The 234,280-nt window shown below is 45.6% G+C and overlaps 4 protein-coding genes across 5 annotated transcripts; 3 read left to right on the forward strand and 1 right to left on the reverse strand.

The window, feature by feature from the left end:
• The first annotated feature begins 254 nt into the window (after window positions 1-254).
• LRRC58 (leucine rich repeat containing 58) lies at window positions 255-12,906 on the forward strand. Its single transcript, XM_032192349.1, has 4 exons — window positions 255-751; window positions 5,889-6,017; window positions 7,188-7,465; window positions 8,576-12,906. Exons 1-4 carry the CDS (start codon window positions 255-257, stop codon window positions 8,782-8,784), a joined length of 1,113 nt encoding a protein of 370 aa, XP_032048240.1. The 3' UTR covers window positions 8,785-12,906.
• Window positions 12,907-27,568: 14,662 nt separating this feature from the next.
• Window positions 27,569-36,458, forward strand: GPR156 (G protein-coupled receptor 156). The gene is made up of 9 exons (XM_032207649.1): window positions 27,569-27,673; window positions 28,447-28,583; window positions 28,978-29,113; window positions 29,235-29,345; window positions 29,657-29,782; window positions 30,329-30,424; window positions 32,970-33,206; window positions 34,667-34,825; window positions 35,286-36,458. The coding sequence occupies exons 1-9, from the start codon at window positions 27,569-27,571 to the stop codon at window positions 36,456-36,458; spliced, it is 2,280 nt and encodes a 759-aa protein (XP_032063540.1).
• Window positions 36,459-54,625: 18,167 nt separating this feature from the next.
• GSK3B (glycogen synthase kinase 3 beta) lies at window positions 54,626-182,160 on the forward strand. Of its 2 annotated transcripts, XM_032196400.1 has the most exons (12): window positions 54,626-55,398; window positions 101,687-101,880; window positions 124,404-124,487; window positions 135,573-135,683; window positions 138,499-138,629; window positions 140,485-140,591; window positions 148,941-149,038; window positions 158,994-159,089; window positions 169,002-169,040; window positions 171,432-171,618; window positions 177,151-177,249; window positions 182,012-182,160. In XM_032196400.1, exons 1-12 carry the CDS (start codon window positions 55,311-55,313, stop codon window positions 182,077-182,079), a joined length of 1,302 nt encoding a protein of 433 aa, XP_032052291.1. In that variant the 5' UTR covers window positions 54,626-55,310; the 3' UTR covers window positions 182,080-182,160. The 2 variants fall into 2 exon arrangements, with proteins under 2 accessions (XP_032052291.1, XP_032052299.1); XM_032196408.1 differs by lacking the exon at window positions 169,002-169,040 and having other exon boundaries at window positions 54,627-55,398.
• Window positions 182,161-192,213: 10,053 nt separating this feature from the next.
• On the reverse strand, window positions 192,214-222,296 carry MAATS1 (MYCBP associated and testis expressed 1). Its single transcript, XM_032204433.1, has 18 exons — window positions 222,259-222,296; window positions 221,704-221,774; window positions 219,533-219,690; window positions 216,697-216,780; window positions 215,122-215,178; window positions 214,071-214,252; window positions 213,229-213,406; window positions 212,749-212,906; window positions 212,311-212,493; window positions 212,056-212,198; window positions 205,950-206,066; window positions 202,199-202,270; window positions 200,569-200,715; window positions 197,511-197,732; window positions 196,268-196,416; window positions 194,944-195,035; window positions 192,335-192,540; window positions 192,214-192,251 (listed from the first exon to the last, which is right to left on the reverse strand). The coding sequence occupies exons 1-17, from the start codon at window positions 222,290-222,292 to the stop codon at window positions 192,350-192,352; spliced, it is 2,238 nt and encodes a 745-aa protein (XP_032060324.1). The 5' UTR covers window positions 222,293-222,296; the 3' UTR covers window positions 192,214-192,251; window positions 192,335-192,349.
• Between the last annotated feature and the right edge of the window lie 11,984 nt (window positions 222,297-234,280).

Genomic DNA, 234,280 nt, shown 5'->3' on the forward strand with positions numbered 1-234,280 from the left:
ACAGGGGCTAGCGGCGTGCACCGACCCCCACCCCCCGCCAGCCCCAAACCCCTTGCTGGCCGCCATCTCAGCCCCGCTTCCCCCAGCCCGCCATGCTCGTTCCGGGGCGGCGGGGACCGCGCAGCCTGCGCGGCGGCGGCTGCGAGGAACCCCGCGCCCTGCATTTCGCCTCCCTCCGGGGCTGGCCATGGCCGGAGGGGGCCGGCGGAGCCCCGCGGGTTCCGGGGCGGAGCGGAGCGGAGGGGCCGAGCGGGATGGCGGCGGCCGAGCCGGAGGAGCCGGCGGTGCCCGAGGAGGATCCGGAGCCAGACCCGGAGCCGGAGGCAGAGCCGGAGCCGGAGCTGGAGCTGTCGGCTGAGCTCCGCTCTCGGCGCAGCGCCGAGGCTCGGCGGCTGGTGCTGTCCCCCCGGCGGCTGTCGGGGCCGCTGCCCGCGGGGCTGTCGCAGTGGTTCCCGGCGCTGGAGCTGCTGGATGTGAGCGGCACGGGGCTGGCGGAGCTGGGCGGGGGGCTGCTGGCCCTGCCTCGCCTCCACACGCTGCTGGCCAAAAACAACCGGCTGGGGGGGCCCGGCTCGCTGCCCAAGGGGCTGGGGCAGGCGCCGCTGGGGCGCTCCCTCCGCGTCCTCAACCTCAGCGGCAACCGCTTCGCCGAGCTGCCCCCCGCCCTGCTGGGGCTGAGGGGGCTGCAGAGCCTCAGCCTGGGCGGCAACCGCCTGCACGGCATCCCGCCCGACATCCAGGAGCTCCGCAGGTGAGGTTACGGGGTCCCTGAGGTGGTTACGGGGGTCCCGGCGCTCGGGCAGGGGTCTGGCGGTGCCGTCCCCTCACGGCAGGGCTGCCGCATAAAGGGGGAGTCTCGGCTTTTTCTCTCTTCAGGAGGAGACGCTTCGAGGACAACAAGGAAAACGAGGCACCAGCTTCATAAAAGAGGAGGACAGTGTCTGTTGTGCACGGGAGATGAGCCCTGTTGCCTCCACAGCACCCGTGGTAGCTGCCCAAATCATATTTGGGATCCCGTTGTTGCCGCTACCTCGTAGGCAGAGGATCCCTGCTGCTGCTGGTTTGAGTTCTCTCAGCCTCTCTTTTTCCCTTCTAACTTTACTTTTCTTCCAAGAAAACAAGCCCCAAGCCCAGTCTTTTCACACTGCTGACCCCAGGGAGGCACCAGGCTGTGCCAGTTGGCATGCGGTGCCCCAACGGGCTGGGCTCGGTGCTCCGTGCCACACTGCTGTCAAGCTACCAGCCTGTGGTTACTCTGCTCTGAAGCACAGATCTTGTCTGTGGCTTTCTTTGGACTGCTCATGCTTGAGCCCCAGGATGATTTTGAGAGGGCAGCTGCAGGCAAAGCGATCGAACTTTGGGTTTATCGCTGCAAAATGATGCGTCAGGTAGAAAAACTAAACCAGACCCGGCTTGTGTCTGCCTCCTGTGTAATCACCGCTAACTCAGTGAACTTCTGCTAGCGTGTCACCACGATAAAATTGAACTTTAGCTCAAGGTAGTGGATTCACGCTCCACCAGGATTGTCAGTTTGTTCACCACCGTGCCATCAGTGACCCTTCTGTGTCAGGGACTGCTTAAATAGCAAAGGGGAGGAGCGCGCTGTGTTGCCAGAGCTGGGAGAAAGCCGCATTCATAATTTAATATTCTTCCACAGGAAACCTGGAATCTGCTCGTTGGAGCCAGATAGCCAGCAACCTCACACCCTTGCCAAAAGGTTAGGAAATAGAGAAGTGTGGAGGGGAGCTGCTGCCAGACCGCATTCCCACCTGCCAACGAGAGAGGTGTCGGCACAGTGAGCGTGCCTAGTGTTGAAGTGGGTAAAATGAGCCTGAGCAGGAGCAGAGCAGGGCCAGCTGCTGTGGCACGGCAGCACAGAGGCTTCTGTTGGACTCTGAGCTCAAGCAGGAGCGAGCTGGGACCTGGTGCAGTTGTTGTCTTTTGTTAGCCTCACAGCTCGAGCTGCAAGGTGTCCATCTCGCAAGCCAAGACTTTGAGCTTTTTTCCATATACCACTTCCCATAAAAGACATTTTTCTCATTTCTCTTGGTCTCCGAGACCACAGAGGAATGCAGGCAGCACTTTGACCGGGCACGTTCCTCCTGCTTGGTGCTGCAGTTCCTGAGGCTAACAGTTCTCTTCTTGTGACCCTGGCAGCTTTGTGTTTGCTCCAGCTGCTGGCTGTGGAGCTGAGCAGAGTTGCAGAGATCTAGAAACATTTCCTGTTTCAAGAGAACGCCTGAGCTCTGATGAGGATTTTCTTAAAAGTTCTTAATAGCTAAACCTCATGTCTTTCCTCTGCTCCCCGTACAGTTTTCTGTTGTAGTTTTTGAAAAGATAACGCTGTTCTTTCCTCCTGGTTCCACCATAAACTAGTTCATGGTGATTTGGAACAGCCTCTTAAGTTTCTGAGAAGTAAGGTAAACGTGGGCTCTGCTGAGGGCTTTTTTATTTGTCTTATGGCTGTGCCAGCTCCCGTGTGCCTGCCACCCACCGCAGTTGCTGTCAGCGAGCAGTGTCACTGCAGTGCGAGGCCTGGGTTGCAGCATTGGCTGTGGCTGTGAATTTAGGGTAGAAAATGCACCGGGTGGGTGAGAGCAGCTCCCTTAAATTGCGTCTGTTGCCAAATAAAAGGTGAGTTTACTGTGGGTGGTCATGAGTGTCATCTCTTCTGCACTTCTCCCTCCAGCGCAGACCTTGCTGTGTTTTCAGCAAGGTGAGGTGTTGTGCCGCTGCTCTGGGCTTGTGTCGCCTTCCTCTGCTGGCCCAGCTGGGGATGTGTGAAGGAGCCTCATGTAGTACAGGGCCAGAAGTGCAGTCAGCTGCTTCTGATGGGCTTGGACAACGTGGCTTTGGGTTTGTGGGTGCACAGATCGCCCTCATCGCTGCGTGCTTTGGAAGACATCTTGCCACGTAAAGGGAAGAAACCTTCACAGCTCAGTGAAATGCCTCAGATCTCGAATACCTTGAACCCTCTGGTGTGAATTTGGAGTTCAGTCTTACTCTTCCAGTTACCACTCACGTACAGCGGAGCACCAGAAGCAAGCAGAAAGAGCAAAGAAAAGGAGCAGGCTCCTTCCAGGCATCTGCCACGTGTTCCTTTCCTTCTTGCTTGGATGCCTTCAGTAAGGCCCTGTTATTCAAGGGCTGGGATCAAAGGCCTCAAGCTCATAACTGGATTCATCCAAGTTTTGTGTGAAGGCTTAGGTGCAATGAAAACCAGAATATTTGCTTTTATTCGGCGTGTTAGACAAGCACGCACTTCAGGGTGGCTGTTACAGTGTGGGAAAAACAGCAAACGGGGCTTTGATAAAGGCGCAGCATTAGGAAATCTGCTCGCTGCCTCCCTTTTTCTTCCCCTCTTCAAACGTTTTGCAAATAGTTTTCAGACAGCTGTTTGATCTGAAATTTGCATGTCAGCAAAGGCTGCGCCGTGCTCTCAGGAATTAGCAAATCGTGGAACAGGGCTGGCAGGAGCGCAGCGTGGGCTGCTTTTAAAGTCCTCCCTTGCATGAGCCGTGGAAACTTCTCGCTGAAAAAAGTTTACCCTAAAAAGACCCGGAGCTATTTCAGGGTCATTGTTTCTTCTTTTTTTTTTTTTAAGATTACCTATTAAGATGCATCTGTTTGATGCCAGCTGTTAAATTTTATCCGAGGGAGCATCTGTCGGGAAACCGGATGGGTTGAGATTTTGAGTATCTTCTACGCCAGAAGATATTCTCTTCCTGGAGCATGACTATGGAAGAGTCACGGTAATTGGTAGGCGTTAAAAATAGCTCCTGTGCTTATTTACCGAGGGTTTGGGGGCTTTTTGCTTTCTTTGTGGTACAGGATGACCTGGAAACACCATGGATATATTCCAGCAAGAACGTACGGTCTCTTGGCGTGTCGTAAGTACGCCTTGCTGCCACCACCTGCATCGTTTCCTAGCTGTGGGAGCATTTCCCTGAGGGAAGAGTCTGCGGTCCTTGTAACGAGAGGAGGCAGGAACGGCGGTGGGACAAGCCTGGCTTCTGGAAGTACAGAAAAATTCCAGCTCTCCTCCCTCTGTGTACACAGCGCTGCACGAGACCTTAGCCGGCTGGTTCAGTGACCACGCGGATTAATGATTGTCAGGAAAACGGGGCCCGAGCTGGACGTGAAGGGTTACTTAAAGCAGCCACTGAGCTCGGTGCTCTCTCCCTGCTGCTCCCCGACCTGCTCTCGTTCAGAAGGGGACGGCTCCCGTCCTGTGACCCTCACCGTGCGGTCAGCGCCGATTACAACGTGGCTGTGTCTCCTTGGAGTCCTCGTCCCGATTAGCTGTGCTCAAACAAGTCTTGGTGCTTCAGTTTGGTTGAGAAATGGCTGCTAGGAATTCCTCTGCTTTGCTCAGCCCAGGCGAGGCTGGGTCCTTCTTCCTAGCAAATTATATTTCAGGGCACGGGGACAGAGGGGTCACAGGTTTCTTCTTCCTACTCAGCTGTGTTTCAGTGGAAGCTGTGAGGATATCTTTACTGCATTTAAAATGAGTTTATTGTCTCAAAATTCCCTCCCTGTGCCTTTCATTTACTTATTTTTATACATCGACCACCTAATTCATCTCTTAAATTGATGTTGGAAATCCTAAGTCCTACATACCAGGCTGGGCCCAGGGAGTTACTGATCTGCAGACCTCTGAGCAGTGATACAGAAGGCAGGTAAAAAGAAAACAAGTTTTAGGAACCCTTAATAAAGGAATTCCATTATCTAGTGGATTTGCAGTTCGGGACAGTTTGTAGCCTGATGCCGGGGCTTTACATCTCAGCTAGTAATGAGTGCTCTCATTACACAGGCTAAAAAGAGTGGATTTGAAAGCTGTGAGCAGTTGGCAGCGGTTTTGCACGCTGAGTTTGTGCTGTAAGCTGATCTGGAAAGTTATGTATTTTGTGGCTTGAAGGGGATTTTGAAAACATTCGCCGCATATTTTGCTGCCCTTGTTCCCTTCCCTGCTAACGTGTGTTTTTAGATGTCTTGTCTTCAAACGCAGAGGACAAGGAGTTAATTATTCACTTTTCCCAGGAAATGGAGACTTGTACACATCTAAAGCTTATTTAAACATTGAAATCCACATTACTGAAATTCCCTTGCCCAACACTTTTCAGCGCGAGCGCCAGCAATGGCACGGAGTTAAAATATGCTAAGGAATTGTATTGTCAGCAGTAAATTCCTGATGGGAGCCAAGCAGCCGAAATCCAACTTTGGGAAACAATGGAGGTCGAAGGAGGAATTTTGGTTAAAATTCTGGGCTTTGTTCTGGGATCAAAATTTAATTAAAAAATAATCTCCTCTTGACGTGCTCCCAGCACAGCAGCCTTACTCCAACCCCCACTCCTCACCTACGGGTTTTTTATGTAGAAAAAAAGGCTACTTTTGCGTGGTGGTTTTATTATTTTATTTATTTTTTCCCCGTGTACTTTCTTGCATGGTTAGAATAACCTCCAAATGTGCTGTCCCATATCAGTCGAAGCAAGCTTCTTAGGGTCAAATTAAGCCACTTCAGAGCCTTAGGTTTCAAACTTAATTTTGTACCCTCTTTGTCATACCCAAGTACGTACAAGAGAGCTTGAGGCAGCCTGAGCTGATTAAAGATTTGAGTCATAACACTCAGGTGTCCAGTGCCTTTCTACAGATGTAACGGTGCCTGCAGGAGACCGGAGGTAAATCTCAACTTTATATGTTACAAAACAGCAGCTTTATTGTATTTACGATGTGTAACAGCTTTTTCTTTTCCCACAGCAAATTATCTCATCCATAGTCAGCTGTGAGTTCGCTTTAAGAAACGCAGGAGACGAGGAGATCTACCATTAAATGAAACTAAGGCAGTGACCTTAATGAGGTGACGCGGTGTCTTCTCTTCTCTTTTTCAGTTTGGAATTTCTGTACCTTGGAGGGAATTTCATTACTTCAATTCCACCTGAATTAGCAAACCTGCCTTCTCTAAGCTATCTCGTCCTGTGTGACAACAAGATCCAGAGCATTCCACCTCAGCTGGCACAGTGAGTATCTACTGCCATCAGCCACCAGCTGTAATTAACTCTTTGAGCTCCTCCTTCTGCTTTGTGTGGATAAAAGCAAGTGGGAGGACCTGGGCTTCAACAGGAAGACCCTTAGTGGTGATCCTCAGCACCACCCTTGCGTGGCCACAAATGTGCAATATGGAGATCTCAAAGTATTATGGAAAAAAACGTCACCAAGCGCACACTGTGAAGTGAATCCATAGATTTGTACAGGCAGCCCTGAAAAGCACCTGGGCAACTCAGGAAAAAATAGCTGCTGTGTTCACAGTGATGGACACTTGGTTTGTTTCATTTTACCCAAAGCCTTCTTGTGTGTGTGTGTTTGTGCTTTTATGCTGTGCCATAATCTGTATTCCCTTGGCATTTCTTATTCTAGGATCTCAGAAAGTTTTAGCATTCCCTGCGTCGTGTGGCACAGCTCTAGAGGATGAGCTACTGCTTTCTCTCTTCACTGCTTTATTCTTGAGGTGCAGTGTTTAATGACTCCAGGTGTCTCGTACTGGCTTCAGAGCATCCTTGGGCACTGTGCTGGCACATTGCTGCGTGCTCTCAGAGAGAACACCGCCTCCGAGAGCCAAGTTACTGCGTGTCACCCATGCAGATGCTAGCCTGGCCTGACCTTGCTGAGCTTTTGGGATCTGGTAGTATCACTGCACAGGGGATGCAGCCGCGAGCGATGAAAGCACGGGGCTTTGCAGAGCTGGCTGCCTACCAGCATTTGTCTTTAATGCATGAGTGAGAGCAGGTGACTTATTCAAAGTGTTGCTTTAAACCATTTTTGATGCTCACACGGGGTAGAGGGAAGCATTATCTGCCACTGAAAGTGCTCTGTTTGTACACTTTTGTTCTTTTATACTGTTTTGAGGGTGTGTGTGGGGACTGTGGGGTGTGTACCGAGAGGCACAGCAGCACGTTTAGGGCTGTTTTTTTAACAGGCATACAAGAGCCAAGCCAAGTTTTGTATGGCATTGTGTGTGCTGGAGCAACAGAGCCTCTTTTAGTGTGGATTTATGCTTTAGAAAGACGAAAAAACAAAAAACAAAGGATAGAGTTTGGCAGGAGCGGGGAGAGTTTTCAGGTCTGTGTGTGATGCAACTGCGGAATGATTTTGCTTGCACATCCTGACGGGGTTTCCATCTCCATCCTCAGGCTGCATTCCCTGCGTTCCCTTAGCCTGCACAACAACCTCCTGACTTACCTCCCTCGAGAGATCCTTAACCTGGTCCACCTGGAAGAGCTGAGCTTGCGTGGCAACCCGCTGGTGGTTCGCTTCGTGCGTGACCTGACCTACAATCCCCCGAGCCTTCAGGAGCTGGCCGGGCGCACGATTAAAACCCGCAACGTGCCCTACGCTCCCAGCGATCTCCCGGAGAATCTCGTCCGCTATCTGAGCTTGGCCAGCAACTGTCCCAACCCGAAATGTGGCGGTAAGTTCGCCTTCGCTGCTCTGCTGCCTGCTTTCTGCCTGGTGGGTCTGCTTTTCCCTCTGGCTTGCTGTGTTTTTTAGCATGTGTAGTACCTGTGTGGAGAGGACTTTGTAGATAAGCCTGGAATCCTCCAGCTTAATTTGGCTTAATGCTTAATCTTTATCCAGAGTAAATGATCTGTGCATTTGGCCTTGAGGAGATTAAGGAAAATCATTAATTAATATCCACCTTGCAGCCATAAAGCAGTCCGTTATCTTATCTCCTTATAGGACAGTATCAAAGCAGGCTTCGTAAGCAAAGGTGGAAGGGCTGGAACTTGTGTTGGAAAAGCAATAAAGGCTCCCTTTTTTTAGAGCTTTGCACAGCTTGGAATAATAGTGGATTGTTTTTTTTATTTTTGCTCTTTTCTCACTCATCCTTATAAACCAGCGCAGTACTGCAGCGTGGCTCTGGCACTGCAGGAGAAAAGATTGCTCCAAAGCAGCCAGGACTTAAAACACTGCTGGGAACTTCTGAAAATGTCAGTGTCTAAAATCACTCCCTGTGACAGGAGGAGAAGGTAATTGTGCGTTACAGCAACACCGTTGCCATGGAAAACCGCATCCAAACTCAGCATGGTGACTTCACTCAAGCAGAAGAGAAGTGGAGCCATGAAAGGGAGAGGGGCTATTTGTGGGCACGACGTTGCTAGCTGGTAGAGGAGGCTTTACAAATTTTGAAAACAGGGCGAGCGAATTAAACCAACATTTGAGGAGAAGCTTGCGAATTCCCAGCCTGGGATTGCTCCTTAATGGTTAGAAGGAACTGGCTCATTCTTTGAAAGCAGATGCCCTGCGTCTTTTCACATAGAATTTGCCTTTCTTAAGCGCCTAGTAAATGCATTTTTACAGGATTGCTGTTATTTATTTTACCAAGAAAAGAAATTTCACGTTTTGCATTTCCATAGATGCTCTGTTCCCTTCTTTCTCCCGTATCCTTTCTGCTTCCCCATCCGGTGCTGTGCCAAGTCCTCACTGGAGGCGTTTGCAGCAGACACAGCTGCCTTGCAGAGCTTCGACATTTCTCCTCCCGCCTTCTGATGTGTCGTTGCTGTGCCCTCTGCCCTTCCAGGTGTCTACTTTGACAGCTGCGTCAGGCAGATCAAGTTTGTTGACTTCTGTGGCAAGTACCGCATCCCGCTGATGCACTACCTGTGCTCCCCGGAGTGCTCCTCGCCCTGCAGCTCGGCCTCCCAGAGCTCCACTTCCCAGAGCGAGTCTGACTCTGAGGACGAAGCCAGCGTGGCGGCGCGCAGGATGCAGAAAGTCCTCCTGGGATAGTGGAACGGGAAGCCTGGAAGGAAAACGGCTTTGAAAAGCAATAATGGGATGGCGAAGCGTGAGCCCCTGGCCTCAAGGGGCTCATGAGGAACTGCCCTCGAGTCCTCGTAGGGGACAGAGCACCTTAGCAAGCCTCCGCTTGCTGGGTGCAGTGCTACTTAGAACTAACCGGGTGGCGTGCTGCCTGTGGGGTGCCTGGGGTTGTGAGAAACGTCTGCTGTTTGAGGGGGAGCCCCCCTCGCGCAGGCTGGGGAGGGGGATTTGTTCCGACTGGCAGGTCGAGAAGAGCTCGGTACCCGACACTTCGCTGGGCTTCAGTCATCCTGCAGGGCAGAGGAGGCTGTCCAGATCTCTTGACACTGTGGTAAATCAGAAGCAGGCGAATCACGCCGCGTGAGTGTGCGCGGACCCCAATGTTTTGTCTAACTCTTTGATTCCTCATTGTCTCCTCCGATTTCAGTTACAGGTCTTTGCGCCCATCCACCGCAAACGGGACTTGCTTTTCTGTTGTTGTTGTTGTTGAGGAGAAGATTTCCTCAGCTCTGGTCACTGTTCCTTTGCCTAGAGGCATAGGGCCTCTGTGCTTTTGTAGACGTTACAGACATAGAACTGAGCCACCCTTTTTTCTCCCTTGTTACACCAAGCTGCCCGTAGTGTTTCCTTCTCACTGCATTCCTCGTTCCCCTCCCTCTGCCTCTTCCCACTACACCTGGAGCATTGCTGTCTTTTTGGTGCCTTCAGAAGACAGATGAGTTCTTCTAGTGACACCTGGCATTAGTTTGGACCTGAGGCCCTATGTGCCTGTGCGTGGGACCACGTGTGATGCTCTGCAGCGTGTTCTTGAGCCTCAGCTTACTGGAGCAAGTCTGCTTTTATATCTGAATTGCAGGAAAGGTCTTGATTGGTGTTTCCTGTGCCTAAAGAGCCACATTCCCCCTGCTGAAGGTAGGTCTGCTTGGTACTGGGCTACTTTCTGTCCTTAAATTCAGCTGTTTAAAGCAGACAGAAGTTTACTAACTGGAAGTACCAACAGATGTGCTGTGGAGAATGCTTTTTGTTTTTTGTTTTTTTTTTTTCTTACTTAAAACATTAGAGGAAAAGCCAGTAGGAAGGATATAAGGCACGTTGTCTGAGCATCTTGCTGGAGGTGGTTTTGAAGCCTCTTCCTTATTTATTTGTTTGCATTTGCTCTTGTTGTAATAGATCTGGCAGTCTGTTGGATTGTTCAAGTAGCACATTCAGTTATCTTACACTATGTTTATAGGAAAGCTGCAGAAAATTGTTCAGAAATCTTAAGTACAAAAGAAATACCTGTTAAAAATGTAACTATGAAATAGACAGGTATTTATAGATCTACTTATGGGGCTGTTGTGGTTTTTTCTCACTGAGAGCTGCCCCTTTTATGAACATTTTACAGCAGACAGTCCTTTTGTTGCAGTTTCAGTACAGCAAATCCAACTATGCCTTTGAGTGAAGAGCAGAGTAAATACTTTGTGTTAAGAAACTACATGAACAAGCACAACTTTACTTAGCCCACTTTGGTCCCAAGGGGGAAACTGAAAAACCTGTGCTTCTCTCTTGCATTTGGAAAACACGTGCCTGTTTGGATATCTTATGGCAGCTCTGTGTTAATGGTCCTGTTTAATTATGCTTGACACTTTATTAAAGCACTTTGATAATTCTAATCCTCATAACTAGCTTTAGTGATTTTTTTTTTTTTAATTAATTATTATTAAGCCAGAATTTTTCTTTTAGTGTGACCTGAAGAACAAGGTCTGTGAAACTCTGTACTTTCCAGTCTGACTCGGTGTGCAGGTTTAACTTCTTGCCCTGCATTTCCTTAGCAGTACTGTTCATTTCCCGGGTTTCCTTTGCAGAGAACTAGAATTTGAAGGAAATTATCTGGTTGTAAAATAGCACCTCTTCAGTTATTAATTACTGCAACTTGCTCTAATGATTCCCGCAACACACAAATGCAGAAGAAATTAAATGACGCATGCTCGATGCCTTTCCAAATCACTTTTTAAAGTATATTTTAAGACCTAAAAAGGTGTCAGTACAAAGCAACTGGATATCACTTTAGCAAATTCTGTGAGGTTCGCTTGGAAAGAAGAACCTACAGTTTTTGAGAGAAACTGACTGTGTGCTGTTAGCTAAATTGGGATCGGTGAGCGAGTGGCCTATGCTTTTTTCTTCATCTCTTCTTTCAGGTGCTTCTCCCTGTCCCGAATGAATCTTGTCGTATAAATACTAAAGGACAGGAAACTGATTGCAGAGCCACAACTTCACATTTACTGCTCGTGTAACAGTAGTGAGCAACTACTGTGTGATCTGGAGCTTGTCCCTTGCCAGTGAAAGTGAACCACACCGGTTGAGATCTCAAGATCTCTTGAGCTCAGGGCCATGCCGTGCTGCCTGCCTCTCTCGAGCAGGAGCTGTCTCGAAGTGATGTATTTTTCATTTCACAAAGACAGATTTCACAACCGCTTTGCTGCCACAGCTCCTGTTCATGCAGTAATACCTGTGTGTGTGGCTCTGATTCAGCTCCTTCCTTAGCTGCATTTTCTTGCCTAAAAAAAAAAAAATACTCATCTCTGCCCCAATTCTAACAACACTAATAGGCTAATCGTTTTTTGTAGCTGCTTTACTGTAGCCAGGTCGAAACTTGACAGCTGATGCAGTGGATATCTATGCAATCTGGACTTGATATAAGATGTCTCTTAAAAATTTATATATATTCGTAAATATAGCTAATGATTTTTCTTTGTGCTGCTGGGCTTTAAAGTGCAATTCAAGTAAGTCAGAATTCACAACAATCAGGGACCCGTAAGAAATACAAATGGTTGGTTGGTTTCTTTTCCCCGTAGAAGTGGGTATGAGAGGACTAGAGGTACAGGTTGGTACTGGGGTGGCTAACAAACCAAGCTTCCCCCAGGAGTCAAGATTTTCAGCAATTTTAGCCCCCAAGGCCTGGAAGATGTACTGGACAAGAGAAAACTTGAAAATATGCTGATGGGTGGTAGGTTCCTATCGTCCCCTCCTTGGACACCCTGAGAAGTTAGGCAGTGGTTTTGCCAGCAGCCTGGCTCGTAGCTCCTTTTGTCAGTTTTAAACTTCACCTCCTTCAGATGCGCCTCCAGCTGAAATCTTCGGTCGGTGTTTTGGTATCGCTCCCCGTGTTGCTACAGCAGCCCAGCATGTCTGGCTTTTGAAAATGTCCTTAAACTGAGACACGAGTGTGTGAAGAGAAGTTGCTCATTCCCTCTTCCCCGCAGGGTCCCGGGCCCTGCTGGCATTGTGCCCCTGTCCCGCCGTCTCCTTGCCAAGAGGAGCTGGTGGTGTGTGGCTGAATGCAGGTCCTTCACGCGAACAGTGGGATCAGGCTAAAAAAGAAGCAAAATATCAATTTGACGTGGAGCAGTTTATACAGTTGCCAATTCTTTTATGTTTGTTATTCTTTAATAAGAGGTGAGACTTGAGGAAGTCAGTAATGAATATTTAAACAGACTCTGAAGTGGCCAGATGCAGTTTTTCATGGGCTGCTGTCCTGGTCATTTTGAGTCTTTGAAATCTTGTGTTGAATTATAATGGGAGTAGGGGGGAGGGAGGGGAGAACCAGCTCCTTTTTGTTCCTTACTCTTGTTGGCGATAATGAATGGAAGGAATTTAATCCAATGAAAGTAATGAAACTTAATCCCTGCGCTGTGTCTTTGTTAACCAGTTCAAAGAACTATTTTTAATGCATCTTATTCACACCAGGCAGATGAATTTCTGCCGCCACCACCACCACCCCCAGCTGAAGATACTCCAAATAGACTACTTCAGAATGCACACTAATACAGCAGTAACTCTATCTTGGAAGCCTCTCTATTGATTATTTCATTTGCCTGCCTTACTAGAGGATTGATCTTTTACTGACCTGAATATTAAGGCTAGAAAGGTTCTCATCTAGCCCTCTCATTGAATTTTTATCACGAGCAGTTGTTTTAGGAAGTCTTAAAGTGCCTTATGTTTTTAGAAGTGTACTTTGCTAGGAATGTCTGAATGTAGAATATCTCTAACAGTGTTTCATTATGAGCTGTAAAACAAACGGTAAACACTAAACCAAAAATGTTATTTCTACAGTTGTGTGTGTCCTTTATTTGCCGACATCTCGATGCCTGGTATTGCTGCGAGCAGAACACTTCCAGAATCATAAACATTAAAAATGGGGCTATACGCGGTCTGAGAACAGGTTAGATTTGTCCCCTGCTGTGTAAAACCAAGAGTTGGTGAGACTTCCAGAGGCACTGCCAAAACTCTTGGCTTTTGGGGCCCGTTTTTTACAGAACAGGGAATGTTATGGGCAGGACCCTGTTTTACTTCTGGTATAGCATTGCCAAAGCTTGCTCCAGAGCTTAAAGGTAGCAGTAATTCATGGGCAAGATAACTGTAAGAACAAGAGAAGGCAGTGCGTGGTAGAGTTGTCCAACAATTTGAACCATCAGTTCTGAAGTTCCCAAACCGTTTCACTCTTCTTAATATGCAAACTCAGAAACCTGAAAATTATTTTTTTGAATGTTAATTTTCTGATTGTGTTAACTGTCTTCCCATTTCTTGTGTAATCCCGTGTTTCCCTCTACATCCTTAATAGATTTTTATTTTTTTTTGTGATCTATTGCCAAAAAGTCTCAGATCCTGCAGTGCAGTTACCAGAGGTCAGTGCAGAAACATGGCGTATTGGAAAATCAGACCGTAAAAACAAGAGTAATTTAATAGTAACTTCATCAGAGACTACCTCAGATGTGGGTCAACTTCATATTTAATAAGACCTCTCAAATGGTGCAGCAGCTCCATATAAAATAGCTTAAACCCTTGGGGAATCCAGTGATCTTGCCTGTCACAACCAAGATGGGAATATTTTTGCATCTTTTTGTAACTAATATGAAGATACCCTTCTCGGTACCTTAATAGTTTTTCTGTAATAGCAGAGTCACAGAAATACTGCTTCAGACGAGCCTCTGGTGGTCCCTGTTGCCAGTACTAGCTCAGGTCATGGCGGGTTTGTCTATAGATGTATTAGAAACCTCCAGTGATGAGGCCTATAATCTCTGGGTTTTGATGCTGTTATCTCCTAGAGCAGGAGTTTCTCCAAATGTCCAGCATCTTCTCGAGATTGGTTGCCCCTCTTCTAATCTCAAGAAGTAGTGAATCATGGCTCTCAAACTTCATTTGCTTTTAGCAGGAATGCAATGAGAAGTAAGAGATGAGGTAAGTAGATGCCTGAAGCACCTGCTCAGAAGGTCAGATTGGTATTTCAGGATCACATCGATCTAAAGGGGAATGTCATGTTGATGCTGTGGACATGCACTTGAAGAAGCAGAGCTCTACATTTCCTGGTGGTCACCTAGAGCTGGATTTATGCAACTTTTACTCATCAGTGAGCTAGTGGGTTGCAGTTGCCAAATACTTAAAGAATTTATTGGAAGTTAGTTAGTCTTAGCACTCCCCACAGGTTGCAGTGGAGAAGACCAATGCCGTCCTCAGTCTTTAGTCGCAGTCCGGAGATGCTGTGCTGTCTGAGTGTCCCTTCCTTTCTGATAGCCACTGCTCTCTGGTGACTTTCAGAGAAGATTTAAGTGTACACACTTGTGTACAGCACCTTGCTGCTGCGGTCTCCTCTCCCCCGGTCAGAGAAGCGGAGAGTTTTGATGAGGAGGTCAAACAGCAAACAACATCCCTTTAGGAAGGAGGGAAGGGCAGAGCCCCCGAGGCCTTCCAAGCCGTATTTTGTGTCAGGAGTGCGAGGACACCTCTGGTTTCAGTTCAGTGACTGGGGGAACACTGTGTGCAGGTTCCTTTGCCCTTCTCTTTGTCCTGGCCTGGGGGTACACTGGTGGCAGCTCAGGGCTTGCTGTCAGACTGCCAAAGGATTAATGGATGGTCAGCGTTGCCCAAATGCCCTGTTTGTAGCCCCTTCTTTGGCTGTGTGGATAAAGCTGGACCTGAAGTCAGTACTGACAAACAAGTCGTGTATTTATCCTAAATATTACGCTTGGATCAAAGAGCATCAAAGCCCGGCAAGGCTGGCTGCCATTTGCTTTGGTTCTCCTCACGTTCCCCAGCTCTTTGAGAAGGGCCTGGGGGGGCTCTGCCAGCTCAGCCCTCCGCTCCTAAAACCTACCCAAAGGCTTCGGCGAGCTGATGAAAGCACTTTGTTTTCTGCTAGGTGCAACGCCGCCGAAAGGGGCTGGCTGGAGGATTTTGAAGCGTGCATCGCATGCGTGCGCTCAGACAGGCCCCGTAACCACAGCTGGGAGAGGCAGCGAGGGGCGGCCTGCAAGAGCCGGGCGGCTCGCCGCAGCGTTTTTATCTTCAAACAAACAGGGCAGCGTGCTTTCCAAAGCGACGTTCCCTGGTTGTTCCCTTCAGATATCTGGGGTTAAACCGTGTTCTTTTCTGTTTGTTTGTTTCTTTTTTTTTTCTTCCTTTAAAGCAGCAGCGAGTCTCCTACCCCCAGATACAATCATGAAAGGCCTTGCAAGAACGCCATGTGACCGGGCCGGTTGAAACACGTTTTGAAACAGTCCAGGAAAGGTTGAAACTATTTCGGGTTTTCACAGCTTGCAACCCCATCTGGCTGCTGTGCAGCTTCAGAAACCTGTCCGAAGATAACCCTCCGTGGTGGTTTGGAGGGAAAGGGCAGCCCAAAAAGCCTGGCTGGGGCTGGTGCCGCTGCCTGGTCCCGAGGGCAGCTCGTCGAGCATCCCGCCGCAGACGTTTCATCGTGCTTCTAGGAAAGCAAGCCTTGTTTGGAGGGGAGAGGTATGGCCTTAGGAGGTGAAAACCTTCCACAATCGGCTGCTGCTGGGCTTGTAACAGCAGTGGGTATTTTCATCCCTGAGCCCTGAGGTTTTTATGGCCGGCCACAAGGGGAAAATCTGCTGTGGAACAGATCCAGGAGTGCCTTCGTCTCCTGATAAAGGGCCAGGGGCATTTCACCCTGTTTGTGTGGAGCACTGAAGTCTGCTTCTGCTCTGATTTATTGCTCTAAACTCGGGCTGCGTTAATAGCTGTCTGGCAAAGCCCGGGTGAGGTGCATTCCCCCTCCTGGGCTCCCCGTTTCATGCAGCCAGCTGCAGCTGGTGAGCTCCCCCAGGGAAGAGGGCAGAGGGAAGGACAAGCCGGGCTCCTCCTTGTTTACCTGCACCAGCTGCATGCAAATGCCCCCTGTGCAATGCCATTCGCACAGCAGAGGATTAGCTGGGCTTGCCCTCCCTCAGCATGGAAAAACGAATGTGCAATGTCTGAGGGCAGGGGCAGTTGCTGTAATTCTTGCCGGCGGTGTGGCTGTCCCAAAAACAACCTCTCCTGGGAGCTGGCCACACTGCTAGCAAGGACATGGAAGCAGAGCCCTGGCTGTGAGCAGTGTGCCCGCAGACAAGAGGCATGTAGGCTATACTAGGTGCCTCCTAGGCTCACTAAGTGCCAGGTGGCTTTGCTATTATGCCTTTATTGCATCCGAAAGCTCATTTCTTGAAGAAAGAGGTTGCCCAGCTGCTGGGGACAAAGGTGAAGCCTGATGACACCTTGCCGTGACAAAAAATGAGGCATAGCTGCTCTGGTCTGGCATTATTTAAATGCCATGGTAATGCCTATGGATAGAGGTGAGGAGATGGTGATAGGTGATAGGAGATCCATAGGTGTCCTGACCCAGCAAATCTCGAAGCTAATGGCTGGTTCGTCACCCATGGAAAACCTTCCCCTTCTTCCAGAGGCTCTTCAGACGACTGTAATAGCTGTAGTCCTGGTCAAGGCAACCACAGGAGGTGGACATGGGTCTGTGGTGGCTTTGTTCAAGCAGCACATTAATTCCTGAAGTCCAGAATAATAGCCTGGCAACAAGGAGGCTCACATGACATTGAAAATAAGGCTGTTCTGGTCATCTTTTGCTACCACTACAGGTGCCAGGACAGTATATTTTCCCAAGCCTACTTGCCAGAAACCTGGGGCACCCTTGGGACTAACCAACCACTGCAGAGCTGAGCTGGTGAATTTTATGAGAAACTGTTGACACTGGCACTATTGTCTAGGGTGATAAAGAAAAAAAATAAATATATCCTCTATTGCCCAGGTATTCTCCTTGCAGTAATGTGCCTGAGGATCACAGAGGTTTCCACCTGACTTGCATTTTACATGGCAGCCCAACCATGTCAGCAAGAACTTTCTCTTCTCCCCTTTCCCTTTACAGAAACAGCATTTTCAAGCCTGAAAGTCACGTTGCTTTTGCCATTAACATTTATTTATTTATTTATTTGTAATTCTCCAGGGTGAAAAAAAGCTGACAAATGTCTTTGTGATCTTTTATCCAGTCATAATTTTCTCCTCTATGCAAATTTCATTGGTAAACATCTATTCATGAACTTTTTCAAAGGCTCCTTTTCTTAAGGGAGAAAAAAAAAAATAAATAAAAAAGGGTGTGTTTCTTTTAGTTTTAAAGCCACGATGAATGGCTTTCAAAAGCTTCAGAGAGACTGAGGAGTTTACAACATCAGGGCCGGTGCGTGCAGCTCTATGAAGTCAGTGATTATAATGCTCTTAAATAACAGCAACCTCTCGCAGCCAGAGCTGCTGTTGGTTGTAAAACATTTTCCCATCTCCGTTTCTAAAGTTTGGGTAAAGCAATCTGCTGTAGCTGCTTCAAGTTTCTTGGTAGTAACAAAGTGGCCAGTGCATTTATCTCATACCAATCCTGCACTGGCAATCCTTGAATTTCGAGGCTCGCAGCCCTGGCTTGAAATAACTTTAAGGGACGTGGAAAATCTGCCCTGTGACTTATATTTTAAGTGTAAAATGCGGATGTATTTAGATCAATGCCCATCGCTGTCAAGGTATACTGAAGCAGTTGTTAAATTGGGTGTTGTGCACCCACAGAAAGCTGCAGCAAAGCCACATTTCAAACAATAGTTTTACTTCATGTATTTTTTTGTTGTTGTTGTCCTGGCTCTTGCAAAGAACAAGAGATAATTGGCAACTTGCATGCCAGGGTTGCATTTGCCTTTTTGTGTCACGGTCATCCCTCCTTCTCTGGTTTCTGCTCCACTTTCTCTTCTACCTTCAGCTACAACCTCTGGGCTCGCAGCAGAGCTGTGGCCTGGCTTAAAGCACGCTCCTTACAACCCGCAGCCTTTAATGTCGTTCAGTGGCTGGTGCTCAGGTCCTGAAGTTCAACCTCTTCTTCCTCCGGGATATGTTTGTCTTCCCCACCCCCCCCAGATAATGTCATCACCCCAGATCTCGTGTTGATGCCATAAAGGAATAAACTGCAAAGCGTGGGCCTGAGGCTGGGCGTGGAGGACCTGCACCGCAACCCTCCCTTCAGCTGCCTTTCCCTCTCCGTGCTGCTCACCCTCTCTGCACTTGCTGCTCTTCAGACATAGCAATCTGCTCCTGACTTGACAGATTTCTTACAAATACTGGCTCCCAGGCGCGTGGCCCCAGGTGTCAGTCCCTTCAGAGATACCAGTCCACTTTTTTCACCTTCCCACCTGCACCGGTTCCTTCCCTGAAGACAAGTTTCTTAAATTTTGACATTTGTATCCACTCAAAATGTGGGCAGTGGTAATTTCCCGGCCCTGTTTCTCATATCCATTCTGCCTTTGTCCCTGAGGCCAACAGCACTGTCCTTGTGGAAGCTGAGGCATGGATTCAGCAGACTGAGGCAGCCCTACTAGCCTAGCATTGCTCCCACCTGCCTGCACGCAGCGCTCCCTTTCTTCTCTCCTTGTTCTCCCTTACACAAAGGGATAATTTCTGTGACCCCATGGTGCTCCTTTTCCCATTCAGTGCTCGTGTTGCCATCCCTTTTTAGCAGCCAGGGAGTGTCCCAGGCCCCTTGCTGTGGCAAAGGACCACCTGAAAAGCCCCCTAATAAGCAAAACCTAATAAGCAAAAATGCTTCAGATGTGGCAGCTAGAGCCAGAAACACGGGATGCCTCTGTTGTGCACTGGCTGCTTGTTTAGATCTGCGTTAATAGAAAGGGGTTTGTTTTTGTTTTTGTTGTTATTCTCTATTGTTAGAAAGAAAAACACCTTCACAGCGCCAGGTAGAAGAAAGAGCACGGTGAATAACCGAGGTGAGATCATTGTGTGACTCCACGAGCAGTCATGAGCTGCCACAATTGAAGGAAACTATCATTTACCACCTGTTATTTAGCAGGCGGGCACAGCTGAGACGCAGCGCCACTGCGAGAGACTTTCTTGTTTCCCCGTCACATCCTAGGAGGCTGAGATACCTCCCAGGAGACCACTAATCGCCGCTGGGCTTGGGTGTTGCTGGCAGCAGGGAGCGAGCCTTGAAAGCTTTGGTGGTTCAGATTAGCATCAAAGCAGCTGAATGCTTCCCCTGGGTGCCAGGCCGTGCTAAACCTTTAATAAAAATAATACGCCGAGACTGCATGAAAGGAAGGAGCGGGCAGGTTTATTGGATACATCTGGCATGACCGGTCGCCTACCTAAAATTAGCCAAACTCCCGGTGTCCTGTGTCAGCACGCACCAGGCTTGTGCAAACCCCGGCCGGATTCCTCAGCAGCTCTGTCCTCTGAAGTGTCCATGTGGGACACAAATCCTGCCTGGTCCTTTGCTGAAGCACCACCAAACTTTGGAGGACGATAGCCCAAAAATTAACATGCAAAAAATTGACGTTCGTGTCAAAATGAGGCAATTGTTTGCCTCACGTTCCTGGGGCTGTATCCACGTGGAGATCCTCATTGGTGCCTCCTCCACCACACCACTACACATCTGCGTGGCGTTGGCCTGCTGTTTTCTTAGAAACCCTGCCCTGCCTCTCTTTCACCTGACCCGGCACCTAATTCTTAATCTCGTGTGTTCCTCCTGGTGCCTTCCCCAAAAAAATAACAATTAGGAAAGGGTGTGGGAAACCAACAGGCCTCCGTCCCACATCCCATAGAGCTCCAGCCAGCTGCCCTACGTTTGCGGCAGGCCTAGCCCCTCTGCCCCATCTGCAGATGGGTGATCCCCGGCCACCAGCAGGGTACAGAAAGTCTTCAGAGAGTTTTTAACACCCTCATCGTCCTGCTTTTTGCAGGAGCAGAAGGGATGGGGGCAGCTAAAGCACTCCAGCTGTTCCACTGCAAGCACCAGCTCATTGCTTATGGGGAAATAGCCAAACCGTGGCTGCAAGGCGGTGACATCTTGGGCCCAAGCCTCCTGTAACTTTCTGACCTCCTGTCGGGTGAATCCTGGATTATTTTGCATAGGAAACAGGCAGGGTGAGCAGGGTGTTGCTAGCAAACCAGTTCCCAGCGGTGGGAGTGAGCTTGAGTTCTGGGCATGGTGGAAACCACGCTGCAGCTGATAGTCCGGCCTTGGGCTTCTGCAAGCGCCACGGCTTCTGCTTGCAAGAGGACGTAGGTCTCGTGTCACTAGTGGGTGCCTTTCTTCTGCCGTGTCCTTAAAGGTTTTCCCCTGGATTCCTCTGTTTCTCCCCCCTTTTGCTATGGCAGGAGTGAGTTAAAAAAATCATCCTCAAGCAATTCACAGAAGCACAGAAGACAGGTATGGATGGGAATGCCAAGAGGTGGCCTAGCTCATGCTGCTGTCCTCAGCCTCAGCTAACCTTTCCCAGCAGGGGCTGACCAGCTGAACGGACAATCTTCCAGGATGTGCTGGGAGGAGTGGAGCAAGCAGCAGGGAACTGCCCCGAGTGCAGCTCTGGGGTTGGGTTTGCAGGAGTGGTCTGCACATGTCCTCAGATGCCTTAACGAGGCATTCAATTACAGCAGGCAGCTCCTGTCAGGAGATGATTTCTGAAAGGTCACACACCCAACAGGACGGTGTGGCAATAACAAGGGAGTATTCGAGGTCTCAGGAACCTCGGAGAAGGAGGACATCCAAGCAGCCACCTCCGAGGTGCTGTTCCTGTGGGCTGGAAGGAGAGGACAGGAGCTCCTGGAGGTGAAACCCATGGCTGGTGTTTGCTGAGAGTCTTCAACTAAGCCCACCAAGAGGGTCTTCCAATGGGGAAAAACCTCAACAATTTGAACTCCAGGGGCCATGGACTAAGTGGGCTGAGTATATGAAAAGAAAATAAAATGATTATTTAAATTCCAGAATAAGAAACTTAGGCAGTAAGAGGAAAAAGGTGAAGGAAAAAAAAAAATCTCACTTATGAGAATAAACAGCACAAAACCGGCGTTGCCTAAGCGTGGCCAAGAGCTTTCTTCAGCTGAGACCTTACAATTGCTGGCTGCCGCTTGCTGAGAAAGGAGATAGGGAGTGAAAGAGATAAAGGTGGTGCTTTATGTTAATGGCAACGTTACCTGTTCTCGAGCTACGGGTAATTCAGAGCAGACTGCATGTAGATCAGCGCGCTAATTAGCAAAGCCCAAGAGGGAGTGCTGCATGCATGCCTGCGAGGACAACTGACTGCCTCGCCAAATGAGGCCTGGGATGGATGTCTCTCTACAGGCTTATTTGCCATGTGTGAAAAGAAAACGGTGTTTGCATAGAGAATTTGATTCTGGGACACTGCCTGCAGGCCACAGCGAAGTCTCCTGAGAGCTTCTGAGGGTGCTGGATTATAACTTCCCTGCGGAGGAGGCACCCACCCGGCACACACCTTTCACATCTCACCATGGTGGGTAAAGAGTTGGTCACTGCACCAGAAGTGGTTAGTTGCCTGATTGCAATCAACGTCAGCAGAATCAGGACAATCATCGGTAGTCAGAGAGGAATTTGGCTTTTTAAAGTGACTGACTTTCCCCGAACTGCAGAAAATACAAAGCGCAGCTCATCCTGAAGGAAACTTGGTGAAATTTACTGAAAATTGGGGAGCTTATGAAGAGTTCATCAGACGACCAAAAGCCATAGTTAAAACAGGATGATTTTAATGCCGTTCTGTGCAGCACTCTGAGTGTGAGCTCTTGGGGATGGAAATCCCAAATGTGATAAATGGGCCGAAACTCTGCCGCTTGCTGGGGAGGTGCTGCTGGATGACGGCTGGTAGGTAGGGGTCTCACTGCACAAAAATCAGCTCAAGGCCCACTTTTTTTAAGCTGTCATCTTAAGATAAACATCAAATGATTGCTGGACACACCTCGGAGCAGACAGGATGGGTCACGTTGCCAGAAGGAGGTGCTGTGCCTTGGTGACACTGAGGAAGGCTCCAGGGAGCAAGGTAGGTAAAAAGAGGATGGAGATTGAGCCAGGCCGAGGCGTGGAAAACAGCTGGAGAAAACCACAAGAAAAAATGGATGGCCTTGGGTGCCGCCACCACCACGGGCTCTGTGACAGCACCCAGACCGTGGATGGCTGCAGAGGTGAATGCAGATGGAGGAGGTGAAGCCACGGTCCTGCTCCTGCCGGGCAAGGAGTGAGAGACGAGGTGAGTGGCAGCAGAAACGTCCCTGCTCCCGGGCTTTGATTTTGGGAGCTCAACCCAGGAGCGAAGCCGAAGCATGCACAAAGCGCTGATTTCCTATTATCACCACTTACGAGGAGCTGGTTATTATCAAAGTGAGTCACTGCGGCCGGCTGAGCGCTCTGTGGGGAAGGAGAGGGACCAGGAATAACGCCCTGGCCTCCTGTTCCTGTGCGAGCAGTCAGGTTCGCCCTCTCCTCCCTCCGTGAGAGGTTTCAGTTCATCATCCCGGTTTGACGGAGGCGGAGACCGGGTTGGCAAATCCAGTCTGCGTGCCTGAGAAGTGACCGGATTTCCAGAGGCACGGGGAGGCTGCGGGCTCTCGTTTGAGTCGCCGGGAGTGCTCTGCAAATCGGGGTGCCGCTTTTGGGGCCGTAACACAGCATTTAACCAACATTGGGGTCCCCAGCTCTCAGACCACTGGGGTCTAAGCTGAAAGCTTGGGTCTACTGAAGATTTCCAAGGGGCTTTTTTTTGGGGGTGGGAGGTGCTGCTGGGGCTGGCAGCCAAGATTGGGGTTTTAGGGACCCGACACAGCTCCTTGCAGGCTGGGGAACTGATGGGTCCCTGCGCTTAGGACAGCACCGAAGCGGCACAGCCAGGCCCTACAAAACCTCCCTGCTCCTGTACAGACCTCTGCGGTTTTGGGAAGCAGCAGGGGTGAAGAAATTAGCACGGCTGGTGCCAAGGCCTGGCGGAGGCAGCTAATGAGGTGAAGAGAGAAGAGAAAACCTGCGTGGCCCGGTGCCTCTCCGCAAGCAGCAATTCCCAGCGGCGCCTGGCACCCTGCTCCGGGCTGGGACGGCAACCTGGGTGCTGGCAAGGGGAGCCGAGATTTTGGCGAGAGAAGCCGGGGAAGAAAAGTGGTAAAAGGGAGCGGGCAGAGGCCAAAGAGTTAATGAGGCTGGGGGACACGCCAGGAGGGCGAGGGGCGGCGGGGGGATGCCGAGAGCGGGCAGCGGGGCTGTCGGGGGGTGCACAGGGGTGTTCCTGGGCTACTGCTGGCCCCTGGCTCGCCATCCCCGGCTGTTTTTTGGCTTTTTGGCTTGGAGGAGCCGAGCCCAGCCGGGCGGGAGGAGCGCGGCAGCCCCGGCCCCTCCCCGCAGCCCGCCCCCGAGCCGTGCCGAGCCGGGCTGAGCCGTGCCGGGACAGCGGGTCGGGGGCTCTCAGGTGGGTCCGGGAGCTTTCCTCGGGGTGGTCGGGGGGAAAAAGCCGAGCCCCCGATGCTCTGCCCCTGCCCCGGCTCTGCCGGCCCCCGGGGGGGCTGCGGGGCGCTTTGGGTGCCTGCGGGGTGCGGGTCCCCGAGCAGGCTGCGGTGCTTTAATAGGGCTGGAAGGGGCAGGGGGAGGACAGGCTGCGCCCAGAGGGGCTGTGGGGATGCCGTGTTCCTGCCCCGTTTGCTCAAGGTGGGATGCCCACCAGGGCTGGTGTGTTTCACCCCGTCCGGGCTCTTTTTTTGGGGGCTGCTGGAGCCAAGAGCTGGGTTTTCCAGTGCCCCACAGCTGCTCGGAGGAGAGCTGGGAAACTGGATCCCTGGTAACCAGCGGCTGTCGCCCAGGCACAGCCAGTGTTGGGTTGCAGCCGGCATCTCTTTTACGCGTCCTTCGCCTGCCGGCCTCACGGCATTGCCTCACCCAGCGGTGCCGGGGTGCTGTGGACGAGGTGAGCCTCGTGGCAACCCTCGTATGGAGCTGTATAGGGTGGCTGCTTCACCCAGCAGAGCGAGGGACCGGGGTGTTCATCTCCTGCAGCGGGGCGAGCCGGGGGCAGCTCCTCCAGCTCCCACAGCCTTGGCTCCGGCCTCGCTCCCGGGGGAGAAACACCCAGAACCAGGTCACCGGAGACCGTTCTGCCTCCCCTCTCAGGGACACGGCCTGTCGGCTGGTTTCCGAAGGTTTGAAAGGAAAAAGAAATACAAATAGAAGTGATGTTGGGCTTTTTAGGGTGAGCAGCTGTCCCTGGGTTTGTGGTGAGCCTTTGCAGTGCTGCTGTCCCAGCCCAGGTGTATCGGGGCTGCGAGGGGCCGGTGTCTGGTTGCACGAAGGAGCAGCCGTGCCTCTCTGCCAGCTCCTGAAACGGAGAGCTCTCGAGGGCCCTGGCTCCACCTGAAACCCAACTTTACGAAAATATCCCCTCCGCGGCCTCTTCGCCCCCTGCTCAGCCGCGAGCAGCTTCGGCGAGGAGCGAACCTCTATTTTAATGAAGCCTTTGCGCACCTCAACCACAGGCTGGATCGCTGGTGTAAATCAGCACCCGAAATGATCGGCCTTTGTTCCCCGGTACAGTTAAGAGGGGGAAAATTGCAGGCTGTGCCTCCCCAAGCACGTCGCAGCCGGGCCGGTGCGAGCGCCTGGGAGGCAGGGAGCTGATGGAGCCGGTGCCCGCAGCCGCTGCTGGAGCTGCTCGGGGCTGGGCTGTGCCTCGGAGCACAGTGCTGGGGGCAGAGCGGTGTTGAAATGGTGGAAACGGCCTGGGAAAAGGCGTTTTTCCTTCCTCTGAGCATCTCCGGTCTGAAAGTCCGTCCGTTCTCCATCCGCCTCTGCCTCGTGCGTGCCCATCGCTGTACAGACGTTAAGGCAGGAGCGATAAGAGGTGGGAGGCTGATGAGCCAACTCCTTGCAGGACCATGTGGAGCTTTAAAAAAAAACAAAAAAAAATAATGTAATGTTATTTATTTATTTATTTTGCATAAAGTGTTTTTTTTTTTTGTTTTTTTTTGTTTTTTTTTTTTAATTTGGGGTGGAAACCACAGAGCCGAAAAGAGCGGGGCAGGTGTTTAACCTCCGTTGAAAAAAGCTTTATGCCTCAGCCACTGCGAGCGGTGCTGCCGTATCGGGAAGGTGGATGTGAGCGCACTCGGGACCGTTTTATGGTCGTGGGTGGATGATGGGCGCGTGGGAAAGCCAGGGGGAGAGAGAAAGAGCGGCGGCAGAGCTCCGTGTCCGGCAGACACACAGCCCTGGGGTGATCAGCAAGATCAGCACTCGGGAACAATTGCCTCCGCCAGCTTGGGAGATGCTATCAGAAAGGGGAAGGATGCCTCAAAATTGCAGCTGGCTTTGGTGAAGACTAAATGCCAGGTTTCGGAGCCACCCAGCCAGCTGCCTGTGTGCTGGGTGGCTCCTGTGCTCTGGGTGGGAAGAAGAAATGATGTAGGAGCCACCAGGGACCGAGGGCTTGTAACCCAGGCTGCGCGATGGCCCCAGCTTCTTGGCTTGCCTTTCTTTGTAAGCGTTCGCAGGGGAAAGCGTGAAAACTGAGATGCTGAAGTTTTAAATATAAATTAAAAATAAGCTTCAGATACCCTGTGCGCTTTAACTGGCGATTTTTACATAGCTGTGTTGGGGGGGCGTTGCGGTAAGTCGAGCTTGTGATTTTTTTTTTTTTTTGATCGCCTTGGGGTTGGCAATGCTGCAGGTTTCTCAGGTCAAACGAGAAGGGATCTTGTTGGGCAAGAAGAGCAGAAGGGAACAGCGCGGAGCTTCTCGGAAGAGCCGGCGTTTTCTGAATTGCAAAACCCCATCCCGTGCGCTCGTCCTGCTGGAATAGTTCTTGGACGACCCCATGGTGTAAGTGTGGGGCTGGCATTGTGTCTAGATGGGGCTGTCCCCTGGCACACAGCAGATGCTCAGGAGGTGGCCACCATCATCAGGAGACGCAGACATCTCCCCAAGCAGCTCTTCCCCACAAAGGTCCTTCTCCAACATCCCTCCTGCTGCAGAGCGGTGCCCACACCATTTCTGTCCAGGCTGATACGGTCAAAGAGGATTGCAGGGCTTCCGAAAAATGGCACGCTTCTGAACGTAACTGTGCTTTTGTCTGCAAATTGACTTCTTCAGTTTTCCACCTTTTGATTCACTGAGCTGTGACATCGCCTCATTTTTGGGGGGAAGAAGTCTCTCCTTCAAAGCTAGATCAAAAAGAATCAGCTGGGGTGAAACCTTCATTCTGCCTGCTTTGGGCACATGCGTTTTGCATCAATTTTTCAGCTTCTTTAAGTTTTTTTTTTTTTTTTTTTTTTTTCCTCTGCTTTTTCAAAAAGGATTCGAAGGCGAGAAGAAACCTTGAGAGACTCAAGATCCGCATTTAGCCATCACCGCGCTTTTTGCAGGACGTTTGTGCCTTAGTACACAGCTGCTCAGTGCTGGCAGACAAATAATCTCGGGTCCTGGAGGATCTACAGAAACAGCCTTCCAGACCTGAAGACACTGAGGCGAATGCAAATTGCCCGCATCCAAATGTTTTTAACAACCACTGCTTCCTTTCTAGGCTGGAAGGCGGCGGCGCTCGTTTTTTTTTTTGCGTGCCATCCAGCCGCTCGTTTCCTACCGACTGCAGGCTTGTCGGGTCACGTCCACCTGCACGCCGATGCCCGGCCGTGGCCAAAAGTCGGTGACTGTGATCCATCAGCCTGGTGGATGCGGGGCGAGGGGCGGGAGGAGCAGGGTGAGCAGAGCACGTGTCAGAAACGGCAGCCCCGTGGTGCCTGGGAGGAGAGGTGGCCACCGGGCCGTGCTCGGGGTCACCAAGGCATCCTGTGGTGGGACCTTTCAGCCAGCCCTAATTAGAGGCAGGAGCTGGAGGGGAGGCGCCTGGTGCGTTTTGGCAATATCCGTGCTAGGGCTCGCTTTATCGCATGCTAATGAGCGCTAATTGTCCTTGTTGGCCAGATTTATTTATTTTTAATCAAAATTGCGCGGGAGCTGTTGGCGTCATCGCGTGCCAGCGCTCCCAGGGGGCAGCTTCCCGGGGAGACGTCTGATTTTGGATGAGTGCTGACCCCCATGTGCTGGGGCTGGGACTTGGGAGCGGCTTCTCCAAAGGGTTTGGCATTTTGGGGGTGCACAGGGCTGCTGGGGTCAGCCCCAGGGGGATGCTCGGATAAATATTTTGCCCCCACCCGTCATTACCAGCAGCCACGGAGGGAGCTCTCGCACGTCCCCTCCAGCTCCTAGCGGCGGGAGCCTTGCTGATAGCCGTGTATTGGAAGCTAATTAAACCTAGTGACAATGCTAATTGGGTTGGGATGCTTGAGGACGAGTATGACCTCATGTCTAAAATGGTAATGAAGACGACGAAAACCCTCACCAAAACGAGGGACGACAAGGGGAGCGGAGGCAACGGGGGCATGCGGGGGGAGCGCAGGGGCGCCGGGGTGCCAGGAGGGGCACGTGCCCGGCTTTATCTCCGCGGTGGGGGGCCGGTGGCTGCCGTGACCCCGATGTGTGTTGGTCCACAGGGTGCCCCGAATTGTCTCGGGATGCCGCCGTGCTGCGTGGGGACCCACACCCCACACTGAATCGGGGGCGGAGGGGAGGTGAGCGCTCCCCGGCCGGGCTCTGGATGAAGGCTGAGGATGTGCTATGGAGCCGGGATTCAACTGCTCCGACCTCTGCGGTGCCAACCCCGGTTTCGGCAGCCAGGAGCAGCAGCAGAGGACGCTGCGGGAGCTCTGCACCATCACAGTCGTACGTACGGAGGTGGGGGAGCTCGTGAGGGTTCCTCTGTGGAAGGGGATTTGGGCAGAGGGATGGAGAAGGGCACGGGGGCATGGCGGTGAAGCCTCCAGGCAGAGGCCACGTGCTGTCCCCTCCTGGGTGGCCTCCAAAAAAATGCCTGGCACCCAGCAGGCAGCCAGGAGGCGAGGGTGCAGCCACGGCAGCGCTCCGTGGCCTCAGAGCTGCTTAGGAGCGGGCCTGGGATGCCCTTCTCTGCCCCTGGCCTTTCCCAACCCCTGGCGCTTCAAAGGGCTTTTCAAATATGAACAGAGCAGCGTTTAATTAAAAGCCATCAGCTGTAATAAACGGCACCTGCCCCCAGCGCCAGGCCGGCAGGAGCGACACGGGGATGGATGCGCGTGCTCGCGCCTGGCTCCACGTGAGGCTGCTGGAGGGAGCAGCGGGGCTCGGCCGCCTCGGTCTCCGTCGGGATCTGCACAAACACGGGGGTTTAATTAGAAAACCATAAGCTGCTCGGCTCCCCAGGCCCTGGCAGCTTTGCTACAATTAATATTCCACCTGCTAGGCCCGGGATTTACTCCGCTCAGCGGCAGATGAAGTGCTCCAGCAGCCTCACGTAGTGACGTAGCTGGGATTGAAGTGGGATTTTTCAAGCGTGGTGTGGGGTGGCCCTCATTTGTGCAGCAGGATGGTTGTTTTTGGTTTTTTTTTTGTCTCCCGGAGGATCGTGAAGATGTCCCCAGAAATGTCCTCTTCCTCCTCACCCCTTTTGCCTTCCTCAGACGTCTTCTGACCGCAGCGGGAAGAGCTCCCCGTCTTTCTCTGCTGCCCTCCTGGGCGTCGTGTGGACCTTCCTGACCGGAGGGGTCCTGCTGGCCCTCTTCTTTCTGGTCTTCACGATTCGCTTCAGGAAAAACAGGTAAGGATGTGCTCGAAGGGGCTGCCAGCGCAGAGGCCAGGCTGGTGGGTGATGTCTCCAGGCTCTGTGTGGGTTTGGAGGTAGCAAGAACCAGGGAGGAGCTCAAGGGCCCCGAAAGGAAATGATTCCCCTCTTCCTGAGCACAGTTGTTATGGGTAAAGTTATGGGTGGGGGAAGCTGTGACCTGAATGTTAATGTAACCTCTGCTTGAGTCAGCGCTCGGGGTGGAGGTCCTGCTGGCTGCCAGGAGTGTCGGGGTATGGCAAAAGGGCCACTATTTAAAGTAGGGGGCCTGGGACCGTCCCCTGTGGCCACCTATAGCCCTGCAAAGGGACCTTGCCCCGGCCACCGCGCTCAGTAACCACCGCTGCCTTCCCTGCTTTGTCTCCCGGAGGATCGTGAAGATGTCCAGCCCCAACCTCAACGTTGTGACCCTGCTGGGCAGTGGCTTGACTTACACCAGTGCCTACCTCTTTGGGATTCAGGAGCAGAGCCTGCCGTCCAGAGACTCGGTGGAGACGCTTATCCAGGTGAGCTGGGCACGGCCGGGACGGGGGCCTCCACACGCCAATAAATACATCTGTGGACAATGGATCCATCGCCTCCTGGCCTCCTTACCCCTGCTGCCTCCATCTCCACCTCGTCCCACAGGTTCGGCTCTGCCTGCTGTGTGTGGGGACCTCCCTGGTGCTGGGCCCTGTCCTGGGGAAGAGCTGGCGGCTCTACAAGGTGTTCACCCAGCGGGTGCCGGACAAGCGGGTGGTGAGTAGCCAGCCTCCCTCTTGGTGATATGGGAGTAATGGGTGATACTCTTTTTCTTCTGGAAGTGCTGTTTCCTGCCATGGCATTTACCAGCTGGCCATGCAGTCAGGGAGGGCTTATACCTGGTCCCAAGCCTGGCTGGGTCTCCAGGAGTTTGGGAGCTGGAGGCAGAGATGCAGCTGTTGGACTCCACACCAGGGAAAAGAATTAGATTGAATATCCCTTGGAAAAGACAACTAGAAGGAGACCAAGGGGGATGGAGGTTGCTGGTGCCCATTTACCCCTGACTAATACCTCCTGCATGCTTGCAGATCATCAAAGACCTCCAGCTGCTGGCGATGGTGGCAGCGTTGGTGTTGGCAGACGCTGTGTTGCTCCTGACGTGGGTCTTCTCCGATCCAGTCCAGTGCTTCCGAAGCCTCAGCGTCTCAGTGCGGGTAAAGGGATGAGGAGAGGTGGTGCAGCACTGCGCTGTGCCCTGTCTGATCTCTGGGGGCGATGCTGGCAGATGGTCGGGCTTTTGGAGGTGCTGTTAAAAAAAAAAAAAAAAAGACCGAAAAGCCACGAAGCCCTTGGGGTTCTCCAGGCTGGCTTTATGTCTATGGCCTACTACAGAGGTGAGGGTCAGCTGCAAGATTTCCAGGTCTATGCAGCCAAACCTGGAAAGGGATGGCTGGTTGCAGAGCTGTGGCTAGCCAAGCAGTGGGGTCTAGTGGGTGGTCTTGACCAGTGCATGCAGGTCACCTGGGTGGCACAGGAGAGGACCACAGCATCTGCAGCTGATTTAGGAAAAGGCTGAGCCAGCCCCATTGCAAGCAGAATACCAAAATCTTTCCCGATTTAACTGCCTGCCCCAGCAGCACCAGATGTGGCATTTCCCTTTAGGAGTTTACAGAGGAGACCTGCTCGGATTTGCAGACCTGTCACCCATCGGTCTGTCCCTGCTCCCAGGCCTTCACTTCTGCATTCCCATTGCCTCCTAGGCGACAGAGAAAGGCATGACCTGTTCAGTGAGCCGGATGCAGTCCTGTGCATCTCTTTATTCCGATCTTTGGCTCGTTCTCATTTTAGGGTTTAAGGTACGTAACCTCTCTATTGATTCTTGTGTTGTATCTCACCTCCTCCCAGTATTTAGCAGCATTTGTAGTTTCTCTGCTCTCCCGAGCCACACGTGCATTGCAGTTCCCAGCTGCTCCTGCTCATCTTGAAACCCTCCCAACTCTATTTCTTCCCATCATGATGTTTTCTTGCCTTCCCTTGTAAGAGCCCTGTTAGCCAGTTTCTCCCTGTCTCTTCTGCACACACCATGCACGTGCTCTCTCTCCAGTTCTTGCCCTGTAACCACCCGTGCCTCATCTATCTCCCTCCTTAAAACCTGTGCCTTAATCTTTTCCAAAGCTCACTTTTTCCATGAAGCTTCGGTTCAGCGTCTGCCCCGGTGATGCACTGTGCAGCTCAGACCCTGAGTCGTCCGACTCCAAACCAAGGAGGTGCTGACGACAAGTGCGTGGTGTCTACCTTCACAGGATGTTTATCAGCTTAATTACACCACTGAAATGCACTTTCACTGGCGTAACGTTGTATGTGGCCATTCATATTCCAGAAGAGTTAGTTATACTGATGTAACTATATGGGTATAATTATAGCTGTAATTATCCGTGGTCTCATGTGTCTCTGGGTTGGCAGAGGTTGGAAGCACTTCAGCGAGCTGATTTTGATGAACCTCGTGAGATCACAGCCTTCCTTTGCAAATGGCTCTGTCCCCGCATGCAACACAAGCAGTTCCTTTCTGACTCACCGTAATGTAATAGTCATTGACCATCTACCAAGAACCATAGGAACAAGAGCAGAAAGAGACCTCAGGACACTGCCAAGTCCTTCTCCCCCCCCCCTCCATTTCATTTTAAAGGCATTAGTCTAGTCTGTCCTCAAAAGGCCTTTGGTGCTGGGCATTTCAGGCCTTCCCAGGGCAGCCACTTTGGGTGCTACATCTCCATCCCTGACTTTGTCCGCAGTTTGTGTTAGGTCTCTTCAGGGCTTAGGCGAGTAATGCTTTTGCCTGCAGCTCCTCCAACCTCTTTTTGTTCCTCTCACTCACAACAAAACAATCGCAGTCACAGGTACTCCTCATTAGCATTGCCTTGAACCTGACCCTGATCCTATCTACCGGGTGTCACCGAGGTATTGCTTTAGTGGTTTCTCTGGAGTTAATCAGGATTTGCACTAATGGGAGGCTAGGCTCTGTCTCTGCGTGTACATGGCACTTCTTATTTTCCAAGGCATTACTGTGCTCAGCCCTTTGTGAAGCCACTCAGTGCATTATCCTGGTTTTGCTGGCACAGAGCAGCGGACAGAAATGGCTTGCCAAGGTCATCCATTGAATTAGGAATACAGGCCTCTGCTCAAGATTCAAAACAACAACAAAACTCAGCCCTGTGCTTATTTAAAGTCCTAATTTACCAGCTGGCAGTGCTTTTTGTCTGTGTCCCCGGCAGACTATATGAATATTAAACGGGACTTTGGTGCTGTTATTTTCTCGCTTAGGACTCGGCTTGCCTCTGGGCCCTGTGTTGGGAGGTGAATGTGGTCATCCAGCGCAGATCCTGTGGAGCAGATTTGGGTGTCAGCCTCGTTCCTAGGTCTCACTCTTGCAGTTCTCCCCTGGGAGCTCATGGTGCTCTTGGCAGTGTCCATGGACGGGATCCTCCCCTGCCTGTCAGAGGGTCCCCCCAGCCCATAACCCCAGCAGTGGTCAGCAAGCAGCCACTGCTCAGAGGGGTCCAGGAGGGTCTACAGAACATGTGCCACTGGTCATAAAGGACTGCCTGATGCCCAAATAACCATTTTATACTTATTAGTGGTAAAAGGTTGACAGCTGAACTTGCTAGGTACCGCAGGGATAATGTAGGAGTCGTGTGCCCGGTATCTGGCTCCTTGCACGAGCAGGGAATTTGCTAGATGGCATTTCCAAGGGATCCTGAAAGCAGACCGTGCCCTGTGGTAATGGAGAAGGCCAAAAAATACTCGGTGTTGCCTGCCAGTGCGACCTGGGGAGAGGATAGCTGTGCGCAGAGCCCTTCTTCAGCCCCTTCCACCGCCGCTGGCGTCAGGCAGGAAACAGGGAAGGGAGAAGAATAGAAGCAGGGAGTTTCCTGGATTTCTATTTGAAGAGGCACCAAGGACATCCTCTTCCCTCCAGCCTAACCTCCTGCTTCTTCCCTCTTGCTTTTTCCTTCTGAATGCCCTTCTGAGCCTCCTCTCTGCCCCACCAGAGGGGTGTTGTTGCAGTGTCCCCCCACCACAGCATCCCCACGGGGATTTTCCCTTCCCCTACATCTTTGCCCTTCCTGCTCCAGCACAGAGGAAGCTTTCTCTCCTCTCCCTGCCTCTCCTGGCCATGCCCTGCCCCGTGGCATGTCCTGCCAGTGCCACCAGCCCTGCCCTCCTGCCCCACCGCTGCTGACGAAGCACCCCCCGGCCCGCAGGGCTCTCGCCACGCAGCGCCCGCCACACCACCAGAGATCAAAGGGCGTTCATTAGGACGGCACCGAGTGGCAGGCTGTAATTACAATCCCCGCTCCGCCGATCTCCCTGCTGAAGGCAGGCCTCGTCTTCTGCTTGCAGAGCGTCCTGCTGCTCTACGGGACCTACCTGGCCGGCCTGACCGACAACGTCAGCTCCCCGCCGGTCAACCAGTCCCTGACGCTCGTCGTGGGGGTCAACCTCATCTTCCTGGTGGCCGGCGCCGTCTTCTTGCTGCACCGTTTCTTCCGTGCTTGGCACAACTTGCTCTTTGGCTTCACCTCCGGCGGCATCTTCGTGTGCACGACTACGATCAACTGCTTCATCTTCGTCCCGCAGGTACGCTGCCAGCTCTGCCCACAGACCGCCCTGGAAACGGGCATTTTTTGGGGGGTTTGACACTTGTGTTTCCTGCTGCTTTCCCCAAATGTTCGGGCTCATCCTCCAAAACCCAGTGGCTCCGCTTCCCCAGGCAAATCCCTTGAGTCTCCGAGGGCTGAGTTTCGCTGCCCACAGCCCTCGGCAGGTCCCCCGTGTCCTCACCTCGTGCCCCACGTGCACTCGCAGAGGAGGAAGCTCGGCGGTGCTTTCAGGAAGCCTTTTGTGTCCCAGCTCGGCTCTTCTGCTTCCCACGTCCTCCAGGAGGAGCCCGGTGCATCTGACCGTGACGCTGGCGAGACAAATGCTCCCATTGTCACAGCGAGAGGAAGCAGTTGTTTACCCAGATTTATGTTTGGAGGAACGTTAGGGCTCGAGGAAATGAGGTGAGGAAAGGAGGAAGAGGTGAAACAGAGGAAAGAGCAGATCTGGGCAAGAGAGGGCTCGGGGGAATCTCACCCCCGTGCACAAATACCTGGTGGGGAGGAGGAGGGACGGGGGAGCCAGGCTCTTCTCAGCGTTGTCCAGTGATGGGACAGGACACAATGGACACAGCCTGAAACACAGGAAATTCAGTTTAAACACCAGAAAAAAAAAAAAAAAAAAGGTTGTTTTTGTTTGGTTTTGCTTTGTTTTCTTGCTGTGAAGGTGGCCAGACAATGGCCCGGGTTTCCCAGAGAGGCTACGGTGTCTCCTTGTGGAGAGATGCTCACAGCCCAGCTGCATGCATCCTGTCTGAGCAGGGGGGACAAGGTGATCTCCAGAGGTCCCTGCCCACCTTGGCAACCCTTTGGTGCAACCACAAATCCCCAACCCCGTGGGTTAGCAGCCCCTGGGAGCCCTCCTGGGGCGAGCACCAAGCCCGCTGGTGATCTCTGAGCCGAGCTGCGCTGCACCAGCCCCATCGTGCCTCCTTCCTCCGTGGAGCCTGGGGGCTCTGAGCATTTTATTTAACTCGGATCTTTTAATTCACCGGCTTGTTTTTCCTAATGGGCTTGCTCTCCTATTGCTCTTCTGAGATCGATGAGCAGCGGGAGCCGGGCTGTGCAAGACGAGAGACGAGGAAACAGATATTAAGTGCTGCTGGCTTACGCCTTGTCACCGAGGATTCGGGGACACGGCAGCGTGTGTGATGCTCCCTTTGTTACAGAGTCAGGGGAAGAAGGGGAGGGGGCTCGTGCAGCATGCTTGGAGCTTGCAGTACAGCTCTCTCCGTGTTAAAAGCCAAGACAGGGACCAAGCAGGGTCCAGACATGTGGGATGCTCCAAGCACTGCTTCGCCACCTCCCCGGCTGCCTGTCCCTGTGCTCCTCCATCACACCCCGCCTTTGTCTCCCCCATCCCTTTGTCTCCTTCTCCCCGAGCGGCGGCTGCCTCCCTCCGCAGGCACCGCGCCGGTAACAGCTCCTTGTGCCCCGCAGCTCAGGCAGTGGAAGGCCTTTGAAGAAGAAAGCCAAACCCTCAGCCACATGGCAAAATATTTCACCAGCCCAAGCAGGAGCTGCCACTCGGTGTACAGCGAGGAGCAGCTCTACCAGCTGATAGGGGAGAAAAACTCCATGAAGCGGCTGCTGACGGAGGTAGGGGGCTCTGCCGGCCCCGATGCCGTGGCCATGGGGTCTCGGTGGCTTCTTCACCCCCTGCCCTTTGTGTGCCGAGGCTGGGTGGGGTGGGCAGCCCTTTGCTACACCCCTGTCCCCCATCCGGAGGGGAGGAGCTGGTTGGTTTTGTCCCGCTGTCGTTCTGCATCCTCATCCTGAAGTGCCAAAATTTGGGCATAAACCAGAGGGCCTGATTTTAAAATAATAATAATAATATTTGTATATATATATAAAGTGGAAGGAGGAGAGCAGAAAAGCCTGGTTTCCACAGCCTGCTCAAATGTAAGGTGAATTTAGAGGGGGTGCCCCCAGCTGGCTCTTGCAGGCTGTCTCAGAGCTCCTCCCTGCACGGAGAAGGGCGACTGGTTTTTGCCCCATCCCCTTCTGAATCCTCAGCTTTTACCTCCCCGCTCTTGACATGTTTGTGTGTTCGGTGCAGAAAAACGCCGTGATCGAGAGCCTGCAGGAGCAAGTGAACAACGCCAAGGAGAAGCTGATGAGGCTGATGTCTGCGGAGGGCGGCTGCGACCCCGCGGTGCTGGCTCCTTGCACCCGGAGCACGGGGTGGCACGGCGAGCGGCGTGGCTGTGCTGCGGCCCCTGGGGATGTGCCTGGGGACCGCTGTCCCCCGGACCCGGAGCAGGATGGGCAGCAGCCTCCTCAGCTGCTGCATGCATCGCCACGCAGTCCGGTGCCTTGTAGTGGTGATGCTCAGGATCTCTGGAAACACATGAGCCATGAGCACGTGCTGCCGGAGGAGCCCGATTGCTCTCCGGCGCTGCTTTTTGACACGGGGGACAGCCCCGAACGCAGCCCTAAAGATGCCCAGGAACATGGGGTGCTTGCAGGGAAGGGGCATCCTCTGGAGCCAGGCCAGGACATCTCGGCTGCTGCATCCAGAGAGCATCCCCCCAAGGTCAGCTACGTGAGCAGCGAGAAGCTGCAGGAAATCTTGCAAGATCTGAGCCTGGACGGCAGGACCTGCAGCCCGGCCTTCCCTAAACGTGGGGCGGGGATGTGGAGGGCGCAGGAGGGGTACCCAGCCACCCAAAATCCCCTCAGCCCCTACCTGACGAGGCGGCAGCGGCACGTCCCGCTGCCCCCTGCCTCTGCCGGCTTCCCCGTGTCCCCGTCCTCGGTGGCCAGGCTGGGAACGTGGGGCTGTGGGGAGCAAGCAGGGAGGGAAGGTGAGGGAGCTGGCAGAGGGCTCCATCACCCAGCATTGTCCTCTCCATCCATCCCCACTGAGGGATGGCCGGAGCCCCAGGGCTGGGAGGCGAGGGGCACAGGCCCGGAGATCCACCACCACGCTTCCCTGCGGGACTGGCATCAGCGGGGTGCCCCCGGGGTGCCGGCTCGTCCCGCCCTGCACTCGCTGTACCATTACCCGGACTCGGACTCCAGCAGCAGCTCCGAGGAGATGTTTCCCTGCTGCCACCGGCCCTGCTGCCAGGCCTGCCTGCACAGCCCCCGCGGCTCTCTGAGCAGCAGCAGCACGGACACGGACACGGACACGGAGCCTGGCGGGGCTGCGGGACGCTGGCTGGAGCCCCAGGGCAGGGCTCAGCCCGTTGTGAACTTCAAAGAAGATCTGAAACCCACCTTTGTGTGACCACGAGCACCCCCGCCCCAAAGGCGAGTGCCCCCTTCCTCCCGAAGCACTGCTCTGTGAAAGAAAACACGGTGATGCTAAAGAAATGCATCCCCCTGGGATGGAGACAGCAGCACTCGCAGCCATGGCAAAGCCACAGCCTCACAGCTGAGGGCAAATTGGAGACTCTGGAGAGGCTTGGCAGTGCCTGAGCATGAGCACGGGGTCCAAAGGTGACATCTCTGCAGGTGGCCTTGCCTTTTGTGCAGCTCAGCTGCACGGTCGTAGGTTAGACTCAGGTTGGCGCTGAAGGAAAGGACAAGCAAGCAATCTTAAAGAGGATCTGAAAAGGTTTCTCTCTCTCTTTCTTTCTTTTTTTTTTTCTTTTTTTTTTTTTTTCTCCTGCAGCTTGTGTGCCCTTCCGTATGCCTTTGTGGTGGATGAAGTAGCCTGGAATGTTTTAGGTTTGTTTAAATTAATACGGTCTGTTTAATTTTATTATTTTTTTGTCTGAGAAATATCAAAAGCAGCAAACGTGGTGTGCCCGCTGTTGTTGGGATGTTTGTGGAGGCATTTCAGCACCTGGCTGCCTTCACAGGAGAAGCGAGGGGCTCTGAAACCTGAAGCCCAGCCCGCGGAGACCCCTTTGGAGGCAGGATGCCTTTGCTGAAAGGGATGGTAACGGAGGCACCCCCAACGCAGATATGGACGATGCAGATCCCTCTCATTATCCTTTATGAAGGTCAAATATCTTGCTGCTGTGTCCCCTCACCAGCACCGCCTTTTCTTCCCCAGTACTTCTTCCCCGGATTTGCTGAATCCCGCATTCCTAGGGCAAACCACCAAACCCCATCACCTTAAGGAGGACAACATCCCCACAGCCCCTCATCGTTCCCGATACGGAAACTCTCCAAAGGGTGATCCCAATTCCCAAATCCCATGTCCCGGGGGGCACAGGTGTCCCTTTCACCAGCTGCGGGGCCAGATGGATGCTGACCACAGCGGGCAGGTGGTGGGCAAAGGGCTGGGGCTGCCACCCGTTCCTGCCCACCCCTGCAGAGGAGGAGGGCGAAGCAGTGGGGTTTGGTGTCCTGGGTTTGGTGCCTGCCAGGTGGGATGCGGCAAGAAGGGGGCTCTGCCTGCTGCAGGACCCCCTGAAGGTGGGATGTGAGGGGGTCTCCTGTCCTCCTCAGGCCTGGTTAGAGTTTGCTCTGTGGCTAGGAGAGATGGCAGCATGGTCACGGGGAACGATCAAACGCTGAGCCATCCGGAAGCAGCTGATATAAAAATTAACTTGAAATCTACTGGCGAATGCAGAAAAATCCTCTGGGGGACTTTGAACCAGTGGTGTGTTTGGAAACTCTTCACTGGAATTTGGGGGCAATTTCTTTCCTCTGTCTGGTCACGAGCAGCCACAAAGGCCAGCCGCATGCCGTGGGGACACACACACTTTCCATAGACACACAGAGGGCTGATGCTGTGCATACTTGCACACGTGTGTGCACACACAAGCACCCACTGGTGCTTTAGGTGGCTCCCAGCTCCAGCCTCGTCCTGTGACACTAAATCAGGTGTTTGGTTCCCCAACAGCTCCGTGTACACCCTTTGGAGGAGCCCTTCTCTCTCCACCATGCGATTCAATGCACCTGAAATTGGGTTTTGTGACCAGCTGTAGGGACAGGGGCACGAATTCTGCCACGGTGGAAAGGCAGGCCCTGGGAGCTGTGGCAGCAGGACCGTGAGTGCCCCAATCTGTATTTTCTTGCTGTTGGCTGTAGAGATAGCTCAAAGAGAGCTGTCTCTCACCATGCACCTGTAGTATCAACATCCCATACGAGCTATGAGGTCCTCTGAGTGTTTCCAGCTTGGTGAGCTGCATCTCCATCTCATTCTTTCCCTACACCTCCCTGGACTCCAGCTACTGTCTGCAAACAGACCCACAGGAGGAGATGACAAAGCCACCTCAGCCAGCATGCTTGAGCCCTGCTATGTATGGTGTGACAGGATGACCTGCGTAGGGCCTCTCCCCAGTTCACAGAGATAAGAAAGAGCATTGCTAGCTGTGGGACGTGGCAGCGTGGGGAGCAGCAGTCGGTGGCTCTGGGTCTCTAGATGACGAGGGTTTTGGGGAGGTGAGAGAGCGCCCACATCAATATGGGTCCAACAGCCACGAGGGCTGCAGTGAACCACTCTCCTCCTGAGCAACATTGCTCTCCTGAGCCCAGATACCTGGCCAGTCTCTTGCCTTATCCAGTTCTTCATCTGTGCCTCCTCCTTGGCCTCTACCTCTAGGTCCTCCTCCAGGTGCTGCTGTTACCCCACAGTCTGCACCTAAAGCTGGGACAGCAAAGCTGTAGGTGCCCAGTTGTGAGGCATCAAACTCATCAATGCAAGCTGCACCCTTGTCACAGCCTCGTGCTGCAGGAAGTGGTCTCATCCTTGGGGGACAGGAAAAGAAACACCATAAAAGAACCCTACAGGTCCTGAGAAGGTAGGAGAAATGTGGCTGTTTTAGCAGTAGATGTGAAATAACTTCCTGCTGTATTTTATGACCATGCAACCCACACACATGGCAGAGTGAGTGCATGGGGCATGCAAACACAGCTCTAAGTTGTGTCGTTCCTGAATTAAAGTTGCAGATCAAAGCCTCTGGAGCACGCTCACCTCCAAGCACGCACCTCTAGGTGAGGGCTCTTGCTTTCATGCCCACACTACCACCTCTCCCCTCTCTGTAGCTGAGCTGGTTTTCTTCTGTCTCAGGTATCTGCAGCTTCATGCTTTGTGCTGCCAGGGTGCTATCCTTTGTATAAAAAATCCTATAGAAAAAGGATTTTATTCTATTCTATTTTATTTTTTATTTTATTTTATTTTATTTTATTTTATTTTATTTTATTTTATTTTATTTTATTTTATTTTATTTTATTTTATTTTATTTTATTTTTTATTATTTTATTTTGTTTTATTTTATTTATTTATTTTTTAATATTTTTTTTTTTTCCCTGGAGGTTCTTGCAGCCAGAACGGTTGCAAGGTACTTTGCACCCAGCTATAAAAAGTGCCCAGTGATTCAGCATTTACCGCCCCGTACACGGCCTCCTGTTATCATATCAGCAGGAATGCGGGGCTAGGAGGGATCTCCTAGTCATCGCCGTATTCCCTGGCTGTGACAGGCAGTGAGTCATGAAGTTCCCCTTGTTAATTTATCACAGTCCATCCTGGGAGTCACTAGGAGTTTTCTTGGCAGGTTATTCCAGAACCTCATTCTGACGGGGAGGAAGCTTATTTGTGATTTCCAGCCCACATCTTTCCATAGCCTATTTTTATCTACTTGTTCTCATGCCAGTGCTGTCTTCTTGTCAGGAGCTGTTCTTCCTTCTTGAACCTGCTCTCCTTCGTGCTGACGGAGAGCGTGGCCCTTTCCTCCCAAGAGGATGAAAGACCTCCGAGGCCTACTTGAAAGAGCTTGTGAAGTGCTACAACAGGACCATGGCCTCGAAAAGCAGACGAGTAGAAATATTCATGGGTGGTTAGGACATCGGAAAGGCAACCATCCTGGGGGTCAGCAGGAGCTGGATGCTTTCTCTGAAAGCCTGCCATGGGCCAAGGGTTTCCAGTACCCATCGGGTGCTGGGTTTAGCAGCAGTCCTTCAGTGCACTCACGGGGCAAGGCCTGTTCGTGCCTGGCCGGTGCAGAAACCCTGACGAGCCTTTGCTTGTCAGAGCATCCCGTCACTTAGGACGTCCACAGGAACCCCATTTCCCTAGGAAACCCCCAATATCCCTCAAGGTGCCCACCGGAGGGGAAAATGAAGGCACACCACGCAGAGTGCCCCGATGATGTGATTCAATGCCACACACGTTTTGTTGAAGGAGGTGAATGCAACCAGCAGGGCACCCTCCTGGAGGTGTGTGCTGGTTTCCAGGCAATTACACCTCGTATCTAGCCCAAATGAGCAGGGCAATATTTCACACCAAAGAGGACGGCAGGAGCAGCATTAGCTGATGCAATCGCACCTTGAATTTACAGCGCTGCCGGGCAGGGCCGTGAGCAGTGGGATACCCTGTGCACGGTTATAGCAAATTCAGGTCCTTGTTTGAAAGCAGCTGTGTTGCTACAAACAGTTCCCAAATACAGGTGCTGGATAAAGGCTTTTCCTCCGACAGGTGAATCTTTCACTTGATGGTGGGTTATTCTTTTGCGGGTATCAGCTCATTTTCTCGCTATTACAGCATTTTTCATACTGGTAAGAAAAACACACGCAGTGCTCCCATGCTCCTGTAACCCATTTTTTGCCACTTCATGATGGAGTGGTCTTTTCCCTCGTTCTCCTAACATCTCCTAATACCCCCGTGCAAAACCTTTTGGGCTGAAATCCACCTTGTGATGCAGAACCTCTCAGCCCCCGCTGCCTCCAGGAACAGCTGCTTGAGAGCATCCAAATTTTCGCCTTTAAAGCTGACAAACCCAGAAATGACAAGGAGTACCTGAGGACGGCGTGGGGTCTAATTTCCCTTGGGATTCAAGAGCCTCACCTGTTCAACTGGCTGCTGTGTTAACCTCAGAGAGAAAAATCCCAGCCTCTCTTCTCTCCCACTGTCTCATTCACCTGTCATTCAAGTGAATGCAAGGCCACCTCCCTGAGATATATTCATTTTTTAATTTTTTTTTAATATATATTTGCAAAAAATAAAAGTCTTTGAGTGGTTCACGAGGAGGGAGATGGCTCAATCCATCAAGGAACAGGAAAATGAGAGCCGATGCTCCCAGCCCTGGTGCCTTTCTTAGCCAGCAAGGCTTGGACCTCAGTACAAATCCCAGACATCCTCTGGAAAACATGAGTAAGAGGCCAGGGACGGTGGGGAAGCAGTTCAGGCACCAGACCAGGCTATTCGCAGTGGAGACTGATGTTGAGTAACCAGTATTTGCTGTATTTGGATGATTTTTTTCAAACAGCTGGTTTTAGTGAATCACGTCATGTTTCCGTGCCTGCTCTTGCATATATTGGTGTCCTTACACAAAGAGGAAACATACCAATTTCTCGGAATCACCCCCAACACCAGGAATTAATTGGAATTTGACAATCACAGATTAGGAAGAGCCAGGAATTCATCTCCCCATCAGAAATTCAAGCATCTGCTGAAGCAAGCCTAAGATTTCTACCACTACGTGGAAATTCTAGATAATGACAACATTAGAAACAACACCAAAAGCAAGTGAGATAAATCTGTTAAAGTGCTTAAAAAAAAAAAAATCCTTTTGCAGCTTTCCCCTGGGAAAAATGAGTGCTATGCAATCAGAACCTGGGCTGCCTGGGGGCACCGTCCTACAAGGAGGGACGATGCCTCGATGCTGGACACAGCAGGGGCCAATTTACTTAGCAGAATTGGACTGTCCTCCTCCTGGCCCAGGCAGCCATCAACCTTGAAGAAGCAGCAGGAGATAAGGTAGGTTTTGCACTGACCACCTACCTTCTGGTGCAGCTGGAAATCTAAGGAACGATATTGTTTCAAAAATTGTTCACTGGGTTTCCAGATTGGTGCCAAGCTCCGTGCGACTGAAAGCTGAGCAACTGAGTTTTATGTCTCTTAGCAGGATGTTAGAAAATAATTTCCCTCTGTGACCAGTCCAGGCTGCTGTAATGCACAGTCAGAAATGAGGCATTGACTTTTAAAGATCTTCCTGCCCTTAGGGTGGCAGATGAAAGAACAGGTCACAGCTTTGTTCTGCTGCAACGTGTCTGGAAGTATTGAGAGACATGCTTTCATTACAGCGAAATTTCCACTGTCTCATTGGTTTTTTGCAAGTTTGCAATCTACCTGTAGAGTTTAAAGGAAATGCTGGGCTGACCAAAACAGATATAACACATGGATTTGCTCATGTCGTGTAGGCAGCAATAGCTGTCTTCCTGAAGGCCATTTCTGTTGGATAGAGCACAGGAACTTCCACCTGTAAGATAAATCTGGTGGCATTTCTCAGCAATTTGGCAAGCGTGCCCAAGCCCGGGATAACATCAATTTATTTAATAAGCCTGAATATCATCTTTGCAAAACAAAGCGATCTGTTTAATAGAAGTCCGTGACACTGGGCTGGGAAGGACGGCGCTCAGGCTGCTTTAGCTGCTCAAGCGTAGTGCTACTTTACCTCTGCCTGTGACTTTTGTCCCCAGTTTAATACCACTGTTTTTATGACTCTGCAGTAACCAGTGGAATCAATTAATTTAGGAAATGTTCCAGATAATGAGGACTTTGTCCTGCAGCAAAAAGGTCTCCACTGAAGAGTGAAATGTTAGAGGCTCGGAGTATGAAGCAATTAGCAGATTTTTGATAATTGGTGAGAAGGGAAAGGAGAAAAACAAAAGTGAAAGGAGGTGAAATACTTTATTATTGCATCATCTTAGTATCCCCATGAATACTAAGGCTGCATTCTCTGTAAAAATACCTTGGATTCACTAGCTTATCATTTGCTTAAAATCTAAACGTTATACCAAATTTTTTTCATGCAGAATGATCTGGAAGAGCTAAAGTGAACGTGATTAAGGATATTTCCAAGACCAAGTCTAACAAGGATGCATTTTTCTTCATTTTTCATTTCATTTTACTTTTTTAATTATTATTATTATTATTATTTTTTGGCCAGGACACTTCATCTCCCTCACACCACAAAAACTGGAAATCCAGCTTTTATGGCTCTTGACAATTTTATGGGCCTCAGTGTTTTCCAGACAAAAAAGCCATCTCCAGACCATCCCTTGAAAGCCCACTCTGACCAAATGTCAGCTCCATCTCTGTGCAGCTGCTGGGCTTTCTCCAGGTGGAGGCCGAGCACGCTCCACCTGCAAGTCGTTGCAGTCACTGCTATGGGATGAGGACGCTGGGCTGGGAGCAAAGTGGTGTTTCTCTCAGCTGTGTGGTGAGCACCATGCTGGTGCTGAAGCAACAAAGCAGAAGAAGTGGATGTGAAAGCCAGTCACGGCAGGAAACGGGTAAATCCATTTGAAGAACTTGTTGTGACTGGAGCTGGAATATCTGGGGGAGAAGGGAGAGATGGTGTGACTGGGGTGGAGGAGGAAGGATGGGGAGCTTCGTTTTCTGAGTGAGAATGGAGCGTGGGATTAAACCACCAAGGTTTCAGGGGCTAGGAGCAGCTGTTGGGCAAAAAAATAAGGTGTGGGAAAAATAGGACATGAGATAACATGGACAGAAAAAGATAAAAAAACTCCTGCTGGCATATGTTGCTCAGCAGAGTTTGGTAGGAAACTCGGTCATCTTGAGTCTCTCATCTCATCAGCTGCCAGCATGTGGCTTTGACGAGTGAGCCCCCAAGACCGGCCAGCAGCACAGTGACCTCTTCCTACAGCCACCCTTACCTCGATCAGCTGGAGAGGGCACAGTGACCACGGCTGCCTCTGCCAGTCCCTGCAAGAGTTCCCAGTGGTGGGTCTAACTTACGAGCTTTTGAGCCTGTGGATGTCCGGATCGTGGCATCCTTGCTAGGTTGAGCTTGTTTTCAAACCAACCAACCGTGATCCTAAAAAAGAGCATGCTGCAATCTGTGCCAGAAAGTCTCTAAAATCAAGAATTCAGGACTTAGGGAAGGCTGGAATTAAAACAATTTATGAAAACTTAATTTAGTTTTCTATGGCACATATGATTTTTTTGGAAAACAGCCCTAGAAAGGACCTTAAGGAGCCATCTGGGTATTCCAGCCCATCTCTTTGCCCCAAGGCAGGACCAATTATTCCTAGACCATTTTTGACAAATGTTTCTCTAATCTTCTCTTGCGAGACAGATGTTAATGGCATGATCACATACGTTTTCTTAATGGGATCCTGGCTCAGTGCATTAAATAAGCCAGGACTGTGCTGTGGAGGAGACTGGGAGCACAGCTGGAGAAAGGACAGGCTTCTGGCTCAGCTTGCTGACTGCTGCCCTGGAGAACTGCCTCTGCTTCAGAGTTCCTGGGTGGTCATTTAAGTCAGAGCTCTCCCAGGCAGTCATTAATTGTGCTTTCTCTCTTTCCTGGGTGCTCAGCTTGAAAATATTGCCTCCGATTTAATTGCCGCTGCTTGGTGCCCTGTCTTGGTTCAGTGCTGGTGCTTTAATGTTACCAGCTCCATCATACAGACAGCCCAGCTCACATTGCACTGCTTGCCAGGGACTGGGAAATCCAACTGAAATTCTTATGTGCGGTGCTCAGCACTGGCTGTCATAAGTCACTCATCTCCCACTTCTCGTCTGACCTTGCCCTGTGTGCTCTGTCAGCCTCCATCTGCCCACACTTTTGCTTATTCTGCTGAAAGCACACGTACCAAGCCTCGGTCATGAGTGATGATCCCCAATTCTTGCGTTTTGTTCAAGTACAGTTCCTCTGACTATTTCATTAAGTTCACGTTTCTCCATAGCCACCTCGTCCTCAGAGGCACATGCACCCTGTACAACTAATTACATTAACAATGCCTGGAATTACCTCAAGGCAAAATCAGGTTTAACAAAATTTGTAGGAACTGACAGCATGTAGTGCTCCAGGAACCACTGTAGGGGATCACAGGAGCACTGAGGCTGGAAGGGGCCTCTGGAGATCACCTGGCCCACCTTTGTTCAAGCAGTGTCAGCTAGAGTAGGGTGTCCAGGACCACGACCAGATGGGTTTTGAATATTTCCAGGGATGGAGACCCCACAGCCTCTCTGGCCAACTTGCTCCTGTCTTTGACCGCCCTCACAGTAAAAAGACGATTTTCTTGTGTTCAGGTGGAGTTTCATGTGTTTTAATTTGTACCCACTGCTTCTTGTCCTGTCAGTGGGCACCACTAAGAGCCTGGCTTCACTTCCTCTTCTTCATTCCCTCCCACCAGATACTTATGCACATAGATAAGATCCTTTCAGAGCCTTTTTTTCTCCAGGCTGAGCAGTCCCAGCTCTCTCGGTCTTTCCTCACTAGAGAGGTGCTCCAGTCCCTTCATGATCTTTGTGGCCATTCATTGGCCTTGCTCTGGTAAGTCTTGCACTGGGGCGGCATTTGTTGAACTTCACGAGATTCCCCTCTGCCCAGCTCCCCAGCCTGTTGAGTTCCCTCTGAATAGCAGCACATACCTCTGGTGTCTTCGCCACTCCTCACAGCTTTGTATAATGTACAAACCTGCCAAAGGTGTACTCTGCCCCATCATTCAGATCATTACTGAAGATGTTAAACAGTAAAAGAACTAATACTGACCCCCATGATACGCCACTAATGACTGGCCTCCAGCTGGACTTTGTGCCACTTATCACGATGCTCTGGAGCTGGACATTCAGCCAGTTTTTGATCCACCTCACTGTCCACTAATCGATATTACTGATATATAGATTATACTTCATCGGCTTGTCTATGGAGGTGTTACAGGAGACAGTGTAAAAAGGCTTATTAGACCTGAGGTAGATGACATGTACCATTCTCCAACGATCCACCAAGCCAGTCATCTCCTTGTAGAAGGCTCTCAGGCGGATTAAGCCTGATTTTGCCTTTGTAGCTCCATGATGACTACTTCCAATCACCTTCTGCTCTTCACGTGACTGGAAAAGGCTTCCATGATTTGGTGCTCCATCACCTTTTCATGAACGGCCTGTAGTTCCCCAGATCCTGCTTCTTCCCCTTCCTGAAGATACGAGTGACATTTTCTTGCCTCCAGGCCTCAGGAATGTCTCCTGATCACAATGATCTTTCAAAGAGTGGCCTTGCATTTAGTGCAGCTCACTCTGCACTTTTGGGGCCCAATCTCAGAGGCCTGGGATTGCTAAAGAACAGTGTTACCGGTAAAGACTCCTTCCTGGGTCACCTTCACTTGCTTCCACCTTTTGGACAACTCCTTTTTATGTCAGAATTTAGCCAGGGGCTCCTTCTTTGTCCACACAGGCCTCCTGCCACCCTTGCTTGATTTCCTTCTTGTCAACATGAATCAGTCATGATCTTGGAGAAGGGATTTCTCGAACATCAAATAGCTCAGGCCCTGGTTTGTAGTCCAATATCTTGTTCCTGATCATGGTCAGGGCAAGGTGTTTCAGAGTCTTTTGCAAACCTTTCCATACTGGAAGGTGGGCATTTATCCATCTCTATAGAGTTAGAAAGTTGTGTTCAAGCAGCAGATTTCACATCGCCTATCAAAACAAAAACAACAGCAGCAGCAACAACAAGGTTTTAGCATTACCTCCTTCAGAGGTCAGTATTACCCAGGCAGTTGCCCAGAGTCTACCAGCTTTTCTGCGTTGGTGGTATCTTGCACCAGTGATTTCAAAGCCTTGTTAGAAAAATAGCTATCTTCCTGTCATCTCATGGGAGGCTTCTTACCCCAGAGCCCCCTTACAAGACGGGTGTTTTTAGGGTCTCTCCATACACATGGAGAAAAGAGAAGATCCTTCAGGTGAAGTTCCAGGGCAACCCCACTTGAGAACTCACATCATCTCCTGGAGGCATCTCTCAACTTCCAGTGACTAGAAAAAAAATCCCAACATGCACAACAACATCTTAATTTAAAAAGATTTCCTTCTTTTGCTTTTAAAAGTGCCATATCTCCCGTTAAGTGCATTGTCCCCTTGCACCTGTACTATGAGGCAATGAGAAAGTCCCTGTGAACTCGGCATGGCATCATCAGCTTGATATGGCTTGAATCCAGCCCAATTAAAAATAAATAAATGTAGCACTTCCCTTATGTCAGTTGTCCTGAAATGACTCCTTTATAAGAAGGCGTTGTTAATCTTACCAGCTTTTTTTTTTTTCTGCTTGTAGGCTCCTTTCTCAGGGCTCATTTGGAGTGACTGCCGCTCCAATCGCGCTAACCTTGTTTGAGCTCAGCCATTTCCTTTCCGTGTCCTCACATGCCTGCTCAGTGCTGCCTGTTGAGCCCAGCTTTGCTGCTGCTGCTGGTGGTGATTTGCAGCCTCTCTCAGAGTCCAAGATGAGTGCTAATCCAAGGACTGCAGAGCAGCCTGCCAGCGATAGCGTTGGGCGAGATCGGGAGATAAGCATTGCTGACCACTAGCAAAACAATGGCCTATACGCTCGGCGCTGTTAAATACACTAAACAAACACAGAGGAGAAAAAAAATAGGTTGCTTGTAACAATCACAGTCACAAAATGTTCAGGAGGAAATGAGATTCTGATTTATTATTATTATATTTTTTTAAGGCTTGCAATTGTTTCCATGGATTTCTAGGGCTTTTTGGTGCTTTCGTGCTACCCGTTTCTTGTCTGCAGCCAGCTAGATCTTGCTGCCTAATCCCAAACCCTTTTCTCGTAAAAAGGTTTTTTAATTACGTCCGACACGCTGAAGCAAAAGTAATATGAGTTGTTAGTTTGATCAAATTAGGAGGTGTGCTCTGCTGTGCAGAGTGTAAAAGATTTTGCCATGCCAAGCGGTCAACAGGGAATTAGGGGAAATAGGCATTTTTTATGGCAAACATCCAGGACCCGTGTTTTAAAGACACAGCAGTGAGTCTCTTCCACTCCAGTTGCAGTGAAACACTTTTAAGCTTTGTGTCTGCAGACCCCTTCCCTTTAGCCCGTGCACATATCTGATAAGTTTTCATATTCAGCAACTCATTTTCAATGCCACACTTTTCCAGATGTTTTAGAGATCTGGGAGGGAAGTCTCCTTTTGAAAACAGCTGTCTCTCCATCTCAGGGCCACGGCAGCTGTCATCACCAGATGTACAATGCAAGACGCAGCAACAATTAGTAACCGTTTGCAAGCCAGATATGAAGGAAGTAGTGTGTGATGGTGATTAGCGAGCAGCCAGGGACAGGGATCATTAAATTAATTAGATTGCTTGGCAAAAACTCAATGAGCAGAATGAAAATACTGTTACGCTTCTGGCCACCTCGTAATTATCTACGCGTCGTCTCACGGGTTCCGCTTACTTTCCATTCCGTCACCTCTTAAAATAGGACAAAACTGAGGAGAATCACCGCTGTAAATTCTGGGCTGTGAACTAAAGACCCCAGGTAACAACACAGCAAGTTCACTGCTGTGGCTGATGTATGTTCTTATAGCCCTTCTCAAACATTTTGCTAGATGTTGCATGTTGCTATGCACAAAGCATGCTTCCCACAGTCTGCCCTGTGGATATCGAGCGTGGCTGTAACCCACCAAGAGCCATCTTCTCCTTCCTCCCCCAGGGAGAGCCATGCCCATGCGGTTATTTTCAGCTAGAGTAAGAGCAGATGCTCCGGCAAGGGCTGGATGAGCATTTCATTGCAGCCATGGGTGGTGATCTCAGCCTGCAGGGAGCCCTTGCAGCGAGGCCAGCAGCCCAGGCAGGCTGTGCCAGGCGCGGGATGGCTTTCTTTGCTTCTTTTTACCACGCAGACGTCTACTCCCGAAGGCCCTTTCTCCTTCTGTTGGCACCTTGCACTGTAAGCGGTGCTCAGTTTCTGAAAACTCTTTCAGTAGGGACGAGTGAATCCCCTTCCTGTGTTTGTGTGGAGGCACAGCAAGTCTCATTACGCTGCTGCAACATCCCTGTGCTGTTTGAGGGGGGAAGTGGAGAAAAATCTCCTTTGTTGGCTGTTGGGCCTGGCTCCCAGTCTCTCAAGCCAAGGCTTTCCAGACCTACAAGATTTGCTTGAAGGGACTCATGGCCTCTGGGATCAGGCTGGCTTTAACTCCTTTTATTTGGACAGACAGGTTGGCAGTCGACTGGGGAGGTGTGGAAATAGTGAGCACGGGACACACATGGGCCCTTCCTCTAATATTGTGTTGTAGAGAGCCCCGGTAAGCTCTGGGGACCATTGTTAACACAACGCCACTGGGTTTAATTTTAATTTCTTGCTGAGAGAGTGACCCATCTGCTCCTTGGTATCCCCTTTGCAGAAACAGACAGGCCTGCTGGGAGCACTGGGAAGCACAACAGAAAGCAGATAGATATCGGTCACGGGCTGCTCGAGTGAATCTGATGTGAGGGAGGTAGATGATGCACACAGAAGAGCCCAACACTTTTCTGGATTTAAACCTTTTCAGAGTCCTGCAGGAACGAGCATCATTTTTGCTTTCGGGAGCACAAATATCTGGAAGGCTTGTCAAAGGACCACCAGACTGACACAGCTTCTCTGGCTCTGGGCACTGTTTTTCCAGGGTTATTTATGAACGAGGTGTGGTCTGACAAATGCTGGAGCAAGGGAAGACATCAAACTTAGCAACATGTTCTCCTGGCACGGTGTGAAACCCGATGTCTCTCTCAGGGTGCACTGAGTGAGTCACTGATGTTTTCTGTGTGTCGCAATGTCCCCGTGAACCTGCACGGGGTGTCTTGGCTTCTTATGATACACTGCAAAATTGGGAAGCAGAAGTTTTTTGTAGCTCCCATTGCATTAAAGTGCTCGGGCCACCTGGCTCTGTCGGTCCTGGCGAACCTACCTGGCGTCCTTCAAGGCCTAGGTGCGCCCACGCACACCCAGATGGGCAAAACATCAGCTGTTCTCTGAAGCAATTGCTGGTGGTGACATGTTATGTGACAGGAAATCGTTGCAAAATGCTGGGTTCTCAGGATTAAAAACTTCTGTCCCGCTCAGAAAAAACAAACGCAAGTGGTGCGTTCTAAACATAGATTCGTGTGGATTTTGTTCTGGGACAAAAATCAAAACCACTTTTCAGGATTTATTGTCTAATCATTAACGCCTGAGCAGTCAGTAAATTTGTTACTGTTACAATCTCTGATTTTCCACTGGAAAAAAAAAAAAAAAAGGAAAAGTTAAAGTTCAACCACAGCCATTGAACCTGCCCATGCCAACTACCCACGAGACAAGCCATTACAGTACCTCACTGCGTTGCTTCTTGGCTAATTCCCTTGGCAATATTAAGGAGTTAGATGCCAAACTGGTAGATCCATTAATCTTAGTGTGATGCACTGGCGTACCAAAGTTCACAGCAGCCTTGCACGATCATCCTTATCAGCCTTCCCGAGGCACAATACACCACCCTCCTGCCCTCTTCTCCGTGGCTGATGTTGGAATGACCCAGTAATAGCTGCAAGGTAAGCAAACAAAAAGGCAACAGAAAATCTTCCTGCTGATTGCCCAGAGAGGAAGCAAAGGAGAAAGAAAACCAGGAGCTCCCTGTGCAGGGAGCGCACGTCTACTTACTGCTCATGCACGTTGGAGCAGACCTGCTCAGTGTATTAAGACGACTGGATGTGACGTTCAGGGTGATACCTGAAATGTAAGCAGACAAATGTGAGCCCCCAGACAAACAAACAAAAAAAATAAAGCCTCCCCACCACCGCTACCGAGCTTTTAAAAGCTTTGTTCTACCCAGAAATAGCACCGGTTTTCTAATTCACTGCCACCTTATGGCATTTCAGAGAGATAACACTTCAGTAATTCCCATCAGATGCTTCTTATTTTCAGGCACCCTCCCTAAGATCTTAGATGTGACGGGGACGCTTTAATTTCGAGTCACAGAAGCTGTAAAACCGTCCTCTGCATCCAGATTTGGAACAATATTAATGCCTGGGATACAGGATTATTCTTGCCTGTGAAAACTGATCATTAAAGTGTCAATTCTATTTATATTTGCGGAGTCTAAAGGGAGGTCATTTCTTCAGCCAAGAGGCCAAAAATAAACGCGAACTTTGCAATGTTGTCAAAAGAGAATTTTTCAGTCTAAAAAAGCAACCAGCTCACTCTTGATTTCCTCAAATGGGTTTAATTTGGTGCATTTTTGACATTGAGGATGAAAGCTTAACAGATGCCCTTCTTATATGCTAATGGGTTTTCTGACGGTAGCCCTAGCTGGGGAAATAATCTGCAAAAAGACTAACAGAAATTGGAGGTGGTTAATAGCTTTCTGTCCCTTCAAACGAATAATGGCCCTCCTTTAAGCATACTTGTGTGGTTTTCTAGCAGCGGAGAAGACGCTGTGATTGAAACGGACAGGTTTTGGAGAGTTCATTGGTTAATGATTACTTGGAAACACAGGCAGGATTGCCCGATGGGAAGCAGAGCAGCTGGGAGGTCTGTAGCGTGCATTCCCCAAGTGGATGGAGCGGACTGGCATTTAGAACAGCAGGGGTGCCGGTATCTGGGAGTTTTGGGGTTGATATGGGTTGTTTGGGTACTGGTGAGGGAGCTGGGGGTCAACAGCAAAAGACTAAGCCTCACAAAGGAGCGTAAGCGTGAGGCTGTTCTCCCGAATTAGCCTTCTTCTCTGTACACAAATGCAGTTGGTTCTCCATTGGCATTATCAACTTGCAGACTCATCATAAAGGACATTTCTCAAATGGATACCGTTAGGATAAATTTCGCATTGGTGTGATTCGTATTTACTGCTGTCACAGAGTTCCCCCTACCCATGCTGTTTTGCAGGCCATCCACCCACTTTGTCATGTAATAACGCTCAAGTATCTCTCTTAAGTCGGTACCAGCGTTTACGTAGCTTTTAGAAAGAACTTCATCAGAAAATAGGAAAATTTGATTTGTGTTGGCATCAAGTGCCCGAGGCCAAAAAATAAAATAAATCCAATTTCAAGTGCAACTCTACAAGACGACTGGAATGCCTGGTGGTGCATTTCAGGTGGAGGAAAGTTGTTTCACCCAAAGAGGCAAAAACGTCCTTCTGGTGGTTGGTGGTTTATTGAGTTTGTATCTCAGGGACGTTTGATAAAGCGGTGAATCAGAGCAGATCCAACATGACGAGTGCGGCGTGGTTACTGTCACTTCAGGCTGTTCAGCCCCTGCGAGGGCGCAGCACTCGGCTTCCAGTTTCCCAGCTGCACAATGAGTCAGACCTTAAACAATGCAAAGTCCTTTGTAGTAGGTGAAATCATTCATCATTTATCAGGCAGGGAAAAGGTTTCCAGAAGATCAAGCGCCCTGGGGTGAGCGCCGTGGTGCCGAACAGGACCGTTTGGAGAGACTGAGCTGGTTTTCTGCTTCGGAACAAAGCTGTTGTACAGGGTAAAGCTTAGCTGCCTTTGGCCAGGTCTTTCATTGCTCACATAGCAGCGTTGCTTGGAATGGGACACATGAAGAAAAAAAAAAAAGGATAAAGAGGCAATATTTTGATGCCTTGAAAAGAAAGCAGCAGCTCTTAGACTCTAGCGCTGGCAAAAAGTGCTTCTGCTGGTCCAAGTTACTTTGTCTGTGGTATAAACTACTCTGGTGAGAACATTTTTTTTTTCCTTTTTCCCTTTAAATGGTATAAGCAAGCAGTACCCAACGTTTGCAGAGGGCTGCTGAGTAACGTTACCGAGGTCAGGGCAGCGAGCAGCTCTGCCAGGCGAGCTGCCCCACGGATATTGCAGAGCCCCGCAGAAGTACAGGCTCTTCCAGAAGTCACAAGGACGGGCTGGACGCCGGCCAGGGCCAAGCAAAATCCACCGGTGGTGGCACCAAGACCTGGATACGAAGGCCGTTTTAGCGACTCCGATATAAGCCGCGTTTCCTAAAATTTGTGAGGGAGAGCTGAAGGGAGAGAACTTTGTGAGCCCGTGCCTGTTGCCCCTTCCCTCGGGCCGGCTCCTGCAGTGGGTTTATCACCCTCTGCTCCTCACGAGGTGATGGCCACAGCGCTCTTTCCTTTCCACAGCCACGCCGCTTCGCCCAACAGCAGCCACCCACCCAAAATCTTGTATTTCACGTTAAGAGGAACAAAACTTTGCGTTTTTAACGGGAATGATCACACCTTTGTGCTTCCACAGGGGGGTAGGACCGCACACCCCCAGGGAAGTGGCCCCTGACGGGTCACTGAGGGGGGGACCCCAGGGAATGGGCTGGGGGCAAACAGGGGCTCAGGGCCCTAACGGCTGCAACGGTTTTAACGGCTGTTAACGGGCCGGGTAACGGTTTTAACGGTTTTGACAGCTTTAACGGGCCGTGTAACAATTTTAACGTTTTTAACAGCCGTAATGGGCCGGGTAACGGTTTTAACGGTTTGTAACCGGCTGGGTAATGGGTTTTAACGGTTGTAACGGCCGTAACGGGCCGGGTAATGGTTGTAATGGCTGTTAACGGCTGTAAGCGGCCGGGTAACGGTTTTAACGGTTGTAACCGGCCGGGTAACGGTTTTAACGGTTATTAACGGCTGTAACGGGCCGGGTAACGGTTGTAACGGCTGTGACCGGCCGGGTAACGGTTGTAACGGTTGCACCGGGGGCTGCCCCGCCCTGAGGCGACAGGTCGTGAGGGAAGTTGCCTCAAACGGGCATTAACGGCCCCGGAGCCGTTTGGACACCGCTCTCAGGGAGCCGTGGCGGCCATGCCAGCTCCCAAGGCTGGGGGGGGGGGGTCCCGGCCCCGGTCCCGGTGCACCCCCCACAGGCACTGCCCCGGCCTCAGGGCGGCGCCGAGCCCGCCCCGCCGCACTGCGCATGCGCGCTGCCCGCCCTGCGCAGCCGGTGAGGTCATAAAGGTGAGCGAGGCGGCGCGCGAGGCCCCACCGCGGCGAAGCGTGGCCCGCCAGGCCCCGCCCCCCTCCCCTCCCCTCGCCCAATGGGAGCGGGCGCTGCCCGCCGGTGCTGCCCGCGGATTGGTCGGCGGCAGACAGCTGGCTGGCGTCTTCGGGCCGCCTCATCGCCCCCAGCCAATGGCAGCGCGCCGCCGCGGCAGCCAATCACAGCCCGCGGCCGCTCTCCGCCTAGGGGCTGCGGCCCGAAGCCGTCGCAGGGCCGTGCAACCGCGGCCGCTGATTGGCCGCGCCGCTTCGGCTCCCTTCGGCTCCTCCCGGCAGAGCCGGCCGCCTCCCATTGGCTGCCGGACCGCGCTGCTAGGGCGGCGGCGCCGCTCCGCCATTGGCCCGCCGCCTGGCTTCGGGAGGGCTCGGCCGCGCCCGATTGGCTCCGAGCCGCCACAGCCATCCCCGGAGCGGCCTCGCCATTGGCTCCGAGCACGCTCGGCTGTTTCCGTGACGGGGAAAGGGGGGGGGGGGGGGGTTTGCAACGAGCGCGTCGGCCCCTTCGGCTGCCTATTCACAGACGGCGCCTACGGCCGTTGCGCAGCGTAGGGCAGCGGCGCGCATAGGCGGCTGCGCTGCGTTCGCGGGCTCGGCGTAAGCGGCAGCAGGGAGCAGCAGCAGCGCGCTGAGGGCAACGAGCCGCCGCCATGGCCCGCCCCGCCGCCGCCGGCCGGCCCCCTCGCCGTGCGGGGGCCGTGAGGAGCCGCCCGGCCGCCACCGGCACCGCCTGAGCGCCGCCGTCAGGGGAGAGGCCCCGCCGCCCGGCCGCATCACCGCGCCGCCCGCCGCGGATCCCTCCGCCGCCGCCGCTGTTGGATTCCCTGGGCGAGCGGCCGCAGCACCGCCTCCCCGCCGGGACGATCCCTCCGCTTGAGAGGGAGGGGGGGGTAGAGGAGAGGGGAGGGAGGAGGAGGAGAAGTAGTCCCCGCTGCTCCCGCAGAGGAGACGGAAGGGGATTAAAAAAAAAAAAAATAAGGAGGAATAAGGATAAAAAGGAGGAGGAAAAGCCAACAAGGAGAGAAAGGAAGGAAGGAAGAGGAGCCCCGAGCCTCCGCCCCATGTGACTGGCGCGGAGGGTGGGGGCAGCGAGGCCTAGCGCAGCCCCGCGGCGGGCGGGCGGGGGCGGCTCCGGCAGCCGGGGCGCTGCGGGGAGAAAAAGGGGGAAAAAAAAAAAAAAAAAGAAAAGGGGGGGGCGAAATGGCGCTGTGAGGGGACGGACAGAGCGACAGAGCGGCGGGCAGCCCGGCGGCACCGCCAGGGGAAGGGCTCGGGTCCCCCCCCCCCCCCCCCCCCGTGAGGGGCCGCGGTTGATGAGGCAGGGCTCGCCCTGAGCGGCGGGAGAGGGCCCTGAGGAGGAGGAGGAGGAGGAGGAGGAGGGAGGAAGAGCAGCAGCAGCAGCAGCAGGAGGAGGAGGAGGAGGAGGAGGAGGAGAGAGGCGCAGCCGCAGCCCGAGACCATGTCCGGGCGGCCCAGGACCACGTCCTTCGCGGAGAGCTGCAAGCCGGTGCAGCAGCCCTCGGCCTTCGGCAGCATGAAAGTCAGCCGTGAGTATCGGGCTGGGGGGGGGGGGGGGGGCTGCGACACCCCCCAGACCCCAAAAAAGCCGCCCTGCCCCTGGCCTCGGCCCCTCTGCCCGCTGGCAGCCCTTCCCTTTGTCAAGCGGGCTCCCAGGGCCGGGGTTTTGTCTGTGTGGCTGTGTCTCCCCCCCGCCTCCTTTCCCCTCTTTTTCCCCCCTTCCCCACCATGAATGACGGGCAGGCAGGTGCCCCCCCTTGCTCCCCATCCCCCTATATATATATATATTTTCCCTTTTTCCATTTTTTTATCCCCTCTTCTCTCCCAACGCCCTGAGATCTCGGGTGTGAGCACCTCCTAGTCCAGCCCATTTAAAAAAAAAAAAAAAAAAAAAAAAAAAAAAAAAAAGGTGGTTTGGGGGAGGGAAATGGGGTACAAAAGGTGCCTCTTTCGCGATTCAGGCAGCGCTAAAATCGCTCGGTAACGCCGAAAATAAGAAACATCCTCCCCGCCGCATGTGAGTACACCGAGGGGTTATTCCCGGCTGGCTGCTCGGGGGGAATATTGTTGGGAGCCAGGCCTAGGCTTTATGCCGCACGGGCACGTTTGGGGTTGGCAGAGCGTGGGGTGGGTGCCCACCCTTTGGATCCCAACCCCCTCCAGCCAGGGGGAGCTGGGGCTGTTGGACACGAATTCATGGCATCTGGGCAAAGGGGGAAAAAGGCCCTGCTCTGAGTCGCCAAAGAGGAGCACCGGGGTTATAATAGGAAACGTCCTGGCTCCTCATTTGAATGCGTGCATGCGAGTGACCCGATCGCTGTGCTGCCGGCCTGGTTTGTGAGGAATATTTTCCCCTTTTTCTGCTGGAAATGGAGGCTGGGGGGGCTTTACGGGAGCCGGAGGGCTCGCCGTGCGGTGCTGTTTGGTCGATCCCTTCGGTGCTTGCCCGTAGCCACACCTGACACAGGGGTTGATATTGTTCGAGGCGCTTCGTGCCGGGGCTCCGCGTGCCCGGGGGCTTTTTGACAGATCAAAAAGGGATCTTGTTGGATCTTGAGGGATTTCTCACGGGTTTCTCTCTGCGCCGAAATGTCTCCCGCTGCGGGCGAAGCCTCGAAGAGGGCGCCGGGCTTGGTTGGGGGCTGTCGCCTGCCTTGGATCCGCATGATCGGGGCGCCTGCAGCACTTAAAAAAAAAAAAACAACAAAAAAAAAAACAAAAAAAAAAAAAAACCAAAAAAAAACAGGGAGTGCAGTTAACCCGTATTATTAGCAGATGCAGCGTTTCACGTGTGTTTGGGGGTCTTGATTTCCATGGGGGAAAAGCCGTGGGCGACTCCATTTTAATGTATCGATCCACTTGATGTGCGTGCGGAACGAGGAGCGGGTTTTGTTGGCCGGGCTTTCTGCAGGTGGCCGCCTAATTCGGGCGAGACCTAGCCCTGTCATGCTCGGCGCCTGAATTTGTCTGATTCAAGCTCTCCGCAGCTTGGTTCTTGAAAGGTCACTGATGCTCCTTTCCCGTTTATTCGAGGTCAGAGCCTAGGCAGATGCTCGCCCGCGAAGAGAGTGCTAACTGAGGCAGACTAACAAGTTTGCAAATATGATTCAATCCCCAGCGTATACCACGGAGGGAGAAACAAAGGCCGGAGCATAAAGCGCACGCACTTGCGATAACCCCCCCAGTCGCTCTAGTCATGTGCTCCTGGTCCTTCTGCTGCCTGGAAAAAAAAAATGTCAGAACAAAGCAGGAGAACCACAGGCGAGGGCTGTGTGGGAAACGCAGTTGGGATTTTTTTTTTTATTTTTTATTTTTTTCAATGAATCCACCCGTGGAAGACGGTCCAGGAAGTTGAAACTTTTTATTCTCTCCTTTGTGAGAGGGCAGCAGCAGGTTGCCAGAAAGGGCGAGTATTTTTCTGGGTCCCCGTGAGTGTTTTAGGAGCCCCTTATGGCGTGATGTGGCAACCCATCTATTACCACCGTTGTTGAGCGCTTGGGGAAAAAATAATAAAAAAAAAAAATCAATTAGTGGTGAACGGGGAGTTTGCTGGGCTCCTTGGTCTTGCTGTAGGTTTTCAGAGTGATACTTAGTGACGTTTTGAGCCCTTTTGACTGAAGGCCGGGACAAAAGGTTCCCTGTGAAGCAGGTGAAAATGGACAGAGCTTTGTTTTCTGGGCCTCGCAGACACCTCCAGTACCCCGGTGGTGGTGCAGGCCTTCTCCAAGCCCCCGGGGAGCCCAGCCCGAGCTGCTGGGTGCCCGCCTTGTTGTTTTAATTTGGAAGCCCGGAGTGGTGGCGAAACGAAACGATGAAGTCACTCTGGCCCCGCTGCCTCTCCAGCCACTGCTGCGGCTGGCTGGGCCCAGCAAGAGTTATCCAGGGAGGAAGGAGGGACTCAGGTGATGGGCTGGAAGGCTTGGGAGAAGTCGTGGCTCTCTGGATCCCGAGGAGGAGGAGGAGGAGGACAATGGCAGGGTGATTGCTGTGGTGCGCAGGGCTTTTCATCTCGCTCCCTGCGTAATTTATTAGACTTTGTGCTCCCAAGTTGATAAGGAAGCCCCAGCCTTGGGTGAAAGGAGGTTGTCCACAGCTGCTGGGCAGGATGGCTTCTCACGGCTCTGCCACGAGGATTTTATTGCCCCTCTGGGAGAGGGAATGCTGTGGGAAGCACACGGGGGAACAAAGATCACGGCTGTGAGGTCCAGGCTGTGACCTCAGCATCTAACAGTTGCAATTCCACCTCAATCCTTCAACTCCAACATCAGGTGATGAGTATCCGAGCCGAGGGCTTCCCGTTCTCCCCGTGCTGACGTTCCCTACCTGCTCACAGAGAGAAGAGGCGCGGGCTCAAGGCTTCCTTTTGTTCCTCACCTCCTTGTGCTTCCCGAAGGGGACAAAAATAATCCCGCGGAATAAAGGGTAGTCATGCAACACGCCACCAAAAATATCGGTGTAAAAATAGAAGCCCAAAGTTTGCAGTTTGAGAATTTTCGCCTAATGACTGTGGAATTGATTTATTATTATTATTATTTTTTTCCCCTCCTCTGGAAAGTGTTTTTAAGCAACACCAAGCCCTGGCAGACAGCGGTGCTTGTTGTAACTGTAGCGAATTGCGTTGTTGGTCTGCAGTAAACAATGTCAGGGCTGATGCTTGCTGCGGGGAGCTTTTTGCTCTGTGTGTGTGTTTGTGCCACGGCTTTGTAAAAGGTTGTGCAGGATTTGTTAAGGGAGAGGGTGAGGAAGGCGCTTCTGTTTGCTTTTTAGCTCACTCTCGTGCTGCACACAATCTCGGTTGCAAAATCTAAAGGCCAATCTTGTCATAACTCACTTTGGGCTCTTCGGAAGAATGTTACGCCGGTGCCAAGCTTGCCTTTTGTTGAGATGTTTCTTTTTCTTGGGAGATTCACTCTGCTTTTGTGCCGTGTTACCCTCCAGAAGCCCAGCGGGGCGGTAGGGGTTCAGGTCTCCTGGCGCCTGAACCTGATGCATCCCTCGTTAGTACAAGGGGGGCCTTAAATAATGGGTCTGGAAGGACCGGGCGTGATGTCCGGGCTGATCTACCTGTAGGAAGAGCCTCCAGCAGGCTGGAAAAGAGGCACCCCGGGCAACCTCGGCGAGAGGGAAGGAGCTGAGGGACCCGGCGTGGTGGCTGGGCCCGTGCTGCCTCCTGTTTCCCAACCCCGTTAGGGTAGGGCCCTCCCTGGTGCTTTGATAGCAGTTTCTGCCTAATGGGTTGCTGCAACTGGAAGCCGCCCATCCTGCTCTCCTTGCTGGAGAGAGGAAGATCCCTCCCTTCCAGCAGCCTGCTGAGAGCTGCTGCCTGCCCTCCGCTCAGCCTGGCCCTGTCCAGCTTTCTGCCTGCTGCCGGGGGGACGGCTTTCCTCGCTCCTGAAATAAATAAGAATGTTAATAATGAAAAAAAATGGACTCACTGGGATCGGTTAATAATGGCTCTGGGTGCTGCAGGGGAGTGTCTCGCACCGCGGTGACCCAAAGTCACACCTTGCAGCCTGAAAAGGAGCAAAACAGCTCGCTGATGCTCTTATTCCCAACGCTGGCGAGCTGTTTTCTCTTTATTCCTGTCATTTGTGGTAGTTGAGCAGGAAAATATCTCGTAAGAAGATGAGGTCTGCCATTGCAACCCGTTAAATGATAATTCTACTAATTCTTCTGTGTCACCCCTGGAGGGTTGACTTTATTTTTTCCTCTAAGATACACTGGGATCTATCCTGCACCTTTTATTGTTCTGTCGCCCATCTGCACGTTTCTTCTTCCTTACTCCACTTCCTGGAGGTGATTCCCTCTTGTATGATCACTTGATTAGCCTGTTCTGGTTTATAGCAATACTTTAACCACCTTGTTCACATATTTATGCAGCTGGAGAAAGCCATACCACTTAAGAAATATGTTCTGGGCTCTGGAAGTTATGTCCTTTCATCCCCTAACTTGGTAGGGTCTTGGAGGTATCACGCAGTAAAGCTTTCTGTACTGGGATCTTCTCATGGCTAAGAAAAGCAGTTCCTTGCCATCCATCCTAAAACACCACCTCAGGCCGAAGGGTTTTCCTCTGCTGCCCCAAGAGTTCTCCCATTTTGATGGGCTGTATCTCTGAGTGCTATTTCAGAGAGACCAGCAATGGGTTTCCAGTGTTGGTGCCCAGTGTGATAACTGGGGGCTTTTTTTTCCCTCCCCCAGTTAAAGCTCAGAGCTGTGCAGGGCTCTAGCCCTTTCTGAATTGACCCCATGCCAAATCCCTTGGTTATCTGAACGCCTGGGCCGACAACGCACAAGGTGGTTGGAGAGCGCGTGCAGCCTCGTTGTCGGAGCTGCTGCAGCCTTTGCTTTCAATGTTTTCTCCAGAATCGGAAGGTTTGCTATCTTGAGGTTTCCAGAAATTTCCACAGACTTGCTCGCTGGGCGTTTTTCTGGACTTCTTTCCTCCGTTTTTGATGAAGTCTTTTCTCTGAGGACTTTCAGTTGGCTGTCGCTGGCCTGGGAAGTGCCAAGGTGGCCATCTCCTGCAGAACCTCTTGTGGCTGGTAGAGGCACTTGGCTGCTTCCTGGCTCCGGCCAGCACAGCTTCGAGAGACGGACACACTTCTGAAGCGAAGCAGCAATGAAAAGGAGCTCACTGAAAGCTTAAAAACCCAAAAGGTGTGTACAGGTCAAAACCCATTCCCATTTCCCTTTTGTAGTGCCTGCAGCATCAGTCTCCCACAGACAAAACATCTCCAGTTGCTCTAGCTCATTCAAGAGGACCTCTACCCAAACCCTTTAGCAGACAAAATTTGGGTAACAACTAGAGGAAGAAGAACTATTTTCACCAAATCTTCAGCACCTCTGCTGGGCGAGTGGGTTGCCAATAACTGGAGCAAAGTCCATCGCCAGGTGCTTTGCACTCCATCGAGCCCTTGATATTTCGCTGGGGTTGCGCATCTGTAACATGGAAGTCACTTAGCTGGGGGAGTTGCACCGTGGGGCTGCAGGGTGCCATAAAAAAATCCCTCTTTCTTGTTTGTAAGCAAGAACTTGAGGCTAAAAAATAGAGTTTTGTAACTTTGTAATAGGCGTGAGGAGGGCCAAGTGTCTTCTGCTTCGTAGGTTATAACCTGCTTCTGCTTCGTAGGTTGAGCGGCGTTGCTTGGAGAGGTGTAAATGGTTTGGTTTTTTGGTGTAGGAAGCTTTTGTTGATTGCGTTTGAGCCTGGAAAGCAGCTCTTGGATGTAATGTATGGCAGGAACGCGAAGCGGTGCGGTTACATTGCTCGGCGTGTCTCTTCAGGCACTTGGGCAGCTTGCAAGGAACCTGCTCGTGGTCCAGTGCCCGACAGGAGAAAGTCTGCATCCTGTTGGACTCCCGATCAGAAGAGGACAGGAAAAGCACTCCAGACTGATACCACCGGATAAATAACGCCAGGGAGGGTTTGTGGGGTTTCAGGACACCCCCCGGTTGTGCCTGTGTGAAGATGAGCGTCTGAGTGCAGCTCCAAAAGTCGCCATAGGCTTTTGGATCAGAGCGCTCCGCCGGGGAGAAGTTGGGTGTTGGCTCCCAAGTTATAACCAGAAGGGAAGCAGCAGCTGAATTTTTCCAACCAAGACAGTCTTCTTACAGCCACAACTATAGAGCATCGTCTGTTTTGACTTTTTTAGTAGGAATATAATTCTTGTCGGCTACAAGCCCTGTAGTTCAAAGCAGTATCTTTTGCCAGGAATGCAGGCAATTGTTGAATTTTCAGGCAGGCCAAGAATATGTTTTGTGGAAAGATAAACTGAAAGTTGACTGCTTCAGAGCAAACCTTGATTTTCTTTGCAGCGCAGAAGGAGCAAAACCACGTAGTCGTGGTTGCTGGGGCCAAGCTCTTGGGTTTTCTTGATTCACACCCTGCTGCAAATGGTTGCACAGAACCTATAGGATTATTGATATCCCATCTCTCACGTGATTCAGGTAGTTTAAGTATTAAAAAAAAATAAATGGTAACACCATGAATTGACCTGTATGAGTGGGTTTCCCTGGGGGAGGAAGGGGACACAAATTCGTCAGCCTAAATAAGCAGAATATTTGATTGTTGGCCAAACAAACGTGAATCATTTGGCACGGATCCGTATCCCCGGGAGTGGAGTCGACGGCCCTAAATGAATTTCCACACGTTGGTGGGAGGTCGAGGATCAGCATCAGAAAGGAATGTTTTGTGCTTTGCCGGGAGAACGCAAACTTTCTGGCAGGTGAGCAGATGTCAGGCTCCTGGAATGGGTTTTCTTTACCCTGTACAATTGCTCAATTGAAACTTGCAGGAGCGGAAAATGATGTTGCCCGTGAGCAGATCGTATCTGTGGGCCCTTCCACCTCCAGTCTCGCAACCTCGTGCGTGCGGGCCTGGGAGCTGCCACCGCAGGCAGCGTAACGCCGGCTGCTGGCTGCGAGTTGAGTTGGTGGTTTTTCTGCGTTTCTCTTGAAAAACAGAGAAATCTTAGTAATCGCATTTCTGCTTTAGTGACTTTGGAGTAGGTTTCCCCAACCTGTTGATTTTTGGAGTACATGTATTAGTAACCACAACGGGCTACAGAGCTGATTTGAGTCTTGGGGAAATTCTTTAAAGCCTAGGTGTTGGGTTTTTTCTGTCTGACAAGGTCGTCTTTGAGCAATGAAGACCACCAAGATTGCAAATCTCTTGTTCGTCCTGATAGACCTGACTTCAGTGGACCAAAACTTCTCTTCTTCTGGACTTTGAATGTGGAAAAGGGTGTTGCTGGGAGCTGGGACAGCAAAAGAATTGTGGCTTTTCTCCCTGGGAGCACACGTGTAGTGCTTCTGGGATTTTGGAGGCAGGTCTAGAAACCTCAAGTCCATATGCATGAAGTAGCCCTCATATTTACAGAAGCCAGGTATTCATGAGGCAAGAAACAACACCTTTTGTGTGGTGGCAGTGCTTTGGCTTTATGCAATAGCCTGTGGATTTCTTTATAATCCGCTGGATTCTTTCAGCCCTGGCAATGTTTGAGCAGTTGGTTGTCGACTGGAAATGTTGGTCGTAGTGGGCCAACAACTCTAAAAGGGAATACTGCAGGTATGTTAATGCCACGTCCAGAACTTTTCATAATTAGGATACTTCAGAGATGCTCATATCAAGACAATGATGCCCACTGCATTTCAAAATGTATGGTAAAAGCCCAGTTTTCATTCCTAGATGGTGGTGTAATTAGTTACTGTAGAACTTGTACTAGCAACATACGCCTGTTAGTTTATTCAGATGTTGTTTTTTTGGCTTTGTGCTACGGCTTTCTGTTTTTTTGCTTTCTTGTTTGAAAAGCAGCTGGAATCAGGAAGAGGTTCCTGGCGGACCAGGTCCAAGTCAGCCACTTCTAGATAAGAACAAATCATAAAATATTCTCTAACAGCCCCTTTTACTTGATGCATTTTCACATGTCTTTGAGCGTAAAGAGAGGGTGAGAGAAGAGGGACGCGTTTGTGTTGTCAGAAACCTTATATGAGGGGGAGATGATGATGATTTAGGCTTCTGGGATCTGGAATTTAAACCCAGACCATGTGTGAAGGTTTTGCTGTAGAGCTTCAGCTTTAAGCCTTTAAAGCCTGCTTTAAAACATCCTGCCAAAGCTGGGTTGACTAAGTACATTTCTTGAGACCAAACTTGGGAGCAATGTTTTAATATTTGAACAATAATTGTTTTGTCAGAGATAGTGAACCTGTTTCTCATTTTACTTCCCATGATATGTTTTGAGACTCGGTAATGTCCTATCCCGCTGGCGTTAACATTTAATTTTGATGCTGCTAAGGGAGCTCTGGAAGAGGCTGCATTGCAACTTAATGCTCTGTCTTCTATGACTCCAAATGTCTTTTTTTTTTGTTTCCCCCTTTGAGTGTTATGACGATGGGAGGCTTTTCACCTGCTTGCAAATCTTGCTCTCAGGTTGTCAGCAAGCCATTTTTTAAAGATCATACTGATAAGGTAGGAAATTGGATTCCCCACTTGGAAAAGTTGTCAAGTTTCTTCTGTGTGTGTATGGCTATAAAATGGAGTCTTTTTAAAACTCGCAAGAAATTAGTTTTCAAGGACACAGTCACTGTGTGACTTTAAAATGGAATTTTATTTTCGTTTGGCAAGTTTGAAAGATTTTTGGTATAGGGAGAGGCTGGAAAAACAATTTTGCACGTATTTGCAGTGCTGTTGAGTGATTCTATAACAGTACGTACCGAGGGCTGGGATTCAACACCTATGGGCTTTTCAGGCTGTGTTTGGGAGGGAAGCAAAAATCCCAAAGCAATTCTAAACTTCCACCTGTAGTAGGTTTAGTTGTCTTTAGGAAATCATAGTTCACGTCACTGCTTTCACTAGGCCCTTCAACCACTGCATTGATGGTAACGCCGCGGTAAGAATGCTTCGCTGATGTGGAAAAAGTACGAAGATTTGACAGTGCTGTTAATATTTGAAGTTAGGTTTCTGCTCGTATAACATGCACTGTCACAGAAACGCTCCAGTGCTGGAGACTTTTTTGTTCTAAATTTTGGGTAGGTTGGTTTTATACTATGGGTAACGTATTGCAGTTTTGCATCGTGGCCGGGTGTAGTTTTTTGACTGTAGCCTGTTTGAAAGACCTTTTATTTCTGAGTATAGTAGAACAAAGGCAAACGTTTCTAAAAATTCAGGTAATGCCCTGGATTTTTGTCAGGAAAATGAGTTGATAAAGGGGCTTGGAATTTGTCTACTCAAGCAGAAAAATTAGTTTTCATCTGACCCTTAAGAAAGCAGATGCAATGAAACTCCTGGATAGTTGTTGGTTGAAATCCTTGAATTCTAGCAAGTGCTCTGGGCATCTATCATGTTGGTTTGCCTTGAATCCCAATTCTATCAGTATATAAAATATGCAGTGAGATAGGTGATGATAATTTGGCTGCTGTTTCTTAACACAAATCCTGCTGTATGGAATTACTCCGTGTATGGAAGTAGCTCTGCCATTAATTGCTAGTTCTGGTGCTTTGGTGGAAAATAAGTCATTAAACGTTAAATATGTAACTGCCACGTAATACCTTTTACACCTGTTTTTAACTAAAAATTCAAAGAGCTAGTGCAATAATAACCAGCGTTCCACCAAATATCTATTCTTTTTGTGAAATGTCCTCCTTTGTCAACTGTACCTCCTTGGCTGTCCTGCAGTGGAGTACGTAATGCCTAACTGCATTCAGAGGAGCTCCAAGGACATCAGAGAATACATTCAAAATGTTCTTGACAGATGGACAAAGCAGTGGTACGTGAATAAGGTGCGGTTCAGCAGGGGCAGACGTGGTCTGTAAGGTTTTGGTGAGGCTCAGCTGTGCAGGTAACAGGGTGGGGGGTGACTGGGCAGGCGGGGAGATCTGTGGAGAAGAGCCTGCAGGTAGATGTTGGTGTTGCCAAACCAGCAAATGTTTTTTACTGAGTGTCTTGACAGAAATGTCATGTGAAATGCATGAAGTTGGCCTTCTCACTTCATTGTGTGCTGATAAGCCTGCAGCACCTAGCTTCGGTGGTGTTTTGGGAGAGGAGCAGGCTGTGGGCGAAGGGGAGTCATCAGGGATCTGGAACACGCGGTCTCAGGGGATGCTGAAAGCATTTAGGATGATTTCTTTTACAAGAAATCAAAGGGAGATTTCTAAATATGTTAGGTAGCTGGAAAGAAAAGACGAAGCTGTTCTCTTTTCCGCTGGAGCTGGAACAAGCTGTGGGCTTAAACTTAAGCAGCAAACATGCTTTCAGTTAGTTGATTCAGCTTCTAAGAACAACGGGAGCACTGGAATAGATTAGGAAGGCTGTCGGTTTCCCAGCAGTGGCTGTTTTAGAAATTTGACAGGTAGTTTAGATCTAGAAGTTGGTAGAAGTTTAAGTGAAGACAGCCTGTGGCCCTTCCCAGCTTCATTTTCTGTTGTTCTGGTCAGTTCTGCGTGGTCTTGGGATGAATTTCCAAGATCCTGCTCTTATTTCTTTCCCCCCCTGGCACGGAGTAGCCCAGTGCTGTTGGCAGCTTGCTGGAGGGTGGTGGGTTTGTGAAAGGTGATGGGGGTCGGTGAAACCTGCCGCAGCTTTCAGACCTACAGCCTGGGTCAGCCCAGGGAGCTCGCTCCAGTTTGGGAATTTACTGGATGCGGTGGCTTGTCCTGCCCTTGGCACGGAGCTCTGATTTCTGAAAGAGCCTCCTTAGCCTCGGCGTTTAGGTAAATGTGCTGTATTTAGAAGGGCTTAGCCTGCCTGGGGAGGTTTTTATTCTAGTTCGAGGTTTAAACGAGCTCTGAATTTTGTTTTTGACATAAGTGCTGTTCAGATGAAAGCTTGCTGTAATTTGGGAGTCCCGTCCTGCAGTTGAGAACCGCACAATTTCTGTGGGGGATCTCCGTGGCTTTCTTTGTATGGGGCCTAAGAAAAACAATTCTTTCCTTCAATTTTTGAGCCTGTGGTTTTTGCTTCAACACAAAAGAATTTAGCGCAAGTGAAGAACTGCTCAGAGCTTCAAGTGCAGCCCCAGAACCATGTTGGAGTAGCTGTGTAAGGTCCAGCCTGATGACGGGGGGTGTCTGCCCAAAAGAGCTTCAAGCAGATGATCTTGGCGTATGTATAATGCCAGTGCCTGAAGAATATTTGTCCCTTAAAGTATAACTTTCTAATCACAGCAGTCACGTGAGCTTCTGTTTAATAAATGGGCAAGCGTCTGAAGAACGTGTGTAGAAACCAGATGTTGCATAGAATATGAGCCAAGGAAGAAAATAACTTGTTGGTCTGTATGTGGAGTGTAGCTAGATACCTTCTTCTGATTTTATTTCTGCTCCTCTTCAGAGCTGGAAGAGTCGATGCGGACCTTGAAAATCAAAGCGGTGTCAAGTTAATCCTAAAATTTTTAGGGGTTTTAAGTGACTTCCCAAACTTCTTGATGTAGAAACAAGAGGGATGTGTGAAGCTGGAGCTCTCACACGAGAACTAAAGATGCTTCAGAGCAAAAATGATCGTCTCCACTGATAAGTGGTTTCCAATTTGGTGCTGAAACTCTGAGGAGTAGTACTAAGCAATGCTTCCTTTTCTGTACCTCACAAAGCTTCAGTAGTTCGGTGTACGTATGAGGCTACTGCAAGGCTGACACCCTGAATTACTGCTAATGTAACATCTACAATCATTTATTTATTTATAATTCTTTTGAAGCCTTGCTTCCTTATTTCAAATGATACTGAGTGTTCAAAAACAGGTGGATGTCAAATTCAGCTCTTTCTTATCTGCTCCAATGGGAGAGAAGAAGTGATAACCCTGAAGCCTTATGCCAGACTTGTCCTAAGGTACAGCAGTAGCCCAGAATGCCTTTTATGTTTTCACCTTTTAAGTCTTTGGCTGCTGAAAGCGTTAGACCTCTAGCTGGAAGAAAGGCTTGCTGGAGACTTGCTGTGCTCCACTTCTCTGCAGCACTTTGAAGGCTGTGCAGAGCGTTTGTTCGGACTTTGACATGCACAAAATTGTCCTTCTCTTAGGTGGCTTAGACTTTCAGGGGCGTACAGATCTTTTTTTTTGTCTGCAGCTGGCATCATCTGAATGATGGAATAGTTTACAACTGAAAACTGACAAGGTTTAAAACACCAGGAAATAAAACCAAACAAAAAACCAACCCATTCCCTTCCCTCAGCTTGTTGTTGAGTTCAGGAGTGCAGTAGGTGAGTATCAGACAGTTGGTACCTAAATGAAATAGTAACACAACTGCATTAGCTTACAGAAGTAACCTCCTCATGGAGAATAAAAACTAGAGAAAAGCACCCATTCCTCATCTTCTGGATTTGCCAAACTATTAGGAACTTCTCTTCATATATAAGACTGTTGGTTCAAATGGTCATGTATCGCTTTTTTCTTCCTTTACCTTTGTTATAGTTTGTATTCTTGCTTGGAGTCACGTGGAACCACAGCTCTTGAAGTGGAATTTCTTTGGAAAATGTTGTATTTGTTGTTTGTAATGCCAGAGTTTAGTTTAGTTGACGGTACTCTTCACATTTTTATGGGTTTTAGTTTTATGCAAGTATGCTTTTCAAGTACAAAACAAAACAAAAAAAACCTACGTGGATTTTGAAGGTAAAGGGTAAGTGGAAGGGCAAGCTTGAAAATGGGTCTGGCTTAAAGAACACAGTGATGTACCTTTGGATTAAAAAAAAAAAAAAAAAAAAGCAGCAATTTGGTAATGGTAATTTAATGTTTCAGATCTTACTGATGTCTTAGATGTTTTTTTAAAATGCTTCAGAACTTTTTTGGGATAATTGGCTTTCAAAGCTCTTTAGAGGTGGTGGTAGACACATATGCAAATTGACTAAGTTTCCAGGTTTGGACTAAAATTGATGTGCAGATGAGCTCATCCATCCAGGAAGTTGTTGAATAGAAAGGTTCAGTTGAATGGGACCTACAAATATCTTTGACTCCAGCTGCCTGACCACTTCAGGGCTAACCAAAAGTTAAAGCATATCACTGAGGGCATTATCCAAATGCCTCTTGAACACTGGCAGCCATGGGGCACAACCACCTTTCCAGGAAGCCTGCTCCAGGGTTTGACCACCCTCAGGGGAAATAAATTTTCACTAATGTCCATTCTGACCGTGTTCTGGCGCAGCGTTGTGCCCTTCCCATGCATCCCATCATTGGGGACAGGAGCAGAGGCTGCACCTCCTCTGTGCTTCCCCTCCTCAGGGAGCTGCAGAGAACCATGGGGTGGCCTCTCAGCCTCTTTTTCTCCACACTGGGCAACCCAGCTGTCCTCAGCCTCTCCTCACAGGACATGTGTCCTGCCCTTTTACCAGCTTTACTCCATTCCTGGTGCAAAACCCTATGCATACCCATGTTGAATTTCATGCTGCTGATGGTTGTCCACCACTCCACTGTGTCTAGATCCTTCTGCAAGGATTTGCATCCATCCAGAGAGCAAACAGCACCTTCCAGCCCAGCATTGTCAGCAAGTGGTAATTAATACATCCAATGTACCCAAAAGCAGTGCTTGCTTTTAGTGATAAAGAAAATTCCCTCGCCTGTTTGTGAAGGTGAATTTTTTCAGTGTTCACCTTTCAAATTCCTGCCAGTGGGAAGAGAATGGGAAGTCTCGTCATTCAAGAAAACCTCAGTGAAATTTATATTCTTATTTCAGTGCATCTTGCCTTTTTTGTTTAAAAATATTCCTCTATTACATTTTATTCTTACTTCCCACTAATATGGGAGTAGGATAACGTACAGAAATACCTTGGTGCCCATGAATGCTTTGGGAATTGCACGTAAAGTGGAAAACTCTCCTGCTACAAGCCTGTCAGTTGGAAACGTGCATGGGCAAGGCATTGCACAGGGTGTTGGTATGACTGGGACATCTGAACAGCAAGAACACTGTGAATAGTGAAAGAATACATTTTTTTTTTAAATCTTAAATCTCAAGTTCCTGTATAAGAGAAGGTAAAGCCGAGAGTCTTTCATGATTTTAAAATGCCGCCAACAAAACTCTCTCTCAAAAAAAAAAGCCATGCTGAAGGGGGATGTTCTGGCATATATGGAGCTGGAGTCTGTCTTTGTTGTGGCTTGAAGAGAAAGCCTTGCTTGCTTTTAATAATGAACAGTCGTGTGCCCTTGCCCAGACCACTAAAATGGCTGGAATAAAGCTAAAATGAATAAATAGAAACATGCTAATTTAGTTGTTCATGGACGTGCAGGGGACGTTCCTGTGGTTAGTAGTAAGTAGGGCAGCCATATAACTTTATCAGATGTGAAGTTGTCTCGACTTGCATTGAGTATAGGAGCTTTCCACACCAGCAGACTTGTTTTCCAGGCTCTCTCTAAGACTTGAGGCTGGTTTCATAAAAACATTTTGTCCAGATGACGATGATGACTCCCCCCTCTGCCTCCCCACGTCGTCTTCTGTGAGGAAAAATAAGAGACCCATCCCATATTGAGTTCCACTTTCCAATTTGTTGAAGTTTTTTACCATCCCGCTTGGTACACTTGAGCAATTCTTCGACTTCTTTTAAGAGGCATTACTAATTTTTGGCTGCCTCTAGCACGTTGGGCATGCTCACAGACTATTTAGGGGATTTCCCTGCTCATTTTAAAGTCCGTAACTACCTATGGGCTGGTTGTAATCCAAGTTCAGGGACTGGCGGAGTATTGCTCAACGCATTACGTCTCGCTGAGGTTTCAGATTGCTCTGAACTGTCACAGCCTGGCTTGGAGTTGGGTTATTTACAATGCAGAGGGGAGCTGGGTGTAGTGTTGGACATGAGGGAGAGCAGTAGCTGGTCCTACGTCATGAGATGTGGTGGAAAACAAGTTGATAGGAAAATATTGGAGGTTAAAATATTAACTTTTGTAACTTAAGGTACAGTTAAAATTCTTTGGAGTTTGAGATGAACAGGGTTACGCTGATATAACAGTTTTGTGACAGCATAGAGACTTAAATTCAGTGCTTTACAGTATTTATGTACAAAGTCAATACATTGGAAAAGAAAGTGGGAGTACTAGTAAGGTCTTGGTTGTTTTTTGTTTTTTTTTTACTGGGGGGAACGTGCCTGTATCAAGTTTTGTGCAGAAGATCCTTAAAAAAAATCATAAACCTTATAATGAAGGTAGATAGATAAACTTTGCTCAAGTTTTATTTGAAGTGCCTTTTTACCCCTCCATGCAGTTTTCTCCTTCTTTTTCCCTAAACCAGTCTTCTAAGTGCTTATTTTGACATTTAGTAAAACCATTGTATTTTAGGTGCGGATAAGGAAGTTATTTCTCTGCTCATCTCAATCGCTTCTCTCAAAGGCTTTTATGTAGAAAACTCAAAAGGAAAATTAAAAAAAAAAAAAAAAGTTTTTGGTCAGAATGCCACAAGTGTTTTGAATTACTGTTCAAGTCCCTGACCTACTAACAGCAAAACCTTTTCTTCACAGCTTTTTATTTCAGTCTTAGGGGAGAATTTTAGACAAATCCTCTTCAGCACTAGCAGCCTTAACTCGACTGTCAAAATTTGTTTTCTAAGGCCTTCTGCAAGTGAGAGGGCTCACCATCCAGTATGCCCACAGCAGAACAAACCCTCCATTTAGCCAGGGAGTTGCATCTAATCAGGTACTAACACATGGTCAGTTTTTGCTATGTTTCCAAGCACAGGTGGCTCTGATCAGCTTTTATTTGGGCCCTGACTTTCTATCCTCTCTAGCCTTTTCTGTCTTTGAGGTCCTGTTTGACTTTGATAAAAGCGTGCACAAGTGTCTGTGTATCATAATTTATTTTTAATGTGCTGTTGAGGTGTGCCACTTGCTTCTTTTTCTTTTTTTCTTCTTCATTTGTTGACTCTCCCACCATGGTTCTTACGCAGTGACCATTTTTGCTAAAGGCTGATGTTTCTTGCCTGGACAATCACAGCTTTAAAGGAATCTTTACTTTTTAATTACTGCTGTGTGTTATATTGTCCCTGGTCAGCTGAGCTTTATGCTTCATCTGGTCTGAGGACCGTGGTGCTCATTGCCAGAAGGGAGGCCTGCACGCTTCTCTCTGATCCTACGTGGTCCTACCAGGACGTCGGTGCCACAGCCATCTCCAGCTGAACACCTGTGGCTGTTCTGTGAAAATAACACTTATTTCTTCCTATTCATAAGTCCAGCCTTTGTCTGCACTTTGTATGCAGCAGATAAAAAGATACTCTGATACTTGAAAAATGAAGTAATAATTTCATGTGCTGTTCGAGGGCGTTTCTGCTGTTCTTCGGTATTTTGAAGCCTTTTTGCAGCCAGCAGTGAAATTAATTATATTTACAAAGGAAGCACTTGCTCGTTTGGAGTAGCGTCCTCAGTATTTGGTAGCTCGATCACTTCAGGGTTCATAAGAAGCACACTCAAGCCTTGGCACAAGCCTGCAACAACTTCTGGAAAGCCCGGCAACTCATGTCTTCTGGCTATGAGGTGTCTCTCAGTCTCTCCCAGCGTTGTCACATACATACTGCTTATAACCGGATGGAAACAGGCTTGAACTTCTAAACTCTGGCTTCAATGCTTCTTTGTTTGTTGTGGCTTTTTATTTTTTTATTATTTTCTGTGGAACCAAAGTACTCGGCCTTTTTGATGCAGAACCGCCTGGTTTGAGCTTTGGGCCGAGCGAGCTCACCAGGCCTGCGAGTGGAGTCTGAGGTGTGCTGAGGCACGCAAGCTGCTGGATAGGTTTGGGGGTGATGCTCCACCTTGTAGAGAGGCCATAAAATAACCACAGTTATGACCAAGGCGTAAAACCTTGCGTGTGAATGTTGCTTGTGGCACACCAAGGCTCTCCTCGGTTTCCTCTAATTGCTGGCACATATCCCGCTGGTAGGTCCAAAAAACTGGAATTCTGCTTGTTTTATCTCTCTCTCGTGAACGTGTGGATTCAAATTAAATATTCATCTACACACTAGGAACTGAAATATTTATTTTGGCCTAATTTTTGTAGGTTTGCTTTACCCTTTCCTTGCTGACAGATTGGACTCTCAATCTAATTTTTATGTAGAAATCATAGTTAAAGAAATAAGAATTCATCGTTTTATTAGCTATTATATTAAAATATAAAAATAAACAGCTTATATGTGTATATATTAAAGATCTGCAATATGAGCTAGCTGCTTTCTCAGCTGGAAACAGCACAAAGGACGTGGAGCTTATGTCCCTCTTCCTCCAGGTCTTGGCTTTCGTGTTTCTCCGTGTGTGCTCAAACTCCTCTGTTTTGCCACCACACTTCCTCCAGCACGCACCCCAGTTACAGTTGTTATTTTTGGCTGTGATCCAGAGCCCAGAATTTGTTTTGCAGAAAAACATTATTTTTTTTCTACGCAGAATTCCTTGAAATATAACGTGACTGCCATCCGTCGCTCTGAACACGGGGCTGATGCTTAAATAAAAATACCTGCTTCCAAGACGTCCCATTGTCTGCCTTTCCCAAATGAAGCACGGTTAGGTTGCCTTTATACAATATACTTGAAAGCATTTGGACTTCATAAACTGTCTTAAACAGCTGAGATGGTTGGGATTTTTGGCTGACACGGGGTATTAGGCTTTTTAGAGGGCTGTCAGAGGGCTCCTTTGCTTTTGTGTGTATAATAGATCCACTTACAACTCAAGAAGACACAATGTGCTTAGGGAAAGCCACTGTTATTTGTTGAGGAAACACCCGTTTATTTACACAGCCAAGTGGTTGAAACCTTGCTTTAGCAGTAAAAAATTGGCTATATACTTAGCTAAAATGTGTGGATTAACAAATGTTGCTTCTCTAAATTTTAAAAATATCTTCGGTATATTTAGCTTGTCCTTAGAAACTCAGCGTGTTTATTGCTGGAGTAGAGCTTCCTGTTATGTTTGGAATATTGAAATAATGAAGCGCTTCATTCTTCCCATGAATTCACATGAATTTTCTCCTTGCTGCTATTTAAGACTTTTTCTTTGCATTGCGGTAGCAGCTCTAAAAGATGTTGTCTTCGGAGTTGTCAGAGGGTTGCACAATTTTTCGTTGAGCCTCTCTACAGCAACCTACACACAGCATCTGATGGTCGATTAAAACCTCAACTTCCATTCTCGTGTTTGGGCAAAGCTTGATTTACTTCTCTATATGTGGGAGAGTAAGATCAAAAGTCAAATGTGGAACTTTGCTCTTCAGAGAGCAGCCCTACAGCCTGATGACCCCTTAGTCTTCATCTACAGGGTTGCTGTGCAGTGGCTGCAAGCCTTTGTATGACGCTGTGGGAGCAAATGTGTTGCTCGCTGCCACAGAGCCAGCAGGAATGGGCTCTCCTTGGCAGAAGTTACGTTGCTTCCCCGTGGTAGTACATATTTGGAGGCTGAAAGTAGGGTTTATAAAAGTTGGAGGCTGTGTAGAGAGCAAACACCTTACTCATAAGTAGTGGAAAGTATTCCCTCTTTGAAGAGGCTCCAGTCTGTACTTTTTTTATATAAACGTGCTGTACTTCAGCAGTGTGGTGTTATTCCATCTTGGTCAAGCCTTGCTACAGCGGGGGAACTTGGAGATGCTTGTTTTATGCTAGTTATTCCCAAATCGTGCTCTCCTGGTGGATGTGTGGTTGGCAGAGCGCTCGTGCTGGAGAGGTTCCAGCTCTCTGTGTGCCTAGTCATTTTTTGCCTTTTGGTGGTGGTGGTGGAGGGAGGAACCACAACCCAGTGCTCTGCTCGTGTTTGTGGTAAAATCACCTTGTGCTGCTTCAGTAGCTTCTCACATTTTCTATCGTGGTTTCATTTCGCAGATAGGTACGCTGGAGTTTTCAGCCTCCCTGCCTGTGCACGTATGCTTCTGCTCGGCTAAAGCCTGCGAGGTTTTCTGAGATGCTGTGTTTCGTACCGTTTTGGCTTTTCATGCCACACGGTGTACATTTTTATATTGCTTTTATATCTATATGGTTTAATACAGATGTGGCAGATACACATCTGATCCCAACCAGGAGGCATACTGAAATTGGCACGATGGTTTTATTTGGAATTCAGAGATTAAATAATTATTTCTTTCTTCTTCCTTTAATTAAACAAAGCTTATTTGACTTAAAACTAGCATGTTGGGTAAAACTGCATCTTTATTTAAAAACAGATGTTGGTTCCTTTTATGGCTTTTTTTTTTCCCCTCCATCTGCTCAGGTGCACTTCTATAAGGCAGAAAATACAATTTTACCGTCTTTGGGATTGCAAAGCTTTGATCCCCTTGTTACAGTTTGTTCTGGGATGGGCAGACCTGTATATGTACTACAGCTGATGGAAAAAACGTGATTGTGGAGAAATCTATGTCCATCCTTTTTCCTCAGGCACTTAATAACATGTAGGGGTTCTTCTGCTAGTTTTAAATATGATACAGCTGAATGGTTGAATCAACTAAATATATATTTTCTTGACTTGAAGCAGGGAGAAATTCTTGAACAGCATGGTTCAGAAATAAGTAGTTCTGATATTTTTATTAGACAGTGTTGGACTCAACTATTAAGAATTTATTTTTTTGCTTTGGAGAAGAAAATTGAGTTCTGTTCTTTACGTGTAAGTATAAACTCAGCCTTTTCCTTGCTGGGGAGGTAAAGCAGGTGCCTTGATTGACCTTGGCTGATCAGGTCAAGGTATATTAAAGGTGAGTTGTGCGTATCTAATTTGATGTAAGAATACCTGCGCGTAACGTGTCTCAATTTAATCTTATCTAATTTCCTCATTTCTCGGCCGTGTGTAGATAAGCCCTTAGGATGGTTTCTATATTGTATCTTACTACCTCGGGCAGCTGCTTATGGCCTTAATGCAGGCCAGGGAGTAAATGGAAGAGGTTGCCATACCTCTTGCATACCTGCATCACAAGCAGGGAATCGAGAATAAAAGCATTTGGGGTAAATTGCACAATGCTCAAGTCATCGAGTTGGACAAAACGAGTATGGTAAAGGCGATGATTAGGACTGATGAGATAAGAGCTTCAGTGGGTGTTTCACTAGAAGTCAAGGACCGGCAAAGAATTGAAGGTATTGCCAGGTGTCCTAATAACCCAGTTTCCCTACAACGTTGACATTTTTTCCCCTTTCCCTCCCCCGTTCTGTCTTGAAATTGCCAGGGGAGCTGTGGAAAGGGCACTTTCTGGTTAGCGAGCTGGCGTTCAGCTGCAGCCACGTAGTGCCGGAGCTGCCTGGAACTGACCCTGAGCGGTGACGTGAGCCTGCGTGAGCTCATAGGCACCACGCACTTCTAAGAATGTGCCACTGCGGAGTCATTCATAGTTCAGAGTCCTCTCTGTTGAATTTCACATCCTCCTACAAAATGTTTACAGACAGGAGCAGCAGGGTAAGCAGCCAGAAATAGAAAAAAAGCAAATTGTCAGTTCTGGAGATCTCGAGCGCTCTTAAACATGTTGGCTTAAATCTTGCTTGCTTAAAGCAGCAGCCTGTTCTGAACTGAATGTAAAGGTTAGCAAATTACTCATTCTGCTTGCTGTCTTCTCGATTAAGAGCAATTGAATGATGTTTTTAGAGATTTTGTTGCTAAAGATTTCCTTCTCTCCTCTAAAGCTACTTCCTGCCTCGCGGTGTTGAGCCAGATTGTGTCTGAATACTGATGTCCCATGCTGTGTGTGGGCTGCTCCCTGCCTGTCTCCCAGAAAAGCACTGGTGGGGTAGTGGCTTCCCTGTTGAAGCCTGTTAGATGGCAGCAGAATGAAGAAAATGGAAGCAGTCAGCCCTCAACAACTGAGGATATTTTTTGAATCCTCTGTAGGATGTAGAATTGTGGTGGTTTTGTCATGGATCTAGTTAATGCAGATGGGGTCTGTTTTGAGCTGTTACCCCAAAAAACTTAAAAAGAAAGCCAAGGTTACTATACCACATTACAGCCTATGGTTTGGAAAGAAATCCTCGTGTTAGAATTCCCTTTACTGTGCACCTTTGGCACCTCCCCATTACTAAGACTCTCGGACCTCACGCCTTTAGAGGGTTTGGGCATGTTTTATCTGTCACTGCTTGTGTTATGGCCTGTCACAAGTAGATTCTGGGTAGGTAATGCTGGCAGAGACACCCACTGATGCAATAAAAGCACACATGGGTTGTGGTTATAATTCAGTTTGCAGCCTGCATATCCATAGCACAAGTAAAGCATCTGCTTGATACCCAAGCACAGAGTGACCTGACTCCACAAGAGGTAGCTCTCGCTATTACAAGTTTCCTAAGGGTGTGTTGTCAAGATTTTAAAGCAAGTTGGGTGCGACAGGGTGGGTAAAGAAACGAGGTCAAATGTAGGTGGAAGCAGAGCTCTGGAATGCTTTAAAGCAGAGGTTGAGGAGTTTGTGGACACACATGGCGCAGACTTCTGAGCTGTGCAGCTAATGCTGCCTGCTTTCTTAGGGATTTGTCCATTTATTTCTATATGTGCTGTAGCTCAGTGACCTTAGTTTCCTCCTCGCAGGCAGAGAAGGCATTTGTTTTGGCTCATCAGGAGCACAGCATGTTTTTGCCGGTGCCTGGTATGTGTATGCTGATCAGTTGGCTTCCAGGCGGTGTGCAGGAGCTGGTCCCGCCTGCCTTGCTCTGTGGAAGTGTTACCTTGGTCCCTGAGCTGACAGGGGCTCCACAATGTCTCTGAGATTTCTGCTCTTCAACGCCACGTCGATAATGGCTGGTGAGTTCCAGGTCTTTTGGTGAGGGTGAGGAAAATCAAACGGGCCGAATAGCGACCACATCAGCCTGATAAACTCAGGGCACTGTTTGAAAACCAGTGGTGGCCAATTCAGAGAATGTACAGTGGAAACAGAGCAGGGTGCAAATCAGACACAGAGATGATTTTTGCTGATAATTTGTCCCTTCAGGCAAAAGTTTCATTTTTCCCCAGCATATCAATTTGCAAGTCATGTTTTAATCCCTGTCATTACGCTGAGTGCTTTGCAGGCATTGCCTAATGAAGCTATCATGGCGTGCTGACTTCTAAAGACACAGTCAGCCAGAAGGACTCGTCCACTACGTGAGGCTCTCAGTTCAGTCCCCGGCTCCGTTGCAGTTTTTAGTTTTGCTCTGCTTTAGTCACAGGGCGCTTTTTCATTGATAGTAGCAACAGTCACCTTGTCATAGTACTGCATTACAATGTCTTGTTTTAGTGAATGGTGAAACAAGCACCTGGTTGTAGAGCTCCTGGAGGCTTCACTGCTGTCCCCGAATAAAGAAAACGGGATGAGGAGCACCAGCGATATCTTACAGATGAAGACGATGAAAAAAAAAGCTGGCAGGTTGGGAGCGAGTTGCCTTCTCTTATTACCGACGTGAGAACGTGTGCGAGCTGAGCGTGCCTGGCTCCCAGCCTGCTAGCTGGGCTGCCTCAGTTGAAAGCTTTGGTGTGGTGTGGTGGGAGCATGCCAGCAGAGGGGAACTTCATATCAGTACGTGCAATCCCATGTGGAAATGGCTTCACCAAATTAAGGTGCCTTCATAGCCTCCCAGTTGCGTCCATGGTAGGGTTCTTACTGTTCAGTCAACGTTGCTCTCTGATGTAGGCAAATATGGCTTTGTGCAGCGTCCCAGCTTAAAAAAATGGGATTAAAGATCAGGTATTTTGAGGGTGATTACAGAACATGAAGCCCTGTGTCCAGCAGGAATAGGAACTGATGGGTACGGGCACGTCCAGTCACTGCAGGATAACCAAGTGAGACTCCAGGTTGTGCTGGCCACCTCCGAGCCTATAGAAGGAAAATAAACTGCAGGGGAATAACCTCAGGTGGAAAGCTGCAGCGTGGTAATTAATTCTGTAGTGAATTCACTCATGTTTTCCATGCAGCGGCTTGTTAATGTGTTCAGAGGGACGGGGTCGGTCTGCCCGCGATTGTCCCTTTGTCATCGCCCAGATTGCAGGCGTTTTACCCAGGAGGGTCTCCTTTGTACCTAGCCAGACCCTGGGCACTGCTGGTACCTCCCAGGCCCTTCCCCTTTTGGCACAGAGCCCCCTTCCTCCCCGTGAGCAGAGGTGTTGGCTGCAATTCGCTGCTCAAGCCCTCGCTGTGCAGCCAGGGGGATGCACGCATCTGCCTTGTGCTAAAGGTTATGGTTTAGCTGGCAAACTGCTTATAAATACTGCAAACCTGGTAGCTAAACGTCTAGTTTGGACCTTTTTAATCAAGAGCTGCCAATCTGTGCCGCAGCCTGCATTGTTCTGCACGAGGCTGAAATGCTGAAGTTAGGAAGAGGTAGGGCAGCTCCACCTCGGCAGCTCTGGGAGGTGCTGACTAAACATCCTCTTCCTCCCGCCTCATCCCTGCTGAGCACAATTCATATCCCATGTCTTTTGAACGCGCTTCTGAGAAGTTTGGGTGACCGGCTTTAGAGCCAGAGGAGCTGCCTGCTCAGATCCTCAAAGAGGAAGCAGCTAACTCAAACCCTGCCTGGTCCTTTGCCTGCTCCTTGGTTTCAGTCTTGCCAGTCGTGGTATTTGCCTGAGGCAGGATAAATCTCTCCAAGAGATGAGATTACAGAACTTTATTTCTTTTTTTTTTCCTCCTAGACCCACTTTGTACAGGTGACTGTCTCACCAGTTGATTGGAAGTAATTTCATTTATGTACTTCAGTATTTACTTTCAGAGTAGAGGATGTGGCATTTTATTTTTCTCCATTTCCTTTTGCAAGTGTACTTTCATTTTCCTTTTCGGCTCACTTACTCTCCATTTTTTTTCTTTACCGTTCTCTGCCCGATTTCAACAAAAATGCTCCTTTTTCCCTTTCAGGCTGGATCACTTTTTTCATTCTCAGTGTCTTTCTTCAGGTGTTGTCTTCTGCTGTTGCTGCTACTTCGCTTTCCCTCGTTGACCTGTCATCTTACGCATCAGGTTATGTTGCTAGCAGTGCAGCTTCCTTCCTTCCTCCCTTCCATCCGTAAGGTGTGTAGGATGCCATTCGTTCAGGGCAGCCAGTTTTCATGCCTTGGCTGCAATTTCTATTTTCGTTGCTGCCTGTTTACCCCTGCAAGGAAAGATGATGAGAAATGGTGTCTAGCCTGGCTGACTTGCAGGATGAGTCATCCTCACACCTAACATGCAGGCAGGTTTTTTGTGCGATTCGAGCTAATGAATTTTGGTCGTAATATCTGGAACAAAACACCTGATGTGAAACTTCTGATGAAGGCAGTTTTGGTGAACCAGATCCCACAGGAAATCAGTGAATTACAATGAAATAATTACTTACTTCTCTCTGTCAGCACCTTGCTCACCAGGCGGGGGAGAACCAGCAGGTTGTTGTGCTCAGCCTGCCTTTTTTTTTTTAATTTTTATTTTTTTTAAAGAGTGTTGATCAAGTAAGTGAATGCCTTCAAGAAAGCATGGGAGTTAAAGTTGATATTTCCTTAATGCTTTTCTACTCAAGATTTCACACCTCCAGTGGATTTGGGGCCTAGAAATTACTTTCCTAACAGAAACACCCAGGTCAGAGGTTGTTTGAGTTTGCCCTTAAAAGTAACTCATCTAAATTAATGACATTCTGCAACAGCTATTGAATCATTCTTTGAGTGATTGTTTTGTATATGTTATATATATTTATTTATTTTGTTTTTATTTGCACCCTTGTGTAATGTGTGTATGTATGCGTATAGATTTGGCAAGGCCTTGATTTTTTTCATGGAAGCCCTTCACACGTTTGATGCTCCTCTTGAACATCATTTTAATACAACTTAGGGGTGCAAGTCGCAGTTAGTTCAGCGTCGGTTTCAGCAGAGCTGTCTCGGTGGTATCAAGATGGGGTTCAGCCATTCGCTGTCTTCCTGTTCTACGTGTGGTCTCACTGGAGCTTGCATGACCACACGGCGAGCCAGCTGAACTTGCTTATGCACCAGAAAGTGAACTCAGCGAGCAAACGAACAGTTTTCCACCAGCTTAGCAACTTAAATCGGCTTATTTTATAGCTATGATGACAAGGGATGGGGCGGACTGTATGGCTAGGGGAGAGGAGGGAGCAAAAAGGAGTGTCTCTCCTGATGAGAGCAGAATATGAGGTCACTTGTCTGATAAAGGCTGAAGGCTCTTGCATGTTTGTCCCTTGCCTTCCCCGAGTAGCAGTTTCCTTCCTTAGCTGGAAACCTGCTGTCATTGTTCTGGTGTAGGTCTGTGTACAGATGATGAGCTGTAGGATGTGGACAGAGCTGCTGGAAGTTCTCTTTGCTTAGGATTAAAGTTTGGCTGGAAACACTGCTGAAACCCTTCATTCACTATTGCATTCCTACTGGTAGTTAATTGGGGGAAGCAAAAATGTTGTGTTCTGTTTTTCAATTGAAATTGTATAGTTTTGACTCAAAAAACAGCAAGGCTTTGGTTTCATCCCATTAAAACTTATTTTTTTGTTGTTTTTTTTTTGGTGTGCCTTTACCTTCCCTTTCTCCTCCACAGACAACCAAGAAGCTGTGAAGAGTGATGTGCTCCTCTTGGGCACCTACGAAGCCTTCTCTTGCGTTGTAGATTGTGTCAAATACAAGGAAAAGAGAGGATGGGAGATGGGCGGACTTGCTGAGGAGATACCAGCAGTTGTTACAGCAAAATGTATTTGCTGTTGGCCCTACCGTAGCATTTTCAGATAATGGAAGAGGTAAACAAGCTTCAGACAAGCCCTGGTATGTGGGGAGCTGTTCTTGGAAGTAGCATTACTTACACTTGGAGTTTACTTGAAAGCAGAGTTATTCTGATATACAAATGCACTTGTTGAGTGTAGAAACATCTGCTCGGTTCTTGTATTTAGGGATTCTTAAATGCAGACGTGATGTCTAGCAAGATACTGCCGTCTGTATATACGACATGAGAAAAATACATGGCTGATATTAATCTCATGTACGCTTCTGACTACTTTAAAGGTGAGGTTAAGCGTTTTTGAAGTTTAATAGACATTTGGCATGGCAGTATTTTTTTTATAACAGTGCAAGTAATTCTTGTGGTTGGCTTTTGTGGAAGAAGGGCTTTTGGTGTTTATGAGCGTGTTGGATTTTTTAGCTTTTGAGTTGTGAGATGGGTGCCCAGCCTGGTGGAGATGGGTACTGAGCTAGCATTCAGAGCAGTTGTATTCACATGAGGGGTTCGCCTCATCACCTGAAATTTATACTTTTAAGGGAGGAATTTGGAAGTTTACCTTTTTATTTAGCTTCTAAGCTAATAGCGGTATTCTGCTATTTCCTGTAAATATACTCAGCTTTTGGAAAAATTGGTCGAAAGCGACTGATTTTGGAAACGAAGCAAGCAGTTCCAAAAATGCTGCACAATCAGTTCTGCTGTTTGCCATCATCAGAGTAAACAACCGATCTGTTCCAAATTGGCATTTGGAGATGTGGGAATCCAATTAAAAGTGCAAAGCTGTCGTAGTCGCGAGGCAAACACCAAAGTTAAGCGTTTCTGTGGAAGCAGCAGCATTTGTTCCACAAGAGTGGCTGGGAAGTGGAGAACTTATCAATGGGGGGGGCAATACAGAGCACACTTATTGTACGTAGCAGATAACAGTGGGTAATATCACAGCAACTTCTTGACTCTACCTACATCAAATCTGCAGCATGGAGTCTCTTGATTTGACTGAGCTCTGCACAGCTTGGGCACTGGTCAGGGCTGCAGCCTTACATAGCCCTGGTTTCTACCCGGTCTTTTTAAAAAGGCTGGTGTTGGAGGCTGCATCTTTCCAAAAATTGATCTGGGTTATGAAGACATCTCAAACGGTCATATAAATTACAGCACCAAGTGAAAAGTATGTACAATTGCAGCAGTACGTTGGGTAAATAGTTGTAGAGCTCCGTATTCCTTCTGGGAGAAGATAAGAGTTTTGCTACGCAAAAATAAGAAATATTTTGAGTTGCTTTCAGTCCACATCTTACGTAGAAAAACAGAGTTTACTCAATGCTTTCTAGTCTCTGTCCTCTCAAAAAGCTTGCATGCTGAAGGCAATGAAAGCAGTATTTGAAAGCTGCTGTAATTGCTTCCATAAACTTGGATTAGGAGTTTTTAAGTATCCTATGGGTTCTGGGAACGTCACGAGCCCTTGCTCAACCTCTGGAGGAAGAACGCATTGCAAAATGCAGTCTCTAGAGCAGTAAACACATTCAAATAGCCAAGTCACCCCGTGGTGATGTACCTGGAGATAACCACCACAGTGAGAGGGCACCAGTCTCACCTGTACGGATGGGCTGCTGGCTGTCAGGCCCTAGCTGCTTGCCTTCAGGGGCTGGAAGCACCTTTCCAGAGGTAGCCGGAGGCTAAAATTGAGTCCAGCTCTCTTAAGTGGTTCGAGGAGAATTTTAAAGCCTAGGAGGAGTAATTAGTGTCCCCACACCTTGATATCCAGGAAAATGTTTTGCCCGTGATGGCTCGATTAATTTTCAGTAAAGCAGGGCAGGTATTAAATAACTTTTCTAGGAAAGGCTTCAGCTGTTTGCACGCACACCTGTGTGTGCTGAAGTACGGGAGTGTGAGTCGCGATCGGTTCCTTCCCAGCTGAATAAACACCACGTAGAGCAGCGTTTTGTTGCGCGTGTACTTGGCCAGCGATGATGTGTACACAAATTCAGCTTCGCTTCTCGTCGCAGGGAGGCTGCAGGGCTGCGAGGAAGGAAGAAAGGCCATGAGGTAACGCCAGGGGCTTTGTCGTTGACCTCGGTACAGGTCAGGGTGATGGTAGGAGGTGATGAAAGAAATAAAATTTCTGCAGTTGGAAGGAACTGGTCTGGAATGCTGTGCAAGTATGTTTGAAAAAAAAAATAATAATTTCAGTAATTCCACCAGATTGTGAAGCAAGTGTGATGCAGTTTTATAGGTATTTGAACTTGTTCTTGCCCTCTGAGTAAACCGAATGTGCTGAGCTCTGATTTGCCGTGTTTTGCATCAAAGCAAACAAAACCTGCCTGTTGCACCTCATTTTGTAATTGTCAGCTGTGCACAAACAGCGCTGCTCAGAGCTACAGCACGCTCCTAGCTTGAGAGGGGAGAAAGAAGTTTTTGTCTTTAGGGTTATGCCTCTTCATATTCCTCAGGGTTTGGATATAACCAGGAGATAAGAAACGTGGGTTGCTTTTAAGGGATCAAGTGACTCCAGAAGCAAATCCATCAAAAGAATACCAGCTATTTAAGATGGCACTAATAAATTTATGGCCTGTAGACTCAGTGCTTACTATACTTGAGAGATATTATCTCTATTTTTTTTTCCCTTTCCTTAGCTGTGTTAGTTAACTGACCAAAGCCCAGTGTTCGTGTTACTTCCTGGGCTTCTCTCCTGTTCTGTTGTGTCTGCCCGATACGAAGACAGAAAGGCAAAGAGTTATTTATTTTTGTGACTTTGATTTCTCTTTGGAAAGGTCAGCAAATTTCCAGTCCCCAAAGTTCCCCAAAAATATGGCAAACTTTACTAAAACAAGGGGTCTATAGATAGACTGCCACACAACTAAAACAAGCACGGAAACCTTTCCTTCCCACTTCCTCAAGCTGAACAGTTGAAGATGAAAATACTGCAGAAATAGGTTCTTGCTGCTGTGTGTGTGCTGTCAAGTGACTGGACAAACACAGTTGGCGTTTCATGAAACAGAACAAATTACTTTGCCATTTGGACTTGTGATATTGTTGATACTTCATCTCAATTTTAAATGCCAAAATGTTAAAGGATATGTGGCCAGATGTAAGGAAAGCAAGACAAAAAAAAAAAAATCAACGTAAGCCAAGCAAGCATGACAAAAGCCTTGGTTTTAATGTTCCCTTAATGCTTATCCACCAGCACGTTGGGGTTTTAGCAGCCTGTGAATTTGAAGAACTACACAACCTGTGGAGCAAATAAAAAATGGCAAATCCTTTTTTCATGGTGCATTTAATGGCTACAAACCTGACTGATGAACAGCGCATCACTTCTGTTTTTTGTCTGCTACAACATGGTGGTCTCAGCATCCTTGGTAAGGAGTTGGGAATGCCTTGTTCTGCCAAACCTTAGTACTGCTAATTCTTTTAGTTTGGGTTTGAAATAGTCTTCAAAAAATGTTCAACCTATTCTCTGCTGTATGTAACGAATGAAAGTGATACCACTTAGTGTATCTTAAAGTGTCACTTAGGATTTTTAAACTCTAGGGTCAGCTTAACTTACCCTTATTTTTATTTTCTCAACTATAGTAGAAGCTGAGCAGGGACATCTAAAAGTATATTTGCCTTATTTATAGTAAGTGAAATACTTGAGAAGCATTGGCTTTTCAGATACTTTAACTACTTGAGCATAAATTGACTAATTTAAAAAAAAATACTCTCAAATTCACTTCTAATTCATTAATAAACCAACTTGTTACTTTTACTTGCTTGTAAGCTGTGGGGATGTGTTCTTAGCTATTTAAAATGACGTTTGAGATGTTTAAGTGGGGCTAAAACTGTTGGTGTCTTTGTAGTGCTTTAGTAGTGTTTAGGAGACTCGTGTACAGAGGGTTGATCTAGTGCTGTTGTTACTAAGCCCGTTTACTCGTTCTTTGTGATTGTAGTGCTTCAGGCTGGGTTCTTGTCTTTGTTGCCATTTAAATGGGTAATTTCCTTTCATCAGGACCTGAAGACGTGGAAAAGCCCCAAATAATTTTTCTGGTGTTCCTCTGTGCTGTGTTCACGGATGCTGGTTCCTCGTGGCAGGAGAAGGGCATGGTTTTTCTGCATGCTTTCCTCTCCCAGGGCCTCAGGACGTGAGCTAAGCAGAGCAGGCGTGTCAGGTACCAGTTCAGGGTCTGTTTGTGCTGCCAGGTCTCATCTGGGTGCAGCTCTTCAGAACCGTTTTGCCTCGTATGCTACGAGTGTGGTTCAGAGTATCTAGCTCCATCTCAAGGTAAGGTAAGAAGAGGAACAAGCGAACAAAGCGCTATTAAAGTGCATTCTCCAGGAGTACTGGCTCTGTGCACACAGCCCCTGCTGCCACCAGGCTTAGCCCAGGTGGAGACAGCTCTGCCTGGCCGTGGAGGACCAGATCCTAGAGGATGTCCCTCATCACCTCAAGATACTTCTCCAGGGATGGTGTCGGTCCCAGTGCTTTCAGCGCCAGCCTGTCTGCCTGCTGCTCTTCTGCCATCCTCCATGGTGGGAGCAGAAAGCATTGAAGCAGTGTAGGTGACTGCTTTCAGGAAGACATGTGAAGGAAGAAAGCTACCCCTGTTTTAGGTGTAGGTCAGCAGAGCAGGTGGTTGAGCTGTCCAACATCAGAAGCTACAAGGAAAGCCTCACCGCCTCCCTGCTTTCACGGGCTTTGCAAGGTAGAGAAGAATACCTGTGGGACTGCTGTAGCTGCTGGTGGTTGCAACTCGCTGTGGACGTGGTTGCTTAATGTGGCCTTATCTCTTGGGAAGAAACTTCTGCGTCTGAAATACCGGGCAGTGACTCAGGTTTCATGCCTGTTTTTCTGTCCCTCCTTCTTTAAGACGCTTGCCTGGAGGGGATGGGCCTTCATGGAGAAAAAGAGGTTGCCTTTTAAAGGTGTGTTTTACTCGGGGTGCAATTCCCTTGAGATGACATCAAGGAGTCATAACTACGGCTGGTCACACAGCCGGGGGGAGGCAGCCCACTTCTAACCTGCCTTGGCTGACATGGGAGCGTGTGGAGATGGAGCCTGTGGACCAGAGGTGTGGGTAGCTGTCTTGGAAGTAAGTTTTTCCTAACTGAGGTCTTCTTGAAAGACTATAATGGAAATTAAATCCTTAAGTTGTATTTTCTGAAGTTTTCCTGGTATTAAGTCAGGAAACTACTTAGGGAGAACACGTGAGTGTGGCCATTTTCTGGCTTACTGTCCTCCTGCTCTTCTAGCATCCAGATTGGCAGTGCTAGGGGCTGCATCCTTGTCTGTTCCCTCAGTATCTGCTCATGACCCTGAGGTAACAGACTGTAGAAGTTCCTTGCATCATCTTTATCATCTACTGCCATCAGGTTTTTGTGAGCTTTGAGTTCAACCCCCTGTCATGCACCCAAATTGAAGAGCCCGAGCCTCTTGAGTCTTCTTGCAAGTTAACTGCCCTGTCTTGAATCCTTCAATCTTCATCTTTTTGAGTTCTGCTGTGTCCCGTTTGCATACTCTTCTTGTCTCCATCCTGCTACTTAAGATCCCAGTCCACCAAGTCTTTACATGGCAGCAAAATAACTTTCTGCCTCATTCTCCGTGGTTTCTGTCTAGGTGACATTTGCTGAAAATCTTGTAGGTTGAGCCAGTAATTTCAGAGAAATATCAACAGTGACTCTGACATCACTTCTTGAATTGTAAATTCCACCTACAGATTCAATATGGAAGCACAATTTATTTATTTTTTTCTTTGTATGTATTGTTTCACACATCTGCCCTTAGATGGACCTTTCCTTGCCTGATTTCTTGCCATACGCCATTAAAGAAGCAGTCTGGGTGTTTTGAAAATCCAAATCCAAATCTGTTTTTGTTGGATCCCTCCTATCTGTCTGCTTGGGGTGCCAGCAGCCTAGCAGGGCAGGGTTTGCGTTCGCCAAGACTGTTTTCACCTTCCTCCAGCAGATTGTTTGCTGTGCCCTTCTCTCTGCAGTCTTGCCCTGGACAGAGGTCACATTTTACCAGTCTGTAGCTTTTAATGTTCCCTCGGGAGCCCACCAGGCTAATTTTCAAAGAACTTGAAAGAAAGCAGGCAAGTTTCCTCTCCGGAGTTGGTATGCCGAAGAGCACGGGTTTGGGTAGTGGGAAGTGAAAACACTGGCTATAACCAGAGCAGTTCTGCAGGCATCACTCCATTGTGTTACACAGCATACGTGACCCCAGCAAGGCACGTGGCTTCACGTAAATCTGTGTGATTTACAGCTCTATTCAAATAATACTGCATGTTTTTTTTGCAGAAGCAAACCCTGCTCTGTTCCCAGCGCCTGGCCTAAAGGTAACTCAGTTCTGAACAGTGGGAGTTCCCTGCGTTACGGCTGACGAACCTCTCACCCCCTTCCGCTTTTTGGTTTTGAGTGACGTTTTAGTGGCAAAGCTGGTTTCATTTTCCTGCCTGACCCTGATCTTGTCGGTCCCCCGCGCTAGTTTCTTCCTCAGCTGTGCTGCGAACCCGATCAGTGAGATGATCCAGACTTGAAAGCGCACGCTTTTTAATAAAAAACATCGCTTGGTTTCCTTCCCAGATTACTTCACTGATGTTTATAGCATAGCCACACAAACAGTTTCAGCAGCATGATTTAGTGAGCGATGAATTGCAGTAGTAAGAACAGGAATAAGCTGCTGCGGTGTGTGGGAGACTCTGTAATCTGACTTTGCTACCAGAGGAAAGCAACGTGCAACTACGCAGTCAGCTGTGCGTAAAACCCATCAGCTGGGAGCCCTCGCCTTGTGTGTTCAGTCAAAAACACATCATAACTGTGGCTATGGTGACAGCAGGAGGTTGTTGCATTATTTTTGTGAAGCACGGTGTTGGCTTTTTGGGTACAGTTTCAGTAAGGGTGAATGTACAATATGTAGTAAACGTTGACTTGTTGCCATAGGGTATTAGAGTATTGCACTCCTGGAGCATGACACTATTGATGACACTAAGTCATTTTTGTATCCTGGTAGGAAATATAGAAGATAGCAAATTGCTATCTGCTTGAACTGACCTTCCTTACATTCAGATCATCCCCGTTGATGCTAAAAGTGAAATAATGGACAGGAAAAGAATATGTGCTTGTAAACCTGAAATACATCGAGCCAGCTTTCAACTCCGTACCTGCAGGGATGCTCCAGTACCGAAGCAGAGCCTTCATGTTGGAGCTGGGGCTGACGGCCATAAAGCCCTGGAGCCCAGCATGGCTGTTGGAAGCTTGTATATTAAAAATTCTTGCTGTAACAACAAAAAAAAATCCTATTAAATGTTTTATTTCTCCATAATCAGCCTGGCTTAGGGAGTGATACAATACTGGAATGGTGGCTCTTTTGAAAGATGGATTATCTGGGTTAGTATTTTGTTATTGAACATGGATACAGGTATTTCTCTCAATCTGAATATATTTTGCAGGCAGTGCTGCATTGATCTCTTCTGACTGTGGCTTCTGTGGGGCAAAGAGGAGGGGGGTGAATTGCAAAACTGAAAGGAGTAATTTAAAACTATTAAAAAACACTATATATGCATAATTTATTTCTTACGTTTAAAACCACCAAAGTGCTATTCCCAGGATGCGTTTTCTTAATTGTGTGAAAATCTGTTGATGTTGAAATCATCCCGGTAACAGATGTTTTATCTGGTGATGTGTCACACATTAGTGCAAAGAGCTAGACTCTTCGCTTCTCTTCTTTACAGCCAGTTTGCAAAGCCTACGTTCAAGGAATGTATTCTTATATATTCTTATCTTGGCCGTAGGTCTTTGCTTTAATATCTGAAGAAAATAATTCACTTCTTGGTTTTCAGAAAAGTCAGGTAATTTGGCAGTGCTCTTTTGGCCCTTGCGCAAGTAACCTCCTGCTTCTGAGTCTTGAAGGCCCTAGGCCACTGCAACGACCAAAAGCATTTTTTCCTCAGGATAATACTTCTAATGTGGTCATAAAATACCCTGGCTTTCTCCTCTTTCGGCATAATTTCACGCTGAGATTCTTTAGCGATGAAGAGGCGCTCCAAATTACGTGGAATTATGGAATAAAGCGATCTGTATTCATAGTATGCAAGTACGATGCCTGCTCGTTCCTTCGTCTAATTCTCGCTTTCTGGGGAGTAATTCTGCTGCCTGGGCAAATGAACGAAGGGTAAAAATAGCTGAAGATCCATCATTAGGACAGATGACGATCAATCATTAAAGCCTTGTCTTTGAGTAATTTCAGCATTGCCATAATCTTTGGAGTTGGAAAAGCGACGCCTTTGAGTTTGAATATTCCCCGACCATCTAATTTTGATGAACCCACACACTACCCCTCCCCCTGCTTTGCTGAGCAATATGTTTAAAAATAAAAGTCTAAGGGTGTTTTTTTTTTTTTTTGTTACTTCATTTGGGATGCGGGCAGCATCTTCAGGCAGCATGTGTTACTTTTCAGTAGTTTTTATCTTCTGTATCAGCTGTCAGACTTTGGATATGACAAAATGACGAGGACAATAATTGGATTAAAAAATGTATCATTTTCAGGTCATCTTACGGAGGAAATGAGGCCTTTGAAAAATTATTACCAAATCTGAGATTGTGTACCAACTCAATTGCATTTCACGGTTTCAAAGAAAATAGTTGTAAAAGAGTACTTACTGCTTCTCCTTAATCGCTTTCTGAATTGCAGGGCTGTTTGACTTACCAAGCATCCAAAGTGAAATATTAGAAGTTTCCTTACACGTGAGCATAAAGGGAAACCGAATCCCAGGTTCAGCTATTAGCAGGTAAAGACAATTGGTCATTTGATTAAAAAAATATATATATATATCTTCATTCAGAAGAATGCTCTTTCTAAAGAAAGGGTCTAGTTTGTAAATAACTTTATATCTAAGGTGAAGCACGAGAAAAATATTCTGCCCTTTTTTTGGGGAACATCTTTTTGTGAAAAGTTTGATTTTGCAGTCATTCTCTTAGCTGTAGTGCCAGGCTGGGATGTCGCAGTGCAATTTCCTTGTGGGTTTGTAGCAGAGTGGCTACTACTGTAGCAGAAAAATCTCTGTTGAAGTCTTCTTTGCTTCCAGTCTCAGCCAAAACACGAGCATCCAAGCATATTCTATATAGTCCTTTTCAATCTCATTTTCATGAGAATTACTTTCTTCTCAACTCATTAAAATCAAACTTTATCTTATGCCATGGGGTTCTTCTCCTGTTCCCAAACTCATGCTAAGTGTTTCTGCTCTTACTTTCCTTAGTCTGTTGGAAGACCTCAGTCAGTTTTATGTGATACTGGTCCTGTCTAACCCCAAGATGAGGGATGACTTTCTGAACACAGTGAAGACTAATCCTGTGTAGTAAAGGGTGTCTGGATGCCTTCTAGCATGTTGATGCTTTAACCAACATGAACTTCTGGAACAGAGCTGTCACTACGACAAAATTGCAGATGTTTAGATAAAATTTCAGCTTTCTACCAGATCATGTTGCCACTGATGTGCTTTAGCATTGTGCCTTGTGCCTGTTCACACATGGTTTGTTGCCTTACTGTATCTCCAGGCCTAGGGATGAGTATGCAAAGCAGGAGAAGAAAATCCAGAGGTATTGCCTGTGGCGTGGGGAGTTCCCAAGCCACACATAGCTGGGGTCTGGGAGAGTATGCTGTCCCTACAAGCTCGTCCTGTTTTATGCTCTTCCTCAAACACTTACTGCTTGCTGCCGTAAGAGATGGGCGCTTTATGTGCGTCCTGTATCTTGATAGATGGCAGATACTCAAACAACATATCTAATGAACCTTCCTAATAAAGCACATTAAGGAATACAATTCCTTTATTTGTTTGCTGCTTACTGTCTTCTGAGGTAGGTAAATGAACCCTTGTCTGCTGAAGAACAGCAGACTGTTCTTATCTTTGCTCTCACATGGGTGTCTACTGTTGTACTGAAAGTAACCTTCTTACTTGGACCAGGATAAAGCATTGTCATTAATTGCCAGTCTTAGCAGCACTAAAGAAATAATAGGTCCTGTTATCTCCTTTGAGAAATGGGAGGCTTTTGCGTGGACCCAGCATTTGTGCCTCATGTTGCCTGTCTTGCCTTGCCTGGGATTCCTAGGAAGAGGAATGTAAGAAGAAAAGGAAGAGCGAGCAGTGTCAGGCCCTCAAAATGTATTTTCTCTTTACTCAAAGATGATCAAACTTCTTAAGAAAACTTGCATTGTTGGCAAGAAAGCCTTAGGATCTTTAGACATGTGTAGGTTTGGAATAGCAACACTTCAAAAAGCTTCACTTCTGGATAAGCATGCAACTCTTGCACAGGCCTACCTATAATTTCTCAACATCTGCTCTCCTGAGTTTTTAGGTTAATTTTCTATTAAGTATCACTTATTTTCTGCTGCTTCTTATATTCAACAGCAATATTTCTTTTTGTCTGATGTGGAAAGTGAGAGAACTGAGGAAAAAATGCGTTCTTGCTCATTTTTCTTCTCGCTCTCATAATTGAGAGGAAGTTTTGCTAACACAGTGCTGCTCTCCTCTCCCTGTTTCCAGAAACCTGCCTCTATTTTAGGATTTCAAGCTCCAGCAGTCTTCCTTCACAAACAATTACAGGAACAGTTCAGAGAGAACTTCAGCTGTGTGTGTGGAGCTTGTCCCCAAAAACCTCCATGTGCTCACATGCCGGCAGAAGGGAATTGAATCTCCAGATGTCTGCAGTCATTCTTAGGAGGAGCAATACTCCTTTTGTTCATGACTTTGCTTTGGGGAGAAAAGGGATTCTCCTTGTGTAGGATTTTGTTTGTAGTGCAGGCAGTAGGGAATGCTTCTGCTTGCCCTTCTCCCCCATCAGATCTGGCAGTCGCCTGTCCTCAGCATGAGCGGTGCTTCAGCTTGCTGATTTGAGGCTTGTTTCAGCTGAAGGTGAGTATGCTAACCTGGCTCATCCTGAGGCTACGAGATGGCCACGCTTGCTGTGGCAGGAGGGTGAAGGTAAAAAGCGCGACTGTCCCTTTTGACAGTAGCCCCCACGTTGGTTAGATTACATATAATGAAGAAATGGGCTGTAATTTCTCTACTGAAATAGTTTTAGAAACATCCGATATTGAGTTCGCTTGCTCGTCTTGCCCTACTATTTTTATTACTTAGGGGGAAAAAAAAAAAAGAAAGGATTGCCAATGATGGAGAGCTTTTGCTGCTAAAGTGCTGCCTCCTCTGTAATAGGAGCTCCTTCCCCCAGCCGGCTATTCCTGCCCGGAGAATATCCGCGTTACACCGACGGCATGCCTACGCTTCCCTAAAGTGAATTGAGATCGTGTCCTCCTTGAACTGAAAGCCGTCTTTAACCAAAACGGACTCATTTCGTGTCGGTGGTGTGCTGGTGACTTGTTCCCTTCGCTTTTTCACTCTTTTTTCCACGGCACTTGCCACCCACGGTGGATGTCGGCTCCGAACAGCTGGCCGTTTCCTTACTCCTCCTCCAGAGTTAAAAGGTATCAGATGAATGCCTTTCCTAACTGCCTTCATCTGTCTTTCTGTTTGCGTTTTGGCTGCTGTATCGCTTCTCAGACAATGTGTTCCTCACTGCGATTTCACCCTGGGTCTGATTCCCGGGAGTGCTTGGTCCTTCGCCTTCCTGCGAAGGGTCTGCAGGCTCCAAGCTGATGTCGCTTTTCATTGCACCTGGGTTTTCAAGGCCACCGTTGTTCTTTGATAAAGAAAGAAAGAAATAGCTCTCTTAAAGATGCAAAAAATAATAATAATATTGAGGTTTGTTGGTGCAGGCTTGCGACGAGGATCAGATGCTGTGGCAGGCAACCACAGCTGTGCAATAAAAGGGGCACTGCTGCGGAGACTCGAGCAGTGCCAGAACTGCCTGCCTTCTGCCCTGCTCCATCCTCTGCCTGCCCTGCTCCTTCCTCCACAGCCAGGCAGGGCTGCAGGGAGCACCCAAGGGCCCTGGTGCCCGGGCTGCCCGTGGCAGCAGCAGCAGCCAGCGCTTTGGGGAGCTTGCTTGCTCCAGGGGCTCTGCCCAGTGTCCTTATGGCACTCCTGCTCCCATTTTTATCTCCTTGGGTCTCTGCTTCTGCTTCCTTGCACTTGTCTCTTGTTAGTGCGGTTCTGATGTTCTTGGCTTTTAGGTTTTTTTTTTTTTTTTTTTTTTGGTTGCTTTTTACCTTCACTTTTTTTCTTCCTTTTTTTAGCTCATTTCATTTTAGGTCTTCTCTTCCTTCCTTCCTTTCTTCTCAAATAACTGTGGCCGGTGACAACCGGCCATTAAATCATTTCCTCTGTGACATCTACCAGCTCAGCCTAGGTCCGTCCGTCCGTCTGTCTGCTCCGTAGGCCAGGCTGCAGGCACGCTGGGGCAGGAGCTGTCTTACTGCTGCCGCTGCGCCCAGCACGGCGGGCTCCGATTCACGGCCGGTACGTAAGCACCTCTGCAACAAACATGATCGAAAGATTTCTCTGAACCCCTAGCAGAGGAACGGGGGCTGCCTTTAAGACATGTTAAGATGTTTTTAATTCGTGTTAAACCTTTCAATGGATGCTGGGGGGTAATGAAAAGGGGAAAAAAAAAGATGCTGATGCCTGTTCTCAGGGATCACAGGTGCATTTGGCTAGGTGACATACCTGTGTTTAATCAGAATCAAATGCTTGCAACAATGCAGTTAAAATATGTCTAAAAGAGCCTATGGCAAGAAGTGAGCCTCCTGCTTCAGCACCTCACCGGGAGCTACTTTGGCCAAAGGCTCGCAGTTCATACCAGGTATGTAGAGGGGAAGATGGTCGGTCTTTGAGGAATTCCCAGAAGATGGGTGCCATTTATCATTCCCGAAGCCTTTCAGGGCAGAGTGGGGAGGTTCGGAGCCTCTGCCAACGCCCTGAAAGCGCCTGGGAGTGGGCGCCCCGCGGCGGATTTACCGGGGCAGCCACTCTGGACGCTGCTGATAGACTTGTTGAGGGTCAACTGTTGAATGGCACGAGCAAGTGGGTAAACCCGATCCCTTTGTAACTTGGGGTTCTCCGGTGCCCTGTCAGGGCTCGGTTACAGGGGTGTTATAAGTTATTACGTGTCAGCTGAACCGCTCCACTCGGCTTCGGCAAGTAGCCTTTGCTAAATCATGTTCCCTGATGATGTAAGAGGGCAGGAAAACTAAAGGCAATGCCAAATTAAAAATCCTAGTCCTGTGTGCCTCTTGAGCTTAGTCTGAATTTCTCAGCTAGCTGTCCAGCAACGGGGTAGAGTGAGGCCATGGTCTGGTACCAGTCCCGTCGTGCTCTTCCCACATACTCCCTGTCCTCATGTCTCCGGTTGTGTGTAATCCCCGAGCTCTTTGGGGAAGGAATGACCCGACCTGAGATCATTAAAACAAATGCTGCTATCATCTCTTCAGCACTCGCTGCGTGATCGGTGGAATCACCTTATCTGCATTTCGAGTTGATTTATGGGGCTGTGGGACTGCTGTGGAGTGGGCTCGTCCGTGTGTGTGTGTGTGTGTGAGCTGGGTGGGGAGAGAAGAGAGCGGAGAGAGTGCCTCCTAAAAATAGCTCTCAGCGACTACGAGACCGCTTATGAAACGCCACCAGCAGCCAGTGTTTGGATTACCTTAATTGTATGGTTTCGGTGTGTTTTTTTTTCCAAAGCAGAAGTTTAAGTACAAGCATTCAGGTGAATGTTTTTGTTTAGTCGTGGGACAGATTTTTTTCTCTTAGTGCTGCTCCCTGAGATACTGGGTTTGGTTTTCCCAACCTTTTCCTCTCGTCATTTTTATTTTCTCAGACGTTGTTCTGGATCAAGCTTATGCTGGGGATGACCACTACATCTGCACGGGCAGCGTTGTGCTCTGCTTGCCTTGGTTAAGACCTAAAAGACGGCAGAAAGTAAACGCCTTTAGAGCTTGACATGACCTTGTCGTAGATGTTTAACAAGTCTATCACGTCGATGTTCCTGGAGCTGCTGAGTATTGTGCTATTTTTTAAAGGCTTGTTTACCATCTTCAGCATTAAGCTTTCAAAGACAGTAAATTGAATGGCCCCTCTCTAACACCGTGCGGCTCCCTCTAAAGGGAGGCTTAAAGCTCCTGTGGCATCTGGGATGATTGAACTGAGAGGCAGTAAATCTGGATGCTGTTCCCTTAGTTAAATTTTAGGCTTTTAGCAGCGGGTAAATAACAGCAGAAAAACCGTCCCCGCATCTCAGCGGAGCTTTATGTGTTTATTACATCAAATGCAGATATATCAGGCACATCATTATCTATCCCCATTTCCTGGAAGTATCTTCAATTTCTTTCTGTTCGTTGTGACCTACTGACCTCAAAAAGGCACGAAACACAAAGATCAGTTGTTATACGCTTGTTCATTTTTTTTTTTATAATATAATAAAATCACTCTGCCTTTCTGAGCTGTTACCACTTACTTTTTAGCAATGGCATCGTTTGTTTTACAGAGGCAGTGACTTCTACTGAGTGGTCATTTTTTCCTGTTCTCCAGCTGTTTCCTGCAGAAATGTTGCACTTGGTGCTTTGAATTTGCATGGCCACTCTAGAAGCTGTTGAGCAAAAATTTTACGGATGGACCAGCAGTTCCTTTGCACTGCATTACAGCTTTTGCCTCCTGGAAGGTTTTAAGATGAATTGACACCTAAAAGGTTTTGCTTAACATTAGATGCAAGTGGAGTGATTTTTTTTTTCCCTTCTCTCCTGTGTTTCCTGATAAAAGCGAAGGCAACTTTGAGTTCAGGATGGAGTGTTTCAAAAACCTTAGTGCCCTTTGCGGATCTTGTCAGCTGATACTGAAATTGATCCCGATTATTTGTCTCTCCGTTGAACAGAAGCGAATTGACACGTAATTAATCGTGGCTGTCACTTGGCCAATGACAATAAAGTAAAAGAACGACTTGTTTCACCTTTCATCGCTTGTCACTTAACTATGGTTTTCTTTAAACTGAAAGCAGATTTTGCCTGTTGTGGAAAGCAGCATATTTGGTATCAAGCAATGCCACTGTTGCCTTTTGGGCTATGTAGGAAAATCTGGTTTATGTAAGTGTTGAACCTTTCTGATGTTTCTCAGATGCAGAGAGTTCATCATCTTCATCCTCTCTGCGGCCTCTCCTACTTCAAGCCTACGAGTTGTGGCTCATCTATTTGGTAAACTTTAGAAAAGATCCCAGTCTAAAATAAAACACCAAAGTCACAGAAATCACCGTAACTTTCAGAATTTTTAGAAAAAAAAAATGATTTCCTTATTACTTGACTTCTTCCCTTCCCAGTTCTATCCCAAGTTCTTGTAATTTCTATTTCTAGGCATTACGTGTGCTGTCTTCCACACCTACAGACCAGAGCCCTCGCCGAAATTTCCGTTCCTGAAGTGGGTAGCTTTTAGGGATAAACCATCATTCATCTTTCTCTCTGAGACTTAAACTGACTGAGCTCCAAGTAACACAGCTTTCTGACCTCTTCTGAAAACGTTTGCAGCAGCTTTCTGAACCTCTGCTGTTTTTCAGTGATCACTTCTGAATTTTAGATACCAGAAGCCAGCACGCTCAAGCCCCAAATAGGGGGCAGATGACTGCACTCTCTGGGCCTAGTTTATCGTAATTTGATTAATAATCGTGCTTCTTTGCTTATACCCATTTATTTCGTTGTTAATGTAGGAGGTGCTAAGTCAGAAACCCTACAGGAGTGCTTTCTCATCAGTGCTCTTCTCGCTCTCTTCCAAACGAGCCTGTAATCTCTTGAAAATACGGAACCCAACAATCTAATCTCCATAAACCACGTTACTGCTTCTGTGGTAATTATCAAAGGAGCTAGTGTGGTACTTTGGAATTGTCGTCAAATTGATAGGATGGTAATTACCTGGGTCAGACCACTTGCCTTTGAAATCCTCCCGGTGTTGCGATCGCTTTCAAAAATCAACACCGCTCCTCAGCTCGTGCTTCTGAAACCCTTGGATACAAATCGGGAGATTCTTCTGATCTTAAGTAACGTCTGATGATGGCTCTTTTATGACGGTGTTCAGTTTCAGTCAAGAAGTCAGATGACATTTCCTGTGCCAAAACCAGTATGCGCATTTACGGCATGCTTCTGCCTTCTCTGGGTGGTGATTGACGTGTGGGTTTTTGTTCGGGGTTTGACCTGAGCTATTTTTGCAATGCGGAGGTTTCCTTTTGTTTGGGGTAAATTTATTTTATTTATTTTTAAGCGTATTTTAGGCTCCTTGCTTCGATTCCCCGAGCCTTTCTAATTCCGTCCTTGTAATTTTGTTTCCATTCTGTTATCTCCCAGTAGGTAATGTTCATTCAGTTCACTGGTGGAAAAGGGGAACTGCCTAGTAAACCAGTTCATAAATTTTTGGATTTTGTCCCCTGCTCCCCCTCCCCTGGCTCTTAATCATTAACTTCTAGTGAAATTAATCTTTCAGAAAATTACATGAGGAATCCATGTTACTCATTCAAATTTACCTATTTATGTAGGAACAGTATAATCGTGGCACACAACTGCCAACTTGATCAGCTGCTCTTCGTTAATGAAGTTCCCCAAAATTTCCCTGACTGCGTGCAGGGGAATAATTAGAAAACTGTCATCTAGAGCTGTGCTTTCTGCTGGTTGTCATAGACTGCCATCCCCTTCTGCTCACTCGTTTCTCCATAGGTAGCTGTGACAGCAGCTGGTTGTTACTTGTTTCAGTTGGCAGGAGCTACGTCCAGCCGTGTAGGGTTTCCATGGAAGTAACTTGTCGACTGCATTCAACACTCAGCAAATAAAGGTGGAAGAGCACAGAGGAGCCTCAGACTCGGGGAGAAGTAATCAATGATGACTTGATATTGATACCTCCTTCATGGGAGGTGGCACTGAGAATTAAAACAGATCAATGAAGATATTTGAATGAAGTGGAGAGAGAGCTACGTGACCTCAGATGCTCTAGAGAACACGTTGTAGGCCTTTCTTTTAGGATGTTAAGACCTAAAATCTAGGTAGCATAGAGTGGGATGACCTGTGTGCGTGCTGGCAAGGAGGAACGTACCGAACGGAGGTGGGAAGGAAGAGGAGGTAGGTGAAGTCAACAGGAAGAGCAAATGGAGGGGTTTGTAGACAGCACAAAGGATTGAGGTTGCATTCAAAGTATGAAGAAAGTACATCCTATTCTTTGTTTCTGCCCTTCCAAACGTAAGAAAGAGGAGGAGCAGGGTTTATATGAAGTTGAAAGAAGTAAAGAGTCATAGCTCTCTGACTATAAGTGTGTTAACGTGTATTTGTACTGCTCAGTCAGAAGCTAAACAGCTGAAGGGATGTAGGGCAGACATAATTTTGGACTTTCTCCAGGCCCATTCATTAGCACGTATGGTGGGGGTTGTGATCAATAGCAAAGGAAGTCTTTCATGGCCTCCAAGGGTCGGAGTGCATTTTATTGACTGACAGCTACATTGAGGCTCTAGCGAAAAGTAGACGTGCTGTGCTCATGCAGACGGGTCAGCTTCGAGCTGGCGATAGGAACCTGCAGCTGGTGGGATATTTACGCGAGGAAATGCTTGTCCAGGAGTAGGATCCATTGTCTCACCTGGGTAAACATTTGCTGACGTGTTGTTTTTTTTGAGAACGTGCCCCTTGTTCCAAAACAACGTGAATGTTTCATTAAAATCACACTGATCCAAACTCATTTTGGTTTAACCGGTGCTTTGTGTGAACAGGACATGGAGCTGTGCTCAGCTTTGTTTGAGATTAATACTCCTCTTGAACAGGGTAAGTGGCATTGGCATTAAGTAAAACGATGGCTTGAGCCATGCTAAAGTTTCACCGAGAGAGGGGAAAACAGAGCTGGCTCTGGTGCTTTAATAAACTGTAGTCTTGTGAGTGGAATATGTTTTTTTCTTCCCAGAATCTGATTAGTATTCCCTGCTCTCAAACCACTAACTTCACCTAATTCTTGTGGTTTGTCCTGTTTAGTAATCACGCGCTGGAAGATGGAAAGTGAGCTGGAAAGATCAGAGCATTTGGGAATTAAAACGTCTGGATTTTGTTTTCAGTTGCATCAGTCCTCGGGATTATCTTCTGTGTCGAGAATGCCGCTGAATGCTGATGTTCACATGTGCAGCATGAGAACAGCACGGGGAAGTGGTTTAAGGGTTTGGATGTATCGAGTGCAGATAGCAGTGCGCTAGCGACAGCTGTTTGTACTTGTGCTTCTATCCTGGGTGTTAAAAAGGTGCTTTTCTTAGCTGGTGGTTGTACGGTCACACCAATCTGCTCTGTTGTTAGTGCCATCAGCACCAGAAGTCAGCTTCTTTTCGACAAACAGTAGTGAGTGCTCTCATGTGAGCTTGAAGAGCTGTGTAGTATTTAGCTGTTTGGTCCTCCCTTCCTTCCTTCCTTTAGTTTTTCAAGTCTGTGTTGCAGTTGTTTTGTAGACCTGCAAGCAAAGGTGGTGAGAGCTGTGTGTTGGACAGTGCCCATCTATCTGCTGGGGCATGAGGTGAAAGCTGTTGGGAGCCCTTAGGGTGTTTCTTGGTGGAAGGGGTGACAAGAAATGTTGGTTGGACGTGGGACATGGAGAGAAACATCTGGGAGGCTTAATGCTCTGTAATGTGCTGGTAAAGAAACCAAGAGATTCTTGGTTTAGCCATTTCATGTCTTCAAGTTTTGTTAGGAGCTGTTTTCCCTTGTGCTTAAAGGAAATGCATTAAACCTGACTGACTTCTCACCAAAGCTCTGGAGATACTGGCCCGGCGGCAGCAGTGCCAGGTGGGGAAGAACCACCCGACATGGCCTCAGATGCAGGGTTTGTCCTTCTGGTCAAGGAGATCCCAAAGTGGCTCCCACCTCCAAAGAGTGCCCTTCGAGCAGCTCTGAGACTGAGCACTCTAGGTCTGGGCCAGAGACGAGTTTGGGTCTACCTCTAAGACCCCAGAAGCCTGATTTTGGAGATTTTTGGATGAGCCTCATTACCAGGAATCCCAAGACTCTGGCCTTGTGAGCAAGGCTGGAAAAAATAGGTGAGGAAGCAGGGAGGTTACCTTTCAGATGACGAGGATTGCTGCAGGAAAGCAGATGTCACCTATTTATGTGTGCTGAGTTAAAATGCTAATGACAGAAAGCCAGGCAAATAAAACGCAGGGCTGCTATCAGAATTGCACTTCCAACTTGTTTACAAAAAAAAAGAATTTTAATGTTCTTTCTCATGCTGGCTTCATTCCATGTATTCCTTACACTTATCAAAGAGGAGGGTGAATTTTCCACACAGCTTTATTCTGGCTCCCTTTATTCGCCTCTCTAAGCAGATGTTCATCTCTTCTTCCCCTCCCCCGTTTTTTTCTTTTTTGTTGTTGTTGTTTCTCTTTTTTCCCTCTTCAAACATGTAAATCTGCCTCTCACCTTCCTGTGGGTGTTTCTGGGGGAAGGGCTATACCTGCTGTGCATCGCTTGGCAAGTCGTCGTCACCCTTTGCAGTAATGTGCTTTACCGACTCTGAAATTTGCGTACTTGCTTCACGGAGCAGTTAAATGCATAAAAACAAACAGTTTGCGAGGATCTGGAAGGTAACTCAGAGACGAGGAACAGTTAAATGGATCTCCTCCGGGTGGTCACCCCGTGTTTGAAGCTGGCAGCGTGCTGTTAGGAAAACCTTGGCTGAGGTTCAGCTGGGGCAAGCGCAGAGCGTTCGCTGCCGATAAGAGCAACCAGGTGTGGAAGTGGAAAGTGGACGGGGATTGGGCAGGCGGCGGCCCCGCGGAGAGGAGCTGAGCACACAAAAGGGGTCAGGAGTCAGCCAGGCTCTTGGCGTTGCAAAAGCTGCAAACATTGTGCCGGGGTGTTCAAACAAGCGTGTTGCAAGTCGGACGCGAGGAGGTAGGAGCTCGCTGGGCAGAGCTCAGGTAAGCTCCCCCCGGAGTGTCTCATTTTGGCTGCCCACGGTGCTGGGACAGCAGTAAAGGTGATGCGGGTAAAAAAAAAATCAACTATCAGAAAATTCTTCCTCGAGGCATGAGCAGTGAAGACAGTCCCTGAGGAAGCCGTGGAAGGAAGCTTTCTCGATAAGCAGATGCGATGGGCACCTCAAGCACGGTTTACGCGGAGTTGGTGGATGCTTGCCGCGGATCAGCAGGTTCCTTCTGGCTTCTCTTTGCAGCCCTCTCTGAGCTGCAACCCGAGCTATCGGAGCCAAGGGACAATAAATACCGGCGTGCGCTTGCAAAATGGCCAAAACCTTGGTCCTATGGCAAACAAAACCAGACTTTGAACAAGAGGGCTTCTTTTCTGCAGGGCTGCAGGAGGCCAGCCCCCATTTCACCTCGGGTGTCCCAGCCCCGTCAAAGGCTTTGCTTCTGCGTGCACGCGAGCAGAAGCATTCCGCGTGGGTTGGTTTGTAGCACACTTTGTCACTGCTGCTGGCTTTTTTTCTCTTGCCGGGCGTGCGCCGGAATATCCCTTTGCTGCTCTGCAGGCTGCACAGGCAGTTTTGTTTCTTCAGTTACGGGAAAATACGGGGGAATGCTTGATTTTGGTAATACGAAGAACGCCGCGTGTGACGCCACTTGTGTTAATCAGATGTAGAAATAAGTCCTTGTTCTGGTCGTGCAGCACGTTTTGTTGCCGAGCTGTTTGCATCTGGAAGGGAGTATTTCTGTTAACAATGATCTAAATGAAAAAATGTTGGCAACTGTGTGTCAAAAAACCCCAAACATGCTCAGTGTTTTTGATGTATTTTCACAGTTTTTTCTTCCTCTGTGATACTGAAATATACAGGCTGATATAAATCTTTACCCTTTTCTGTATCGTTCTTATTGGGGATCTTTCTTATGAATGTATTTTAATTATTTTCATATCTCTTGCTTCCCAGGAGACAAAGATGGCAGCAAAGTGACTACAGTAGTGGCAACTCCTGGACAAGGTCCAGACCGACCACAAGAAGTTAGCTACACAGACACCAAGGTGATTGGAAATGGATCTTTTGGTGTTGTGTATCAAGCCAAACTCTGTGATTCAGGAGAGCTTGTGGCCATTAAGAAAGTCCTGCAGGATAAAAGATTTAAGGTAAGAATATGCATAACTTCAGAATATTTTTCATGAATCTTATCTTGTTTTCCATTTCTTTGATGACAATCTTTTTGATTTTTTTTAATTTGTTTTCATTGGAGCACATAAACACAAAATTTTCCAAGACCAAAGATTAAACAGATGGTTTCTGATAAAGGAATATAGTTTAACTTGAAATTCAGTGAGTCACTGCTGTTATTATTTGCATTAGTGCAAAACAGGAAGCTAAAAATCTTGATTTGATGCTGTGGTGCTGCTCCCTGGTTGCAGCCTATGCTCTTTAGACAATGAACTGGGGAAACAAGGGAAGAGCTTGTCTTATACTTACTTTTTTCTAGCTTGTACTCTCCTGCAGTCATTAGTAATTAAGCTGCTGGAAGGAACCGAAGCCTTTGGGCTTTGTTCTTGGTTGTTGCATCTCTAAAGTAGAAGGTTGTACTTGAGTAAACCAAGAAGTCTGCAGACCAAGAAGGTAACAAATGCTGAGCTGAGGGCACTTTGGACTCAAGGAGAGTTACTTCCCTTTGTTATCTGATTGATAAATGTGATCTGTTGTAACAGCTTCCAGACTAGTGAATCTTTGTTCTAAATAATAAGTAGTTTTCCGAAAAGTCTCTCTCTGGGTGATACTTAAACCAAATAAAAGTTAAAGATCATTAGCAGCCTCATTGCTACTGTTACCTCCCCTGGTAGATGCTTGGTGTGCTTAACTGCTTTCCCTTATATCTAAGTAGCCAGCAGATAAACTTGTGCAAGAGTGAATGATAGCAAAGGTAACTGGTTTTATCCTCTGAAGTCAAAGGCACAGGTTTTAGCATCTGGAGGACACAGCTTTCATGACTACAGAAGCAAAAATTTTATAAATACTTCTGAAGGCTAGTGGATGACGTTTTTACTGTTTCCTTCACATTTCTCTCATATATATTTTTTTAATAACATTTAATGCCCAGCTAGCTTCACTGGTTGTGTTTGTAATTTGTGCCCTGTTTGGGTAGCAAAATCATTCTTTTGATGTGTTTTGAATTAACTAATGTATGCCTCTTCCTGGAGTCTTGAAATTGATGCTGTCACCACCACAGGCATCAGCATATCACAAATATATCAGCTAAAGTGTGGAAGAGGAAAGCTATTTTTAAATTAACCTAATCATGCGGCATTGTTTCACTTCTAATTGAGAGAGGTGTGTAAAGTTCTTGCATTGTTCTTCCATCTGTCAGATTTCTTTCCGGCTTGTTTTTATATGTTAGAGGCAATTAGTACTGGGGAAGTGTGCAGCATAGTGCAAGAGCAGATTATTTTATAGGAATGGAAAAGGTTGAAGAATAACACAAGCTCTAAACCTAGTCATGCTTAAAGGAGTTACTTGAGCTCTTCCCATTGTGTGGTTTTAGGTTAAAGGCCAGTACATTTCCCTTGCCATGGTGGATGACAGCTAGTGCTTTGGACCACAATCTTTGATTTTATAGCTTTTTTAATCTCTGGACTTTGAGGTTGTGTAGGGTGTCAAAAAGATAATTAGGCCAAGCATTTTAGTTTCTGCCCATTAATTATCAATAACTCGTGATTTTTTTTAACGTCTAATACAGATTTATAAATGAATGTCTTTGGTTTTCTTTTAGTAGTTGATTCACATTTTGCTGTCTTACTATTGTGCAGTGTTTCTTGAATTGATTAGGAAGAAGAAAGGGCGTGTTTTAAATATTAGCCTAACCGTACATCATCATGTACCTTTGCTTTCAGCTCCCTAGTTTTTCCCCATCATTCATCAGCATAGTCCTCCCTTTTTTTTTTTTTTTTTTTTTTTGACATTCTGATCTGGAAGTGCATGTTCTGTTGGCTGGAGGTGTGCATTCCTGCAGGTTGGATGAAAGCCTCTGCCTGGACAGATTTGGAAGCTGGAGAAGTGTATCTTATATCAAGAATAGCATACAATTACTTCAGAGTATGCTACTCTTTGGGAACATCTGATCTAGGTTGTAAACGCTGGACTAAATATTTTGCCAGGGAACTGTGAATGCCTGGTGCCCACGGGGTTTGATCATGTCTTAGAAGCAGACCAGCATTTCCATTCAGTTGTGGAGTGCACCTCAGCTGGGCTGTTGGTGCCTCGGCATGGCAGCCCGCGTTGTGGTCTCAGCTCTAATGCCTGGAGTTCCTTACGAAACACCCCTGCTTCAATAGTCACGAGGAAAAACCCTGTTGTAGACAGTGGAAGGTTGGCAGTAGTTTGTTTGCCAGTTTTAAATCCCTTTTATCAGTTTCTGAGGGAAGAAGGGAAGCGCTTTAAGGATGCGTCTGCACTAGTCGCAGTGGTGGGCTGTGTCCTGTCTTTCATAGACTAGTGCTGTAGATGTGTAAGAATAGGTCTTCATACAAAACATTGATAAAGACAGGTGCAGTTAAATTATTTGTAATCTTGGCAAGTGCTTTCATCCACACTTCCCTGCAGGTCCTTAACTGCCATAGTCTAATTGTGATGCTCGGGAGAAAAAAGCAGGTAGCATAAATTTTCTTGCACTGCTTTTGTTGGTATATTCTTTGGAACATTCTTCAGATGAGAGAGCAACGACTGACTCTTATTTCTACAAAAGTCAATAATAAAGCAGCAGGTGTTAGCACAGATAGGAAGTTCTTAGTCTGATTTTTGCTATTTCTGTGAATAGCAGCATGAACTGCTCGAAATATCTGCCTGTTGATGGAGAATAAGTACCTAAACTCTGCATATCTGGATTATCAGGTTTCTGCGTTAGTGCTAGGCTGTCACCCTCAAAATGATGCAGGATTATTAAGAACTCTCTTCACCTTTTCAGACAATCTAGGTTGGGCTTCACATTTCATGGGCATGGACCTCAAGTCTGCAGTAAGAGAAAGCCACGTTCAGTACAAGAACCACTCACGCAGTGCAGCCTTTCAAGTCACTACTTAGGTCTAGCACTCAAACTACATCTGCCTCTGGCTTAGCTGACTGAATTTCTCAAGTAGGCAGCTCTTCCAGAGGTTGAGAGAACATCAAACTAGGTCCCTGTCAGTCCTGAAACATGAAGGCCTGTGTTGATAAAGCCACTGAATAGTAGTCAGTGCTCTTTCTTCTTTTCATCTTTGGGAATAATATATGTTGTGACCATTTACGTGTGTGTTTTTTTTTGTTAATTATGTAAAATTTCAACATTAAGCTGAGTCTTGCAGCCCACTAAAGCAGCAGGATGGAAAAATAAGTATATGTTGAGGTTCTGGTTTCTCTCTTTCTCTGCTGGATGTGTGTACTTCTGCGAGCTGTTGGAAATGCTTCTGAAAGAAAAACAGTTTTAGTTCAGTTCTGGCCTCAAATATATCAAGCTGCTAAGTATAAAAAGATCATTTTTCAAAGCACTCTGTATCCACTGTTTGTGTTAACTTAATTACAGCAACTTTGATCGTAGCATCTCACATGAAGAATGTAAAACCACGAGGAAGAATTCCCGTTTAAAAATGACTAAGTGTTTAGGTTCTTAAGTTGTGTTAACTTCTGAGGAGACTTCTCTGTTTAAAACATTAAAAAAAAACTAACATTGATCCAACTTTTAATAGGTTTTGTGTTTCTGCTTGTGGTTGAGGATGTCATTCTGTAGACATGCATGCACAAAAATGCGGACCTGTTGACTAATGAGATTTGTATCTTTTGCTCTCAGGATCCAAGTGGTTAACAGGCCGCTGTGAGTCCAGCTTCAAATCAAGTTTAATTGGTTCCCCTCCTGGCTACCCTCCCTGGCTCACTTCTTGGCTCTCCGTTATCCTTGGCTGTTTAAGATACAGCAGATAGCAGCGGTGCATTGGAAAATATGCTGCATTTTCTGAGGGCCTCAGTCTACTGAGGTCACTGCTAATGCAGTTGATCTCTCTTGACAAGGGTTGTGCACGGTGATCTGATCGAGTTAAAACAAGCCTTTTCTGTGGTCTGTAAGCCTGGGCTGCAGACAGTCCTGTCTACAGGCTGACGAACGAGGGCTTGACAGCCAGCTCCCTGATACTCGTTGGGAAACCCAGTTGGGAAGTTTTAAAGGAAGAGAGATCATCTCTCAGTGCGGGTTTGGTCACCCTTTGCCAGGTTCAGACAGGAAGCATCTTCCCTTTTTAATATTTTAGCAAGTCCTGCTCCTATGTATTGCAGCTCTGCAATGAGAATACGAAATGTATAGCTGAAGAGAAGCCATCTCTGCTCCTGAAACTTGAGATACCATGTAGGGCTCCAACTTGCTTCATCTGTATGTGCCAGAGCTGCCGACCCTTTCCAGCACACGGTGTTAGGGTGAAGTACTTCATGCCTTTCTAGGAACTGGGACGTGATCACAAGTTGTAGAACGGACGCTGTCTTCATCTTCAGTCAGTTCAACTCACAAATTAGGGTAAAACACAACAAACACAACGTAGAGGTTGGACCTGCTCTGGTGTCCTCGTGATCATTTTTCTCAGTGACCTCTTGTCATGTGCCTAGGTTTCCACGGAATTAAAGGTGGTGCTTTTCTTTTTTTTGTGTTAATTTGTGTGTGAGCCAGTCTAGCACTCCCATTTCTCCATCTAAAGACTGCTGAATATTTAAACATTAATCTGAAGGCCTTCTCTCAACAGAATATTTTTTTTAATTTACACAATCTCATTTCCAAAGACCTTCCCAGTTTAAGTTGGAAGCATCCATGTGATGAAAAGTCACCAAGGGAAGACATGGTGATGAAAAATAATAACATTTAAACACCTTTCTTCTAAGTCTTTGAGGACGTGCACATCTTAGCTACTTTGAAGATCTGAGGGATAATGAATCACTGTTCCTAAGACCATTATGGAGGTGGCACTTCTAAATGGATGCCTTAATTTTGTTGTTAAGTAGCTGGAAAGAGCACTGTGAACAACAGTTCACTCTTCTGACTACTTTAACGTGATGTCTTCTGTTTGTACCACAAGGGGGGAAGGAAGGCTGAAAATATTTTCCTGTGACATTAGCTAATATTACAAACGTCTGTAAAAGTGGCAGAAGGAAGATAATTGAGCTTGACTGGAAGCCTTTGCAAAACTATCCCTCGAGCCCTTCCTATCCCCATCTGAAGGGTTGCAGTCCCTCTTGAAGACTGGGGCCATCAGATAGGATTTGCAGAATCAGAGTTGCCTGGGCATGTGTTCAGGATGTTTTCCCATGTTCTGAAGAGCTGGAGGGCTGTGTTCAGTTCCAGAGGGTTTCTTCAAGTCTGTACTTTAACCCTTGTATGGAGGCCAAATTTGTAGCTGTAGTCCAGCTTGCTTTAGCCAGATGAACAGAGATGTTGACCAAGATAACAGCATTTCTTACAGCAGTGCTGGATCTGGCTCTTGAAAGCTAGCTTAGCTGAGCCGATTCTGCTATTTGGCTGTAATTGTGGTTGCATTACTTTCTGCATTGCTTTCTTGTTCACAGTGCACTGAAGAGGCTGGATAGGATCTAAACTCTTGCTCACGACTTTGTATTTCAGTCCATTTTCCAATTTTCACGCACACCGAGTGTTGCTAGCAAAAGCAAGAACCTGTTTGTACCCTGCCTTTGGCAAGTTTTGAAGTGAGCAGTGTGCTGCTCCTTGTACGGCCAGGGATGTTCCAGCTGATGCTCTTGTGGCCCTAAGAGGCCTCAGAAGCATCTCCTTCAGTAGGTGTTGTATTGAAGTCTGTGCTGTACAAAAATTATTTGTAGTTGTGTTAGGACTGTTGCTACAAATGTTTTCTAATCTGGCAAATGAATTGAATGCGTAGTAGGTTTGAGGCAAGATAGGTGTTGAGTTTGGCACATGGAGATGAATTGGAGTTTGTATGAAGGGCACTGATTTCAGTTTTCTTCCTTAGCCAAGCTATTGGACTGAAAACTGCTGCTCTGGGAAGGCAGCATCAGCCAGCTGCAGTTTCCCTGGCGGCAGAGAAGGAAGTGTTCTTCATCTGTAGATGTGGTTGTGTGTCCGTGTAGAAATGTGTATTCAGGTGGAAACCCACACGAGGAGAAAGATACCCACCATGAGAATGTGTTCTTTGAGGAGGGAGGAGTCAATCCTCAAAGGTTAGGTGGCGATGGTTTTCTTCCCCCCACTTTATGGATGCTAGCATGAAGCATCTCTGTGGATACACCCTGCAGTTCATACCCTGCATTTATTTTGGATTTTGAGCTTTTCTATTTCCACAATTTTTCCTGTGTCGTTCCTGAGACTGGGACCAAAGGCACGATTTTAAAACGAGATAGTCGTTAGAGGTCAGCTTTCTACCCTCTCTTCCACACCTATTCCATATCTTGAGATCAAATGTAAACCTATCTGTCCTTATGCTGACCAAAAAAAGGTTATTAAGTCATATTAGCTTTTTATAAAGTCTTTTACCTCATCGTCCAGATACTTTATGTAGCTGCTGTAGTTATGATTGTGGGTTTTTTATTGTCTCCTGTGTGTAACAAAGGAAGTAGGTTTATAAGTCTGTTGTTCATTAAATATATATATATATTCCATGAAATATATATTCCATAAAATTATATATATTCTATGAAGTGTATGTATAATGTGTATATATGCATGTGTGCATATACGTGTGTGTATTCTATATATATAAAATACATTATATATTATACACACACACGTGTATATATATATTCTTAAATTAAGCTGGAGACTGCCTTGAGACAGAGAGGTTAAAAAAAGATGAAAAATACCACAGTCAGGATGCTGCACTGAAATCATGAGACTGAGAGCGGAGATTAAAGTTTAAAAGAATTCCAAGCGCATTAAGGTATGGAAACGTGTAGTTTCAAGCTCAGAAATAGCTGTAACCCTGCCGCGTGCTGACAGCATGCCGTAGCTATGTGGCTGCAGTTAAAGATGCTTCAAAATGCCCGATCTCGGTCACTTTAAATTCCATTCTGCGAGACACTTTGTCCTTTCCAACCATGCTGCTTAAGTGCCTGAGAAGGAGTGGTACGGGAGCCTTGTTCAGGGCACGTGTTCGTAGGTAGCCAAGGTGAAAGGGGACTTCATAAATCCCTGGGGTTTGGGTGCCGGAATGGTGTTCAAAAGCAGTTGTAAAATACGTACGTCTCTCCCGTGTGCGTATGGAAACGATCTGTGATGGCCTTTCAGGTCTACCACCATGAATACTCTGCACCTCTCCTTCTGAAGTTGAGTGATTCACTGCTGCTCGTGGTTTCATCTAAATTCGGAGCTATTTTTTTTCCTCCTTGCCGTTCCAGCTAAGACAACAAGGCGGGGTGGAGGCATGCGTAATGCTCCCGAGGGCTGGGTAGCGCTGCTGTTGTGCAGAGCTCGGGTATTAGAGCAGACGTGGGGTGGAAACGGTGTCCCAGGGGGAACCTTCTACACCTGTCTCCCAGTTGAGAAGAAAAGTATTTTGTAGGATATAAATAGAGGATTAGCTGATCCTCGTCGAGATCAGAACGGTGCTTTTGAGACCGCTTAGATGTTTGGTGCATGCAGTTACTTGAAGGCTTTGTATTGTGCCATTGTGTATTCTCTCTCAGAAGTCACGCAGCGTGAGATTGCCTGGTCGCAGAAGATTTAGCTTAAACGCTTTCCACCTCCAGCCGTGTTACGTACCTGTGGCTCTCACTTGCTGACTTCCATTCTTATTTGGTTAGATTATCTTTGGTGCAACGTGCCCTTCTTAAGGTGTGATTGGAGTATGTTGTCTCTTTCTCCAATGAATACAGATTTTTACCTTTCAAATACCAGGCTACTAGCTCAGGCTGCAGCAAACCATCCCTTTTGAACCCAGTACTTACTTGTTCCAGTATTCCACTGTGCTAACTGTACGCTTTATGGGGTAAAAGGGAGTAAAAACTGATGAAACGTGGAGACAGGAAGGACAGAAGAGACCCACCTCTTCTGAAGAGACCCAGTGGAGGTTTCCTCAAGGAAGGAAATGGGACAGACCTTTTTATGCATGGAGCTCCCAGGCCTCTGAGCTACAACCCCTAGCACTATCTGCTAGCTCAGCACATTCGGCTTGTACTTAAAACCTGGTAAATGAGCTGTCTTTTATCCCTAGCTCCCTCCTTGAAGAGGGATAACTCAAATTCAGCAAATAAAACGAGGAGGGTTTCAGGAAACGTGGAAATCTGAATAACTTTTGATTGCCACTTTGTTTTCTTGCATAGATCTGACATTTTAGAGCAAACCAACGTGCTCCCCCTAAGAAGCTTTAGAAGCTTTAGGGGTCTTGTAGCAAAGGAAATGCTCACCAGTTACTAAAGGCAATAGGCAGTGCCCACTGCTGCTCTGGAAAGTTAGCACCAAGCCACGAGAAAATAATGAAAGGAAGCTATTTTAAATGTTTTGTCAGGCCTCTGTAGTGCAGAGACAGAGGCGCTTCAGACTCTGTAGGGCATATTCTGGAATTAGCAACACTGCCAGTTTTTCCTGTGACTTGGATGCTTCCTGTTCCTGGGTACGACTGAGAAGATGAGATGTGAGTGACAAACAGGCTTATTTTTAGGCTGCGTGATACAAGGAATCACTTTTCTGCTATTTTACGTAGGGCTTTTTTGAGGAAAGTTTTCTGTCCTTCTGAGGTCATTCCTGCATGTTTTCTGTCGGCATTGTGCAGGGAAGTTTGGCAAGTCCAAGGCTAAATTTAAGGATGAGAGAGACAATGAGGTTTTGTTGGATGGCCTTGACTTCTGTATGATCTACTGCAGGAAGTTAAGCTGGGTCTGAATTTTATTTGAAGGACTTTGTAAGATTAGGGCCATGTAGTAACCCAAAATAAGAAATAACTCATGGAAAGATGATGAGAAACTTACTCCACTAAGGAAAATCCTATTTATTGATGCTTTTGTGTTGCGTTGATACTTGTTTTAAAATACAGGGAGTGATGCCAGTAAAGAGGTGGTCATGAATTCATACTGGTTTTTGGGCAGGTGAAAAGAAGGTTCCCACTCAAAATCCATTTCTGCTTCTTCAGAGTGAGATTCGAGGTGTGGCGTATCATATTTTTAAATGCATGTTACAAACCCTTAACTAAGTAGAACTCAGTCTCCTTTCTTCAGGGTGGGTTTTTGTTTGTGGAGCCTGGAAGAGTGAACTGGGATGAGTAACCAAGGCTCCTATATGTGTCATGATGCAAATACCCGGGCTATACATATCTATATTCCCTAGTTCTTCTAAAATTTGAAGCCCAGCCTAATTGTTACAGACCCAACAAAGGTGTTCATTCCACCTCTTGGTTTGTGATGTTCCTTTGAAAGCCCCGGCCTGGTAGTTAGGGTGCTGAGTACTCAGCTCACCAGTCAAAATACAAACAGCCCGGCTGAGTCACTGCAGCATAACAATGCATATGTAAAAGAACAGCTGGATCTGATTTTGATTTTTTAATTCGAGAGGCACTCTGATGTCAGAGAGCTAGATTGTACTTCCCTTCCCTTTTTTTTCCCCTCTAAATTTCTCCAGTTGAGGAGGACAGACTATCTGACTCGATGTCTTTTTAAGATTCATCTGCTTCTGTGTTTACTCATTTGAAGATACGTCTGAGGATCTGTTCATCAGACCGAGCTCGCTGGCCCTTGTGCATTCATTTGAGTGTAATGTCACCAGAAAACTGACTCATAAAGGTTGTACCAAGTTTTTTGGACTCGAAAACAGGCACCTCATTGATACTAGACAGCTGTAACAGTGCAAGCATGGTGACTGATTGTAAATGAAAGTTAGTAAGAAGCAAGTGTGCAAGCATGGAAATTGGCACAGGAAAGTTTGCTGCTCCAAAACCTACTGCGTGGGCTAAGTATTGGTAGGAGGATTCGGTTCAACGTTGTGCGTGGATGTACTTGTTTCTCCTTTCTGACCTTGAGCAACTGTGTGAGCACATTTCAGATCGAGTCTGACCGGGAGCAACAGGATGTAGAGCAGGGAATCTGAGGTGAGCCCAAATTTCTGAACAATTCCTAAGGACAAATACTTACTGCTTTCCTTTGCGGTGCTCTGCTGGACGTACTTTTTAAAATAGTGAGCAATTCTGAGTTATAAAATTATAAGGTGGTAAGAGCTGATAATTTATAGTTAAGGCAATGACATAATGTATTTTAAACCTACAGATTTTATATACATACATATATATATGTGTGTGTGCTTTATTATTTTTAGGTTAGATTCTTCTGTCAGTGCAACATCACAGTAAACTGTACTAGAATTACATTTCTGAGAGACCTGGGGCTTCCTTGATTACACGAGGGGTATGAACGCTCCTCACTTGTCATTTAGGTACCTGCAGAAAGCAACAGCATGAGAGCACAGGAAATAAAAATGCTCTTTCCCCAGAGCGCTAGAAACCACAGTAGGTGATTGGAGTCAGCATTTGAAGAGCCAGAGCAAATAGTCAAGGACTTGGTACAATGCATGCTTTTTTCTTTTTTTTTTTTTTTTTCTGAAAAGTCAACATAACTTGGGAAAGGGCAGAAAAGGACGTGGTTTGCAGATAATATGATTGATTTCCTCATAGGCAATGACTCTGCATCTGTAACAGTGCATAACAAGCATAAAGGTTAGCTGCTTGCACACGGGGCTAACAGATCTAGTAGGACAAGAAAATAGTATGAGATACTGGAAAACTAGGGCGAGCTGAGGGTTGCCTGGAGTGTCGGAGGCACAACAGGCTCTGTGGACTCGTTGAGCAATTTTTTTTTTGTGGCAGCACGAAGGCCATCAATTAACAGGAAGGATAAGCAGTGCAAGGACTCTTGCTTTGGGTTCACCTGATGAGTATCTCTGGGAAAGGGTCCGCCTTGCTGCTGAGAACATCCCGTCCCCAGCACGTGTGCACTGTGCTGGGTGCAGGCAGTGTAGAAAGGCCCTTCCTGGCGGAGCGCTGGGCTGTGGCATCCTGCCCTACTGGCTCGTCCACATGGATCTTCGTAGAGGTAATGAATCCGTAGGTGACTCGGTGAGTAGATTATGTGCTTTCACGGGGAATTAAGTTCAAGTGAGACCTCTCTGAATTCAGTTGTCCACCTAAACCGGTTGACAGCTTACCTTACCTTCAAGGTTTATTTGAATTAGGTTGTCCCAAACAATCATAACACACAATATGGTGGCTGCGCCCTTATCCGACCTTGTGTGCTGCAAACACTAGCGTGTGTTGGGAGCAGTGCTGTCTTGTCCACGTAAATAGGTAGTGCCACATCTTCAGAGCAAAGCAGCTTTTACTGAAGAGTCTCAGGGCTCTATTTTGCCTGGAGCTTGGTTTTAAAAATCGTGGAAAAGTTCAGTGTGCATGGATGGAGTGAAGAAACAAACCTTAGGCACAGTCCTGCTTCAGTGAGGCAGCTGATAGTGTTTGTTCTCATCTGCAGTGACCACGTTGCTGCCTAATGCTGCTATCAGGAGGGGCTATCCTGAGACAGCTTTTAGCAGCAAAGTTCTCTGCTCTGGCTGTGAAGAACAATATTGCAAACCTTGCTCCCGTGACTGTCCATCTAGAGGCAACCTCTAGGCAGTTGAAGTTGCTGGCACTTGATCTCTGGTCTCTTTGCTTCTGATAACCAAGAGACTCTTCCAGAGCATGCTCATGCTTGAGCACCAACTTCTAGCAGCTGCAGCGCCTATGACATAAGGTATTGTCAAGTAGAAGATATCTTCATTTCCTTAAAAATGGATTAAATTGTTGCTTACTGGGCAAGGGGGCTTCATATCTTCCTTGCTTTTAACACACAATTATAAATAGTTCATGAAATACGATAAAACAAAATCTTAGAGGGACTTTGAGAAAAGTGATATTTACATTGGATTGTAGTTATTTTTTGGAGGCCAATTCTGTAATTCTTCAAAACCCTCAGAACTGTATTTTAAAATGTTCCAGGAGAATACACATAAAACATTATGGAGCAAGTTTAATTTTTCTAGCTCATAAAACTGTCAATAGAAAGCGTTTGGTACAGGAGTGGGTAGGGGAGCACTTGTATCAACTTGTAGAAGCTTTTCTCTTGCCCAGTGGAAGCAATTCAGGAGAAATTTCAGCTTCTCAGGAGCAGCATAGGGCCCATCTTGATACACACTAGGTTCACCTTTCTGTGTGGCAGCTCTCCTTCATTATCGCTGGATAAAAATTACGATCTTCCTGAGCCTAGGAAGAGGAGGATAGTACAAGAGATGGGCTCGTGCAGGTCCCATCACTTTACCCAGGTAGGTGTTTCAGGCTGGCTTTGAAGACAGCTGGTTTTCAGGAAAATGTTGTAACTTGTGCACATCCCCATTGGTCTGTACTGCCTTGGAAACCTGCACAGTGCTTTCTAGATCAAGTAAAGACTTGCCCATGCCAGGTAGCTTGTGGGAGGTACTGATGCAGATGGAAGTCAGTGCATTTTTTGTGATTTCTCATACAGTTATTGAGTAACACCCACACTCTAGTTTTAAGGGGAGCCTCTTCCAGTGCCTCACCACCCTCACAGTAAAGAATTCTTCCTAACATCCAGTCTACATCTCCCCTTTTTTAGTTTAAAACTATTCCACTTTATCTACCATTACCTGCCCAAGTAAAAAGTTGCTCCCCATCTTTTTTATAAGCCCCCTGTAAGTATTGAAAGGCTGCAATGGTCTTTTTAGACCATTTTCTTCAGGCTGAACACCACCAGCTCTCTCAGCCTGTCTTCATAGGAGAGGTGCTCCAGCCCTCTGAGCATCCTCGTGGCCCTCCTCTGGACCCGCTTCAACAGGCCCAGAGTGAGTTTTGCTGTTAGTAATCTAAACGTTAATGCTGTGGGTATGAAGGGTAACATGTCAAGCAGAGAGTTTCTCTTGAAGAATAAAGTTTCAGCATGGAGATATGGAGCTGCACTATTGCATTTGGAACTGAACATCGCTATTTTTTGATTATCTTCAGTGCTTCCTGTAATCGTAGCTGGTAGCTGAAGAACTTTGTGTTTACCCTTTCCAGTCATCCTCTTTCTGAATGAGTTTTGTCATGCTTAGGTGTACCATAGGATTGCTAAGACAGGAAGGACTTCCCTGTAGAGTGAATCACTGTTGGATTCCCTCCCTCGGTGGAGCGTTGTGATCTTGCAGCTGGCATATAACAGTCCTTAAAAGACTTCTGGTTTCACTGGAAGCTATCACAAATGATCAGGAGATGCTTGGTAGTTTTTTCAGGGCTTTGCTTCAGAAACTTAATCTGAGAGAAGCAGTGGGCCTAGCTTGTTTTGCAGCTGGATGTCACCAAGCTCCACGCGCTTTGTACCTCTGAGTATATCTAGCTTTTTGAATACAGTGCAGAAATACTTCATGACTTTTTCCACTTACTCAAAACTGTGTGTTTTCTATCTGACTGCGAATTTTGAGCAAATAAAAAGTTCATGGTTAAGGAAAATGAGCAGGGCAGCTGGTGAGAAATGTGTAGCGTGGCGGGGACGTTTGCCTTGCCTAGACAAGCCAGTCTAATATGGTTACCTGTGGTGTTTGCAAGATATCTCGGGCCAGGACAGGCGCCCTGTCTGTCTTGGTTGTTTCATGTTCAGTTTCCTGATGTGATAGCTAAAATACGATCAATGGGATTTTTTTCCCGTCTGTTTGTGTAATGGATACAGGATGATTTTGGCTTTTTGGAGTAGGTGTAAACGCCTGTGCTCCCATCAATCTCTCTCACGTACATTTGATAGTTCAGTGCTTCAGAATACGGGGCTGGGCAGAGTAAAACATACGCTGTGGCTTCCTGGAAAAACACACTTGTGTGGGTTGTTCTGTATGCTACAGGTAAATCCAAGTGCATTTTTCACAGTGCAGCATTATGAAGTGCCAAGACTGAGAGAAGACCATCCTTGCTGTGCCTGCAGTTCACTGACTTACTCATCACAGAGCTTTTCCCTTCTGTAACCAGTGAGGCAAGGGTCTGGAAGATGAGCCTCCTCTCCTTACCCAGCACCAGTTCGTCCCCGCAGCACCTCGTTTCTACATGGGAGACCTGCAGGCAGTCACCTAGCAGAGGCCAGATCATGTGTATGCGTAAGGGTTGGGATGAGGTGGTGCAATACAATATCAAAAGCAGGGAGCAAATGATTGTCCCCTGAAAATGAAAAACGAGATCTTAGAGTGGGAAGTACACGGCAGCAAGGTCAGTGCAGGGTTTTGCAACTTGCACTGCTGATAACAGCGAATTTTTTTTGTGAAGTTACCTCATGAGAATCTCCTCTTATGTTGTAGGATAAACACGAGAGGATGCATTGTCCATTGAAAAGGTGGCAGGTGGTTTAGGAAACACTTCCCTACGTGATCGATGTGACTGACCATTGCACAAAATCACAATGTTACTGAGGCTCCGTGCTTCGCAAATACATTTTTGAAAATAGGTAACAGGCATCACATGGGAAGTTAAACATCAGTGCCTTCAGGTTTTTGGGTCCCAGGTGACTGGGAACTACTTCTTTGAGTCTTCCTTGGAAGCATCAGATCTGATAGATGGTGTTGATGTGGTGCCCAGGTTGTCTTTGTTTCCTTAGCTTCTTATCAGCAAGGCCAGCCAGCGGAGGCCTGACAGACCAGGAGATGAAGGCCCAGCAGGTGGGATGAGCCTGGGGCTCGTCTCCTGCCCTGCCACAGCTTGCAACCCGCTGCCAGCGCCGAGCTCGCCGTGTGGGAAGCGTGGAGCTGGTGAGTCAGGCGGCGTCTGACGCGCCGCGCGCTCCCCGGCCTGGCCGCAGGGCAGGGACCTGGGCGTGGGGAGCCGGAGCGGCTGCCGGCCGTGAATCAGGGCCTGTAGGCTGCCCGGCCCTTGCAACACGCCGCTCAGACGTGGCTTGTGACACTCGCCCCGGGGCAGGCTTAAATTCGGAGCCTCCTCCTCACGCTCAGGAGGAAGGGAAGCAGCCGAGCCGATCGACTTCCTGCCTTTGTTGCTCCGGCTCCCTGGACTTGGCCCTTGGGGGATTTTGAACTTGGGTTCCCATCAGGTGATGGTGTAGGAAGCGTGCTGCTCCACATTTGGAGAGATGGGGCAAAGCATTTCACAGAATCACAGAATTTCTAGGTTGGAGGAGACCTCAAGATCATCGAGTCCAACCTCTGACCTAACGCTAGCAGTCCCCACTAAACCATATCCCTAAGCTCTACATCTAAACGTCTTTTGAAGACTTCCAGGGATGGTGACTCCACCACTTCCCTGGGCAGCCTGTTCCAATGCCTAACAACCCTTTCAGTAAAGAAGTTCTTCCTAACATCCAACCTAAAACTCCCCTGGCGAATTTCTACCTGCTCCTTGCTTTCTGTGTAGTGCACAGTGGCGAATCTACCTGTGGCACTTCTAACTCTTCTTATAAAAAGCATGCTTTGCTATGCAAGTAGTCACCAAAAGCTATTCCTCTTCTCCATACTGCCTCTTTTGGGGGAATTTAGACTAGAAGTGAATGCGAAGGTTTCCTAATATTTGCATTTCGGTGCCGTGCTGCCCTTTCACCCAAGGAAATGATTTCTTGAAAAACACGACAGCTGGAAGGGCGCTAGTGCTGACTCAGGGGAAAAAAAAAAAAAAATCCAAAGCCAGAAATCTGACAACCCATTTTTACCAAATGTGAACGCTAACTCGTCTAGGAGCTTGTAGTGGATTTGTACTTTGACATAGTTGGCTTTCTCTTTGACGTGATAGATCTCTCGCATCCAGCAAAAGGTCAACCCATGGAATTGTTTCACAGCTACAGGAGGAAAGTGCTCCTGCTGTTTAGGATGAAAAATACATATTTGAGGAAGCTTGAATTGCTTTTGTATATAAAACTCTGAAGTTTTGAAATGGTCCTATATACACATTGCTGCTATCTAAGATTTGGTAGGGTGTGTATTATCTTAGGCACGCTTATCTCACACCTGATACTCACGGGTGGAGGTTTAAAATATAGCAGTAACAAGTGCCGGGGCTTGCTGATGACCAATTCACCAAACGAGGAGCTGGGGAACCCTCCAGGAGTTTGGGAGAAGAGCTGTTTTGTGTATGTGTGTGAGGCACAGGCTCTTAAGTCCCTGTTTTAGGTTCAGTGCTGGAGCGGTGACCTGGTTTCCCCCCGGAGGAGGAGCTGCCCAGTCTCCCTTTGAGTTGAGCGGCGAGTGGTTAACCTTTCCAAAGCTCGGTCATCTGGGAGCTCATTATTAAGACTCGCGCTTCTGAAAGATTTAATTCTGCTTGGCAAATAATCATCTGAAGGCAGCTAATTCCACTCACCAGTTAAACTCCCTCTCTGCTCGCAGCTCGGTCTTCACCCCTTGCTTCCCGTTCTTGCATCCTTGGGTTTGGATGCTTCCTCCAAGTTCTTAGGGAGTCAGAAACTTTCATTTGGGTTGAAGTTTAAAACCCCTAATCACTTCTAATATCAAGCATCTTCTGCTGTGTAGAAATAGTCTGAGACAAAGAACACGTAAACACTGGAGGCAGCACTTACCTGTTCCCAAAAAAATAAAAAAAAACAACGACCATGCGAATTTTTTTGTTTTGCAAGTCCTTTGCAATCTGTTTGCATGCAGCGTCTGCTGCATCATAGGTAAGCGAAGGCCAAGAGTAATAAAACGTTTCATTAATGTTTAATAGCATAGTGATTAGCAACTCAGCAAATGTCTTATGCCCGTGGGAGATTGAAACTTATTTGATTAATAGATTAATTGCAACCTGTTCCGGTTGTGATTGCAGGTGTAACTTGCCGTGGATGTTGCAGACTCCCTGAGGACTGATGGTATAGGCATGCTTTACGTTTTGTTTCTTCTCCTGGTTGAAGAGTTAAAAATCAAAATATGAGAAAAATCCGCGACCTGCTCCTATGAAAGGAAGATGATTTTTACTGTCAGTTTTTCAACAAGAGTTGCTCTGTGCTATCTCAGAAAAAGGATGGCTATTATCCCTGAAAGCATAGGGCTGCCTTTCAGAAAGTGCGCTCTCTTTCAATTATTCTCCTTCCTGCACTTTCTTATTTCAGTGTTATAATGGGCTTGAACCAGCTCTCTGAATTCCAGAGCTAGCTCTATTTTGCCCACTTTTATCGGGGGTACGCTGTAATTCCTGCTGCATCACCCCTGGCAGGGCACAATAGGCGCCGCAGGATTGAAATGCAGAACTCAGCCGTTCATCAGGTCACAAGATTCGAAACAACCACTTGAAAATGATTAATTGAATTTCAGGTTGTGGTCTAAAAGGGACACGGGGCTGTAAATCAGTTTCTGTTCCAAGTTCGGTCTCGAGCTTCCTGAGCTGGCAGGAATGTAGAAATGGTATTAAAGCCTCGGAGAGGCTCTCAAACTCTGCTCCCATTCAGAGGGGGCCGCAAGGAGCTAACGAAGAATTTGGCTTCTGCCCTTCAATTAACCGCTGAGATGCGGGCAGGAAGTGAAGGAAGAGTCAGAATATTTCTTCTGTTCTCCCAAGGGACTGAGGCCTGTTGTGTGCTCTCTGAAGAACAAAAACAAGCAGTTTCTGTTTCTACTCACAGGAAAAAGTGCAACAACCAGCTAAGGCTGAAGCTCTCCATCTAGGGACTGTCCTGTGCTGGCAAGAGCAGGCTGGAGATGACATGAAATGGTACCCTGAGACACAGAAGGGGTGCGTGGGGCAATGGGCAGGCTGGCCCTTTGCAAGGAGGGCTGCAATGCTTGAGTTTTTCAGGGGGCAGTAATGCAGTGAAAATAGCGGGCAGGGTGGCAGCGAGGTGCGTGTTGGTGTCTCAGCTTTTCATCCAGCGTGCTTTCTGGCAGCTCCCTCATAACCACGTGGCGGAGGGGTAATCCTCCTGATTTTCGGCAGGTCGATGAAATCTAGCCTGTATTTAAGGCACCCGGGCTGCTTTTTGCTTCTTCAGTTTCCATCAGGCTGCGGTAAATCCTGTGCTGCACGCCTTTCCCAATCAGCCGTGGACCAGCACTAACGGGGGGTGGTGGTTGTGGCAGAAGGGTTTCTTTTGAACCTAGGTCTGCCCGTGTTGGAAATTGGCTGTGACCAGCAGGAAGAGGAAGGCTGGGGGATTGCCTTAATCCACGCCTGAAATGTAAGGGAGGAGAGCTGTGATCCCTGCTGGCGCTTCTCACGGCTTGAAATTGCTTGACCACAAAATAGGCTTGTGATGGGTGGCTAGCTACTGATGGCTGGCATGGGCAGATCCCATCGTCTGTCTGTAGAAGGAAGATAATTCTGGGAGCCCCGGAATAATTCCTGTCGCTATTTTGGTAACAGCAAGACAGTGTTCAAAGGAGCCTTGTGACTGGCGGCGTTTGAAATGTGTGTTTGGAGGAATGGCCCAGGCAGCTTCAGGAATTTTTAGAGAAGGAAAAGTGCACCTTTTAATTTGCAGTCGGTCCAGCCAAGCTTGTGATGCACCAGACATGTTATGATCAGAGATTTACTAATGATATTAGCGAAAACACGCTGATCTTGATGATCCCACTACCTCGTGGTAACCTCTGTGGTACCACGGGAGGCTGATGTGAAGCACGACAGCTTCCCCTGTGGCGTTTTGTCGTGGGATGTCTTCAGAAGCTGAGCCTAGGAGGTATGGCTTAAACATTGGGCAGTCCTCTCTGCCGGGCATCCAGCGTGGCTGACTAGGATCACGTTGGGAGGTCTATGTGCTTGGAGTCTGGCTTTTTCCCTGTGGTGAGAGATGGACAGGGTAGCAGGGCTTCTTTCAGCTCTGGGAAAATGCTTTGCATCTCTCAGGGTCTCAGCCTGATCCCATTCTCTAGGCAGGTTCAGCAGTGCAGCAGGTGAACGTGAGTGGAGGTGACTAACCAGTCAGGCTGTTCAAGTGGAACAGGAAAAAAGGCAGGGGAAAAAAGAGGAGGGGAAAAAAAAAAAAAAAGCCTCGAGGCATCATCATCGCCTTCATGCCTCCTGCTGGAAACTCTGCTTTGCTCATGACCCCCCTGCTCCAGTGCATCACTACAAAAACCTTGACAGGAGAACAAGAAGCATGGGAGAGTGGAGAAAATCACGGAAGAAGCAGAAGAAATGACGAAGCTAGTAATGTGAGAGACATCAGAGGAGGGTTATGTATGCCGAGAAATCTGGATCTACCTGTGCTGCGTCGCTCTGTGTGTAATGCCAGACTTCACGTGACAGTTGCCCTCCATTTCACGTTTCCAAGCTGAGAGAAGAATGAGGCGTGTTGAGCTTGAATATCCAAAGGCATTGCCCCCAAAAGAACGAAAAACTAGTTCAAAGAATGCAAAAACGAGAAGTTGTTTTAGTTGCTGGTCTTATTTTAAGCAAGAAGGATATTGTTGAAGTTGTTTGTTGAACTAGGTTGGTATTTTATACCTGAAAAATAATGGAAAGCCTTTCCATCTTCCTCTCGAGAGGACAAGGGGTGTGCAGTCCTAAGCGGTCACAAGAACCAGGTCATATCCTTGGTGTGACATGAGGCAAAAAATTCAAGTTTATAGCTTTTCCCATTTCATCTGCTTTGAGCGCCATCCTCAAAGAACCTTGCTGAGACTTCAAACAGTTACTTTGAAAAGAAAAGGGGAAAAAAGGCAAAATACAGCATGCCTTTTAGCTAAGGAGGCTCTGAGGAATTCTTCTCTGAACTGGGTCCAGATGATATTTCTGATATTCTGGGTAGATATAGATCGTGCCACGTTGGCAGAGGCTCTACAAAACTTCTCACCTTCGTTTGCTGTGGGTCAGTTCAGGAAGCTGCAAATCCATTGACACATCAAGTCACCTTTGAAGATTCAGTCATTTTGTGGCATTATTTAAAAAAAAAAAATAATAATAATTCCAGATTAGGGGTGGTAAATAGGAACTGACAGAGCTCTAGAAATCTCTGGATGGGGACAGAATGGCGTGTGTGTGGGGGAGATGGTCATCCTAGTCCTTTATAGCAGATTAAGGTAGTGAGGCAGAAATAATCTCTATTTGGTGGTTTTGTATCAACTGCAGCATTAGCAAATTGTGAGGAATTGGGGTGTAACGTTGGAGAGGAGGCATGAGCCTTCATGCATCAGCTTTACTGGCTGTTGCGTGAAGTTACAAATCTGATGGTATCTTGGCAATCTTTAACCAAATCTTTAACTTTGAGCAACCAGATTATTAATTGGAGAAGTTAATTGGAGAAAAATAGTTCCTAAAAGCATCAGGCTGTGACACAAACATCAGCATCTTCTCTCCCTGCCACATCCACTTGAGCTTTTGTGACCACTGACGTTATTTCCAGCTGTAGCCCCATCAGGAGTGATGATTAAAAGCCAGCTTGGTTTTGACACGGCTGAGGTGGCTGTTTGGCTAAGAGGACAGCAGTTTCATCCCGTCTCGTGCTGGGAGGTAAGATGTAGGTCACTGTGTAACTGGTTTATGAGCTACCCCCAATATCAGCACCGCTTGAAGCGCTGCTCCTTGGGCTGCTGCAGATGGACTGGGTAGGAGCCCAAGGAGAAGGCATCAAAGTGGGCACAGATTGTACTTCTGCTAGGATGAGATACCAGAGGATAAATATAACCTCAGCCTCTCGTTAAAATAACTCCTCCTGATTTTTTCCAGCAGATCCAGTCACCATATACCTTCTATCTTAAGAACACGAAGCCGTAACTTGACTTGGAGCGTATACGTGTATTTTAAGAAGCTAGTAGAGGGATTGCTAAAATATTATTTACACCTACGTGCTTAGTACGTTCGTGTTTCCTCCAGTAATTCCCTGAGATAAAGGGTATTATTACCACCTCACTGTGAGATAGGGAGAAATAAATCATTTGTCTTGCGCCGTGCCATGAGTTGCTGGTGGAACTGAGTGGAGGTGTGGGAACTCCCAGGGTTAGGCTCAGTCCTGCAGGAACAGTTAAGCACTGTAAAAATCCAGTTGGAGAAATCGGTCTCTTGTCACAAGGGGTGTTTCCATGACTGATAGGATCTAGATCCACGCCTGCTTCGTCTTGTTAGTTAAAATCTGCTCCAGGTTTTAAGGTTCCAGCGTGATAGCACTGCCTGAGCTGAGCAGTCACAGGAACGCCAACCACAACTCTCCAAGTTGACTTCTTCTTGGTGATTTCTAATAAAGAATGAGTAAGTGGAGAAGTTTTGAGCTCCTGTTCCTACCAGAAGAGCTCTTATTATAGATGTAAGGTGTGTTGGTGAGGTTATTTGATGAAGCCTGTGTTCCCCTTTTGCAAATCCACCCCATGGGATTTCAGGAGACTCCTGAAAGCCTCAGAGATCTCTACCTGATTTCTTTTTATTTTCTTTTTATTTATCATTCCATCCTTCAGGTCAGAGCAGGTCTGTCTTGGTGCACACCTAGCAGACCTGGCCTTTATTTCCCAAGCCAGACAAGCTCGGGGCCTCGCTCTCCCCTTAACGACTGGCTGGGTAATTGCCAACTGGTAGCCGTGTGAGATGTCGCTCATGGTTGTAAAGAGCTGGATAACACTGAAGTATTTTTTTTCCAGTAAGCTGGTGGCAGGATGAAAGGATTAATGATATTCCAGCCTATCTAACACCTCTTTTTTTTAAGGCGACGTGGCTTAGGGGAATTAAAAGCAGACTTTGTGGCTGTGTTCGCAGGAGAAGCTCCGTGTGGTTCTTGCAGAGCTCCTTAAGCCTCGCTAGTAGGTCTTAGTTTTGTGCATCAAAGCTAGAAGCTCCCTAATTTGTTTAGGGCTCGGTTGCAGTGGGTATTGCAGGAAAGTTGCCGGTTGATTACGTATGTAATGAACTGATTCTGTTTTAACATTTATTTTTTTTTCAGATTGATATAAAATGGGAAAATAGCCTTATTTTCTCCGCCCACATCTAGTTTAACCTTGGTTGAACAAAAGTGGGAATTGAGTTCCCTTCTCAACGACGCGTCTTTTTGTTGATACTGCAAAGAATCTGGCAAGGGAAGTGCTCTTCCATCACAAACCTGTTTTGCAGGGTGGAGGAGGCGAGGTGTGTAGGTGGAAACGTTATGTTTGCTTTTACAGTGTTCAAGGGGAAAGGCTGCTAACTATTCTAGCTGGTAGCTCCTATTACTGTAAGATCAGAAAATAAAAATGCAAAGTTAATGTTTTCTTGCCTTTTGCCACTGCAGCTTTGATGATATGAGTAGGTAACTACTGGGTTTCGCAGAGGATTTGTGGGCCTTTGTTTAGGGAGAAAATGCACTCAGAGATGTTGATACTCTCAGTGGTAAGGTACTTGGAAGACTAATCAGCTGTGATCCTTCCAACAAGAAAGCTGTTGCATCTTTCCACCTTCCTGTTCTTTGGCTCCTTCGTTTGTCAGCTGCTACATCTGAAGGTTAAGGTATTAATTGCAGTTCTCTGCTTCTTGAGAGAAGAGGTGTGGTTTAACCCAGCAGGCAGCTAAGCACAACACAGCCGTTCACTCACTCCCCCAATTTGGGACGGGGGAGAGCATCGGGTAAAGGTAAAACTGGGCTGAGATAAAGACAGTTTGATGGGACAGAAAAGGAAGGGAAAAGTAATAAAGAATCACAAAGCAAGTGATGCACGATGCAGTTGCTCACCAACAGCTGACTGATGCCTGGACAAACCCGAAGCTGGGGTTTTCTAATTGTTTCCTAATTGTTTGCTTTTCTTTTCATTTTTCAGAACCGAGAGCTCCAGATTATGAGAAAGCTGGATCATTGTAACATTGTCCGATTGCGTTATTTCTTCTACTCCAGTGGTGAGAAGGTAAGGATGAAAACCAGGAAAATGCCTCCTAGTAACAATCTGGGCCAGAGTGAGCTGTTTCAATTTATAGTGACAAGAAAGAGTGCAACCTGCCAATGCTGAGAAAACACTGTTGTGGTACTAAGCAGGTTGGTTTGGAGCAGATCTTTTTCTTTACAGAAGTGAGGTGGTGTATGAGGAGTAGTGTTATTAGCGTAGCAGAACAAAATACATTTGGATACACTCTCCCTCTTCTTGAATTCAGTTAAACACAGCAGAGCTTTATCTGCACTTTCTAGCACTACCTTTCTGTAAGAACAGATGTTTTCTAGGATTCAGTGTTAAGCTCTCTAGATTTATAGCAACTATGTGATGTTTCCCAAACCCAGTCTCTGTATGTCTCTGTCCCATTTCTTTGTGTGTCTCTACCATATACAAACTAAGCTTCAAAATCAGAGGGGGAAAAAAAAGTATGATCACATGATTGCAGCATTTCTCAGAATGTTTATACACCAGAGGGAGGAGCAGATAGCAGGATTTAATAAATCTCAAGAAGGAGGTGCTGCCATGTGTTTTCTTTCAAAATGCTCTTTATTTTTCTTTGAAAGGGAGTACAAGATTTTATTTTAATGTGAAGTTACTGGAGAGTTCAGGGTGGAGCGGGCATCAAGCTGGCATTTGGTCCAACCTCATTTGTAAAGCAGGGTTACCCTTGAGGTTGTCCCCTTTTCCCTCTCCTTCCCCCCCAAAAAATCTGTCTGGCTTACGTGGGAGTTAGTTTATTAACACTGGGAGGTAGGGAGTGAGGCTAGATGACCTTCTGAAATACCTCTGGTCTCTTTTGTATATCTATATAGCTATAAATATTTATATAAATTATTAAAATAATTTGGATAACTGTTGTAATTTACCATTTTATAAGCAGATCGTATCCTCAGTTGCCTTCAGATGCTGGTACACCTGTGTCTGTGCTAAAAAGCACTGTGTACCTGAGCTGATAGCAGTAGGAAGGCTTACACCATGTGGGTTGGCAGAATGGGAGAGGCAAACCACTTGGTGGCCATTGCCCCTTGTCTCCAGCAGCTAGGGAAGGAGCTGACGCCTCCAAGATGAGCTTTTTTTTGGGGGTGGGGAGAGTCACGCCTTCATCTTTCTCTCCCCTACAATTCCCTGGCAAGCATTTACAGTTTGATACGTACTTCTGGTGGTAGTGCAGTAGAAGTGTTTTGTTGTTATTATATTGTGACCCTTTGGCACGTAACCAGAAATTATAAGAACAGAAACACTGAGAAGGAGGGCTTGGTTATGGATTCTTTATATATATACATACATATTTTTAAAAGCAGTTTGTAACCTGGCCAGTGGGCAGTAGAATTTCAAGAGGCAAACAGAAGACAACTACCTTATCTATCAGCTTTCAGAAACCTTCTGCAAACAGTGGAAGTGTTAAAACTTGAGAGCAGAGTTCCAGGAGCTCTTCTCTAACAATAATTTAAGTATAAAAACTCTTTTGGAAATCTTTAACTTGTTGTTGAGCTTGTTGACTAGATTTTCCACTTAGCTGCTTCCACTCCACGTGGCTAATTCTTGGCAGAGCTGGCTTTGTTTTTAAAAATGCAGCCTCTGTCCCACAACAAGTGAAGCTTAATGCTTCGGGGAGAGGTTTTCTTCCAAATTCCTCTTCCTCCTCTCTGTTCAGGGCTCTGCTTTGTGCCTTTGAGACTTCCACTACCACCTTCTTGCAAAATGGGACAAATGTGAGCCAGTCCCTAGGGCAAAGGTACGCTCAGCCCAGCGTCAGCAGCGATAATGCTCCTATTCAGGTTGCAAGGTCTCTCTGCAGAACGATACATAATTGGCTTGCGTTTCCACGTTGGCAGCAGCACGTGCAGCTAGCTGCAAATTAGTTCGTCAGCAGCTGGTTGGGAAAAGCTCTAGGTAGTGGCAAGTTGGGGTTCTGAAGCTTGTCTGCTGGGGAGGAGGAATAGCCTCTTTTCTCATGGTTTTGTCAGCTTGGGAAGGAATATTTCATTCAATATTTCATGAATTCCCTTCATCTTATCCTCGTGATCAAGCTGGCTCTTTGGAGAGTGGAAGAAAAGGAGAAAAGTGTAAGTTGGTCTCATTCCAGTCCCATCAGGTAACCAGGAAGGGCACCTAGGAAGCAGTTGCAGATTTAGATGCTAGATACACAAGGCTTTTTGTAAAGTAATTCTTGAAGCCTAGTCCAGTGGGAAGAGTAACGTGAAAGTCCGAGGAAAGTACAGTAGAAAATCGTAGCAGCATAAGTGGGGCTTGAATAGTTCACTGTCTTCATGCAGAATTCAGCATGTAAAGTAAACACAGATTAATAGCAGTGGATTGTTAATTAACCAAAGTCAAGCAATGACGGGAACGTTTCAGAAGTAACTATTACGCTGCTGATCCCTTTAATAAAATGGTTTCAAACTCAACTTAATTTCGGTCCCTACATATTAAAGATTCTCTTGCCTAAACATTTTCATGCTGCCATCTTCACTCCACGTGTTGGTCCCAGCTGAAGTGTTCCTTGGATTTCTCTCCTTTTACCTGGTGCTTGACACCAGTGTCTCTAAGCCCATATGTATATATATAAATATATTTTCTGCTAATATCTGAGAAGCTTAAATTTGTCTTGATTTCCAGTTGCCTCAAAGGGTTTCTCCAAATCCAGTCGTTTAGGTTGGTATTCTTTGAAAGCTGTGTGCCTAATAGTCACTTTAGTTTGTTTTAAGCATTTTTAGGCACTGGGCAACCTTAAAACCTGTTTTATTCTAGCAAAACAGAGTTCAGTTCTCTGATAGGAAGCTGGAAACAACAGCAAAAATCAATTCTAAATAACACTTGATAGTGAGACTCTTCCTCAGCTGCATTAAAGCTGTAGTTAGTTTGCAGAGTGCTCTGTTCACCCTTTCAGGGGCTGTCCATAAGATTGGTGAAAGTGTTTGAATGCCCTATATTCTTTTCTTGAGATAAACTTCTCGTTTTTATTTCTTCCATTTATTTAAGCTTCTTTCCTGCCTTCACCAAAAGCAATCCAGCACTAGCAGCAGGGAATTCCTGTATCAAACATGGCTTTGACTGAATCCCCCGTTTCTGAGCATCTTTGAATTTGTATTACCTTTATATAGGTGTATCTTCCATAGATATGTGCATGTATATATTTGTGTCTCTGTGTATATATATATATATATATATATATATATATATATATGCATTTATATGCACAGATTTATACCTTTCTATATATCACATGTATTACTTTACATGCTGACTACGTATTAATCATGTTTGACTAATAATTTCCAGTTTAAGAGAGCTCACAGAGAGCATCTAATATATGGTAATAAGACAGTTGACAGGCTTGGCATTCAGGTTGCTTCTATAACCTATATCCTCCTCGGTTCTGTCTTTCTCTAAATTTACAGACGTTTGTCAGACCTGCTGGGTAACTCGCTTCTTCCAAAGGATTTCCGTAATGAGTTTGCCAGAGTAGTTTCCCATTTCCTTTTTTTCTGAGGCTTTATGAGATGACCGATTGCAGGACACTGCCTTTTGTAGTTCTAACATGCTTTTTTCAGTAATCCAAACCCTGTAATTATGACTAGTGGAAAGAAACAGAGCCTGGAAAGAAACAACAGCCTACTCTGCTGGTCAGCTTACCTCCAGGAGGTCCTCAGTTCTGCTGAGGACCTTTTGAACCATGTTCCAAGGGAGGCTGGACGTGGACAGGCTGAACAGCACTCTTTGGCTCCTGTGCCTGATGTTTTGCAGCCTGAGCTATCATCTTCAATCAGTGGCTGCTGAATAAAAGTATTCAGTTATGTAAAACCTGAAATAAGGATGCCTAATCCCCGTTTTATTTCTTTGCGTTTCTGGTTTGGGATACATCTCTGTGGTATTTCCTAACCGTCGGGTTTTCTTCTGAGGGTGTTTTTGAGCGTTTAATAGCCTGATTGATCCAATCCCGATCCGTGCCCAAAAGAGGAAGAGAGGTCAGTGGAGAGATTTTCTCCTGCATCAAACTGTACAAAAGTGAAGTAAATACTGTTTTTGTTGAGTAATCGTGACTCTGGTTATGTAACGTTTTTTTCCCTTTAAGGTGGCTTGGTGCTCAGAGCAGTCAAAGACAACATATGAAAGCTCACAAACAGGCAATACGCTGACTCTTTGTGGAGGCTGAGCTGGCTTTTCTGCATGCTTTAATTGATTTTTAGTTTTATTTAGCCTCAGCTGTGAGGGCGTGCAGCCAAGAGGCCGTGCAAACTCAGGGTAGAAATTTACTCCCGTAGACTTAGACAGAGGTTTAAAATACATGCGCAGGAGAGGGTGCACAGCTCAGAGGGGTCTTGGCAGCGGTGTACGAAGCTGCAATGAAGACATTTGGAAGAAGGGACGGACTGGCCATCTGGAAATTCAGGCTTTGCTGAACAGCCAGCGTTTCTCCAGGATCAGATCCCTGTTAGGAAGAGGCACATCCTCCACCTTCAGAGGCATGAGCATTCTCTCTTGCAGGAGTAACACCCACCCCACACACCCCAAAAAGACAGGTTCTGCACAAAATACTCCACTGATGACAGAGCCTTGATCCCAATTCGGAAGGCACACAGCCTGTGTGAATGTTTTGCACAGGCCGAGTAAAGTGCTGAGCGGCCATTGCTACAGATGAATTTAGTCACTACGATCCATTTAATCCTTGGCAGATCTGCTGTGCTGTCAACAAAGGAGCAATTAATGCCAATTATGACGAGTTTGTGATGTTGGTAGCTCTGTAGTCCTTGCCTGAGGTCTGCCAAGCTCGTTTCAAAAAAGGCACCAGTCATCAGATAATGATTATCAGTTTCTGCTGCTAGTGCTAGCAACGTGCTGGGAACTTCCTCAGCTGCAGCTCTGAGCAGTCTCTGATTTTGGGTAGGGTTCGTTAGCACTTACACCTGCCTGCTGCAGGGCTTTGGAGCAGGCAGCAGTGGGTCCTCTGTGGTGGGTGCACACTGTGGAAGTGGAAGGCTCCATGATTTCTCTAGGTCCCTGACCTGTCCTGTTTGTTTGGTGAGTCACTTTTGTCTTCTCAAGCCATTCTTCTGCCAGTCCTAGCCACTTCTGTGATCTTCTTGGATGGCTTTTAGGAGAGCTAATTCTCATCTTCCTACAGTTGTTGCTAGCTGATGGCATAGTTTCTGCTTGAAAGATGCAGTTCAAATATCCATAGGTGACCCGTGTCAAAGATCACAGATCGATTCCAGCTTTCAGATGTTGGGAGGCTGCTTCCAGTTCCATAGAAGAAGCTCTCTTTGGAAATACAGCTAAAAGCTTGAGGACTTGACAGGACATAGAATAAATGAGATAGGCAGGCATTCCCAAATTCTCTTAAGGAGGGACCTTTTTCCTTAATAGAGTCGTGTTTGGAGGGAAAAAACTATTTTTTAATGAAGTGAAGAAGCCCTGCATTAGAACACAAGGCTTAGTGCATCACCGAGTAATGTAGCCTCTTTCAGTGAATGAAGATACCTGATGCAAATACCTATTTTAGAGCCAGACAGAGGAAAGATCTTAAATATAAAACTACGTTGGTTGGCTTTACTTTTGTCCTTACGCTGCTATCGCAGCTGCTCTGATCGGCAGCTCCTACCTCAGGCTATATTATGCTGAAGAGCAATGAGAATTTTGGGCCAGTTTGGGAATCTTTTGACAGCTAGGTATAGGAACAGCAAGCTTGAGACCCATGTCATTTCCTCAAGCTCTGTCATAGGCACTGAGGGAACAGAGAAGGAAATATTTTACCTAATGTTTGTGGTACCGATAGAAAATAGTATCTTTCTGAACCCTTAACAGTTGTGTTAAGCGTTGTATTAAGTTGATCCTTCAACTGCTCTTATTCCTCTGGAGTTACCCTGTGGCTGCACATGTAGTCTTAGGGCTCCTTTACTTTGGTGGCAGCCAGGGTTCAGTTTGGGAATAGATGTGGTTGTAAACTGTAAGTATAAACACGCACATGTGGCCACTGGATGTCATCATTCCTTCATACAAATAAGGTCAGTTCCAGCATTTTTGGCATTTTAAAATTTTCCCATTTGTCATGGCTACTGAGAAAGTTAGAGAAGGAAGGCTGCAGATTCTTGCTTTGTCTTCAAAAGCAGCACCAAAGGCTTTGTATCTTTAAAGCACCACGTCAGCCTTCAAGATAAGAGAAGGAAGGTACGTCTTACTGTGTCTGATAAGAGTTTGAAGTATGTGTTGGTTGTAGCTTTAAGAAGTAAAAGCTTTTTTCTTTTTTTCTATTGAGGGCAAAACCAGCATGACTTTGAACCTTTTATGTTGTCTAAACGTAACCAGGGTGAAGGGCGTATCTTACCTAACGCTGACACTCTGGCGTTTAAGTAATGCACTCTGAAAGAAGGCTTAATCCTCGTGAGATGCTAAAATCAGTTTTCTGGCTTCCAAAATCCAAGTTAAATCCTTCAGTGCTTTCTGGCAGAACCCTTGTGTAGCTGCCATCCTGACACTGACAGCCCACACGCGTAGCACATACCTTCCCAACACCGGTGGAGTTGTTTCATACCATAAAGAAAACAGGATCTATCTGAGTAAAATGAAGGCTTATTAACCTCGTAGAGTCCCAATAGTGATAATTTCAATAAGAAGTGTGTTCTTGAGGCATATTCCTTAACTTTAATTGACCATACGGAGGCCAGCTAACTCAGGGAAATGGGCTGGGATTTAAAAAAACAACAAACAAAAAACACCACCTGCAAACCTTGCAATTTCCTCCACACTGTTACTGACATGACAGATAAAAACTGAAAGTATTCACCACTCTTTCCAGATGCTGACCAGTAAGTTTGGTCACCCTAGAAGAAAGAACAACCAGAATAATTTTGTGGCCTTTTTATCCTATTACTTGGTGCTTAGAGAAATTCTCCGTAGAGTAGGAGTGGCAGTTGACAAGAAGTTTTGACACCATCCTAGATGCTGATGTATTCTTCAGAGCAAGCCCTGTGACCCCCTCTCCTTTTGCCTTCGGCCTGTCCTTTGGCATTTATGGACTTCTGTCACTGTGTCGGTGGTGAGTAGGGGAGGTGGCTGTCCTGTGACGGATTGATGTCAACTGTAGTTTTATATGTTGTAAATATACTGTTTGATACCTGGAAAAAACAATCAAAAGCTGATAGAAACCACTCAGGATTAATCAGAGGTTTGTTGAGAAGGGCTATTTGTCCTTTCCCTGCAAGGGACAATCCAAAAGAGTGAATCCTTTAAACCACTAGCTAATGGTTTACATTTGCCATACTGAGCCTCAACTGGATGGTGCTTAGAACAGGTTTGCTTGTGTGGACTGAAGGCCAGGAGAGCTTTAAAATTGGGGTTTGTGACCTCTGTGCTGCCTTTTCCATGTCAGTGATGTTTTTACTTTCACTGGGTCTTCAACCTTGCAGTGTTTAACGTTCACGTGCTGGAGCCTGTACTTGCAGCCTGTTTAATCTCTGATTTCTGACACAACAAAAAAATAAGCTGCAAGAATGCTTTGGCTCCCGTGCCCTGCTCGTGCCTCTCACTGTGGCACAGTCTGTAATGGTATTTATTTCTGTGAAGTGTTTCCAAAGTGAAATAGCGCTTGAATTATTGGTTCTTGAGGGATGCATGCTGGTTCAGTGACGAGGCCGTAGTTATTTTGCCCTGGCTCCTTTAGGTGTTTAGAAGCGCAGCGTGTGGCAGCTGAGACTTTGCCTGCCAAGTGACAACAAGCAGCTTCTAACATTTGGGGCAATTGACCAGAAATGAGTTGCAGGGCTAAAGTCAAAATCCTAATGAAGTGCGTTGATCCTGTGTTTCAGGATCTGGCTCCCTGCCCACCCCCTTTTTCTTTGTAAAGCGTAGATGGTAATGACCTGAGCAGCAAGCACAGGAAAACATGGATGCACTTAAACATTTGAGCTGTGGAAGAAGGCTAATCATCTATTCAATCCCAACATCTGTAAGGAAGAGTGGGTTATTTAATGACATTTCATATTAGATTTTTGCCACTTATACTACTCCTGATCCATCTAGGCTCCGTAGAGGTGTTTCGGATGTGCTCCTGATGGTTAGGCTACCTTGGCTGGTGCCCAGCCCAGCAATTTCAAAACATCAGCGTGGAAACAAGTCAGCTGTGGAATACTTGGTGAGGTCTGCAGAAGGCTTCCTGTAATGGAAAGATAAGCCTCGATCCTTTCTCCTGATCCCGAAGCAGTTGCCCTCATTTGGCAAGCTCTTTGAGCTCACCCCGTTTCCTGGTGTAATACATCTGGGTCACTGGAAAAATATGTGTTGAGGAGGAATGCATGAGGTAGGCACACCAGGTTACATCATCCTCGGGGCTTGTCAGGCCACGACTGCTTTCTAGCTCATACTGAACCTTGTCTGGGGGAATCCAGGTAATCTGGATGTTATTTTCGTCCAGATCATGCTCATGGAGAAGGGTGATAGTTCTTGAGAACTCTTGAAAACTGTACTCTAAGTGTTTATCGGAGTGGTACCAGGTGACATCAGGAGGAGGTAGGTCAGAACACTTGAATCATCTTTAATTCATGAAAGCAGCTATTTAGGGCTCTTCTGAAGTGTCAGTTCCTTCGTACAGAGCCAGCAGCAGAAGGCTGGCCTTTATAGTTGTATATGAAAGCTCTGGGTCCATCAGATATACACATCTAGACAATTTGTCCATTGGCTGGAGGAAAGGTGTCATGTGCCATCACATGTTGTAGGTGATAACATGATAGATATTTACACAGGAACACCATGCAAAGCCCATGCAGTTTGCTCAAGTGCTGTGCTTGGCATCAAAACTCTCAGGGGCTGGTGGGTGCAAGATCTCCACCTCTGCAATTGAGGTGTCCTCATCTCTTTGTGCTTGTTGTGTCACGTCATTGAATTAGTCTTTATTTCCCAAAGAATGCAAAATGAAAAAATGGAGGAGAGAAGTGAAACATGGTATGAACTAAACAGAGTTCTCTATTTCTTGAAACTCACTGCTATGAAATAGTGTAGAAAGAGTTTAATAATCATATGTATTAGTTTTATGTCTCATTTTCCTTGTATTGTGAGAGGATAATGAAATCACTATAACTCCATTTTTACTCGTTTTTTTTGGCCTAATGTCTCGTAAGTCTTTTGATACGTGGAACATGAATTCTTTGAAAGAAATTAATCAGCCTTAGTAACAGAGTGCTTTGCACATTGACTTGTTACCAGTACAGCTGCAGCGCTCTCTGAGAGGCAATCATTCATCAGGTTTTACCTACACTGAATCAAACGTTCTCATTTTCATGAGGCTGTTTGCTCTCTTGGTATACGGGCTGCCTTACCAGGCATAAGTTCACTTGATTTTTCAGGCTGTATATTTTATTATAACTAACGCCTTGAAAATTCTGACCTGAGCGTCGGGGGTGGTGGTGGGTTTCAGTTGGCTTGAAGGGGAAGAATTGTTTCTGCAGAAGAGAAAGTGTGAAAATGTCAGGAAGAGCAGTCACGAGCTAGCAGTCCATTGGCATTCACGTAGTGCCAGTGCTGTTACCACTGTTATTTAAGCAGTCGTGCTTAAAGAAGAGCATCTTGTAAGGAAGAGTGATGCAGGCAGGTCCTTGCGAGGTGACTTGGCCTGTTAGGAGCTACGGGCAAGAGCTACTGAGATGTCCTGGAAGTACAAGCACGTGTTGTCAAATAACAATGAGCACAGATCTTGAAAACGATGCAGAAGCCAGCAGCTGTTCGCACATCAGGCACTGGAGGTGTTGGTGTGTGTGTTACTACACGCCATTCATATACCCAGCGGAGACGGCTGCTGCTTGCCCAGGCAGGATCGGGACAGCTAAGGCGCACGGAAAGCTGTGAGAGTAACACCACACCGCGCTCCGAGTGACTAATTAAGTCCCGGTAACATCATTAAATTGCAGCTCAATGAGGTTTGTTTTCAAGTCAGGAAGCATTACGACACACAGGCAATGGGCCTGCTGACGGGGGGCTCCAGCTGAAGACCCGGGAGCTCCGTGCTGTCCCCATCCGTGGCGTGTCTCTCCGGATCCCCTTGCCTGTAGAAAGACCCAGTTCTTAATGCAGCAAGTGCAGGAGAGGTTACTTCTGCTCAACTCACCCAGCTTGCAAAAATACTTCTTCAGGTTGATATAATTAATGCTGGGGGGAGGAGGGTATAATTAAATCTATTTGCAGTCCTGATGCTTTGCACAGAAGACTGCATTAAAATATCAGAAGTCTTTTTAAGACCTGTTTTACCACTGAAATGATCTCTTCCACAATTAGGCACTATGTGATTATAGCTCTGTGTCATTTAATTCCTCTTTGTTCCTGCTTTCCTTTGCTAACATATTCTGTAACAAAGTACTTTATTATAAAGCTGCCTCTGTTGTTTCTTGGGATTGAATTCACACAGACCTCTAACCTGATTCCAGATAATAAAAATGATGCTCGAATCTTTCTATCTAATGTTTCTATCTTGTTCTGTTTTACCTGCAATGTGTTTGTAAGCTTAAGCTGGACAAAACTGGGACTTTGAAACGCTTGTAAGCAGAATGGTTAGGTAATATTAATGGCTACTAATTATTAACCTCTTAGCAGTTCAGTAAAAGTAAAGTTACATTTCTAAAAGAGGGTTTTTAAACTTTTTTTTTTTATGTGTAGTTGTGGGGTGTGAGTTGGGGAATTCCAAGTTTGCACTCGTTGGGTTTTGACAGGGAAGGGACTAATGGGTTGGTTAGCCTGCTTTTTATAATGAGGAAAGTATTTCAAGGTGATATCTCCTAATGAAAATATTGAGTGGGCAGAACATTTATCTCTTTGTCCTCGTTTATAATCAGAAAATGCCTTATGGTAGAGACCACACTCATTAATGTGACCTTAAACATAAATTTGACTTAGGTATTAGAGTGCAGGTCCTAAGCCTAGAGGAAGAACAGTTTGGTGGCAGCTCACACGCCCACTAAAGATGTACTTAGAAGGTCCACAGGTTTCTCAACCTGTCAGTTTTTCTGAATGCTTTTATTGTACTTCATGCTTCAAAACTATTATTGATTTTTCTTTTTCTCTTCTATTCTTTTTCAGAAAGATGAGGTGTACCTCAACTTGGTGCTGGACTATGTTCCTGAAACAGTATACAGAGTTGCCAGACATTATAGTCGGGCCAAACAGACACTCCCTATGATTTATGTCAAGGTAGGTAACGAATAGCTGTGGTTAGATGAAGAAGTATATTATAGGAACAGACTCCCTGGATACCTCTCTTCTCACATAATTAGTTTTCTGAGATTTTTAGAAGCACATACATCTTCAGGCAAGGAAAAAAAAAAGATCAGAACAATTCATGCTATGGAAAAGGAAGAACAGGAACAAAAGGCTTAAGTTTCAGCAGTTGATTTCTCACTTTCCAGACATCTCAGAATGGGCTAGGGGGAGGCCAAGGAGTGAGGGGTGTTTTGTTTTCAAGCAGTTTAGAGACTGACACCAGCCAGGTAACCAGCTTTCGGCATCTTGAGATGATGAAGACAAAATAGTATGAAGGTCAAGAATTCAAAGAGGATATCGGGAAGAATAGTGTTCTCTTAACTGTTACCTTCCCCTTTTCCTGGCGTATGAGTAAGATGACACGTGCTTCTGAGGGATTGAAAGGTGCATTTTTGTCTCTTTCCCTGCACTTGGAGCTCATTGTCTTCACCACTCAGCTTGAAGAGCTACGTGGGGCAAGATGTTTGTATGCAAATTGTAGCCTCAAAACCGCACTTGAGCTGTCTGCATCTTTCATTGTCTTTTTACAAAGTGGTTTGCAATGAATAAAATTATTTTATTTGTCAAGCATGGGACACATCTGGGTCTCGTAATTCTATTTCATATATTGTGGTGACCACAGTCCACATGCTGGTGAATAATCGTGATACAAAATTCACGTGGTGAATGAAGCTGATACAAAAGTTTGTATCAGCTTGTTAACATGGCATCCAGATAACACTAAATGGAAGTTAGCAACAAATGTTCCTGGCTTGCATTGATTTCTCCAGGCTCATCTTTAAATATGCAATGCTTAACATTAGGGTGGGTCAAATAATAAGTTTTAATTCGATTGCAAGAGGATTCAAGTTGCAAAAAGTCATTATTCTCATAACAAAGTGTGCCATAACTACATGTGAAGAAATTGTAAGTTGCATGCTTTGGCAGTAGCCTGTGCTGTTGCCTGTTTTTAAGAAGCACAGCATCTTCTCATTCAGCAACAAGAATTTCTGCTGCAGGGTCACTCCTGTGTTGGGCCTGTTGGTGGAACATGCCCTCAGGTTATATGCTTCCCAAAGCTTGTTAGCTTAGCTTTTGATTATTTATATATTTTTGCGCTAATTCCTGTTCATTATGAGGACTTTTTGGGGAAAAAAAAGTCGTATCTTTTGAGAGAAAACTCTGCTTCAGCTGTTTCATCTTGCTGGATATTTGGGACTTCCCATTCCAGGTAGAACAGCCAGCAAGACTGTTCTTACCTTGTTTTTCTGACAAAGCAAGCCTTTGTCATAATCTCATGTTTTAAAAGAGATCTCATGACTTTGATGCCATTAAAGCTTTGGCAATTGGAAGATACATGGATAGCACAAAGGTCAGGTCATGCCTATTTGATGAACTTCTCTTGCCTGGGTAACAAAGAAGCTGCTAAGGAACTGCAGGGAATTTTTTTTAGTAATCTTTTTATTAAATTTTATTTGTAACCTCCAACAGTCGGTAGGAAATTCGTGGAAATTTTGGGTTTGCCATGTTGAGATGGAAGGCATGCTTTATGAATTCCACATGCGTTGACTTGACTCCTCAATTTAGAGCAATCTGCTGGATGATTTTGCAATACACTTGCACAATAAAAACTTAACGCGGCTAGAACAGTCAATTCAGAAAACGTTTGTTTGCTTTTCTTTGTGCAGAGTTGTGGTTTTGACAAACAAATATGAAAACTAAAAACAGAGCCAGGAGTCAGGCTATTCTTCTGCTCGTACCTTCCCACCAAACAAAAAAAAAAAAGGGGGGGGGGGGGGGGGGGGAGAGAGGGAGTGTAAAGACAAAGATAATGGTGGGAGTGAGGCAAACATGGCTTGATACCAATATCAAGTAGTTGCACCTGGTTTTACGGGCTCTGAAAGCTGGCGTGTGGAGAACGTGTGTTTAGAAAAGGAAAATGTGAAGGTGTAACTCCAGTAGTGTCCAGCCTATAGGCTAATTTCAAATTGTTGGCTGCCTGTTGTCAGACTTGTGTCTGGGTTTTCCCATGTCTTTATGACTCCATATGGAGTACAGTCCTAAATATGTCCAGCAGTTTCTTATTATTTGTAGCCTGATGTGTGTGGCTGCAGCAGCCGGACGTTCCTGCATCGTCCATTTTTGCTACGTGATGCTCTTGGCTTTGTAACATCTCCCCTTGCTGTATTCCTCACTGCTAAGGAGTTGGCTAGCGTTGAAAGGGGGACAGAGCAAACCCTGCCTTAGCATACTACTTTGTGCCTTCTGTAATTTTTTTCAGAACAATTGTCTTCATGGGCCCTCTCTTTTTGCCCAAATTCAAACAAGCCTGTCCCTTCACCAAGAAAAAAACTGGGAGATTCATTCCGGTGACAGGTTAAGACACTATCATATGAATACTCCATTTTTATGAAGAGACTGATCTACAAAGCAAACAAACTTTTTTGTGTGTATGTTTTCTGTGACTACCATCAGTATTATTTCTGTGGTTATTTTTAAATGTTGGAAAGCCAGTATAGTTTCTTCTTTAGAGTTGTGCTCATTTTCTAAAGAACAAATAAATGAATTTGAACCTTCTTTGTTGTTATATGGCAGGAGGTGAAAAGATATGCCAGTTTCTGGACATCTTCTCAGCACTAACATAACTTCAGTAGGGTTGTTCTTTGAGTGATTCTGTTTTTTATTCTAATAAGACTTTGTGCTGGATGAATTGTTTAGCATGTTTTGGCTGGGAAACCATGCCTTATGCAGTGTTTCTCTGTTCCAGTTGTACATGTATCAGCTGTTCCGGAGTTTAGCCTATATCCATTCCTTTGGGATCTGCCACCGGGATATAAAACCACAGAACCTCTTGCTGGACCCTGATACAGCTGTCCTAAAACTCTGCGACTTCGGAAGGTGAGTTTGTCCATGGCCTGAAGCCTGGATGGTAAAACCCATCTCTTTCAAAGAGAAACTAGTGACATTTTGCAAAGAAGCTCTCAGTGTTCCTCGGAAATTTATTGCTTGTAGCTTTGGAAAGGAAATTACTAATACTTTGTTTTATAGTTAAAATGATTTCATATTAAAAAATGGAGCTGGAAAATGGTATCAAATGGGAGGGAACTAAAATTAAAGCCTGTTGTTTGTGCAGGTATTCAAAAAATAAAGGTAAAGATGCCGTTGCACAGGGAAAATACTGTGCCATGGAAAAATAACACCAAATAATAGGGTGAAATGTGTTTGTGGAAGAAAAAACAGGCAGAACAGCATAGTAACATGAAAGGCTGACGTTACACTTTATAAGCCTTATGTGTATTAGTCTACCAATCCATTTAGTATTTTAAATACTGTAGAGGAGGGCCAAGATCCACAGTAACGCTTCAGACTGTAGCTCTTAGTATCCATCTGTATTCTAGTTTTCCACGACACCTTTTTTTTCTAGTATCTGTTCAAGTGAATCACCTTTACAGTCCAGCCCTCCTCTAGAAAATAAAACTGATACAGAAGTTGTGGAAATCCACGCTGAGACAGGAGATTGATTTCTTCCTGGTAAAGTCTAGTCCTTAGGTTGTGCTGTAGCTTTGCGGACTAAAATAGGTAGGTCATATGTGTGAGAGGTCACCAAAGCTGCTGTTGCTAAATTTGCTTGCCCGTAGAGAGTGGGAATGTCAGATGGTGATTACCCAAGCAGTGCATCGTCATGCCTGGTGGCTTGGGAATCTCCTTCTCAGCTCTACCTCACGAGCATAGGAGCAAAAGAGGAGCCATGCTGGAACTTGTAGTAACGATGCATAAAAAAGGTGGTACTTCACTTTGTTAAAAATGTGGAATTGGCAATTATAGTTTGTGTAGAAAAGCTGTGGGGAAAACTGAGGCTTTTTAAAACAGGCTAAATAAGTGGTGGGAACACTCCTTCCCTGAAGGCTGAGTGGTGCATCTCAAAAGCTGGATGTTGGATTTAGCTAGCTTGCCACTCAGCTGGGTTTGTTGATACTCAGTTGAATATATCATACGTCTGAAAGGGCTATTTGGTCTTCCAGATCCTATCCATCTAACGTGGTACTAATTAAGAAGTATAACATGTTCATAGACTCATGAACAAAAAAGTAACATGCTCTTGCGTCGCTTCATATTTAGATGTTTCCAAAGGTACATGCGGTTGTGGTTGGGGCAATACTGTAGGCTCGATCCTTTGTGGCAGTGTAAATGAAGACTTTACATGTTAATCTCAGACTATTAACATGTGCCCATACTGGCAAAGTTTTGTAGTTGTTTGTATTTTACCTTTTCATATTCCTTTAGCCTCATGCCATACTCCCTTAAACAGCAAAGAGCTAGAATATTCTGTTCAAGTTTAAAAAAAAGAGAAGAAAAAAAAAAAGTACTCAGTTTTGGTGAGTACCCAGGCCTTTTGAACCTTAAAAGGTAACTACATTTGACTGAGCTCTATTCTGTCTTCTTCCACTTGGTAAACAAACCTCTGCACCCTGCAAAACACACTGACAACTGCCAGCCAAAAATCTGACCCTATTTATCCTCCAGATTGCAGTCAGAATTTCCTTTGCTTTGTCCACTATAAGGTAGCTGCTTGATGGATTGAGCTGATTTCACAGTAAATTGAGTCTGTGGCTTGTGTCAGCTTAGAAGAATGCAGTACTTTAGCATTTAGGAATTGGGGGTGGTGAAGAGTGCTGAAGCTTAACACTGCTCTGTGTTGAAATATTGTAAAACTTCTCATTACTAAGAGATTATTGTTTTGTTTCCCCTTCAGTGCAAAACAGCTGGTTCGTGGAGAACCTAATGTCTCATACATCTGCTCTCGGTACTACAGGGCACCAGAGTTGATCTTTGGAGCCACCGATTATACCTCCAGTATAGGTAAGTATGTGTATTTGCTGAAATCTATACCAGTTGCACCTGTTTTTATTCTGTAGGTAAGTGTAAAGGCTTGCAAGAGGCAGAATTTTGTTGTAATTGGTCAGATACCACTTATTTACAAAGGACGCACATAGGTGGCTGCTGTGATGTCTATACCTTTCGAGATTTCAGTGTCAATTATACTAAAAAAGGGTGGTGGTTCTGTTTGTTTTTTTAGTATACGGGGTGTAATCTGATTGAATAATCTGATTCAAATAAAATATTTTCCAATTCTCCAGGTAATTTTTCTATTTAGTATAAAAGCAGGTATGAAATCTCAAACAAAAACCTCGTTTTAATGATGAGTTAAAATAACTATAAAGAAAGACTGTAGAAATATCAACTGTAACACTGCTTCTGGTATGCTGTGTTTTAGACACAGAATAATTCTGTTGCTTGTTTGCTTGGCTTTTAGTGAAGTGTTTTTAATGGCAGAGAAAATGTGGTGTGATGTTCAGCTTTAAACTCTCTTGAAAGGTTTAATGTACTGTGTACAGCAGCATTTCGAATTCCGTTTATTCTGTTAACTTTTCCTCCCCCATAGTTATTAATTTTGAACATGAAGACAACTTCTTTTTAATACCTGGCCTGTAGCTGCGTCATGGCAACATTGGGGAAACCAAAAAGGTTTTGGCAAAGGGAAATAGCTGGAATAGTCAGGTTTTCATGCAGCAGTCATAGAAGGTTTCTCAAAGTGAACAGCATTGGGTTGGCTTGTTGTGGGTAGCATCTTCAGTTTTTCAGTCAAGGTACTTCCTGGGGCCTTTTTGAAGGCTGTGCTGAAAAGACTGGGATTTGGCTCAAGTTCCCTGTAAAAGTTCAAACTGGTTAAACTCATTGGCTGGCTAGCTCATTTCACGTCTTCACTTCTTTGAAAATAGAAGTATTTCCAAAGACTGACTTGCTCTTGTTATTATTTTTTCCCATTAGTTCTTCTCCAGTATTGTATTGCAGCAACTCTCACGTATCTCTCTCTCCTGGTATAAAAAAGGGGCAGGACCAGAAGTAGACCGGGTAAAATAATGGCACAGTAAAGATAAAGCAGCAGAACTTCTCTGGTGGTTGGGCAAGCCAAAAATGTCAGCCCCAGCCCTGCCCTTCCTGCCCTTGGACACAGCTGGCTCCCGCAGTTTGCTCTTCAATGTGCTGACTCAGCTTCTGTTGACGGGAGGCTTCGTTTTGGCTAGGTGAACTTTCTGCTGGGGTAGGGAGTTGAATCAACATCACTGCGTAGTCCGATAAGCACCAGAGCCCAGGTAAAAGCAAAGTGGCAGGAGCTCCTGAGTGAGAGGAAGGCAGCTGATCCCAGCTGACATCTTGTTGCCAGCTGAGAGCTCATAGATTGACTCAGCTGTGTTATCAGACTGCATGGGCACAACTTGTTTCAGAGGATAACTGCATAAAACAAATACTTTAGGTGTCACCAGAAGAGACTGCTTTGTAGATATGTCTGTGAAATGTCTCCTGCGCCAACTCTATAGTGACTTTAATCTTGCAATTTTTTTTGCAGAAGCTTTAAAAGTTGTAGTTTCAATTTTTGTGTTCTTACCTGCCAGTCTCTACAACAATTTTAATAAAAATATCATGATAAAGTGAGGAGTCCATCTCCCACATGCCAAAAACATCGTGATTTTAAACCGTTGTGGTTCAGACTTCTCTCATGCCCCCAGAAAACTGTCACCCCAAGCCTCTTCTAAGTAAAAGAGATTAAACTTTCACAGAACAGCTTGAAAATGAAGCTCAGCAAATACTTTTCCTTCCTTCCCTTTCCTCCTTCAGCTTCCTTTTCAGCATAATCTTTGCACCTGGGCGCTGAGAAGTAACAAGATGCTTTTACAATCTTACTTTGCAGTTTCCCAGCACTCTGCAATGTGTTGGGAGTCCTAGGGTTTGAGGTATGTTACTCAGCTTTTTCCAGTGGCAGTAAATGCCATTTTCATCCTTGGCTCTTGCTCGATAGGCAGCAGCAGTGCTTAGTGAGCACTCTCCTTGCTTCGCCGACATAGGATTAGTCACGCAAGCGGAACCGGCATTCTTTGTGCACCACGCAACAAGCACAGAGAGGTCTCTTTTTGAGAGAGAGAGGAAGGAGCATTTCATTATCAGTAATTCATCCATAACTCAAAGCATAGGAAACCCTGAAATGCTTCCTTATTGTGATACTGGATTTTTTAGGTTGTCCACAAGGCATCCAGCTGTTGTCATGAGGTTTTTGTTACTTGATACCCTTACTGCAGGGCTCTTGGTTGTAACCTGCTGCAATGTAGGGATCAGTAGTAGTATTTCTGAGCAAGAAGTACTTAAATTTACGTTGTTTCACATGTCAAACTACACAAACAAGCAGTGATGCTGGTGGCCCAAGACTGGCAGCAGAGCCAGAATGCATCGTGACTATTTCATGCCGTTCAGAAGCGTGACCAAGAGTTGAATTATCCTGCCTGGTTCATCCAGGTTGTACATTAACACATGAATTTGTCGTTGTGACATGGCTAGATCTGAGATGTAGCAGAACCTGAATGTGGCTCTAGGATCGTGTCTTTTCATCCTAGGAGTTGAAACAGAGCTGTAAACTGGCTCTGATTTCTGAGATCTTAATTATTTCGTGAAAGCCCGTGATTTAAAGGGGCCTTCTGAATTACAATTTTAAAATAAAGTAAATCAAAGGTAGTGTTTTCACCTTTCTCTGAGCGTGTTCCTAGTTTTGTTCACTCGGCTATTTTGTAGGAGTTTCCCTTTTCTGCAAACCAAGCCCTTCAGCCGTCCCTTGACAGTTTTGGCTGAAGTTTTCCTCCTTGCAGGTCTGCGTGTGTGATGCCATTCCCACAGCACATTGCCCACATGCTGCTGGCTGCGCTCGAGCACTTGTCGCCTGGGTGCTGCTGCCGGCTGAAAAACCGTGGGATTGCTGCCCACATTCCCCTCCAATGTCCTGGGACAAACATAGACTGGCGCTGGAGCAGGGACGGACGCAGATATCTGTTACTACATGATTCTGGCTTTCTAAAAAGAAGCACTGCTGCTTTTACCCACAGAACATGCATTTTTGCTAGGTGAGGTGATGGGACAAGGGAGTGCTCATCAGGTCGTGGTGGTGCTTCTGGAGAGCGAGGAGCTGCTGGTCTCCAGCGTGTTTTCTCTGACACGGCGCTGGCAGGAATCGAGAGCATTCCAGCGGCAACATTTATAGCCCCTGGCAGGGAAAGATTGATCTGTATGGCTGTACCGCTGGCTGCTGCTGGGCTGTCCAAAAATAAGCGCCATGAAGTTATTCATTCACTTTCCTAGCAAGCACTAGGGCTGAGGAGGGAAGGGAGTAGTTCATCAGAGCAGAATTCCCTCCAGAGCCACGTGCAGCGGGGACGTCTCACAGTTCCTTGGGAAGAGCCACAGTGAGGTGTGTCCCAAACCTGTCTCCAGCCAGCGAAAGTGATTTGCCTCTCTGTCTCAGGTGATGACTCCCAGCGCTGAAAATAAGCATGGGTGTTAATTTACTGAACTGTTCTTTCATCTCCGATTCAGTTTCATCTCTTCGGTGCAGAAAACGAGAGATACCGGTGTTGAATTTGTTCCTGATGACTTTCGAAGCATTTCATGTTGCAGCCATACCCTGCATCAGCGAGTCTGATGATGTGTGCTGGCTCGGCGTCCAAAACTTGCACTGACATGGCATGCATGCCCGTAATCCTCAATTTTGCTCTTGTTCTGACATTCCAAAAAGTGTTCCAATTAAGTAGCGATGAAAAGTACTTTGTGCTTTGGCATTTGGCTACTAGAAGCTGCTGATTTTACAGCCTCCTAGGGCTACTTTTCTGACTTCGTTCCCTGTTAGTTTCTACAGATGGTTGGTTTCCAGAGAAACAACCTTGAGTCACCCCTGAGATGAAGGAAATCCATCAAGATGGATTAAAGGGTAGTGGGGTAGAGATGACTAGATGAGGAGAAAAGTGTAGGAAGATGAACGTGTCCCACAGAATTTCAGATGGAGGAGAGTTCTTAGTTTGAGCCTGCTCTCATTCATTCAGTATGAACTTTTTCTTAAATAAATTAAAAAAAAAAAAGTTTGAGGAGCTAGGGCATGACGCAATGAATGCTGCTCATGCAGTGAAGATGGGAGCTAACTTTTCAGCTCGGGAAGGCAGAGTTTGAGATCACAACTTTGAAATTTGTGTACGTGGTAGGCTTTTGCAGCCAGCCTTGGCTAGAAATGGTCACTGTCCACTTACAGAATTCAAGTTATTTTGCAGGTTGTCATGCTGGATGCTTTGTCTTGAGCTAAAAAGAAATACAGGTTCTTTTACCTGCTCTAGTGCTGGAATGGCATTAAAGAGCAAGGGGAGTATCCAGGTCAGATTATTAGATAAGTTTATGATCACCTCATAACTGAAGATCAATGAAGTAATAGAAATGTATATTAATTTAATAAAAACTGTGTAGTATAAGAGGTTATGTGAGTTTTTGAGTGCTTAAATTACCCCAGGTTGTTCAGATAATGGTATTTGTCCATTTCTTTTGGTTTAACCTGACAGCACACAGCCATTCACTCACTTCCACACCTCTTTGGGATAAGGGGGAGAGAAAGGTAAAAATCCTGGGTTCAGACAAAGACAGTTTATTATTTTCCCTTCCTTTTCTGTCCGGTTAATAACATAAAGAATAAACAAAGCAAATGATTCACGATGCGGTTGCTCACCACCTGACAGACCCCGTGTAGCAGCCTTCCCCCCCCCGCCCCCATCCTACTCATTTTATTGAGGAGCCTGCCGCCATATGGCATGGAAAATATCCCTTTGGCCATTTGGGGTCAGCTCTCCTGGTTCTGTGCCCTCCCAGCTCCTGCTACACCCCCAGCCCTCACTTCCTTCTACATAAAATCAATAGATTTCAGTATTTTTTTCTTAAAATTTCACATTACCCCCAACTAGTTTGGCGCAAGAGTAACGTGTTAAATTTCATTCTTGTTTTTCTCTTAACATCCTCGTTTATTAACCGGGTCAAAGCATTTGAATGATAGTCATGTTTTGTCTTAATTAGATTGTGTATGTTATTTTTAATATACATCTCTTCCCATGGGAGCCAGTACTTACACTGCAAATGTACTCGGAAAGATTAAACTCTAACACTTAGCTTTGACTGTACCAGGGCAGAACACGGTCTGTTAAGAAGCTACCGAAAACTATTATGACCTGCCTTATCCCTTCTCTAAAATTATATGTCTTTAAGTACAGAATTCAGTACAGTTTTATTTTTCTAAATATAGAACTTAGTACGTTTTAAAATACAGCATTTAGTACATTTTATTTGCTTTTTAGCACATCTTTATAGAACCTAGTGCGTTTTTAGTACATTTTCTACTTCAGGGTTGCAGAAAACGTTACCATTCAAATTTGGAAGACAAATTCCAAAAGGACAGATTCAAAAGGATAATAATTAAAAAAATAATAAATCATTGTGGAATGAAATTTCATTCCTCTTAAAGTCAGTGGCAAGTACTGCATTAAATTTCAGCAGAGTCAAAATTTACCATTTTCTTCCTCGTTGTACATTATTCAGCAGAGTTGTATAAACACCTATGTAGATTGTATTTTGTTACCATCCCTGCTTTCAAGCTGCTGAAGTTGGCTTCAGATCTCTGGCTTTAATTGAGAATACTTTGAAGATTTGCTCATTTCCTTGAAGAGGGAATGCTGCCCGAGTCCGAATTTGGAAGAGCGTGAAATGACACTCCTGGAAAAAGTTGTGGATTTCAGAGCATCTGTGGTGTGTGTTGATTAATTTAAAGCATTAAAAAAAATCAAGGAAAAGTAAACAGGCTTTTAACAAGGCATTAAATCACCTGATTTGATGAACTTCACAAGGAGCAACTGCGTAGGTTTCCAGTGGATTTGCTGTGTTTGATGGATTCCCCCGGCACGAATGCCGCAAGCATTCCTTAGACTTCCCCAGCTATTCCCTTGTGACCTACATCCTTTTTATTCTCTTTCCCACTGCAGTGCCCTCAGCTTTCTCCTGCAGCCAGCCTTGTTCTGGTTGCACCTCCTTTGGCAGACTGAGCTCTCCTTGCTGCTCTCCCTCTGGTTTTTACAAAACTTCTGAAATAGATTCAAGACCTCTGCCTTTCAGACTGGTCTGAAATTGGCTGGGGGAGGAGGGCGAAGGGAGCTCGGGAAGGGATAAAACAGCACAAAGACAATTTCACAGAGAAGCCAGCCAGGTTATTTAGAAACAGATTTACAAAGCCAAAGTCCGATTTGGGGAAAACAAAAAAAGCTAAGTTAGTTTCCAGATTTTAAAAGGAACTGAGTTCTGAGTGCTGACTTACTCAAATAACAGCCTTGTTTTTGTGCATGTTCTTTCTTTTCCTTCCCATATATTGTTGCTTTCTCAGTCCAGAATAAGTGTTGGCATAGTCAATAATTATTATAGCTTTGAGCTACCACTTGCTTTATGTATTCACACGGAAGGGACTCTGCTTTCTCAAACCCCCTTAAGGTGCTTTTACACGGCCTGTGAAGTTACAGTGCCCAGCTTAATACATTTAATCTGTTTCTTCGCTGCTTCTGAAGAAATCTGTTATCTATTGAACTGTTGTGTAAGTTCCTAGAAACCCCGCCACATATTTGACAGGCTCTTGGTATGTGACATAAAAAGGGATATTTCTCATCATCCTTTGGTTGTATGTATTGGCTGGAGTTAGCAGCAGCTGCTGAGCAGTCAGATGCAATTAATTATTCTTTATTTGATGCCTTTGCCCAAAAGAGATCTTGGCACCTTGGTGTCCATCAGCTTCTACTAAATATTGCTAAAAGCTCACAAAGCGTGCGGTTTGTTTGCTTGTTGAAATTTGACGTAAACTTGTGATTAGTTCCAATTGCCGTTTGCACTGTAAGTCATTACTTTTTAGGGTAAGCACTGGTGCAAGTTTTATAGTAAGGCACATCCCATCCAATTCCAACCCCCTGCTATTGGCAGGGACACCTCCCACCAGCCCAGGTTGTCCAAAAACCAATCCAGCCTGGCCTTGAGCACTTCTAGGGATGGGGCAATTCTCTGGGTTTTGAGTTGTGGTGGTGGTACTGCTGGTTGCTGGAGGAAGATTCTCTTATAAGAGTAGGCAAGAGCTCAAAGAAGCATGGGAGGGAAGTGACTGGTTCTGTGCTTTTCTCTTTTGGGGCATTACAGTCTTGTAGGCTTTATAAATCTTTTGGTATTGATTGCTTTTTTAAGATTTTTGTGTGAGGTTTCAGATGTATGTTGAATAAATGATGACTTTTCTAGAAAACCTTATAGACAACCTATTTTTTGGAGAAAATTTGTTGCATCTTTGTCATGCTTGCAGTCTGTTGAGCAGTTTAAACTTCAGCATTTGGCGTGCAGTTATAGCAAATTCTCACAAATATCTCCTGTCAAGTGTTCAATGAAGCTGCTTAGTTAAGTTTTTGTTTAGAAAGACTGTTTTGGAGGAAAAAAACGTTAAATTCTGTAGTGCATATAGCTGCATTCTTAAGTTACTTTTGTGGTATTGAATTGTCTTATTTCTATATAAAAATACACTGTAATAGATGCTGAAGATTGTCTTACATTGAGGAGCAGCTGCCAGTGACTAGATGTGGTTTTTGGTTTACGTATGAAAATGAATTTATGGCATCTTCTACAGATGCTGTTGACCTATGTCTTGCAGCACCACTGTTCAGCCAAGTTTGCAGATGGAGTTGGGATAAAGATTAGGTCTTGATGCGACTCTGAGGCTGTCTAAATTATTACGTACTACATACTGCTAGTAATATTTGCAGTACTGGCTTGTCTGCTAATGTATATATGCTTTCGGTACGTGGATGAAAAATTAATCTATTCAACATTCAGAAACAGCAAAAACATCAGCTGTTGTTGCAGATGATAACTAGAGATAGTTTGTGATCATTGTGATTTAAGAACAACACAGGGCTTGGGGAAGTTCCTAATTTTCCCGTGGCAAATACACTGTTCTTTTTCCTATGTGTATAAGTTTTAATGTCAAGATATGCGGCGTTCAACATTATTTTCTGTTTCACATTGTCTCATTGTTTGACTTCCAGAATACCTGCCCCCCTATTGCTTTATGCCACATATCTTTTGTTTCCTAGATGTACATTTAGGAGAGGAATGTTCTTGGTTTTTAGCAATGTTTATGCAGTATAAAACCTGGCAAGCGATAAATTTAGTTGCTTAAAATTTCTGTGTTTTTTTATATATGTATACACATCTATAAATGTCTCAATACATACCTTTTTACTGATGCCTTCCCTTGTCCTCTGCTTTTTTTCCCCTTTTCAGATGTGTGGTCAGCAGGCTGTGTATTGGCTGAACTGTTACTAGGACAACCAATCTTTCCAGGTGACAGTGGTGTGGATCAGTTGGTGGAAATAATCAAGGTATGGAATTTGAAGTGCTTTGTGTTTTTTTTCCCCAACTCCCTTGGAACCAGTATGAAAATGTTCATTGTTACGAGCTTGGCAACATATATTTTCAGCCACCATTGTACAATGAGTTGTGTGTAAACCATGACTGAAAACACTTCTAGTGTTTTTGAGAACTTGATGATCTTTATTTGTCCCCCTTGCAATCCTGTGTAATGATACATTGTCTTTTAATTACATAGGGTTTTGTCCTGTTAAAGGATTGCACTTTCAGTGTGCTTGGAAATGGTGCTTACAGACTGAGCCAATATTTATGCATGTGTGATTCTCATTCTTTAAGAATCTGGCTCTTTTTTCTTTGTTGCACGCAGTTAGTACTTGGCTTTGCAAGCAGTGTTATTAAATTTCTTTGTGCCAGATTCTTCACATATGTAGCCATCTTCTCTTCCTCCTTCCTACCAGTTCTTTGAGGTAAGGGGTGAAAACGTGCACTCCTTTTTGCAGCTGGAGAATTGGGACCTAATTAAATGTAGGGAAAACACCTTCCATCTGAAAAATCTCATTTTTGAAGTGAAAAAGACCTAATATTTCAAAATACCTAACATTTATGCATCGCTGAAGTTCAAACACATCTTGATTGATTTCATTTGGTAAGCTGTGAATATTCTGTGATTCTCAAATTAGAGGCATGGAGAAAATAATTCATAGCTTAAAAGATTGGTGCCTGACTTCCCAGCATCTATCCAATTCAGCTTCGGTACCTTTGAAATGCTCTTTTCTCTTCCCTGGTGTAACCCTCCTCATTCAACACCTGCAGTGCATCTGTACTGTGCGCTTAGTGAAAATGGGAGCATTACAAAGGATAAGATGAACGCGTGTGCTTTTTGGCTTTATTTCATCACCAGAAGGGGACTGTACTGAGAGGACTTCCTTCTTGGTTTTGCCACTTAACAGCTACCTTGATACCTACATGTTTGTGTCAACTTCCTCCTTGTATTGATTATTCCCTAGAAGAACTGTAAAATCTGTGTGTTGCTGTCTTAACACAACATCTGCTGCCAGCCAGCTCCAAGTTGTCATCCTGCTGCATGGAGAATGTGAGCTGGTGAGGCCCAGTGTTTCTGCGGCCTGCTCTCTGCTCTCAGTCAGCTGTGTCCTGACCTTTCTAGGCTCTTGTCATGTCTCCTCCAGCTTTTGACTGTGTAAACCGAGTTAATACTGTAGTGGTTTTATGTCTGTAGTGCTGGAAGTCATCCAGTTGATTCCTTTCCTCCAGAGGCTTCCTGCACCTCCTTCTCCTAAGACTTCCTTGGTTTCTTATTATTGTTGTTCTGCCTAGTGTATCTCAAGCTCAGTAAGATCACGTTGGGTCAGTTTACATGGGAAACATCCGTGGAAAAATTAAGTTGCTGTCACAAGCAGTACTGATGATGACACAAGCGAGAATTTTCTCCTCTTGAGGAGCAGCTTGGAGCGGTGCAGTGCTTTCCATTGCACAGCTTTTGTAAGAAGTAAATCGCTCCCTCTAAACACTTCAGAGTGCTAGAGTTCCTGAGGAATTTGTACAATAAACTGTGCTGCTTGCCATCAGAAGTTTGCAAAAAGTTCTGTTTGGTTTAAGTAATTCATGTCTGCATTCCCAAGAAACTACATCTAATGAGTTTTTTGTGAAAACTACTGTTTATATCACAGTGGAAGTCCTGTAAGTCCTTCATGGCTTGGTTAGAAATCAGAGAGTAGAGAGGCCTTATCAGCACAACCGTAGTGCTCTGGCATTGCTTTGACTTAAACAATATCCAAGTACAATAATTAGGAAATAGATGTCCTCTCATTATGGAGGATGTTTGCCAAGCAGAGATTGTGGTTTGTTTGAAGTTTACTAGAAGCAGCTTTCATTAGCTGGACGTTTTCGGTTCTGCGATATTGGAGGAAAACATCTGTAAACTAATAATTTCATAGCATGTGCGTGCTCTGATTGTGATGATTCTGCTTCATTTACACTTGGGTGAAGTTGTATTGAAGCAAAGGAATGCTTGAATAAAATTGCTGTCGGTCTGTGTACCACCTACAGTTTCTTTAAACACTGCTACCATAAATTGTAGTCATTTTTATTGACCGATTCATAGAGTATCCCGAGTTGGAAGGGACCCACAAAGACTGAGTCCAATTCATAGCTGAATATATAGTACTGGCAGACTAGTGTCATGCTGCATGATGCCAGAGGAGTATCTGGTGTAAAGGCTTGATCTTCAGTAAATCATAGCTTGATGTGATGATTTTCACCTTGGAAAAAAAACAGATTACTGGATTTCTTTAAGTGTAGAAAGGGTGATTCTGAATGATCATCACAGACCTATGGTTTTTTTTTGGGGGGAGGTCTCATCTTCTCTTAGACATGTACCCCTCTGCACCCAGAAATTAACTGAAACAGCTTAAATGTAGGAATAACTCTGTTTTATAGGAAGCCCAGCCTCTTCAATTAAAAGGTTACTGTTCAGAGAATATGTTTTAGGAAAGTCTGGGAGAACAAACGCAGTAAATCTTGAAGCCGAAGTTATAAAAAAGGGTGTTCACTGCATCCTTAAATGAAATACAATGGAAAATGTAAATTAGAATGGGTGGATGCCATGAATAATTTTCTGCCCATATATTTGTTACAGAGAAAACACAGATTCTCAAGGCAACAATAGCAGGGAAAATGAATGTAAACTGCCTAAGGGAACTGTTTTTCAATGCCCCTGTACCACATCTTGTGTTGTGAATTTTTGTATCAGCTATTCATAAGAGCACTGGCAAAAGGCTGAGGTGAGAATACAGAGAGAATTGTACTTGGGGGTAGCGCAGCCAACAAAATGGGAAACATGAGGTTATTTAGGATTTCATTTAGAATAGGATTCATTTAATTTTTATTTTTTTTATGGATGGCATCCACCACTTCCATTTGATGACACATTATTTAAAGCTTACATTGTCAGACAGACTCGTTTTAATGCTGTAGGAGAAGCAGAGCTATGGGATCCACCAGTTGCAGGGGGTCTCTCCTGGGACCCTGTCTGGAGCCCAGCGCTCACCTGCGGGGACCCAGCACATGAAGGACATGGAGCTGTTGGAGTAAGTCCAGAGGAGGGCCACTGGGGTGATCAGAGGGCTGGAGCACCTCTCCGATGAAGACAGATGGGGTTGTTTGGCCTGGAGAAGACAAGGCTCCAAGGAGGCCAGTACCAGGGTACCTCCAGGACCCTAACGGGACCGACAGTAAAGATGACAAGGGACTCTTTATGGGTGAGTGTAGTGATAGGACAAGCTGTAATAGCTTGAAATGGAGGATATTTGGAAAAAAAATCTTTATTCTGAGGGTAGTGAGGCACTGGAACAGGTCACCCAGAGAAGCAGTGGATGCCCCATCCCTGGAGGTGCTCAAGGCCAGGCTGGCTGGGGCTTTGGGCAACCTGGGCTGGTGGGAGGTGTCCCTGCCCATGGCAGGGAGATTGGAACTGGGTGATCTTTGTTGTCCTTTCCAACCCAAACCATTCAGTGATGCTAGAACAGCCACGGACTTTCTACAGAGTTGCAGGTTGGGAGCAGTGCTTCTCGTTATGCTGTGACTGTCTTGGAGCTTCACTTTCAAATGGCTTCCTTGGTATGTATGTCTGACATTGAGGGGCAGAGAAAATGGAGTATTTTCAGTTCCCCAAAAGGGCTAGAGTAAAAATAGTTACCCACACATTTGGAAACGCATCTGACTTTGATCCATTAAATTGACTTGAATCCCCTGAAAGAGGTCAGCTTAGAAACTTTCTGCTGGTTCCTATCAGCTCAGAATGACGAAGAGCAGCAATCAGTCTTGTAGCATGCTTCAGGCCAAGATGAATTTCTCACTTGCTTACTCAACTGCAATTATTCAGAGTTCGTTTCGCAATACATCAGTTGGATGCTACATCTGGATGTGAAGCTCCTGCATGAGACTGGAGAATGACTTGGAAATGCCACCACGTTAAACAAGTCCTCCTGTCTCACGTGGCACCGATGACATCCCTGCAGTCCTTATTTTTAGCTTCTTTCTCTCTTGTTCATATTTCTTTAGTCTTCAGTCTTTCCATAGTAATACTGCTTTCTTTCCTTCCTTGTTTCTGTAATAGTTCTTCAGTCTTTCCAGATGTTCTTAGTCTGGCTGGGAGAAGGAGATATTTGACCACTTACCCCTGACAAAAGGATATTTGATAGGGGGAAATACTGTCTCGGAGCTCCGTCTGAAGAAATAATTAATCTCAGCACATTCTTCTTGAGTACTTTCACCATTACAGGAGAGAAATTACATGATGTGCTTTTTCCAAGGTTTTATCTTGGATGGTGACTCTTCCTTAGTATTTTTAGCTCTTGCTGGCTACTCTAAATGTTAGGTTATCCCACCGCTAGGAATATCTCAAGTGGGTAACCCGATCTATCTGTTGTAATTCGCGCCCCTACTGGCTTTCGAGTGACGTCTCCTTCAGAAATGCGCTAGTTCCTGAAGCAGGCACAGCAGCACTTCAGGCTTCATCAGTGGTCAGGTAAAGAAATTACGTCGGAGCAAACGCCACGCCTGAGAGAGCAGCGGTCCCTTCACTGCTGGAGAGGTGAAACTGCTCCTTCCAGCAGCCCAGGGTGGTTGCAGTTGCCGCATCTACCACGCGATCAGGATATTGCTCAATGCAGCTCAAAAGAAGAGGTCTCAGCCTGCAAGAGGGGATTTTTGGAGATGCTGTTGGTGAGGTCTGCTACCTAATTCCCTGACATTGTGCTCACAGCAAGGAATGCAGCCGTGGTGCCTGCAGGACGGCCGTGCCTGCCGTGCAAGCTTGGATGGGGGAATTCCTGGTCCTCCCCACACCCACCCGCAGCCCTGCAGAGCGTTGAAACCATCAGAGGAAAACCATCACGGGTATCCCCCTCAACTGACCCATCTTCAACCACAGCTCCCTCAGAATGTGATTATTCTGTGTTCCCCTTGCAAAAGGGGATTTCTGCAACATCGTGGTTTTCTAAGATAAATATTTACATGCATATTTACCTTCTTGAAGGGTCTGTTTAGTTCCTTCCCCCCTACTCCCCTCAAAAAATGGGGGGGGGAAAAATCTTTGTCGGAAGAAAGAAACAGCAATACTCATCTGAGCAGCCCTGGCACACTGGGAGGACAACATCTGCTAATCTCCTTTTCGTTGTCTTTCCCAGAAATACTTTTTCCCTGTCTGTGCTGCAATCTTGAGCGTGAGATGCATTGACTAGCTTGCGATTGTAGGAAAGGGTTGTGGGTTTTTTGGTTTGGGGTTGTTTTTTCAGTTCCTCTGGACTACGTAATTATTCCTTGCACTGAAGAGTACTAAAACCATCTTCCCATAGCTAGGAAGAAGGCTAAGGGAAAAAAATGTATTAAAAGACAAGCTCAATAGTATCAGGAATCCTAGCCATGTGTAACTTTTTGGTCTCTGACAGTTTTACTGAGCCGAACGCTAAGTATAGACTGCAATTATAATATATGGCTCACACTCAAATGTCAAGGTACTATTTTGGGCTCAGTTTTTGAAATAAAATAAATTCACTCGCAGTAGTTAATGGGGAGAGTGGAGCTGTCTCTTCCAGGAGAGCAAGCAGTCGGAGAGGAGGCTTCTTGTTATCAAACGTGGTCCTGCGCTGAGCGAATGTGTGGCACTGGGACCGTCCGTCAGCGCGACACTGCTGCGGGCTTTCATCTTTTCCTCTCCCATCAAGGAAGTCTTCTGGCATTTTCCACCCCGCACCACATCACAACTTGGCTGTTCCTGTGCCTGGTGCTGCTATTCCACACTTGCAGTGCTCGCTGGCAGGCGGTATGAAAAGTTGATGAACAATTATACTCATGTCAGCAGTGACAATGGGCTTCTTCCTATTCCTGTTGTGTGGCTGTTCTTGAGTTTGTGAATAGAAGAAATCTCTATATTTAGTTGGCTTTCCTTTTTCTTTGACAAGAGCATGCTTTTGAAAGACTGCGTGTATAAAACGTGCAAGTTTATTTTTTCCCGTAGACCTCTCAAAGCATTATTTCTCTGACCTGTGTTTGCTGCTTGAGATTCCAGCACTGTGAATTTAAGGAACAATTTGGCATACCCCTAACGACTTTCTGAAGAGGTGCAGACATGTTCACAGAAGTATTAATTATGCCATCTGGTAAACCACACACCCCAGATTTCCTGGAGGACATTTCCTTGTAAGATTGCAGAGTTTTCACAGGGAGGGCACCGTAACACTGTAACTGTGGCTTTCTGAATTAAATAACCATCTTCTTCCCTCTCAAGTTCACTTCAGTCCTCACCAGCCAGAGTCTCCTCCTACCTATGCATTTAACTGATTTTAATATTTTTGGCAAATGTTTAGCAGTAACAATGTCAGAAAAGGCTTTTATGTCGCTGGGGTTTGTGCAAAACTTGCGTTTTCCTCCTCTTCATGTGTTGCAGCAGTGTGGTTTTGGTCTCAAATAACCCTGCACATTTTTGTGCAGTGAAGCCAGGTGTGGACAGCCTCTGTCTTCAGTACCGGGGTGTAACTAAGGCATCCTTTGGAGCTGAATATTATTCATCCTTCTGTGCACATTCAGGTGCAAGTGCATAAAATGAAGATCATTCTGCTGTTTGTCATCAAATTCAGGACTTAACTTCAGATACAGAATTTTCTTGATGGTGTTTGTTAGAGATGTGGTTATAGATTTTCTTTATTTGCTTAAGATACATACCTTAAGCTATATAGCTTAACATATATGCCATTCTGCTATCTTCACGAACCCTGTTCTTGGAAGAAAAAGTATTTAGGGTTCTTCATCTATTACACGTGAATGTCAAGGAATAGCTTTCCAGCAAATACTTGTAAAAGCTCTGGTGTTCAATTTCTGACCTGAGAGAATTAAAGCAGCATCTGTCTCGTCAACAAGTGTATTCCTTGGTTACTCTTATTGGATAGTTTCTTTTTCTGTGTATTTTTATTTAAGAGATGATGGTAGCTATTGGGGATGAAGAGTAACAGCATTTGGCTGCCGGCCTGTTGCCTTCACTTGCAAGATCTCTTCTTACAAGTCTTGCGTAGTCCCCGTTCATTCATTCAAATTCTAGGTACAGTCAAAAAAAAAACATCCTTCTCTTTGAAAATACCACCTTTCATGAGACTGTCCCCAAGAAACAGGAGCAGAATAGCATGTGCTAATGTGCATAGACCTGAATAATTAAGTATTGGTCTCAATATTTCTTAAAAGCTCTTTGATGTAGGCAAGACCTGAAGAGAGGATGCAAAGAAGCTGGAGCCAGGCTCTTCTCACTGGTGCCCAGTGCCAGGATGAGAGGCAGTGGGCACAAACTGGACACGTGAAATTCAGTCTGGACTCAAGAAAATAGTTTTATCGTGAGGGTGTGGACAAATAGTGGAGCAACCAGAGAGGCTGTGGTGTCTGCATCCTTGGAGATCTTCAAAAGCTGCCAGGACACAGCCCTGAGCAACTGGCTCTTGCTGACGGTCACTGCACGAGGAGGGGGTTGGACCAGATGACTTCTAGAGGTCCCTTAAAACCTCCGTGTTCTGTGAAACCTCTCTGCAAGGAACATCTGCTGCACAGGGTTTGCAGAGCTGGTGTAGCAGGAGCAGTTGTTTCACAGAGTAATTCTGCCAAAAACCTACCAAGTAATTTATGCTTCTCCTTTGCATTTCAAACAGAAATAAGTCATATGCATGACTTAAAAGAAAAAAAAAAAAAGTTACCCAGTTTTTATGATAACATAAATGATTGCTACTACTCATCAAGGTTACTCAATTGTATTCCTGATGTACCTAAAGCATGCTGTAAATCAGTAAGGCATGATTTAAAAATTGTGCGGCAAACCATCTTCTAGGCTGCAGGGGTGTTTCCATCCTTTGCTACAGGGCCTCTTCCAGACACGTCAAGTTGCCAGTACAATTTTGTAGGTTATCACTTCATTCATCCTGCTTTCTTTCTTTTTTCTTTTTTTTTTTTTTTTTTTTTTCATGGACTGTGATTTGAATTTGACAGTCTTAAAAGCTGCCATTTTTTCTTCCTGTGTACTTTCCTTTTCATTTTCTGCCTTAATCTGCCTACTCGCAGCACAAATCGAAAGCGCCCAGACACCAGTGGCGTGGCTCTGCAATCCAGAGAGAACAAAGTAAATACACTGGGTAGTTAATGTAAGCCACTTCTCCTTTTGTACAGTTATTTTGTATGTCAGGGGCTATATAACCAAAAGGTCAGGCTTTCCCTTCTTTCATACGGCGTTATCCCTCTTCAATACCTTTTCTAATCTTCCATGAGACCTTAAGCACTGTTGATTAAATGCTTCGCTATCCTTGTCACCAGGGCTGGAGCTCAGGGAGTTGCTCCCTCCCACCATTTGCAGTTACAGATGTGGCTTTTTGTGAAACGTGTGGCTGGGCGTTGTCCTTGGGTCGTCCCATGAAGCTGTCCTTACGTATCTAATCCGAAATCTCTCCCATCCTATAAACAGTCTTTACTTGAAGATGCTGGCACTGTGTAGGCTCTCGTTCTGAGCAGCCTTGGGAACCAAGCCAGATTCCTGAATTTTGGCTATATACAAATGTAATTCTTGCCTGTGACTGTAGTTACAATTTTTAGGAATGCTATTAAATATTATTTATTTTTTTTTGACGGGGTGGGGAGGTGAAAGCGTAAGAGGCATTTTCAGATGCACACAGAAAAATCCTCGTGTCAATTTTGGGCGCAACCCTTGGCTTGTAGAGGTGGTGGGATTTAAATCCCGGTTAGGCTCAGGAGGCAGGTGTTGTGTGATCCTTCTTTCACGTGACTTGTCAGCTATTTCTGTTGTCCAAGAAGCAATTAATGGCCTGAAAAAGTCATGGGGGGTTATTTCCTTTTTTACCTGCTGTTTATTTGAAAGATTGTTCCACTAATTTGTTGCAGCTCTTTTATAGAGGTAGAATTGAATGTTCTTTTAGGATTAGTAATGGTAACACGCTAACACTGCATTGTCCTGGGATTTCCAGGATCCCTTCAGGATCTATCCAGCCCCAGAATGAGGTGTGTGACTGTGTATTATTCCTTACACAACGACGAATTTGCACGCACAAATAACGTTGTGGCACATTCTGGGAATGAGGAATACAAATCTGTGAAAGGAAACAGGAAGCACACGTTGTAGATGTTTCCAGCTAGGTTTAAACTAAGTTCATCTTTTGCATTGAACTACGGGAAAAAAAAAAAACAAAACACATTTCTAATGAGGAAAGAAGGAAACTTCAGCGCCTCTAAGCAGTAATTGGCTTGTCTTTTAAGCTCGTCAGACGGCTGTTGTTCCTGACTTAAAATGCGTTTTGTGTTACTGGTCTGATCCTTAATCAGCCACATGCGGTGAGCTGCAATCTCTGAATAAGTGCAGCAGTACTGTTTTATAACATTAAAATTACAGTAAACTCTATTCCCTATTGAAATATCACTGAGTTTGAGATAAAAAACTTGAATTTTGTGAAAACGTCTAGAAGAGAATTAAAATATTTGACACTGGGTTTTGGGGCACGAATGAATTGCCACCAAGAGACTTATATTGGAGCAAGGGTCACAGGCAATTAGACTAGATCTTGTGTCGTTTGATAAGAAGTTGTGAGAGATGGGGCTGTTCAGCCTGGTGCAGAGAAGGTTTGGGGGGATCACATCGATCTCACTCAAAACCCAACAGGACGTGGTCCTGGGCAGCCTGCTGTATCTGACCCTGCTTGAGCAGGGGGCTCGGACCAGGTGGAATCAGGAGAGGAGGTCCTTTCCACCTGAAAGTTTTGTTATTTTGTTCTCAACGCTGTATGAATTTACTAGTTGTACAGATTGCCTTCAGTTTAGTTTTCTCACTGTGTAAGAGGTTATGCTGGACTCTGAGATCCACGTGAATCTCAAGCATAAATAACTTATCCTTTCTTCTTTCCTTCCTAGGTTCTGGGAACGCCTACAAGGGAGCAAATTAGAGAAATGAATCCAAACTATACTGAATTCAAATTCCCTCAGATTAAGGCACATCCATGGACTAAGGTGAGTCTATACAAATTGGATAATAACAACATGTGGGCTGAAACTAAAAGTTGGAGAAGTTAAGCTTGATTGTTCAGTGTCTGTGGCTTTCAGTCTAAACTAGGTGCCTTTAACTATTCTGGGGACCCAATAACTCCTGATTTCGGTAAGGATAAAGAAGGTGTTGAAGCAGTGTATTGTGATATATATTGGTTGTTGATTTTTTATGAGGTTGCCTATAGGCGTTTTTTAAACAATGGTGTGTGTGTGTGAGTAGTGGATTGCAATATATCTAAATCCTGTCATGCTGTAACTCCTGATGTGCACGAAAGTCACTTAGAAATGAGAAAGCGTTCCGCTGACGTGTGACACTTCTGTAATGCTGCTACATAATCTGACAGTGAAGGTTGACAGTCAGTTTCTTAACTGGTTCTCTCAAAAATGCTATATTTGTGCTCCTATAGGTGTGCTCTTGAGAGCGGTGCTTTTCTCATGGAGTTACTTATGACTGTTTTTGCTCTCTAGCCTCCAAAAGGAAGGGCTATTGCAGTAATAGTGACAATATTATAACCTCCGTGATCAAAGCAGAAACCGCTAGCATTACAGTAAATACATGGCCCCATAGTTAAGCTATCTTCCACATAGACAAATGATGGGTGCTTGGTTTGGGAAAGGGTAAAAACTGATCGTTTAATTAGCCTCTAGGTTGTAGTGTAAGTTAGAAGTCAAGTCTTAAGCAACTGAAGCCCGGTTGTTAAGATTTTCTATTTGCTGACTGAGAAATGGCTGATAATAATTGCAGTATATTCTCAGTACGTACCAAGGTATGTACCAAGTCAGGTACTGTAAGTCACTATTTTTGTGGAAGATTCTCCAGTGTGTTATGCACCACTGTACTTCTCCTTTTCCCCAGTAATCCCTGGTTAGTATTTCTATAACCTAGTTTCGGTGGGTTGATTAAGTGGTTTATAATAGAATGAGAGGCCAGTAAATCCATCAGTGCTTTTTAATATCTTACATTAACAAGAAAAAAATAGGGGAAATGAAATCCTTGGGAGTTGGTCTCTTCTGCTTAAAATTGCACCATGGTAAAAGTCCCAAGAATAAGCCCCAAAGCCTTATAGCAAGGAATTCTAGGGTTGCTTCTGAATTTCTGCAGTGAAGGTGTTGTGTATTTGAGGGGTTAAACCAATACCCAATGGAACAGGGGTGCTGAGATTTACTGTAGTATATATAGGTAGAGTTGAGCATTTAATCTAGCTGTGCAACTCATCTTCTGCCTGAATAGTCTTAAGAATTATTATCTGCACTTGATGGTCACAACAGAGATCTTTAGCAAATGTAAGCTTCAAGAAAAAAACTGAGAGTCCTTTCTATTTATATACATTATAAATGAATGGTTGTTTGGACCTTCTAAAGGATCGCAGGTGAAACTAAGCCAATTAGAAGGAATTGAGAGGAGCTTGTTTGTGAGGAGATCAAATCTGTGTTCCACATTAGGGCACAATTACTTCTGGAGAGCTGGACTTGCAACATAGCTTCTCACTCTTAATTCATTCTGCACCTTCTTCCTGACATTACCTGTGTGTACAACAGCACTTAAAGCAGTCTACTACATGGCATGATGCTTCATCGATGAGATCTGTACTTTTCTTATTGTCCATGTGCTAAATTACTAAAATGGATCATCCAGCATAGTGTTGTCAGTGATGCTCATCCTTACTTACTTCTAAAGATCCTTTCCTCTCACCATTTTGGTGTTGAGCCATGAAAGATTTCAGCAAGTGGCAGCAATACTTCGGCTCGTTCCTCCTTACTCGGTTGTGTCGGAACAACATCTGATGGCACAGAAGTGGACGTGCACATCCTCTGGAGTTTCTCGATGTTAGAATTGTGAACAGTGACTAGAAGAGAAGACTGAACTGCGATTGTAGAGATGCAGTCTAATGAGCAGAAGAGGAATGACACCGAAAAGGAGAAAGTGCAAATGGCTTTTGTTATAACTGCGTGTAAGTAGAGTGCCACAGCTGGCTGCAAGCAGGACTTGGGCAGTTTCAGCCTCAAAACCACAAAGCTTTGTCATCTGCAGCCTTCGGCAGCTCTTTAGCTTAGGAGTGATAAGGCTGTTATTTTTGTGGACTAGTTAGGATCAGAGGACTCAGCAGTTGGTTTCTGTATGGAAAAGCTTCCAGGCAGCTGGTTTTCAGCAGGCTTGAGTGAAAATATAATCACTCCCTGGTATAAACTCTTTGAGACAAGGGCATTCCCCTTGTTGTTTTGGTATGGTTCAGGGAGCTTTCTTTGGTCTGCAAAAGTATGTGTAGGTTGCAATTAAGAATTTCCTTTGGATGCTGTAGTACGTATAGGTTGCAATTGAAATTCTCTGATGAGGACTTGTGTTGGATGGACCTGTTGAAGGTCTGCTCTCTGCGCGTTTCTGACAGGCTTAGACCTGTCTTCCTTCTGAGGATCATTGTAGCGTGGGGATCTGCTCACTTGGCTGTTATGTACTGGATGGGGAAAAATGGTGGCTAGTGTTGTAAAATGAGATGGCCTCCAAGCTTTTTTTAAATGACTTGGTAAATTGTTTGAGGCTGAGTAAGGATGAGTCCATGAAGCGATCCTGTTTCTCAGATTCATCTAGTTCAAGGCTTAAACGGGAATTTTGAGCACAAGTTTTATGAAAGTTTGAAGTCTGCCTTCATAGACGTAGCTCAGAGTTTTCAGTGGAAATGGATTGGTATCATCCATATACATACTGCTATGATGTTGTAGTATAAAGACAAACATCTCATTAACAAGGGACTGTCATCTTAATTTAGGAGAGAATTCAAGCTAACACTAAAAATATTTTTCTGCTGCATCAATAACATGAGATTACAGAGCCTGGTTTTTCAGTCTGACAATTTGATATTCAAATATTTTTGTAACTTGAGAGCCTTAATCTCTGAGTATAAAATACGTAAAGCCCCTCTTTCCAATACAGTCCTATGTTGTCCAAGCTCATGCATGTTTTTCTACCAGTTGCGTGCATGGTGCTGAAGATGACTGGAGTTTACGGTGTCCCTAGCCAGCAAAAGAAAAGAAAATCTGAACTTTCCAGCAAGCTATTGAATCTTCCTTCTAACACAGGACTTGTCTCTTCCTTCCCACTGCTCCCCCTATCCAAAAGGATAAACGTGGGGCATTTTAGTTCTTTTGGGGTTGGGGTAAGGGTGTAGGGGTTCCTCTTCTGAATACAGGAGTATTTAATTTAGTATGTAGCTGTGCTTTTTGCCCAGACCTGCCTTTGTTTTTTCTTAATGTAGGACAGCTTGTATTCATGGAGATGTGTCCTGCTGCTCGTCTGCCTTTTTCCAAGAGTACAGGGCATTAACTTATAAGCGAAGCAAAGCTTTGCAGCAGTGGTGATATCTTTTATTTGACCAAATGATACAACCGGGGAGGAAAATGGCCAGGCTACACCATGTCTTCTGGTGTGGCACGGGTCAGAAAACTTGTCCATATTTTTTCAGATGTATCAGCTCATCAAATAAAAGTTTCTTTCCCTTTCTGGAGACTTTGCTGCTGCTGTTTTTACAAGATCAGAACTTCCCTTCCGTGTGTTTCATCTACCTCGGCTCTGTGAGCCTTGTTGTTGAAAGCTCACGGTCTGATCTCTGCTACTAATCTTTATCCTCATTTATCTTCTTCTGTCTAAGCTTCATCCACACTTCATAATTGTGTGACCGGAAAGCCCAAAAGAAAATCTGAGATCAAATGCAAGATTGTATGTCACAGGGTTGTTGAACTTCAGCTTTTGTTAGTTTTCTCTCAATCTTTTGGCCTTTTTGAAGGAGGCCAGGGGCAGTGAAGTGGCTGAAGAAAGGTATAAACGCGTGCTTCATAAGCTTGTGTTAGGCTGGCATTGCTTGCCATGGCCCCAGTACAGCTGGCCTTTATCCTGGCATTAATCAGATGCTACCTTCATGTCCCAAGCCCTTTGGGTTATGAAAAACAAAGACTCTTCTGTGAGTATTTCCAGAAATATGGAACATGCCTGCCTGTGATGGCTGTCCTACCACATTCCCACCTCCAGCTGGTAAAGGATCTCGTTTGAGTAACACTGTAGTAAATAATCGAATTATGTACTTGAGGCCACTTCTGTGTGGAAGAGATGACATGTTTGGATTTTTTTTTTCCTCCCAAGGATATTTTCCACCTGCCTGCCAGTAACAGGCAGTATGGTGAAGTGAATATTCTGGATGAATATAGAAGGGCTTCCTCCCACCACAGACCTTCCCATCACAATAAAGTCACAGCAGATTAAGGCAGGGTCCCTTCTGACTTCGTAAGCGCTTACTTTTTTGTGATTTATACCATTAGGCATGCTCTCCTATCCGTGTCTTCAAGCCAAAATAGTGTTGCAGAAGAAAACAGTGTCTAAGATGAAATTTTAGGGGTCTGGTTCGTATTCCTTCTGACCCTTTTATGAAGCAACTGGCCAGTTCAAAGTTGTACAGAAACACAGTTGTGTTGTATTATAGAGTAGCTTTGGATGTTGAGGTTACGATCCATTTTTCTACCTACATTATGAATTGCTAATATTATAAAATACTGGGTAAACATTTCAGACCGAGTATTTTGTGTCTGTCTTTGTACTCTTTGTGTACATTTTACCATACTACTCACTGCTCCTTGAGTGTTGAGTGTTTCTGGATTTGCAGCAGGCCGTCCCGTTGCCTTGTCCTCGCTGTGGGATGGGCCATAAAGAGTCTGCTCTCCCTCATGACAGTTTTTTTCCACTCTCCAGAATCAGCCTCGTGTCCTCATCCTGTCCTACTCCTGCTCTCCTGGTTCTTGTCTGGTTTTGAAGCAGATTGTTTTGCTTGTCATGCTTCCAAGTGACTGCTCATACTGGAGATGCAAGGAGGAATACCAAACAGTGAGATGGATAAATGGCTTGTGTTGTCACTCCTAATTATAGCTGATGACAAAAGAAAATGAAAAATGAAGAGCCTCCTGTGAGAAATCTTGTTAGTGGGCTTGCATTTCAATTGAAGTTGCAAACTCTTCTGGGACTGGGGTCTCACCTTTTGTAAAGATAGGAAGGTGTAAGGGAGACTGGATGTTTCTTTGGGTGCAATTTCATAATTAGCTTAAGTTCGTCATGAAGTGAGGTCTGGATAGGCTGGACCGACGGGCTGAGGTCAACTGCATGAAGTTCAACAAGGCCAAGTGCCGGGTCCTGCACCTGGGGCGCAATAACCCCAAGCAGAGCTACAGGCTGGGAGAGGAATGGTTGGAGAGCTGCCAGGCAGAGAAGGACCTGGGAGTGATGGTGGATAGTCAGCTGAATATGAGCCAGCAGTGTGCTCAGGTGGCCAAGAAGGCCAACAGCATCCTGGCTTGTATCAGGAACAGTGTGCCCAGCAGGGCTAGGGAGGTGATCGTCCCCCTGTACTCAGCTCTGGTGAGGCTGCACCTCGAGTACTGTGTTCAGTTTTGGGCCCCTCGCTACAAGAAGGACATCGAGGTGCTTGAGCGGGTGCAGAGAAGGGCAACGAAGCTGGTGAGGGGCCTGGAGAACAAGTCCTACGAGGAGCGGCTGAGGGAGCTGGGCTTGTTCAGCCTGGAGAAGAGGAGGCTCAGGGGCGACCTTATCGCTCTCTATAGGTACCTCAAGGGAGGCTGTAGCGAGGTGGGGGTTGGCCTGTTCTCCCACGTGCCTGGTGATAGGACGAGGGGGAATGGGTTTAAGTTGAGCCAGGGGAGTTTTAGGCTAGATGTTAGGAAGAACTTCTTCACTGAAAGGGTTGCGAGGCATTGGAACAGGCTGCCCAGGGAAGTGGTGGAATCACCATCCTTGGAAGTCTTCAAAAGACGTTTAGATGTAGAGCTTAGGGAAATGGTTTAGTGGAGGGCTGTTAGCGTTAGGTTGGAGGTTGGACTCGATGACCTTGAGGTCTCTTCCAACCTAGAAAATTCTGTGATTCTGTGATTCTGTCTGCTTTCCAGTTCCCACCTGCGTATTCTTGATGCCTTACTTCTGCATTCTTGTTTATATAATACCAAAAACCTCTTGAGGGGGGGAAAGATAAAAAGCATTTGGGATCTAGATCACTTTTCCTACCTGACTGATCATTCAGCCCCAGCTGCACGTGCTGGGACGAGAACAGCATGGCCAGGAAAGGGCAGATCCATCTTTTCCATGCAAACTGGAGGTGACTGCCTGCTGCGAAACCATGCCCTTGCTTCCTTCTGAAGAGCCCAGTTCTGTTTTTCTCTTGGTGGGTTGCTGTCCCGTTGCAGCGTGTCTAAGCTGCTCGTGGTGGCTGCCCCGCTGAGGCCGGGAGCCTTCCCAGAGGGAGGTTTTTGGGGTTTTCTATGGGAAGGGGGAGCCGTCTTGTTCCGCTTGGCTTTGTGCTGCCCTCCCGTAGAGCCTGGTAGGAGCAGAGCATGCCCTGGGTGATAAATGCTGGTGGGTTCTGGGTTTGCCAGGCCCTCGGTGGCAGTAGCCCAGTGAGAAGTGTGTGGTCTCAAGGCGAAGGAGCTTTGGAGACAGGTTTTTGGTGCTGTTCCCAGTTCTGAGTTGGCTCATTTGTAAGCCACTTAACCCTTCTGTCTTTGCTTCCCCGCCTGCGGAAGTGCCATCTGACAGGCGTTTTTGACTACTAAGGCATTTGCTATTTTTGAGACGCTTTTAAGGACAAAACGCAGGGATTCAATTGGAGGAGGTAGCTGGGGAGGTTATATATATTTTAAGGTAAATCCCCAAATCGGTGCGTCTTTGGTGGACTTGTTTAATCTTCATTTGTATCACGTAGTTTTAAAAAATAGCAACAATAGGAAAATGGAGTATTTCAGAAATCCCTTTTGGAAATTTTAGCGGTCTGGATGCATCTCTTGGATGCGTTTCTTCCCCCTCCTCCTGTTTAGGGACACGTCGCGTTTAACTTGCGCGACCGAAGCGCTGCTCCGTGTCGTCGAGTTGTGGCAATTGCCCTGTGCGACTGCATTTAACGAGTCGACCCGATGGTCGCGTCCCACATCTGACGGCTCTGGTGGCTCGCAAAGCAGCACGAGCGTCCTGCTGAAGGGAGGAGCTCTCCCCGTTACCTAATCTCGAAGCGTTTCCAGCGAGGCTCGGCCGCCCTCCTTGCCAGTCCGGGGCATGTGCCGTCAAAACGCGCTTACAAACGGCGAGGGGATGTGCGCAGCCTGTCAGCCTCAAATCGGGGGTGTGGGTGGTTCTGGGCACGGCTCCGAGGCCGCTGAGGAAATTTTTAACCGTGGTGTCACCGACTCGATGCGTTGGCACCAGATGTCGTTTCAATAAGCCTCTCTGCTCTCCCCGCGATGCCCTTCCGCGCACGCTGGCTGGAAGAGCACCTTGGTGTCACATTGGGGAGCTCTGGTGCAAGAAAACGAGCTCCGTGTTGTGCGTGGCAAGTCAATGAACTGGAAGTCAGAGCAGGCTTTCTGCTAAAACAATGCGCAGCCCTTGCCCCGTGTGGCTCTCTCCGAGGGCTGCATGCTGATGCGAGTGAAGCGCAGTGGGAGCACGCCGTGCTTTCCAGCTTTTTTCTTCCGTCTTACGATGTGTGTGTGCGCTTGTGTGTGTGTGTGTGGGGGGAAGGAATTGAAATTCAGAAAGGGTGTGAACTCCACTACGCTGGTAGGAACCGTTTCAAATCAGGAAGGCAAAATGTGGCTCGCTCTGCTAGCGCACAAAAGGCTTCGTCTAAACTGAAGTCATCTGGGGATGGGAGCCGAGGAGTGCACCAGGGGCTTGGCAAGCACTTTTTGAGATGTCGATGATGGTGGTAGCTCCTAGAATAAACAAAGAGGGAGTTGCATGAAAAAATTCACACCGATTTGCAGAGTAACATAGAAAGGAGAGAGGCGATGTGTCTGGCCTCGCTGCCTGCCTGTCACGGGCTGTTGGCCTTCGAGCATCGCCAGCATGCCTGAGCAAAGAAGGAACTCGCACTGGTCCCCCAGCTTTTTGGTGAGGTGTGGACTCATTGGAACCCGGAGGCAAGGCAAACAAAAGCACCAAAAGCTGCGGTTTTGGATGAGTCAGCATTTCCATTTTACATGATCATTCCGAGATTTTTTTGTAACTCATCCAAAAAAACATAAAAGAAAAACAGCGACCTGGGTCTCAGCCTGAAATTTCATTTGCTTTGCAGAAACGAGAGGTTTTGAGTTATGCAAGTGCAAATTTTCCTTGAGTAATACTGTGTGTAAAGCCTTTCTTTTGCATTTGTTTATCTCCAAAACAGGTTCATTTTTTAAAATGAAAACTTGAGCCTTCGGTCCCTCCTGTGGACAAATAGCCTTACAAAAGGTCTTGTTTCATTTTAGAAAAATGAATTGCTGCGCCGGTGGGGTAGTATTTGATTGCTTTAAAAGTTCCTGTCAGTGTTTTATTTTTGTTTTTGTTTGTGGACTTGCTGTGCATTTTGCCCGGCCATATTTAGTCTGCATACTAAATGTTAGTCTGCCCAAACACTTTACTTTGTGCACTTAGCTTTTATATATATTTTTTTTCCTTTTATTTCCTTTCTCCTTTTTTCTTTCCTTTTTTAATTTTTAATTTTTTTTTTCCTTTTGCTTTCACCCAGATGTATCTTAGACTGAGACAGACCTCGCTCTGACGGGCCGGATTTTAGTCCGTGCACTAAATTTTAGTCCGCAGACTAAAAAATAAAATAAAAAAATAATAATAATCCGCGGATTATTTGCTTAACTCAATTCCCTCACTGAGAACTACCCGGACCTTAAGCTCTCACCACAGCCTGGGTCCAGGGGGGGGAGGCTTCACAGCTCCCGGGGGAGTCCTGCCACCCGTCCTCCCACCGCGGCGCGTCCAAGCGGAGCCTGTGACCGTCCCCTGCTCGTGTCCCGCTGGAGGGTGGCAGCCTCTGGTGTAGTTCTCGGTGGGCAAATTGGGCAGCCTTCCCGGTTGGGAACTGTGTCGGATCAGTAGAGCTTAAAAAAAAAAAAAAAAAAAAAAAAAAAAAAAAAAAAAAAGAAGAGGGGGGTGGTTGCTTTTATTTTTTTAGGGCGGGATTCGAAAGCTTGGGGGGCGGAGGGAAGGGAGACGAAATTTGAGGGCAAATTTCCTAAGCAAAGGGGTGCGGCGGTAGGAGGGGGGAAAAAAAAAACGCCATAGAACGAAATTCGGTCCATACCCGCACTCCTGAGATGGTTTGTCCAGTTCCTGAAGAATCCTAAAGAGATCACGGCAGCAAACAAAAACCCAGTGGTGGGGGAAGTCAATCCAAAACTGAGAATAATCCGCGGCGGCCTGAGGCACTCATAGCTCACGCAAATTTAAAGCATCCAAATTTGACAGCACAGAGCCCAGAGTTTTTATTTTCTCTTCAGCACCAATTATAAATTGCTAGGGGGTTTGGTTTTTTGGTTTTGGTTTTTGTTTTTTGGTTTGCTTTTTTTTTTTTTTTTTTTTTTTTAAAAAATAAAAACAAAAAGTTTGCATTGTGTCTCTGGGACAGATTTACGAGTGGGATGCACCTTTGGAGACAAAAGAAATTTGGCCCCGTATTCTGACATTCGTATCCAGGACTGAAAATTCTTTATGATGGGAATTTCAATTACCCTTTTAGTTCAAGTTAAGAGTTTTGATTTCGATTTTTTTATTTTATTTTTTTAGTACATGCACTGGCATTGGAACATAAATTGAATAGAGAAATGTTTCTATACTATGCCTCACCATTGCACAATCAATTTTTTGGCATACACTGTGGTGAAGTTGGACTTGCTGCTATGGAGACTGATGTTTAAAGTTTCTAATTGTATAAACATTTTCTATGTCCCCCACACCGTGGATTTCTTATAATATTGGATATATTTTTCCTTGCTGGACTATTCTCTTTTGGATTGACTCCCCCTGTTTGGATTATTTCACTGCATTATCATCTTTAGGACTCGTCAGGAACAGGACATTTCACCTCAGGAGTACGGGTATGTACTTAAAACGTTTTTTCAAATTACTAGGCCTAGTCTTTAAAAAAAAAAATAAAAGGAGAAAAAAATGCTAGAACCGGAATATTTGAGTTTGAGAGAGCATCCCTGAGGCAGCAGCCAGGTGACTGTTTTAACACAAGGTGGTAAAGAGGAGAGAGGCTTAGTCCTGTAACTCGTGTCATGTGTTAAACGCCACTTTTTGCAGGGGAAAGGAAGCTGTGTGAGGACTTGAAATACTTTTTTTTTTTTTTTTTTTACACCTACCTCATTCGGAAACAGTGAGGGTAGCCCTCAGAAACCGCCTGCCCCAAGGTTGCTGAGCCAAAGGCAGGCAGAGCATTTCTCAGCAGGATTTAGGAAGCGGCTGTTAGGGTTTCACCAACTCTAACATCAAGAGCTTAAGAGTGGACAAATGAGGCTCCTTTTAGAGCTGGCAGATCTGTTGCTCTGCCTGCCCGCTAATTTGCTCAAGATAGGGGCTTGTCGTCTTTGCCTTAAGGAAGACGAAGAAAAAAAAACTGATGTAGGGGATTTTTTTGTTTTGTTTTAAATCTGTGTAGTGGCTGCTAAGTGAACTGTCCTGAGGGTGAAACACAGCTAAGGGTGAAGTGCTTTAGTTTCAAGCTGTGGTAAATCAAGCCTGATAAAACACCATCCAGGAGGTACAAGAAGGAGACCTCAGTCGTTTTACCTCCTGGCAAATATCAGCAGGCTTCAGTTCTGTGGTTTTACCTCAAGACACGCTCATTTACTCTACTCACCACAAGGTTTAAAAAAAAAAAAAAAAAAAAGACTTTTTTGGCTTTTTAATTGGAGACAGTCTTACGTTTTGTTCTGGTCAGCGGTGACCTGGGAGTGGTGCTTGCCTCCACTGCACACCACGGGCTGTAACCCCAGCTGTGGAGGCAGCAGGCCTTGACACCGAGCAGCCTTTGCTGCTGGCAGAGTTTGTCAGCATTAAGCTGAAGTCCTTCCTTTTGTCCCTCTGGGTCTCACACTAAGTATTTTGGGCTTGCTGTGCCGCTGCCTGGCAGTAGAAATAAATTCTGCTCCTCCACTCCTTCACCTGTTGCCTCTGTGAGCTGGGCTTCCCAGCCACAGGAGCGAGCACAGCGTGCTCTGGAAACCACCCAGGTGCCCCCGAGCACCCAGGGGACACAGCTCTGGTCCCTGGAGAGCTTTTCTTGTGTCCGATTCCCATTCTCTAGAGCACAGGTGGCTTTGGTTTACAGCTACCTACGAGTGCCTGTGCAAGATCCTAGTCTGCAGTTAGTCAGTCAGTCACACGCTGATTTATTTCTCCTTGGTTCTGTGTGGATTGGGTCCGCCTGCCCTGGTGCAAAAGCATTTGGGATTAGCTCAGTTTTTACCCGAAAATGCTGGCACCCACACTTAATGCTCGCACCCACCCCGCTGCCTTTTCCCCAGCCTGTGCATCACCCGTAACACAGCCAGAGAGGAGTGCTTGAGGAGGCCATCCAGGTCAAGTGCATAATTAACCAATATTTTGCTTTTGAGGTAAGGGGAAAGGAAGATGGGGATGTGATTAGGGTTGTGTAGAACTGTTCCTGAAAGGTTTTCTAAAAAAGCTGCAGTGAAGAACTGCTGTGAGCTCTGTTTTGTAGTCACTCCAGGTAAAAAATCTGGTAGGGTAGCAGTTGGTTCTCTTGACACGGCTTTCAGCTGTCCTTACGTGTACCAAATACGCAAGAATTATCCCAATAAATCTGTGGGGATGACTTGCCAGAATAAGGTCAAGGAAGGAGCAACTTGCAAATTGGAGCTAGACGTTTCCTGCACCCCACCCATGCTTTCCTTGTTGTTCTCCAAAGTTGAACAGCAGCCTCCATAGCAACAATCTGACCTGCTGCCTGCAACAGTCCATGTTAGCAAGACTTCATTCACTAGCCAAAAATAAATAAATAAATTAATAATAATAATAATTAAATGTAGCGGGACCCCATCCAATTTCTACATTCAGTGACTCCTGCTCATTTGAACCCTTCTCCCCACCTTCACTCCACCCCATGTGCATGGCTGATAGCACCCGTGTGTGTTTGTCCTGATTTCTGAATGAGTTCCCCCCTTCATTCTTCCAGTTGTTTTTCCGAGTGCGCTCTCATGAAGTCTCTTGCTGGCATTGCACCTTCACCCCAGCGAGCGCAAGGCTTTGCAATTAACCCTTTCTCAACCCCAGGAACTGGATTTTTCCCATCCTCGCTGGAGGGACGTTGATTAGTGCAAACACAAGTTTGTTCCACCGCGTTGGGCAATGAGAGGTTTAATTGCTCGGGCTTGCTGCTGGTCAGCGAAGAAAAAGAAACAAACCCAGACAACCCGTTTCTCCTTGCTTCTTTTTTTTTTTTTTTTGTTTTGTTTTGTTTCCAGGTCTTCCGGCCCCGCACTCCACCAGAAGCAATTGCGCTATGTAGCCGCCTGTTGGAGTACACCCCCACTGCCCGCCTGACTCCCCTGGAGGCCTGTGCACACTCTTTCTTCGATGAACTACGGGACCCAAACGTCAAGTTACCAAATGGGCGAGATAAACCTGCACTCTTCAATTTCACCACTCAAGGTAGCCTGTGAGCATTGAAGATCGCTGCTTTAGGAGGAAGCTCTGATAAATGTTTGTCGTGCAGACATTGCTCCTTCAAAAGTTTAAAAAAAAAAAAAAAGTCTCCAAGTAGGACTAAAGATATTAATCGATTGTGTGGCCAGCCGACCATTTCAGAAAGATAGGACAGGGACTTGTAGAAATGGGTCACGGGACTTTCAGATCCTGATTCACGTTTAGTCCGGGTGACCAAAGGCATCAGGAAGGTTTATGTTTGTGATTTAGTGTCCGATGTGTTTGCGTGAAATATCACAGTCAGTGGACTGTGGAGATTAATTTATCATTTTGGAGATGTTCCTGCTCCTTTGTACCTGAAACGCTACTCCTCCCTGTGCCGAGGAGTAATGGGTATTAGGTTTGGCAGGGGAGTTTGTAGTGTTGCAGCCCATTTTAGGTCTGGATGTGAGATAAATGCAGAGATCTTACCATCCAGATTTTATGTACTGCACGGTTTATCTGGCATCCCATTGACTCAGTAAATTAGTAACTACAGAAATAACAGGCAACTTTTTTTATCCCAGACCACTGTACAATTTTAAAACCATTCATGTATTTTTTTCCATGGAAATTGGAAATACAAAACTGATATCCCTATAGTACAGTTTTGCCTGCCAAGACAGAGAATGTGAGAAGTATGGTGAGAACGTGAGAAGTATGGCATACAAATACACTAGTAATTAATTTTGCAGCATTTTTCTGAATGTTAAGTGATTAGTTGCAAGTTCTCACCCTTTGAACAAGAACAGATCTGTGTGCGTTTTCTGCTGGAAGTCTAAAACACCTTTTGGCTCAGTTAGCATCAGTGCAGTTTTTCAAACTCTTCGGTGCACGTGATGTCCATCTGTCAAAATGTGGAACAGAGCCCTGTGCTTGAACCTGTGGAGCCCTTTAATCGAAAAGAATAACAAACCAACAAACAGAAACCTGCCCAAACATGAACTTTTAGCTTGTTTTGAATGGCTTCCTTGCAGAAGGTAAATCTGTTGAATATACTAAGGCATTTCCAGAGCCTGAAAACCTTAAAATATTTTGACATTAGGTGTCATGAGCGCACACAGGGCCTTACTAGCACTTGAGGGGAGAAAGCATTGGAGCAGCCAGTGTTGTCAGCAGACTGCCACCACAGCATCAGCAGCCTCACAGCATTGCCCAGGTGTTGCTAGTACTGTGAAAATAGCTTGTGCTTCTGTCTCTGGCCTCCGTGCTGACTACTGCATCTCTTGCTGAGAATCTGGGGGTTGTTACAGATATTTCCACATGAAAGTATTCATGAACTGTGTTTTCTTTCCACTGCAAGGCCATATTCAGTCACGAAGATAGTTTTGATCCCAGTGTCTCAATACAGCTTCGCCTTTGTTCTTTCTAAAAGTATTCATTATTAATTCTATCTTCATGTAGTAGATGGGCCCAATCTTAACATAATTAAAACAAGAATTTAAAAAAGGCTCGGAAAGCTCTGTAGCCAGTCCTTCAAAAATCCTTAGGGAAAAAATAAATGTATATATTGGGAATTTGTCCCTGGTATCCCCCAGGCAAAGTGGGAGCTGCTGGGTAAGCTAATCCTCAAGCAAATTTATAGCTCCTTATTTGCCATCCTAGAGAGCTGATGTGTTCTCCCTTTGCACAGTGACTCACGGGAATGGAAAGAGAAATTGCTTCCAACAGAGTGAGGGCCTTAAGATTCAAAAAAGCAGGTTTATGTCATCGGCAGGTACCAGTTTTAGCATCTGGAAAGAGAATCCAGGACAGAGGCTGGTCGTTAATGCGCTTCCACATGAGCTGTGTTGCAGGTCACCAGCCAAAAAAAGCTAACCAGAATTTTAAGTATAAATAAATAGCTTAGCTCAGTGATTTTAAGACCTTTGTAAGTAATAAGTCTCGTGTAGCAGCAGTCCTGACTCTGACCTCAAGGTATTCGAGGGGCTTCTGCTCCTCCTGTGACCGCTGTGACGTCCTCAGCCAGACTGCGCAAAGACCCCATCAAAGGGTCTAATGCAGAGCAGGAATCACATCTGGGAAACAGAGCAGGTCGCTGGAAATCAGATGTGATGATAATGCATGTTAAGTCAGCTGTGGTTACTGAGAAAGTAATGAAAGACATCCTTTTGTTTTGGAGAGCGTTCGTTTTCAACAGAAGATATTAAATTTTAGAAGAAGTGTTTCCTTTGGCTATAGCCAGTTGACTGCAGCCCATGGAGTAGGAGGTAGCTGCTCAAAGGCAAAACTGTTGGAAATTACATAGATCTGATCATTACCGTCATGAATTGATTTTCAGAAAGAAGCCAGGCGTCATACTAAATCTGCTGATCTAGAAATAAAAACACTTTGAGAGTTTATGGGAGATAGAGATCGTGGTCTTTGGCTGCCAGCAGTAGTTCTGGGGCACGTAGATGCTTACTTTGCTTTGTAGATGAGAGCTGCTGAAGAGAACTTGATCTGATCATTCTTACTGTCTTGGCTGTGCATTTTTCTTAGTATTTAAAGAAAAGCTGTGTGCTAATCGGAGTTTGAAAAAGTTATTTTTCTCCAAGGAGGTATATCTAGTAGCCACAGTGCTGCAGTTCAGTGACTCTTAGACCTGCAAGACAGAAAGCACAGAAAACATTTTTTTTTTTTCTCTTAGAAGCTGAATTTTCAAGCAATCTCTAAAACTACTTCATTGTAATAAACTTCTTACAACACGTCAGTGATTGTGCTGGATCACAAGTGTTACCATTGCTCCGTGTTAGCCATTGAAAATTGTAAAATTCTCCTGTGATTCAGCACTTGGGAATGGCTGTAATTGCTTCTTGATGACAAATAGTTGATGCTAGAGTGGGTTTTTAATCAGAGAAAATGGGGCTGGCTTGTGACCTTTCTTTTGAAGTTTAAGAAACAAAACAAAACAAAAAAAACACATTTCATTTCTATCCGTACTGCTTCGATGTGACCAAAAATCCTTAGTTGTGACTACTTGAGTGTCATCTAGGTTTTTTTTTTGGTTTGATCTTTTTTTTTTTTTAGACAGTATTTCTGCCCAGGGCATGCTGAGGGAGCAGTGAAGAAAAGAATATGAAGCCTGTGCTGATTCCAGCACTCCTCTGGTTTGAAGAGAAACTAGTGGAATAACTTCAGTAACGTGGAAAGTTTGTTATTGTGACATAGTAAATGAAATAAGACTAATTTTTTCAAGGCATTCTGGGAGTACTGACATACCAAACTTAGTTCAGTGCTCTTTTTCAGCATTGTTACTTCCCAACACAAAGCATTTGGTCGTGTTTGGGAAATGAAGGTAACCCGGTGTTTTGGTAAAACTGGCCATTTTCATTGGAGTTCCTTATTGGAGATGCACACTGGCTGCAAATGGCACGATTTGATCAGGAGAAAGCCAGAGGTGTTCCCCCAGCTGATGTGAACCAGAACTGACTCTTAAATGACTTGGGATCACTACTCAGTTTGATGATTAGTTCTCGTCTGGATTGGCAAGCTGCTGCTCTAAGCAAAGTACCAAGATGTTCGGAGCATGGTGAGCTTGGGCAGCTTCGTGCCAATTAAGATAACGCGAGGTTTCTGAAGAAGGGAACATCAGCCATTTAGTCTCTATGTGAATTCTTCATGGTAGCTTCAGAAAAACACTTATGCTTGCCTTAAAAATAACAAAAACCAGTATATTCTCCATAATTGGTGCTGTGAAAGGAGGAATTCTGACCTTATCACATGCAAGTATGGGAGCAGTCAGAGTGGGATCCAAGTGCCATTGCAGCAGTATTTTTGTCCCATCAGCTGGCTCTTTGGCCCTGGTGATCTGGCTGCAGAGATGCTGTCAGGGGGTCGCCGCATCCTTGAGGTAGCAAATGGCATTTAGTTTCCTTGATGTTTCAGCTCAGCTTTCATTTGGGTCTTAGTCCTATGTTATTGCCAGCGATGGGCAGGAGAGAATGAGTGGGTAACAAAAACTTGAAAAAGAGTGAGGTGAATGGCAGACTCCCTGGAACAACAGATTGGAGAAAAAGCTTTGGAGAAAATCCTAAAGCAGCAATATTTTCTTCCACAGCATAGCTAATGGCCACGATAGTATTAAAGTATAGGTTTATCACTCGTGTTCAGCTTTTAATTTGGAGGATTCATGCTTGGTCAGTTTATTTTTCCGTTAAATGGAGGCTTAGGAATTCTGAATTATATTATTCAGAATATTATATTCTATATTATATTATATTCAGGATATTCTATTATATTATTGTTTGGTTCTGGATGGCAACTCATGTTCATAAGTGCTTAAATTCAGTCTCAAAATAGGTGTTAATAAGAAGCTTGTAAGCAGGTGAGAGTCTTCTGCACCTTGCCTTTGCAGCAGTAAATTAACGTAAAGGAGAAAAAAAAAAAAAGTCAAATATACTACCTGTCCTTTTAGGCCCTAAATTTAAAGCTTTTGTTAAGGAAAAGCAATCGGCTCCTAAAAAGGAACTCAGGTAATTTATTGTTGTGTGCAAAACCACCTCACCGAACCCACAGAGTGATCTGGACTGGTTTCTGTACAGCCCCTGCTCTCTGGAGGCGTTATTTAAAAGCTGCCTAGCCCCGTTTCTCCTCCAGCTGACCTCTGGGAGCTTCAGAAAGCATCAGTCATCCTTCCTTGAGGTGACTGCTGGCATCCTTTCCGCCGGATGCTGCTTTCTCAAGATTTAGTCGCTCCCGTTCCTGAGGCAAACAGGACCTGTCTTGTCCTGGCTCGCTCCCACCTCCTGTGAGACTCCTGAACGGGCGCCAGCTGCTGGCACCGCCTTGCCCCGCATCCTCCCACAGTTGGGGCTTTCAGAGGCCTGGTTCTCATCCTGATGCACACCAAAGCTGGGTTAGATTTGGACCCTAAAAACCCTAAAAACTGTTTTTTTCCTTGGTTTAACATCTTCATAAAGCAGGGTCGTGTCATTTTGCTGCCCATTTAAATTACCCGGCAGCCCTTTGCCTTTCCCCGTGCTTTTAAAGGAGATGTCAGCCCTCCTCGGCCTCGCTCAAGGAGACCGCTGTGAGGTTGGTCTTAGGTTTCCAGGTCCTTGAGAAGCGAAGCTCGAGGGAGCCAAAGAACTGAGCCCCTGAAGCTCTGGGAGCAACTGTGACAGCTGCCTGCTTGCTGAACCAGTGCCCAAAGCAGCGCCACCGTTACCAGCCTTCCCCTTCAGCCTGATTGCAAGTGGGTTTACGAAGGGAACCCAGGCTGCTGAAACGCAACAGGCTCCATCAGTTCTTTGCTAACTCCCGAGCCACGCTCTTTCCCTAGGAAATCATTCCCTTGGGTCACCACTTGCAGTCCTGTCAGTCTTGCTCTGGAGGCTGCCTGCTGGATGTGGCCGTGCTCAGCAGAGGAGCAAAACGTGACGTGACCTCGGGCTGTAAGGGCAGCACGCGTTTTGCCCGAGGTTGCTGGTCTGGGGGGGGAGCCTCGAGGGGCTGCACCTGCATGCGGGGCCCTTTCTGTAGGATGAGCTAACTCTCTTTGTTCCACCTCCCCTCCAGAACTGTCAAGTAACCCATCTCTGGCTTCGATCCTCATCCCTGCTCATGCTCGGAACCAAGCAGCAGCTTCAACCCCTACAAACGCTACAGCAGCCTCAGGTGAGAACGTGCGCCCGCCTCCCCGCCCTCGCTCCCCACAGGCACCTTCCTCGTGGGGAGGGCTCCTTCCAGCCTCACCGCCCCCTCGGTCTCTGCAGGTGCCCTGCTGGGGCCACTAACCCAAAATCCAACCCCAAAGCCGTGTTAGGGAGGTTGGTCAGCTTGTTCGCTGCCTGATCTGAGTAGCTGCAGTTGCTTCTTAGCGAGTTTGCTTGTGTCATCTTCGGGCGTTTTGGGTTTTGGCCAGCAGTGAGAGAATTTCTCCTTTGTCTCTCTCGCTCACTCTCCTGTTTCTGTCTGAAGCCCTTTAAAAGCTCGCTGTTGGCCCGAGCCACTCCATGTTGTGTTATGTTCCCAGCGAAAGCTTGAAAGCCTTATAATATCAGCTGGGAGGCTCCCGAAGCAGATCCCAGGTGCTGCAGGATGTGGCAGCCGTGATTCATGCGTGGCACTCTGAGTCAGCCCTGAGTCAGCACTGCCAACAGGCTATCAGGGCTTGTGCAACCAGGGGCAGACTCTAACAGGGGTGTGCTCACGTGCAGATCCCGCATCAGTCCCATCTCTGTGACCCCTTCTGAGGTGCAGGGCGCTCACTCAGTTGTGCAGAAAAATGGTTTCGGGTTGATGTGCCAGTTCCTTTAACTCCGATGGGCTTTGTCCAGCCACTGCTGTACAGAAAGCACTTTTATAGTCGGGGACAGACAGACAGATTTGGCTTAAAAGATAAGGCTGCTCTCCGAAAACATAACATCAGGAGGGAAAAGATTCAGCCCGCCCAATTTATATGCTCTGAATTAGGAGGAGGCAAACTGGCTATTTTAAAATTTAGCGTGTTTGTTTCATGCACTTGGCAGTGTTCTCCGTTTCCCTTTTTTTGCGCATCTGTTGCTCAACGAGTGAGGGGAGAAAAAGATTAAAGGAGTAAAAGTGATTGAAGGACTACAAAATGCAAACGTGGAGAGTAACTTCAAGCCCTTCTGAAAAATACCTTAACTTAATGTCCCTTGGATGCCTTGCTAAGGAGCCCTGCCAAGGTGCAACAGGCTTAAGGAGTGAGCTGGGTTAAGACAAGGTCTGTTTTCACCCACTGCTTCCCCCCAAGTACACAGTAGGGGAAGAATACGTGAGGCTGAATCCTAGAAGTGTCCTAAATGTGAAGTATACTAAACGAGAACAAAAACAACAAAAAACACCTTAATGGCATCAGCATTTGTAAGCCCCCTGCTCACAAGCACTGCGCTGAGTTGGGATAGAGCATCTTCCTCCTAGTGCCAAACCAAAAAACAGCTTGGAAAGAAAATACAAAGTTAAGTATTGGGCAACTTTCAGCTTTGTGCTTCTGCTTCTCCTGTCTGAGATTATATTAATCTGTCTGAGATTATATTAAGCCAGGCAGTACAAGCCCCTTTGCCAACCAACATGTCCCAGGTCTGCATTTTTGAAAGTTACCCAAAATGGGCAATATTTGTTAACTGATAGATGCACAGCGGTGATTTCAGTAGACACCAGCAATCCTGGGATCGTGATGTTAAGTGCAGGGGAATTATTGCAGGTAATTTTTAGTGTGAAAAATGTATTTGTTGTAGGTTTCCCCTTCTCTTGAGGCAGAAAGCTGGACTCCCTGTACTAAGGGAACTTGGCTGTTAGGCAGTGCTAGGGGTTGTCGTGTTGGGCATCCTGCTGTGCTGATCCCGTGTAATCCCAAACGAGATGGGGTGCCTGAACTCCCAGCTACAAAACAGATTCGAGCTGGTGTCACCTGCCAGTGTGGGGCAGTTGAAAAAGCCCACGGCACTCCGGTAAAATAAGGTTTGGGAAGTACATGGTGTTCCTATTGAAGGAATTATGGAAAATTTTAAATTCCTTTGGCAGGAGAAGAGGGGCAGGCAATTTTCAGAGGCTTCTGTAAGCTCTACGTAGGGATGCATCCATAGCAGACACTTACAGGAGTACAGCTGGTGCATTTCAGGCTCACCAGGCTTCAGGTTTTGTGTTGAGCCCTGGATTCCTACATCCATGGACACTGCAGGAAAAGTGGGTTGTCTCCTACTTCCACTTGTCTCCTCTGTTGCCTTAAAACTCCAAAACTGCTGGTAGTTTTGTTTCTCTGTCTTTGCAGAGAGCAGTGCAGCCTGTCAGCACTACAAATCCAATCAGCTAATGCCCTCGTTAGTGCTAATGGGCTTTCTGTCACTGCGTTGGTGTCTCTTTGAACCTACAGCCCCTTAGTTCCTTCCTGGGTGGTTTTTAAGGAGCACCACGTACCCCCTGAGAACGCAGAGAGATTCCTCAAAGGGAAAAGCTGAATCGAAGGAGAATACTCTGATGAGAGATGGCTCCTTCCCTTTGTTTGTAAGAAGTTTTAGAAATGGGTATTTGAGCCCTAATGTGATTTCCTGCTGTACCCATCTGCCCCGTAGCAGAAAGCACAGCCTCGTTGGTGGCACAGGCAGCTGCCTAGCAAAGCTGATGTTTTAGCAGTGTTCCTGAAGGCCCAGATTTTCTTCTCTCATGCCCGAGTTCCAGTTCCTCATGGTGACGAGGAGTAACTGAATGCCCAGAGACCCTCCAGTTGCACTCAGCGCTCCAGCAGAGAGCCACTGAGCCAAGCCCCTCTCTGTTCCCTCAATGCCCCATCGATGCAGGGTCACAGAACAAGTGGGAATGTCAAAATGCTGTGTTTTCCTGCAGGTTTGGAGCTAGCACAGCCTTGAGCAGCTTGTGCAACCTAGGACTGTTGCACACTGCTGTGAAAAGCCCCCCGTAAACGGGCCTGGGCTGCGTCACCCTATTTCCTCTTCCCATCTGGTGTGTGTGTATCTCAGGAACTCCCCCTTCGGAGTGATGATAGGAAAGGAGCATAAGTCACATGTGTTACGTGGGGTAGCTCCATCCCCTCCTCTTTCTTTATCTCTGGTTAGTAGCAGTGTAAGGGGAATGATTCCAGCCTCTGCTGTCTTCAGGAGTAGGAGATCAAAAGGTACGAGTGGTTTCAGCAAATGAAGTACACGCACTTTTTCCGGAGAAATCCTCTCTGCCAACAGTACAGACCCCAGCTGGACTGTGCACATCAGGCGCAGCAGATGTTGCCTTAGCTAGAGTTTATCTGTACCTGAAAGTTAATCTACAGCAGGCACAGTTTAAAGTGGGGAAGCCATTAGCTGTCTGGCTGGGTCGCTTTTGATTTTTGCGGTCACCATCGGCCTGCATGCATGCGTGGCTTGGGAGCTGCTCCTCCAGAGTAATCCCCCACCTAGGAGGACACCTCTCCCATGTGAGGTTAATTTTCCAGCTAACACTGCCACTGTCACCACGTTGCAGCTAAAGCAACTGCGTGAGCTTTGGTTTTTGTCTTTGATTGCCCTTTTTTGCTGCAGTCTTCTTGAGTTGTCACTCAACTGGTGCTGCCCATCTCTGGGCTCTCACTCACCTCATTGCCTTTTGCTCGTGGCTGCACTTCCAGCTATGGTCAGGGCAATGTGGCTGGGGAGATGGGTCATGTTAACAGGTGAACGTAGGGCATTGCCCCACTACATTGCCTTGTGAGCTCTTCTCTGCTGGAGAAGTATTAAGGCACCCCACCGCCCCCAGTTTCATTTTATCTTCCCTATTTTTTATGCTAGTCCTACCGTCCTTGAGTCCGAGCTTGGTAAATTTGTGCTTTCCTTTTAGGAGCCCTTTTCCCCCCCTGTCTTTTGAATGCACTGCTTGCCCAGCCTGCCCTCTCCTGTGCTGAGACAAGAAGTCATTTTTTCTTCTTGCGGTATTGATGGCTTTGCAGTTAACCTCTCTTAAATTAACTGGGAGAAATGCACGGCACTGTCTCTTAGAAAACCTCACTTAATGCCTTTTTCCAGCCCTGTATTTATTGTGGCAACTATTTTGTGTGTTTAACACTTCATTCGCTTTCCTCTTTGTGACTGTGCTGATCAGGTACTATATAGGATGGCTCCAGATGAAGCCAGTACATTTTTCCCATATAAATTCTTCTAATGTTCAGGAAGTTTTTTTTTTTTTTTTTGGAGAAAACACCAAATGCATGAGGTTAATTGGCCACCCAGCTGTTCTGTTGTTCCCGGTGTGTTAGTGTGTTTATTGGCAGCACGGCTCTTACTTTACTCCCTTTCCAGCCTTACTCCAAGCCTGCCCCAGTTAGTTGGAGTGTCCTAAAATAGGGGCCTTTGCGTGTTATTGATGAAGACTCTCCGTTAATTAACCCTTTGTTCCAGCCTGAAGCAACTCCATTTTTCCCTCCGGAGTGGCACCTGAAAACCCAGTGCATTCCCTTGTGGTGTTCCTTTGCACACCCTGTTTTTTGGGATGCCCTTGGGCACGTGCCCGTGGCCCGGCGACCTGTCTCTGTGTGGAGCTCCAGCCCTCGCAGAGAAGAGGAGCTGGAGGTTATTCACCGCAGGGACCTGATCCCGTAACAGTGCCTTTTGCTTGTCTAAACCTACCAAGATGGGCGCAAGATGGGCGATCTCTCCCTGGGCCAGGTTGCGTCCCTCCTGCTAAATCCCTCCTGGTGTTTGCAGCCCTCAGCTGTCGAAATCAGCTTTCTCCTGCCAAAAGGTCGCCCTCCATCCCTCTCCCCAGAGCAAACGGCTCCGTCAGGAGAGCACCATACCCAAAGAGCACGGTGGTGGGCGTTGGGGGTTTCCCCGTGCGGCAAATGTCGTAGCTGTTGTTCCTGATGTCTGTGCTGTGGAGGTAATCCTGGTTGTTCTTTCTTTCCTTCCTTCCCCTTGCCTGTCATTCGCAGATGTTAATGCAGGAGAACGAGTTCAGACCAATAGTGTAGCTACAGCATCAGCCTCCAACTCCACCTGAACCGGTACCAAGCAGCCAGCTGCACAGGAAAAATCACCAGTAATTTGAGTCTTGCTCAGCAACACTGGTCACATTTGGAAAGAAAATTAAAAAGAGGAAAAAAAAACAACCAACCAACCAACCTGTTCATTTTAGTGTTCAATTTTTTATTATTATTATTGTTGTTCTTATTTAACCTTGTAAAATATCTATAAATACAAACCAGTTTCATTGTATTCTCACTCTGCAGGGTGTCCGGGGCAGGGGACTAGGTGGGGGGAGGAGGGAAAGCGGAGCAATACAACACACCAATGTCTCTCCCCTCGACAATCTCTTCATGTTGGAAGTTTGCTGTTGTGTACTTCAGAACCAGGACTCTTGCCTCATGCCCTCTCCCACAACGGAAAGAAGGAAAAAAAAAAACAAAAAACAAAACAAAAGAACCCCCCAAACCTCATTCTCTGCTGAAGTTCTTTTTTTTTTTTTTTTTTTTAACCTCTTTTTTTTATTTTCTTTTTAAGTGAAGTTTCGGACTTTGATGTAGTGCACAGCTTGAATTTGGTCGGGAGCTTAGCAGGGGTCATTCAACAGAGCTCAGCGTTTCGTCTCAGCCGAATCCATGTCCCGGGCTGGCCGAAGAGCTGCCCCCAGCCCGGCTCGGCTTGGCTCGGCGTGGGGCGCGGGCGGCGCGGTAGGAAATAGGTTGCCTAGGGGGGAACGGGGTGGGGAGGGTTTACCGCGTGTCTACGGCTTTTGAACTGCTAGTGGCAGACTTTTTTCCTTTTTTTAAAAAAAAAAAAAAAAAAAGCAGTGCTGGCAACGAGGACGCCCGCAGCTTCGTTGCCGGGCGGGTTATATATAATATAATACACACACATGGCGCCAACGCAAGCGCTTGGCTTTGCTGCGGCGGCTCGGCTCGCGTTTGGGCAGGGAGGAGCGGGCGAGCAAAGCCCTCCGAAGGGGGGACGAGGGCGCCCAGCCCGGGGTGGCAAGGGACTCTTTGGAAAAGTGGCCACTGTGAAAAGCGTTTTTTTTTTTTTTCCAAGTCTCTCAATTCGGACAGGCTTCCCTTTCCCCGAGGTGCGTGCAGGAAAAGGACACCAGGGTTTATAATGTGAACTGTAACAGTCTACTGGTTTATTTTGTAATATTTTTTAACTGCAGCTTTAACTTGCAGGACGCCACATGCTACGGTAGCTCTGATTTTAAATCCACAGCTAGAATCTGTATTTAAATTTCATCTTTTTAACCTCTTGCTTTTTTGATCTCTATTTATTGATGCGCGTTGCCACATTGCCATTATGTTTTTACATTGGTAGAGTATTAATAAAATACACATCGGAGTGCTATCAACAGTAATTTGTACCTGCTGACTTGTAGGAAAGCTGGCTACATTATGAGTGTGTGTGTATATATATTATATAAATATATACATGTATACATAGATACAATACTGTTCCTTTTTTTCGTTTTGTCTCCGATCTCCAATCAGTCTGACTGAAGCATGGGGTGAGTGCTTGGTCTAGTCCATCTGTCCAGGGGCCGGGCTTTCCTCCCCGCGAGGCTGAGTGCTGTCTGAGTCCTCGTCTCTGTTCCTCCAGTCAAAGCAATACTCCTCGGGAAGGGCAGGGCGCGGAGGAGGCTTTGGAGACCCCATCCCGGGCCTTAACGCTCCCTGCAGAGAAACCTCAGCCGCCTTGGTTGGTGCTCACGGGCGGTGCTGAGCCCTGCGGGTCCCTGAGGCAGTCGCTGCTTTGTGTGGCCCGGCAGCAGCGGCTTCGGCAACCTCGGCCACCGCAGGGCAGCAGGGGTTTTGCTCAGCGGCCGGGCGCGTTTCCCTCTTGTACATTTTAGCCCGTTCCTATGGGATTTCATTTTTTTATTATTATTTTTTTTGGAAACTTGTCTCCTAGCAGCCCTGGAGCTGTTAACAAGCCCTGCCTTCCCCGTCCTGCCTGATAAAACAGTGGATTTTTTGGGGAGGGAGGAGGTGTTTCAAGAGGCGAGCGAACGCCTACCGTGAAAGCCCTTACGTTACGCTCCTCATCAGTTTGCTGTTGGACAGAAACCACGTGTGTGTGTATATATATATATATACACACCTTAAAACAGCTGTCGTTAAATTCTGGCTGACTGTAACAAGACAGCACACCGACATTTAAAAAAAAAAAAGCTGAAGGCTTTCAAAACCCTCGCGCACGCGGGTGTGATGAAAAGGGCTGAGAAGCAGCTTAATGACAGAGCACAGCTAGCGAGTGTCCCGCAAGGTAAGTTCAGGGGCTTGGTTGTGACCCAGTGATCCAGATAGGCGCAGGAGACCCGCGAAGTAGGGCAGAGGCAGGGTGTGTGGATCTGCTGTGTAGGCGAGACTGCTGAAGCATCGGCCATAGGCGCTGTTATTTGGAGGCAGTAGATTACCACGTCTTAAAAAAAAAAAAAAAAAAAAGAGAAAAAAAAGAAAAAAAAAAAAGGCAAAAATGATTAAGAAAAATCGCTGCTTGTTCCAGGAATTGTGGCTTTCTCTCTTCTTTTTTATTCTTTTTTCATTTTCTTTTTGGTCATTTTATCTTCCTTTAAGACTAGCGGAGGAGAGGGAAGAGCTTTTCTCTCTGATCTTGTGACTGTGCAGGCGTCTGTGTGTCTTGTGTGGGTGTTAGCTGGGGAGGGTCGGGGCGCCCCTGTGGTTTTATTTTTTTTCAAGGATCATGGCAGGATCACGAACTCTTTTATACAAGTTAGATCCAGGTCTTTGAATAACCTTTTTTTGTAAATAAGAAGAAAAGAAAAAAAAACAACAACAACAAAAAACCACAAAGCTCCTCACCAAATTCAAGCTTGTACATTATTATTTTTTGGTTGTTTTTAAATTTTGAGTTTTATTGTTTTGTATGTAAATATGTGGACCCAGGAACTGTTATTAATGAGCAAAAAGTTACCGTTCAGGGCAGTGATTCTGTTTAATAATCAGACAAAATGTAGACGAGCTTTTTAAAGCCATATAGTTTTAACTCTGTACAGTAGGTACCGGCCTGTATTATTGTAACAATAACTCTAGCGATGTATAGTGTATCTATATAGTTTGGAGTGCCTTCGCTTCCATGATTTTTTGGATTTTATTTCCCTTTTATTTTCCCCCCCCCTCCTCGATTAACAATGTCTCCCACACACAGCCGCATCTTCGCTCCCCCCCCACCCTCCCTCACCCCCTCCCCGCTTTCTAACTCTTTGAGTGCTGTAAGGTTTCAGTGATACCATGACCCATAGTGGAACGAAAAGGAAAAACCATCGCCGCCCTCCCATTTCATTCGAGCCGTGGCTTTGCTCTGGATGCTCCCAAGTCGCCCGCCCTGCCCCGTTCCTCCCCCTTTCCCTTGCTAGCAGCGACCGGTTTCGTTCTGCGCTCGCCGCCGGAGGTAGCCCAGCGGCTCGCGGCTGAGCTCGGCTTTGCTCGTCTGTCCCCAGTCCTGCGCCCAGAACTTTTTCTGGACGGCAGCAGCTTCCGCGAGGCTCGGTCCTTCGGCCCCCCCCGGGGGCTCCCCGCGCCCACCCGCCCCCCTTCTCCGGTCACGTTTTTATTTTTTATTTTTTTTTTCTTCGTGAGATGATGAATTTAGCATTACTTCTTCGGTTTCTTCTTGTGCCCAGCACGAAGGCCTTGTTTCTGAAACTAGTCCGCTTGTGTTTACTACCTTGTTAGTATTCCACATAAAGATTGTCTTGAATGGGAAAACACTTAACTCTTTTACCAAACCAAAGGTTGCTGTTTTATTTTGAAGCATCTCGTGTTCATTCCGGTGAAGCAGAGGCTGCACTTTTTCTGGTGACACGAAGGTCAGTGACGTCAGGTTGGTTTTGGACAGTCCGCTCAGAGCTGTTACTCTTACTTCCTTCTGTTTCGGGCTTGTTTTTTTTTAACGAAGTGTGGTCTTGATCTGTCCTTTGGCAACGCCGCGACTGCGTAGGTCTCTGAGACGGAACTGATGGCGGTCGGCGTCCCCCGCGGGACGCCCGACCGAGACACTGCTGTTCTTAATACCGAACTCGCCTACCTTACTAGGACAAAAACCGAGCTACAAAAGGAAATTGGCTAATCGAAGATCCCCGATCACTTTTTCCGGTTATTTTTTAAGCAAAGCTTTGCCTAACAAGCGTAGCGGCAGGTGCCTGCGGCGTGCGGCTGGTGAGCGCGTACAAAAAAAAAAATAAAAAAATTTCCCCCAGGTTTTCAGTGCTCCCTGCGAAAAAGCAGACGCAAAGCAGTCTGACGGGCTCGCCTGCGCGAGGGGCCTCAGCCACTGAAGATTAAAAAAAGAGAGAAAAAAAAAAAAAAAGCCAATACCGAAAAGCACAGTAGAGTATTCAGTCTGGGGTCTACCTTTCGGAGACTGTGAGAAGGTGTCCCTGGGGTCCCGGTGTCTTTCCACGGGGCTTTTAGCCAGTTTTGTCCATAGTTCGCTTCGTTTTGCAACACTGCAATAACAGCAAAACGACCAGAAAGGAAAACAGTACCTAAGGGGTTAGCTTGAGAAAAGTAGCTTCCTTGTGTTGGTCTTTCTCAATTTATTTTTAATATATATATATATAAAATATATTTATATATATATAATTTGCTTGCCTGTAAAATTTGCGTTCATTAATGTGTTGCTGATGGATCACTTGGGCCTGTACACACCAATTAGCGTGACCACTTCCATCTTAAAAACAGAAATCTAAAATATATATATATATATTAAGGACTGTGGGTTGTATACAAACTATTGCATACACTTGTGCAAATCTGTCTTGATTTAAAGGAAAAGCAAAACCTGTATAACATTATTACTACTTGAATGCCTCTGTGACTGATTTTTTTTTTCATTTTAAATATAAACTTTTTTTGTGGAAAGTATGCTTAATGTTTTATTATTTCCCCCGCCCCATTCCCCTTGTAAATACGTTTTGTTCTGTGTGACTCGGTTCGGAAATAGTTAACTGGTACTGTAATTTGCATTAAATAAAAAGTAGGTTAGCCTGGAAATGAAATTTAAAATTACAAAGTGTGTGGTCTTTATTTCAAAATCTTGCCCCTTTCTTTCCTCCTCCTTTCTTCCTTCTCTGCCCCTTGTTCCTTGCCCTCACACCTCTTTCCACTCCGCAAGAATAGGTGGACATTGAATCTTTGTAATAATGATAAAAATAAAAAATTAAAAAAAAAAATAAATAAAGACACAAGAAATAAGCATGTTTTCTTAAATGAGCTGTGTTATTCCATGATATTTTTCCAAGAGGTGCCAGCTTGTTGTCTCTGATGCCGTTTGATTTGATGGAGAGAGGAACCCTGGGACATGATAACTCAAACTCAAACCAACCAATCTTCCTTTGCTGTCCACCTATAGATAACAAACCTAAGAACCTGTGTAAACTGCTGGCTTTGAATACTGCACTCATTGTTTTGATTTTCGTTTCACTATTTTTATTTTTATTTTTAATTTGGTCCCATTAGTAATGTTATTTGGTGGTGATCTGTAAAGTTTGTCAAGACCACGTCCAGTGGACCGTTCCTCCAGCAAATCAGCACGTAGCTATCTCTGAGTTGGGTTTCCGGTACTGGATAATGTATGTATTAAACATGACATGTCTATTAGCGCAAAAAGTAAAAAAAAAAAAAAAAAAAAAGTTAAAAATAATAATAATAAAAAAAAAAAGAATAAAAAATCCTTTTTTTGGGCTGGCTGACCTGGCCGAATCCATTCTGTCGCTATCCTAAAGGCTAGATGCAAGGTCATGTGACTGCTGCTTCAATAAAAACAAATTTATATTGCACAGAGCCTCCTCTTCCTTTCTTCCTGGGACGCGAGCGCGCTCCGGCCCCGACGGAGCCCCCCGGAGCCCCCCGGCCTCCTGCGCCCATCGGCTGCGGCCTCGGGTCATTTCGTGACGTGGGGACCTCGGGTGAAGGGGTGACACAGTGGTGGGGCACTGCTCCTGTTCTGTGGTCCTTGGTGCTCTGGAGGGTTTCTGGGTGGCCGGGGGACGAGGCCGGGATGTCATCGGTCCCACAGTGTCACCGGGGGATCGGCTGCTGGGACCGGGGCTGCTCTGCTCAAGGGCGGCCCGTCGCATCTCCAGGACGTCGCTGTTCGACCCGCAGAGCCTTGTCGGGTGAGTTCGCGTTGAATTTTGTCGTTTGTCACAACCCTCGGTAATTTGGGGCTGTGGGTGGTTGTTTGCAAACGTTATCGATGGGACTTTTACAGCTTCTTCCCAATCACCCTTTAAAAACAAGTAATAGAAAACCTGAGTGTTGAGGACCAGGCCCTGTGCAGCCTTCCCGGGAAGAGTCGTTGTCTCACCATTCCTCGTCTGATAGGAATTTTAGGCTTACCTAATTTTAGTTTTACCTAATTTTAGGTTTACTCCAGGTTTACCTGCCCATAAAATGGGTTCAAGTCCACATCCTTGTGGGCCATGATGCCCTCAAATCCCTTTAGAAGCTAATCCAACCCCAAAGCTGTGTGCATTGGCACCGTCTGTATCAACCAAACTCCCAACCACTGAGGGTGACATTAAAAGTCCAAGCCAAGGCCACCAGCAGTGGTGGTTATCAGGAAGGGGCAGCTTTCAGCCTGCTGGTGGTACAGCCTGAATCCTGGCATGCCTTCCTTTTCCCTTCAGTGCCTTGTACGTGTGGCCAAATCCCTTGCCAGGTGACAGTGCTCAGGACACGGGAAAACCCAGGTTGTTTTAGGGTATTTTTGCTAGCGACCCAAAGGGCATCATTGGTGTTATTTGTGGTACTGATGTTTGATTTCAGTTTTGGGACATGAAGATGGCTCCAAGCTGGGGGGACTTTGGATCATCCAAGCTGCACTCCTTTCCTCTGAAGATTTTTGTTTGAAGCATGGGAACGGGTCGGTGGCTGGCAGCTGGTTCTGCTGGAGGTGACAAATTTGGGGCCTGCACAGCAACGAGAAACGGTTTGAGCAGAGGTTGGAAAATCACGTGGGCTGGCGGATTCAATAGGTGAGGGACCAGCGTGGCTTTTGCAAAAGGCTTTAATTACAAGTGCTGGCTATTACTGACTCATAGGAGGAAAAAAAAAAAAAAAAGAGATTCATTGTTAGGTTCATTGTTAGATCCTGCAGCTAGTTAAGGAGAGAGGAGCGGATGCAGCTCCCCAGTGCTGTGGGAGCTGCTGCTTTCCTAATGCTGGGGAGGTGAAGCGGTGAGTGAGAAGATGCTGCCCAAGTGGGATATTTAGGAAAGCAGAAGGCTGTGTGATGCAGAAGCTGTGGTTAAACATTTCAAGCCTCTCGCTGCATCTGTATTCCGAGCACCGGTGCTGTTGGGGCTCGGAGCTGGCGTTGTCACCAGGAGCAACAGCACCGGCTCCTTGCTGCGCAGCTGCAGCGAGCTCTGCAAGTGGCAGGCAGGGAGCTCCCTGCGCTTCCTCGTCCCGGGAAGTTCCTGCCAAAACAGTTCCCGCATCCCTGGCGGGGTGGAGTGCTCAGGTAGGGACCCAGGGCTCTTCTTCCAGAAGGCTGGCTGTGAGAGGGCTGAACTGAGCCCTGTAACGCAGCAGGCAGAGCCTGAGCGCTTGTGGGACCAGGAGCAGAGCAAACAGCAGTGCTCAGAGCACGCTCTCAACAGCAGCAACTTTGTGATGGTCGTGTTGTTTTTAAAGGAGGCAGGAGAGAGAGAGGAGCAGGGGTTTGTTGTGTTTTTACGCTGACAAAAATGAAGAGAGAGTACGTGTCTGGGGGATAAGGTGTGCTGGCTTCACGTTATCCTACCGATAGTCCTTTTTGCTGCTCAGAACTGTAGTTACTGCAAAAGGATCTCCTCATTCCACATGGCAAGAGCCGTATCAGCAGGGAACTCCTGAGCCAGTCTGCATTTTACTCCAAAAAGCCCGATTTTTAGCCATTCTCAGTGCCCATGAGCTCGGTCCAGCTGGGCTCCCACACCTGTCGGGACGCAGAGAGTCCGGCTCCCGGTGGGCAGCTGGTGAAGGGAAAGCAGGACGAGGAGAATTCCCCCAGTGTTTCCACTTTATTGCTGCAGCCCTGGAGGCATCTGCTGTGTTTGGTTCGGATCCGGGCTCCTCCCCGGGGTAGTTCTGGTTCCTGCTAGGAGGGAATAGTGCATTCTTGTGCTGCTGATTTACAATCCCAGCTCCCTCTGGCTGTGCTCGTTTTCCTCCTCCGAGCACATTCTGCAAAGCCCAAAAAAGCCCACACATGACCATTGAAAAGCAGCTTCCCGCAGGAACCCTGCCATGGCCTGCGGTCTGTATGCAACGCGATGTCATGTGGAAGAGATGGCTTCACCCTGGCAGCGCCCCTTAACTCCTAACAGGAGCCAAGACATTTATAGCTCAGCCCCTGCATAACACCCTGAGTCCCCTGCCCCCTCGCTGGCGGGCAGAGGGCTGTCTCCCTGGAGAAGACCGGGACGCTGCAGCCCACGTTCGTTCCCACACCTGTTAGAATGCTTCTTCTCTTTTTCAAGCCACGTCAGACGGCGCACTGAGCCACCGGGAGGATATTTATTTCTACACGCAACCTCAGGAATACAGTAAATGCTTCACTGGATTGGTCTTCCTGTTCTACTCTTTTGCTGCATCAAGTTTTCCATGTCTCTCTTATTACACTGGATCTTGTGATTCATGTTATCCCCTCTCTTTCAACCAGGCTAAATTTGTCCAAGGTGGCCTGAGGCAAAAGAGCCAGTACCCTACACAGCTTCTCCTCCCACGCCGTGGAGAGTTTCTTTTTATGTTGCTGCATTTGCTACCTTCACTTCTAGCGACGAGCAAGGCGTGCCGGAGGCATTTTCCCAAATCCCCCAAACCTACCAGGCTCATCCTCGCAGAACCCTCACCAAAACTCACCTCCCAGCTCCAACTCCTGCTGGGTTTTGCAATATTTACAGAGGCTGCCTGTCCCCAGTGGTCCCTCAGTGCCCCTGGTTCAGTGACCGAGAGCCCAGCAATGGTTTCATGGAGCAGCTCTGCTTCCTCTCCCCAGTTCTCATGTACAGCTCAGTGGAATACAGGGCTATCGGTTTCAGGGAAATGATGGAAGGACACAGATATCAGCCCATTATCACATTAGCATTGAGAGCTAACGCTGCTATTTATTGCAGGAGTTGTAGCCAGAGCACCAGTGAGTAAGCATTTTGGGTGTTTAGCCGTGGCTACGCCTGCCCCTCCAAAAACTGGCGCGTCTGATGCTGGTATTGGTGTAAATGTACCTTTGAGATGCTAAACCCACAGACCTGAGGAGTTCTGACAGGTGACTGTTTGAGAGCTGAGCAAGCCCCTGACAGCTCTCTGATCAGATGCACTGCGCTTGTCTGCAGCCTGCTGGTTTCTGACATCCTGAGCTGGAGCACCCCCGTGCTTGCAAACAAGGCAAAGCCAGCATCCTCTCTGCACAGCCCCCTGGAGACGGAAAGGCAGAGTGACTAAGGCGGCTCTAAGAAATCAGATTCTTTCCAGAATTGTTCTCAAAAAAGCAAAAAAGAGGTCAGCCCAAAGAGCAAAATCTTTGAAGAAGCCGTAAGAGCTGGCTAATGGGTCCTTCACCAAGGTACACCAGCCCCAGTGTCATTCTGCTGTCACCTGGCTTTGGTTATTAGTGACAGACACTGCCTGGTTGGCAGGAACCACTCTACGGAGGGCAGGAGCACCTTTTCTTTATGTGAGGATCTATGTGAGAGGATGATGCAAGCCCTGACCCCCATTAGTAGCTTGTCAAGGACGGTTTTCATTCAGCCACAATGCTTATTAATAGTGGTGCTCACACAGCAAGCCACTCTTTGCTTTACTCCACTAAGGAAATCAGTGGGACAGGCTTGAGAAAAGACTCCCTGTTCGGTCTCAATGCAAAATTTCCCACTGCTGGAATATTTTTTTCATTTCACATGATTGATAAAAGGAAATACCATCAAAAGCTCAGGTGCAGATCTCTGTTGGCCTGTGGCAGGAAGACAAACAAGGAGCGCTAACACTGGTCTCTCACTCAAGCTTCTCTTAGTAATTAGAGGAGGAAAATTAGCTTATGAGGTCCAGAGCTGGTTGTGGAGCTGGGCTTGGACTGGGGCTGCCACATTGAAATGTACAGAGCGTGGTTCCAGGAGAATATTGCTGGTGGGCAGCAGGAGGGACAGCCCAAAGGAGAGAGAGGTGCTTTTGCATTCTGGATGCCCTGTAAAAAAAAGCAAATATAATGCGCTTCCCTCTCTTTCACCATGCTCTGAGCTCAGGTCACAGAAGGGAAAGGAGACTCACCTTGCTCATCTGTCTCTAGGAGGCTGTGCCATCCTTGTCTGGCCCATCAGAAGGGCTCAGACCACCACCTGTCCCAGCTGGAGGATCTCCCTCTATCCTGCTGGCAGACGTCTCCTGCTGTAGTGCCGGCTCAGCCAATAACTCTTCTGTGCTTCTGTGGATTATCTGATGGGCAGCGTAGATGTGCTTTCTCTGGGACTGCCTCACTGTGCGTAAAAAGAGGTAAGGCTTTTACTTGGAAATGTACTGCAAAGCGTTCTCCCTAGGGGCGATGGGAGGGGTAGCTCTTAGCCCTTCTGCAGCTACGGAAAAGCCTATTTCAGGAAAAAAATCACGCCCTGCTAACTTTGGCTGAAAGCGTTCTACTGCCACCTAATAGCAGCAGCCAACTTTGCATTTCACTTTGAAGATGAGCTCTCCCCCACCACCAGTGTAAAGCATTGTGCAAGTGTTTCCCTTTCCAGCTTAGGGCATAACTGCTCAGGTTATCAGGCTTTAAATTAACTTCTTCCAGTGTCCATTAATTGCAGCAGGTTTCTAGAAGACTGCAGCTGAAATCTGCTCTCTCCTGTGTTATGATTTTGCCTGCACTGAGAAAGAGTTCAAGTGAGACCTGGAGGCAGTACAGATTGATTAAGCCACCTGCCTTATCATCTCCCTTTTGCTACTGTAGGATTGTTGTTTACTGCGTTTTATGTTTTTCAGCCAATCTAATATTGATGAGCCAATATTGGGTAATTCCTACTTTTATGCATTGGAACAGGAGAAAGAGAGGGGAAAGGAGAGGAGAAGAGTCTAGGTAACAGCAAAACAGTGATGGTTAAGGGAAAGCTAAAGCATAGGCAAAGACTGAGCTTGGAGGCCCTCAGATCTTTGTTACACAAATAGACTTGCTCCTCTGGCAGGCCAGACAACTGTGCTCTCAGATCACTCCCTGCTAGTTCCAAGGAAGGTGTGCGCTCAGGAATGTGCCAGCTTGATAAAACACACAGGTTCATAATGAATAATCTGGCTCACTACGGGGAAAGCTTTAAAAGCTGCCACAGAAATGCAGTACATTGATGTGCTCATGAGATCTAATGACATTCTTTGATAATATTCCCTTTGGATTTGTATGGAATAGTTACTGCTTCTGCTCCTCCGAAGGTCTCACTGTGCAGGAGATTTATGGCAGGGCCTGTTCATCAGAGAATACATTTGGTATAATTCAGCAAGCTCTTGTGATGGCTTCTGTCACAAGAGTATTGTGGCAAATTTCACCTGCACACGTTTGAAGGAGCTCTTGTACTTTTATCACCTATTGCTCTTGCTCTTCTTTTAGGCTCCATTTTAATTTTGCCTGCGTCTAGCTCTCCTTTCCAGGCAGATCCACTCTAGCTGTCTCATATTTTGAACATTTTTTTTTTCCCTCTGCAGCTTGGGAGGTGCTTTGTCCATCAGCTGCTGTTTTATTTAAGCTTAGTATGTATTCCCTTCCTTGATGGTAGCTCTGTACGTCCAGAATCATAGGCCAGCTCTGGGTAGCCTGCTCTCCTTTCTGAGGCAGGCTAACCTGTGTGTGTTAGTACCTGAGCTGCAGGCTTCATTGACTAAAATTACATCATCCTGCTTTGGTAGGCTTGCAGAAGCAAGGCTGAGCAGAAAAGAGCTGATTTAAGCTTACACAGAATTGCCAGCTGCTGGATAGATACTGCTGTTGTGATAGATACACAAACCAGGAAGAAAGAGGTTTGTACAATTCATAGATGACAAAATGCGTTTGCATGATTTGTATTTTCATTAAAAATGAAAAAAAATAAAAAAAAAAGAAAGAAAAGAAAAAGCAATAGAGTGAGTGCCTTTGTTCTCAAGTCAGAGAAGTATAATAAGGCAAGGACCACTTCAGACGCTGCAGTGATACAACTGCTTTTCTTAAGTTATATCCACTTGGACTGGTTTAGTCATAGTCTTCTGAGTATGCAGGTCAGAGGAGGCCTCTGAGTTAAAAACAGCCATCCATTCACAATCCTCGATGTAATACACAGGTTTCCAGTGTCTTCCCCTCTCTATTTTGACAGGTACTATTCCATTTTGACTAAACAGAAATATCCTTTAAAATTGCAAAATTATCTCCTTAAAGCTTGATAACGCTATAGTCAACCCTAAAACCTTATTTTTGATTCTAGTTCTCAACCAACTGGGGGGAAAAAGCATGGGAAATCATGTAATCTTCCTTTCACAGATGGAATGTATTTAAGTAATCTGCTTGGTAAAGAATTCTACAGATTTTACAAATTGCCATATTATAGACAATTCACAACCATGCCGCACTTACAGACTTTTTTCAGTTTGTTTTTTGGAGGTACAATGGATTTTTTTCAACACATGTACTTTTATTGTTGCAGTTGCATCAAATTGCATCAGATCTGAATTCAGGCCATCATTTTAAAAGACTAAAGCCCATGAGAAATTGGTGAAAAAGGATCAGAGGGCTTAACTTTCTAACTGCAAAGTGCAAAAGATGCATCTCAGAGAACTGCGGTAACCCTCGGCACTGCATTTTTCCTTTCAGTGAGCTGAAGTGAGGAGGGTGAAGCAGTTGAGGAACAGCATAAAACTGGACTCCTTACCTTTTTCTCTGAGAGAGGTTTTCTCAATCTCCGGGATCAGGAAAGCATAAACCAGCTCTGCTACAATCTCTTCTGACTGTAGGTGAGTTCGACTAAAGGACAGACGCATAGAGTGATATTAGTATTTTATAACTTGCTTTCCAGATTACCTCTGCAAACACACAACTCCCTTGTAAATATTCTCACCATTTCCAAGAGAGTGCATTGTCATGGCAGTAATTGTCAGCTGAGTCTCTGTTTATCCTCTAAACTGGTGCACTGCGATGGCAGTGTGACTACTGTCCTCTGCACTGCCCTGCCAATATGTTCAATACTGCATCGGGGAAGCAGTATTTCTGGGGGTAAGATCACCCTAGACTCCTCATCCTCCAAGGTATTTAGGAGCCCAGCTCTCACAGATGACAAACTGAGTTAGACACACACGTAGCTCCAAGGATTTGGGTCTTTCACAATTTAGTTTTTGGCCCTTTGCTGAGTTTGCTAAATTCTTCCCTTTTGTGACTTTGCATTTGGCTGGTCCCCATGTTCTTTTCCATGCCAGTGTTTGGTGGGTTCCCAATTGGCCCAAGGGCTGCATGCATTATCTACGCTTCATTCTCCCCAAGGATTTCGACATTCTGGTTGTATTCATCTGGTTACAAAATACACAGCTGCTGTACCATAGGAGAGTCACTGTGTCATTGGGATTTTTATGGCTCTGTTCCAAAAAAAAGAGCATAGAAACTGAATTGGAGGTTTGGCAGGTCCTAAAAAGTATTCACTGCCGATGCCCCAGCCAAACACAAGACTGTGGTGTTCTCAACAAGTTACTCTACCCAGAGCGCTTTGTCAGGCAGCCATCAATATGACTGACCCCCATGGAAATTGGCAGTTTCTTAAAGAACAGCCACCCCAGACTGAGACTGCTGTACAGCTGTATCTTTAGCATCTCTTTCAAACTGATTTTCTGTAGTACTGTAAATAAATGAAAAGACCAGTATGAATGGGGTATTGCTTTAGGCAGTTCCCAGATTCACTTAAAGCTCAGTCACAGCATCACATTGGCATGGAGAAGTCTAAAAAGGGTGATTCACAGATCCCACAAGAGATTTGCAAAGGGATTCTGGCACATGCTGTATAGGAATAAAGCTCTGATGGATTTATACGTGTGTACCAGATAGTAATGGTGTGGTTCCCATACAGCAGTCACACTAAAGAGGTGGTCATGAACAGCATTGCTCTACCCTTCCTGGGTCTTAAATTATACATGTAACCACAGGTGCAGACAGTTAGGCAGGCTCTACACTGCTACAAGTGGCCTCCAGTGTGTCTTTTAAGAACATACCAACTTTCCATTTCATAAGCAATGTCATTGATTTCTACGGCCATTCTCTGAATCTCTTCCCTGGCTTGTTCTTCAGCTGTGTTCTCCATGGTACTCAGGATAATGTCTTCCAAGTAGGAGTCAATAGTGCTCTGCTGCACCTTCACCACCTGGAACAAACACCAAGGTGTTATTCTTACTGCCTACTGCTTTGCTAAGAGGATAGAACCAGATTTCTGGAGAAATAAGAACAACAGGTTTTCACCAGATGCTCTTAATTTCAGGCAGACCAGCCTGCGGTTTGGTTTCAGAGGTGCTTTCCGTGAAGAATAACTTGTGTAAAATCCTCTTCTCTAATTATTCTATCTGAGAACAAACTCAGAAACAAGTTCAGGAAGGAACCAGTGTGAGATACCAAACTTATCTGCAGCTACAATTCTTCTGCAGCAGGTTAACTCTATGAATCCTATAGCTGTTGCTTCTTTGGTTCTCATGGCCTCCTGAACAACAGCTGCCAAATAACAATTGTCATTATTGGCTTCAGTAAATTAATCATCTTTCATTTAAGCTGGAGGAAAAAGCACTCATCAAGCCAGATAAAGTAGCATGAATAAAACCAAGGTGAAATTACTTGTTTCCTTACAATGGATGTAGAGCAGAGATTCTAGAAATAGATCTTTTCCTTCTGCTAGTGTTAAGGGCCTAAGCTTATTGCATTTTGACCCACCTTGATTGCCACTCAGAGAAACAGAAAAGAGGAAAAGACACAATTAAAAGAAAAATAAATGTGATTTCAGGCTCTCCTGGTATTAACCTCCTCCCACAAAGTTTGAAAATTATTGGTTTAGTCAATTAGGCTCCCACTCATTCTTTTCAGCTGGGAGAAATAGGCTTCATGCAGCCAGGAGCTGGGGAGTAGGAGCAGGACTATTCAGCAGTTATGGAATGGGGTAATCTCAGGACTAAGTTCTGGACTTCAGTTATGCTTTCCATTCTCATTGCTTCAAAACAATTCATCTTGTGGCACCCGTTGTTGTTGCAGTCCATTTCTGCAGGGCAAAATCTTTCCAAAATCTTGTTTAAAGGCACCTCTCCTGGGAGAGCACCCAACAGCTCTCCTGGACAGGCCAAGTTGTGACAAAACACTGACCCTAAAGATGAGTTAGGTACATCAGTGAAGCACTTCCCTTCCATCCAGCCCTTCCCCCAAGCAGCAGGCAGTTCCCACAGGCTGCCTGCTGTCCCACCAGTCTCTTTCTCTTGCCTGTCTGAAAATCTCATCTTCCTCCTGCCGACGCCTCTCTTCCACTTGACGGCGTCCGCTCTCTTCTGCCTCCCGCATCCGCCTCTGCCTCTCAGCCAGCATGACAAAAGCATGGATCCTCCGCTCTTCCTGCAGCCTCAACAGCTCTTTGGACAGGAAATCAAACATGTTTGCCAGTGCCCTTCCTTCTTCCTGGGCCAAGCGGCTTTCCACTGATGACAGCTTTAAAAAAAAAAATGCAAAGAATTGTGTTACAAACCTCAGGAATGTTTCTCCGAGTCCCAGGGCTGCCACAGGCATGTGAAACAGCTCTGCAACATCCCCTCACACCAACCGTGGGGAGCTTTGCATTCTTGTTTTACATGCACAGGCTTGGATTCTGCATAATGTAATGTTCCTGCGTACAGCCTCTGCTAGCATAAAAGGGCCAAAAATTGGCCAGTGTGGGGAGAGGCCTGCTCCTGTCGCACTGGGACAAGCAGCTGCCTCCCTCGAGTGAGTGGGAGGAGATAAAACACTAGATGCACTGTATTCCTACTATTATGAGCTGCTTTTTTGCCTGTGGGTATAATCAGAATAGTCACCATCTTTTAGGCCATCTTTTTGTTACTGGGGAACTGCTCCACTTCCCAGACCAAGAAAGGGGAGGTACAAAAGTGACAGTGAAATTATTTCAACCACATATCCTTCATCCTTCCGTGCTAAGCTTAGCTAGACCAGAACAGAAAAATAGGATCCTAAGTGGCAAATACAGTTTCTAGCATCTGGAAAGTAAAGCCTCAATTCTTATGACTCTGGAGTTTGAGTAAAGGTTTAGAAAACTGCACAATTTTGAGTACAGACATATTTTTATGCTATTTTGAAGATTCAAGATGTTTGTGACAGTTCAAAGCCACCTCAGTGAAATGGTACATTTTTGGTTGGACATTGATGATGCAACCAAAGAGATATAACTTGCTGAGGTAACACAGGAATTGAGAGACCCTGCTGATTCAGATATTGAGTTATTACCTAAAACCGTACAAGTTAAGTACTAAATGCTAAAAAATTCAAAGCAACAGTAATTATATTGAGTTTGTAGATGTGCAAACGAGTACTCAAAATTCCAGGTAATGGAAAATAAGCAAGTCTGTGACAGAACTGAGACCAGAACTGTGACAGAACTGAGACCAGAGTCCAAGTGTTTGGCATTGCTGTGCCATTCACACCTTATTCATGCTTTATGGGTTTGGTATCAGTGACTGCATTCCAGAAAATGACAGGATCTACGGTACGTTCGTTATCTCTGGAGGACAGCAATGCAGTCGCTGCATCCCCTCACAAGGACAGATACCAAGGAACTAACCTGCTTCTTCCTCTTTATTGCTTAAAGTGCTGTATCTAAAACCTGATTGAAATGAAGGAAAACAACCCAGAAACTGTCCTGTTTTAGGATTTTGCTATACTTCAGCTTAGCAACATTTATCTTTCCCTATTCTATCTGGAATTTTAGTCTTCCTTGTGCAGAAAATATTTCTTGAAAAATGCCCCTTTTTATATTAGAAATGACAAAAAAACTGAGAAACCGGTGACCAACAAGAACTAAAGAACTGTGGAACATCAGTGACTCTAAAATAGGCGCACACATAGAAAACTGCTGCACATGCATTCCAGAGTTTTATAGTTCAAAATATTTAGATTTGAGCCTTGGATTGTGTGCATTCAGAATGTTGTTGTTGTTGTTTGTTTGTTTGTTCCTTAAAAAAAATAAAAAGTGAGAGCAGAGGAGTTAGATACCAGCAGAGGGGGATAGTGGCTCTCCCAGAAGGAAATTTTGAGATCAGAGGTCAGCATCTCTACCATTTGCTCTCTCCCCTTCCCTGTGAATGGTGTTATGATGTCTGAACTGCCTCTCCTTTACTCTTCCCTGTGCTTCCAGAAGGGAGGGAGCAATTTCAACTTCCTAATGCCTAAGGATTTTTTTTTTCTTATTTTCTCAGCAGATTAATCCTGTATTCTTGAATTCTACACCTGGGCTCCCTATGTATGAGGGAACATCTAGACATGATAAAGAGCAAACCACAGTCGCCCCACTCCATTTTCACTGAGATCCGTGGAGAAATTTTGTTGCTGTCCACCCAGCAGGAAGCAGCAATTGGACATCATCTCAGCCAGGCCAGGGGCGAGTAGATGCTGTTATCATAATACACAACCTGCAGAATTGCTTCACATCTGGTCAGTGAAACACCAAAAGAGTGGTAAAAACAATAAGTAAACCTGCACAAATGTGGGAGATACTGCATATCTGAGATGCATTCAAGTCTGGACAAAATTTCCTTATGATGCATTCCAGACCAGCAGCTGCCATTTGATTCATTTTGCTCTGGAAATCCACTACCCTCCAAGGAAATAGGATAAGAATTTGTGTCCCCGACTCTCACAAGATTCTTGGTAGAGGATGGGGCCCAGAATTTCCCTGCGTTCCAGAATAGTGGCAAGTACACCACTATAACACCACTGATAAGGTCCTGGAAGTCTCAGTCCCTACCAGACTTACAAACTAAACCAACATTGGTTTCTCCTGTGATGCTTTCTGCCTGAGGAAGAGCCTGAAGGTGTGCCAAGGTAGAAAAAGAACAGGGGAATGACACAGCAGAAACACACATTCAGTAAAACATCTGACAGGTGCAAGTGACAAGCATGTACTGCGATGCCAGGTTACTGCAACAAACAGGCTGAAATGGGGGTAAACTGAGGTTCATCTGACAGCGCAGTTTGTTCAGGGCCCTGTAAATATAAATAAACAAGTACAGCCTGGGCAGCAGCTGCGGTCAGGGCGCCTCAGTCTGCTCAGAGCTGCTCTGCAGGCTCTGGGGAATCTCAGAAACATTTTTAGCCCCTCAGGTGTTCAGTGTTTGGTCTGTGCAAGCAAAGTATTTGAGTTACTTGGAGTGCTTTCTGTACTGTGGATAACATAAAACATAAAGGAATTAAATGTGAAAGCGCTGGTGCTGCTGCAAGCAAAGAGTACCCCATTAGAGGAGCGTGGGGAATCAGCCTCCCCGTTTTATGTGCCAACCTCGTGCATTTGCAAGTCACGCTGTTGCTGTAAGGCCCGTATCGTCTGCTCCTCTGCTTTCAGAAGCAGCTGTCCGTCTTCATGGAGCGCGTGAGTGGTGCGCAGCTCTTGGATCAGTTCCATCCGCTTCTCCTTCTCTTCAAACATCTTTTAAATAAAGGTAAGCAACCAGGCAGATTAAATGGAGAATATATTCAACACGTTTTGCCAGCATCCCATCGTCGGTGACAGGAGCAGAGGCTGGCACCTCCTCTGTGCTGCCCCTCCTCAGGGAGCTGCAGAGAGCCGTGGGGTTGCCTCTCAGCCTCCAGGCTGTGGGGCCAGCTATTCCCAAAACCCACCCTGCAGCCGTGGGGTAAAGCTTGACTAAATGCTTGCTGCATGGAAGATGAAAGCTGTGACTTTCTGCCATGAGGTATAGATGACGCCCTGCTACACTATCACAAAAGATTTTTATTGTTGTTGTTGTTGTTCTGGTTGGACTCACCCAGAATTCAGACTGCTGGGATGCCAAACAGCAAAACCAATATCAAGAGAACAGGTAAATAGCCTTCTGGATATCCTGTTGTACCAACCTCAGTGTGAAACCTTCCCAGTGTGAGCACTGCCCCTTTTCCTCAGGCTTAAGCTAGACATCCCCTGTTTCAATGTCTAATGGTCTCTGACCTGTGTTCTGTTCCAGCAACAGTTCAAGGCAGTAAGTTGATGGGGAGGTTGTTTAAACTGCCTTTGTCTCTACTACAGGTTTATGTTTTAGGAAATTCCTAAAAATGATGGGACATTTCATGACTCTCAAAAACCTTGTGGAAGTCAACAGCCTTGACTCGAGCATCCTTCTCACAGATCACTGCAGAACTGGAGAAGTCTTGGGAAGCTTAAACTCCACCTCGAGCCACTTCCACGGTATTGCATTGTTTACTAAAGCTCAGGTCAGGGTCCCACATGGGAACACTTCACAGGCATTAAACAATTAGTGCAAGAGAGAGTATCAATGAGCCAGAAAGCAGCAGCAGGCTTGAAAACCCAACCCTCTGCACTGGTCTGATCAAAAGTGACAGGCTTGCTGAATGTAAAACCCAAGAGGCATGGCTACTCAGTTAATTTTTACTTAGGCACAATTCTCCTCCACTGGAAGCAGAACAATGTGTCCTGCACTTGCTGGAAATCGTGGTGGTATGTGTCAACTGTTTCTCACCCAAGAATTATCAGCTCACCATCACAGGTAGCTGTGAAGATGGTGGGAAATACAAGCTGTCCTGCTGGCATGTGAGAAGTTTTATGCGCCTGGGATCTTAATTAATAAGCATAATTAAGGCAAAATGTACTCACAGTCCAGATCTAGTCTAGAATTTGCTATTTGATTAATTCTACTGTGAAGCATCTAATGAAACATCTGAGTGTAGGGGATGGCAGGAACAGGGAGACACTCACAGGTGTGTAGGAACTGTAACAAATTTGGGCTAGAGAGCAACGATTTCAGCCTTGAAGGACTTCAGAGGACATATGGGAGGATATGCTGCATAAGCCTCATTACCCTTGATTAGTTCTGGGGAATAAAGACTGCAAACACACCTTCAGTCATTCCCACCACCATTCTGCAGACAGACATCAACAAAGAGACACAAAATACCAAGTTCTGAATAGCCCTCCCTCGGAGCAACTTCTGCAGACAGATCACTGCCAGTTCTATTTCCTCTTCCTCCTGCCAAAACAAAACAAATAACCACACAATAATTAATTATTCTTTCAGAGATTGAGAGTTCTATGAATCACCCACCTAAATATCAAAGAGTCAAATTTGTATCCCATTTCTCAATTGTTTCTGAACGCTATCCTTCTAATTTCTAGGGAAAAGAAGGTAAGTCAGAGTAACACATACTTCCATGTTTTGTAAAAGGTGGGGGAGCAAGTCTATATAATCTATCCGAGATTTTAGAAGGTACTAGAGGAGTACCTAACAGTAAGGAGATATTGATGGAGAAAATGACTGTATACAATGAAAGTACTACTTGTCACTTGACCGAGTTGGCAAAATGAGCATCAACTACATGAATTTACAGGTCAAGACACCAAGACAATAGAAGAATTATTTAAGGAGGTGCAAGAGAGCTGTTAACCATAAAAAAGGGGATTAAAAGGCAACATATACCATTTTTCATCTGATATTTATGCCAGTGGTGACCTTTATCAGAGTAACTCAGTAAATTTAAGGCTCAGAAAGTGATAGTTTAGAAGTAAAATAAATTAGATTATATTGCAATTGGTCTCTTTGAGAATTTTACTGGCCTAGCATTGTGTGACTGATACCAACTTGGAGGAATGATTTAGTGTAGTGAGAAAGAGAACATGACCACATGATAAGAAAAAAACAAACAAAAAAGGGCTTATTTTAAATAGAGGAGCAACTGGCATTTTTTCTTACTGAGGGGGTCTTGCTGAGTTGACAGTAGCAGGAGAGGAAAGTCCATCAGCTGCCTGGCAAGGATTAAAAAAAAAAATCTAAAAAATGAAAGGAGGTTGTTGTTGTTGTTTTAATAAAAAGCCTGTAAGGTCTGAATTGAAATGTGCTATTTTAGAAGTGCCAGGAAGAGTGTGGGATGAGAGAAATGGTGTAGGCTTGAATTTTTCTGTTTTTTCTTAGGTGTTGCAGATTAAGTATTCCAAAAGCATAAGGAAACATTCCTGCCTTTCCATAACACCACCCAAGAGGAGCAAAGCAGAACGAGCCAAAGGATTGCCTTATGATATTGGGTGTTCTTGTTCTCTGGAAAGAAGGGATGAAGTCCAGTTAGAAAGCTGAACTACGCCATGTCACCTGGCAGCAGAGGTAAGCGAGGCCCACAACCCCTTCAGGACAGAATTCTGGACGTGGAGACTGGCACATATGCTGGACAGGTAAGGCAAATTACTGCAAGATTTAGCCTAACTTTTTGTGGGGTGCAATCTTCTGTACATGGAGTTGTATTGTTCAGTGATGTAAATGATAGAGGAGGGCTCTGCAGAGGGATCTGCATAGGCTGGACCCATGGGCCGAGGCCAACTGTATGAGGATCATGAAGGCCAAGTGCTGGGTCCTGCATTTGAGGCACAACAACCCCAAGCAGTGCTACAGGCTGGGGGAAGAGTGGCTGGAAAGGTGCCCGGCAGAAAGGGACCTGGGGGTGTTGGTTGATAGCCAGCTGAACATGAGCCAGCAGTGTGCTCAGGTGGTCAAGAAGGCCAACAGCATCCTGGCTGGTATCAAAAATAGTGTGGCCAGCAGGTCTAGGGCAGTGACTGTCCCTCTATATTCAGCTTTGGTGGGGACACACCTTGAATATGTGTTCAGTTTGCAGCACCTCATTACAAGAAGGACATCAAGGTACTGGAGTGTGTCCAGAGAAGGGCAACAAAGCTGGTGAAGGGTCTAGAGAACAAGTCTTACAAGGAGTAGCTGAGGGAGCTGGGGCTGTTTGTTTAACTTGGAGAAAAGAAGGCTCAGGAGAGACCTTACTGTACTTTACAATTACCTTAAAGGAGGTTGTAACAAGATGGGGATCAAACTCTTCTCCCAAGCACCAAGTGATAAGACAAGGGGAAATGGCTTCAAGTTGCACTAGGGAAGGTTTAGGTAAGATGTTAGGAGAAATTTCTTTACTGAAAGGGTCGCATGGCATTGGAATGGGCTGCCCAGGGAAGTGGTAGAGTCAACATCCCTGGAGGTCTTCAAGAAACATGTAGATATAGAACTTAGTAGCATGGTTTAGTGGTGGACTTGTCAGTACTAGGTTAAAGGTTGGACTAAGTCATCTTAGAGGTTTTTTCCAACCTGAATGATTCTATGAAAAATGACTGGTTGAGGTGGCCTGCAGTAGTGCCTCTGTTCTCTCCACTTTCTTTCATACCCCTTGTGGTCCACGTCACCAGCCTGCCACTCTGGCATGCTTTCCTTTTGAGGTCCTCAACGCCAGCAGGAAGAGGCTGGTGAAGTTAGCAGCTGGGACTTGTATCCATAAAAGGCATGAAAAGATGCACTAATGACAGAGAAAAGCCTTGCTATTAGTGCTCCTCACAGCCAGCTGGTAAGAGAAACCTTACTTGGATTCTGCAAGGTGGAAGACGATACAGAGGTGCTCTTCAGTGGCTGAATTGCCCTGATTTTACAGATGGAGCTTCACTGCAGAGATACACTCTTTTATGTATTCACTTACAAAGATATTTGAAAATAAACCAAATGTTGACAGATTTAACTTAGGTGGAATTCTACTGTGTTGGAACTCTTTCAAAACAAAAGAAAACGGCAACAACAAAAAAACACACAAACTGTGGTCTGTAAATAGCCTCAAGCATGACTGTAAGTGTGGGGATAAATCCTCCTGTTTTTTGTCCATGTAGCTTAAAGATCTGCCAAACTGCTGTATCAAATAGTGGTATCTGCCACTGCAGTACAATACCTAACACTTAGGAGTTAGTAAAAATGCTTTTTGCTGTTAGTAAAAAGCTCTTCCCGAGGAGATGTTGTTGTTTCAGTCATCTTAAAATGGACTGTATAAAACATAGGACATCATACTGCGCAACAGTGGCATGGATGATCTAATAAGACTTTCTCTTTCTTGCTTTCATGGTTGTATAACCCTCTTAAATTCACAGGTTTAAATAGTAATTGTGTCTGATTCTTACTGCATCATGACAATAGTGTTAATAAGCAGACAAAGCAATCCACTGGGGCAAACACCTCTTAAACACATTATTTCAAGAAAGAAAAAGTTGCAGCTCCCCTAAAAATTGTTTTTGTTTTCCTACGATATACCACAACATGCATTTACTGCTGTTCTGATCTCTGCAGAAGAATCATTTTCTGTGAACTGTCAATTAAACGGATCATGCTCATCAAAGTCTGAGTCCTACACAGTGATTAGAGCTTCACTCCAGTAAATTAATGAAGTGCGTGTGCAGTGCTAAGCACCCGAAGTCTCGCTGACTTCAATGGGACTAAACTTAATTGCTCGCTGGATTATGATAGTGTTGTCAGATCAGAAGGACGGAAGGCACTGAATAAATCCATGTTTGCAGAGGTACATGATTCCGCCTTTTTGTTCTCAAAGAACAAGGGGACAACATGCCTACTAATTTATTTCTTTATAAATAAAGCTGACTTAAGGATTTGGCCAACAGATCATGTAAGAGATTTTCATTTCTTTGGTTATTAATATCCTTAAAGAATACACAAATGAGAGGGTCTTAAGGTGGCTGGCTATTTCTAAGACAAATACAGATACACAAAAAGATAAAACTAACTTCTTTCCTTCCCTGGGCATTCCTTTAACAACTAGGAAGGGAACAATCAAGGATCAACAGGAAAAAAAAGAAGTGCTACAATCGTTTACAATCATTCCACTTACAACTGATGGTTTTTCCAGAATTGGAGTGGGGGGCCGAGGAACAGGCTTTTCTATTTTTTCCAGGAAGCGAGGGGGCTTCTTTGGCTCTTCGACTTTATTCTTCTTCTCCAATAGTGCCTGGAAGAGTCATACAATTTAATCAGAACTGGGCCAGATAGAACAAGACATCAAGGCCACTCCTGCAGATGCTGACTGCTCCTGATCACACTGACTCCAGAGGGTTGAAAGTAATCTGCATTTTGCAGGCTTCTGCCTTCAATTTTCTCATTTGCACAACAGTTGAAAAACTAAATAACTGCATAGGGCAAGTCACCTAAAATTAATCCAGAAGTTCTACTAACTTGATCGTTACTTGTTCATTTAACACGAACTAAAATAATACATTTTTAAAAGCAGGTTGTTGGGTTTTTTCGTTTTAAAATGGGGCTCTCATTGAACCAATTAAACACTGACCCACCTGCAAGCAGAGTTAGCGGTGTATGTTATTCTTGCCTTATGCAACAATAAAAACATCAATCATTTTCCTATGGTAGAGGTAAGATACTTTCAAAATGTGAAAAATGGGCAGAAATATCACAGTGTAATTGCAGTTTGCACATCAGTACAGAGTGGTTATAACTTTTTGCCTTTAACTATCGGTGTGACGATTGTTTTTGTGGGTTGAAAGTGTTGTGGGGTCAGGAGATTTCACGAAGGAAGTCACAGCTTTGTGTTCCTTCCTCTGTGAGGTATCTTTGTATGATATACTGTTACCACACAGGGTTGAAGTAAATGATCCAGGACTCCTTCCTTGCAGAACATGCTTTGAAACTCTTCTCTGCCCTGTGGCATCCAGAGCAACTGCATCAGTGGACTAAGGGAGAAAGGGAAGCTGACTGGCCTGAGATTTTCCTTCTACTGGGAAAATCCACAAGTCATTTAATGCAGATTTTATCCTGCTTGCAGCTGTTTGGTGGCAGATGACAAAACTTGTCAGCCAAAGGAGCTGGAATTGCCACCTAGACTTCGGCCACTTTAAGATATTTTCAAAGTGCTTACAGAGCCAAAGTCCTGCCAGCTGCAAGCTACTTAGAGCAAGATAATCAAATAATCTCCTCCAGCTGCATTGCAACACCTGGCTGCTGTAGGACATTTCACTGCAGCTTGCAGGAAGAAAGGGAAGAGTACATGCATCTAAACTTCCTTCAAAAATGTAATCCTACTGCAGCATCACTTGGATCTGTAGCCTTTATTACAGAAAGGACAAACATATTCCAGCAGGGAATAGTTTATTTTCTCTCTCTCTTTTTTTTTCCTTTATTTTTAACAGAGAAGGCATACTAGAAAGATATGCTCAACTACAGTGTTTCAGCGGGGATGAAAACTGGAGAAAAATGTAAGAAAAAAAATCTCACGCTGAATTTCTTTCTCCAGCAACACAAAGTTGATGGCGCTCGCACTAAATTTAATTGTAAAATTAATAAGGTTTTGAAACTACAGTAGTCATTGTATAAAACTCCTCTTGTATATTGGAGCTGAGCTTTACAGCTAGGATTATTAATGGCTCCAGAAAAGGACAGAGATTTCTAGGTGGAGGGCGTAAAATGCTTTATTACTGAAAACTTCTGAAACGGACCATGTTAATAATGCAAGAATCAAAGCCTATAAACTGCTTATAAGCCACGTGAAATGGTTATAGCTGAAAAATGTGAAGAGATTTTCCAAACCGTTTCTTGTATTTAATGACCTTACAGCTCTCTGGTATGAAGATTATAGTACTGCTTGCTATGATTTATAAGGTGTTTTGCATGATGGGGGAAAAGTAAGAGAAAAAAGCACTTGTAATTGTGATTATTTTCAAAACAGTGGCTCCTATGTTTATTAATACAATGTTGCATTCATAAGAAGTTTCCTAGTAATACCTTATCCTCAAAAAAAACTTCTTGTTAACCAGAATTACAACTTTTAAAGGCAGGAAAATATACGAGCACTTCTGACAAGAGGAAGTTTTTATAAAAGTAGACTTAAGAAATAACTGCACTTCCCAGAAGTGGTGTTAAGTATTCATGTCAGCACAAGCTCGTGCCTGCTTGGTTATCTTTCCAAATTAAAAACTGGTTACCATTTGCTTTCACCAGCCTGAAGTTTTAAGTCATTTTAAGACTTCGACATACAAGAAGAAAGTATGTTTTTTGCATTAACAGTTTCTACCTAACTTAACAAATTACCGTTTTATAAATAAAGAGACCAGAACCGAAGAATCGCTGAACAGTACTTTCTTAAAGCTTATCAAAGGATGAAGATGCTAAATTTCTGAACACGCTTCATATGGCACTGCCTACAAATCATGTGTTGATTTATTTTTTTTCCTGAGGTAGAATACGTTATTTTTTTTCAGGTTCAGAGCCATGGTATAATCTGATAGGGTTGGACAGTGAAGGTCCAACTAAATCTTCCAACTCTCTTTCATTTTCATGGTGAAAGCAGTGAAGAGGAAATGGCACCCCTGCTTTTGGCCATACATTTTAGCTTTTTTTGCTGGCTTCTGATGGAAGCATGACTCTTGACAGGATAGTGGCTTGAGAACCAACTCTCCATTCAAAGAAATACTTCCTTAGATTTCTTCATTATCTTCTCTTTAATCTTCTTTTTCGCAGGACAATGTGTATATTTTCATGTATAGCACACAGTATACAGGCATGTGTCCCTTCCTTTCTGCCCATGAATGAGGACAGTGAGATCACCAAGGACAGAGTGAGTACCTGCTTTGCAATGCAGCACGGCTGCTGCATCTTGGCTGATCGAGACTGACATAATAGCTCCTAGAGCTTGTCTGAGCATGAGCCAACTAACACTGCGCTGGAGATCTGTTCTTGATGCAGTAACTGCTTGAACAGGTTTTCCTCCCCTTTGAAGCTGGCACAGATTTTCTTCAGAGATATTCTTGGCCCTCCTATTTCTCTGCCTCCTTCCAGCAACGGGATGAAGAACATAGACGTGATGAGAGTTGCACTTAATGCTGAGGTGAGACATTATTTGTTCTGACATCATCTGGATCCAGCACTTTGAAAACACCTGACACTTCATCCCCACCTTGAGTCACCAGAGCATCAGAGGGTTGGCTTGAACCCACGTATTGCTCTGCACTGGGATTTCTTCTACTCGCTCCTCTGTTCCTTGATGTATTCAGTTCCCTAGCTGCTTTTCTTTCCTAGTAATTTGCTGTATCAGTACGCTATCTCTTTCTTCAACTAAATTAATGCCTTGGATTTTCACTTAAGGCTGTCTATATAATGGCTCACTTATACTGCTTTAATCACTGTAATCTGTGCTGGCTAAGAACTGGCTTTCCTTGTCCTTTTAAAGATCTGGCTTAAGATACAGCTCATTGTTTTTACTGTAAATCCCAAGTCACCCCTGTTTCTGCCATGTTCTCTAAAACGAGAACTACTCAAAGAATACTGAGCATACGTTAATACTCCTGCAAAAATGATTCAGGACACTCCTCCAAAATCACTTCTTTTTTGATTAGTTTCAAGTCTGGAAGAAGCTGTTATTCTCAAGAGGACACAAATCCTTTTTGTAGTTCTCTGGATCCTCTCTTGTCCCTTTTTACAGCCTCTAACCTCAGGGAAACTCTCAGTATGGTAAACCATGAGGTAAACAACGAGGAGGACTAGGCCATCTTGCCACTTACTTCACCAGAGAAGCGAGCCTTGGAAATTTCCTGTATTAAAATGATTTCTTCTGATGCTAAGGTCTAGCATTCCTCCTCTGTTTGCTACCTTCTTCCACAGATTAGCCAGGGAAAATAAAAGAAGCTCGTTCCAAAGCCAGATGACCGTGCACTCTGAATTTCCTAGAGTTCTGCTTCATTTCCAGGATTATGGGAGAAAATGTCTAGATCGAGTGCTAGGACAGTACCCAAAAGAGGCTTTTGAAGAGATAACTGGTCTAGCTGCTTGGCTATAGAAATAATGCAAAGCAACACAGCCCTTCTGAGATGATCTCTAATTGCCTTTCACACTTTTTGTGCCAGAGGAGGTTGTTGGCAGGATTGGGACTGCTTGCGCCAAGTGGTCAGGCAGCTGTCCTCTCAAGTGGTAAATTCTGTTAAGTCAAGTACTCTGCAGCCTTTACTGCCTGCTTCTCGACAGCACCAGTAGCTTATGAGGTAGACCTGTCAAAGAGGCTCTGCTAAACCAGAACGTGCACAGCTGCCAAACTTGAGAAGCAAAAGACTCCACCCAGAGAAGCAATCAGTAGCATAACCACAGAGCTAAAGAGCTAATAAGGGCAGTAACACTTGCAGACCTGTAAGCTGACTGTTATGATAAAACAGTTTCTTTTCTTGTTGCTCTGAGCAGAAAATCTGTTTAAATCTAACAATGGCTGAGGCAGTCTGGTCTTCAGCAGTGTCACTACCTTCTGCATCTCTGAATTGACCAGTTTGGTGACTACTTCTGTACATCTAAAATTGGTAGTTAAATGTTGCATGGTGGATTTGTTATCTTCATCAGCAAAGGAAATGTTTTGCAATTTTAAAAGAACATACGTTTTTCCTTTTTGTGGAGGTGAAATGAGTATTTGTTATACTAGCCCCTCAGTTAAAGGCATAAATCAAGGTATGATTTATATCAACCAAATGATTGATTACAGAAGAAAATACCCAGTGTTGTCCGCTTTTGTGTTCAGCATTTCATTCTCTTTGGCTATCAATTTTTCTTTGAGGAGACATTATTATGTAAACAGCCAGCATTAGGGCATACTTCTTATCAGTAACCACAGTTTAGGCACTCCACTGTGGTCTTTCAAACCATGAAAAGTATTTTGAACAAACAAAACACAATTGTTGTAATTGGATTTCAGCCCTGAAAGCTCAGGCTAACGTTCTGCTGCCTGTGAGAGCTGCCACAAATGTCATGACCATGATTATATATAGTCACTGCTTTGATTCTACATGAAAAACACCCAAACTTAGAGCCCTTCGATAGTGCTGTGTCATCTTCTCTAAATCTTTAGCGAACCAATGTCCTTAGTTCTTGAACACTTCCTGTAGCACTCAGTATTTTCCTTGAAAAGTTCCCTTCTGAAAAACAATCAGATGCAATGCTTCATCTTTCAAAAGATCCAGTGGAATTTGGAATAATATTGTGTTTTCAGAACAAGATTTAAATTTAAAATTCATTAGCAGAAAGTCACTGTCTGTATTGAGTATTACTACATTACACTAAAACAAGAAAGCTATACACATAATTTCCAATTAGGAAATACTTCTTTACTAAAGAAAGTGTAAGTGAAAGTTGCCCAGCTTTACAAATGAAATTAGTATTTTTCAGAGATGCATCGTCGAGCAAGAATAGGCTTGATTTTAAAGAAAGGTAACCCTCAACAGGATCATAAAGAGCACACTTAAAAATACATGCAATTTACAAATATTGTGATTGTAGATGCAAATGAGGCACTTCTTTCCTCAGTGGTTAATTGCATATATGGGCACCTTATTTGCATGAACAGTTGTGATAAATTAAGATATGCAAAACACTGTGGTCATGTTTGCAAATCAGATACTGTTGTTAGGGAACAACAGTGATATGCGGCCCCTATTCTGATCCAATTTCATGAGTGGGGTCATTTTAATAATTTTTTGCTGCAGGTGTTTTTACAATAGGCACTTAGAATGTACATTTTAAATATGCAAAGAATTTTTGAATATGACTCCAGATTCAATTTCCTTATTTATTAGTAGTTTGACAGTGCAACAAGCAGGCCTACCATAAGTGCATGGGAGAAAAGGGAGACAAATTTTTAACTGACATAGTATGTTCCAGTCCAAATACTTGATCTGTAGGGATACAGAAGCAGCTGTACTTGTTTTCTACAAGTCTGGACAGAAGCACAGATGTTTGGGAGACAGAGTACTGACAGACTGTGTTCCAGAGCAGTGCTGGTCATGCCTGAAACAGTCTGAATGTCTGATATGCCGTCCTTCAAGTTGTCTTATAGAAAATACAAATTTAGCACAGCAAATTGGAAGAAAGCTTAAATGTATATTTTCCCAAAAGCATTTCTGAACAGTTAAAACCTGAGAGGAACTGACAGTCTGCTGCTGGATGCGGCTCCATACCTGGTGAACCAGTGCCAGCTCCACCTCTAGTCTTGCTGATCTTTTAACAAATCCAGTCTTAGTAGTAGTGTGCTTAGGCTTTGGAGCTTTAATCCTAGCCTGGGTGACAGAATGTGGGAGAGCTGCTTCCAGTTCACACAGTCCTAAGAGACACAAAGAATGACTAACTAATGAAGCGATGGAAAAAGAATTTTCAGTTTCGTCAAAATTTTTAATAAATACTTCATAAAAACTAAATGTTCTGAAATGCCTTACCTGCAAAAGTGCTAAGATAGAAGTTTTTTACAACAAAGCGTTCAGAATGGTTGTCTGGGAAATAACCAATCCTAGATAAAGGAGCATATGTTTGTGATGCAAAGTCAGTATACTCTTTGATGATATCTCGTCTCTCCAGTTTCCCCATCACATTCTTCCTCTTAGCTATCAGTTTCCTGAGCACTAGAAAGAAAACACAAATATAAGAAGTTTCTTCATACAAGGAATTCTAAAAAGCCTCATCTTCAGAAATTCACAAAGGCTCTTGCTGGGTAATACAAAATATAAGCTGTTTGACCAGAACAAATGCTGGCCATGCGTATCTATATTGTGGCTGCGAACTGTTTCATCTTCAGTAAAGACTGCAACTTTCTACAGATAGAAAGGGCTTGTTTGAAAACTGTCTTGTACTGCTCTCTCCCTGGTTTTCAGACTTACTCAGTACAAAGTCATGCTGAATCTTTTTCATTTTCTCTTTTTTAGCCTTCTGATGATTTTGCCAGTGGTCGTCCAAGCGCTTGGCATCCAGCTCACTCTGTTTCTCCTGTTGCCTCAGCAGCAGCTTCTTTAAGACTCTCAGTCGAATCTCCTGCAACCTGCAAGGTAAAGAAAGGCCAGGTATGAGTTAAAGCACTTTGCAGTGTTCTGTGCAATCCTGTCGTCATCAAATCCCACATACCACTGCTTTATAGATAGTTCATACTGCATATTTAATATTTAATCTTTCATTTTGAAAAGTGAAAAACTGTTGTGGTAGCAGTCTCTAATATTGAATTTAACAAAAATATTTCTTCGGAAAATCAGGGGATTTTTCACAGAAATCAAAGGTGTGCACCCTCTGACCAATCCCCTAAGCCTTGTTGTTTATTCTCTGTTGGGGTGATAATTAAAAGAAATAGTGTATAGCTGGACTCCTACTTTTCTATTTCCTGTTCTCTAAAGGCCCACTCCTTCCTCTCCATATCATCCATCATTTTCCTCCTCTTCGCAATTTGTGCAGCGTTGTCCATGGCTGGAAGAGTTGCTTCCCACGCACGTTTCTCCCGGGCACGTTCAATCATCTCCACCTCGGCTAGTCCTGCTGGTAGCCCCCGACCTTACAAGGACAAGCAGTAGCAGCTCTTTAGAAGAATCGTGAATCCAACAGTACACTAAGCTTTTAGAGAGCTTCATGGGCACATGCTCATATGTTATACCAATGCAGAGCAGTTAATAATCAGAAGTAAATACTTCTAAGGCCAGTGAAATTCTACAGAATGAGTAAAGGTAGGACCTACAGTTGCTATAGCTTAGCTGGCATTAACACTAGCTCTTCATTCCTTTACTGCAGTCTGGAAAGGAGGACATCTTCTGAGAATGGACACTTTCTTTGGCATGTCCAGTATCTATCACTATTGCAGGTGAGACACTGGGACATGAGGATCACAAGCTGCATTCTGAGGCAGCCTTCTTACGGTTTTCTTTCTGATGTCAGAACAGCTGAGGAACATCAGGTAAATGCAAAATTGCTCCTAGTAAAACATACAACCTTTTAATCTTGAGTGATCTTAAAACTCTTTATGAAATGCCTCAGAATAGCACTATTAAGCAGTTAAATATCACACATATTTTAAAAATAGCTAAAAGAATGTGCCCTAAGGGAAGACAGCATTGGTCTACCAAAGCCAGCAATAGACTTGAAACCTGACATTGAATAAAAGAGAATATCCTGCTACAAGGGGCATGTAATTGTTATAATTTATTTTGATTTCACAACTCACCCCAAGTGAGAGTAGCAAGAGTCAGAAGTTCAGGGACTGAGCCACTGGGAGCTACATATTCAGGGGAATAGGGATCCGTTTGGGCTTCACCATCCCTGTAATCTGTCTGTGTGCCCAAAGTTCGTAACTTGGGACCAAAGATCTTGCTGTCTCTTGTAGCTGAAAGGATAAAGGGATCTATCCTGAAAAGAAATGCAATATGGAAGAACATTTGTCACATTCATTTAAAAGGAGAAAACAAATCAGAAATGCAACACTAACTTAAAGGTAAGATATTCAGTTGTACTGTTTTATCTTATCATTGCTCTCATTGATGTTAACTCCATCATCTTTAGTAAAAGCAGAACAAGACAACACTGAGTCCTTTGAAAGCTCTCTCCTTAGGAAAGCAATCCAGAAATCTTCCTGCTTCAGCTCTCCTAAATTTTTACATGCAAATCTTACCTATGTATCCATTATAAAGTATTGCTTTTAATAGGCACAAAAAAATAATAGTTGAGTATAAAATGAAGGACTGTTTCAATTTAACTTATGTATCTGCTTTTCCAACATTTCCAAAACTAAACTCAATTCTGACTTAAGCATGTGCAAGTATAGATCCTACTACAAACTGAATCTGCTTATGTTCCCTTAAAATTTGATTCCCACTGAAAATGGGCATCAGGCTACCACATTAGATTATATCACGGATGCTCATGGATTGCAACTATCACAGACATTGTAATAAAATGTTAGAAGAATTTGCAACTATATTGCTGTATTGGAGAATCATCTGTATTGGCTTCTCTTGGCTTTCTGTTTCAGGCCTTATAACAAACGACACACACCTCTTCTACCCAGAAAGCACTACTTACCCACTGCAAGCAAATTCTGAACCATGCAGTCACCTGTTTCTCCAGGAATTCTCAACACTGAACAAACTCTACCTCTTAATGAGTTTTTCCTGTTGTTCATTATGAAAACTGTTGATCACCAGCTAAATAGTTAAGCAATCATTTTCTGGTGAGATGTGACACATTACAACAGTATCGTTCCATAAGTCAGTACTTACATTTCCATTGCATAACAAACATTTGGTGGAAGCAGCTTATTAGAAGGGATGAGAGGTCTGAAAAGAGAGAACACAGAGGTAAGACAACAGCTATGAGGCTCAAAAGATCATTACAATTTAGAAAAACTGCAGTGTAACTTCACTGAAATTAGTGGACTGATTTTCCCCAACTCAAGTTATGTACTTGCATGCTGTGCCTGAATATTAAAGAATTTTTTCACAGCTAAGGAGCAACAGCTAATGCTTCACCAACAGAAGTACTATTCTTTTGACAAAGAAGGGGAAAAAAAAGTATTTTCTCATTCTAAAAACTTGATTTTTCCCTTCAACTTTTGATATTGGTCCACTTATGGCATTAGAGCAGTTACAGTAATCTGTGCTGTGCTAGAAGTGAGGAGTCATAGATAATAAGGGAAACTAAATTGAGTGATTTTCAACAGGATGGAGATCCTGGACATCTGTAGACTACTTGCAAATGGTCCATTAGAAGAAACTAAAGAAGTAGGCCTATTGTATTTGTTGTACAATGATCTACACTAAGACTGAACAAAGGAAAAGTATTCATACTAAGAACTCTTTCTTAGGAATTCCTATGGTTTGCACATTGCTGTTCCATATCAATTTTGCTTAGTCTCTGAGAGACTTAAAAGACATTATGACTGGAAAAAATTACAAGTCTGCAATTTGGAAAAGGTGGAAAACCAGTGTTTTGTAATATGTTTTTAAACATACACTTTTCAGAAAAGAGATATGCTTTGTATTTGCAGTCAAAACTGAATGGAATTTATAAAGAACTGCTGATTGGGTAGGAATACTTTATTTCTGATTCCCCCTTAACATACAATTCTTTATTTTCCTTTTCTAAAGTAACCAGATTAACTAAAAACTTTGAAATAACAAAAGCTCTGCATGAGACTTTTTGCAAGTGACCTAGTCCAGTTTCTCAAGATATTTTACCTGTCCTCCTCCAAAGACTACATGTCAATGTTATAGATAGGTCAACCTACCATCAAGCTCCCATCAGGAGTGAACCCTATTAGAGTTGACCTATTGGACCCTACTATTGTACCTGGGTTATGGCAGCATTCAGTTCTGCATGTGAACTCTTTTTTAAAGACATAGTATGTTGCCACATAAGATAAAAATGTAAAATTTCTCTAAGACTGTTAATTCACTCTGCCAGAATTACTCTTGATGAGTTTATTAGCCTGAGTTTTGATGTTTCAGAGAAGTCTACATTTACAAACAGGTATTTCAATGTGTTTGGGATTGGAATTCTTTGCTGCTTGTAGAGAAGTTTCCTGAGAGCCTTATGCTCACTGAGTTGCTGCTTACGTCTTGCTACACTTCCAATTGGAATTGCAACACAAGACAGTAATTAGAAGTTAGAATTAGAAGTGAGTGTGCTCACAAAATTTTGTATATGTTTTATTAATTATTTGACTTATTTATGGTTTGATCTTTTCAGAGTTGCTTTGTTTGTTTGTTTTAAAGGCTATGGCATTCATTTAGGTGTACTTTAAACTTCAAAAAAGCAAGCTTCTGAACTCTGTTTCAAATCAGGTCATTCCTTACCTTGCAAAATATTTGTAACGATTCCTTCCACTAACTTCAGGATCTTCATACATGATTGGGGGTATTTGAAGAGAAGGTTGACCTCTAAAAGTCAGAATACAGGATTCTTTAGTATCACATAGGAAGTATATTCAGAGCAGTTTGTTGTTAATTTTTGTGTGTTTTTTTTTTTTTTCCTTATGCTTCATTACTTATTTTTTATCTCTACTTCTCTGGTTGCACAATCAAAACATACACATTACAATTCTGCAAAATCCCCATGCCTATGCAAGCAATTATATTTGTCTTTTTTCATCCTTGGTATAGAAATAGAAATACATTTTTATACTTTATTCGTTCCTTCCAGTGCATGGGCAAAAATTGTCATTGTCTATCTTTAATAAAATTTCCTTATGTGCTTGGCATGACAAGGACTGTCCACTTGTAAATGTTTGATCTTGTAAAGTAAACAACATTTACTGGGAACTGTGGGGGGCAAGTTCATTCCCATAAGAGTGAAAAACTTTCCATAACAGAAAATATGCAGAAAGCAGTATAGTGAACAAAGTGAAAGACCACCATTTGCTACCTTTCAAAGAGTAGCTAAAAAGATTTTGAGCAAAGGTGAAAAAATTTAAAATCAACTATTTCAATTTCAATTATCCAATACAGGAGAAAAAATATGCTGAGACTAGTGCATCTTTTCCAAGAATAGTCTTCATTTTTTCCCCATCTTTCCCCATGAAGTATGTAGACTGTTTAATTTTTTCACTATAACATTTTGGATTTCTTTGTTGCAAACCTTTGGATAACCATGAGGTCTACTGAGGCAATCAGTAAGAGAATGGGTAGAACTCAGTCCTTTGAAAGCTATGCATCAGGACTGCTATTTGATTTCACAACTACTTCATACTACAATCTTACTCTTCTCAACCTCCAGGCTTGTTAAAACTAACAAAAACTTATTTAAAGAAAAGTCCATGTCATGCTATTAAGGTAAATCCTTCCCTTAAGTTGCATATAAGGCCAGTCCTGAAGGTCATGTTTTCCTAAGACCATTCTTGGCGACTTATAAGAATCCTGACTTTAAATGTATGGGATTCTGTGTACTGCAGTTTGCTACTGTCGCCCAATTTTAAATACAGAGGCATATTTACAGAGATAAAGTTAATAACACATAATGTTGCTCAACAGCTGGGATGAAAACAGAGGACCACATACTGAGATCAGCTGCCTTCAAAGACCTCGTGTGAGCCCTGTGAGCTGTGATGTGGAACTTGGGGAGCCAACTGTATGGTTACCAACTCCAGCAAAGCCTGAAGAGAGATAAGCCTTAACCTCATGTGACAGACAGTTTACTGCCAAGGTAAGCTTAAAGTCATCTCTTCCTAGCACTTTCCGTCATAACATGTAACAAAAGAGAGGGGAAGGGCTTGGGATGCAGTGCAGTAACATGAGATACTTGCTCAGCACTAATTAACCTATTACTGTAAAGTCATGTTTGTAATTCAAATGAGTTAACTGAGCCGATGGCTTGTTCCACTAGCGGTCTCTGTGTATCAGTGTTGCTTCGTCCAGATGGATTTGTTTCACTCAGCACAGGTGGGCACTTATTTTTATGATCTAACTTTATTAGCATAAGCAGTTCACCCTATTATGATATAGTTATAGGCACAATGGGAACCCGGTGAAACAGCCCCTTTTATTCCACAGATCCTGCCTCAGATCCTGCCTCTTCCATGTCCTTGACTTGTATTTGCTGACTTTGCTGAAATAAACGAGCATTTACTCCTGATAACCTTGCAGAAGCAATACAAATACTGCAAAGACAGCTGGAAAATATTCTATCTTCTGTATCAGCAACACTGTCAATCAGTGCAGGTTGAAAGAGAGGGGATGTATTTCCCATCTTTTGTTAATTGCAAGATACTTTGCAAATACATGTTGCTGAAATATAAAGTAATTTTAAAGCAGCTAAGGTGTCAGTTAAGTTCCTGTTACAGAATAACAGGCAAAATGGAAGAAGCCACTGAGTTTTGCATGTGCATAGGGACAGCTTGAACTGTTGAAATTAAGAAAAAAAAACTTTCCACAGTTATTAATTTATTGTAGAAATGAAAGGAGTATGCTTTTGAAACTGAACAGAAACACGTGAAATATTTAGTTATCACTCAAACATCCTTGATTATTGTCTGGCAAATGGTATAACTCAGTTCACAACGATATCAGAGAACTTCTATGAAAAGTCCATGGTCTAAAGTTAGCTAGGAAAGAAAAAAAAATCTGAAAACAACTAGTTAGGCTGGTGCCTGCAGTCTTGAATACAGCTCTAAGAGGAATCCTAAAGATGCATGGTGTGGCAAAACACATAAATGGTTGCTTAAATATTTGCTGAATCAGAAATGCAAATTGCAATGCCAGGAGAAAGTTCATCTAAGAAGCCCCTGAACTAAAACTGTGGTGCCCTGGTTCAAGCCCTATGCTCTCTTAAATGTGCAGCAAAAGCAATCTAACCAGCTGCAACTTCATGAGACTACAAGGAAACAGCTACCACTGAAGTAGCGCACATGAGCCACTGAAGTCTTTGTAACTTGTCTGATCTCTAAGAGATTGAAATAACTCTCTCCACTTTACCGGCAACCCGTTGCAGAGCAGATAGCACAAGGATGAAGGAATGTGCAACATCCACCCTATAAGAAACAGATGGGCAACCATACTCCACAACAGCTGCAATCTCTTAATTTCAAGGGAAATATAAGTAGGAGCAAATTGCAGTCATCTCCACTTCAGTGTGTAAGGGTTTTTGTTGTTTTTGTTTGCATGTTTGTGTTAAATTACCCAACCATGGAACACTTACAAAGCAAGCTGCTGAAGAGCCTCCAGGCGCTGCTGAGCCCTCCCTCTCCATCTTCGGTCAATCAATGGAGGCACTGGATCTTTGCTGTCCAAGCACAGACTGTAGCCCGGGAAATGGATCAAGCTACTAAACATGCTTGTGAAAATTGGTACCTTTACCTAGCGTTTGTGTGGACACAAAGAAGGAGAATCAGTGATTTAGTGATTTCAAATAGCATCAAAGAGATCAGACTTTCAGCTGATGCTGGTAAGTATATGTATGTGAGCAGCCCATAGAAAAGCCTGGTGTTATTTACAGGACATTTGGGATGAGGAAAGAAGAAGGCATACATATGCTAATGATGTCAGCTGGTTAGATGGTACTTCTCAAGATGTGGAGCATACCAGACTAGCAGCAGATGCACAGATATGTCTTGTGGCTGTTTTCCAGCGTCTAAACTTATACTTAATATCTAAGGGTCTAACAGTTCATTACATAAAGAAGTTAGTGTGCATTAACAGTGAGTATGCAGTAATGTGAACTTCTAACACATTATCCCACGTAACTCCCTCCCGTTTCATGTGCTCTAGAAGTGAAGTAACATATTCCACTTACAGAGTAAAGTTACTTTATTTTATACTATAACAATTTTAGCATGTGCTAAAAATATCTCAATGGGTGTTAGCGCACAAAAATGATCACATTAAAAATCCACACCCTTCCTTCTGGAGCACTGATTTCCCTGGACAGACATGCCTTAAATCTCAAAATTTATGGTTGCCCATAAATCGTTGGAATTGTGTCTCTGCTGTAAGTGATGTAGCTATACTGGCTTGAGTTTCCGTAAAGCCTGAAATCAGTTTTGAATTGTGCATTGACTCTTTCATTTCAGGGGGTGCTAACTCAAATGCATACAGGATTATAGTGACATTTCAAGCACAGTAACTCATCGGAGTTAGAGTGTCAGATTATGAAGACTAGGCAAACTACTATGAGTAACTGCTCGCTGTGCGTGAGACTGCACTTTCATTATACTTCTTTTGAAAGGGAATTAAACTTCTAAGATTTTGGAAGAGCTTCTAAATTAGTATTATTTCATCCTCTGTCCGCCTCATTTTGTGATGCTATAGACCAAGAATTCAAAGTCATATTGTTTTGTATTGCAGATTATGCAGTTGTTGATTCATATGCTTAAAACATGTTCTGTACAAATTGAAGTACGTCACCATGCCCCTCTGCAACATTACATGGGTGACATCCACAACCTCAGTGCCAGTATGTCTGCTTATTTTGTCTGGCCTGAACTGTTAGAACAGCCATACCGCTACAGGCATCTTTATGATGACAGTTTCCAGCTCCTTGTGTGTGTCTCAGCACAGAGGTGCAGACAAATAGGCATTTCTTTCATTTAGATATGTATTTACATATAAAAGAGCCGGAGATAACTATGTAAGAGACATCCAGAAACATTCTCCAAAAAAAAAAAGTTTTTTGATCCCATTGTTGGAATGCTTTCTAGGGAATGTCTCATTGCTGTACAGAACAGACTTTCAGACTTCAGAATATCTGCCTTGCAGGCTCAGTCAAGTGTGTAGTTTCAGCAAGACTCTTTGTTTAAAATCCAATTCATTGTGCAGTTGTAGCAAGTCTGTTTTTCTTTGGCATCCTACCTATATGCAGCCTGTCCAGACATCAATCACTGTCTAAAGGTGTGACTGTAGCTCCCTAGGGACATGCCCTAGCTGGTTTTAAACTAGCAAGGCTGAATACAGGTAGGAGAGGGACAAAGCCAACAGGGAGCTAAGCATGGGCTAACTAGCTAACAGCTTAGCTAGGAAGTGAAACTGTTCCAATCTCGTATGAAGTATTAGGATGGGTTTGTAACCTTTTACAGGCTGTGTAGTCGATGGTACCTAGGTGGTTTTAAGCTGTTTAAGTATGCTACCTTGTGCTGCAGTGTAAGTATATCCAGAGGTAAGTGAGAGGACACCGTGCAATAACACATTTTAATAGCTGTGCTTGCAGTTGCTTCCCGTATTGTCTTGTATTTGGTAACACTGCTTCCTTTGCTTTGTATTTTGCTGTTTAGTGGAGTAGCTTAGACCTGAGACAGTAAGCAAATTTCTATCCATGTGTGTGCATACACCAGAAAAATGAAGTGTATCTGTGAGCTATCTTTGGCCAACACCTACCAATTTATCACCGATAAGTTGGATATTTGCCTTTGAATGGTCCTTCTCACTCGACAGCGTGTACAGAGGGTCTGAAAGACAAGAAAACAAATGGAACCGGTCACATACGGGAGGAACCAGCATGAGGCGCTGCTCAGGCTCTAGTTCCCTCTTTATGTCTGTCCATAAGAGATTATAAACCAAGCTAGGAAAGAAAAAGTGAAACATGACTCCATAGTAACTCAATTCTGCTATCACACAGAGGAGCCTCAGCGCTGACATACAACTAGGTGTGCATGCAAGAAGACAAATCTGCAAATAACACTTTCTTTGCAAGCTCTGCTGCAGAAACAGAAATAAAGGACTGGACAGCGGTGAGCCCTCGGAAGCCCTCATGCCACCGAGCACGGCGGGATGGGGAGGAAGACCCGGCTCCCCTCCAGCCCTCCCCGCCCACAGCCTGCAGCCAGCCCCGGCAGCTCCGCAGCTCCCCCCGGGGCCGGGGCCGGGAGCCCACGGCCCCGGTCCCCGCCTCGCAGCCCAGGGGCTCCGCCACCCCCGGCGCGGTGCCGGTACCGTAGAGGCAGTCGAAGGGCCGGCCGGACGCCATTTGGGAGAGCACGGCGCCGGCAGCGGTTACTGTGGCGACCGGCAGCGGCGGGGCGGGTCTGGCCGCCGGGACGTGCCCATGGCGGAGTGACGCTGGCTCGGGGGGGAGAGTGTTGGGTGACCTTCAGTGCCGGCACTGACACCAGTCCTACACTGCCACCACAAGTCCTTCACCATCACCATGAGTCCTTTGCCACCACATGTCCTTCACCATCACAACTCCTTCATCACCACAACTCCTTCACCAGCACAAGTCCTTCACCACCACCACGAATCCTTCACCACGACAAGCCTTCACCACCACCACAAGTCTTTCATCACAAGTCCTTCACCACTACAATTCCTTCACACCAGCACAAGTCCTTCGCCGCCACCATGAATTCTTCACTTCTACCACAAGTCCTTTACCACCATCACAAGTCTTTTATCACCACAACTCCTTCACTGACACCACAAGACTTTCATCACCACAAGTCCTTCACTGTCATCACGAGTTCTTCACCATCACAACTCCTTCATCACCACAACTCCTTCACCACCAGCACAAGTCCTTCACAACCACCACAAGACTTTCATCACCACAAGTTCTTCACCGCCACCACAAGACTTTCATCACCACAAATTCTTCGCACCAGCACAAGTCCTTCACCACCACCACGAATCCTTCATCACCACCAGCCCTTCAGACCAGCACAAATCCTTCACCACCACCACGAATCCTTCACTACCACCACAAGTCTTTCACCACCGTAACTCCTTCACCACCACCTCAACAAGTCCTTCACCAGCACTACCACCTCAGGGCGCCATGTATGAGGGGTAGCCTTCACTCCCTTTCCCAGTGGTGGTTGCTCACTCAAAGTGGGCCCATTACACGGTTGTAAAGGGCTGCATGGTGAAACAGGCATAGATGTGGTTTGGACATAGCTTGAGGAGGGCGGGGAGTGCTCCGCTGAGAAAAGGGAGGGGGGACAGGCTAGGCGGTTTTGCTTTTCAACAGCTCTTGCTCAAGTTGTTTTATATGATGCTCTCCAGTTCCCCTGGATCCTTACTTAGTGCTTAAGAAAAACTGGTCTAGCAATTATGCTGGGGGACTGGATTCAAGCCTGGATATTCTTATTCCTGGCACTGCTCATGACTATAGGACATCCCTTACTATAAAGTGGTGAAAATAGGCTTGGTGGAGCAGCCGGAGGTATTTTTGCATTTGTAAAGCATCTGAAGAGATGTGCACAAAGGATTACAAATAAGCATTATTCTGTTATTGGGATGCATTGATGTTTTTGAAATGAGGATGGCTGTCACCTTCTCAGAGGAGCAAATCTAGAAACACTCATGTTGTTAAATGGGATGAGCTCTCCTTTTGTCAGTCTGAGGGGATATGGAAGCAATGCTGCTGAGACTACTCTTTTAGGCAGAACAGGACACAAAAAGCAGTGGAATTGCAAATGGGCCATCTCCTTTGCCTATAAGCTTAAAGTAGCATTCATTATTCATTGAATTAATTATTTTGTATACTAAATAATTATTTGCAACTTGGTGTGTCTGATGGAAAATTTTGGTCCCTCACTGCTTTATCATAGGAGAGAGACACAAGGACTACAGTTCCAAATTTCATGACTCTATCAATGCTGTATTACTTTTCTTCAAGGCCTGATGCTTGTTTGAAGCAGCAAGGTAATTCTTAGGGTAATAGATCAAAGTGGGTCAGTTGAAGACTGAAATAAGAAATGCTGCCACAGCTTTACATAATGGATTGATTCATCCTGTAAAGATAACCAGCTGGCTGTAATCATAGAATGATTTGAGTTCCAAGGGACCTTAAAGATCATCCTTTCCAACCCCCCTGCTGTGGGCAGGGACACCTCCCACCAGACCAGGTTGCCCAAAGCCCTGTCCAACCTGGTCTTGAACACCTCCAGGGATGAGGCACCCACAGCTTCTCTGGGCAGCATGTTCCACTGCCTCATTACCCTCCAAGTGAAGAATTTCCTTCTAACACCTAATCTAAATTGCCCCTCTTTTGGTTTAAAACCTTTCCCCCTTGTCCTATCGTTATCTGCCTGAGCAAAAAGCTGCTCTCTATCTTCTTTATAAGCCTCCTTTAAGTACTGAAAGGCTGCAACAAGGTTTCCCTGGAGCCTTCTCTTCTTCAGTCTGAACATCCCCAGCCCTCTCAGTCTTTCTTCATGGGCCTCTTTAATAAGAAATTTTACAAAGTGATGCTTTATAATTATTAACAGGGCAGCAAACATCACTTGTTAATAGGCTTGCCTAACATTTCCCATGACCAAGTTCCGTTTTCCTTTTTCTTCTATCTCATTGCATTAGAGTTTCATAATTTCCATGGTAAAATTTTCCTTGCTGGACATCTGCCTTGAGGTGATGAGGTGTGTGAACTGTACCTTGGCCAAAAAATGTTTTTGTCAGCTCCACCCTCTCACATTTTTCCCCTTTAAGTTTTTCAGGGAGGACAAGATGCAGGTGGCTTGGATTTTTTTTTTTTTTTTTTTGCGTGAGTGAAGGACTGGATGGAAATTTAGTAGGGAAGGAGCAATGGAACAATTTCATACATGTAAGTCGATGCAGATGTACAAATCTCAGGATGTAGCCTGACAGATGAGTGCTCTTTGGAACTGAAGAAGATCAGAAATGTGCAGCTCCACTATTAATTTTAACTGCTTTACAGTGATCTAAATCTATGATGTTTCTGCCATCTTCATTCTCCATGAGCTGCCTGGCCTTACTGAGTCTGACCTGTAGCTGTTGGCAGCTGGAAGACTGTGTGATGAACCAGCTCAGGAGACTGATGTGGCTGAAAACTCACCTGCCAGAAGATAAAACACAACTTTTTAGGTTGCTGCATAGCTGCCTGAAGCTATGAAGCTTTGCTGAATAGCTACCTGAAGCTTTGAGCGGGACCTGTGTGCTCCCGCTCAGAGGAGGTGACTGGTACATGTGGCTGAGCTAAAAAGCTCAAGGTTCAGGTTCCTGGAACTTGAAATACAGGTGAAATACTGGCTTATTTTTAGCTGATACTTCTGAGAAATCTGTGAATTACAGATGTGGACAGTGAACAGTCTGGCAGTGTTTAAGGATGTATCAGTTATTACTGTCTTCTTCATTGTTCTTTGCCTGAAGGCTTCATGTTGTGGTGTCACTTCAGCTGCTGTGGGCCTGCTAGGGTCCCTGGAATATGACTGTGTGCTATGGAATATGCTGAAATGGCAATGTGCTAATGTTTGTTCTCAGTCAGCCTCTCTCTCTTTCTCTCTGCTTATGCAGATCACCCATTTTTAAAGAAAATGATCCCCAGATATGAAAGGCTCTGAAAAAAATCTTTGATCCCAGACTGTACACTGTGGCAATCATATCTCTGACCAACACTTTGGAAAAGGGCCTCAAAGCTTCTCTGGCAGGTCTTTGTGTCGAGGACACATCCTGTTGCTCTGGTTAATGTGAGCTGAAGGTAACTAAGGTGTAAGCAGTCTATCTCTCTCTCTGTCTATATATATATATCCTCTGTTTCTTACCTGCTATTTTTACAACATAACTGTTGGGCTTTCTCCTTAGGGCTGCAGGTTGAAGCATGATTTTTTCTTTTTGGTTGGTTTTATTTTTTTTCAGTAATAGCTTTTCCAGAACAAGACAGTGTAGCTGAGCTGGTGTCCTGTCTATCTGATGATTTCTTATAGCCATTTGGCTGTGAGGAGGCACCATACTCTCAGATATATGAGTAAGCTGTCCACACTTCCATGAGTTACTGTGCAGCATCTGATGGAGTGGACTAACTCTGTGCCAGTGCTTAGCGTGTTGCAAATTTGTGGTAAAGTGCACTAGTTTAGCCAGCCGTAAAAGAGGCTGAGCTAAATGCATTTTACCTCACATTAACCTTGAGGCAGGACAATGTAATTTGCTGTGAAGAGGAATTACTGCTACTCTGTTGATGGACTTGTTATGCCATGATAACTTGCTGAGGTGTTTGAATTGTAAAACCAGACAGAGGTGGAAAATTTAGGCGGAGTAGGCTTGGGCATCAGTTGAGAGCAGAAGTAGGTGGACGAAGAGAAGATGGATTGGACGTGGAAGTGTGGTTTTAGAGGAGAACCTCGGCTGGCCGAGCAAAGATAAATGCACAGGGGAGTGGGGTGGTAGGGAGCCAGAGGAAACAAGAGAGACAGGGTGAGCAGTCAGTAGTAGGGAATGGTGGTGTGGACGAGAAAATGGGAAACTGAAGTGAGGAGATGAGGAAGTGTAGAAGGCTGGGGTGTGAAGCAGTCGACCCGAAAAGATGGTGGATCTCTACCTGGCCCTCCTTCTGCTCTGTAGAGCTTGGGAGGGAACTAGGTTTTTTGAGTGTGACTGCTCCTCTGCAATTCACGAGCATCTGTAAAACCCCTGCCAAGATGTCATCCGTCTGGCTTTACCCACAGTTAGCGTAGATGTTCCTCTCCAGCTCCTTGTTAGCAAAGACTGACCGCCCTGTTGTGCTGAGTGTGTGTGGTGCTTCGTGGTGGCGTTTTCCTTGTAATTAAAGAAATCTAAGTTCCATCAACAAAGTTACAGCATAAAAAGCATTGTTGAAACGCCCAAATTAAAGCCACCCGTGTAAAATTAGTAACTGTTTGATGCTATTTCGCAGCTCGCCACGGGATGTCACAGTTTCTCCACGTACAGGCCATCCATCACAGGCCCAGGCCTGGGTGGTGCCAGCTGGGCGCTCCTGTTAACCACGAGGTGCTATCAGGTGAATTTGGCCCCTGGACCCATCCCAGAGAGGCCTTAAAATCCATTCCTGGGCCGATTTCGCTGTGGTTCTCTAGCTCTGTAGGTACAACACTCAATGACTGGGCAGATGTTATGAAACCTGTTGGCTTTGGGGTCTAGGCCTCGTCTCTGTGCTGGCTCTTGGCTGTAGCAAGGCATTATATACCTTATATACCTATATTATACACCATTATATACCTATAGGTTTGTGAGGCTAATATTTCACTTGTGACATCTTTTGCAAAAATGGCCTTAGAGTACTGATTGAGCTAAATGTAGCTTTGTTGAGGTGAAGTCTTTGGTTTCTCTATGCTGTTTTTACTAATAGCTCTGCTAAAACAGACATCTTGAGATACAACCACTGAAATGGAAAAAAAAAAAAAACAACAAAGATGAAGCTATGGGAAACCTTCTGTTCGCTCTCTGTCTTCTTTTCTTAGTATGACTGTTGGCATGTTTCCTGCACTAAAAGCAATCTACAAATGAGGATAGCTTCAAAAGTCAAAGCTCAAAGAAAACGAAGCAGCAAAGCAGCAGTGCTTTCTGATCACAGTTAAAGGATTCACTCCAAAGCCTGATGAAAGATTTCTGTAATGGTTTTGATTATCACTTTACCAAATAATAATAATTAAAAAAAAAAAAATACAAAAATTATGAAAAAAAAAGCAGTAGAGGAAAGGGGGAATTAAGGACGACTCCAGCTAATATGTATTTTCTGTATTAGAACAAACAAACAAAAACACTTCACCAGTACAGTTAGACATGCATATTCATAAACTTTATTTCTTGGATGAAACCTGGAGGAAATTCTTAGTGATCAGGGAATGACTGAAGCAGAGATTTGGTTGATTTGCTGGGCTGAAGTCAGGAATGTTATTATCTAGTCGGAGTAGCAAAAGGACCTTAGATTGAACTCCTTAGGGAACTAGTGAATTCCTAGTATTCCCATACAAATACTCAGAGGAATAAATGGCAATGCCAACACGTTAGCTTGCAGCATTCAGGTTACAGTGTGTTAACACATCTCACTTTGAAATAAAACATTGTATGTGCTCTCTTCTTTGTCTCCTCAGTTAGTAGTTGAATCACCTGAGGAGATGCTCCTAGTCCGATGTGCTAGGATGTGCTCCTAGTCCGAGCACAACAGCACAACATATCACCCTATATTTCTGGCTTAGAAGGAGTTGGGAAGAGCTTATATCTTCAAATCAATCCAACTACTTCTTGCTTCGGAAGACCTGGATGTGCATGTAGCTGGATTGTGATTAAAGGCGTACCAATTCCATATCTGCTTCTCATTAGGGTCTGGCTCTAGCCATATAATCTTTTTTTTTTTTTTTTTTTTGTCAATTTTTAAAAATAAATAACAACTACATTTGCTTGTAGCAAATCATCAATCAGCCCAGCCTGGAGAGAGGTCCTGCTGAAGTACTCATCTCCATAATATTTGACTGGTGATTCCTGTTCAGCCAGTAGCTGCCATCCTGGCCATGCCAATCGATCATGCCACCTGGCTCTGCTCTCCTCCCAGGGCCAGCATGAGTAAAAGAGGTGGTGACTTCCTAAGAATGTCAAGGGCTGTAGATAGAAGGTTGTCTCCTTGATCCAAGGAGATCTGCGTACCCAGAAGTTCACAAGTTCGGTAGTTAGACTTTACTGTCTGCTTGATGGATGGTTTGTACTAAAGCCAACAATAGTTTAGAGTAGATTTAACAACTCAGCAGATGGGGGGACAGGCAGTATATATTTATCTGATGTATCAAAAACTATACAAGGGAGTATCTTGTTAACATTCACAGCATTTCAGCCAGCTCTCCTTGCTCTTCCTACTATTGTTTGTCAAAGTGCCTGGTCAAGTCTGGCTTCTAATAGTTGGAAGATTTTTCCAGGAAGTGAGTGTTTATGTTTGTATAAAGACCTGAGGTGAAGGGAGCCCCAGGGGCCCTTGATTTTCTATGAGTCTTAGTCAGTCTCCTCATGGAAATTACATTGCTGGCCAGATGTGCTATGTATCTGCATTGCACCTTGTAATTATGAACACAGCATAATTATTCCATACATCAGATTCTTATTTCTTCTCAGACAATTAGTGGAATATGATCTTAATCATCTCTATTAAACCTTTCAAAAATATTTACTTATTGTCCTTTAGTTGCAACCCACTGGACCGAGTTAAGCTGAGGGCCAACACGCATCCAAGGGCCCAGGGAAAGACTATCAGAAATATGGGCAACACAGCAGTTGCAGAACAACCAGGTCATGGCAAGAAATAACCCTCTGTCATTGCCTGTATCCACATAGTCCTTACCACTTCACTTCCCAGCCTCAAATGGTGGAAACGAAACAGAACACAGTGCAGGATCTAGAGCACATTGCCATTGTCTTGATACATCAACTGTGACAGCATGATAGGAACTTGTCCTTTAGCGTGCTGATCTGAAAACATCCCCTATTTGACCCTGTGTAAATCTTTGGATGACCTTTAGGAGAGTCAGACTCAGAGGAACCCATTCTGGGTTTTTAATAAGGGACTGGAGTAGTTGAAGCTAATGACGCACCAGTCCGGAGTAAAATTTAGTATTTTTTACACAGAATAAGTACCAACTTGTTACCTGGAGAAAATCCTGCACAGCATGCTGGTCTTAAAATCTGACCTTAAGCACTCAGGTAGTCAAGTCCAGTTGTTTTTTGGTGGGAATGAGGTTTTTAAAGATATTCTTCAGAAAGTACCAATAATGCTCATTAAACTCAGAAGTTCTCCTGAATCATCAAGAAGAAAAGCAGAAGAAATCAACTGCGGGAGAATTGGGTATTTGAAGTTGAAATCTAGCCTGACCACTGATGTGAAAGCAATGGCTTAAGAGACTCCATTTTCTACATTGTCTTGTAACCCTGCCCAGCAAATAAGAGCTGTGGGGAGTCTAAATGGATTTAGAAGATGTATAATGCTACCTGCTCTTGACAAGCAGCTTGCAGCCACAGTCAGTGACATGTCAAAAATGGAAAGGCTCATATATTTGGAAATACTAAGTATTTCTTCCAGGCTTCCATTTAGCTTCTATGATTTGTTGTGATTGTTAAATTATTTGCTATCGCGGAGCTCACATTTCATAAAACACGATCGAGAGAGACTTCAATAGACTCAAACAAGCAAGGTTTGCTATTGACACTGACATCGAAATGGCACTGCACCAGGCAGAATAAAATTGTTAACAGCAGCAATGCTAAGGGGAAAAAGGGATGACTGTAATGTGTGTAATAGACAAAAAGTGAACCTCCTGTATCACCACTTCTCAGCTGATCAGCAGCTGAACACCATTCATCGGAGTTGTTCAGTTGTTCAGCCTGGTTTGCAGAAAAATGATCAAGAGAAGCTGGTGTTATGGAGTATTTTACAGGGGTCGTTTTTCTTCAATGCATAGGCCAGAGGACTTGGGTTCTGAGCGAGATTTCCTGTAGTGCATCAGCACAGACCTTAGGGAGCATTTGCCCTCTGTGGGGTGACTAATCGGAGATCACCCATGCATGCATGAACTGCTGTATTTATGGTGGCTCAGCTGCCGCATTCAGATCAGTTCTGGTGATTTCTACAGGGGTGATGCAGAAGTTTAAAAGTCTTACTCCTTCAAGTCATGAGAAGTGAGAATGAAAGAGGTTTCCTGTTTGGAATATCTATATATGCAGCTGCTTTGGTTAACTCTGTAGTGGAGAAAATATCTGAGGATAGTAAGACTTCCTCTTAGGTGACTAATGTATATCTCGTTCATGCCTAAATGTTTTTAAACTTGGACATTTTTTCTGTTTGTTGTTGTTGCTTTAACTGAAAATCGAGAATTTAATGAGCACAGATAGACAGCCCTTTGCAGATTCATGTCTTTTGGAGGATTAGTGATGTTATTTTCCAAATACAGGCTAGGATTTTCTCAGCTGCTAAGCAAACAAACTCTCAGGTGATACACACTTCTCTTCTTCAGCCCCACTCCCATTTTTTGTTGGTAGGACAAGCATCCATCTGTGTGCAAGCACCTGACCCTTCCTTCCCACCAGCCTGTGCAGTGGGGTATATCCCAGAGGGCTTGGATTTTCTTTGCTGTTCCCTCCAGGAAGGGGGGCAGCCGACCTGCCATCCCAGCAAGCACCGAAGCAAGCTGGCTGTGCTGGAAATGTGCATCCAGCATCAGCTGGGGCACATGTGCGCTGTGAAAAAGCTGCCGTGTGGCCACAGCCCCAGTTGCCTTTGCCTCCTAAGCCTGCGCAAGTTGTTTTGTGTCACAGCACAAAATTCCAGCTTCCTTCTTTTGTGATGTTGCTACGGTGATTGCATACCGAATGTGCTGATCTGGCTTTTAGGGTGTTGTAAGGCAAGTTCGTAATCTTTACTAATATGGTTGGATATTCTTTCAGTGGGAAGTGAAAAAAGGGGCATAACACAAAGCAATGATAACCTTAGCACAAACTGGGGAGATATTTACAGCAAAAATGTTAGAAAAACATTACAATTCTTTAGAAAAAATACTTTTTTTTTTTTTTTTTTTTTTTTTTTTTTTGGTGTGTGTTTTTTTTGTTTGGTTTTGTTTTGTTTTGTTTTGTTTTTTCTATACCAACATCCAGATTTCTATAGAAAGGTCAGTCTGCTGGAAACGAAGTCTAACCTGTTCTATAAAAATGTTGGTTTCTTAGCAGAAGTAGTGGTGGCAATGCTTGACATTATTTCTGCCGCAAATTTTGATCAGGACAAAAGTTTCTGCTCTGCCTTTTGTTGTAGGAGGGTCACCATTTTCTTCACTGTAGAGGGATGGGCCTCAGAGCCCTGGTCCCTGCATGAGACCCCATAATTTTGGGGATGTGGGAGGCAGCAGTTCAGTTCTGCTTCTGAAATTGAAAGCGACTGCAATCTTGCAAACTGCCATCCACCTCCAGCCTTTGACACTTGGAAGATTTGGCTGAATTTCTGGCAAGAGGTGATCTGTTGCAGTGCTAAACTCATCCAGGGCATTCACACTGAGATAAATGCCTTAAAAGTGACCTTGGTTCTACTCTGTTTTCTTTAAGGACTTGCTCTCACGTATGGAAGGAGCCTCTCCCCATACAGCCTTCTGTGGTGATCTCCCAGGAGGGGACAGTGCAGTGCTGTTGTACACAATCCCTGCATACAGAATTCATGCCGTAGTCCTGGAACACTGGGATTTGTCTTTCAGGCTGGGAAGGGACTGGTGCATCACACTTTGAAGTGATTTTAGCCCAGGTTTAAGAGAATCAGTTACCTTCACCTAAAGATGGAGTTTGAAACTTAGAGGGGTTGTAATTAACCACCTTAGAGCCTCTTCCGTTGTACAAGACCAGAGCAAAGGTCCTTCTATCCTTCGTTCTCACTCAGGTCACGCTGCTGAGCAGATGGTGTGTGGCAGTTGCAGATCTGCAACTATGATCAAAAAGAGATGCTCTATCCTGTACCCAGGCAGTTAACATGATAAGCAGGTGGGCCCTGACAAGTCATTTTGCTCGGACATTTCAAGTCGTTTTTTCATAGCATGTGTATTTAAGTGTTGACCAAAAATGTAGACAACTTATTTGACAATCAGACATGCTGTATGGCTGACTGGGCTACTGAGGCAGTAGCTGTCTTATGTTTACACTAAGTCAAAGACAAAAATATTTCTCTAGATCAATGTTAAACAGTTTTTTTTTTCTTTTTTTTTTTTTTTCTTTTTTCTTTTTTTTTTTTTCTTCAAGGTGGTAAAGGGTTAATGGTTCCTAGAATAGACACTGTGGGGAAGATATCAAAATACCTTTGTCTCTGTTTCACCACACAGATTTTCCACATCTAAATTCATCTTTATGTTATGTATATCAGAAGTGTGAGAAATCTGGAAAACCCCAGACTACCCTAGGCTGATGCTTTCAACTGATGTTGAATAGGGGTTTACCCTACATAACAATGAACACACATATATTTTTGAGGTTCCTTGAAAAGTCTGCCCACTTGAATCTCTCTAACAGACAACTACTTCTTTTTTTAGACAACCATTTTTTTCAGTTGTCTGAGGCTGAAGGTAAAAGAAGCTGTACATACATAGACTGCAGTGCTACTGGGAGGCTTACACGTTTTGTGTTGTGACTAATTCTTTAATTCTGATAAAAGTCCATACAGGGAAAATAATTTGTATCCCCATGGAAACTGAGCAATCTCCCCCAGTTCACCAATTACTCCTCTAAACCCAGAGCTGTAAACGTTCAGTGCTATCTGTATTCCTTTTACTCCCACGTGTGGCACCAGGCTGCCAAATGATATGGTAGATTGAGGAACCTCTCTTTTTTTCATTACCTCTTTCAGAGCCTCAGAGATTTTCACTGAACTTCCTTGGAATTCCCTCCTGGGTACTGGATCTGACCATTTTCCAGCAGTCTCAGCTGTGTGGACTGCCCTCAACCATTCCTTTTTGACTTGCTGATGACTTTCTTCATCGTGACACATACTCCTTAGTACAATTTACCTGCTACTGTCAGCAGGCAGAGGACAAATGGATAACAAAAAGCACCGTTAACCATCCATGCTTACATTTTCACCCCCACTACCTTTGGTATTCTGTACCTCCATCTAGAGTATGAAATGTGTTTTGGGGGGGGAAGATGTTGTTGAATAAAAGACACAGTTCACTTGCAGACTTCGAAAAACCTCTTTGAGGTTTTTACCACACGCTTTCCTTCAGAGTTTGTGTTGCTACCACCAACTCCAGGCCTTTGGATAGTGGCCAGTAGATAAAGCTCTAGAAAGAAAAGAGAAAACTAGTTAACTTGAAAGGGAAACATGCTTAATATGGTAAATGAACACACAAAAAGCGATAGCAAGACACTGTTTTAGACAGTTGATGCAACATTTCAATAGGAGTTTCACTCTGAGCTCCACCTTGCATCATGTTTGCATATATTTGGGAAAATTATATCGTAGTCACCATATATGACCTGTGCATCTTCCCCGTCATCATGCCCAAGTGCCTGGCCTCACAGGGTACGTGTGCTGTACCTGGTGGCTGGGTGGGAATGGGTCAGCCTGAACAGCGTTATTAGCCAAAAAGGGATAGTTGGGGACAGGCCACTGAGCTGAGAATGATGGTTAATTAAACAGGTGGCTGATTAGGTGAGTGTCACAGGCCACCATTTCGGAGGTAGGATGGCAGTGCATAGGCAGCCCCCTCAGGAAGGAGCCTGTGTTTCAAGGAGT

The sequence above is a fragment of the Aythya fuligula genome, chromosome 1 (genome assembly GCF_009819795.1).
Source record: "Aythya fuligula isolate bAytFul2 chromosome 1, bAytFul2.pri, whole genome shotgun sequence".
NCBI classification, from domain to species: Eukaryota; Metazoa; Chordata; class Aves; order Anseriformes; family Anatidae; genus Aythya; species Aythya fuligula.

Excerpts from the sequence above, each read along its gene's own strand:
- LRRC58 (XM_032192349.1), top strand. The coding sequence starts at position 255 with ATGGCGGCGGCCGAGCCGGAGGAGCCGGCGGTGCCCGAGGAGGATCCG. Across the intron at positions 752-5,888 it reads GACATCCAGGAGCTCCGCAG|TTTGGAATTTCTGTACCTTG; the intron begins GTGAGGTTACGG and ends TCTCTTTTTCAG. Across the intron at positions 7,466-8,575 it reads TCCCAACCCGAAATGTGGCG|GTGTCTACTTTGACAGCTGC; the intron begins GTAAGTTCGCCT and ends CTGCCCTTCCAG.
- GPR156 (XM_032207649.1), top strand. The coding sequence starts at position 27,569 with ATGGAGCCGGGATTCAACTGCTCCGACCTCTGCGGTGCCAACCCCGGT. Across the intron at positions 29,114-29,234 it reads CGGTGGAGACGCTTATCCAG|GTTCGGCTCTGCCTGCTGTG; the intron begins GTGAGCTGGGCA and ends CTCGTCCCACAG. Across the intron at positions 29,783-30,328 it reads GCCTCAGCGTCTCAGTGCGG|GCGACAGAGAAAGGCATGAC; the intron begins GTAAAGGGATGA and ends ATTGCCTCCTAG.
- GSK3B (XM_032196400.1), top strand. The coding sequence starts at position 55,311 with ATGTCCGGGCGGCCCAGGACCACGTCCTTCGCGGAGAGCTGCAAGCCG. Across the intron at positions 138,630-140,484 it reads AAACTCTGCGACTTCGGAAG|TGCAAAACAGCTGGTTCGTG; the intron begins GTGAGTTTGTCC and ends TTTCCCCTTCAG. Across the intron at positions 177,250-182,011 it reads AAACGCTACAGCAGCCTCAG|ATGTTAATGCAGGAGAACGA; the intron begins GTGAGAACGTGC and ends TGTCATTCGCAG.
- MAATS1 (XM_032204433.1), bottom strand. The coding sequence starts at position 222,292 with ATGGCGTCCGGCCGGCCCTTCGACTGCCTCTACG. Across the intron at positions 216,781-219,532 it reads GCTCTTCAGCAGCTTGCTTT|AGGTCAACCTTCTCTTCAAA; the intron begins GTAAGTGTTCCA and ends TCTGACTTTTAG. Across the intron at positions 214,253-215,121 it reads GTTTGTTATGCAATGGAAAT|GATAGATCCCTTTATCCTTT; the intron begins GTAAGTACTGAC and ends ATTTCTTTTCAG.